Consider the following 288,358-nt stretch of genomic DNA (forward strand, 5'->3'; position numbering starts at 1 on the left):
CACTCCCTCCCTTCCTGTAGACGCTATGCTCCAACTGTTATATAACTGAAAACTGCACGGGCGGCCAGGTTACATGTGAATTCATAGTGAGTTTGGGGCTATCAAGAATTTCTAACTCCCCTCCCACCCCGTCTTGTACTGATGCAATTAATTATTTGAACCTAAATGAGACACTTTACCTTTTAAAAGCTCATCATTTTAGTTTCAGCTTACTAAGATCTTTTTGAATCCTGGTATTTGGCCTTCTAACCTTTTAGCTGTCCCGCCTAGCTTTGTGCCATTTTGAGGTAAAATATCAAGTAGGAGAACCCCAAGAACAGAACTCTGACCTGTGACATCACAGTCTCTTCTCAGTTGCCTTTGAAGCATTGAAAATTAGTTGATATCATTTTTAACCATATCCTAATAGCTCCGAATATAATAACCGCCATTTCTCATCTCAGAAATCTTTTTTTTTTTTTTTAATTACTTTTGCCCTAGCTGGTTTGGCTCAGTGGATAGAGTGCTGATTAAAGGGTCCTGGGTTCGATTCTGGTCAAGGACACAGCTCGGGTTGCAGGCTTGATCCCCCGGGGGGGGGGGGGGCGTGCAGGAGACAGCTGATCAATGATTCACTTTCTATCTTTCCCTTCCTCTCTGAAATCAATAAAAATATTTTTTTAAATTACTTTCATCATGGAGATTATACTTTCAAGCCATTTTATCCCCAGTTCAGGGAGGCCAGCGTGTTATTTTTTTTGTTTAGGTGGTGGTATAATTAACATTATATTAGTTTTAGGTGTACAATGTAATGATTTTATATTTGTATATATTGGAAAATGACCACCATAAATCCAGTTAACACCCATCCCCATACATACTTACACATTTTTTTCTTGTGATGAGGGCAAGATCTATTCTTTTAGCAATTTTGAAGTATATAGTAGATTAATATTATTACCTATAGTCACGTTGCTGTATATTACAACCCCAGGACTTATTTACGTTATAGCTGAAAATTTGTATCTTTCACCCATTTTGCTTGCCCCTACCCACTGCCTCTGGCAACCACCAATCTGTTCTATGTATCTATGAGTTTTCTTAAACATTTTAGATTCCACATATAAGTGAGATCATATGGCATTTGTCTTTCTCTGTCTGACTTATTTCACCTAGTGTAATTAGCATAACACCCTGAAGGTGCATTCATGTTATCACAAATGGCAAGATTTCACTCTTTTTTTTCTTTTTAATCCACCTGAAGATATTTTTAAAATATTGATTTTAGAGAGAGGAAGGAGGAGAGAGGGAGGGGGGGAGAGAGAGAGAGAGAGAGAGACATCAATGTGAGAGAGAAACATTAATTGGTTGCCTCTAAGACACGCCCAGACTAGGGACTGAACCTTCAACCTAGGATGTGCCCTGATTGGGAATTGAACCCACAACCTTTCAGTGTACTGGATGACACTCCAACCAACTAAGCCACCCAGCCAGGGAAAGATTTAATTCTTTTTTATGGCTGAATAGTAGTCAGTATTCCATTTTGTGTGTGTGTGTATACATATCCTTTATCCATTTATCCATCGATGGACACTTAGGTTGTTTCTGTATCTTAGCTGTTGTAAATAACCCTGCAGTGAACATGGGGCACATATAGCTTTTCAAGTTAGTGTTTCCACAACCCTTCACACTGTTTTCCTTAGTGGCTGCAACAATCTACATTCCCACTAACCATTTACAAGGGTTACCTTTGCGGAGAAACCAAGATGGCGGCATAGGTAAAAAACCGGAAATTGCTGCCTCGCACAACCACTTCAAAAATACAAATAAAAGACAAAACAGACATCATCCAGAACCACAGGAAGGCTGGCTGAGTGGAAATTCTACAACTAGAAGGAAAGAGAAAAGCACAAGGAGACTCAGAGGAGGTGCAGAAGTAAAGTGCTGAGGTACAGAGGTGCACATGGAAAGGGCTGGCAACTGAGGATGCGGTTGTCTTTTTCAATCAGGAGGGAGTCTCAAGCCCCTGACCACTCTGAACTCCCATTCAGGGTGAGTCTCTGGAGACCCAGACCCATACGGGGAGAAACTGGACTGTCTGGCATCAGTTGGAACTTGAGGGCGGCTTTCTCTCAGAGGTGCTTGCAGCGATTACGGAGGGAAACTGAGACCCGGGGCCTCTTAGGGCAGGACTGAGGATCAGCCATAGCTGTTTGCTCCACCCTGTTGATTCCCTGAGACCCCGCCCCACCCAAGTTGTGGCAGAGGCTTTTGCATATGAATGACCTGGCCCTTTGCAATCTAAAATTACCTAACAAACTGCAGCTGGGTCAGAGAGACCCAGAACATCCAAAAGAAGGCCCAAAGCCCCACAGCAGCTTGCATTGCTTCACAGCTGGGCCTCATCTGGGCAAATCCAAAACAAAGAAGAGGAATCTGCAGATCTCTCCATAGCTCTTGCTGGGTAGCCTCAGGCAGAGGCTAAATTAGCACCTCCTTAGAGATCCAAGTGCCAGTGTACCCAGTGGTCAGAGTGGGACCATCCAGATTACAACTTCTCATATCCATAAGGAACACACTCAGGGGGCAGACTCAGTGAGCACCAAAGCCCCACTGAAGCAAGTCTTGCCCCATAAGGGTGTCTTCAGCACAGAAGTTCTCCCACTGTAGACACAGCTGATTCTCACAGCCAATTGGCCTGGAGGTCAATTACTCCCAGTGATACCAACTACAATCAAGGCTTAACTACAACAAGACTGTGCACAAAGCCCACAAAGGGGTGCACCAAGAGTGTCCACCTCAGGTAATTGGGGAGGCTGAGCTACTGGGCCCTATAGGACACCTAGCACAGAAAGCCACCCTATCAACACAGGGAAGCAGCCAAAATGCAGAGATAAAGAAACAGGTCACAAATGACAGAAATGGAGGAAAGCAAACTACTGTATATAGAGTTCAAAACCACACTTCAAAGGTTTTTCAAGAATTTTCTAGAAACCGCCGATAAACTTAATGAGACCCTCAATAAATCTAGTGAGACCCTCGGGGATATGAAAAGGACCAAACAGAAATTTAGCATACACTGACTGAAATAAAGAATATTATACAGAGATCCAACAGCAGACTAGAGGATTGCAAGAATCAAGTCAAAGATTTGAAATACAAAGAAGCAAAAAACACCCAACCAGAAAAGAAAAAAGAATCCAAAAATATGAAGATAGTGTAAGGAGCCTCTGGGACAACTTCAAGCGTACCAACATCTGAATTATAGGGGTGCCAGAAGAAGAGAGAGAGCAAGATATTGAAAACTTATTTGAAGAAATAATGTCAGAAAACTTCCCCTACCTGGTGAAAGAAATAGACTTACAAGTCCAGGAAGCACAGAGAACCCCAAACAAAAGGAATCCAAAGAGGACCACACCAAGACACATCATCATTAAAATGCCAAGAGCAAAAGACAAAGAGAGAATCTTAAAAGCAGCAAGAGAAAAACAGTTAGTTACCTACAAGAGAGTACCCATATGACTGTCAGCTGATTTCTCAACAGAAACCATGCAGGCCAGAAGGGAGTGGAAAGAAATATTCAAAGTGATGAATAGCAAGAACCTACAACCAAGATTACTTTATCCAGCAAAACTAGCATTTAGAATTGAAGGTCAGATAAAGAGCTTCACAGATAAGAAAAAGCTAAAGGAGTTCATCACCACCAAACCAGTATTATATGAAATGCTGAAAGGTATTCTTTAAGTAGAGGAAGAAGAAGAAAAAAAAGATAAAAATTGTGAACAACAAGTACACATCTATCAACAAGTGAATCTAAAAATCAAGTGAATAAAAAATTCTGATGAACAGAATAAACTGGTGAATATAATAGAATCAGGGGCATAGAAAGGGAGTGGACTGGCTATTCTCGGGGGGAAAGGGGTGTCGGGGTGCAGGAAGAGACTGGACAAAAATAGTGCACCTATGGATGAGGACAGTGGGGGCGGGGTGAGGGCAGAGGGCGGGGTGGGAACTGGGTGGAGGGGAGCTATGGGTTATAAAAAGAGGAACAACTGTAATAATCTGAACAATAAAGATTTAATTAAAAAGAAATCCCCAGTGTGGGGTGTACAAGAAGCATCTGAAAAAAAAAAAAAAAAAAGAGTTACCTTTGCTCCTTATCTTTGCCAACACTTGTTACCCCTTGTCTTTTTGATGATAGCCATTCTGACTGTTGTGAAGTGGCATCTCCTTGTGGTTTGATTTGCATTTCCCTGATGATTAGTGATGCTGAGCATCTTTTCAGGTATCTGTCGGCCATTGGTAAGGATTGTTATTCTTACTAAAATGTCTTACTAAAGTGTCTGCACTGAGTCAAATGTCCATGACAGTCAAACCTTGGAAAGTCCATAACAGCCTCTCACTAGTTTCTCCAGAATCTTTTACTGTGTTCTTGATGTCATGTTTCTATGTCACTCACCTTCTTTTATTACCTAAACTCTTTTCGTCTTTATCCCTCTTAGGTTTCTTTTAACCACCAGCACGTGTCTAACCTAATTTTGAAATTTTTTCCTGGTGCCTATAAAGATGAAATCCCCCAAAAGCAGGTAATTTGGATGTGTGTGTGTGTAGGGGGGGGGGGGAGGAAGAAGTAAAAATGGAATGTCTTGACCCAAAATGTTCCTAAAGTCCCCTCCCAGCTATGGGGCCAGATACAGGGACTCGGGAGTAGGGGTAAGAGGTGCCAACTAATGAGCCAGTAAGTTCCACTCCAGATGTCTCTAGCAGGAGGGGCCAAGGAGGTACGCCGTGCAAGTTACTTAATTTCTACATCTATCAAACGGAAATGATAATACTCACTTTGCAGGATTTGCTTTGCTCTGGGTCAGTGGACCAGATTCTGCTTTTATCTCTGTCCCTTCCCAGCTAGTGTCTGTAGAAAAGCTCCACCTCTCTGAACCGGAGTTTCTTCCTTGTCAACAGGAGGTCCATCCACATGTCCTCTAAGGTCTCTTGCAGGGCTAAATGCCAGGTGCGAGGTAATTTTCTTTAGTTCAGTGTTCGTCAGAGGAACACACAGACCGAGGTATGGTTAGTCATTTGTTTATTTTGAAGAAACACCTACTGCACAGAGTGCGTAGGAGGAAGGTTTGCATCATACGAATTATTTTCCCATTTGAAACCCAGAATCTCACTCAAATGGCTTCCCAACCCATATTGTACTGAAGTATCTTGTTTGTTCCATTAACTATTCACAGAGTCAACTGGGGAAACGTTGTTATTAATTTCAATGGAAAGCTAAAATGCAGTTCATTTTCTATAATTGCAGGCCCACAGTCTAAAGAGCCAGCAAAAGCTTTTAATCTGAGGCATTTTTAGAGGAGTATGATCAGAATTACATTGAACATCTTTTGAAGGTACGTAATTATGAAAGCCTCAGTAACATTGGCATTCAAAGAGCTCTATACCATAGATGATACAACTCGCAGGCAATGAGCAAGCCAAATTGCTGTCTTCGTTACTCAGGATGGAGAAATGCCCACAGGGAAGGGGGGCAATGCTTGCACACCTTGCTTTTCCATTTTATGCCAATGATGTGAGCTCTTCAAACGTGGGAGGGCATATTCCCTCTCCCCTCGTACATGTAAGATTTTTGTAGCCTCAGGGAGCCTGCCCTCCTAGGGCCTCACTCACACCGCTTCCCTGGGCAGAACTGGGGCTAACACCGGGGAGCACCTGAGGGTGGACACGTCCTCCGGCCACCAGAGGGCGCGAGAACGCGTGCGGTCCCACGTCCCGCCCCCAGCTCAGTCGGGGGGAGCGCAGCTCCGAGGTCCTAAAGGCATCAGTGGCCCAGAAAACACGAACCGGTCCCTCCTTCCAGACTCTCCTGAGCCTCAGGTGTTTGGTCAGGGCTGGCATTCGCGGTCACCATTCGAGGAGGACAGAGCCTCACAGGAGGAAGGGCGGGGGCAGAGGGGGGTGACCCAGAACAGCCACGGTGAGCCCCGGCCCCAGGCAGGGTCACCTCTCAGCTCCGCGGCACCGAAACAGGCCCGCGGACGGCGGGAAACCACGTGCAGGAGAGAACTTGTCAGCTTTCGTTCAAAACTGCAGGTCGTTTCACAAACCTACCCGGCGACAGCTGCTCGGCCAGGAAAATGCAGAGACAGCCAGGCGTGGCCCGCGCGCCACAGACGTGCCAGCCCGGCGGGTTCAGCACTGACACCTGGACGGAGGGGGGCTGGCGCTGCGGCAGAGGGAGGGAATCCTTCGCTCGGAAGGGGACGGTCCGAAAGGGAAGCCGCGAGCAGCCAACTAGCTTTGGCAGATAAGAGGTCCAAGGTGGAGGGACACGGCGGCAGCAGCGGGAACGAGTGTAGGAGGAAGCGATGGAGAAATGCCCGCGGGAGGCAGGCTGGGGCCAGCGTGGTGGGGCCCCTGTTCACACAGGCAGGAGAGGAATCTGGACTTCCTCCCATGGCCCTGGGGGACCAGCTGGCGGGCGGCACGGTCAGATGTGCAGTTCACCTGGACCACCCCGGCCTTTGCTGTCACCCTAGTTAGATGGGAGGAGGAGGCGCTTTTACCACCGTGGGCTGAGGACACAGGGAAGCAAACTCCTTACTTCGCCGGGTCCCTGGGGTGGGGGCATCCTCTTCAGTGTCTTTGGGTGGTAGGGAGAAGACATTAGAATTCTATTTTTTTCCAAAAACTAAAAAAAACATTAAACTTTGCAAGTAGTTAAAATACAGGTTAATGCTGGCATCCTCATCCAGTCTGAATGTCAAAAGCCATTAAAAAGAGAGGTGGTCCTCAGGAAGGGGTATCAGAGGGCGCCCTTGTAGCTCCACTTGTTTTCAACATGTTGTGACTTGAGTGCTTTGTATACATCCGTTAAGTGGATTTAAGGATTTTATTATTTAGTGTTAACTAAATTAAACCTTGAAAATGGATGGGAGCATGAAAAGAGATTAATGCAAAGAAATGGCAGATTGACAACGTTAGGAATGAAGGCACAAGTGAAAAGAGAGAATGGCGGAGCTGAGGCCTCTGGGCTCTTCCTCAGCCAGAGCACAGAAAGAACAGCGAGGGGCTGTCAGGTGGGCAGTCGTAGGCCACCAGCATTTGTTTTAGGGAAGCCAGCAAGCCCATCATTTTAAGAAAAAGATGATTTAACAATAAGTGAGACCATAATTTTCTTCCCCCCAGAGGAAATGTATGCTAATTGGGAGAGCATTTTGGAAATAGAAAGTTTGGAAAAACGCTCATATATGGACCTGAAATGGAAAAAACAGAATTTTCTAATTATATGAAAATCTACCAAATCTCTTCTTACAGTATTTTGAAACCATTTGTCCAAAATGTAAAATTGTGAGACCTTTTGATCAGCATGCAAAAACAGACTGACATCGGAAAAGGTGAAAATTTGCCAGCAGAAGTGAGTGTGTAACCTTGCCCCAAATGCCCTTTATCCACAGGGACTGACCAGTCTCAGGGACTTACTTGTTTGCTGTGACAGCCAAGTACCAAGGTAAACTAGATTCTACAACCAGTCTTTCCAGATTTCTGTATCACAAAATGCAAAATTCAGGTTAGAAAATAAATGATGAGCCCTGGCCAGCGTGACTCAGTTGGTCGGGCGTCATCCCGTGCTCCAGGAGGTTGCTGGTTCAGATTCCGGGTCAAGGGCACAGGCCTGGGTTTTGGGCTTGACCCCCAGTGGGGGGTGGGGCGGGGGGCATGCAGAAGGCAGGTGATGAGTGTTGTTCTCTCACATTGATGTCTCTCTCTCTCTAAAAATTAATAAACTATTTTTTTACAAAATAAAAGAAAAGATGCTAGTCAGATCGCTTTAACTAAGTCATTAATAGAGAAACATTATTTTTACATTTTTAATAAACTAAAGCCATTTAAAATAGTATTTATCTTTCTCTTATCTTCATATTTTATAATGAGCTTATATATTAGTAGATGTAATTGATCATTAATATTCCTACATTTTAGAGCTGAAAGGGGAAGTGCTCCTAATTCTTTACTGAGTGGGCACACAATCTTAAACGTGAAGAAATCTGCTTGGATGCACAGCATGGTTTGCAGCCTCTTTGAGCTCCTCTCCGGGCACTGCAGCCCGATCCTGTGCTGGAAGCCCTTGGAAAGTGCTGTGCTCTCCTGTGCTCCTTCTTTGTGTGGGATCTTGGGTGCCTGCCTGGAGTGAGTGAGCAAGACCATCCGCGGGAGAGGAACTCTGGACCCTGCAGAATGAAGGCTGTTCTGGAAACAGAGATGGGCTGGGAAGGGGCATGAAGCCTGGTGGGACCCAGGACAATGAGGGATGAGGTCATTATTACCATCCCCTCGAGTCAGCACAAGATAGAAAGATGAGGGGGCTGTTGGGAGGAGGGGTGAGGGGCCAGGGAGGCCTCAGGCTGTAACTCCAACCCGGACCACAAGCTGTTTCACCTGGCGCATCACCTGCAAAGGGTGGGCCTTGATTTGGTACCTTCTCTGTGGCAGCACTTCGGGGACCTGAAAGAAACAGCAAAGGCCGGGTGCCCGTCCTGAAGGCGCTTAGAGTACTTTTGCCAAAGCGAGGCTTCCACGTGTGAGAAGTGCAGCACGCGCGTGCGCGCGCGAGCACACACACACACACACACACACACACGCGTGCACACACACACACGCACATGCACACACACGCATGCACACACGGAAGTGGGACCCTGGAGAGGCCCACACCGAAGCTCAGGTCATGAGCTGCCCTGTGTGCTGGAGGGCTGAGGAGCCTGAGAGCTGGCTAGGGGAGCTGTAAGAGGAGCACGTGGGGGAAAGTGCATGGCAGGTGGGGTTGGGGCCGAGGGATCATATATGAGAAGAAAGTGGAGAGGAGAAAGGAAATGAAGGTTCCGCCCTCTGGAACTAGGGGCTCCCATGACCCTGGGGTGCGAGAACAGATGGACACTTGAAATTCAGCCACAAAAGCCCAGTCAAAATGCAACAGAAAAGAGCTGTTGGAAAGAAGTGTGGTTAAAAGCAGCGTATCAGGCCGGTGAAAGAAAAAGAGCAGAAGGAGGCAGGGAGGAAAGGGGAGGAACTGAGGCACGGGCACCAAACAGCGGTGCAGAGGGGAACACAGTGGGAGGCGGGTGGGAGGAGAGCAGGCAGGACCTGGGGAGGGCTCTCTCACAACCTGGCAGGTTATTTAGACTGACCTGTGTCAGCCACTCCCCATTCATCCCAAACCCACCCTGTGCAAAGCCTTGTGGGTGCAGCAGCAACCTTGCCAGCCCCTGACCGGTAGAGTGTATCTGTATCGGTGGGTTCAGCAGGAGGTCTGCTCCTGGTGGGGTCACCCTGCCTCTTGCCTCAGACAGCCAGTGTTCTTGACGAGGCCTGCAGCCCAGGCCAATGTAGCTGGCTGCGCCTTTGGAGAACAGGCATTTTGTCAACGTCACATGATGTTTCTAAGAAGCCCTTTCTCATATTAACTTCTTCATTAAAGGAAATCCTGTCTATAAAATCACATGAAGACAACTCTGCATTGAATATTGTTCTTATAATGAGGCAGCATAAAACAAGTTAGAGCTGGGCAGATCACGAAGTCTGTCCAGGTAGCAGGAACTGTCTGGCAGGGGCTGATGGGGCTGGCCCCAGGGCAATGTTTCCATCTCTCCCTGCTGCCTCGCCATGGCAAATGGTGACAAGAGAATTGTGACCACGGGGAGGCAAATGTTAGGCAGGAAGACAAAGGCAAAAGCAGGTTAGAAGGTAGATTTCTGATCCCCGGTCAGAGGTTACACACAAAGTCAAAGGGGTGGAGCCCATAGCTGGTGTGGGATCTTTCCTGCTCTCATGTGAACATGGGACAGAATGTAGCATAATGGATTCCAAGCCCCAGGAGCTAACCTCTGTGCCTCAGTTTCCTCTGCCTGTCGAATTGTGATAATTGCAGTATTTACCTTAGGAGCTTATGAGGGGAGAATGGGTAAATGCATGTGTTCACTGCTGAGCATACAGTCACCTTTCAATAGCTGTTAGTACTTGTAAATTCCCTTAACCACAGAAACCAAGTAAAAATTTTTTCAGGTTGAGATGTGGCATTTCTGGAGTTCTCCAAATCTTTAACTGAATTCAATATCAAGTTCTCAACATATGCAGTCTCTGAATCCCAAAGTGCCCCTGAGAATTTCTGCAAAGATAAGAAATGTCAGAGTCAAGAGCAGGAATTGAGAAGACCGCCCACAAAGTTCCCCTGTTTAGAAATCAAAATGGAAAATTGGAAGGTAAACAGCTCAGATAGAAAGGATGGGCTGAAATTAGCTGGTTTGACACTATGAACCAAGAATGCCAATCTTTTTCAAAGTCAAGGATAAGAGTCAATCAGAACATAAATTTAGTGCAGTTTGCAACCTTGCAAAGTTCCTACTCAGTAGAATTTAACTCCTGGCCTCTCCGAAGGCCTGGCCGAGTACAATGGTATTATTTACTCTTCACCTGACTTGTCTACTTGCACTGTGAATGTCCCAGTGTCAGGACTGTCCCACTCAGTGCCACGTATGTTGAATGCATGTGGACTGCACTCATCATGGGGACGACAGGCGAGAGAAGGGGTGGAAAGCATTTCTCTCTGTATTTTCAGGAAGTGCAGTGTGACCAGCAAACTGATGAAATGCAGTGAGGTAGTCCCGCTATGGGCAGTGGGGAGGGCAAGGGAGGTGGAAGTTCTGGTTTCTGGTGTGTTTTCATTTGCCAGTTATGTGCAAATAAGTCACTTAACCTCAGTTTTCTTTATCGAATGGGACTATCTATGCCAAATGTATGCCATAAAGGTATTATGAGAATCAAATGAAAAATGTGTAATGAATGCAACAAGAGTGAAAGCAAACTGTTTACTGTATTGAATGTTAGACAAACGCAGGGTCACTGTGTCAGACAGACATTTGTCACTGTGCTCCCTGAACATAAACACCAGCAAATTTGCCTCAAAATGAAGCCAAAGTAGGTCAGCAAAAATGAATAAATCACTTTCATGTGTTTCTAGTACAGAATCATTGTACCAATTCCAAACTACAGGGGTCTGGCTAACGGCAGCCATTTTTCTCATTTCCAAACTTTTTTGTTGGTTTATTGCTATTGTGCTATTTCTATGGTGGAAAAGCTCAAGCATTCCCTTACTTCCTCTATTCCCTTATCCCATTTTTTCTTCGTTTGCTGGAGTGTTTGAAAGCAGATCCCAGATACATGTTATTTCATCAACAAACACTTGCACATTCTACCCAACGTCTTGCAACAGCAGCCTGTGAACGCCTCGCTGCCTCAGCCTCTACTCCTTAACCCTTCGCCTTTCCCAGCTCTAGCTCACTGTGCAATCCGTTCTCTTAAAAGTCACCAAGGATGTGATCCAGAGACTGTCTTACAATTTCCATCCTCAGCTTCTCCGAAGCTTCTGTTGAATTTAAATCAGTGAGCACGGCACAAACACCAGTTCCAGGTAGTTAGGTATGTGGGGGGCTGCATACTCAGACCGTGGAGGAGCGCACGGCCCCTGAGGGCACAGCCATGCAGGGACAGAATGCACACAGCGGAAGGGCGACCGCAGGCGAAGGAAAGAATTTGGAGGGACAGTGCTGGTGCTGGGAAGCCTTACTGCAGCTGGCATTTGAGCTGGGCTTGGAAGGACCAGCGGGGCTTGACCGGCTGGGATCGTACATCCCTGGGGGTGGAACAACATGAGCAGAAGTCTAGCCCACACAGAGCTTAGGGCCATGTCTGGGGAAGGTGACTCACTCTGTGATTAAGGTGCATGGGAGAACCTGCTGATTAGTGTGTGGTGCTTAGAACACTCACACTATGTTCAGAGTTCACAGAGGAAACTAAAGGTGGATAACTCACTTGTAGCGTGATTTTTCCTGATTCCCAGGGATGAGTAAGTATAGTCTAGGCTTTTTAAGTGGCAGGAGCAGATCTAGGCTTGCCTGTCTCTGTCCACTGTGCCACAGAGCTGGCCTCCGTGTAACACAGTATCATGCGTGTACTAGCACAGATCAGCTTTTGCTACAGAGCAGAAGGAAAAGAGGAGTCCAGCTAGCGTGCTGTCGCCCAGCAAGGGCTCACTGCCCAGTGTGCACAGAAGCCAATTCTATGGCACCAGCTTTGGAGAAAAGGAAAAAGCTTCCTTGAGAAATCAATCGGCAAGGACACAGGCTCAAATCTGTCTCCCCACCCAGCGTCCCAGCACCAGATATTCCCGAGCAGCAGACCCTTTGCTTCTGAAAGGGGCCTGGCCCGCAGGCTGCGGTCGGTCCCGGTCCTTTGGCTCTGTGGGGGGGAAACTTTGGTTCCGGGTGTAATTTGCAACATTTTCTCCTCTGCACATGCTTTGGCTGCATAACTGGCAGTTTTGTTCTGTTGTCTCTGGAAAACAAATCAGTATCTTGTAAAAAACAGGAGAGGGCCAGTTTGAGCTGGTTTTGCAGTTACAGTGCCATGAGCCCAGAGCCCATCACGTGGGCACAGCCGTCCTAGAGTGAGTGCCTCCAAGTGGGACAGAAGCTTCGACAGCCATTAAACTGTTATGCACAGCGCATCGCGCAAGTGGCCCGTGATGCCTCCTTAGAGGCCTTCCCCTACCACCTCTCATTTCCATCTCATGTTCTCCATCCCCCTGTCTCCATTCTCTCCATAGCATTTATCACCACCTACAGTTATATTGCTTATTTTATTCTTTGTCATTCCCCTCTCTAGCTTGTCAGGTCAGAGAGAGCCAGCAACTTGGCCTTGGTAACTGATGGATTCTGAGCACCTAGAATAGTATCGGGCACGTGATAGATGCTAAATGTTTGTGGGGTAAAAGGAAAAGATTAATTAGTGTTTTGTGTATTGTGCTTGCCTAATGCCCATTTAAATATTAAAACAAGAAGAGCTATTTTTCCTCCCAGTTTCCACACTATAGTTGGAAAGAGGAACAGGGACAAACTATTTCTGAAAGAGCAGTCACTCAGACTTGCCAACAGGGGAAAAACCTGAAATGAAGTAGGAGCTACATGGCCATGTTACAGAAGTGATTCTTAGCCAGGAACATGGACAAGGACCTTCAGTTCTAAGGTTCTATGATTTCGGGTCAATGTGGGAAAGACTGCTCAGGGTGTGGGGACTTGGATGACATGAGGACACCATAGCCTTTGAGATGACTTCTGAATGAGAGGAGGCAAGAGCTCATTTTCCTTAAACATTTACAAATTACCTGCAGGGTAAGCCTTGCTGCTTGTGAGCACCCACCTTCCTCAGCACAGGCTGGGACCCAGGCAGGAGTCTGGCCCACAGCGTCAAGGCCAGGCGAGGAGCCCGACTCAGACCAGGAAGGCCTGCTGCACAGAGGAAGCAGGCAGAGAGAGGGCAAATCTACACAACTGTCTGAGCGTCGCCTCCCTGGGAAGTCAGTTGGTGGGACAGGTTCTCAGTCATGGGTATGTGCTCACCACATCCAAGGACCAAAGATGTTCTTAGATGGATTCTAGAATTGTCTGTGAAAGATTTTTAATACAATCTAGGCAAAGTAAGGAAAAACTTTATTTTAAACAACTGCCTTCGCCCTCAGAACCTTGACAATGGACTGCTCATCCACCAAATCCTAAAGCAATAAACCTTTCTAACTTGACCTCTCTTAAAGGCAAGTCTGTAGGGAATCCAAGGAAGGGTTGTGGTTGGGTTCACCTGAAACTGTAAACTATTGAAGAAACAAGTCTGACAGAGTTTGTGAAATAGCCCAGCTTCAAAGCGTTACTTGCAGGTGAGTGAACAGCTCAGATGGAAATCTGTGTGTCTGGCTCGGTGCTGCAGCCGCCTTCTCCTGTGGGAGGCCCCTGTGCTGGGTGCCCTCGGGTCTCCACGGCTAGTCTTCCACTCCTGTGTGATTACATTTCAGCTTCTTCCCCCTTAGACACTTGCCTGCCAGTAGGCACTGCACTTATATGTACAACTTTACTCCTAAAGAGCTTTTGTGTTGCCATAGAAATTAATTGGTAGCTTAGTTAAATGGAAGATTTGCACTGCAAAATGGCAAAAGAGCTTTTTGATAAGGACCCTGAGGAGTTGAAGCCTTCAATAGTAGAGAAGAGAGACTGAAGAGGGAAAGCACACTCATGTATTCCTAGCCAGTGACTGGGCAGCAACTTACCAGGCCCATGTAATCTACACAGCATATCGCCAAACGTGGACAAATGGAATAAAGTCTGAATAATGAAGGATAAAGTTCACTGTTTTGAAGAAGTGATCCAGAAACATTTTGGTGATTGCCAGATAAGAGGGGTGGTGGTGGAGGGATAGGTAAAAGAGGTGAAGGGATTAAGAGGTACAAGCTGGTTGTTACAGATTAGTCATGGGGATGTAAAGTGCAGCATAGGGAATACAGCTAGTAATAGTCTAATAGCTATGTATGGCGTCAGATGGGTGCAAAATTCATCAGGAGGATCACTTAGTAGGTGATGGAATGTCTAATTATTGGGGTGTACACCCCAAACTAATAGAATATTGTATGGCAATTGTAATTGAAAAATAAAAAAATTATTTAAAAAAAAGAGAAGCGATCCAGCGCCCATCAACGCACTGTGCACACAGCCGGTGCGGAGTGGGTTCCTGCTGAGACCCCTCGGTGGAAGGGAAACACGCCAATCAGTTGAACGTGCATGGCATTCTCCAAGTGCTGAGGGCAACCCGAAGACAGCACACTTCAGCCTGCAGCTTCAATATCCATTTGTTAACTCTTTACATAAAGTGCCAAGTTAACTTCTGCTCCAAGCACGCAAATACCCAATGAGGTTAAGTCTGAATTAATGAGGCTTTGCTACACTGTCACATGGGGACTTCAGGCATGATGAGCTGGTGACAACCCTTTGAAGCTGAAATTCAGGTTTGTTAACTTCGAATGTAATTTTAACCATTTATCTGACTAAAGCTTCAAGTATTGGAGGAACCAAAAAGCAACAGCCCACTTTAGTACACAGAGTGGAAATCAACTCTGGAAGTTGCAGCAATGGAATCCGCAGACCCCATGTTCTTTCAGGGAGAAGAGTGCAGTAGGGACGAGGGAGCACGAGAATGGCCGACAGCCTGTGGGCACCGTGCAGTAATGCCAGGAGAAAGCGAGCCTCTGACTCTGCCTTCCAACTTTCCCTACAAAACGTGCCTCTGGATTTATACACACAAACTTCATGTGCTCCAGAGAAGTTGGTGGCAGGTATCTTTGCGGGACTGCTTTTCCCTCCAGCCCCCAGCCCTCCAAATGAGAAATGCTTTAGTGACCCAAACAGCAAACTGGCAACATGATGGTGGCGATGCTGCTGCCTCCCAAGCTTTTATGAAATCTGCCTTTAGCCCCAGGACTTCAACTTCACTGTCCAGGTCTACACGTTGCCTGTAATGCCCTCTAGGCCTTCTGTTTCCTACACGTTCGTTGTGGGATATTGCTGTAATGTTAAGAGATACCATGACCTGTACTTATGTCAGTTTTTCTGTATTTCATGTAGTACGGAAAGCAGATCTGAACAAATCGTAAGCCTATTTAAAAAATGATAATGACTAGTAGAGAAAAAAACAGGGAGGAAGTATATACTAGCCAACGTGTTAGACTGGAGGGTGACTGGAGACTAAGTTCCCTGTGTGGTGCATAGGAAGGGCAGAGCTATGAACCAACTTAAGACTTAATGTTATGTGTGCACAAAGAGAAAGGGAAGGGTAACCACTAAATGAGCAGAAACAGACTTATATTCAGTGAAAGAAAACATAAAGCACAGAGAGCAAAGGAAGTTGAAAGCACAATGTAAGAAGGAAAAAATAAAATAATGTAAATGGACAAAAGAAGAAATTGGCAGAAGAAATTTCAAAAGCAGCTAAAAAACAGAACCTGCTATTTATCCATTTGTCTACATTAGAATGATAAACTGCAGTTTATCACATTGTTACAAATTGAAAAGAGAAGTCACAAGTCAGGGGAACGTATATGCACCACAGATAATTCACTCAGTATTAATATCCTGAATAAAAAATTTGTATAAGGAAAGTGCAAACAACCTATAGAACATGGTCAAACAAGTTATTCACCAAAGAGGATGCTGGAATGGCTGGTAAACATGTGTAAAGATACTAGATTTCACCAGTAACCAGGAAGATGCAAATTGAAACTACAATGAGATGCCATTTCACCCCCTTAATTCTGATTGATTCTCCTGTGGAGCTGGTGCTGAATAACCACTGCCCCAGAGAAACTCTCCCGGTGCACAAGGAAGCTTAGTTCTCAGTGGTCACAGCAGCACTGCCAATGACGGCAAAAAAAGTGGGGCGGGGGGGATAATTGTTCATCAACTAAAAAACAGGTATAAAATTGTGTCACTGAATATATAGCCATGAACATGAACTTGAACTACATACAACAAACATGAATGCTGTTGAAGCAAAAGCAGTTAGTTGCTGAACACCACATAAGCATGGCATCACTTCTATAAAAGCACACACAACAAAACTGTATTTGAAGGCTAAATAGGTTGTATAATTATGACGAGACACATGGGGAGACCAGAAAAAAGGTGGATCCTAATAGAGAAAGACCTTCAACGGTAGTGGCTGTTTCACTTTGGTCAGTGGGTACACACATATTCATTGTCATTTTCACAACTTTTGTGTTGGAAAAACTGTTGTAAATTTAAAGAGTGAAAAAGCACAAAGACAACTCTTCTGGGAATTTTACTATGAAATAGCAGAGCCGAGGGAGGGTTTTTAGGAAAGAAATATGTTCCTGATATTCTTAACCAAGGATCCCGCTTCCTTGCTTGCACCACAGACAAGGCCTTCCCTTTGCAGCGCCAGCGCCAAAGGCCCCTCATTTCCCCGGCAGCTTAAAAAAAAAATAGAGCAGAATCCCCGCTCTTCGATTGTGGGCTGTGCAGTGATTTCTGGGGCGGGAGTTAGAGGAAAGAGTAACTTTATTGTGGAGAAACCTGATAAACACAATTTAGGTCAACATCAAACCAAGTAATAAATGATGTTGACAGTACATACACTTAATATGACATAAGGGAAATAGCACTTTACTGTGATCTTCCTTCCCAAAACTAGTAACCCCAGTCTAATCATGAGAAAAACCAACAAATCCCAGTAGAGGGCCTTGTACAACATCCCTGACCAGTGACATGGTCAAGATCCTCACAAGTGGCCCTAACCGGTTTGGCTCAGTGGATAGAGTGTCGGCCTGCGGACTGAAGGGTCCCAGGTTTGATTCCAGTCAAGGGCATGTACCTTGGTTGTGGGTACGTCCCCAGTGGGGAGTGTGCAGGAGGCAGCTGATGGATGTTTCTCTCTCATCGATGTTTCTAACTCTCTATCCTTCTCCCTCTCTGTAAAAAATCAATAAAATGTATTAAAAAAAATCCTCACAAGGGGAAGTCTGACAGAATGGCACAGCCAAGAGGAGCATGGGGAGAAATGACTAGTGTGTCCTGGATGGGATCCTGGAACAGAAGGTGAATACCAGGCTGAGGTTCTTCCTCTGGGATAGCCTGGGCTCTGCAGAACGAACGTAATCTCTGATCTTTAATGTCCTTTAAAAACTGCTACAGTGAACATCAAACACCTATCTGACAAGTTTGTTTTCTTCCCCTTAGTGCACATCTATGGCTATAAAAATATAATTTAATAAAACCTTTTAAGAGAGAAAAAATGCTTGCCCCAAGAGGCAGGTAAAGATTTCTTTTTTTAAAATTAATTAATTAACTAATTAATTAATTTTTAAAATCTTTATTGTTCAGATTATTACAGATGTTCCTCTTTTTTCCTCTGAAAGCTCCCCTCCACCTGGTTTCCACCCCACTCCACTGCCCTCGTCCATAGGTGTAAGCTCTTTGTCCAATCTCTTCCGCATCGCCACACCCCTTTCCCCCGAGAGTTGTCAGTCTGCTCCCTTTCCATGCCCCTGATTGTGTTACATTCACCTGTCTGTTCTGTTCATCGGGTTTTTTATTCATTTCATTTTTAGGTTCACTTGTTGATACATATGTATTTGTTGTCACTTTGTTGTTCATAATTTTTTCTCTTTACCTTTTTCTTCTTCCTCTTCTTAGAGAATAGCCTTCAGCATTTCATATAATCCTGGTTTGGTGGTGATGAACTCCTTTAGCTTTTTCAGGGAAGCTCTTTATCTGACCTTCAATTCTAAATGATAGCTTTGTTGGGTAAAGTAATCTTGGTTGTAGGTTCTTGCTATTCATCAGTTTGTATATTTCTTGCCACTCCCTTCTGGCCTGCATAATTTCTGTTGAGAAATCAGCTACAGTCGTATGGGTACTCCCTTGTAAGTAACTAACTTTTTCTCTTGCTGCTTTTAAGATTCTCTCTTTGTTTTTTGCCATTGGCATTTTAATTATGATGTGTCTTGGTGTGGTCCTCTTTGGATTCCTTTTGTTTGGGGTTCTCTGCGCTTCCTGGACTTGTAAGTCTCTTTCTTTCACCAGGTAGGGGAAGTTTTCTGTCATTATTTCTTCAAATAGGTTTTCAATATCTTGCTCTCTCTCTTCTTCTGGTACCCTCAATAATTCGGATGTTGGTACGCTTGAAGTTGTCTCAGAGGTTCCTTACACTATCTTCATATTTTTGGATTCTTTTTTCTTTTCTGGTTGGGTGTTTTTTGCTTCTTCGTATTTCAAATCTTTGCCTTGATTCTTGGGATCCTCTAGTCTGCTGTTGAATCTCTGTATATTATTCTTTATTTCAGTCAGTGTATGCTTAACTTCTGATTGGTCTTTTTTCATATCCTTGAGGGTCTCACTAAGTTCCTTGGAGGTTTCTAGAAGATTCTTGAGTAACCTTATAACTGTGGTTTTGAACTCTATATCCAGTATTTTGCTTTCATCCATTTCTTTCATTTGTGACTTGTTTCTTTGTCTCTGCATTTTGGCTGCTTCCCTGTGTTTGTTTCTATGTACTGGGTAGCTGCTAAGTCTCCTTGAGTTGACAGAGTGGCCTTGTGTGGTAGGTGTCCTATAGGGCCCAGTGGCTCAGCCTCCTCAGTCACCTGAAGTGGACGTTCTTGATGCACCCCTCTGTGGGCTGTTTGCACAGTCTGTTTGTTGTAGTTAACCCTTGATTGCTGTTGGTATCACTGGGAGGAATTTACCTCCAGGCCAACTGGCTGTGATGATGAGCTGTGTCTACACTGGGAGATCTGTTGCGTAGGAGACAACCTTATGGGGCAGGACTTGCTTCAGTGGGGCTTTGGTGCTCACTGAGTCTGCCCCTTGAGTGTGTCACTTATGGATGTGAAGAGTTGTAATCTGGATGGTCTCACTCTGACCACTGGGTACACTGGCTGTTGGATCTCCAAGGAGGTGCAAGGTCTGCCACTGTCTGGGGTTGCCCAGCAGGAGCTACAGAGAAATCTGCAGATTCCTCCTCTTTGTATGAGGTTTGGAAGTGCCTAGATGAGGCCCAGTTGTGAAGTAACACAGGCTGCTGCTGCCGGGCCTTGGGCCTTCTTTTGGAAGCTCTGGAGTTCTCTGACCCAGCTACAGTTTGACAGGTTTTAGGCAGAGAAAGGACAGGCCATTCATATGCAAAAGCTGATGTGCACAGCTTGGGTGGGGTTGTAAATTTGGTGGGGCTGGGTCTCAGGGAATCACCAGGGCGGAGCAAACAGCAATGGCTGCCAGTCAGCCCTGCACCATAGAGGTCCCCAGGTCTCCGTGTCCCGCGCCCCCGTGCAGGAACAATGATCGCTGGGAGCACCTCTGAGAGAAAGCTGCCCTCGCATTCCTGTCCCGATGTCAGACAGTCCAGTTTCTCCCTGTGTGTCTGGGTCCCCAGAGTCTCATCCATAACTGGAGTTCAGAGCAAGCGGGAGCTTGTATCTCCCTCCCGATTAAAAGAGCAGCACATCCAGGTGCCAGCACTTTCTGTGCCTCGACCCTCTTACCAGTCTCAATGCACTTTCTTCACCTCTCTACTTGTGGAACTTCCACTGTCAGCTTTCCTGCGGTTCTGGGTGGTAGTTGTTCTGCCTTTTAGTTGTAATTTTGATGTGGTTGTGAGAGGCAGCAAGTATAGGTGTTTACCTATGCTGTGTCATCTTGGTTCTCTAAGATTTCTTAAAAGAGGCAATGTCACTTGAGCCAAGTTAGCTCCTGTGGACACAGGAGGGCAAGGATGTGAGGGTGTGGGTGGTGTTTTAGATCTGAAGCAAGGAAGGGTGGAAAGTACAGTTGAAGAATAGGCAGGGGCCACATTTTGAAGAGACTTTCATGCTGTGCCATGCCCTTCTGACCTCCTCCCGCACAGCAGAGAACCATTGACAAATATTAAACAGGCCAAGGATATGATCAGAATGATGGTCAAAATTAGTGTTTAGAAAAGTTTCTCTGAAAAAAAAAAAAAAAAAAGAAAAGTTTCTCTGATAGGAGTTCATATTGAATATGGAGTGGCCCTGACTGGGTGGTTCAGTTGGTTGGAGCATCATCCTGTGCACCAAAAAAGGTGGCGGGTTCAATCCTGATTGGGGTGCATGCGAGAGGCAACTGATTGATGTTTCTCTCTCTCTAAAATCAATAAACATATGCTTGGGTGAGAAAGAAAGAAGAAAGGAAGGAAGGAAGGAAGGAAGGAAGGAAGGAAGGAAGGAAGGAAGGAAGGAAGGAAGGAAGGAAGGGAGGGAGGGAGGGAGGGAGGGAGGGAGGGAGGGAGGGAGGGAGGAAGGAAGGGAGGGAGGGAGGGAGGGAGGGAAAGTAGGCTAATGCTTGGGGATACTGTTTTAGTTTGGAGGACTGAGATGGTGTACCTTAAAGCAATGGGACATTCATACTACAGACTGTGGGAGCTAAGACTTAGGGCACCAATGGTATTCAAAATTACAAGATGGCTATCAAAGATGGTACTTAAAACTGTGACAGTCATTAGGTAGAAAGTGGTCAGAGCCATAAAACATACAAATATGAAGGCTGGCTGAGGTTCCATCACAAGGAGGGTAATTCTCTTGAAAGTGGAAGTGGAGGTAAGAGGAAGCAAGATTCAGTTGTGTTCAAGCTATGCCTCCAGATACAGGGCCATGTGAGATACACAGAAGGGAGAGCACTGCAGGGAAGCGGTAGAGGGAACTCTGTAAGCCTGTGTATGGGGGCAGCACTGAGGGCAGGGGACGCCTGATGGAGTACCGAGGGGTAAACAGGACTGCAGAGTCATCTGAAAAACCAGATTAGGGGTCAGACACAGTGGCCTTGGTTTGAACTTAATTTATTAGAAAACCAGCATCAAGTTTCTCTTCATTAAAAATTTTTTGATGCAGGGAATGATCAAAGCTCCAGAAAAATAGAAACCATGTCAGGGCAGCCTGGCCTGATAAGTGCTGTGACAATGTAAAGGTGAGGAGACCATGGCTTCTGTCCAATAGAAATACAAGGTGAGCCACATATGTAATTCAAACTTTTCTGGTAACCACATTTTAAAAAAATGTAAAAATAGCCCTAGCTGGTTTGGCTCAGTGGATAGAGCATCGGCCCATGGACTGAAGGGCCCTGGGATCGATTCCGGTCAGTCATGTATCTTGGTTGCAGGCTTGATCCCCAGTGGGGGTTGTGCAGGAGGCAGCTAATTGATGCTTCTCTCTCATTGATGTTTCTAACTCTCTATCCCTCTCCCTTCCTCTCTGTAAAAATCAATTATATTTAAAAAATGTAAAAATAAATGGGTGAAATTAATTTTAATAATCCTATATAATAAAAGCATAGTATGCAAATTGTCCCCTTGACTGGAGTTCATCCGGGAGTTTGACCAGCAGGTGGGCAGGCCAGGGGAAGGGAGGGAGGCCCTGGTGTTGGCAGGTGGCCGGGGGAAGGGAGGGAGTACCCAGCCGGCAGCCGCTAGGGACCCTACCAGTGCACGAATTTTGTGCACTGGGCCTCTAGTATATTTTATATAATCCATACATCCAAGGTATTATCATTTCAATATGTAGTACTGGTCGCATTTCAGGCACTCAGTAGCCACCTGTCTAGAGGTACTGGCACAAGCAAGTCACTAGGGATCATATGCCTAGAGGAATGAGAACTAGAAGATGGATTTGTGTTCCTGAGGTTTAAGCTTGGGATATTATAATGACAACAATGGTGCACAAACAAAAATAAGGATCACACATTGAGTTAACATCTGCTGTTACAGAAAAGATACAATGCTGCTATTATGGAAATGATGACTTTTATTTCCATCAAGAATGATCATCACGGGGGGAGAACCAAGATGGCGGCATAGGTTAACGCCGGAGTTTGCTGCTTTGAACAACTACTTCAAAAGTGAAACTAAAACACGGAACGGACATCACCCAGAACCACAGGAACGCTGGCTGAGTGGAAGTCCTACAACTAGGAGGAAAGAGAAACGCACACGGACACTCAGAGGAGGCGCAGTGCTGAAGTCAAATTCTGAGGTGCGGAGCGGGCTGGCAGCGGAGGGTGCGGTTGTTGTTTTCAATCGGGAGGGAGTCGCAGACTCTGAGCACCAGATCCGGGTGAGTCTTTAGGGACCCAGACTCAAACGGGAGAAGTGGGACTGTCTGGCTTCGGTCAGAGCGAGTACAGCTTTCTCTCCGAGCTTTGCAGCGGGTGCTGGGACTCAGAGAGGCAGAGCCCCTGGGGACAGGACTGAGAGCCGCCATAACTGCTCTCTCTGGCCCACCCTGTTGATCCTGTGCGACCCGCCCCGCCCAAGCCCTGCACAGAGGCATTTGCCGGATAGCCTCAGGCAAAGGCTAGATTAGCACCTCCCTAGAGGACAGAAGTTCTCTCACTGCTGACACAGCTGATTCTCATAGCCACTTGGCCTGGAGGTCAAACCCTCCCTGGAATTAGCTACAACAATCAAGATTTAACTATAAGACTTCGAACATAGACCACTAGGGGGTACACCAAGGAAGCATAACAAAATGCGGAGACAAAGAAACAGGACAAAATTGTCAATGGAAGATATAGAGTTCAGAACCACACTTTTAAGGTCTCTCAAGAACTGTTTAGAAGCTGTCGATAAACTTAATGAGATCTACACGAAAACTAATAAGACCCTCGATCTTATATTGGGGAACCAACGAGAAATTAAGCATACACGGACTGAAATAACGAATATTATACAGACGCCCGACAGCAGACCAGAGGAGCGCAAGAATCAAGTCAATGATTTGAAATGCGAGGAAGCAAAAAACATCCAACCGGAAAAGCAAAATGAAAAAAGAATCCAAAAATGCGAGGATAGTGTGAGGAGCCTCTGGGACAGCTTCAAGCGTACCAACATCAGAATTATAGGGGTGCCAGAAGATGAGAGAGACCAAGATATTGAAAACCTATTTGAAGAAATAATGACAGAAAACTTCCCCCACCTGGTGAAAGAAATGGACTTACAGGTCCAAGAAGCGCGGAGAACCCCAAACAAAAGGAATCCAAAGAGGACCACACCAAGACACATCATAATTAAAATGCCAAGAGCAAAAGATAAAGAGAGAATCTTAAAAACAGCAAGAGAAAGAAACTCAGTTACCTACAAGGGAATACCCATACGACTGTCAGCTGATTTCTCAACAGAAACTTTGCAGGCCAGAAGGGAGTGGCAAGAAATATTCAAAGTGATGAATACCAAGAACCTACAACCAAGATTACTTTATCCAGCAAAGCTATCATTCAGAATTGAAGGTCAGATAAAGAGCTTCACAGATAAGGAAAAGCTAAAGGAGTTCATCACCACCAAACCAGGATTATATGAAATGCTGAAAGGTATCCTTTAAGAAGAGGAAGAGGAAGAAAAAGGTAAAGACACACATTATGAACAACAAATATGCATCTATCAACAAGTGAATCTAAGAATCAAGTGAATTAATAATCTGATGAACAGAATGAACTGTTGATTATAATAGAATCAGGGACATAGAAAGGGAATGGACTGACTATTCTTGGGGGGGAAAGGGGTGTGGGAGATGTGGGAAGAGACTGGACAAAAATCGTGCACCTATGGATGAGGACAGTGGGTGGGGAGTGAGGGCGGAGGGTGGGGCGGGAACTGGGAGGAGGGGAGATATGGGGGGGAAAAAAAAGAGGAACAAATGTAATAATCTGAACAATAAAGATTTAATTAAAAAAAAAAAAAAAAAAAAAAGAAAAAAAAAAAAAAGAATGATCATCACACCATTATTTAAACATATCTGGAAAATCCTGAAATAATTTAAACTGAAGGCACAGAACAAATAGAAATATTTAACTGTTTAAGCTTCAAATGACAAAATTCAAATATTTCAACAGTAACAATAAATTATGAATAAATTTCCATCACCAAATATCATTCTGACCAAAAGCTATATAATCTTTTGTAATAAAACCAAATTAGCTTAAGCTGATTTCAAGATTTCCATAATAAAAATAATATTGAAAAGTATTTCTTCTTTCAGAATACTCATTATACCACTAGGTTCAGTGAAAACTATTTTATATATAACAAAGTAGCAGTTAGGGTATTTGTTGATGGATGGCCACTCCTCAAGAAATGACTCATTTTTACAAAATGTTTAAAAAAATAGCAAAGTAGATTACAAAATTCTACTTGGGGAGCAGGAATAAAACTTGTTCCATGTCAATTAGAATATCAAAGCATTTCAGTATCAAATTGCTTCCAAAGCCAATTATGACATAACAGTAATATACTGCATGGGGCAATCCACTGTATGTTGGTTACCTGTCGAGTACAGTGTGGCTCAGGGATTGAACAAGTTAGTAATAATTATTCCATTTATTTATTCAAAAGAGATATATTTTAAAAAATCATTATAAAATTAACTGGAATAATTAGTGGCATGCTAGAATACAATGAACACATCAATGCAATTGCTAAGTTTGAAAACAAAGTGGTCATGCTTCATACATAATATACTGTACTATTTTGAAATACATCCTCTGATCATCAATACCATTCATTACAGAGGTCATTTGTAAATTAGCTCAGATTCTGAACTATGTTTCTAATGAAACTTTTTTCAAGTATGCACAATATTAATAAGGTAAGGATATTTTTATCTTATTCACACCTTTATGTGTTCTTCTGAAGGACAACCATATTGAATAAAGGACAAACATAATGAATGGGCTGGTCATAGCTTTCAAAAACTTCTCAAAAAGTATGAAATAGTCTAGTGACCAAAAACTGATAGAAAGATATTCATATCTAAAATCTACTATTTCAGATTTTAAAAACAACACAGAACTTTTCACTTAAAAAATAATGAAGTTCGTAAGTAAAGGACTAATGGTGAAAAATAAGGGTTTCTAAAACACTCAAGAATCTTACAGAATAAAATTTTAAAAGTCTAGCTTCTCCTACTTAGCTGTGTTGGATAAGTGTGTATTGAATGGTTTTATCTTTATGATCTAATTGCATAAATCACAAAAACATATCCAGCCAGGTTTATTGACAGAAGGATAATACAAACTCTAGAAAATAGTTTTAGCAAAAACTGCTTCAAAATTTTCCTATATAAAACATTTCTTTGGAAATGAATCTTTAATGCTTTTGTACTGTTCAAGTATATGCAGCTTTTAACATCTCTAGTACTAAACTATAATTATCTTCCAAATTCCTGTCACTGGATAATGTTATCTTTTATTCTCTAATATTCTAATAAAGGTATGTTTTTTTAAATAAATCTCTTTTGTGGTGTCAAAATTATTTCTTCATCATCTCTGAGCACTGAGAGATTAAAGAAGAAATAAGCCAGAAAAATCACCTTATAAACAGTATGAAGTTTTGAAATGTTGGCACCTATGAAAAATGGGAAACGGTTAGCATCCAAATTTAAAATCTATCCATTCCTGGCATTGGTAGTAACAGCGATAGCAAATGCTATTGCTCCTGTCTTCACTGATACCAGTCTTGGGCATATGTAACTCATTATCTGATTCAGTCAGTGAAAACAAAGAGCCACCAGAAGTCCTCGAATCTAGCTGGCTGGGTCACAGTTTTGACAAACTTCATTCATTATTATAGGTCACATTCTGAAAATATGAACTCATAAGATTAGTGGAAGACTGTTTCCAAGAGGAAAGAAATGTGGCTAACTTGAGTTAAACCTTAAACAACAACAGAAGGACAATCTTAGTGGTTTGGGGCCCTGCATATATCAGCTGTGCCAATAGCTCCTAACAACCAGAAATACAATAAAACAAAAGGGTTTTTTTTCCAAAACCTAAAAAAGAAAGATGTTTGACTCAAAACCAATTTCAAAATCTACACCAGGCTGCCAGGCCAGCAAATAACCGTGAGAGTGACTTTGTTCCTCTGCTCCTTCAACATGGGAACTAATGCGGAATGGCTCATGCCCACAGTTGACAGGCCGTTCACGGCCACGATCATGTCTCCACATCTGGACAAAGACAGAGAAACAGAAACAGACTGTCATGATTTTCATGGTATTAAAACCATTAAAAAATATGTCTTTACTGATTTGAGAGCGAGGAAGGGAGAGGGAGAAACATTGATTACCTTGAGATTTGTTTAGCATAAAAATCAGTTTAACTTAACCATTAACTGTCAATGATTAGAGTGTATTATCTACTGTGAGAAACATCTGGGGTGAATTTTTAAGTCTATGTTGCTTTTCCATGGCTACCCTCTGCCACCCTCTCTCCTTTAACTAGTGGGTGATTTCAAGGACAAGAAGAATGATTTTCATGTAAGCATAAGGCAATATATAATTAGGTGAATAAATCTTTTATGATTTTTGGTCTCTAATTTGTAATATGAACATACTATTTTATTGTTAGTTATCTCAACTTCTTTTTGGAAGTAGGTGGAATGCAAATTATAAACTAACCGAGACTCAACCTGGTTAATTTAGCTAAGAGAATGGCTAATTCATTTCCCCCTACTCTTTCCTTATAAAATAATGCTTTCCATTGTATAAAATAATCTGATAAAAGACTGATTTGGAGCATACCAACCCTGATCAACTTTTCACAATATTATTTTGATGTAACTTTCTGTTTGCAAGCACTGTAATCTCTCTGTTTGTGCTCAATTCTGTCTACAATGTCAAATTTAATTTTTGCAAATTGTTTTTTTCATTAAAAACTAGGCACTAAGAACTTACAATCACCCACCTCCTCTCTGTTTGTATAATCTCTTGATATAACCTTATTCTTTTCCCAGCACCTGAGTTTTGAAAAAGAAAAGAAAGCTGCACGGAGCCTAGCAAGTACTTTCTGCCCAGTGGTGACAACTGGCTGAGGAGTTAGTGCAGGGGTGGGCAAACTTTTTGACTCGAGGGCCTGGCACACTGTCAACTATCACATACTCCTTCATTAAATATCTGTTGAGCCCTTACTACATATGCAAGGCACTGCTTTGGCTACCAGGGATGTAAATATAACAAAGTCCCCTCGCCCCTCCCTGTGTGGAGCTTGCATAAATATATTGTGAGGCAGACATAAGTGCTGAGGAGAAAAATAAAGCAGAGGCATCTAATGACAGGACTAGACCTGAGTGAATTGTGTGGCAAAACTGCTCAGAGCTAGTCACATCACAGTATGTGCAGTGCAATGACTCATGTTCAGGCCTGTCATCAGATTAGCAAAATACAGCTATGAGTGGCAAGATTGTAAAGGTAATGCTTCGTCTACATCAGGTTTGACAATACTTTCCTATAAAGGGCCAGATGGTAAACAAATATTTTAGGCTTTGCCAATCATATGGTCTCTGTCACAAGGAATCAACTCTGCCACTGTAGCTCAGAAGCAGTAACACACAACATGTAAACAAGTGAGCATGGCCATGTTCCTATAAAACTTTATTTACAAAAACAGATAGCTGCATTTGGAGCTGATCCCTGGTCTAGATCATGTCCATCACAACAAACATGAATCACATCAGTAAATAACAAGACTCACTTTAATCTTCCATCATAATAAGCAGGAGTTCCCAAGACAATGGTTTTAATGAAGAAAGGCTGATTGGTGTGGTTCTCTTCATATCCACCAACAATACTAAAGCCCCAACTTCCCAAGTAGCTTCTTCGTAAAACTATATCATGGCAGCTATGAAGGGAACTATAAACAAATACAGACATCAGGAAACAATTAATGGAGGCAATTACAGCCTGCTCATCTTTGTTATAACTGCACACCATGTTATACTTTCCATCACTGGGAAAAGAAAAAGGGCTACTTTACTGTCTTCTGAATGTATTATTCTGACCACCCACTTTCCAGCACAGATGCAGTTCTATGTAGACTTGAATTTCTTCCACTTTTTTCAGTCTTCTCTTCCCAGTGAATAACACACACACACACACACACACACACACACACACACACACACACACACACAGAATTTAAATAAAGTTGGTTATAAGTTACACCTCAGAAATTGTCTAAAATGGTTCTAAACCTATATTTTCTCACTGTACTGTCAACAGGTCCTCCATTCTGATATCTATTGGTACCTTCAAAATTTGTATGGTGGTACGCTTGGCTGGGGTGGCTGGAGGTTAGAGCATCGGCCCATAGTCTGAATGGTCCCAGGTTTGATACCTGGGTTGCAGATTCTATCCTTGGCCTTGGCTGGGGCATGTACGGGAGATAACCAACTGATGTTTCTCTCTCTTTTCCCCGTCTCCTCCTATCCCTTCCACTCTCTCTAAAAAATAAATGGAAAAAATATCATTGGGTGAGGATTAAAAAAACAAAATAACAAAAAAAGTGGATGAGGGTCTAGTACTGCTGACTTCAGCACTCAATTGAAAGAAAATGAGATTCCTAAAAAATGTAAGATCACTATCCCTCTTTTTAATCTACACAAGGAGTTAGAATTTGTTGTATTTTCCTTCTTCACTTAATATGCTTCCATTTTAAGAGAGACTCTAGTTGACAAAATAGGGAACTCAAATATGGAAAATAGTAACAAAAATCTCCTATTTCAATTTTGGTATCTAGTAGCTAAATAAACAGATATCTAGTAGCTAAATCATCTGTCATAAAAAAATCTCTCTCCACAAGTTCCACATATAAGGTCCCTACAGGTCCCTGAGACATGAATTCTGTTATAATTTTAGGCCTCTTTGTTGTTTTTATGTTTTGTTTTTTTTATTGATTTCAGAGAGGAAGGGAGAGGGAGAGACAGAATCAATGATCAGACAGAATCACTGACTGGCTGCCTCCAGCACGCTCTCCACTGGGGATCTGGCCCGCAACCTGTGCCTGCACCCTGACCAGGAATTGAACTGTGACCTCCTGGTTCATAGGTCGATACTCAGTCACTGAGCCACAATGACCTGGCAGCCTTTTTTTTTGTTTGTTTTTAACCAAGAAGACAAATCAGCAAGTTAGATTATAAACAAATAACCTAATAATCTGATTGGATAATCTAATAATACCCAATAATATCCTTGTTTCTTTATTGTTCTTTCTGTGAAAGTACTTTATAAACCAGAGTGCTATACAAATTCTAGTTATTACCAATTTATTCCAAATGAAGCTAGATAGCTCAAATTGGCACATTCTTATCCTTTATTTTTATTATAAATGAGTAATTTTCATACTTTGTTAACAATCAAAATGTTCCATCATAGTTTGGTTTTAGGAGTCTTTTATATGTTACGAATCTAAGCTGATTTGGAAACACAGATACGAACACATTCTTCCTACCTCAATATTAAACTATGCAATAATCACCTGGAGGTTCCAAGTGTTTCCATGACCAGATGCTGACCAAGTTCAGAACCCCTTGGCTAGTCAGTCAGCCATGAAGCAGTGAATTCTTCAGAAACGTGGTTAGGAGCACCTACGCTTGAATACCAATCATTGGACTTAAGACTCTATGTCCAATAAAAACTGAGTTTTATACCCAGCCATTTTAGGAAAGTTAAAAGCATTAAGAACAAAGGGCCTTTAGAAAGCCTTCTGGGATAGGACAAGGCTCCCACTTTGACCCCATGAACATGAAGGCTAAGCATGTATCAGAATGAACCTTGATAATGACAGCTTTCCTGAGCAAGAGACTGAACATCCCCTTCTCATGGCCTGCCCACTTATGAGCCTCAACAGAAACAGACAAATGGCTTTATTAATTTGTATAAACGGACATCTTTCTAGCTTAGTTCTTATTATTACATTTACCTTTTAAATATAATAAGCTAAGAAAAATTACCATTTTCTTTTGTAACTTGACTTGATGTTGCTACTTTTATCTAAAATTTACTGGGTTACAGACTAATAAAAGTTGTAATTATGATTACTTCATAAAGCAACAAAAAAGCTGTCAGTACCTGGGAAGCCCAAGCCACATGATCCACGATGGGGACCAACTGGCATCATACTCGTTTTCACTGAAAGTGCTTGGCTGCTCATCCGTGGCCTGGGTGGCCTCCTCAACAACCTGGACCTCAAGTGCTTTAAGGGCAACAGCAGGGGATGCAGCACTGGCTTTCAGCATAGCAACAGCCTCACTGTGACTTAAATTGGTCAAATCAATGCCATTGATATTCAACAACACATCACCTGTTCAAATGACAAGACAAAAAAAAAAAAATGAGCTGAGCTACCAAGTGATTATCTCCCTGTAAATTCTACTGGTAAGCTAATCAACAAAAGTTAGTTTCAATGACTCAGATGAGATAAGGTAAAAGACCTTTTTTTTTCTTCTTTGTAATTTTTATAATACTGAGAAAAAATTCAACTCATGAAAATAATTCCAAAACAATTCAAAAATTTAAAATAATTTCATAGTACATAGGGAAAAGTGTGGCTTGAGGCACTGCGATTCCACTGGAAGTCCAAATCCTTGGCCCTGGCATGTCACAGGTGTAGCTGGGTACAGGCCCTTGCACATTCAGTTCTCTTCTTTGAGCTTCAATGATTTCTCCTGTTCTTTCCAATTCAAAAATTATTTGACACTTTGCTAACTTAGACATGAATTTTAATATTCTATGTTTACACAGTTTTATACATAAAGACAGCCCCACACAGTTCACTCAGTGCAAACAGATGAGAATATGTAGAGAGAGGATATTCTTGGGCCTACACGAAGAAATGAAACTAGTGATTTGAACATCTCTTCCTTGAGGGAGAAAAAAAATATTTATTCCTCTGTCAAGTAATATGATAAAAAGGGCAACGAGGATTAAATAAAAGGCTAGGAAGAAAAAGATTACTTCTGTAGGAAGCACACACACTCGTATCAAGAAACCTACAGAAAACCTCCTCCCCCAATTCATCTATTATTCAGATTGTTAAAGCAAAACATTTTCATTGTAGAAAATTTAGAAAACATAATATATAATAAAAAGGAAATAAAATTATCCCTAATTCTATAACTGGACAAATAACTGTAAAAAATAGTAGCCTTTTAAAGATATTATTCATATAACATTCAATTCATTCAAAGTTACAATTTTATGGTTTTTAGTATAGTCACAGAATTATAGAACCATCCCCCATCATTTTAAGATCAACCCCCAAAAAACATGTACCCATTAACAGTCACTTTTCTTCCCCCAGGCCTAAGTAATCACTGACCTACTTTCTATCTCTATAGATCTTCCCATCTGGGCATGCCATATAAATGGAACCACATGTGGTCTTTTGTGACTGGCTTCTTCTTTCAATAGGCATAATGTTTTCAAGGTTCACCTATACCAGTGATTCTCAACCTTCCCAATGCCGTGACCCTTTATTTTATTTTTATTTTTTTAAATATATTTTATTGATTTTTTACAGAGAGGAAGGGAGAGGGACAGAGCTAGAAACATTGATGAGAGAGAAACATCGATCAGCTGCCTCCTGCACACCCCCTACTGGGGATGCGCAACCAAGGTACATGCCCCCAACTGGAATCGAACCCGGGACCCTTCAGTCCGCAGGCCGACGCTCCATCCACTGAGCCAAACCAGTCAGGGTAATGCCACGACCCTTTAATACAGTTCCTCATGTTGTGGTGACCCCCAACCATAAAATTATTTTCGTTGCTACTTCATAACTGTAATTTTGCTACTGTTATGAATCATAATGTAAATATCTGATATGCAGGATGTATTTAGGTGACCCCTGTGAAAGGGTCATTCGACCCCAAAAGGGGTCGCGACCCACAGGTTGAGAACCGCTGACCTATACTGTAGCTTGTGTCAATGCTTCATTCCTTATTATAGTCAAACTAGAGGCCTGGTGCACAAAATTCGTGCACTGGTGGGTGGGGTTCCCTCAGCCCAGCCTGCCCCTCTCACAGTCCGGGAGCCCCCAGTGGATGTCCTACTGATGGCCACAGTCTGGCAGCAGAGGCTTGGAGCAGGCGTCCCGTGTGTGTGTGTGTGTGTGTGTGTGTGTGTGTGTGTCTGCTGGGGGCCTGCCCCCAGCCACACCATGGAGGCTTGGAGCAGGAGCCCCTCTGTGTTGATCTCGGAGGCTCCTGGCCTCCACTGCGTGTTGTACTCTCCCTTGAGCTATGGCCAGGATGGGGGTGCTGCTTCCAAGCTGGGCTTTCCTGCTCCCAGATCACGATGGCGACCGGGGAGCAGGGAGAGTTTGGGGCTGCCCGCAGGCCAGGCTTGCTTTCCTGCTCCCGGATCAGGCCCAGCTGGGGGATGCCCTCAGGCCAGGCTTGCTTTCCTGCTCCCGGATCACCATGGCAACTGGGGAGCAGGCAAAATTTGGGGCTGCCCGCAGGCCAGGATTGCTTTCCTGCTCCTGGATCCTCATGGTGACCGGGAAGAAGGTGCAGCTGGAGGCTGCCCACAGGCCGGGCTTGCTTTCCTGCTCCCGGATCAGGCACAGCTGGGGGCTGCCTACAGGCCGCACTTTTCTACTTACCGATGGCCGGATCACCACAGTGACCCAGTGCCCAGCGGCACTTTCCTGCTCTCCAATAGTCATAGGGTCCCGGCTGGGGGCAGAGCTCAGCAGTGCGGGTCTTAGGCGGCATGGGGGTCCCGGCTGGGGGCTCAGGTGGCACACAGGGGTCCCGGCTGGGGGCGGGGCTTATGCCCTGCTGCCCAGGGCTGCACATGGGGCCCGGATGGCAGCTCGCACTGTCCTGCCCTGCCTGTAGTATAGGATAGAGGCCTGGTGCACGGGTGGGGGCTGGCTGGTTTGCCCTGAGAGTGTCCCGGATCAGGCTGGGGGTCCCGCTTGGGTGCCTGGCCAGCCTGGATGACGGGCTGAAGGCTGTTTGCAGCCTGTCACACACCCTTCAGGGTGGGTGTCCCCATGGGGTGCCTGGCCAGTCTGGGTGAGGGCCTGAGAGCCGTTTTCAGGCTGGAGGGCAACTTAAGCTCCCCGCCTCTCCTTTTTTTCTTTTTTTTTTTAATTCTGGGAATTAAATATGGGAATGTGGATATACCACATTATGTTAATCCACTTGTTAACTGACAGATATTTGGGTTGCTTCTACTTTTTAGTTATTATGAAAAATACGGCTATGAAACTTCAAGTACAAGTTTTTGTGTGGCCACATATTTCCATTTACCTTCTATAGCTATCACTGGAGCTGAGAGCCGGCTCCAGCTCTGAGGGCTGAAAGCAGGTTTCTAGGTTTGTTTGGCTTCTATAATTGAAACTCTGTTGCCATCACTGCAGCTCTAAGCTCTGAGGCTGAAGCTGGCTGAAAGCAGGTTTCTAGGTTTGTTTGGCTTCTATAATTGAAACTCTGTTGCCATCACTGCAGCTCTAAGCTCTGAGGCCGAAGCTGGCTGAAAGCAGGTCTCTGGAGCTTGTTTAGCTTCTATAATTGAAACATAGTTGCTTAGAGTGCAGCTCAGAGGCTGGCAGTGGCAGGCTGGGAACGTTGGCTTCCTCCGTTACTGGAGCAAGCAAGCCTCCTGTTCGCTTCAGCTGCATGGCTGCCGACCGCCATCTTGGTTGGCAGTTAATTTGCATATCCTGCTGATAAGCCAATGGGAAGGGTGTCGGGGTTATGGTCAATTTGCATGTTTCTCTTTTATTAGATAGGATAACATTCCATTGTATGGATATACCACATTATGTTAATCCAATCGCTAACTGACAGATATTTGGGTTGCTTCTACTTTTTAGTTATTATGAAAAATACGGCTATGAAACTTCAAGTACAAGTTTTTCTGTGGCCACATATTTCCATTTCTCCAGGAACAGAATTGTTACAGATCATGGTAATACTATGTTTAACTTTTTTGAGGAACTGCTAAACTGTTTTCCAAAACAGTTGCACCATTTTACATTCCCACTGGCAATGTCTGAAGGTTTCAATTTTTCCAAATCCTTGCCAATGTTTGCTATTGCCTGTCTTTTTTATTATATTCATCCTTGTGAGTGTGAAGTGGCTTTGATTTGCATTTCCCTAATAACCAGTGACACCGTGCATCTTTTCCTGGGATTACTGGCCACCTGTATATCTCCTTTGGAGAAATGTCTATTCAGATCCTTTGCTCGTCTTTCAATTGGGTTTTTACCTTTTTATGTATTGAGTTGTAAGAGTTCTTTATGTACTCTAGATACAAGTCCTTCATCAGATATACAATTTACAAATATTTTCTCCCATACTGTGGGTTATCTTTTTACTTTCTTGGTGGTGTGGGTTCATCATCAAATTTGCAATTTTGATGAAGTCATTTATCTATTTTGTCATTGTTGCTTGTGTTTTTGGTGTCATATCTAAGAAAACCACCACCTAATCCAAGGTCATGAGGTTTCCTTTGAATGTTGTAGATCTTACATTTAGGTCTTGGATCCATAATAAGTTAATTCTTGTAGTGGCTTGAGGTAGGATTCCAACTTTGCTCTCGAAAAAATAGCTTTTAAGACTCACTTTTCCACATGAATAAACCAAGTGTATGAAGAATGCTGTTTTTACCACTACCACTCCCATGTACATAAATAATATAGTATTGATGTGGAACGTGAACTTCTAAATGTGTTAATCCCCAAACCCACTATATTTTAAAGTTTAGTGCTCCATGTCCTCTGTGAACCCCTCCCACTTTAGTATAAGCAACATTTGTATTTTGGAGACATTTGTATTTGTATCTAGCCTGCCATCATGTAGGAAACATAAATTTCTTAGAGAGTCTTTTCTAGTATAAAACAGTCCAACAGTCTCCATAACTGTTAGAAAATGCCAAGCTTTGGCAATTTCCCTTTACAGTAGGCATTTTTCTAACCTTATAAAGAGGCTTTATGCTTACATATGCAAGGGACATTTTAAAGAATTAAAAAAGTCATGTTTAAAAGAAAACTTTGTACATATTTTTTATGTACGAAGTTGAATTCAGGGAGATTCGGTGACATTATTGACATTATTGAAAAACCTATCTTACCTCTCTTGATTCTGCCATCGCGTGCAAGGCAGCCATGAGGTGGCACACTGGTCACAAAGATGGGCAGTTCACCACTCTTACTTCCTCTGCCCCCAGCTACTGTCATCCCAAGGGACTCATGAGGTTCCTTCTTTACAGTAATGTGTTTTTCTTGGCATGTAACACACTGGGTAAGATCCTAAATCATGAAAGGAGAATTTTGTGGAATATATTTATTGGAATGAATAATATAAAACAAGGACAGCTTAAACTAATGTACAAACTTATGTGTAACTGTAAGTAATTTTTTTTATCACTCAGTATAGAACTGAAAGTAATACACCGTTCCTCATAGGTACAAACACTACACTGATCACTGTGGATCACAATGTCAAACTTTGGATTACTATTTTTTCATATGACTATGGAACTAAAACAATTTAGGACTATTGGCATATGGAGGTTAAAGTAAAATAAGCACATCATTTATATGGTTACCTGAAAATCCAAGATATGATCAATTCTATAAAAGTAAATAATGTGCTTGAGTTTTAAGAGTCTGAATATGAGCCAATTAACTTTTTTTCCATCTTTCTCCCCTATTCTTTGAAAGAAAAGTTGATAGTACAAGATTATATTAATGTTACTAACAATGTCAACAATGGAAATATATGAATTATATTTTAACAAAATTTTAACATTTCCTTTAGTGACATAAATTCAAAGGGTTGACATGCACATATCTGTTAACCAGGTCCTAGAATTCCAGGCCATGTGTCTTCTCTGGCCTGGACCCCTGCACTCCTGAAATTTTTATCAAGAGAACTATTTGTAATAAGAGCAGAGCATTCCTAGAAATAGTTATAACCTAGCAGAAAACTTGTAAATGTCTTAAGGTGGTCTCCTATCTAAAGGTATGAAATCTATGTTAGTATCCTTCAAAATGGGGCAAAACCATTTTATTATGAGGACAAGTCATGTAAACCTAGCCTTGAGGATATTTACTTAAGCGTTTCAGCTCTCAGGTATTTAATTATTTAAGGGTAGGGATTCTATTCCTCTGCCAGCTGAGATGTATGCATTTTTTCCCCTCAGGAACAAAACCTAACAACGTAAATGATTATACTGGGTAAGCTTTAAGGAAACTTCTCAGGGTTCAACACCACATGAATGTTTATCCAAGCAGCTACATAGAAGCTTATTAGTAAACTAATATATATTTTAATTTTTAACGATTATAATCGCCTGAACAGGTTGTTTTGTGAATTTGTGTTTTGGCTTTCCCTAGGAGACCTTTATTTTTCTATATCAGATTTGACATAACAAGTGCAAGAGTCAATAGCTAAATTAACTCTTAAAAGTACATTTCATGTGGTTGTTCCAACTAACAGGTTTGCAGAGTACCTAGAATAAAAATAAATTCAGCATTACTATGTAAAACACTGTGACATAAAATTAAGGAGAATAAGAATTAGCAGAGTTAAAAGAGAAAAATATATGTACTCCAAACAAAATGAGTCAGTTATCTATATGAATGTTGAAATAATTAAACACAATTTTAAAAATTGTCTTATGTCTTAAAATTTTAATGTCAGACGTCCATATCCCAAATCATTGTAGAATTCAATGACATAAAAGATTCAATAATAAACTTTTGGCTTATACTACAATTCTTTAGGAATATATATCTTGTAAAGCAAGGACAAGCTATCTGAAACGACTACTATTAAAATTTCCTGTTCAAAACACTAACTCCTTTTTCATAGTCATCATTATGAAGGCAAAATTATAGGTTTCCCTCATACATTTTGGTTTTTGTTCAAAAATGAGAACAAAGACTGTGGTTATAATTTTCTGTACGTATTAAGTAAACCAAAGATCAGTGACAAGTCTATACTTAAGCTCAGAAAACCAGATAAACTTGATGGGCCAAAAATATTCATGTCTTTAAGCAAAGCTTTTTTAGGGTGCCCGTGACATTCCAAAGGTAATTACTTTCTCAAATACTGTACTTACATTAAGCCATTTTAACACACAGGCAACTTCTATGGTTTTTAAGCAGACCAATGAATAAGTTTTTGTTTGATAAAGCAATTTAATTTTACTTAAGGAAAGTCACTTTTGAACCTCACATTTAGCTTATATTTTCACATAGTTGGGTGAACGTCATCGTTGAAAAAATCCTGGCCAATCAGAAGTTCAGTTCAAGTGAAGGATCCAATGAAGTAAATAATACAAAAAATGCAGTGAAGTACCACCCTTTTTTGATTTCTGGAACTAAAGTTAGAGAGTATCAAAATTTTCAGTACAGATATACATGTCCTAGGAATATATTATAATACCAGTGAAATATTAATGAAGCTGTAAAAATGCTCAACATATGGGAATTTAAAATAATTTAGGGTAGTATTCCTATTAAGCTATAATATTAAAAAAAGTGCCATACTAGTACATATGAAAATGTATGATTTATACGTTTAATAATCACATATCTAATTCTGTTGTTGCAGGCAACCTGCTCAATTGCGAAGTATAGACGTGTCCATCACTGTCTTCATTTTGCTTTTTCAGTCAGACAACCAACTGCTGCATTTAAATGAGCAACCCAAGATAAAGCCCACTTTCAAGAAAGACTAAATAGAAATTTTTTTCTGGAAGATCAAACACTTCTCATCAATCACCTGGCAGAGGGACTTTCTTCACTAAGGAACCATCTCTATTGTCTGAAGAACTGAGACAACAGAGTCACTCTCCAAAGCAGCAAAACATGCACATTTCACCTCCTCAACACCTATGTTCACATTCTCCAACAGAATAATAGCCCTCATTTAAATTTTACCAGTTTGTAACAATGATCCTTTGAGGGTGGATAAATTAAAACACACAAACAAACACAACGCCTCACCTTATGTGAGCTGGGTCTGCTGTAATACAGTGGCTGCGCATGGTGCTGGCTGCTGCTCTGAGTTCCTGCTTCTCGGATAGTGTTACCAGGCTGGGGTTTCCCTGGTCTAGCAATTGTTAAATTGACCCTTTCTCCACTAGCCTGGAGGAAACACACATACATTACCACCAGTCATTAATGAAGCTTCTCATTGTAAAAATTATAGGCAGTATAATTTCCAATGCACTTATCGTTATACCAAAGCCTTGCTTGGGTAGTAAATGCAAGCACCTGGTGGTGGGGAAGAAGGAGGATCATTTCAAGAGTTAATATTTTAAAACTTCTGCAGGTGAATCACACACACAGAGCTCCTGGATAGGCCCTCCCCAACTCCACCTCCAATATAACCAAGGCAAAGCAGTAAAACTGCCTGTGTTCTCATCTCCCCTTGATTTCTTGAAGGGTAAGGTAACATTTTATTTTTTTAAATATACTTTTTATTGATTTCAGAGAGGAAGGGAGAGGGAGATAGAAACATCAATGATGAGAGAGAATTATTGATCAGCAGCCTCCTGCATGCCCCCTACTGGAGATAGAGCCCACAACCCGGGCAGGTGTCCTTGATCGGAATCGAATCTGGGACCCTTCAGTCCACAGGCCAACGCTCTATCCACTGAGCCAAACCAGTAAGATGACTTTTTAAAAAATACTTCTTTGCCCTTTCAATACTAGCCCTGGCACTGAGAGGGTCACAACAAAGGAAAGAAGATAGAAAGGAAGAAATGATTCAAAGCTTAATTAAAATCCATTGTGACTTTTGAAATAAATTTTATGGTGGCTACTTTGGAAGTAATAATCAATGAAACTACCCACAGCTTTGTTTTTGCTTGCGATAGGTTTGAGTCAAAATAGGACCAAATTTTTGAACAGTCCTGAAAAGAATGATTATAGAGATCCTGTATAACAAGACTACATATATACATACACACACACACACACACACACACACACACACAGTATGTGTATGACACAGTCACATGTCCCTAAGGTTTATTATGGTAAGTTACTTTAGAGGTTTATGATGATTATTTTAAATTTAGAGGTCTATTATCTATATATCTGTATTTTAAACAGAGATTCATATTTAGTATATTTTTAAAATACTTTGTTACTTAATTTTTATTTTAAATTATTTCATCTTTGCTTTTAATGTACAAGACTAATTTATTTGATGTTGACTCTTGGTCATGACCACAATTTCCAATTTTATTATTATTTCTCTGGGAAAATAGGATAGCCTACTTTCAAGGAATTGTGGTAGAAAGAGGGGAACTCCCTCATAACTATAGTCAATAATGTAAGAAATTACTCCATTTTTAGTTCTTAAATTGGAAAATAAGTGATAACCAACTTTAAATACCAATGAAAATCATTCTTATTCAAGCATTTTATTGCACTAAATAATTTCAGACAAGTTCTTTAGAATAACTGAAAGAACAGTTAATATATAGCCAAACTTCCAAAGCAGAGGCTGGGGCTTGTTCTAAAGGATAAATAACAAAGTAGAATGTTTAGAATTCTCATACTTAGAATTCTGACACTTCAGATTATTAGATCACACAGTGTGAAGTGGTGAGACGCTCCCTTTGTGACTTCATTTCAATGTACAGGATCATTTTCATTATGCTAAACACTTGATAACTACTAGATATTTCATAATCAGTATTTCAATTTTACTGGAAAACCCCTGTTTACAAAACTTTAAACAGAAACAAACCATTGATCTTAGATTGCTTCAAAGACAAAATTCTTTGCATGTGATGGAAGTAGGCAATTAGGCTAACTTTAAACAGACTGCACATGTAATATTCCAGGGTTTCAAACACAGCAAAAGAGTTGTGTTAAAGTCAAGGTATTTTAAAATGCAGGATGCCCAAATGACAATACCCATGATTCATAAATAAGTAGCATGCTTTGTTACTGGGTGTATAAATTAGTATGGTCTGATCTTTACAGAAGGAAGTTTAGCAAAATGTCTTAAACTTGAAAACAAAACATAAGTTATAGAACACAACATGCCCACAGGTATTAAAAATCATGATGTGAATCTACACTTACTGTTATGATAAGAAGTCCACAACATACTGTTGACGTAAAGAAAAAGTTGTAAACTCAGAATTTATAAGGTAAGTGCATATGTTAAGTATTTGTGTAAATATGTACCTATATACCTGTGTAGTATACACATTTTTTAGTGACTATCCACCTACTTTAATTCCTGATGCTCAATTATATTAATTCTTGATTTCCTTTAGAGCAGTGGTTCTCAACCTCTGGCCCTTTAAATACAGTTCCTCATGTTGTGACCCAACCATAAAATTATTTTCGTTGCTACTTCATAACTGTAATGTTGCTACTGTTATGAATCATAATGTAAATATCTGCTATGCAGGATGGTCTTAGGCGACCCCTGTGAAAGGGTCGTTCAACCGCCAAAGGGGTCGCGACCCACAGGTTGAGAACCGCTGCTTTAGAGTGTTCTGCTGGGCTTACTTAAAGAAAAAAAAAAGGCACTTCTGTTTCACCCTGATCTCTTTAGGAGATACCCACATTGGGTTAAATGCCATGGCATGTTGCAGAACCTGAAATCTTCTCTGGGTGGTTTTCTAAATTTATCTGGTTTAATACTCTTACTAAAAACATGGTTTTTCTGTGATGATAACTATCCTTACTTTTTTCACAGGGATACTGTGAGGAGAAAAGTTATGTGTTTGAATTGCTTTAAATTCCTTAAGATGAAAAAAAAGGCATTATAGGGATGACAGTTATTCTTATTAAAAAACGACTTTCTATTTTTCTGTATGTTAAAGTGAAGATGGAAAGGTAAGAGATGAGGTAAGTCACAACCTCGGTAATCACAGATCCTTTGAACCTTACTTTTCTCATTTGTTATATGTGGACAACACCGTATGTTATGCTTAGTGCTAGATGGAGCCAAGGGAGCAAACGAGAAATGAAACTTTAGAGACTGCACTCTATAAATAGCCAGCCTAAAGTTCATGGAACACAATGCTTTGAAAAGATTCTATCTATCTATAATGAAGTTATACCACTGTGGGTTTTGAAGAATTTAAATAGCTGTGCTTGATTTTTTCAATGAAATATCAAATATGCCCAAATTCTTATGTTATTGGCTGATGAAAACAAAATACTGATATATGGTAATGAAGGCCAAGCATCAGGAATGCATATCTCAAGTGTACCTGAATGATCTGGGCGGCCAACTCAGGAGTTCCGTGCTTCAGGTCATGCCCATTGATAGCGAGCACGCGATCGTTGCTGCTGAGCCTCCCGTCCTGCGCCGCAAGCCCCCCTTCCAGTAGGTCAAGAATAAAAACTCCTGGCTCATCTGTCCTTCGTACAAGTTTGATGCCGAGCTGTTCACCATAGTCTCGTTTATAAAGAACCACATTGAAAATCTCTTCTCGTGGAGAGTTCCCATCAGAATGGCTATTCACTCGGTTACCGAAGCGTCTCTCTCGAAGCACAGTGAGCTGTAGGGTGCTGCAGGGCTGTGAAAGGACAGCCCTGGCATAGTTGTGCGACACATTGCTAATATCATAGTTGTTGACCTAAAAAAAAAAAAAAAAGAATTATGACCATACTGTGACTATCTTCTGCCCCCTACCCCATTTATAGAAATACTAGTAACATTTCCCAAGGAAACTAACATTGAAAAATGATATGCAATCATTATTTACAAAGAAATCCACTCTAGAGACATTTTAAAGTACAGAATTCCTAAAATTAACTTACAATTAGCATTAAGTAGAGAATAGCAGCTAGGATTACAGGGTTAGTGACAGTCTTGAATTAGCATCCTCGGGTCTGCTATGTACTAGCTGGATGACCGAGAGCAATTATAGAACTTGTTTGAGTGTGTTTCCTTATGTGTAAAATGTGTTACACATATGGGATGGAAATTAAGGTAGGAAGAAAAAAATACATTCCATGTATATAGGGAAACAGAAGAAATTACAAAATTCTAATGTTTTACATATAAGAACAGCAAAACTCACCTTCATATAATTTAGGTTCCACAGTACCATGATTTTTCAAGTTTTAAATTTATGAATAAGAACAAAATGATACAAATTAACAGAATTAAAATTGATACCTGAAGAATCTGGTCTCCAGCAAGGAGCCTTCCATCTCTGGCAATTATCCCATCCCGATAGACTTCCTGGATAACGATGTTAATCAGTGGTGTTTCATTGCCACCCACAATGCTAATTCCTAACTGAATGTAAGGATTAGATCGGTGAATTTCAATCGTGGTGATTTCACCTTCTGGTAAACTAGGTGGCTGTTGTGTGGCTGTGAAGTTAAAAATGAGAAAGAAAAAAGAAAGAAAATAAATGTTTCATATTTTGATGTTCTTCAGGTAAATAAATCATCTTATTTTAATATATGATTGATAGCGACAAAAAATATCTTTTTTTATATTTTATTGATTTTTTACAGAGAGGAAGGGAGAGAGATAGAGAGTTAGAAACATCGATGAGAGAGAAACATTGATCAGCCGCCTCCTGCACATCTCCTACATGCCCTTGACCGGAATTGAACCTGGGACCTTTCAGTCCGCAGGCCGACGCTCAATGACAAAAAATATCTATACGTTAAGATTATCTAAACATTTCCTCTTTCAAAGGTGATCAGTATATAACCAACAAATAGCTACTATGTATCAGATCACTAGGGAAGACACAATGATCTGATAAAGAAATATTAAAAGACAGTCACCTTGTCCTAACTATAAGAGAAAGTCTGAACCATTAAAAACTGTGAACATGCAAAGCAGTTTAAGGAAAAGCCTAACTCTGTGGTATGTAATCACCATAGATGCTGACAGAGTAATCACATCACCTCTAAGAGGTGGGTGTTGAGCCTTGGGAGATGAAAAAAGTTATAGCTGTGGCAGGGAAAATTGGAAATGTTTAGTAAAATTTGAAATTTTTAAGGGAAAATATTTTAAGGGAAAAATTTTTAAGGAAATATTTAAAAGTAAGTACCAAGGGCCAATTACGAGATATGCCCAGTGTCTAGGACTACAGGCTTTCTGTTTGCTCCTAGTGGGTTGTACAGTCAGAGTAGTGGCTGACAGCAGAGTGCAGTCGTCACAAGTGTGGCCTCAGAGACAGATATCCAGCCATTTCTTGGCAGTATGAGCTTGACCAATTAATCTCAAGACTCAATTTTCTCACCATTAAAAAAAAAATCCCTTAATACTGTAACAAGCACTTAATCAGTTAATTTATGTGAAGTGCTTGGCACAGGGCCTGACACAGAGTAAGCACTTAATCCAAGGTATTATTTTTGTCATTCTTGATGTTACTGATTTCTTAGACAAGAAGCAACAAACTCTGAACATAGGAGCAAACAAGAAGCAGCTGTTAATGACTATTGAATTCATGAACTACAACAGAAGAGGGTGGGAGCATCTTCCTCCAGGGTAGAGGTCATGCTCTGTTTCTAAAATGCCAATTGTTCAAATTACACCCTATCTCAATAAAATTATTTCTTTTAAGAGGAAAAAAATGCATGTTGAGAAAATTGGAGGGAGAAGTAGGAAGGAAGTAAATGTCTGATTGAAAACATAAAAAGAAAGGTGACTAGCACATACTGTCAGCAATGGTGCTCTCCTCGAAGGCAGGGTTGTCCAGGCCAGGCTCCTCAGTCCATACAGGAAGAGAGGCAGAGGTCAAGTTCCGTTCGGTGGGCACTGTGCCTGTCCCTGAGCAGTCCGTTTCAGGCGATAGGGTACTGGGAAGATCTATTATAGTGGTTCCATTTTCATTCTCAATCTCTGTCTGAGTTTTACTGGTTTTCCTTCTCTCTAGGGCAACTCTCTGATGAGAAGCTCCAGGACATCTAGAAAGAGAATATCAGGTGGTTTCCAGATTATTTGAAAGGGGAACAAAGTGATTAATGGCTCGTACCACAACAAAAGAATGGCAGTGGCTTCTGTTACATAAAGCACCTAGAGGTGCCCATATGGGTACATAATTCCACTTGAAGTAAGTTCTTATCACTCCACATAGTGAATTTAAAACAAGGCATCAGCATAAACAATGGTTTGGTATATATCTCAAAGAATGTTTCAGTAAAAATTCGAGCATATATTAGTACCAGAAACATATACACCAGTATAGTATACAGTATAGTGTCTCAATACTGCAAGAATTATTCTGAAATTCTGAGTACAACCCTTTCTATAGGTTTACTGACTTAAGCACAGGACTGGAAATCATATTCTTCTTCCTCAATAAGCCCTTAAGTTCTTAGACCTTAATGCCCATATGCCTCTGCAGGATCACGGCCGATGTCACACATTTACTCATTAATGATAGCAAAACATTTTAAGGTTTACACTTTGTAGGAATACACAGCAAAGGCCCAAATAACTTTACTAGTATAATAGACATGGAAGGAAATAAAGAAAACATATATCCTAGTTTGTAAAATTAGAATTGCAATAATGGAATTACAGTTATGCTATCCAAGTTAAAAATATATTCCAAGTACTTGGGAAACTTACATAAGCACTGAGAAATAAGAACGATTACCTTGTTTTATTTATTTAAGCAAACAAAAGGGCACAAAGGTGCTTGTTTAAACATTTAAATAAAGTTTTACACAGATATTAGAAGTGTCTTTTCCATCTGACCCGTTTACTGGAGAACATGACTAATACCCAGTTTGAAGAGTGGGAGAAGGAAAGGGGATTAGTGGAGAGCTAGATGCACATCCCTACAGCCCAACATGGCTCAGACACCATGTATTTTCATATTGGGGTAAGCAGGGACACAATTTTATGTCTAGGGTCGTAGATCTTCATTCAATGACAATATTGTTTAAAAATGTAGCATTTTGATAAAAATTAAGTATAGGATTAAATTAAATTAAAATGGAAAGCTATCTCTTAAGTATTAAGAAATAAAATTTCCCTCATGAACTAAAGATTTAAGTACTGGATTTCAAGTTCTTGAAAAGAATCATTAGGAAGTTTTTACTCAACTTTCTCCAACTAGTTATTTTCTATTCCCCTCATTAAGAAGGTGACTGACTTTCCCTACTGCACTGCTGTGCAGCACTCTAGGGAATGTTCCTACAAGGGCTTGACAAATAAGTTTGAAAATTGTATCACTGAAAAACTATTTTTGTAAGTAGATTTAATTAGAAATGCATTTAAAAATATTTTCTTCAATAAAAAATTGAGACAAAACTGGATCATAAAAAATATTTGTGACTAAACAGATAAACATTTAAGTTCCAAAATGTATATCATACACAAATATATACATGGGCAATAGCTAGTCTTCAATGAAGAACATGGACTAGGAAAGCGAAATACAAACAGAATGTGAACACTGGGAATTAGCTTAGCTAACACACAAAAAACTCCTACAAACTAAATAACTATAAAGCCTATCTTATTGTTGTTAAAAATGCAAAATAAATTTTAAAAAGAAAATCTAAAGTTGTTAGAGAGGTAAAGAAACAAGTATACTTAAATTCCCAATGGGGCAGCAAATTGCTAATAGGAACTAAATAAAGATACTTCAAAATATGTGAAAATATGAAAGAGTGATCTTAGCCAGCACTGGAGAAGGCTACAGAGAACCTTTGAGAATACCCATCCTATATAATAAAAGCCTAATATGCAAATTGACCCAACAGCAGAATGACCAGTCGCTATGACGTGCACTGACCACCAGGGGGCAGACACTCAATGCAGGAGCTGCCCCCAACCCACACGCCCCAGGCCAGCCAAGGTGGGTACCACGGGGACCCCCATATCATCCTGCTGGTAGCTTTCAGAGGGAGGCAACAGGCGGCAGCAGGGGGCAGAGCCAGCTGGAGAGTGGGCAGTGGCAGGAGGTGGGGCCAGCTGGCAAGCAGGCTGGCGCCACCCCCCTATTGCCCTGCTGGTCGCTCTGCAGACGGAGGTGACCAATGGCAGCAGTGGGGCGATTGGGGGTTGGGGCCAGCTGGTGAGTGGGTCAGCTCTGTCCCCCAATCGCCCTCAAGGTGGTGCAAGCAGGGGATGGGGCCGGCAAGCAGGCAGTGCCAGGCTAGCCAAGGCGGGTGCCAGCAGGCCCCCACCGCCCCCCCGATCACCCTGCCGGTTACCCCACAGATCAGCCTTGACCACCGGCCAGGCCTAGGGACCCTACCTGTGCACAAACTTCGTGCACCGGACCTCTAGTATTTAAATAAGATGAAACAGATGAGTAGATTGAGAAAGAACAACTAGACAAGAGGAGACAAGGAGAGCAAGACTTCAAAGTACGTAATCAAGGGAGACAGGAGTGTCACCAAAGAAAAAGTAGCCAATAACACAAATGCCACACAAGGGACAAATAAGATAAAGATCAAAAAGCATTAGTTTGATTAAGCATTAAAAAAGTCATGGTGACCTCAGAAAGAATACTTTTGATGCTGAGGGCAAAAGCCCAAACTATAACGCCAGCATTTCTGCTACCTTAATACAAGCATCTACAAAAACGTAACACTAAGAATTACAGGGCTTAAGTAAGAGAAATGAGAAGGACCACGCAAAATCTGTATACCTGGGAATTGGAATGGCTGCTAATGGGGATGGGATTTCTTTTTGGAGTGTTGAAAATGGTCTAAAAATTTGTAATGATGACTGCATACTTCCGTGAATATACTAAAAACTACTAACGTGTACACTTTAAAAATAGATTGACTTTTATGGTATGTACCTTCCTTCCTAGGGAGGGCGCTCTATTGCAGGTATGTTTTTTAAGTTTTTAAAATAAAATCAAAAAGCTCTTACAGCAACCCGAGCCAAACTGAGGAACTTCTTCCTTTCCTGCTGAAGGTTATACTTCCATTCCCATTAGTCTGGCTCTTCTTATGGAGAAAAAATTACGTAAAACTTACAATATAGTGGCATCATTTCCCAATATAACAATGATTCACATTAGGAAATATACAGTGTAACAGAATACACTATCTTATTAGTAGCAGTATTAATGTCAGTGGTGGGGCAGCTGTAATAGAAGTAAAATAAAACAATGCATGGTTAGAAGTAAAATACAACTCGAAACATGGTAAGTGTCAGCACAATGACAAGTACTTAATGAAAATCAAATAATATGAGCATCTTAGAAACAAGAAAAATGAGCCCGGCCTGTGTGGCTCAATGGTTGAGCATCAACTGATGAACCAGAAAGTCAGTTCGATTCCTGGTCAAGGCACATGCCAGGTTGCGGGCTCGGTCCCCACTGTGGGATGTGTAGGAAGCAGTTGATCGATGATTGTCTCTCATCATTGATGTTTCTATCTCTCTCTCCCTCTCCCTCTCTGAAATCAATACAAATATATTTTCAAAAAAGAAAAATGATAAAAAGTTATGGGTTAAAATATGCAAAAATAAATTCAAGTGATGCCAGTGAAAATGGTAGGTTAAGGATACCTGAAAAGCCTCTCCTTCATAAAGCAATGCGAACACTGGCAAAAACTGTTACACCCAACTACTTCTGAGATCTTGAAATTGGCCAGAGTTCGGTAGCAAGCCAAAGTGCATTTATTAAAAAATGGCTAAATTTCAGTACAAACAGTGAGCTCTACGGCATTTGAACTTGCCCCGTTTCCGTCCCCATCTCCTTAGCTCCATAGAAGCCTGGAAAAACAATTGTCCATAATCAGAGTTGGAAGGGTAGACTGGCATGCTTTCAAAGCCCCATTTCTAGATAATTGTCATTAATTGACCTGTTGGTTCCCGGAAAGACCCCACTCACAAGGATGTCTTTTAACTAACCTGACTTGGAGCTCACCCAGTAAAAAAATCAGAGGCAACTGTTTAAGATTGTGGCTGCCTAAGGTGGGCAAAAAAGGCTAATCAAAAGTGTTCTTGCTGTTGTTTTTTAACACTAGGGATAGAAATTTCCATAGGGGTTTTGACATGTCCAGGCTGTGTGCATGCATCTGAAATAACAGAGAAGGCACTAAGCTCTCACTTCCGGCTAATCCTGACATTTTGTGAAAACCAGGAATGAAGGCTAAGGAGGAATTGTCTATTGCCTGAGTGTTGAAGATGTGCCCCACAATGAACACAGAGTCCCTCAGAAAGACTGGGAAATTTATTGGTTACAGGCATTTAAGGAATTATTTGTCTGACCATTAGCTGGCCATAACCTGAGCAAAGATTTTGCAGAATTAGTTTAGAAATGTCACTGAACAAACAGACAACAAACAGCAAAAACAAATCCTGAAAAAGGAAGAAGAATCTGATTTCCAGAGCTTCTATATTACATTATTTAAAATGTCGAGTGTTCAATAAAAAATTTTTAAAACATCCAAAGAAACAAATGAGTATGGCCCCTACACAGGAAAAATAGCAGTCATCAGTAACTGTCCCCAGACATTTGCCTTACCACAACAATGACTTAAATAAAATATTATAAAAGTTTTCAAAGAACAAAGAAACCATGTCTAAAAACCTAAGGAAAATATCAGATTGTTTTACCAAATAAAAATATCAATACAGAAATATAAGTTATAATAAAAACCAAATAGAAATGCTGTATTTAAAAAAAATGAATAAATGAAATGAAGAACTCACAGCAGATTTGAACAGGCAGAAGAAAGAATTGGTGAACTTGAAGTTAGGTCAATTGAGATTACCAGTCTGAGGAACAGAAAGAAAAAAACAAATAAAAGAATGGATAGAGTCTCAAGAACCTGTGAGACACTATAAAAAATATTAGATATGTATAATGGGAATGCCACAAGAAGTCAGAGAGAAAGGGGCAGAAAGAATATTTAAACACAAAATGACCAAAATCTTCCCAAGTATGATGAATCTTCAAAGCAGCAAGAGAGAAATATCTCATTACATAGAAGTGGCTCTCAATAAGATTGGTGGCTGATTTCTCTTCAGAAACCATGGAAACCAGAAGGCATGGATGACATATTCAAACTGCTAAAAAGAAAAAGAAAACACAACAACAAAATCACAAGACTTTCAACCAAGGAGTCTATATCCAGCAAAACTATCCTTCAAAAACAGGAGAACTGAAGACATTTCCAGATAAACAAAAACAAAGATTTTGTTACTAGCAGATCTGCCATACAAGAAATACTAAAGTCTTTCAGATTGATATGAAAGGTATTTAGACAGCAACACAATCCACATGAAAAAATAAATAGCACTGATGAAAGTCACATAGATAAATATGGAAACAGCATAAAAGTATTTTTTTATAGCTCTTCTTTTGTCCTATCTGGTTTAAAAGACAACCACAAAAAATAATAATTATAATTCTGTTTTGACAGGTATATAATGCATAAAGATGTAATTTGTATAACTATAACAGCACATAGGCAGGAGGAAAGAATGGAGCTATATATGAGTTTTTATATACCAGTGAAATTAAATTGATATTAATCTGAACTAGACTGTTAGAAATTACAATGTTAATTGTAATCCCTAGCACAACCACTAACAAAACAAAATAAACCATATATATATATATATATATATATATATATATACACACACACATACACACACACACACACATCTCTCTCTCTCTCTCTGGAATAAATTAAAAAATGTATATATATGAACAGAAATGACAAAGGAATTAAAATGACATACTAGAAAATATCTATTTAACATAAGAGGGAAAAACTGGAGGAATAGATAAACAAATAAAAATGAGATATAGAAAATAGCAAAGTGGCAGACATAAATCTTACCTTATCAGTAATTACATCAAATATAAACAAATTAAACACTCCAATCAAAAGTCAGTGATTGGCAGAACAGATTAAAAAGAAAACATGATCAACTATATACTGACTACAAGAGACACACATCAGATTCAAAGACACAAATAGGTAAAAATTAAAAGGAGAAACAAAGATACACCATGCAAATAGTATCTTTTAAAAAATATATTTTTTTATTGATTTCAAAGAGAAAGGGAGAGGAAGAGAAAGATAGAAACATCAATGATGAGAGAGAATCATTGACTGGCTGCATCCTGCACACCCCCTACTGGGGATTGAGCCCACACCTAGGCATGTGCCCTTGATTGGAATCGAACCCAGGACCCTTCAGTCCACAGGCCTACACTCTATCCACTGAACCAAACCAGCTAGGGCGCCAATAGTATCTTAAAGAGGACTATGTGGGTATACTAATTTCAGACACAATAGACTTTAAGACAAAAATTATGTCTAGTGAAAAGAACATTTTAAAATATGAAAGATTCAATTTATTAACAAGTTATGACAATTATAAACATAACCACAACATATCCCTAAGTACATGAAGCAAAAATTATAGAATTGCCCGGCTGGCATGGCTTGGTGGTTGAGCGTCGACCTATGAACCAGGAGGTCCTGGTCCAATTCCTGGTCGGGGGACATACCTGGGTTGTGGGCTCGATCCCCATTAGGGGGTGTGTAGGAGGCAGCCAATCAATGGTTCTCTCTCATCATTGATGTTTCTATCTCTCTCCCCCTCTCTTCCTCTCTGAAATCAATAAAAATATTTTTTTAAATTATAGAATTAAAATAAATAATTCAACAATAGTAATCTAAGATTTTTACTTTCAATAATAGATACAACAACTAGGTATAAAAACAAGAAAAAATAGATTAATCTAACAGATATCTATAGAACACTTCACCCATCAAGAGTGGAATACACATTCTTCTGGGGTGGACATGAAGCATTTTCCAGGATAGACCATGTGCTAGGCCATAAAAAAGAGCCTCAATAAAATTGAAAGGATTCAGTTGTACATAGCATGTCCTCCAATCACAATTAATTCAAAATGGATCAAAAACCAAAATATAAGAGCTATAACTAAAAAAGTGTTAGGTGTAAATCTTCGTGACCTTGGAGTAGGCAACAGTTTCTTAGATATGACACCAAAGCCAAGAAAACAAAGAAAAAATAGATAAACTGAACTTCATAAAAATTAAACGTGTTTGTCCTTGAAAGGACATAGGAAAGTGAAAAGACAATCGATAGATTGCGAGAAAATATTTAAGAACTGTGTATGTAATAAGGGTCTATAACCAGAATATACATAAAATGCTAGCAACTGACAAAAACACAACAATCCTATATAATAAAGAGATAATATGAAAATTAACCCTCACACCCTCACAAGATGGCTGCCTATAACCAGGCCGGCAGGGGGGTTAGTGAGAGACGACCAAATGACTGAATAGCAGGCTGTGTGGGGCAACCAGGCCGGCAGGGAGGGGCAGTTGGGGATGACCAGGTCAACAGGGGGGGGGCAGTAAGAGGTGACCAGGCTGGCAGGGGGGGCAGTTAGGAGCAACCAGGCCAGCAGAAGGGGGGAGTTGGGGGCGACCAGGCCAGCAAGGGGGGACAGTAAGAGGCGACCAGGCTGGTGGGGGGGGGGGGGCAGTTAGGGGTGGGCAGGCCAGTGGGAGGATGCAGTTGGGGGTTACCAGACTGGCAGGAGGGGCAGTTGGGGATGATAAGGCTGGCAGAGAGGACAGTGAGGGATGACTAGGCCAGAGGGGGGGCACTTGGGTAAAGGGGGGGCTTTAAGGGGTGACCAGGCTGGCGGGGGGGGGGCCAGTGAGGAATGACCAGGCCAGCAGGGAGGGAGCAGTTGGGGGTGACCAGGCCGGCAGGGGGCCAGTTAGGGGCAATCAGTCCGGCACACAGAGGCAGTGAGGGGCGATCAGGCCGGCTCGGGGGGGGGGGGGGGCAGTTTGGGACCACCAGGCAGGCAGGCAGGTGAGCGATTAGGAGCCAGCAGTCCAGGTTTGTGAGAGGGATGTCCGACTGCCTAGGTTTAGGCCCAATTCCTGGAATCAGACATCCTCCAAGGGGTCCCAGATTGGAGAGAGTGCAGGCTGGGCTAAGGGGAAACCCCCACCCCCGCCCCTGCACGAAATTCATGCACGGGCCTCTAGTCCATTATAAAAATAGACATAATTTTGAACATTTGTTCATGTGCTTATTGGCCATTCAAATATCATCCTTGGAGAAATATCTATTCAGACAATTTGTCCACTTAAAATTGAATGACTTGAGCCCTGGACAGTTAGAGTGTTGGCCTAAGCACCGAAGGGTCGTGGATTCCATTCCAAGTCAAAGTTATGTACCTGGGTTGCAGGTTCGATCTCCAGCCCCCAGACAAGGCATGTACAGGAGGTAACCAATCAATGTGTCTCTCTCACATCAATGTTTCTTTCTCTCTCCCCCCTCCTTCCCACTTTCTCGAAAAAAATCAATGGAAAATATATCCTTAGGTGAGGATAAACAATAAACAAACAACAAAAAAACTGAATGATTTGACTTTTTATTAACTGTAAGAACTCTATATAGTCTGGATACTAGACTCTTATCAGATACACGATTTGCAAATATATGTATCTGTTTTTTACATTATATATGAGAAAAGAATGCTGGTAAGAATGTGCCAAACTCACCCTTGCTGGTTTGGCTCAGTGGATAGAGCTTTGGCCTGATATTGAAGGGTCAAGGACACATGCCTGGGTTATGGGCTTGATCCCCAGTGAGGGGCGTGAAGGATGAAGCCAGTCAATGATTCTCTCTCATCATTAATGTTTTCTATCTCTTTCCCTCTCCCTTCCTCTATGAAGTCAATAAAAATATATTTTTAAAAATGTGCCAACTCAAACTTTCCTCCAAGCTAAAATGTGAAAGTAAAAGAGCAATCTTGCCTCAGCCTATCCTGACCCATAAAGACTTCAAAACCATTGGATGAATCCTGGCTATTGTGGCTCAGTAGATAGAGCATTGGCCCATGCACTGAAGCGTCCCTGGTTGGGTTCCTAGTCAAGGGCATGTATTTGGGTTGCAGGTTCATCTCTGGTCCCAGTGGAGGAGCGTGTGGGAGGCAACCAATTGATGTGTTTCTCTCACACTGACGTTTCTCTCCTCTCTCTCTCTCTCTCTCTCTCTCTCTCTCTCTCTCTCTCTCTCTCTCTCCTCCTCCCCCATCCCTACTTCCCTTGAACTCTCTCTAAAAATATCAATAAAAAAATATCCTAGGGTAAGGATTAATAAAACAAAAACACCATTTGATGACCTAGGAAAGGTCTCAGCATGGGAAAAGACTTCTTTAAAGGTTTTCTTTATAGTGTACACACTTTTTACCAGACTGTTAAATTGTTACGATTTTTAAAGAGGAAAATAAAGTGGTCCTGAACCTTGTCATAAACTAGACACAATGCTCAATTTAACAACAAAAAATATTTACAATTCCCATAAGCTTTACATGTTAAACTGTCGAGGGTGAGGCAGGAGTGAGGGGTAAAGCAGGGGAGGAGGGATGTTTTATAGTTGATGGTGTTTGGCAGAATTTCACAAAGGAATACTAAAATGTAATATGCTTAGTACAATATACAGTATATTTCTTAAAAGCTTTAAGTCTCCTTTCAAAGATGGGCACTTTTTCATGTCTTAAAATTCTTCATTGTTTTACTAAATATAATCTGTTAATAACTAGTAATTTTATTTAAAAACACATTCATCTTTCATAAATATTTTACTTTCAGTTGTAGCTGAAAAGTCAGTGGGCCAAATCCTAAAAATTCAAGAACAAAGATACATGATATCATAACTTTTATACAATGAATCACTTGCTGGTGATAAAATGCTATGCATATTCCATTGATTTTTAGAGAGAAAAGAGTGGGAGGGAGGGAGGGAGGGAGGGATACTGAATTTCAACATTTTTAATTGAGAAACTACTGAAAGATTAGGCTGTTAATCATGTACCTTGGTTGCGGGCACATCCTCACTGGGGGGCGTGCAGGAGGCAGCTGATCGATGTTTCTCTCTCATCGATGTTTCTAACTCTCTATCCCTCTCCCTTCTTCCCCGTAAAAAATCAATAAAATATATATTTAAAAAAATAAATAAACATCACCTTCACAAAACATACATATTTTTCAAATTATTTTTCACAATATAGGCCTGAGAGAGAGAGAGAGAGAGAGAGAGAGAGAGAGAGAGAGAGAGAGAAAGAAGGAGAAAGAGAGGAAGAGAAACAATGTGAGAGAGACACATCGATTGGTTGCCTTCTGCACTCACCCTGAACAGGGGCTGGGGATTGAACCTGCAACCCAGGTAGGTGCCCTTGACCAGGAGCTGAACCCATGAGCCTTTGGTGCATGGGACAACGCTCTATCCAATGAGCCACACTGGTCAGGGCTAAAATTCTATTCATTTCAATGAAACTTATCAATTCCTAACAAATGAGTGAGAGGTTTTCAGAGATGAGCCACAGTCATAATCGTATTCTGTGCCTCATGACATCACTTTTGTTACTAGTGTGTGTTAGTTTTAAAACATGGCTATCATCACAAATTGAAGCCTCTTCTTGCATCTAGGACAGCCGTGGGCAAACTACGGCCCGCGGGCCGAATTCGGCCCATTTGAAATGAATAAAACTACTGAAAAAAAAGACCGTACCCTTTTATGTAATGATGTTTACTTTGAATTTATATTAGTTCACACAAACATTCCATCCATGCTTTTGTTCCAGCCCTCCGGTCCAGTTTAAGAACCCATTGTAGCCCTTAAATCAAAAAGTTTGCCCACCCCTGATCTAGGAGGACTGCTTCAAATAAAGTAGAGATGGTTGTATGGCTTCAAGGCTAAATCATACAAGGCCATGCAGCTTCTGCCTTATTCAATGGAACACTGAGCATCATGTAAGAACTTGACATACAGTGAGGCCACCACGCTGGAGAGGCTACCTTTAGGCTCTGCAGCTGACAAGTCCTAGCTGAGCCATGCTGCTGGTTATCTCCATCAAGGTGCCAGATGTGAATAAAGAAGACATCTTGGAAGTAGCTTCTCCAGTTCCAACTGTTGCAATACCTGTCTTTCAGTTCTTCTAAGCTGTGGCCTAGATATACTAACGTAATAAAGACAAGCCATAGCTGTGGCGTCCTGTCTGAATCCCTGACTCACAGAATCCATGAGCAGAACCAAATACTTGTTTTATGTCAGTGTATTTGGGGTGGTTAGTTTCTCAGCAATGGATAACCAGAACATAAGTAACAATTTAACTGGACAAACATTAGGTGAGTGTCAACTTTGCACAAGGGAATTCAAAGACTGCTAAAGACATGGTCCTTGCCTTGAACGAATTTACAACCCAGAAGTAGACTCTAACCTGCCATTGTTTACAGAGACTGTTTAACAACTAACAGTATCTGGCACATAGTAGATAATATTTACTGAATGAACAAATGAACTAAATATTAATTAGTACTGAGTTTAGATAATAACCATTTCTACTTAAATTTCAACTTATTTATTTTTAATCCTTGGCCGAAGATATTTTTTCATTGATTTTTAGAGAGAGTGGAAGAGAGAGGGAAAGACAGAGAGAAATATTGGTGTGAGAGAAACACATCAATTGGTTGCCTCCTGCACGAATCCGACCAAGGCCTGGGCCAGGGAGGAACCTGCAACTAAGGTATGTGCCCTTCACCGAAATTGAACCCAGAACCCTTCGGTCCGCAGGCCAACACTCTATCCACTGAGCCAAACTAGCTAGGGCTGAATTTCAACATTTTTAATTGAGAAACTACTGAAAGATTAGGCTGTTAATCATACAGCTGTTCAAATGGGATATAAAAATTCTATTTTATAATTTACCATTTTTTATTTTTAATAATTAATAGTTACTTTGAGGTGTTTATATCAATAAACATCACCTGCCGAACCGGTTTGGCTCAGTGGATAGAGCGTCGGCCTGCGGACTCAAGGGTCCCAGGTTCGATTCCGGTCAAGGGCATGTACCTTGGTTGCGGGCACATCCTCACTGGGGGGCGTGCAGGAGGCAGCTGATCGATGTTTCTCTCTCATCGATGTTTCTAACTCTCTATCCCTCTCCCTTCTTCCCCGTAAAAAATCAATAAAATATATATTTAAAAAAATAAATAAACATCACCTTCACAAAACATACATATTTTTCAAATTATCTTTCACAATATAGGCCTAAGACACTTTGGAAATTATTAAATTAGTAGCTCAAATATTAATAAGCACACTGGAAAACAGAACTTTATAAACTAGACATAACTGCTTGGACTTTATCTACCTATAAATGAAAGAAGAGTTTGCAATATTTCAACTATACACAGGCAGACCTCAGAGATATGTGGGTTTGGTTCCAGACCACCACAATAAAGCAAGTCTCACAATAAAGTGAGTTGTAATCGTTTTGCTGGTGGAGGATTTGCCTTCAATTTGTACAAACAAAAAACCCTGCAGCATCTGTAAAGCACAATAAAGCAACACGCAATAAAACGAGGTATGCCTGTATTAAATTATTGTATGTATTATAGCTAAGTGAATATTCCTAACAACGATTCCCGCCCAGTGTGGGTCAGTGGATGAGCATCAACCTATGAACCAGGAGATTCCTGTTCAGGGCACATGCTGGGTTGTAGGCTCAATCTCCAGTAGGGGGCGTGCAGGAGGCAACCAATTGATGATTCTCTCATCATTGATGTTTCTATCTCTCCCTCTCCCTTCCTCTTTCTGAAATCAACACTCAAAATACGTTTTAAAAAAATTTATATTTTAAAAAAATTACTAACAATTTTAACATATTTTTTAAAAATTTACTAACAATGTGAAATTTTTATCTCACTGCTATCAAAATAATTAGTAACTGAACTGAGACTCTGCTTAGTTCCTCTAACATCCCATAACTGATGTCCATAAAGAACTACCAAAGAACCAATTCCCGAAAAAGAACAGTTCTACTGAGAGAAATAAGAAAAACCTAACATATTCTTCAACCGCAGCTGTACCTAGGCCTGACCCAGACTAGCATATCAAAAAGTTTGGTGTCTATTTCCAGGAGGTCTGTTAGCATGTTCGGGTTCCCTGCCTTTTGTAGACTGAAGATGCACAAAAAACTAAGGCTACAGCGTTTTTAAAAGCTTATATATCTACTAGGTGCCCGGTGCACGAAATTCGTGCACTGGGTGTGTGTGTGTGTGTGGGGGGGGGTGTCCCTCAGCCCAGCCTGCCCCCTCTCACATACTGGGAGCCCTCAGGCATTGACCCCCATCACCCTCCAATCGCAGGATCGGCCCCTTGCCCAGGCCTGACGCCTCTGGCCTAGGCGTCCAGCCCGGGCAGCAGGGACCCACAGCTGCAGCGGCCCCACGATCGTGGGCTTCGCTTTAGGCCCAGGCAAGGGACCCCTAGCTCCTGGGACTGCCAGCTTCGACCGTGCCCAGCTCCCATCGCTGGCTCCACCCCTACTTCCTGCTATCACTGGCCAGGGCGGAAAAGGCACCTGATTCTCCGATCATGGCTGGGGGGCAGGGCAAAGGAGGCCCCAGGGCCGCCTTTGCCCTGCCCCCCAGCTCTTAGCTCCCCCCTGGGTTTCCAATCACTGTCAGTGGCAGGGGGCTTCTTCCTGCTTTCCCTTTCGCCTCCCTGCATTGTGCCTACACATGCAAATTAACCGCCATCTTGTTGGCAGTTAACTGCCAATCTTAGTTGGCAGTTAATGTGCATATTGCCCTGATTAGCCAATGAAAAGGGTAGCTCGTACGCCAATTACCATTTTTCTCTTTTATTAGTGTTGATCCTACACTTTTTCTTAACCGGTTTTTAATACAGCTTAGATTTAAATAATAAATCTTCATGTTTCTGAAATTTTAAAAATAACATTCTTTCTCATTTTTAAAATTATTCCTAAAGGGTGCACTCATTTTATAACACTGATATTAGGAACAGAATGAACATGTATACTCCCATGGGTAGAAAACATTTACTACCACATAGCAGTAGAGAATATGATTTAACCTGTGGAAAAGTCAGATGGCATATTAGAATGGTAAAGAAGAATATGGAAGTTTTAGTCTAACTATATTATTAACTAGCACTCTATATTTGTGACCCAGTTTCCTGATTTATAAAGTGAGGAGATTAGATTAATATCTTAAAATTCTATGATTTTATGTGTGAATATAATGACAAGCTATTCTACTAGTATGCCAGATTTATACTATTTCTAAATCTACTCTAGACAGTAAGGGAAAAGTAGATTTATAGTTTTAAGTGCATGAAACAGTTTATTCTTGTACTATTATTTACTAGAGGCCCGGTGCTCAAAATTCATGCATGGGGTGGGGGGGGGGTGCGTCGCCTCAGCCCAGCCTGCACCCTCTCCAATCCAGGACCCCTCGGGGGCTGTCCGACTGCCGGTTTAGGCCCGATCCCTGGGATCGGACATCCCTCTCATAATCCAGGACTGCTGGCTCCTAATCGCTCACCTGCCTGCCTGCCTAATCACCACTAACTGGCCCCCCTGCCAGCCTGATCACCCCTAACCACGTCTGCCTGCTGATCTGATCACCCCTAACTGCACCCCCCCCCCTTGCCAGCCTGGTTGTCCCCAACTGCCCTCCCTGCCATACTGGTCACCCCCATCTCGCCCCCCCCCCAACATGGTTGCCTCTTACTGCACCCCCTGCCGGCCTGGTCACCCGAGGCAGCCTGCTGCTCAGTCATTTGGTCATCCCTTACTAACCCCCCTGCCGGCCTGGTCGCCCCATGCAGCTTGCTGCTCAGTCATTTGGTTGTCCCTCACTAACCCCACTGCCAGCCTGGTTGCCCCACTCAGCCTGTTCGGTCGTCCGTTCGGTTGTTTCGGATGCGACGGCCCCTGGCTTTTTATATATATAGATATAGATTAACAGAGGCCCAGTGCACGAATTCGTGCATGAGTGGGGTCCGGCTGGCCCAGCCCCAATCGGGGTGAATTAGGGTCAGGCCTGTTGGGAGGAGGAGACAGTGGGAGGTTGACCGGCTGGCCCGCCCTGGTTGGGGCCCGATCGGGGCAGAGCCGGCTGGGGGGAGGGCCACGGGGCGATTGGCCAGCAGGCCCTGCCCCCAATTGGGGTTGGGGGACCGATTGGGGGTCAGAGGCTGGGAAGGGGCCGTGGGAGGTTGGACGGCCAACCCCACCCTCAATTGGTGTGTGGGGGACTACTGGGGGCGGAGGTGTCTGGGGAGAGGGGCCACAAACTGATCGGGGCGGTGGGGAGGGGCTGTGGGTGGTGGGTTGGCTGGCTGCGCCAAATGGGGTGGGAGAGCCATCGGGGGCCAGTGGCCTGGGGGAGGGGCCATGGGTGGTTGGCTGGCTGGCCCTGCCCGATTGGAATGGGGGTGCTGATTGAGGATGGAGCTGGCTGGAGGGGAGGGCCGTGGGCCGATCAGGGTGGTGGGGACCCATGGGGTGGGGCTGGCTGGGGGGAGGGGTTGCAGGCGGTTGGCCAATTGGCCCTGGCCCTGATTGGGGTGGGGTGGGTGGGGGGAAGGGCTGCAGGAGGTTGGCTGGCTGACCCTGCCCCCTATTGGGGTGGGGGGGCAATCAGGGACGGGGCCGGCTGGATGGCGGGGGCTGCGGGCTAATCAGGGTGGTGGTGGCTCATGGAGAGTGGGGCCAGCTGGGGGGGGAAGGGCTGGAGTGGGGGGGGTTGGCCAGCTGCCCTGCCCTTGATCAGGGTGGGAGAGGCCAATCAGGGGCAGGGCTGGCTGGAGGGAGGGGCCACTAAAGGTTGGCTGGCTGGCCCCACCCCGATTGGGCCGGTTTGCTGGCCACAGTGGGCGTCATAGTGACCAGTCATTCCAGTCATTATGGCGTTCTGGTCGCTGGCTTTTTATATATACTAGAGGCCCAGCGTGCACAACATCATGCCCGAGTAGCTCGCTTCCACTTGCCTCAGCTGGCCACCCTGCCTTGGCCGCTCCTAGTTCTCCACTGCTAGCAGCTTGCTGCCCTGCCCTCCGCTGCTCATAGCTCTCCGCCGCTAAGAGCTCCCGCCCCGCCCTAACCTACTCGCCAAGAGAGTCGCTGCTCATTTGGTCATGATGGCATTATGCCGTGACAGTCACAGGCCTTTTATATAAGAGATAGATTATTGTACTATTTTCCATACAAACAACTGTAAACTTACTTCTGCCTGTATTGTACTATACATTGTTTTCACATAACTTAAAATTATTCCAGCTTTACACTACACAAGTGACTTAAATTTAGAAATGAATACATTTTTTTCTGTCACTTTATGTGATTCTACCTACTTAAGACATGAGATGCATTTTATTCCTTCCTAAGGGTATAAAGATCAAGAATTTACCAAAGAAAAATTATAAATCTCACTAAATAATCAGCTAACTAAATTACCTAACTTTTTAAAAAGTTTTTATTAGGACAAAAATGAAACCTAAATGTTTTAAAATTTCCAACCCCTAGTTCTTATTCAGACCTGTCCCTAAATGCAGAATCTTTTCTTTTTTTAAAAAAATACCCCTCACCCAAGGATATGTTTATTGATTTTTAGAGAGAGGAAGTGGGGAGGTGGGGAGAGAAACATTGATCAGTTGCCTCCCATATGTGCCCTGACCGGGGATTGAGTCTGCAACTTTTTGGAATATGGGACAATGCTCCAACCAACTATACCACCAGACCAGGGCTGAACACAGAATCTTTATAAGATCTTGGGCAAATAAAATCATATGTACCATTTTCCATGTTACAACAAATCTATCATTTTCATTGGCTGCATAATATCCCACTGAGTTTATGTACTATTGTAATTTTAACTCTTCCTCTACTGTTAATTAGATTGAGTCCAATTTACAGAACTATGCACAATGTTGCAATGAACACCCTTATATGCAATCTTTCCTTTTTTTTGGATTATCTGGATAAAAGGATATTTACATTTAGTTTTTTAAATGTCTTGCAAAAGAGTCTATCATTATATCCTGGTACCCATATAAATAAATATAGCAGCTTCATATTTTACCAGCAAAAATATTAATAGGTATACAATGGTACTTCCTCACCATAGTTTTTGTATTCATTTTTTTTTTATAAATACTGATATTCCATACAACTTACTCATTTTTGTATCTCCTGTATTTTATTTGTCCATTTACTTATTGATGCCTTTGTATTCTTTTAATCAATTTTTTGAACAGCCATTTTATAAAACCTAGAGTCACTTTTCTTTCTTTCATATTTTTTACTTACCTGTTTTTAAGATGTGCCTCCAGATCACAGCGCTGCATTACATCTTGGCACACTGAAGAAAAAGGACATGCAACTAATAATTTGTCCAGAAGTTTATGAACTAGAATACTAGACTTCTTACACAACTTAAAGTGAAGTCTTTTTCTGTCCAATGGACAGAAATCTTTCTCTTGTAAGAAGTTTCTGAGGCACTTGCAGCAGAATGTGTGTCCACAGGGGGTATCTAATGGCTGCAATAGAGGCTGAAGGCAAATATGGCAGACCAGGTCATCATCCACTTCATTCTGGTAATTATACAAGTGATTTTCTCTTGTCCAGTGCTGCTGACCACATTCAAAACACAGAGGATTGAAGGACGAGGAGGTGTGTTCCACCGATACCATCTCATCACTTGTTGTTCCCATTTTGAATCAACTGAAGCAGTTTCTGTATATTCACACATTAGATTTCTACTTCCACATCAGGTCTGGTTTCCTTTAATAGATAGTGATGTATTTGACTAAAACCAAGGGTTTCTAGATTAACAAAACAAACAAACAAAAAGTAATTAACACCCACCAAGAGAGGCTAAAAGTATTAATATAATATTACCAGTTAACTTATTTTTTAGTAAAATATTAAAATTTAGGTCATGTTGGACTTAGAGTAAAGATGGTGAAGTAGAATGCCAACTGTAATTGAAAAATATTACACATTTTCAAAAACAGTAAAAAATATTAAAAAGAGCCGAAACTGGTTTGGCTCAGTGGATGGAGCGTCGGCCTGCGGACTGAAGGGTCCCAGGTTCGATTCTGGTCAAGGGCATGTGCCTGGGTTGCGGGCACATCCCCAGTGGGAGATGTGCAGGAGGCAGCTGATCGATGTTTCTCTCTCATCGATGTTTCTAACTCTCTATCTCTCTCCCTTTCTCTCTGTAAAAAATTAATTAAAAAAATATATATTAAAAAGAAATCACAGTAACATTTAGAACAGGTAACAAATTAGTCAGAAAACATAAAAATGAAATTAATTTGCTAGTTGGGTAAGAATGAATTACACTGCCAAGTTCTCAGTAAAAAAAAAAATTGTGATTAAAAGCAAAGATGTCATATACTATATGACGTGGCATAAGAAACAATCAATTTGTTTTATTTACTAACTGAAATCCACAACTACCTCACTGCTCAATGATTGTTTTAAAGACCATTAATCTACAGAGTATGTAATCTAATTTGAGGTATACTACATAATACATTTGCACTGGCAATCCCAATCATGGTTCTTTGCTACTGACTGATTTAATGCATTTATAAGACTACATCAAAGATTGCATCTCTAAATGTAGTTTCAAAGATAATTCAGTGTATGTTTAAAAAATGGCCTTTGCTCCACACTATGTTTGGGGAGAGATGGATTTCAAAATATCTATGATTTGAATATTCTCTCTATATATAACATAGATTATACAAAGATAAATATTCATAGCATATATGCAACTGTCATAAAATACAATGCTATTTAATGCCATTTTAAAAAAAAACCCTTATGTAATTCAATTAAACAGATAATGTTATAAATTTCAATTCCACCTCATATTATTCAATTATTCCATTTGTCCTGGCTTGCTCAGAGCAGCAGCAGCAGTGTGTGTGCGTGTGTGTGTGCGTGTGCGCGCGCGTGTGCGCGCATGCGCATGTGCGTGTGTGCAGATGTGTGTACATGCACACATCCCCTCCAACACAATGCTCTTAAAAAAGCCTACCCCAATTTAGTGTAGGCTCCCCTTAGGTGCAGTTTCCAGATTCCTGCCGCTGGAGCACCAGGGGTTAAAAAGTCAACACTAAAGGCAGCAGCCATCTCTGTTCATTTTTCTGTACATATTTACAGTGTCTAGTATGTACCAAACATTGGACAAGGGCAGAGAAGTAGGGAGAGGACAGTTAAGCAAACCAACTATTAAAATTCAATGTAATAAGTACTCTGAGAAAGTTATGCTCAGGATGCTATGTGGATATAGAGAAAAGGGAGGAGAACTGGCATCTAATTTAGTTTAGTTTTGAGGCCAGAAATACTTTCAAAAGGAGAAAAAATACGCACTCCTGGGCTGTAACAGGAAGCATTAACCCAAGAGAAAAATGGACAAGGGCATCTTAATGCTAAGTCACAGGAGCTTGAGAGTGCACATATATTCAGGGAATATGGAGCAGATCAAGACCTCTGAGGCAAAGAACATGTACTTGGCCCTTGGGGCGGAGTAATTGTAAGACTCAGTGTCCCTGCTCCAAGAACAAAAAGAGTAGGACACTAAGCTAATGACTCTAGCATTTGTTTCAATAAAAAAATTCTCCTCCAACTATCTATAATAATAAAAGCATAATATGCTAATTAGACTGGACAGCCAAATGACCTTCCGGATGTCATTCCAGATGTCCTTCCAGATGATCTTCCAAATGAAGCCGCAGCAGCAGGGGCCAAGGCAGAGGCGGTTAGGGGTGATCAGGCAGGCAGAGTGGTTAGGGGCAATCAAGCAGGCAGGCAAGTGGTTAGGGGTGATCAGGCAGGCAGGCGAGGAGTTAAGGGCAATCAGGCAGGCAGGCAGAGTGGTTAGGGGTGATTGGGTGGGCAGACAGGCAGAAGTGGTTAGGGGCAATCAGGCAGGCGAGCAGTTAGGGGCGATCAGGCAGGGAGGCAAAGTGGTTAGGGGCAATCAGGCAGGCAAATAGTTAGGAGCCAGCTGTCTCAGATTGCAAGAGGGATGTCCCCCAAGAGGTCCCGGATTGCAAGAGGGTGCAGGCCGGGCTGAGGGACTCCCCCCTCCCCCCGTGCATGAATTTCATGCACCGGACCTCTAGTGTATATATATTTGCTATTTTACTTATCTGACATATTTATTAGAAAAACAACACTAACTCTTAATTATCCCAGGGAGTAAAGGGACACAGAAAAGCACTGATTGAGTAGTTAGAGGCCTGGGTTCAAAATCTGGCTGTCACTCACTAGCAATGTGACATGATAATGTGGCACAGCACTTAAATATCTATAAGCTTCAACTTCCTCATGTGCAAAAGTGAAATAGTAAGACTGTGAAGCTAAAAATGTTGCACAGCCAGGAAAACATTTTACAAAGTACAAAGACTCACTGTACAAATTTATGACTAGATTATTGATTATAAAGGATCCTATCTAATAAAGAGGGAATATGCAAATTGACCATCACACCATAACAAGATGGCTGCGCCCATAGTGGAGGCAGGGATTCTGTAACACAAGATGGCTGCACCCACAGCAGAGGCTGAGTTCCCGTAACGAACCCTAATGAGCAATCAGCAGGGACCTGAGGCTGCGTGGTGCTAGGCCAGGACAGGGGACCTGAGGCTGTGCCCCTGCCTGGTGGGGCTTGACAGGGGACCTCAGGCCTCGCGCCCCCCCTCCCCCAGCAAGGCTTGATGGGGGACCTCAGGCTGCATCCCCCGCCTGGTGGAGCTTGACGGGGGGATCTCAGGCCACGCCCCCCAACCCTGGCACCAGGCCAGGGGACCTGAGGCCGCGCCCCACGCCCAGGCGCTGGGCCATGGGACCTGAGGCCGTGCCCCCTACCTGGCGGGGCTTGACAGGGGACCTCAGGCCGTGTCCCCTGCCCAGAGGGGCTTGACGGGGGACCTCAGGGCGCACCCCCTACCCGGCGGGGCTTGATGGGGGACCTCAGGCCACAACCCCCACCCCGGTGCCGGGCAGGGGGACCTCAGGCCACGCACCCTGCCCTGGTGCCGGGTCGTGGGATCTGAGGCTGCGCCCCCTGCCTGGTGGGATTTGATGGGGGACCTCAGGCCATGCCCCCTGGCCTGGGCCAGGGGACCTCAAGGCACAGCCCCCCGGCCTGGGCTGGGGGACCTGAGGCCGCGCTCCCCCAACCGGCAGGGCTTGATGAGGGTAGGGCTGGCTGGGTCTGGGTCTCTCATGATTTCAAGGTGCACATGGGTGGGCGGGTACTTGACTCTGGTTACCGTGGTGTGTCCCAGACTCTGACAGGAGGAAGATTTTCATATACATTTTACTAATTTTCTTACATCTCTGACACTTCTATTCTAGAGAAAGAGCAAATAGCAGTATTAAAATATTCCCTCCAATTAATTCCCTTTTAATGTGCACGAATTTTGTGCACTGGGTCACTAGTGATGTAGATAAGAATGGACAACAGACAAACTGGATTGCTGGACGGCCCAAGCTCCTTCTACTAGACTGGTCTCAGAAGGCCTGGATTAGATTCTTAGCTCTTGGACTAATAGCCAGGCCATGCAGCCCAGCACTCCACCTCTCTAGTCTTCCTCTATCTTAACCTAGGCTAAACTAGATCAACTCTAAAATTACTTACAGGGCCCATGATTCTTCTTCCCTCCAAAACAGAACAAACATTTTCCCTTTACTATTATCCAGCATTGTGATTACTATAAAAATGATCTCAATCCAAAGCTTATCAGGAGGGTTTCTTTGTGAGTATTCCTTTTTTTTTTTTTTAAATATATATTTTATTGATTTTTTACAGAGAGGAAGGGAGAGAGATAGAGAGTTAGAAACATCGATGAGAGAGAATCATCGATCAGCTGCCTCCTGCACATCTCCCACTGGGGATATGCCCGCAACCCAGGTACATGCCCTTGACCGGAATCGAACCTGGGACCTATCAGTCCGCAGGCCGACACTCTATCCACTGAGCCAAACCGGTTTCGGCTCTTTGTGAGTATTTCTTTTTTGTTTGTTTGATCTTCAAAGTACTGGACTCCAAATATTCTGACCTGAAAATTTCCATTTTCACAGGCAAGTGTATGTAGAAGAGAGTAGTGCTAGATATATAAATGAACATCTCTGAATTTTTATTATGGTAGTATGATATAAGATACTACAATGCTGTAAGACAAAAATAACTTTCTTTCCTGGTTCCCAGATAAGATGCTGATACTTTATTCTAAAGGACTAATATGGTTGGTTGGTTTGCGTTTCCTTTTTTTAAGGCAAACACAGTAATTGTTAGTAATATAGATAGATGGTTTGAGATGGCAGATTTTGCTCCAGAGCCCATCTTACATTTGTCCATAAAAACCCCTAAAGCTACAGAAAAAGAACAAACTTTTTAGTCTTATTTCCCTCTATAAATGCAAAGATATCCACAGGACATTGCTATTCTGTGATCAAACTACACAATAAAATAAATGAAGTGGAATCCACAGTCAGGATGGCTTTATGGTGAAGGTATTGCTAATAGTTAAGATTCTCAGCCCTAGCTGGTTTGGCTCAGTGGATAGAGCGTCAGCCTGCAGACTGGAGGATCCCGGGTTTGACTCCAGCCAAGGGCACATGCCCGGGTTGCGGGCTCATCCCCAGTGGGGGGCGTACAGGAGGCAGCCAATGGGTGATTCTCTCTCATCATTAATGTTTCTATCTCTCCTTCTTTCCCCCTTCCCCTCTGAAATCAATAAAAATATATTAAAAAAAAAGATTTGCAGACTTCATTATCTTAACTATGGACAAGATATAGGAAGTTTAAATGCTGCAGCTTTCCAAGCCAATCAGTGACACCAATAATTAAAACAACATGTATTAAGATGCTCATTTTTTTTCAGTTGTAACTTAATATACATAAAAATTATGAGATAAAGAATGATCATTGATCAATGACTAGGCAAAATCTCTGCTTTCTCAAGATTAGTCTAAGCAGATATTAGCATCATGGAAAGGAACCAAAGCCTTGGTATTTATCCACAATAATTCTCATGTTGCCAGAGGCCCTTGTAATTTATTAAAATGAGTTGTTTGAGTTACATATAGTTCTAATGCTAGAAAATCATCAGAAATATAAAGATGTTGTACTATATTAGACCTTTAGGATGGTTAACAAAGCACCCCAAATTTTATTAGTTTCCCATGTTGCAGAAACTGATCGATTCAAACAAAATCCCAGGTTTTATGTTACATAGTTACTACCTGCCTTTTTGAAATTTCCACTAGGAAACTTTAACAAACTAAATATATTCAAAATCAAACTAATTATTATTCTTCCTAACCTTCAAACCTGACCTCCTATTCATTCTCTATCCTCTTCCTTGACATCCATCCATCCATCCATCCATCCATCCATCCATCCATCCATCCACATTGTTGAGAATCTATGTGCAAAGAAAAAGAAAGCAAGAAAGGGAAGACAGAGTACTGGTAGAAGGATAGCTTTTTAAATAGGGTGGATTAGAGAAAAACTGACTGTGAAGGTGGCACTTGAGTTAAAACCAAAAGAAAGTAACTAGAAAGCCACATAGGTATCTGGTGTAAAAATGCTTGTTATAGACAAATGAATTAAGCATAAAGGCCCTGAGGTGAAAATATGGCTGGTGTGTTCAATGAACAGTAAAGAGGCCAGTGTTGATGAAATAAAGCAAAAAGGACAGATAAGAATGGTAACTGGGGCTAACTCATTCTTGTAGGTTTCATAGAACTTTGGCTTTTACTCTGAGGAAGAATCAACAGGATTATTCTGGCTGCTATGTTGAGATTAACCTGAAGTGGCCCACAGCAGAAACAATATTTCACCTAGTGAAATATTCCAAGCAGGAGGTGATGATTGAGCCAGGGTGAACATAGTTGAGATAGTAACAAGTGACTCAATTCTGGATATATTTTGAAGGTAGACCAATATAATTTGCTGATGAATTTTGCATGGGTTGATGGCAGTGTAAGAAGTCAGGTATGACTCCAAAGTTTTAGGTCTCAACTAGAAAGATAAAATTAACATAATCAAGATGCAAAAGTCTGCAAGAGAGTAGGTTGAATGAGCATGCTAAAGTTTTTAAAAAATATATATTTTTGTTGATTGCAAAGAGGAAGGAAGAGAGAGAGAGAGAGAAACATCAATGATGAGAGAGAATCATTGATCGGCTGCCTCCTGCATGCTCGCTACTGAGGATTGAGCCTGCAACCAGGGCATGTGCCCTGATGGGGAATCGAACTGGGAACTCGTGGTTCATAGGTCCGTGCTCAACCACTGAGCAATACCAGCTGGGCTGAGCATACTCAAGTTTGAACATGTTAAATTTGAAATGTTTATTAGACCTCCACGTAGAGACACCAGATAGGCATAAGCAGATCAAGGGAGAGGACCACCTGATGATATAAATTTATGAAGCATGGGTGTATACTGTAGATAGTATGAAGAGACATTAGATCACCAAAGGAGAGTAGATAAGTGTAAGTAGAATAGAGAAGGGGTCTAGGACTGAACCTTGGGACATTTCAACATTAGGATGTCTGGGGGATAGGAAGGAGCCAAAATGAGGAGGAGTGTAATTGTGGTAGGAAGAAAATTAGGAGAGTACGTTGTGGAGAAACCAAATAAAGTGTTTTAAGCAGTAGGGAATGACTAACTGTGTCAAATACTTCAGGCAAGGAAAATACGATTAGGACTGAGAATTAAACATTGGATTTAGCACATGGAATTCACCAGTGACCTTAATACAGAGTTTGGGTGGAATGGTGAGAGCAAAACCTTTCTGCAAAGAGTTCAAAAGAGAACTGGAAGAGGGGGATTAAAGCAAAGACAATTCTTGTAAAATTATGCCATATAGAAAGGGGAAAATTTGTATTCTGAGAGGAATTGAGACTATCAGAGGTGATAGCCCCCTTCACCCATTTAACAAAACAAAAACACTTCTCACCTCCATCTGTACAAGTTTATAATTTGTATCTAAACACCTCCTTCATTTCTTCTTCCATCAGACCTCTTCCTCTCCTATCCAAAGGCTAATTTCTCCTTTGCCAGGGCTCAATATCCAACCCCTTTGGCAACTATTGTCATTTATCTCATCTTTCTCCAACCTCACTCTAATTTTTCCCCTATACATAAAAAAGTTCAGCCTCAACAATTTTAAAAATGAAAACAAAATATTCTTCTACAATTATTACCATTTCCCCCATTTCCATTTCACCTTCACTATTTTTGAAATATAAAACAATGCTTGCAGTCTCTAATTTCTAGGTGTTAGAAATTTCCATCAGCCACTGAGACTGGTTCTATTGTGGTCATAAATGTCTAACTGCCAAAATGTAATAGTCACTTCTCAGTTCCAAATTCTATTTTACTTCTTTGCAATATCACGACCTCTCTCCTTGAAACACTGATCCCTTGGCTTAAATTATACCACTCTATTCCAGTTCTCATCCTACTTTTCACTCTTGTGATGGCAAATTCTAAAAAAGTTAAAATGCTGGGCCAAAGTGAGAGGAAGGCTTTTGATTTACCACTTTACTAAACTGCCCTCCAAATGGTGAACAAAAGTTTGACTCCTACTAGTAATGTATAAGTATGCTAACTTTTCCCAAATTGTTCTAATACTAGTTAATTTTACTATTTTCGATATTTATAAGTCTGACAGTTGAAAATACAAGAGGAACATTTCATTTTTCTTTAATTTGAATTTTTTATTCTAGCTAAGTTAAATATATAATTATTATCCTATTTCTTTTATGAAGTGCCTCTATATCCTTGGCCCCATTTTTCCCTATTGAATTATAGTTTTTCTTAATTGATATGAACTTAATATCCAAAAGCCTAATATGCAAATTGTCCCCTCAGGCGGGAGTTTGGGAATTCGACTGGGAGACTGGGAGTTCAACCGCTCGGTATGACGTGCGTTGACCACCAAGGGGCTACGCGGAACATAGTGAGTGTCAGCAATGTGCTGCGACCTCTTGCCAGCTACCTGGGGGCAGGGGTGACAGGGACTGAGGTGCGGTGAGAATGCGGGGTGTCCACTGAGCTCGCTCTCACTGCCCCTGCTACCCTCCCCCGGGATGTAAGGGCTCACGCACCAGGGAAGCCCTTGTGTTCAGGTGCCAGGCGTCCGCGAGGAGCCTGCCCCACACCTGCACGGCCTCTTTAGGGTAAGCCAGGCTGCAACCACTGGGACCGCAGGGGCTGGTCGGGCTACCTGTGGGTTTGTGCAGGAGCAGGTCTGCGAGGCCGGCATGGAGAGAGCGTGCTGCCCGCCTGGTTTCCATGCGGCGCCACCGGGCAGCCCAGAGGCCCATGCTGCGCCCTGGCCCGCAGCATCGGCCGTGCTCACCGCACCTCCATGTGGGAACTCAGGTGCCGTAACTTAGGCAGAGGGGGATATGCGCGGGCTTGGGGGCCCTGGTGCTGCCCAGGGCCCAAAGGTCAGCTGGGATCTGACCTTCCACACCAGATGCTCACACTTCGATTGCCAGCCAGGCCTAGGGACCACACCCATGCAAGAATTTCATGCACTGGGCCTCTAGTATTAAGATAACCCTTTATCTTTATCATCCTATATAATAAAACCCTAATATGCTAAGTGTCTGGTCAGCCATTCAACCAATCAAAGCATAATATGCTAATGATATGCTAAGGCCACTCAACCACTCACTATGATGTGCACTGACCACCAGGTGGCAGACAGTCGACCGGTTGACCAGTCACTATGACATGCACTGATCACCAGGGGGCAGATGCTCCGACTGGTAGGTTAGCTTGCTGCTGGGGTCTGGCCAATTGGGACTGAGTGAGAGGGGCCGGACATGCCCTGGAGTCCTCCCACTATCCCTCCCTGGCTGGCCAACCTCCCGTGTCTCTCCCTGGCCCTGATTGTACACCGGTTTGGTCCCTTGGCCTAGCCTGCACCCTCTCACAATCCGGGACCCTTCGGGGATGTCGGAGAGCCAGTTTTGGCTTGATCCCACAGGCCAAGCCAAGGGACCCCACTGGTACACAAATTCATGCACCGGGCCTCTAGTAATACTATAATTATTTTTCCCAAGCCTCCTGTTTGCCTACTAGTTGTCTACTGGCACAAAGAAGTCAATTTTCATGTAATTGAACACGTTCACATTCCTGTCCAAAAATTCTTCCTCTACTTGTATCCCCTCCACTATAAAAAGAAAAGATAAAGATTTGCCTCTATTTTCTTCATATGTGTAGTTTAAAAAAAGTTATTATCATTCTCTTCTAATTGATATTCAGTATGAGAATAGATTTAACTTTATTTTTCTCCCAATTGTTAAATAATTGTCCCCGTTCCAATATATCTGACTCACATTTATGTTCAAAAGCTATGTCATCATTATTTCCCTCTCAATGACCCTATTACTGCACTTTCTATGGCACTTCTATACTACTCGTGTCCTATAACTAGAACCAGAAACTCCTTTGTTTCTTTTTCTCACTTTTGCCTCATTCCCCACACCCAGTCACTAAGTTCCTATTGACTCTACTCCAGAATATGTAACTTATGCTTCCTCTTCCTCCATCCCCATCACTATGCTCAGATTAGGCCTGTTGCACTGGCTCGTTTGGCAGTCACTCAAAGGTTTTCAGTCTTGTTCCTCTCCTCTTTGTCCTTCACAGCACTAGCATCCAAAACCCACTGATACTTTTCTGTAGCCTCCAATTGCTTCTACAAAATGAAAACCTGGCACTTAAATCTTCAAAACTGGCTCCTTTAGTTTCATTTACTGAACACAGTTCTACACATTCCATGCTTTGGCTATACCAAACCTTAGTCATGCTATTCCTTGTGCCTGGAATGTCCTTTCCTACCTTTTTAATCTGCAGAATTCCCATCCACTTTTTAAATGGCCAGCTCAAGCAAACCCTATGCTAAGAAGTGCCTTCTGATTAACCCAAACATAATTACTCATTCCGTCCCTTACACCACCATTTATTACTATAGTCAGTATGCCCCGCACTGCTGTGGTTAGCAATCACTTATTTGCAGGGCTCCTATAGTTTAATGGCGGGAGCATGACATGGGTGGAGAATACAGATCTTCATGATCTCTTGGCATGAATATTTTCTTCAGATGCCAAATCAAAAGTATTTGTATTAAACTTTCTCAAAAGTGACAGATTTCAGTAACATAGCTCGTGAAATGTTAAAAGGGGACTAATTAGACCAAGAAGATTCCAGAGGAAGGGAATAAAATAGGAACTTCCTATTATAGGAAATTCCTTATCTCCATAAATAACTTGTGCAGAAGTCACATACTCAGAGAACACCACCCCAATGCAGCAAGCATGTGAATCTGACCAGGACCTATCTGTAGAGGTACAGAATTAGGCCAAACACCTAAGACTGTGAAAAAGAATTCATTCAGTTGTATCTAAGTTTCTTTACATGACAGGAACTCACCAGCCTGTGGAATTCTACCTGTGAAGAAGTCCCTAAGACTGAAGGGTCCTATTTTGCACATGCATGGTGTGGATGAACAGAGAGAGGTTCTGAGGGATGGACTGTGGTAGAGACAGGAAGCTAGTGGGATTGGCTAAGCCACTAGAGCAGCGGTTCTCAACTTGTGGGTCACGACCCCTTTGGCAGTCGAACGACCCTTTCACAGGGGTCACCTAAGACCATCCTGCATATCAGACATTCACATTACGATTCATAACAGTAGCAACATTACAGTTATGAAGTAGCAACGCAAATAATTTTATGGTTGGGTCACAACATGAGGAACTGTATTTAAAGGGCCAGAAGGTTGAGAACCACTGCACTAGAGAGTTCTGAGTCAAGAAATGATGTGCATATGTCTCTGTGTTAGGGAAGATCACTCTGGCAGAAGGTTTAGCATAGGTAAGGGGAGTGTGGTATGGCAATAATGAAGGAAGGCAAAACAGGAAGTCACTGCAATGGTCAAGATGAATTGTAATGAGAACTTCAACTATGGTACTTAGTAGGAATAGTCAAAGGAGGGATGAATTTGAGCAACATTTTAAGATGTAGAAATTTTTTAAAAAGAGATGCATGAGGGTAAGAAAAGAGGTTAGCATACCAAAACAGGCATGAACACAGTAAGGAAAAAATATTTTAAGTGAACTTTCCTTATATTTCCCACCAAAATGTACCTATAATAATAAAAAGAAAAACACCTGATGACATAAAAAAAACGCACCTGTATTCCCTATAATTCAAGATTTGTTTCTCCGTTATATACATAAGAATTTCCTGATATCTCCCAAATGCCAAAATCTAATACTCCATTTAACATTATACTCTGTCAAGAAGTAAAATGTCTTTCAAGATTTACAAAAAATTGTCCATCATCAGGAGTTGAAGTCTCAGGCCCTAACCTTCCACTTTAAACAACTAGGGCACTGGACTAACTGGACTAGATAATCCATAAAGTTTCTTCCAGCTGAAACATTTCAGCGAAGTGGGGAGGAGGGAACATGGAGGAGGGGAGTCTCACCATTATTTAAAATAAAAAGACAATGCCCAATATCATAAATACACAGGGTAGCCAGAAAAGACTGAGAGGTAGGCAACTAAAATGAGAGCAAGAGAACACAACAAGCACATGCGGTAAAGACAAAATATTAGGGTTTTTGTTGTTAGACAAAAGGGGATAAGAGATAAGAGTGGTGTCAAAAAGAGATAAACGTTAGTCTAAACTAACAGATTTACTCATGAGGGTAATTTTGACGTCCAAAGGGAATAAATTAGAGGAGATAATTATAATAGCTAATAATTATTTACTAGAGGCCCAATGCACGAAATTCATGCAAGAGCAGGACTTCCTTCCCCCAGCTGCCAGGCCGGGGCTTCCTCCAACCGCTGGCAGGCACCCGGGACCCCGGATTCCCTTGCAGCCCCGGCTTTGTCTGGAAGGTCGTCCGGAAGGATGTCTGGTCTAATTAGCATATTACACTTTTATTATTATAGATTGAGTTTTTACTATGTGTCAAGCAAAATATTAACTGAGATGGGGAATTAACAGATTTGCAGACAGTCCTTGGGTTACGTCGGACTCGATGTATGTGGTTACATTGCCATCTCCCATTTATTTATAAAAAAAAGTTCCATCATTTCGACATATTTATATATGTGCTTTATGTGTTTTATTATTTATTTACCACTAGTAAAGGCCAGGAATTGTTATCTTTCTTTAATTTTTTTTTACTGTTTCACTTCCTTACTGCTGTGTATGTGCTCCATGTGAGCGACATAAGTGCTTATATAGGTGGGTTCCGACTTACAGCGAAAATCGCGTTACGTCGCGCCTTAGGAACGGACCTCTGACATAACCCGAGGACCTACTGTACTCCTCATGATAACCCTGAGTTTGATATTATCCCCATTTTTCAGATGAGGAAACTGAAAGAACATTAGGTAACTTGTTCAAGATCCCAAAGCTAGTAATTGATGGAACTATGATTCGAATCAGGCAATCTGATTCGAGAATTATACTTTTAAAAAATATATCTGTATATACTTTAAAAAAAAATATATATATATATATGTAGTTTTAAAGACTCAAGTCGCTAAACCATAAAAATCATAGAAGAAAACAGAGACAGTTAAAATTTCAGACATTTCTCATAGCAATATTTTTGTAGATATATTTCCTTAGGCAAGGGAAGCAAAGGAAAAAATAAACAAATGGGACTGCATGAAACCAAAAAGCTTCTGCATAGCAAAAGAAACCATCAATAAAATAAAAATGGAACATATTTGCCAATGATAGATCTAATAAGGGGTTAAGTTCCAAAATATATAAAGAATGTATACTACTCAATACCAAGAAGACAAAAAACCCAATTAAAAAAAAGGGCAAAGGGCACTTCTTCAAAGAGGACATACTGATGGCCAATGGTCATTTGAAAAAATGCTCAACATCAATAGTGATCAAAGAGATGAAAGTTAAAACTACAATGAGATATCACCTCATGCCTGTCAGAATGGCTATCATCAATAAATCAACAAACAATAAGTGCTGGAGAGGATATGGAGAAAAGGGAACACTTGTGCACTTTTGGTGAGAATGTAGATTGGTGCAGCCACTGTGGAAAACAGTATGGAGTTTCCTCAAAAAATTAAAATATAACTGCCTTTTGACCCCATGACCCCACTTCTGGGAATATATCCAAAGAACCAAAACACTAATTCAAAAGAATATATGCACACCTATGTTCATTGAAGATTTACAAAAGCCAAAATCTGGAAACAGCAAAAGTGTCCATCAGTAGATGAGAGGATAAAAAAACTGTGGCACATTTACATAATAGAATACTACTATTATTCTATTCTAAAAAAAAGGCAATCTTAACTTTGCAATAGCATGGATGGACCTGGAAATTATTATGCTAAGTGAAAAAGCCAGTCAGAGAGAGACAAATACCATATAGAACCAGAGGCATGGATACATGGAACAGACTGACAGCAGTCAGAAGGGAGAAGGGATTTGGGGACTGGATGAAAGAAGATGAAGAGATTAAGCAAACACATAGACACCAACAACAGTGTGGTGATACCCAGAGGGAAAGGGGAGTGGGAGATAGGTGAAGGTGGGCAAAGGGGGGAAAATGGGGACAGAAAGAGACTTTGCGTGGACAGTGGGAGTACAACACAGTGTGCAGATGATGTTTTATTGATTTGTACACTTGAAACCTGTATGTTTTTGTGAACCAATGTCACCCCAATAAATTTAATTTTTAAAAAAGGAAAAAAATATTAATTCACAAAGCACTATGGGCAATGTTAAGGATTTGGGTCTTTAGTCTATAAATTTAAAAAGTTATTAGAGGATTTTAAGAAGAATGGCAAGATGAGATCTATATTTCAAAACTTATTCTGAATATATCCTATATAATAAAGAGCTAATATGCTAATTAGACCGAACAGCAGAACGACTGTCTGGACAACTGTCTGGACAAAGCTGGGGCTGCGAGGGCCGGCTGAGGCTGCGAGGGGCTGAGAGGGCCAAGCCCCTTGCATGAATTTTGTACATCGGGCCTTTATTTATAAAATAAGAATTAAGAGAAGTTTGAATGAATGGGGGAAGTCCAGTTAAAAGGCCATTACAGTAGTCCAAGAAGAATAGATAACTTGAACTAGGACAGTGGTAGTATACAAAGAGAGAGTTGAGATTTCAAAGGTTGAATAGATGGATTGAATATTGTGTGGGAAGTGAGGGTGAGAAAGACTCCCCAGGCTCTTGAGGCTTATAAAATAGTCAGTAGTGCTCTTCTCTAGGGATTGGTGCAAGAGGGATCAAGAGTTGGAGTTTGGACATATTGAATATGATATGCCTGTCAGAGACATTTATCTAAATAAGGATACCCAAATCTGGTGACGAGACGACAGGTCTGTACTTGGAATGTATGTCTGGGAGCTATTAGTATAAGAAGACAACTGAGGATATGAAAAGTAAGTATGAGTGCTTACAGCTCTTTTTGAATTTGTCCAGCAGGTCTTCCGGCTTTTACCGGAAGGCCCTAAAAAAAGAGAAAGAAATGTAGGTCATCTAGGGAGATAGTATAGAGTGAGAGAAGGGATAAGGACCAGTAAACATCAATACTTATCCATTTCAGGTTCCGAATTGTATTTTTGTAAAAATAAACATTCAATGTGGATTTTTAAATACAGCAAGAGTAACATATAATACATTCATCATGATCTTAAACTTACCAACTAAATCTTTTGCCAAAGAAACAGGATCAGAATGATTATCAGGCAGATAAGGATCAAAGAGATTCCTAAATTATAATTACAAGATTGAGATAATATAAGAGATGCAAATGTAAAACTATTTTGGGGGGGGGGATTCTTCCTTCATAGCTTGATAAAACAAAATACCTACTGATTGTTTCAAAAGTACCATAACATTTCCAAAATCAAACCCAAGATCATCTCCACCAACACGTGGTCCTCCTGCAGTGAATGGCATCACTGACTCCCCATATAGGCACATAAGCCAGAAACTCAAGTAATTTTTGATACTGCCCTCTTGCCCACCGTCCATATCTAATCTATTACGAAATCCTACCAATTTTCCTCTGCACAATTTTGTTCTGACTTAACTCTTGAACTTTTTTTTCCCTTACAACAGTCCTTATGACTTCACTTTTCCACTCCACAGGTTTTCTATTGGTTCCTTGAAAGGGTCAAGCTATCTGTTTTGACTCAAGACCTTTGCAAATATTCCATCTGCCTGGAATATTCTTTCCCACTACCCTCTCCTAGGTAACTTTTTCCTCACCTTTCAAATTCTGATTTCTTAAACATAACAAAAACCGTCCATGCTAGCACTCAAGACTAGGACAGGTCCCTTCTTATATGGTCTTATAACATCTATGTCTTTCCCTCGTAGTACTTACCACAACAATTATTTACTTACATGATTACTCAATATCTGTCTTCCCTACTAGATTGGAATCTCTGTGAGTGCCGGGCCTGTGCTCTGCTCAACATTATAGACTTAGCACCAACCACACTGCCTAGCATGTATGAAATGATAGATAATAGTTTTAAGTAAATCCTTAATTCTAAATTACTAATAAAGTACACAGCATATCTAAAGGAGAGAAAGAATTTAGGCTGGGTCTCTGACTCTAAGCCTTGAGTACATGAGCCCTATATCATAAAGACTGCCTCTCTAAGTTGAGATAGGAGGGTCCGGTTGACAGGAGAGAAAAAAAGGAGGGATCAAGGGTCTAGATCAGCACTGTCTAAAGGAAATATAATGTGCAGGATCTAGAAACCACATTAAGAAAAGAAAAAAAAAACAGGTAATATTCATTTTAATAACATATTTTATTTAATCAAATATATCCAAAATTATTATCATATCACCATGTAATCAATTTTAAAATTACTGATGGGGTATCTCACATTCTAATTAAAGTCTTTGAAATCAGTGTGTATTTTATACTTACAAAACATCTCAGTTGGGATGAGCCACATGTTAAATTCTCAAGAACCACAGAAGACCAGTGACTACTGGACAGCACAAATATGGGCATTTATATCTATATGAGGAAAAAAAGTATATTTAATAGGAGTAAGATAGTTTTTTCCTTTGAAGAACTTACAATCTAACCATCAGATATAACTATTATACAAGCAAAGTATATGTGACAGAGACATACCAACCAGTCTGTAGAATCACTCAGGAAATAAAGAAGCCCTTAAGCAATGCTACTGATAGATACATACAGGTGAGCACCTTTGTGGAAGATCCTTTCTGCAAATGATAGAAAGCCTGACTAAAACTGGCTTAAGTAAAAAGCCAGATGGATGTGACTGGACTTAGGATTCTTTCACCCAACTCTGCTTCCTCTGGATTGGGCTCATGCTCAGGCTGTACCTGGCAGCCAGTTCCCAGCAATTTTAGGGTCACAGAGTCATAGCCCTTAGTCAGCTTCCACATTAAGCCAACAAGAGCCCCAGAATGACACCTTCCTATGTCTGATGGTCATGTACTCATCCTGAACCAACCACTGTAGCCAGGGACATGTGACGCTTTAATGGGCTAGACCTGGGTTACTTGAGTCAATGCCCCCATAAGCACATAGACTAAAGTGGAGAAAAAGTGGATCCCAAAAGAAGGGAATTAGGAGCTGGAAGTAAGGTGAGTGGATGCCATGCACACATACTCTGAAAAGTCTACTACTTTAACTTCTTCTCATTCCCAAGCACCACTCTAAATGTTAATCATTAGCACATTGCTCATTTTTAGCAGCCTATTGATCCACTATCTTTAGGGAGGAATCGATAGATGTCCTTGGTCCTAAGTGTCCATTCAGGATCGATCATGCATGTGGACTATTTTCATTTAAGCATATTGCCTTACTGCTTTACTTTCTCCTCAAACAAACTGAGTCTTAAAATTCATTTCCAGAGATTTAACTATTCTCTCCTAACTCTATTTATCCACTATTACTATATGCCAGACACTATGGCACTAATTGCTTTACAAGCATTACTTAACTTAATCTCTTCCACAAACCCTAGAAGTAGTTACCATCACCATTTTATAGATAAGGAAAATGAGGGTCCGAGGGATTAAAACAAGTAGGCTGAAAGCGACTAAAATGGAAGTCAAACTCTGGTCCATCTAGTTTCAGAGTCCATGTTTGGTGGTCCTGAAACTGGTAAAATTCTACCATTCCCTTCCTCTTCCCCATCAATAAAGAAACAAAAAGACATTATTATAAGCAATATGCAATACAATCCCAGAGAAACCGCATGATTTTTAACATTTTTTCTGAAAGCATTGCCATTCCGTCCTACTCTTTGTAAAAACAAAAACAAAAAAAGTAAAACTGTGATGATAGCCGCAAAGAAAGGCAATTGTACTAATGAGCTTGAATGAAATTTCTCTGCAATCTGACTCTTTAAATAAGGCTATGATCTAATATAATAAGAGGAACATGCAAATTAGCTGGGACTCTGTAATGTCACAACTGATCTACAAGCGGTGGAGAGCTACAAGAGGGCGGCGCAGCGAGCTACGACCCGAAGAGAGCTACCAGTGGCAGTGGGCAGGGTGGCCAGCTGAGGCAAGCAAGCGGCAGCGAGCTACCATGCGCAGGGCTACTAGTTTAGTATAATCAACAGTAAAGATAAATTCTCAGACAGCCAGAAGTTCACATATGAAATTAGGAAAAAGATCACTGCAGCAAAGAGAAACAAAATAGAGTTTGTAAGAATACATCATGCATAAACAATTCCATTATAAATTAATATTTTTCCAATAATTTATTTTATTTTTTCAGAGCTTGCATTTTACAGCAAATGCTTGTATTTCACAAGCCTATCATTAACATTTTATCTACTTGCTTTATCACAGATCTACCCATTTTTCTAGCCATTTTGTTTTTTTTAGGCACTACAAAGTACATTTTTGCACAAGTCAGTACACTTCTCTTTAAATATTATAGCATGTATATCATTAGCTAAAGTTCAATATTTGTTTACATTTTTCTTAAGTGTGTATTCACTGAGTTTTTGACAAATGCATATACCTATGTATCTCTATTAAGATATAGAACATAACAATCACTCCAGAAAGTTCCCTTACCTCCCCTCTAATCAATATTCTGATTTTTTTCCATCACAGATTACTTTTGTCAATTCTAGAATATCATATTCATGAAAACAACAAGTATGAGCTCTTTTGGTTAAGGCGTCTTTCACTTAGCATGTTTTGAGATTCATCCATGCTGTGATATATACAAGTAGTCTGTTTCTTTCCATTGCTCAGCAATATCCCAATGTATCCTGCTTCTTACTGATGGACAACTGGGCTGTTTTCAGCCTTTGAAAATTATGAATAAAAGCTTATATAAACATTCTTTCAATAAACATATGTTATCATTTCTCTTAAGTGAATATCTAAGAGTAGGAAGGTTGGGCCACAGGTTAGGTATATGCTTAATTTTTTTTTTTTTTTTTTTAGCTGCCAGACCTTTCCCAATGTGGTTGTACCATTTGATGTTTCCACCAAGAATATCTGAGTTCTGGTTGCTTTGTATCCTTGCCAACACTTAATGTTGCCAGCCTTTTAAATCTTAGTCATTATATGTAATCACTTAACATTTTAATTACTTGTGAGTTGCAACTATTTATAAGAAGATTATTATAGCTCAAGAATAACTGTGTTACATAAAATATAGGGCATTAAGGAAAATTAAAATATTATAAATACACTAGTGGCCCAGTGCATGAAATTCGTGCATGGGGAAGGGGGGTGTCCCTCTGCCCAGCCCTCTGCCTCGGCCCCACCACCAATGGCTTTGTATGGAAGGATGTCCAGACGGTCTCTTAGAAGGTCTCCTGGTCTAATTAGCATATTACCCTTTTATTAGCATAGATTTTATGTATAACTTTTATATAAACTTTTTACTACTTTCTAGAAGTCATATGATTGAAACTATACTTTCATTTAGTGTCTTATAAAAAATTATGCTGGCAAATATTAGCACTGTTACATAGAAAACTAGTGCAAAGTACTAAATTTTCTTTCTGGTCATCTCTTACTACTTGATAATATCGACAATTTATGGCTCACTTAACAATATATAATTTAGGATCCATAATATGAACTGAAAGACATTTGTTAAGCAGAATACCGTTAAAGTCTCCCTTTAAAATATAATTCCTATTTTCTATACTCAAAGAATATTATCACCTTTCCCAACATTAGCTAAAATTCCACCTTTCCATTTTGAAATTGTAGTTAAGGTCTTTCAATTAAGTTCTACAGAAAGAATAGCAAATGATGCCACCCCTTAAAATAAAAACCAAAAACACACCTTGGTACAATTACAACATCTGAATTAGCCTGTAAAAGCAAGATGACTGTCCTAGAAATGAGTAAGTCACTACTTGAATATATTGTGCCCAATTCTAATAGAGTATGCCTAATGTAATCAATGCATTACAGAACTCAGTAGGTGATTTCCCAATTAGTTAAACGCCAGCTATCTGGTGATGACAAAGAAAAATTACTAACCACAGAGGCTTCCAGACGCCACCAGCAGTGCTTGAACAGGCGAATAGCTTCAAAGCCAGATCTCTCTTCTTATGCATTGTCCCTTACTTGTCTATATACCCTGAGTGGCCAGATTATTATGACCACCTGACGTCTGTAGGCAAATTAGCTATAATTTCACGCTGAAGTTGCTAGAGCAGTGGTTCTCAGCCTTCCTAATGCCACGACCCTTTAATACAGTTTCTCATGTTGTGGTGACCCCCAATTTCATTGATACAAATTAAACATAATTAAAGCATAGTGATTAATCACAAAAACAATATGTAATTATAAATGTGTTTTCCGATGGTCTTAGGCAACCCCTGTGAAAGGGTCGTTCGAGCCCCAAAGGGGTCGCGACCCACAGGTTGAGAACCGCTGTGCTAGAGGACCAGACCATTATAAATAGGGAAGCAGGTTGTTTACTACAACAGAAGTGATTTTTTTCTGAAGATATGGGTAAACAACGCGATTTAACAGCCTTTGAACGTGGGATATATTTGAACTTGAATGGCCAGATTATTACGATCACCTGACGTTTGTAGGCAAATTAGCTGTACACTGCATAGTATAGCATATGGAAGCCAAAGGCCTGTTCGAACACCTTTTCTGTCTGCAGTTACCAAGATAAAACGTCTCTAATTCACACAGGAACACAAGGATTGGACTGTCGAGCATTGGAAAAAAGTCATGTGGTCCGATGAATCACGTTTCCAGTTGCATCATGTAGATGGAAGAGTGAGAATTTGGCGGAAACAGCATGAAAGCATGCACCCCACATGCATGAGTACAACCCTTCAAGCTGGTGGGAGCAGTGTTACGGTTTGGGGCATGTTTTCCTGGCATGATTTGGGCCCTTTAATTCGTGTGGAACAACATCTGAATAGCACAACATACCTAAGTATCGTTGCTGATCAGGTTCATCCTATCATGTTGATGGCATATCCAAATGGAGATGGCTTTTTCCAACAAGACAATGCGCCATGCCATGGTGCTCATATTGTGCAGGAGTGGTTTCAAGAACTTGAGGGAGACTTTACCTTGCTTAGGTGGGCCCCACAATCACCAGATCTCAATCCAATTGAGCATTTGTGGGACAAAGTTAAGAGCCATCAGTTCCACAACCATCCAATCTCACAGAACTGGACAGTGCTATTCATCAGGCATGGTGTCAGATTCCTCGCATCACCTTTCAACATCTTGTGGAGTCAATGTCAAGAAGAATCACCGCAGTATTGAAGGCAAAAGGTGGCCCAACGAAGTACTGATGGGTGGTCAGAATAATCTGGCCACTCATAATAATATATATTCCATGTTCAAAGACTGCTAAATCGCATTGTTTACCCATATCTTCAGAGAAAAATCACTTCTACTGTCGTGGTAAACAACCTGCTTCCTTATTTATAATGGTCTGGCCCTCTAGCAGCTTCAGTGTGAAATTATAGCTAATTTGTCTACAAACGTCAGGTGGTCATAATAACCTGGACACTCAGTGTATACCAAGAGGCAGCCAGTGCCTAAGTAGCTATTTTAAGTTGTCCTTGTACACAAATACCAGGACTGGGACATAAATTTCTAAGAAATGTTGCCTGTTTATTAGCCTAATATCACTACACTATATAGTAATAACCTTTAACTCTAACTCAGTAAAAGAAAATGACTGCAACTAATGTACCCCCGCCCCCCATACACACATCAAAAAAGCAGATGCCTGCCCTAGTCGGTTTGGCTTAGTGGATAGAGTGTCAGCCCATTATTTTTTGTTATGAAAATAAGTTAAATTGTAGAACACTTTATAATAGATATTCATTGAAAACCTAGAAGATAGACAAGCAACCCAGCCTATTATTCCACAGATAAATATTTTAAGAAAGAAAGAAGGAAATCTAAGGCCCCTAGGGTCAAAGTGAAAAATACTCCAGCTAACACGATGTTACAGGGGTGTGTTTTTTTATAGCAATCCATTTTCTTATGCTTGCTCCTAAATTGCTATTTTTTATCAGATTTTAATGGAGGGAGAGACACTACTTTGTCAGAAAACACCATAAAAATAAATACAGTCCTAGCTAGTTTGGCTTAGTGGATAGAGTGTTGGCCTTCGCAATGAAGGTTCCCAGATTCATTTTGGGTCAAGGGCACATGCCTGGGTTGTGGGCTTGATCCCTGGTGGGGGTGCATGCAGGAGGCAGCCAATCAATGATTCTCTTTCATCATTGATGTTTCTATCTCTCTCTCCCCCTCCCTTCCTCTCTGAAATCAATAAAAAAATTAAATAAATAAATAAATACAAAAACCATGCAGGTAATCATCTCACTAAACAAGTATCATTATAAAAAGGGTTAAATCAAATCAAAGTTCTTGCTGATAGCTCATTACAAAAGTCAAAGTATATATACATTTTTAGGTATCATCTCTTAACAAAGAAGCAATCATTCTTTTTAAAAACATTTTTTAATATTTATTTTTTCATTTCTAGTTTACCTTCATTGTCCTATATAATAAAAGGCTAATATGCAAATCGACTGAATGGTGGAACCACTGGTCGCTATGACATGCACTAACCACTAGGGGGCAGACTCTCAATGCAGGAGCTGCCCCCTGGTGGTCAGTGCACTCCTGGGTTAGCACTGCTCAGCCAGAAGCCCTGAGCTGTGTTGATGGCTGGCGAGCACAGTGGCAGTGGCAGGAGGCTCTCCCACCTCCGCAGCAGCACTAAGGATGTCCGACTGCCAGCTTAGGCCTGCTCCTGGGGAGTGGGTCTAAGCCAGGGTTGGGCAAACTTTTTGACTCGAGGGCCACAATGGGTTCTTAAACTGGACCGGAGGGCCGGAACAAAAGCATGGATGGAGTGTTTGTGTGAACTAATATAAATTCAAAGTAAACATCATTACATAAAAGGGCACCGTCTTTCTTATTTTTAGTTTTATTCATTTCAAACGGGCCAGATCCGGCCCACGGGCAGTAGTTTGCCCATGGCTGGTCTAAGCTGTCAGTCGGACATCTCCCGAGGGCTCCCAAACTGTGAGAGGGTGCAGGCCAGACTGAGGGACCTCCTCCCCTCCCCGAGTGCACGAATTTTGTGCACTGGGCCTCTAGTTATTTTATATTAGTTTCAGGTGTACAGAAAGTGGTTAGACATTTACATAATTTATAAAGTGATCCCCCTCATAAATCTAGTACCCACCTGGCATGATACATAGTTATTACAATATTATTGCCTATATTCCCTAGGCTCTAGTTTAAATCTCTTGACTTATTTTGTAACTACCAATTGTACTTCTTACTTCCTCATTTTTCACCCAGCCCCTCCCCATCCCATATTGCAACCATCAGTTTGTTCTTCATCTATCAGTCAGTTTGTCCATTTATATTGTTTAGATTCCACATAAAAATAAAATCATATGAGATTTGTCTTTCTCTGTCTGACTTATTTTACTTAGTATAATACCTTCTAGGTCCATCCATGTTACTGCAAATGGTAAGATTTCATTCTTTTTTATGGCTGAGTAATATTCCATTGTATATATGTACCACTTCATCTTTATCCAATCATCTATTGATGAGAACTTAGGTTGCTTCCATATCTTGGCTATTGTAAATGAACACAAGAGATGCATATATCTTTTCTAATTAGTGTTTTAGATTTCTTCTTTAGACAGACACCCAAGTAGTTCTATTTTTAATTTTTTGAGGTACCGCCATAAAGTTTTCCATAGTGGCTGCACAAATTTGCAATCCCAACAATATATAAGGGTTCCCTTTTCCTACATTCTTGCTAATACTTGTTGTTATGTTGATTTATTCATGATAGCCATTCTGACAGGTGTGAGATGATATCTGAATGTGGTATTAATTTACATTTCTCTGATGATTAGTGATGCTCAACATCTTTCCATATGTCCATTGCCTATCTGTATGTTCTCTTTGAAGAATATCTATTCAAGTCCTCTGGCATGTTTTTTGTTGTTGTTGATTTGTATGAGTTCTTTATGAAATTTGAATATTAACCCATTACCAGATGTATCATTGGCCAATATCTCCTCCCAAACAATTGGATGCCTTTTCACTTTGTTGATGGTTTCTTTTGCTGTGCAAAAACATTTCAGCTTGATGTAGTCTCATTTGGTTATTTTTTTGTTTGTTTCTCTTGCCCAAGGAACTATATGAACAAAAATATTACTAAGAGTAATGTCACAGAGTTTACTGCCTGTGTTTTCTTCTAGGACTTATATGGTTTCAAATCTTACATTTAATTATTTGATCCATTTTGAGTTTACTCTCATATATGGTATAAGAAGGTGGTCTAGTTTCATTTCTTTGCATGTATCTGTCCAGTTATCCCAACACCATTTATTGAATAGATGTCTTTACCCCACTGTACAGGGTTGACAAAAATAGGGTTACAGTTGTTTATATGGATAAAGACATGCATGTTATTATTACAATAGCTTTATTACTAAAAATAATGTCACAATGGCACAGTGTACTTAGGTACAATCTCATAAGTGCTCAAATTGCCTATCTTCATTATTGACACATTCTTGTAGTCTACTTGCTATACTGAAATACACTTTAGCAGAGACCTACTTTTGCCCCCCTTCCCCTGTATGTTCTGGCCTCTTTTGTCATAGATTAATTGACCATACAGGTATGGGTTTATTTCTGGGCTCTTTATTCTGTTCCATTGATCTACGTATGTGTCTGTTTGCATACCATTTTAAATACTTTAGCCTTATAGTACAGTTTGGTACAAAGTAGCATGATACCTCCAACTTTGTTCTTCTTTCTAAAGATTGCTTTGGCTATTCGGAGTCTTTTGTGGTTCCATATAAATTTTAGAATTATTTGTTCTAGTTCTATGAAAAATGCCATTGTATTGTATATGACTGTTTTCTTAATTTCTCTGATAGTTTGTTATAGGTGCATAAAAATGTGACCAATTTCTATATATTAGTTTTGTATTCTGCTACTGTAGGGATTCATTTATCAGTTCTAGTTGCTTTTTAGAGGAATCTTTAGACTTCTCTCTAAATAGTATCATGTCACGGGCAAATTATGGCAGTTTAACTTCTTCCTTACCAATTTGGATGTCCTTATATATTTTTCTTGTCTGATGGCTGTGGCTAAGACTTCTAGTATTATGTTAAATAAAAGTGGCATAAGTAGGCATCCTTGTTTCTAATCTTAAAGAAAATGCTTTTAGCTTTTCCCTACTGAGTATGAAGTTAGCTGTGACTTTGTCATAAAAGGCCTTTATTATGTTGAGGTATCTTCCCTCTGTTACATTTTTTGAGAGTTTTTATCATAAATGGACACTGGATATTGTCAAATGCTTTTTCTGCATCTACTGATATGATCATATGATTTTCATCACTTGTTTATGTAGTGTATCACCTTAATTAATTTGTGGATATTAAACCAACTTTGCATCCCAGGAATAAATTTCACTAGATTACAGTGTTTGATCCTCTTAATGTATTTCTGGGTTTGGTTTGTTAATATTTTGTGGAGATATTTGCATCCGTGTTCATCAGAGAGATTGGCCTATAATTTTCTTTTCTTGTAATGTCTTTGTTAGGTTTTAGAATCAGGGTACTCCTTCGCAGGAGGCCTAACATGCTGCTGCTGCCATGTCTCTAGTGATTCCTGAGAAGTTCCAGCACATTTTGTGAGTATTCAACACCAATATTGATGGCCAAAGGAAAACAGACTTTATTATCACTGAAATTAAGGGTATGGGGCAAAGATATGCTCATGTGGTGTTGAGGAAAGCAGACATCAATCTCACCAACAGGGCAGGAAAGCTCAGAGAGGATGAGAAGGAATGTGTGATCACCATTATCCACAGAATCCACATCAGTACCAGATTCTAAACTGGTTCTTGGACAGAAGGATGTGAAGGACAGAAAATAAAGCCAAGTCTTTGCCAATGGTCTGGACAACAAACTTCATGAAGACCTGGAGCAGCTGAAGAAAATTCAGGCCCACATAAGGCTGCACCACTTCTGTGGTCTTCATGTTCAAAGCCAGCACACCAAGGCCATGGGATGCTGGTGCTGCACTGTGGGTGTGTCCAAGAAGAAATAAATCTATAGGCCTTGTATGTTAATAAATAGTTTATATACCTAAAAATATGACCTTAGGAGCCATCCCTCCTCTTGCATTTTTTTGAAACAGTTTAAGGACAGATATTAATTCTTCTTTGAATGTTTGGTAAAATTCACCTGTGAAGCCATCTGGTTCAGAACTTTTGTTTACTGGGAATTTTTTATTTCGTTAGTTATCAGTCTATTCAGATTTTCTGTTTCTTCTTGATTCAGTTTGGAAGAGTGTATGTTTCCAGAATTTATGCATTTCTTCCAGATTGTCCAATTTGTTGGCATATAACTATTCATAGTATTTCTTATAATCCTTTGTATTTGTTAGTGCTTTATTCAAAGTAATGTCCATCGCTAGCTACACATTTCCCCCATCTTTCAGGTAATTTGTGGATACTGTCCCAATAGAACTTTTCTTGTTTTGAGGCAAACCATTCAGAGACCCAATTTTCCACTTCTTCGTAGGTTTTGAAGGGCTGCTCAGAAAGTTCGTGTGCCATCGATCAGAACAAGTGGTAATCTGAAGGAGTAAGGTCTGGTGAATACAGCGGGTGAGTTAATACTTCCCAGGCAAGATCTTTTAATGTGTCTTTAACTGGTTTTGAAGTGTGTGATGGTGCGTCATCATGAAGCAAAATTACTTTGTCATGTCTTCTGGCCCATTCTGGTTGTTTCATGATCAAAGCGTGGTTCAAATTGATTATTTGTTGTCAGTAGCGATCAGTATTAATGGTTTCACCTGGTTTTAGAAGCTCATAATACACCCCACCTTCCTGATCGCACCAAACGCGGAGCATTGTCTTCTTTACGAAGTGATTTGGCCTTGCAGTCGATGTTGACGGTTGACTTGGATCAACCCATGACTTTGGGCTTTTGGGATTCTCAAAATAAATCTACTTTTCATCGCCAGTCACAATTGGATGCAAAAAAGACTTTCGTTTCGTTGAAGCAACATTTTACTGATGACTTTTCGGTTTTCCATTTGTCTTTCATTCAGTTGATGTGGCACCCATTTTCCTTCCTTTAAAATCTTTCCCATTGCTTGTAAACAATCAGAAATTGTTTGCTGAGCAATGTTTAATCTTTCTGCAAGTTGTTTTTGAGTTTGATACACATCTTCATCAAATAATGCTTGTAATTGTTAGTCTTCAAACTTTTTCGGTTGACCTGGACGTTCGTCTTTCACATTGAAATCATCACTTTTAAAGCGTTTAAAGCAGCATTCACAAGTATCTTGAGATGGAGCATGTTCATCATAAGCTTCCCGAAGTATACGATAACTTTCAGCAGCAGTTTTCTTCAAAATAATGAATTAAAACTTCCGGCAAATGCTCTTCTTTTTGACACGAAATTTGACATATTTAAGCGTAAAAATATCTATGATGTGCCCTAACTGGTTTGGCTCAGTAGATAGAGCATCGGCCTGTGGACTAAAAGATCCAAGGTTCTATTCCGGTCAAGGGCATGTACCTTGGTTGCGGGCACATCCCCAGTAGGGGGTGTGCAGGAGGCAGCTGATCGATGTTTCTCTCTCATCGATGTTTCTAACTCTCTATTCCTCTCCCTTCCTCTCTGTAAAAAATCAATAAAATATATATTTTTTAACAAATATCTATGATGTTAACACCTTCAGAAAATTTGACATATGAAGTTTTGAAGCTTGCTGTCAATACAACAAAATAGCATACATATAAAATCGCATATATATCAACATATGTGTAACTCCATCTATTGAAAAAAATCCGCACTATTAACTGGTACACCTGGTATCTTCCATATCACTGATTCCATCCTCTGCTTCATCTATTCTACTCTAATTCCTTCTAGTGTATTCTTTATGTCTGACTGGTTCTTTTTTATGGTTTCTATGTTCTTTTATTGCTTTTTGTTTTTGTTAATCCTCATCTGAGGATATTTTCCCATTGATTTTTTAGAGAGTGGAAGGAAAGGGGAGAGAGACAGAGAGAGAGAAGCATCCATGTAAGAGAGCCAAACCGGCTACTGAGCAAAACTGGCTAGGGCTCTATGTCCTTTTCTATGCTTACTTTCTCTTTGCTGAAGTTCTTTCTCTATGTTCCTTGAGAAGCCTTATAACCAATGCTTTGAACTCTGTATCTGGTAGATTGCTTGCTTCCATTTATTCAGTTCTTTTTTTCTGGAGTTTTCTCTGCTTCTTTAATTTGGGACATGTTTCTTTGTCTCCTCACTTTGGCTGCCTCTCTGTATTTGCTTCTATGTATTAGGTAGATCTGCTATGTCTCCTGGTCTTGGCAGGGTAGCTTTCTACATACGGGACCCAGTGACCCTCTTTAGCCACCTGAGCCCAGTGCTCCAGGAGTGTCCCTTGTGTGGATTGTGCATGCCCTCTTATTGCAGTTAAGCCTTGATAGCTGTTTGCTAATCAGTGAGTAGGGATGATCCTCAAGCTAACTGGCTGTGAAGACTGGCCACAACCACAGTGTGAGGTGACCCTACAAAGTGGGATTCACCCCAGTGGGGCTCTGGTGCCCAACAAGACCTTGGGTATGCCATTCATGGAGCTAATTAGGTCGTGTTCTATTGTGCTCTGAGACTGGCTACCAGGTGTGTTGATTCTGGGGCCTCTTGGAAGGGACTCCAGTGCAGGCCAAGGTCATCTGCTACCTGTGCTCTGCCTCTGGTGCCTTTCAAGCTGCTTTTCCTTCACTGGAGCCCAGTGCAAGAGCCTGTGAACGAGCCTGTGCATGGGTCCTTTAAGAGGACACCTGGATTTTCACCAACACTCCATCTCATGGGGACAGAATCCTTACTGATTTTCACAGCCAGCTGCTGGCTCTGGAGCCCTGGGGTGTGGAGCTGCAACCCCTCGCTCCTTAAGGGGCACCCATATAGACAAGATAGTACTCTCGATTCTCAACCACTACACGTGGGTATGTGACCAGCCTGTTTCGTGTCTCCATCCCTCTTATAGGTCTCAAAGTGGCCTCTACTTTATATCCTTAGTTATAGAAGTTCTGTTCAGCTAGTCTTTACATGGTTCTCCAGGTTGAGTGTTTTATAATTTAGTTGTACTTTTGATGACATCATGGGAGGAGGTAAACACAGCACTTACCTACTCCACCATCTTGACTGGAACACCAAGAAGCAATTACTCTTAAACCCCTTTACCCTTTCAAACATTCCACCACTTAAGCTCTAAGACCACTAACCAAAATTAAACAAACAAGAAGCTAAAGCATTGTGTTAAGAACACAACTAGTCCTTTCTCCAGTTTTAATAAAGATAGAGATAAAGGATGGTCATGATAGGTAGGCAGGAAGACAGATGTGGCAAACAATCAGATTTTCCCGTTCAGACTTTATGATTAAAAGCACAGTTTCTCTAAAATCATTCATTGCATTATCAAGAAACAATCCCACTGAGTTGTATTTTTCTTTAAACCATCTTACTATGAGCCCTAGAAAATAATTGCCTTTTACACAAGGAACCTGCCTCTTTGTTGGTCAACTATGTGGTTTAAACTGAAATGATCTTTAAAGTCCTTTTCAGCAAGAAGGAATGAAACAATTAAGGTTCTATCAGAACTCCATCTTTTCATAGAAACCACTCAGTAAAGAGTAATGGCTTTTAGATCAAATAGGTCTGACTTCTAATCATAGGTAGCCATTATACTTTGTCCAAACTGTTTATTATCTCTGAAACTTTATGAACTTCCATTTCCTGAAATGCGAAGTACTGACCTCACAGGATTACCATGGCAATACACTGCTAAATGAAACTTAAAGCTCCTAGTAGAGTGAATCCACAGAGTAATCACTCAAACGGTAGTTACTACAATGATTAATATTGACAGTTCTATAATTTTGTCACCTACAGTTCAAAACCAAAAGGCAGGCAGTACAACAGTGAAAATTTAAAATCTTTATAGGATGATAGTCATAAATTACTGAGAACAATTTACATTTTCCCCCCCTCCACATCTAACATCATATGCTAATTGGAATCAAGGAAAAAAGTGCCTTTCCCTCTCCCCCTTTTAGAAGAAAAGGAATGCAATCAATCCTTCTCAAAATGAAGGTATTCTAAAAATACCTACCACAAACATTAATACTGTAAAGGTACAATCTGTAGAATTGATGGACCAAGATACTTCCAAATAGCAAACAGACTTGTTAAATTAAGTAATTTTTAATGCAGTATAATTTGTACTATAATACTCCTTAAAAACCAAGCTTTTTTAGCAAAATTTAAAATTTCCAAACAGATATTCTCCCATAATTGTACTATATTTGCTAGATCAAAGTAACCAAGGAAATGTTCAATTTTTCTCTTAGGTTATAATAAAGATGACTAAATTAATTTTTATTATGTTTAGAATTCCCTTTAAAAAGGAATAATCAACAGGGTCATGATTTATATGTTTTTAAAAAGTTCAAATAATATAATCACATCCAGCAGAGAAAACCTCTGCAAGGTATGTTTATGTGTTCCTCAAGAGATAAATATTTTTTTAAGGTAATATAATTCAGGTGAGATCAGCAAACAGAAGGTGACCAAGTTAAATTTCAAAAAGACTGGCAAATTAAATACATCTTGAGCTAATTTAAGTGAAAGTTCAGAGCAGTATGTGTTTCAAAATATCTCTCTATACAGATATACCCCTGAGTTCATATGCACAAATTATGCCTAAAGGAAATACAATAAACTCCTAACAGCAGTCAACTCTGGAGGAACTGGATGTTTAGGGTAAAGAAGTGGGAGTAAGACTTTTTCTTCATTATCTATTTGTACAGATTGACTTTTATGTGTATGAGAATATACCATGGTGGGAGCATGGACAAAAGGAAATAAAGTAGGAAGTAGAAAGTAGCCACGCTTGGTTCCTACATACATGATTAGAAAATAAAGCAAACAAGAAGTCCACATAAAAAATAATAACAGTTTTATGGAGCACTAAAAATGAAGTAGTATGCCCAAGACAATGCTTTACCTTCATTGCCTCATCTCTGTTTCAAAACTAAGTAAATCACAAACCTACATATTATATTTATCTACAAAGTGACTTCATACCATAAAAACTGGAGAAATGTTGCACAATAAGGATCTCTTTTGCAAAAAGTACACATAGTTTATACCTATTCTATTCAAACACATTGGAATGTCCAATGTTGTAACACATTTCCAAGAATCAATTTAACATACAGCATAATAACAACAGTACACAAACATACATATTTGTGTTTTCTTGTATTTGCTTCCACTACTGCTGCATAAGGGAAATCTGCTATCACATTCTTTGTTTCTAAAAATGTACCACAATCTCAACTGATGATTCATGGGTCACACTACAAATTGTTATGTACTAAAGAAAGCAGGACACAAGTCTTACACATCTATTGTAAAGACTATAAAACCAGGAGTTTTTTTTAATAAGGTAACAATAGATGGTATTTTTTTAAACAGACGTGAGAAATTAAAAAAAACAACACCTGAAAATTGCACAAGGATTAGTAAAATTATTTTCCCTGTTTCCTCTCATAAGACCTGGTAGGGTTTTATTTTTCTTAATTCAGAACATACAAAGAGTGACTATTTTGGGTATTTTGGGGATACTGACAGGTACAAACTCAAGTTGGTACAAACTTAACAAACTCCCTGCTTCATGAAAAGCCAAAATGATTTTCCATATGCCTTGCTTCTCTTAATTTCTGCCTACTTTTATTATTTCTTCACTGAACAAGAAATCTCCAAAAGAGAGTACAAAAGGGCAAGAAACAAAGATGACACTGTGTGTTCTTTTGGCCAGGATTAGTTAAAAATTTCCCTGGTGAAGAGAACAAATTATTAATAGCTGAAAGGAACTCTGGTGACCAGCTGTAGATTTAATCACCATAACAGACTTGAGATCTGACCATATCATCTTATTTTCTTCCAGGTATTGGCCATTAGACTTTATTAATTGGCTAACATGTTTAATGTTTATCTCTGCTACTGCCTCCCAGCATGTAAACTCCCTAAGAACAGGGATCCATTTCATCTAGTTCATTGCTATATTTTTACCATATAAGCTGTGCCTGTCACACTATTGACAATCAGTAAATATCCAGTAAGGAAAAAAGATACATAATCCTGTACTTAGCTATCTCAGGACCCGCACAATCACAAAAATGCTGAAATTTGTTTTCACATGAGAATATTCTTTACTTATCTATATAATAAAAGGGTAATATGCAAATTTACCCTAATGCAGAATGACCAGAACGACCACTGGACCAGTCACTATGAGGCGCACTGACCACCTCTTGGTCCCTTCCCCTGGCCATCTGATGGCAAACAGGAAACCAGGGTTGGGGGGTGGGGGGGACGGGGCCAGCTGTGGGCAGCTGGGGAAGGTGGCCCTTATTGAAGGCCAGGCCTAGGGTCCAGACCCACACACGGATTTCATGCACTGGGCTTCTAGTAAATTATAATAATAATAAACTTTTGCCTTATCACAAGACTCTCTATGCTTAAGTTCTATCATTTAAATATAATATTTGTATTGAAATATAGTAATTGTAATGAAACTGGAATCTTGACATCTCATTTTCTGAGAACAAGAACTTCTACATCATTTTCATATCCCAAATATCTAGAATGGTACACAATAGAGTAGATAGTCAAATATTTGTTGAATAAGTGAATTATTTTTAAAAAATTATAACTAGTAGGACTATTTGTAATTTTTAATTTCTTTGCATAGTTTAGGATTGCCTGAATTTTCTATTATTTAGCATGTAGTATTTCCATAATTTAAAAAATTCTGTTATTAAAAAATACCACATGTACCATTATGCTCTCATGTATTTGATAATGTATGTAATAAAGCAAATCAAACAGCTGTGTTACTTGCTTCCTAGGAATTATCAAATAGAAAAATACTCTTTAAAACAGAGATGTAATTATTTTAAAATTGAATTATTTTTAAGAACACTAGGCTTTATCTTCCAGAAAGCTATCCTTCGATAAATCCTTGTATACATAGAGAATAATTCTTTGTTTTTTATTAACAGAACTAGAGGCCCAGTGCACGAATTTGTGCAAGGATGGCGTCCCTCGGGGTGGCCTGCAGGGATTGGGCACCAGCTCACACCCCTAGGCTCGAAGCCCCAGCTCGCACCCCCACCTGGCATTCCACTGTGGCCTGGTGCAGCCCCCTCACCTGCTCCACCATCCCGCCTGAGGGACGATCAATCAGAGCCGGGCCCTCTGCTGCTGCAGTTGGTTGTCATCTGCGGGGCAATCAGGTCCCCGCTCACACCTGCCTTGGCCTGGCGCCACCCACTCACCTGCTCCACCATCCCACTGTGGTCCCACTCTCGTCAGAGCCCATTGGGGCCAGCAACGCCTCCACTGCCACCCGCTGCCAGGGCCACATCGCCAACATCTGCCATGTTCCACACCGCCCCCCTGGTGGTCAGCGCACATCATAGTGAGTGGTCGAACTCCTGATTGAACTCCCAGTCGAATAATTTGCATATTAGGCTTTTATTATATAGGATTATTTTCTTTTCAAAAGGTCCAATAACCAAAAAAGAGCAATTCTTTATGAAGACATAAAGAATACTGTATTGTGACCCAGCTGGCATGGCTCATTGGTTGAGCACTGACCTGTGAACCAGGAGGTCACAGTTTAATTATTGGTCAGGGCACATGCCGGGGTTGTGGGCTTGATCCCCATAATGGGGCATGTGGGAGGCAGCCAATCAATGATTCTCTCATCACTGATGTTTCTATCACTCTCCTCCCTTCCTCTCTGAAATCAATAAAAATATATTTTAAAAAAAGAACACTGTACTGTGAATAAATGTTTGAAGAACTACTTTTAATGGCCCATTTTCCTTTCTTCCAGCACCAAGTTTAACTTACTGCTTCTGGCAAAGCCAAACTGTAAGTAAAGAAAATTCAGTCACATTGTCTCCTTTAGAAAGAGTATAATCTGAGCAACTTTATAATATAAGGGAAAAAGTTAATAAAATATACAGTAGTTGAAAACTGGCTTGTTAAAAAAAAAAGAATAAAAGAAAGTTGATTTGTTTGAATCAACTTGATATTTAAGAATACACAGATTTGCCCTGGCCAGTTGCTCAATAGTTAGAGTGTCAGCCTGTGGACTGAAGGGTCTCGGGTTTGATTCCTGATCAAGGTTATGTACTTTGACCAGGCTCATGGAGGCAATCAATTGATGATGTTTCTCTCTCTCTCTCTCTCTCTCTCTCTCTCTCTCTCTCTCTCTCTCTCTCATCCTTCTCCCTCTTTTCCACTCTGTATGAAAACCAAGGGAAAAAATATCCTTGGGTGAGGATTAAAAGAAAAAAAAAAGAATACGTAAACTTTATCATCCTTCTGTATCCTGCAAAATGGATTCATTAAAAAATTTTAGCCCTTTCTGTAAATAGCTACCATAAAAAATTCCAGACTCAGAATAAATCCTGAAAATGTCTAATTGTTATTGATTATATATCATCAAAGGATAGAAAAATTCAAATGTGCTGACAAATGTACTCTATATAGCTGGAAAAAGTGTAGGTCAGAGATCCAGAAAAACTGTATCTATTTTTAACAAACTCTGAAAATAGTCTACTGAAGTATCAATTAATATAGCTCATCTATAATGAAAGCACAAAGCCTAAAATAAGGGAAATTAATGAGGTTAATAAATATTTCATATAAGTTCTAATTGCTATGGATACTTTTGAAATCTTATTAAATAGCCTTGACAGAACAGTCTTAAAAGGGATGCATGGCAACTACTGACCACACGGAATACATATTTAGTAGTAGAGGTAGAGGATGCAATCACATGCACTCTGATACCTGGCTTCTTCCCAAACATTTTATTTTTTACCTTCAGCTAGCCCTAGACTATTGATTGCTCCCATATTGGTGTCTCACAACTATAAGAAACAAAAAGGAAAGAGAATTTCACACTAGAATATCCCATTCAGCACCATTTGAGAAGTGTGTCCTAGCCTAATCACTATTCTCAATCCTTCCAAATTAAAACTATTCTATATATTTCAGATCTTTCCCTTTTGTTTCTCCTATAAGCAAGGTCTCAGAAGTATGTTCAAAATATTTTGTTTGCACCCTTACCTTACACCATATTAAAAAACGGACCCAAATTGATTAAAGACTAAAACATAGGACCTGAAACTACAAAACTCCTAGAAGAAAAACTAGAGGTAAAGCTTCATTGACATTGAATTTAGCAAAGATATGACACCAAAAGCATAGGTAACAAAAGCAAAAATAGACAAATGGGACAATAGCAAACTTAAAACTTCACATCAAAGGACACAATCAACACAGTGCAAATGGGAAAAAAGCTTGTAAATCGTATGTCTGATAAGGGGTTCATATCCAGAATCCTATATAATAAAAGCCTAATATGCAAATTGACCCCTTGACCAGGAGTTTGACTGCTCACTATGACATGTGCTGACCACCAGGGGGCAGAATGGAACAAGGTGGGCGTTGGTGACACGGCACTGGCAGCGGGCAGCAGTGGAGCCCGATGGGCCCCAATGAGAGCGGACCGTGGAGCAGGTGAATGGGCGGTGTCAGGCCAAGACAGGTGCGAGTGAGGGGCCCAATCACCAGCAGCAGTGGGCAGGGTGACCGCCTGGCTCCCAGGTGCTGAGGGAGCCAGTCAGGGGGGCCTGGCCCCAACCAATTGCCCCGCAGATGGCGACCAGCGGTTGGCAGGCCTTGCTCACCTGACTGGGACTAAGCCCCAGGCTGGGATGGGGAACTGCGGGTAGGTGGCAGCAACGAACCTCCCATGGTGGCGCCCGAGGGGGGGGCTGCAACCTCTCGCCAGCTACCTGGGGGCAGGGTTGACGGGGACAGAGGTGCAGTGAGAATGTGGGGTGTCCACCGAGCTCACTCTCATTCCCCCTGCTACCCTCCCTCAGGACACCAGGGCTCGAGCGCTGGGGAAGCGCCCACGCTCAGGTGATGGGTGCCTGTGAGGAGCCCGCCCTGCACCCACACAGCCTCTTCCGGGTGAGCTGGGCTGTAGCCTCCGGGACAGCAAGGGCCAGTTGGGCTTCCCATGGGTTCGCACAGGAGCCGGTCTGCGAGGGCAACCGGGAGAGAGTGCACTGCCCACCCACCTTCCATGGGGCGCTACTGAGCAGCCCAGAGGCCCACGCTGTGTCCCGGCCTGCAGCGTCTGGCTGCACTCATGTATCTCCACGTGGGGACTCAGGCACCGGACTCAGGCAGAGGGGGGCACGTTGGGGCCCAGTTGCTGCCCAGGGCCCAGAGGTCAGCTGGGACCTGCCCTTCCACACCAGACGCTCACACTTCGATTGGTGGCCTGGCCTAGGGACCACACCCATGCACGAATTTCATGCACCAGACCTCTAGAATATAAATAACTCCTATGAATCCAGAACAAAAATCAAATAACCCAATTTCAAAATATGCCAACAACTGAGAAATCCTCCAAAGATGATATATAAATGGCCCACAAGCATAATGAGGAGATGCTCAACATCACTAATCATCAGATAAATGCAAACCAAAACTACAATGAGATATCACCTCAAACCTGTTAGGATGGCTACTGTAAAGAAAAACAACAACAGGAAATAACAAGTGTTTATAAGAATGTAGAGAAATTGGAACCCTTATGCGCTGTTAGTGAGATTATAAAATATGCAGCTGACATGGACAACAATATAGAGGTTCTCAAGAAATTTAAAAAGAACTACCATATGATCCAGCAAAAGCACTTCTCAGTATATAACGGAAAGAATTTCAATCAGGTTCCCAAAGAAATTTCCACAGCTATGTTCACAGCAGCACTATTCACAATAGCCATGAGGCGGAAGCAATCCAAATGTTCATTGAGAGATGAATGGACAAACAAAATGTGTATTCCAATGTATAAATACAATGGAATATTATTCAGCCTTACAAAGGAAATAAATCCTGTCACATGCTACAACATAGATAAACCTTGAGGCCATCACATTAAGTGAAATAGCCAGACATAAAAAGACAAATACTGTATGATTTCACTTATATGAGGTATCTAAATTAATCAAATCCATAGAAATAGAAAGTAGAATGGTGGATACCAGGGACTAAGGGGAAGGAGAATTGGGGTTGTTGTTTAATAGGTACAGAATTTCAGTTTTGCAAGATGAGAAAGTTCTGGAGATCTGCTGCACAACAATGTGAATATACTTAACACCACTGAGCTATATACTTAAAAATAGTTAAGATGGTAAATTCTATGTTACATGCTTTTTTACCACAACAAAAAGAACCTGGATGGGGGGTAGGGGTGGGGAGAGCAATGGTGGGGGATAAGGACACATATGTAATACCTTAATCAATAAAGAAAATTTTTAAAAAAACATTAAAAAAAAGAACCTGGAGCAGTGAAAAATATTTTTCTGTTAAATTATTTTGATAAGATTCTTTTTACTTTAACCACTGACAATTTAGCATCTGTACTGAGATATGCCATAAGTATAAAATATAACCAGATTTCAAATACTTAATATGAAAAAGTCAAATATCTTATTAATACTTTTATATTGATTACCTGTTAATACAGCTTTAATAAACTATTTTAAATAATATAAATATTAAATTTAAAAATACTGTGTTATGCTTCAAGAACAGTAACTTGAGGGTACAGCAAGGTCAATGGACTGGAAAGTACTTATAGACTAATATGAAAAAGCCAGTGAGGAGAAAGGGATTAAATACAGAAGGGAATTAATTAATGAAGCCTCTCCTGAAAGAGACCTTGAAGGATGAGATCAAGGGCACATGTGGATAAGCTAGACTTCAACAGATCTGAAACTGATAATACTGGTAGATAAGTTAAGAAGGGGAGGGACAGAAATCTGAGAAATCAAACCAGATCATGAAGCGACCAGATTACTATAGAAGAAGTGAGGGTTGGATAAAAGAGTCTGTAAATGCTCAAGGTTTGGAATAATCAAAATCCTTATTAGGGCCAAAAAGGCCTATATGATCTGGCACTGTCTACCTCTCCCTGACCAATCTCTCCCAGCTCTCTCCGACCAGCTTCTCACCTTCCCTCAAAGTGCCATCCACCTCTGACTGCTTCCTCTGAGGAGGATTTACCTGTTTAACACCTCCTCAGACAGATAGATCTGTTCAAACACAATTTCCTCAGGGAAGGTTTCAGTGACACCCTGCTCTGTGGACAACACCCTATGCCAGCACTGTCAACAGAAATAGAATATGAGCCACATATCATTTTAATTGTTCTAATAGCCATATTTTAAAATATACATTTTTACTGATTTCAGAGAGGAAGAGAGAGAAACATCAATAATGAGAGAGAATCATTGATCAGCTGCCTCCTGCACGCCCCACACTGGGGATCACAACCCGAGTATGTGCCCTGGCTGGATTGAACTATGACCTCCTGGCTCATAGGTCAATGCTCAACTACTGAGTCACGCTGGCCAGGCTAGTAGTCATATTTTAAAAAATAAAACTACTGAATGATTTTTAACATTTTATTTTACTTAATATATCCAGAATATTATCATTTCACACATAAAAGTTATTGAGATATTTTACCTTTAAAAGTTATTGAGATATTTTACCTTTTGGGGATATAAAGTCTACAAAATCTGGTGTGTATTTTACACATATAGCACATCTCAGTTGGGATGAGACACATTTCAATAGCCACATGTGCTAGTGACTAGTACTGGACAACACTGCCCATACTATTGCTTCAAAGCACTTACCATGTTTTGTAACTATAATGTGTGCTAATATTTGATGAATGTCTATCTCCTCTAGATTGTAAGCTCTATAAGGATACTCCAGTATTCTTAGCACTAGTTGACTGAGGGGAATGGGGGAATGGTTGGTTGTTTCAGAGCCAATTATCTACATTAAGTGTCTGGCCTTTTCTTTTTTTAAATATGTTTTTATTGATGTTAGAGATAGAGGGAGAGGGAAAGAGAAACACCTATGAGAGAGAATAAAATGGATCAGCTGACTCCTCCACATCCGCTACTAGGCAGAGAGCCCACAACCTGTCATGTGCCCTGACCTGGTGACCTCTTAGTGCATTCGAAGATGTTCAACCAATTGAACCACACCGGCGAGGGCGGCGAGGGCAAAGATCTGGCCTTTTAATGGTGCTACCAAAGCACCTCAGGGAAAGAAGCAGGAGACGCAGAGTTAATGAGGGATGTTTTCTGGCAGGCACAGCACAAAAACAAGTTCAAGTTCAAAGGTAGCAGTGAAAGTGCTTAACAAAGAATTCAAATTGGACAGGGGATAAAAAGGGCCAATAAATGTAAATACAACAGGTAACAGGAGGTGGAATGCAATAAAGGACTGGCAAGATGTCTTTGTCAAAAGGAAGGGTGTTGTAATATAAAGTGTGGGTGTGAGAGAGCTAGATGGATAGGAGGATGTAGTCACAGAGCAGGATATATAATTTTAAGATTTCTATTGTGGAAAATTTTGGGGAATGTTAAAATATAGCAGAAGTGAAGGTCACTGGAGTTGAAGAGCTAAGGTACTAGAAATCAAGTGTATTAGTCACCCTATTGCAAATGCTTAACTCTTTGACTGAATGTTTTTAAGATTTCAAGTTCTACAAGGGCAGGGACAAATCTTTTGTGTTCCACATAGCCCAGGGTTGATCACATCACGGATGCTTAGGTAGTCCATGAATATAATTACATTGAAAGTCAAAGTTCAAACATTAAGATCATGTGGAAGTGGTAATGGTCACAATACAATAAAGAAATAATGTATAAGTGAAGGACTCCACTTTACTTGTTCAATAATTATTTATGCAGTTCAACTGAACAGTATTAAGAATTCTGATAAAGGATTAATTTTTCAGATTGGTTGCCTAATCCCAATTTGGGGGGAGGGAATAGGTGATAGGGGTATCAATATTTCCTAGACTAGCTTTGCTTTTAACTAAAAATAATGGCCAATAGACCCTTTGGAAGCTTTATTATAGCCAACCAAGCATACTTTGTTTTACATAAGACATAGGTCCTCATAACTTGGTTATAAACATTTTTTTGCAGTGGCCCCTATTACACATTTTACAGCAATTTGTTTTTTTGTTTGTTTTTTAAATAATTCTTTATTGTTGAAAGTATTACATGTCTTTTTTCCCCCATTGACTCCCTCCAGCCTGCCTCTGTTCCCTGCCCCAGGATCTCACCGCCCCATTGTCTGTGTCTATATATATAAAAGACAAGCAATAGGAATGCCAGAACGACAGGTCGCTATGACCGCACTGCGACCCGCCAACAGGCCCAATGGGGGACGGCCCCTTCCCCCCCCCCCCGATCCCCCACATCCATCGCCCCCCCCAGATCGGCCCCCATCGGGGCAGGCGGGCCAGATCCCAACCATGCAGGAATTTGTGCACTGGGCCTCTAGTATGCATATATGTAAGGTCCTTGGTTGATTACCTTCCACCAATCCACCCTCCCCCACCTCCCCTCCCAGACTCCCCACTCTGTTCCATGCTCCCACGTTTCTGGATCCACTTCATCAGTTTATTTTGTTACTTCGATTTCACCTGTGAGTGAGATCATGTGATACTTACCTTTCTCTGACTGACTTATTTCACTTAGCATGATACTCTCCTGGTCCCTCCATGCTGTCTCAAAGGGTAAGAGAGTCTTCTTTTGTATTGCTGCATAGTATTCTGTGGTATAAATGTACCACAGCTTTTTTATCCACTCATCTACTGATGGGCTCTTGGGCTGTTTCCAGATCTTAGCTATTGTAATTGTGCTGCTATGAACATAGGGGTGCATACATTCTTTCTGATTTGTATTTCAGGTTTCTTAGGATATATTCCTAGAAGTGGGATCACAGGGTCAAATGGCAGTTCCATATTTCATTTTTTTGAGGAAACTCTATACTGTTTTCCATACTGGCTGCACCAGTCTGCATTCCCACCAGCAGTGTACTAGGGTTCCCAAGGCAATTTGTTATTTAAAAGGACTCAAAGATTATCATTTTAATAAAGATAAAAATTAAAACTCCATTTGTTTTACATATGAAAGTGATATGTTTTTAAGTGGACAACACCGTTTACAGTATACTTATACATATAAGCATATATGTATATTATACATATATACTTATATATTGTATATACTTATACTTTTACTATTGCCTATTTTCTGCATGTTTCTATTTCTCATTTCTCCTACCCAGTCGAATTTTGAGAAAAAAATCATTTTTCCACTACATAATTTTTCCACTGATGGATTCTGATTGCCAGAAGTAATAGTCCTAAGTCTCGATGTGAAGTATGCTTAACCCTCTCTGCCCACAACACTTCTGCTTCTTTCTTTTCAGCTTTTCTTATCAAGACACCAGAGACTCCACTCTGGAGTTTTGCTAATACCCAAGAGAGAACAAAGTTATGACACAGCTATTGTCAGTTCAACTCTGCAGGAAGCAATATCCCTAAACAAGTCTGTTTCTCCCTCTCGCACTAATATATACATACATAGTTGTACATATAAGATATATTTGTATCTATGTGTACAAATATATCGTACATACGTACACACTTATTTTTTTTCAACAACACAGCTTTCTAAGTAGAATGGAACCTATAAAATGAGACCTTCAATTCTTCTAGAAACCTGGATTGTGATATGGAAAGGTGGGCCTGGAGTTAACTTTTGCCCCATATGCAGAGAAAAGTTAAATGTCTCTGCATAATAAAATAAAATAAAAAGACTTGGATTTTTGGGGGGCAATCAGAAAGGAGAAAGAAGGGAGAAAGGCACAGAACCAATCAGATTATATGAGCCTGGAGTTCCCCTGTGATGGTGGCCAAATGTACTTTAAAGATTTTAGAGATGCCTAATATTCAACATCAACACTCCTGGTATTGCTATAGCATAAACCACTTCTCTGACTTCCTTTTACCCAAATCTTCCAGAAAGCGTACCAAACCCACAAAGGCTTTACTTTTTTTCTTTCCATTCTTTCCTAGCTCCTGTTGGATACATCTTCATAAGACATCTCAACCATCCATTAGCAGCTGACTAGGTTGGTCCAAAACTAATTTATCTTCCCTTCCCCACTCCTACCACCAATTGTTTTTAACTGCTCCTTCTCATATCGTCTAACATTCCATTAGCTCATTAATGTCGTCATCACTAAAGAAACAACTAATATTTATTGAGCACTTGTAATGTACTAGGTACTCTGCCAAGGGCATTATGTGCTTAATTTCATTTGATCTTCAAAACCTACTAGACAGGTACTATGATCATTTCTGAAACATTAGGAAACTAACAGTCAGTCAGGATGGTAATTCTGAGGGTAAGTAATAGAATTTAACCCTTGTTCTGATTCCACAGCAAGCTTAACCAGTACACTCCAATGCCTCCAGTCAAAAAACCTAGGAACGATCCCTCTCTCATTAATCATATCCAGTCACTTACCTAATCCAACCAATTATACCTCCTAAAAGACACATCATTTGTACTTCCACTGCCTGCACACAAAATAACTCACATTTACCAAGTCCTAACCACGTGCCAAACATTATTCTAAGTAATATAGATGTTTTTCCAAGTTTCATCCCCCAAACCCTATGAAATGAAGAACCTAAGGGAAAAAAGAGGGTACATAGTGAGTGACACAGCCAGATTCAAACCCAGACAATTATGAATCGAGAAGCCCTGAGCACTTACCACCTATAGTGTAACAGCACCTATTTTGTCTCCCTAACTAACCCCCATCTGGACCTCACTATTCTCCACTGCTGCAGATATCTTTCTGGAATGCAAATGTCATTATGACATTCTCCTGGTCCAATTTTCTTAATTTGGCAGACAGAATCCTTCATGTTTCTGTTCAATTCAGTTCAGTAAATATTTGAGTGCCTGCTGTGAGCAAGACAAAGTGCTAAGTGCTCTGAAATGAGTGATACACCAGCCCCTGACTACCACACCAGCCCCTGACTACCACACCAACCCCAGACACTGTGTACTTCAACCGGATTAACTATATGCAGATCTCATAATGCAACACCCTATATGTTAGTCCCTCTGCTCACAATGTACCTGGCAAAATTCCACACCAATCTGAAGTGGGATTTTGACTATGTGAGGCCTTCCCGAACAAACTCCAAGCAGAAATGCTTCCTTTTAAGTTCCCACAGCACTTTGCTCAAATTACTTTCAGGCAGCCAGTGAAATAGAGGTATGGATCAGCTTCCAAATGAGACTATAGCAAAAGCTGACTCCTGCCATCAATGCCTGGCATGCAGTAGGCACTCTACCATTTGCTGAATGAATAAATAATGAAAAATATCTAACTTGATGAGGAAAGGAGAGGAACAAGATACAGAATTAGGAATGTTAACACACAAGTGGGCCAAATTAAAAGTAGTGTGATTCTACTTTGGTTCTGATTTCGCCTACATTTTACCCCAATGGGAAAACTCACATGTGTGACTTGGACAAACTAAAAAGGCAAAACTTTGCCCTAGCTGGTTTGGCTCAGCGGATAGAGCATCAGCCTGTGGACTAAAGGGTCCCAGGTTTGATTCCAGCCAAGGGCACATGTCTGGGTTGTGGGCTTGATCCCCCACTCCCACCCCTGTCCCTCCCCGCCAAGGGGGAGACGTGCAGAAGGCAGCCAATCAATGAATCTCTCTCATCCTTGATGTTTCTATCTCTCTTTCTCTCCGCCCCCCTCTCTGAAATCAATTAAAAAAAATTAAAAAGGCAAAACTTTGTTATTCAGCTTTGACAGGCCAAAAAGAATACTAGATCAAAGTCCATTTTTGAAAGGGGCATGGAGATAGGAATCAAAACAATTAAAGTAAATAAAATTGAACTACTAAGGTCCAACTTCATCAGTGCTGTGTCACAGTACATTCAACAAAAAATAAAAACCAAAATCTGTCCTGGAAATGAAAGCCAGTTTACAAATAAGTACCACTCAGCAAGAACGGGAAATTTTTGAGGTGCAGGCAGTTCTCCTATACCAGAGCTCATCATTGCTTTTCACTCAACCTCATTTCTGGTTTCTGTGATATAAAAAGAAACATCTATACAGTTAAGCCCAGTCCATGTACAGTAGCTCCTGGCAGATATGATGTCTTGACGCATAGCAATATATGTAAACTGAAATATCAGAAGAAACAGCACACATAAGTCAAAAGTCCTTAGCCAAAGCAGGGCATAAAGCTTTGCAGAGTGAGCGATGCATTTCCTGAATGGTGCTTTGTGTGCAACTGCTTCCAAATCGAGCTCCATATTTTGAAATCCCCTCCTCCTGGTGTGGAAGATGTTAAATCTCTCTACCACTTTCTCCTGCCTAAAGAGTAAGGTGACAGAATGGCTACTATCAACAGATCAATAAATGACAAGTGCTGGCAAGGACATGGAGAAAAGGGAACCCTCGTGCGCTGCTGGTGGGAATGCAGACTGCTGCAGCCTCTGTGGAAAACAGTATGGAGTTTCCTCAAAAAACTAAAAATGGAACCGCATTTGACCCAGTGATCCCACTTCTGGGAATATTTCCTAAGAAACCCAAAACACCAATCAGAAAGGATATATGCATCCCTATGTTCAGAGCAGCACAATTTACAATAGCTAAGATCTGGAAACAGCCCAAGTGCCCATCAGTAGAGGAGTGGATAAAAAAGTTGTGGTACATTTACACCATGGAATATTACGCACCTGTAAATACAAAAACAAAAGGATCTCTTAACCTTTGAGACAGCACGGAGGGACTGGAGAGTGTCATGCTAAGCGAAATAACCCAGGCAGAGAAAGACAAGTATCACAAGATCTCACTCATATGTGGTTTTTAATGAACAAAATAAACTGATGAACAAAACAGATCCAGAGACACAGAGGCATGGAGCCGACTGAGGATTCTGAGGGAAGAGGGGAAGATTGGAAGAAATTAACCAAAGAACTTATATGCAAATATGCATAACCCAGGGACACAAACAATAGAAGGCCTGGAGGGGGGCGGGTGAGGGGTGGAGGAGTTAATGGGGGGAAAGGGGATACCTGTAATACTTTCAACAATAAAGTTTGTGGTGGTGTTTTTTTTTTTTTAATAAAAAAACATAGATTTACAGGCAACAGGCTGGGATGGAGGATATGGTCTCTTCCCATTCCTTTGCAGGGGGACAAGACCCAATGTGAGGCAGCCAGTCCCACGCTGACTCATGACAACATACACGCAGGAAATAAGAACTCATCCCCATCTCTCCCCTCCCTAAAGAAGCAAAGGGCGCAAAGATCAGCAACACCGCCGCCAGAACCACCAAATGGAAACAGCCGGGGGCCGCCCGCCTCTCCCAGGCGCCTGCCGGGCGGCGGGCACGGGGCGCAGGGCAGCTGGTCCCTCCCGCCCTGGACAGGCGCGGCCAGCCCCGCACGGGTCCACGCTGCCCCGCGGCCGGGACGAGAGAGGAGGGGAGCGGTGGAGGACCGCCGCGGCGCCGCTCCGGCCGCCTCCCAGGCGCAGCGCTGCCCCAACACCCACCGACGCCCGCACCTGAGGCGGCAGCCCGGGACCCGGCGGGAGTGCGCGGAGCGACGCGGTCCAGACAAAGTTACTCACTGGGGAAGCGCGGCTGTCCCGGGCGCGCACCGGCTCCGGGCGCCACAGCCCAGAGCCCGCTCCGCTCTCCTCCGCCCGCTGAGGGAGCCGGGAGCGAGGCGGCCTCCGCTCCGCCGGGAAGCGCTGCCGCCGCCGCCGCCGCCGCTGTAGATTTCCTGGCAAGAAGCAAACTCTGGCTAAGACTTCACTTCTCAACCGCCCCTGCTGCCTTCCCGGGGGAAAACGCCAGGGCCCCGCCGCCCAACCCGACACGCACCTGGACCAATTGGCGGCAGAACAGGGCGGGAGAGGGCGGGACAGGGAAAGGATCCACCTATCCGAGGGCTCAGGGGGCGGGTCCGGCCAGAGCCGTCACTCCGGAGTTAGAGTGAGCCCGCTGCGCCCCGCGCCGCCTACCCTCCCCCACCCGCTCTCGCCCGGGTTCTCCGGATTACCTGGCTTAAGACGGGCTCCGGACTATCCGAGGCCGCGAGGGGCATGGGGTAGCGCGGGGAGGCAGTGACTGTCTAGGCTAGGGGCATTCAGGAAGAACAGGTGGCACAGGGAAGCAGGAACGTAGGTGTGCTGGGCGAAAGGACAGCTGGGGTAGGGTGGTAGGGACAGGGGTTGGCCGGAAGGAGGAGGAGGGCGAGGGGGGCAGGAAAGCGGGGAAGGGAAGACTGATCGTGAAGAATAACCGAGGGGACGGAGAGCGAGTCTGGCTGGAAAGGTTGCCGAGGCGGGGGAGGGGGAACCTGAGAACAAAGGTGAAGAGGTTGAAGAAGCCAAAAGGGGAAAGGGGAAAGGAAGTCCCAGGCGAGGGAGTACGTACTCCAGGGGTCGAACAGATCCTAGGGGAGAAAGCAGGGGAGGGGAAAGTTACCTCCCAAACTCTCACTTTCCCCCCAAGAGAGCAAGGCAGACGCTTGTCCTTTGACCCAGCTGAGCTGCGTGAAGATCCTCGGTCGGACAACTACCGTCTTGACCCTACCCTATTCTACTGGGAAATTTATTAAGATGTGTTATCAGCTATAGTTTAAGCCTGACGTTCCATGAAAGCCCCCAAGGGCTGGGGTCCTGCGCGAGCGTAACACCGTCCCCCGTGGGTGCAGCAGCGAGTCCAAAGGAAGCCGGATTTGGGCCCTAAGTGGGAAGGTGATTTGGGGGAGGCAGGCGGGCCGCGCCCCCTTCGCCCACACCTGAGGTAGGGCGCCCGGGGCTGAGCGCCAGCGCCCACAGCGCCGTCTCGGCCTCGGGTGGGGCGGGAGCCCGACCCCACCTGCCCCGCTAGCTCTGCGGCTCGACTCGCTTCCAGAAGCAAAAGGACCCGCTGGGGCCCGGCCCCGCCTCCTCGCGCCGCGGGCGGGTGTGGGCGGGGCCTGGGGCGCCGCGGCGGCTCCTCCCCCCTCCTTCCGCCTTCCGCTCCTCCGTCGGTCGGTTGTTCCGTCCTTCCTGCTTCTCTCGCACGCTTCGCGATATGGGGCAGAGCGTCCCGACCGCCAGCTGCACCTGAAGATCCCGGAAGCCGTCCCCGCGATGGAAGAGGACCAAGAGCTGGAGAGGTAACGGCCGAGGAGGAGGCGGGCGGGCGGAGGGGGCGGGCGGGAGGAGCGGGCCGCTCCCGGCCCCGGCGCCAGCGGCCGGCCGGGGCCTCGGCCTCTGCGTCCAGGCCCGACGGGGAAGGCCGGGGGCGAGAGAGGGAGGAATGGGCGCCTGGGCGGGAGAGAGGGCTCCGGTTGGGAACAGAGGAGAGGAGTCAGGCATGTGTTTGAATAGAAACGCTCAGAACACTAGAGACGAAGGAGGGAAGGCAAGTTGTGAGAAATCCCCAGACTGCCCGTCCCCGGTTAGGACAGCCGGGGTCAATCGGCCAACGTGTGAAATCACACGCCGGGCCTCCGTCCCGGTGCTGTGGCCCAGCTCCCTCCTCTGCTCCGAGTTCTCTTTCTCCCTCCCTCGGGCCTGATGGACTCTTCTCAGACTTCCCGAGCTAGTTTCCTTACCTCCTCCAGATGGAAGCCGTAGTTGGGCCTGCAGGGTCATCATCTGTAGCCGCTAATCTTAAAACAATCTGTGTTCCTCTACGCCTTCCAACTCCCTTTTCGTGCTCTTGCAAGGCTACCCTATTCTAAACCTATCCTTTCTTGTGATTCTAGCAAAAGAATATTTTAGCAAACATTTAAGTTTGTGTTTTAAGAAAACTCCCCTGTGGCCATGTAGATGGTCAAATGGAGTAGGGAGAAACTGGAGGCAATAAATTAGGTATTTATTGATAGAATATGTGGAGGCAGGAAAATAAAGGGCTAATGTTAATAGTTTTATGTAGTTGGAGTGCATCGAGTATTAATGTGTTGCAATTGTGATATAGTACATGAAAAAAAAAAGCTAGTTACAAAACCATATTCAGTATGATCTCATTTTTATAAAAAATATGTATGTAGAAAAATGTCTGGATTGAAGACCTCAATGGCTGAAGGCGAGAGGAAGACAGCTCTGGAAATGGTCCAGGCAGCTGGAACAGATAGACACTGTGTGACATTTGTTTTGCACGAGGAGGACCATACCCTAGGAAATTCTCTTCGTTACATGATCATGAAGAACCCGGAAGTGGAATTTTGTGGTTACACTACAACCCATCCTTCAGAGAGTAAAATTAATTTACGAATTCAGACTCGAGGTGCTCTTCCAGCTGTTGAGCCATTTCAGAGAGGCCTGAATGAGCTCATGAATGTCTGCCAACATGTGCTTGACAAGTTTGAGGCCAGCATAAAGGAATATAAGGACCAAAAAGCAAGCAGAAATGAATCCACATTCTAGTCCCTGTGCACTATAGAGGGAGGAACATCCTCTGGGATATTTTCTTCGTGATCTTGCAAAACCCAGAAATAGAAGTTTATGATTACAACATGATCTGCTCTTCAGAAAAGTGTGATTCTAGCTATTAACTCATTACAGCTGTGGGAATCCCTGCAAGAACCTTTGTATTCTAATAAATTCCCTCTTTAAACTAATTTGAGTGGTTTCTGTTCCTTGGTCCTCAAGGTTGACTATTTTGGGGGGTTTTGTTTATCAATTGAGCCAACATGGAAAGTGATGAAACTATGAGAAAAGCAGGGGCCTAAACAAGGACTTTTTTAAAAGGGAATTAAAAGAAATAAGCATTCATGGCTGTGATTGGGGGAGAGGGAGATGTGCAGTAAAGCATGACCCCAGATAGACTAATTTTTTTGGGGGGGCGGGCAGTCTGGGAGGGGGAAAACAGGAAAGAAAGATGGAAGTAGGGGGGGAGAACTTGGCTTCTTGCTTCATGTATTTTAGTAATTTTAGTAATTCATAAGAAAATTCTTACTTTGCTGTGATTGGTAGATTGGGTAAGGGTGGGGAATAATTTGAAAAAACTGAGAATTCTGGTTTCGCATAGAATTGAATTTTAGGTAGTATCAAGCTCCATCATTATATTTATAGGATAGATACCAGTTTACTGCTTTATTTTGACCTAAGTAGTTCAAGAGAGTTTAATTCTATTAGAGAGGGAGGTTACTGGGATGACCAGATAACTTTTTCAGTCCTTGGGTATCTTAAGAATAGCCCATGGTTACATAAAAGAAGCAGTATTTGAAAGAAAGTAAGGACAGGAAGAAAGAAAATTCCATGTGGCCAAAATGATTTTTTTAAAAATAAGATATTAGTGAATCACATCTAAGAGCTGTCCTATTTATCTCTTCAAACTTGATTCATATCTATCCTACACCAACTTGATTCATAATTTACCCTAAATGTCTGTCAACCTTTGAACCTGAGCACCCCACACCCCAGTACTCTCAGCATTGTTCCCTCTTCCTGGAAGATTCTTACTTCTGCCATACTGTAGTGTAGGTAAGAACTTAGATGTAAGACTCCCCATCCTAGTTTGGGTACTTGCCTGTGCTTTCATTATACTCTGTTTCCTGGTCTTGGATTTACTATGTGATTGTTAGTGCTTATGTTGTCTACCATTATACCAACTTATAGCTCAATGCCTAATAGGTAGTGGACCATTAGTAAATACCAGATGAATTCATGTATATGTAGCCTTTTATTCACTCATATCAGACCTCTTCTACTGACCTGCCACAGAATCTGCATTTTCTACATGCAACTTCTTTAGATAAATATATTTTGTTTTTATTGATCACCTAGCATATACCAGGTTCTAGGATAGATATGCTAGTGGATGAGACACAGGTCTTATGAAGTATACAGTATAAAAGGAGTAAAAAAATTTTACATTGTATTTGTGGGGGTGGGGGGGGGGCGGGGAGAAAGAGAACATGAGAGGAGATTCTACTTTAGGTCTGGAAGTCAGTGAAGATTTTCCAGAAATTACAGAACAGAAGGAACCAGCTGTGCAAAAAGGAGAGAAAATGCATTCTGGGGGAATAGTATGTGCAGAAGTCCAGAAGCTGAAAACTGGTGTTTTGAGGGGTTAAATGTATTGAAAGAAGATTTATATATCTGTAGTGTGGTTAGTAAGGAGGACAAGAGCCTATCCTATGGGTTCAATGGGAAGAAGGGCTGGGGTAGTAAGGAGTTGGTTGTTAAGTACAACGGGAATGACCTCTGAATTCTTTGATTACAAAGTGGGGAAATGAATTTGTAGAGAGGCCAGAGTAGAAGCAGAAACTTTGGTGTGGCCTGGAAGGGCAGTAACCTAGTGATAGAGAAAAGAGGGTAGATTGGAGATGTATTTTTGAACCAAATTTGTACAGAATTGGTAGACCTCAGGAATTGGATGTAGAAAGATGACTTCTACCTAGATTTGGGGCCAAATTACTGAAATGGTTCGGAGGTGGAGAGGATGATTAAACTCAAAAGTTCCATTCTGAACATGGTAGATAGTAGATATGTGAGTTAGAAGCTGTGAAGGAGATCTAATGAAGCTAGAGATTTACCTAGTGAGTTCTTGCCATAAAGATGATGCAAATCCATAAAAGCTTGAGTGTGGGAAGAAGAGGGCCCAAGCCCAAGCCCTGGGCATGCTTGGCGTTTAAAATTTGGGTAAAAAAGGAACAGCCAGTGAGGTAGCAGGAAATTCTGTAGAAAGTGGGCCAAGGCTTCCACAAGGGATATTGATGTTGAATGAGTTGAACATGAGGACGGAAAACATGTTTATTGAATTTAACAGGGAGGTTGGTGAGCAGTGGGCAGCATTACTTTAGTGCCTAAGAAGGCTAGACATTAATACTCATTGTACAGAAGAAGGACTTCATTTGGGTTTTCCAGTAAAGAAAATATACCACAGTACATTGGGGAGCTATATTTAAGTGGCAGCAGGGATGAGGAAAGATAAAAGTCATGGGGTAAGGATAGAGAGTATTTTCCTAGGGTGATAGTAAGAGATAATTATTAAAATGATTACATACCAAAGGCTTTTAGTATATAACTAGAGGCCCAGTGCACAAAATTCGTTCCCTGGTGGGGGGGAGTGGTCCTCAGCCTGGCTTGCGCCCTCTTGCAGTCTGGGAGCCCTTGGGGGATGTCCGACTGATGGCTTAGGCCTGCTCTGGGCCTAAGCTGTCAGTCAGATATCCTTTGTGCTGCCACAGGGACCGGAGGGACTCCTGCAACCGCTGCTGTGCTCGCCAGCCATGAGCCTGGCTTCTGGCTGAGCGGCACTCCCTCTGTGGGAGCGCACTAACCACCAGGGGGCAGGTCCTGCATTGAGCGTCTGCCCCTTGGTGGTTAGTGCGTGTCATAGCAACCAGTCGTTCCGCTGTTTGGTCAATTTGCATATTAGCCTTTTGTTATATCAACACTAATAAAAGAGAAAAATGGTAATTGGCGTACGAGCTACCCTTTTCATTGGCTAATCAGGGCTATATGCAAATTAACTGCCAACTAAGATTGGCAGTTAACTGCCAACTAAGATTGGCAGTTAACTGCCAACTAAGACTGGCAGTTAACTGCCAACAAGATGGCGGCTAATTTGCATATGTAGGCACAATGCAGGGAGGCAAAAGGGAAAGCAGGAAGAAGCCCCCTGCCACTGACAGTGATCAGAAACCCAGGGGGGGAGCTAAGAGCTGGGGGGCAGGGCAAAGGCGGCCCCCCAGCCATGATCGGAGAATCAGGTGCCTTTTCCGCCCTGGCCAGTGATAGCAGGAAGTAGGGGTGGAGCCAGCGATGGGAGCTGGGCACGGTCGAAGCTGGCAGTCCCAGGAGCTAGGGGTCCCTTGCCTGGGCCTAAAGCGAAGCCCACAATTGCGGGGCCGCTGCAGCTGCAGGTCCCCGCTGCCCGGGCCGGACACCTAGGCCAGAGGCGCCAGGCCTGGGCAAGGGGCCGATCCTGCGATTGGAGGGTGATGGGGGTCAACGCCTGAGGGCTCCCAGTATGTGAGAGGGGGCAGGCTGTGCTGAGGGACACTCCCCCCACACACACACCCAGTGCACGAATTTCGTGCACCGGGCCCCTAGTAGGATAATAAAAGGCTAAGCGACCGTCCAACCAGCCGGTAGGTATGACGCCTACTGACCACCAGGGGGCAAACACTCAACACAGGAACTGCTGAGCTGCGGTGGTGACTTCACAGCAGTGGTTTTCAGGTGATGCACTCCAGAACCAGAGAGGAGAGAGCCTGATTCTTCACACTTCTATTATAGAGAAAGGGCGTATAGTGATATTAAAATATTTCTTCTAATTAATTTACTTTCAATATACATGAATCCATGCACTGGGCCACTAGTATATAATAATTTGCTTACCTGGCACTTTCCATTTTTCAAAGCACTTTACAAATTATAAATTGCATATAGCTATAATATCTAAATGCTCTAATTAATTGGTATAACACACAGGTGCCTACAGAATCTCTGTAGAGATAAAGTGCCTACATAAAAAGTCCATTCAGTACCATTCTGACCCAAAGAGTGTCTTGTATTTCAGGAAATATGAAACCATATCAAGTTCTATGGCCCACCATTTTGTTTCCCTTGAACAAGTTATTAAGATTGTAGCAATGCCCTGGCCAGTTTTCCTCAGTGGTTAGCACATCGGACAGTGGACAGAAGGATCGCAGGTTCAATTCCTGGTCCAGGGCATGCATACCATACCTGTACCCGTATTGTGGGTTTGTTCCCCACACTGGTTGGAGCATGTTCAGGAGGCAACCAATCAATGTGTCTGTCTCACATCGATGTTTCTCAATCTCATTCTTCCACGCTCTAAAAATCAATGGAAAAAATTTTAAAAAAGAGAGATTGTAGTTAGTCTCCAGATCGCTAGACAAATGTCATCAATTTTGATTAGCATTATTTTAGAATCAAAGATAATCTTTGTAATATCCCTCCAACTGGGCTCCTAGGAAGTTTACTCGAGTCCACTAGTGTACTTTCAAATACTTATAAAGATCCCAAATCTTTTGAGCTCAAGTTTTTAATGTTGTTTTGTTTGTTTGCTATTTGAAACTTTACAAACTATCCCAGTTTGGTTAATGTATGGTTTGTATTTTTTTTCCATCATGAAATTTCTTCCAAACCTAAATTAGTGGATCTCTATGCAACAAATATGTACATAGTCATGGCACAGTCCTGAGAAATGGTGCAGATAAGAGATATGAGTCTGTTTTAAAAAGCTCTATGTGGTTTTGGAGAGAAGACAGTTGTACATATGAAAAAGAAAACAGATTGCATTTATGATGAAGTGCTCTAATGTTCAATGTAGAGTATTATGTGCTGAACACAGAATGGTATCAGTGAGAGACACCATTGAAGCAATGATTGTTTCATGAGTACCCCCTCAGCCAGCCACTGTGCTAGGCAGTGGAGAAAGTTTCCTGTCTCCCAGTGAAAATGAGCCATTAAAGACTCTTGAGCCGAAACCGGTTTGGCTCAGTGGATAGAGCATCGGCCTGCGGACTGAGGGGTCCCGGGTTCGATTCCGGTCAAGGGCATGTACCTGGGTTGCGGGCACATCCCCAGTAGGAGATGTGCAGGAGGCAGCTGATCGATGTTTCTCTCTCATCGATGTTTCTAACTATCTCTCTCCCTTCCTCTCTGTAAAAAATCAATAAAATATATTTAAAAAAAAAAAAAGACTCTTGAGCTAGAGAATGCCATAAAGGTTTTGTTTTTCACCCCACGCCTGTGCATAATGGATGAGTAAAAGGAAACATTGGGAGACAGCAGTGAGTTGGGCATATGTAACAGTCCAAATGTAATATAAGGAGGCCGAGTTATAGGAATGGAAGTAAAAGGATGAAGACCAGAAAGCTACAAAAGAATTAAAATAACTTGGAGACAGATTCGGTATAGGGTTGAAAATTCTGTATAGGGTTGAAAATGGCCTCATACCCATGTCATTGACCCCTTTATTTTCCTACCACCCCCTCAAGACCCAAACCAGAATGCAGGATAGACCATCTCGTTCCCAGCCTGTCCTTGCTAATGGGAGCAACCACTCTTACCTCCTTCCCTCACCCTTGTTAGAAGAATTTACATCTTAGACAAGAACTTTAATCCAGGACTACAGATGTGAAGATTGGGGATAGAAGGAGGCAGGGCAGTAAGCTGACAGACTCTTAGAGCTGTCTGCCTTCACCAAGTTGCTCTTCTCAGAACATTTCATTCATCTTATTCAATCCATAAATATTAGTGAGTACATATATATTCAGGCACATTTAGGAATGTAGCAAGGAACAAGTTGCCTACATGCAGTTTATTTTCTAATATAAATAAGTGCATAAATATATAATGTAATTTAAGGTAGTGGTATAAATGGGAAGTAAAAGAATGATGGGGGTGAGAGGGCACTGAGAGACTTGAGTAGTTAAGGAAGGCCTTTCTGAAGAGGTGACATTTGAACAGAAATAACAGAGAAAGACCAAGCATAAAGAAGAATATGCTCAGAATCTTCTAAAAGATGAACTTAGATTATTTACCATAGAAAAAGCAAAATTATGAACCTTTTTAAAGAAAAACTTTCAGCATTGTGTCTTTGTGGGTTTTATTAGTACCTAGATTTATATCACATTTTTAATTTGTATGTTTTTACCTAATAATTATAGAAAAGAATAAGTTACTGTCTGGGACATTAGGATATTGTGTAGGAGTTGAATTGGCTAGTATATATATATTAGGGGAGTTGAATTTTAATGGGACTTTTTTTGTATTTTTGAGAAAAGCATATCTTTCTTAGAAGCAGAAGTTGGTGGGCTTGGGATCCTGCATATCTTTTCAGGCTAAATAACTGAGTCAGTATAGCGTAGGAACTAAGAGGTTGCACTATTGAAATCATACTGCTTGGATCTTGGCTCTAGACTTTAGCTATATGTCCTTGGACAAGCTGTTTGACCTCTTTGTGCCTTCGTCAGTAAGAATGGGATGCTGTAACTATTATTCAGCCCATCATTTCTGCTGGACATAGGATATTATCAGTCCCATATAGCATACTCTCAATCAATGTTAGCTATTGTTATATCATTAATTCTGTCGAACAAGCTGGCTTTGTTAATTTTCTTTTAGGTGAAAACTTGAAAACAAAAAACTTTAGTAACCTGTTACTTTTTTGTCTCTAGCCCACGCAGCACTATAATATAAATTTGTGAACCCCATATGGAATGTTATCAGTATGCCAACACCATTGCTTTTCAGAAAAATAGTTTAAAATAGCATTCCTATTAATAGGATATAAATAAAAAATAAAAGATAAATGGATTGTGTTTCTTCTCTTTCACAAAGAAATTAAGATTCTGATGGAACATTTATAATATTTCCCAAGATTCAAGACAAAGGTTAAGCAGGAAGGAAAAGCAAGTTCTATAGCAGATGGATACCTGGTTTGGTACTGAAATATCTGAATATTGTCAAATATGTGTCAAATATGTGTCAAATATATGTCAAAAAGAAAAGTTGCCTATTTGATTTTCTAAATTTATCATGCTGACCTGGGTCAAACCTCAAAAAAATTGTACATAATACCTCAACCAATGCTAGTAAAAGGGCTCCAAGAGAAAATCAAACTGCCGGGAGCATCTAATCATACAGAGACTGAACTAGTTGGTTTAAACAACAGTTTGGGTTTTGTTTTCTTTTTCAAGGGTGAAAGAGGCTTTCTTTCTAAGGGCCTCTCTTTAAGATAGTACTGTGCAGAGATGAAGGATAAGGCCTCTGAAGTCAGAAGATCTATCTTTCACATTCCTAACTTGTGAATGTGGGAGAGTGACTTAATCTTTATGAGCCTCAGTTTCCTTATCTGTAAAATTGGGTTAATAATAATACCTATTTGATAGGGTTATTGTGAAGACTATGTGAAATAAAGCACTTAGTACTGTATATATATATAATGTGCAAATATTAGCTATTGCTATTATTGTTATTATATTGGTTATTGTTTAAGCCAGCTCGTGGTAGTTGGAATAGTAGCCTTCATAGTACTGGTTATGCCTCATTATCTGCAGCAGCCCTCAAGGCTTGCTTGCTCCAACTGGTCTCTGTCCATATTATCACCTGTGACTGGCTGTCATACTGGCCTTCTCACTTTTAAGTGTGCCTCGCTTGTTCCATATCAGAGACTTCGCCATTTACTCCGAGAGACCATCCTTGACCACTGTATTAGTTATTTATTGTTGTATTACAAATTGTCTTAAAGCTCAGTGACTGAAAAAACAACAAACATTTCTCATAGTTTCTGTGGATAAGGAATCTGGTTGGGGCTTGGCTGGGTGATTGTGACTTGGCCTTTCACAAGGCTGTAATCAAGGTGTCATGTGGGCTGCAGTCATCTCAAGACTTGAATGGGGGATATTTTACTTCCAAGCTCACTCACATGGAACTGCTTCATGCCATGGCATTTGGCTTCCCCAAGATCAAGCGATCCAGGAAAGGGAGAGAGCTAAAGATGGAAGCCACAGTCTTTTTATATCCTAGTCTCAGAAGGATAGCCCATCACTTCTACTGTATTCTGTTTGTCAGAAGTGACTCAATAGGCCCAGCCCACACTGAGGGTGAATTTTACAAGGGTGCACATATCAGGAGGAGAGGATCCTTAGGACCTGCTTGGAAGCTGTCTACCCTAATTGCCTTCTCTAAAATAGCATGTGTGCCTACATATAAACCTCCACCATTTTCTTTCTTTTTTTGAAATACATTTTTATTGATGTCAGAGAGGAAGAGAGAGGGAAACATCAATGATGAGAGAGAATCATTGATCAGCTGCCTCCTGCAACACCCCCAACTAGGGATCAAGCCCTGCAACCTGGGCATGTGTCCTGACTGGAATGGAACCATGACTTCCTGGTTCATAGGTCAACACTCAACCTCTAAGCCACGACTCTGGGCCCTCCACCATTTTCTATCCCTGACCTTCATTCCTTTATAGTACTCATCATTAACTGATATCCTATATAATAAAAGCCTAATATGCTAAGTGTCTGGTCATCCAGTCAGCCGTTCAACCAATCAAAGCTAATGATACGCTAAGGCCGCTCAACCGCTCGCTATGACATGCATTGACCACCAGGGGGCAGACCCTCCAACCAGTAGATTAGCTTGCTGCCGGGGTCAGGCCAATCAGGACTGAGCTAGATGAGCTGGACACGCCCTGGAGCCCTCCGAGTCCCTCCCCGGCTGGCCAACCTCCCGCGTCCCTCCCCAGCCCTAATCATGCACCAGTGGGGTCCCTCAGCCGGGCCTCTGCCCTCTTTCAATCTGGGACCCCTCGGGGGATGTCGGAGATCTGGTTTCAGCCCAATCCCTTAGGCCAGGCTGAGAGACCCCACTGTTCATGAATTTGTGCACCGAGCCTCTAGTTTATTTATATATGTATATATAATGTATATGTATTATATGTTGTCTGACTCATTTAAATATAGGCTCCCTGAGGGCAAGGGCTTCATCCTTGTTTGCCTGTGTATCCCTAGTACTTAAAAACCCTACCAGGCATAGAGCAGGGTATCATTAGTATTTATTCAGTGAAGGAAAATGCATACATGACTAAATGTCAGTGTTGGTATGACTGCTGCAATGGAGGACAGACTGCAGAGAAGGACTGATGATATTTAATGACATTAGTTTGTACACTCATCAGATAACACTTGCATACTCAGCCACCACAGTTAACAGCTTTGAGAAGAAAAAAAAATTCTTGAGTGAGGCAAGGAAGCATACCTCTCCTGTGGCTTCCATGGGAGAGCTGAGGTGATAAGCATCAAAGAGCTTTGATAAAGGTAGTTATACTTTGGAATCGTTTCATTATGTCTTCTCTCTCCCCAAGAGCCTTAGATACTGCCATCCCTACCACCTTTGTCCCATGCTACATTTGTTCCCTTTGCTCTTACTAGTCTACAATAAAGGGTAACATATCTCCCACTTGAAGTTGAAAAAAGGACATTTTTGTTTTACAGCAGCAACAATATGAAACAGTGATAAGATTATCCTTGGAATCTGGTCCCCACAGAATTCCAGTGGGGCAAAAGTTGTAGGGTTATTGTTTTGGGGACCATGAGGAGGAATTCAAATGATTTGACTCTAAGGTTTGCTGTTTTTGTCAATGCCAAATAATACATTTATTTCATGACCTGTTGTTTTGATAAGTTGATGTCATAAATTATAAGTAGCATTGCTTTGGAAAAAATGTAGACTATATGTATTTTATTTCAGCAGCTGTTTTTGAAGTCCTGCTGTGTCCCAGGTACTAGGATTGCAAAGGTGAATCTTATTTGGTTTCTGCCTTTGTAGTTTACAATCAGGTTGGACCAAAGAACTGTGAATACATGTGTCATTTCTTTCTAACTCTTTCACCTTGTTTAAAATTGTAACCCTTCCCCCAACATCATCTGTCAGTATCTACAGCCCCGGGAACAGTGCCTGACCCATAGTAGATGCTCAAAAAAATACTTATCAATAAATGAATAGTTTGTTGTTTTTCCCCCCACTGAATATCCTAAGCTAAATTTGAATTTGAGTGGCTGAAATAACTATTCTATAAATTTTGGAGTTAAAAAACACAAATTTGTTGTTGTATGTCTTTAGCTCCATAGTCTGTCACATATAAATGACAACAGACGGACTGTCAGGGAGGAGACAGACTAGGAGTTCTTTAGGTAGTCATGACAAAGATAGAGTGGCAAAGACAGAGTGCCAAAGAAGTAGCCTGCACAGTGGGTACCTAGTGGACCTTACAAATGGATCCATCTGTTAGGTGGTCCATGAGTCCAGAGAAATCAGTGAGCCAAGAAGAGTTGGGCATGTTGTGTATACACATCTAAGAAGGCAGGACTTGGATCTGGAAAGCCCAAATTTGGCTGTAAGTGAGAATATCTCACATTAGTGGGAAATTCCCCCTCTCAATGCGGCCACAGTTGGTTTTGTGAGTACCTGCTCTACATTATACCTACTGCATGGTTTCAGATTTGGGTCAGTAACATTTCAAAACATAAAACCTAATAGGGTTAACTGATGTATGCTTGCTTAGGCTTTATTTTGCCTTTGAAAATGTACTTTCCCTTGCTTTGGTAGAAAATTGTCAGAAATTCTAGTCTTTGTATGGCCTGATAGAAGGTAAAGTCTTCCAGTGCGTGTTTTTCACAGCCATTAATTCTGACACTGTCTGCCTAGAGATAGCACAGACCTCACAGGTTATATAGGCTTAGTCCTACAAGGCTGCACACCACCCCCACCCCTATTCCCAACCCTTCAGAGGCCAATTTCATGTCCAGGTTGTTATCTGGGCTTCTGACAAATGGGCTATAAATTGGAGGTTCCCATGACCCCTTCTTCAGGTTCAATTACTTTGCTAGAGCAGCTCACAGGACTCAGAGAAATATTTAGTTATATTGACTAGTTTATAATAAAGAATACAGATGAAGAAATGCATAAGGCAAGGTATGGGGCAGGGTGTGGAGTATTTATGCCCTCTCTCCCTTAATCTCCCCATGTTCACCAACCCAGATGTTTTCTGAACCCCCATCCTTTGGAGTTTTTAAGGAGGCTTCATTACATAGGTGAAATTAAGTCATTGGCCATTGGTGAATGAACTCAATCCCCATCCCCTCTCCCCTCCCTGAAAGTCAAGGGATGGGACTGAATGTTCCAACCCTCCAATCACCTTGTTGGTTCCCTGGCAACCAATCCCTAGTTAGGTTACCAAGGGGCTTTCCTAAAATCTATTAACATAACAAAAGACCATTATCACGACAATTAATTGATCCAGTTATCTTGGATCCTCCTGAGCTTTCCAATTACAGCTCTTAATTTCTCACTGGCATGTTTGGTAAATTATATAGGATCTCAGAATGAATTTTAATTGGAACTCAGATTTCAAGTTAAGGATCACACATTATTGAGATTCCCCACCTAAGTTATTTCAGACCTTGTTTTGCTTGCCTTCTCTGTCCTGCATACTTAAACTTAAATCGTCGTGCTTGGAATATTTCACACTTTTTATTCAAAAGTGATTAATGTAAATTTGGGGATATAAGCGTCAATTATCATCTCTTTCCCTGAAGTTGAAGAATAAAGAGGATAATCATCATGCTCTTTGTCAAAGTGAAAGTTGGATTATGTTCTGTATCAGACCTTGTGATCTAAGCTTTCCGGACTTGGTTCTAGAGGGTGGTTTTTTTTTCCTGTTTTTTGTTTATTTGTTTACATGACAAAGATTACAATTTGCCCTTAAAAGGATGGGAAAAATTGGGGATTCTAGAGCCTTATGATTAGAAACTATTCTGCTGAAAAATGCCTGTCTTTAGAAGTGTCAGCCTACAGGTATGTCACTGTCTGCTGCCCAGACTTGTAGCAAGCAAGCTACTAGTAAAGTTTCCTTTCTATTTTCTTGTTCTAATAAGTTGCTCCCCATCTAAGAGCATTGTGCTAAACAAGCTAGGACATGAGGAAGCCAACTGGGCCTATTCTTAGCCAAAAGCAGACAGCTTAACAGACATGTAGCTGTGACTATGAAGAAGACCGATTCACCTAGCCAAGTGGGAAAAACCAGTTTAATCCTGTTTCAAGGTAGATAGTGTTTTTCGCATTTATAGAAATGGAAACTGAGGTTTGCAGAAGTAACCAGCTTAAGCTTATACAGCTTATAAGTAAATACAAACCCAGGAATGCCTGATTCCTTAGGCTCAGCTTTTAACGTCCACGATGTTGCCTTTGTTACCTCAGGTACATATGAAGATACTAAAGCTTTGCCAAATGTTCAGTTTGAGAAACTAAACAGTTGATCAGTAATCCTTGTATATGTCTAAATCCAGGTTGAAACATGCTGGAAATGGGGCTTCTTTTTGTACATCTTAACCATGAAAAGAGTCAATGAGTTAGAGAATATTTGGTTAAGAACCCAAATATGGGTTCACTAATACTTAGTTCATAAAAATTATCATTTTTATAATGGTAATCTCCATTGGCATTATTTTTAAATACATTCATTTTCACTGTCTAATCTATATTGTACCAAAGGTGCACTTGATCATCCTCAAGATGTAGAAAATATCTTAGATAGACTAGAATATGGAGTCAGAAGTTAGAGTCAGGTGTACCGCTTATTGGTTGACCTTACTGGTGGACAAATCAGCCTCCCTAAGCATTAATTGCCTAACAAATAAAAGGTGGACAGTGACTTCAAGGGTTCTTCTGAGGGTCAGTGATATCATTATATTATGCTGTTAACCACTTTATGTTGGCTTCTTTCCTTGCATGTTATAGTAAAAAGAGTCTTGTATATACTTGGACCTATATGAAGTAATATAGAAGTTTAGTATATGGCCTAGTTTCTATCAAGCAAATGCTGAGGGAGAATTGTGAATTAGGGATTTGCTATTTCAAATCAGTTGTGAAAGTATGGTCCTGAACATTTATATTAACACAATGCCCTTGTTATAAGTATAAGACCTTGGGAGCAGGCCCAATTATGCTGTTTGGGTAATCAGCATGAACTGTTTCTCAGAATTTCCCCTGAAGTCTCAGTTGGGTACCTATTCCATTTTTAACACAATCTAAATTCTTCATTAGCATTGCTCCAGCCAATCCAACTGCAGCAGCAAGCATGGGTTGTATGTCAGTGGTAAATGAGATGTTTCTAAAGTATGCAGCAACTTAAAGCATAGCAGTAATACAGGTACAGAAGATTGTGTTTAAGTTTTTTGATATGTTGTAAAATGAATCTTGAAATATTTGCTCCAGAACATGTTTTCATATTTCCCTTCTCGGCTATATCATCGCATGTAAGTAATTTTTAAGTCTGAATGGTAGCTCAGTTGGTTAGAGCATCTTCCTGATATGTCAAAGTAGCAGATTTGATCCCTGGTCAGGGCACACACAAGAAGCAACCAATGAATGGGCAAATCAGTGGAACAAGAAGTCGATGTTTCTCTCTCTCAAAAAGAAAAACAAAAGTCTGAATAGTAAAATTTACTTTAGAGTTTGCTGGTTCTTTTAAATATGTTTTTTATTTATTTCATAGAGACGGATAGAAATATCAATGATGAGAGAGAATCTTTGATCAGCTGCTTCCTGCATGCCCCCTATTGGGAATCCCTGACTGGGAATCGAACTGTGACCTTCTGGTTCATGGACTGATGTTCAACCACTGAGATACATCAACAGGGCAGAGTTTGCTGATTTTTTACTGTATTACATCTGGTTTCTGATGCCCAAATCCCCAGTTGTATTACTCTGTGGTTTCTTTTCTTGGCAGTTAATAGATTGTTTGTATGGTGTGATACACACTTATTGGTTGGATTAATCAGTAATGGAATTTTCCATGCTTTGGGATTTTCTTCTGTAGTGGTTAGTCCCATGTGCTCGTTTCTTCCCTACTCTGCAGACTTTCTAGTGATCCCTCCTGTGCTGCTGCATTTAGCATCTGTAAGAATATGTTCACACTACACCAGAACTCTGACTTCTTCCCGTTAACAAGAAAGAATCGCTGGGGTCTTTATAGAAGAATGAAAAACCTTATTTGCACAATTGTGTAGTTTTGGCTGACTTACTGTTCAGTGAGCGTTGAACTTTTATAAACATTTTTCCCAAAGCAACACTACTCCCAAAGTTAGTTTTGCTTTTATATTTAACTGCTTAATTCCATTAACTACTACATTATAGAAATAGAGTTGTGGTGTGTTTTTATTTTCAAAACACTTGTATGTCTATTAAGTAAGATTTTTTAAATTGTAAAATAGGGTTGACATTGCCTTGTGCTACTTAAATTACTTGTTATCAAAGTAGCACCTGAAAAACAACTTGAAACTTGACACTGGAATGTTTATAAAGAGTCAAGAATTTAGTGATTGGGTTCAATAAGTTTTTTATAGTAGATTGTTATACTTAATTACTGATGTAGGAAATTCCATGTGTGGATATACTATTTATCCAGAAACTTTCTCTGCCAAAGTAGTCTTTGATATCTAAAATGTGAAAGACAAGAAACACCTGCTTGTCCAGAGAGGCCCAGTGCTAGAAGTCCACAGGGCAGGAGGGCTGCACCCTGCTCCAAGTGGACTGCATCCTCTATTTCACTGGCTCTCTCTCCATCATCTCTTGCCTCCTGAAGCCAGACCGAAGTATCAATATTTTTTCTTCATGGCATAAAAATTGCTTAATTCAGTTGATGACAGATAAATTATTTATCTTGAAGTAGCACCTTCAAGAGATTACTTTCCATGTGTGTTAAGTGAAAATATACACTGTGGCCAGATTATTATGACCACCTGACGTTTGTAGGCAAATTAGCTATAATTAATTTCTCCTGAAGTTGCTAGAGGGCCAGACCATTATAAATAAGGAAGCAGGTTGTTTACCACGTCAGTAGAAGTGATTTTTTTCCTTTGAACGTGGGATACACACACACACACACACACACACACACACACACACACACACACACACACACACACACACACACTGAGTGGCCAGATTATTATGACCACCCCATCAGTACTTTGTTGGGTCACCTTTTGCCTTCAATACTGCGGCGATTCTTCTTGGCATTGACTCCACGAGATGTTGAAAGGTGATGTGAGGAATCTGACACCATGCCTGATGAATAGCATGAATTAAAAGGCCCAAATCATGCCAGGAAAACATGCCCCAAACCGTAACACTGCCCCCACCAGCTTGAAGGGTTGTACTCATGCATGTGGGGTGCATGCTTTCATGCTGTTTCCACCAAATTCTCACTCTGCCATCTGCATGATGCAACTGGAAACGTGATTCATCAGACCACATGACTTTTTTCCAATGCTCGACTGTCCAATCCTTGTGTTCCTGTGCAAATTGGAGACGTTTTATCTTGGTAACTGCAGACAGCAAAGGTGTTTGAACAGGCCTTCGGCTTCCATATCCCATACAATGCAGTGTACCGCTAATTTGCCTACAAACGTCAGGTGGTCATAATAATCTGGCCACACAGTGTGTGTGTGTGTGTGTATGTGTGTGTGTGTGTGTGTGTGTGTATAATATAAATCACGTTGTTTACCCATATCTTCAGAAAAAATCACTTCTACTGTCGTGGTAAACAACCTGCTTCCCTATTTATAATGGTCTGGCCCTCTAGCAACTTCAGCATGAAATTATAGCTAATTTGCCTACAAATGTCAGGTGGTCATAATAATCTGGCCACTCAGTGTATGTTGTTATTGATTTTAGAAAGAGGAAGGGAGAGGGAATGAGAGAAATGTCTTTGTGAGAAACATCGATTGGTTGCCTCTAGTATGCACCGAACCTGGGAACAAACCCGCAACCCAGGCATGTGCCTCAACCAGGACTTGAACCATTGATTTTGCCGTGCATGGGACGATGCTCAGCCAACTGAGCCACACCAGCCAGGAAGTCCTACACATTCTGGAACTTTCTATCTTCATGTTTTCCGTTTCTTGGTTCTTGGTTCTAAGTATATTTTATAATCATTTGATGAATTAGATACAGATCTACAAGGTATGGACAGCTTATCTTTTAGCAGATTACTGCAGCCTTGACACAACTGAAGGAAATAGCTTCAGTGGACTGCCAGATTTTCTGCTGAATAGGCCATTCTTGGGGCTGAGATCCAAGAACTCTGAAGCATTGTTTTGGACAGTCTGCAAGAACTGCAGATTATTTATATGAAAGAAAGCTCTTTTAGGATTGAGAGAGTTATTTACAGACCATGGTTTGATGAGGTGGTTTTTCTGGTATGTGGTGTGTTTATCAAACGACAAACTTCAACCCCCACTAAAGAAAGCCATAGAAGCAAACTTTAGAGCAGCAGTTCTCAACCTGTGGGTCGCGAACAATGAAAATACATCCTGCATATCAGATATTTACATTACGATTCATAACAGTAGCAAAATTACAGTTATGAAGTAGCAACGAAAATAATTTTATGGTTGGGGGTCACCACAACATGAGGAACTGTATTAAAGGATCGCGGCATTAGGAAGGTTGAGAACCACTGCTCTAGAGGCTTTATAGTCTGATAATTCTTTAGTACAGTTATTGTGTGTTTTTTTCCTTTTTGCATGGTTGTTTGGTGAGAGTTGGAATTTTATTTTACATTTATGTCATATTTTCCTGCCCTTTTACTAAGTTTAAGCAGCTGCCACATTAGCTTTTCTCTGCTGTGATATTGGCTCCCTTCCACACCCATCTTCCTCTATTTTATTCCTCCCTCCCCCCCCTTTTTTTTTTGCAGGTTTCTTTTCATTAATTTTGTTCTTCAGAGTATCTGTTCTTTTAAGGACATCATAAAATGCTTCCATTTAGTAAAATAACTCAATAATTATTTTGACTTTATGTTCTTTGGGTTTATTTTTATTTCAGTAGGGCATGTATATATATACTATATTTAAACTTACTAATTGACCTATCAAACAAATATATTGTTGCTGATATTGGTGTAATTTATATGCTTTTCTATTCAGAGTTTACTATTTCTAAGTTAATTCTCTACCATCCCCATTTCACCTCCACAAAGTTTTTTTAGTAAGAGATGCTTTTCTCCATTACTTTTATAAATTTACCATGGCACATTTAATGTCTTATAATATGAACCAAAATGAATCACTGTACTTGTGGGAAGCTCCTTAATCAAGATTTAAGAATAAATATTTGTAAAAACACTACTTTGAATATGAAGTCATTTCATTACGTCTTTTCCACATGAGGTGTCTTATGAACTGAGAAATAAGATTTTTCTCTAAGAGCTAAACTAATAAGAATCATCCCACTTATTAACTTAAGAAATGATCTCTGTAAGAATAGCCCACCCTCAGAGGTCACATAGAAAAGGGTGGCATTGCACATTTGAGAATGTCAAAGTCTAGGTGAAGGGACTAGAGTGTTATCTTCACTGTAGCAGTTCTTGTCATAAATACAGTAAAATACTGCTGTCATCCCTTTGCCTTCTCTCTCACCAGCCTGGACTTCATAAGGGTTGAGGTCATGACTTTTAACATAGCTGTAGTGTAAGGGTTTACTAAGATCCTGGGCCCTATAGTCAACTGCCTGGGTTCACACCACAGCCCCATCACTTAAAGGCTTTGTTGCCTTAGTAAATTTCTGGGACCATTATTTTCTTCTTATCTTTTTATCTGTGAAAGAATAGTTACATAGAGGAGTTGTGAGGATTAAGTATAAGATCCATGGTGCGTAGGCACTGTTTTCATTATTATTTTTCATCATATCCCTGGTGCTTACTATATCAATATTCAAAGGAGAATTTCCTTTAACCTGGGCAAGAAAGTCAGCCCCTATATATGCAAACACGGATTTCTCTGTCACTGGGGTCCAGCGCTTAGGACAATTCATAACCCAGGAAACAACCTCCTCATGTTTTGACTTGCATCCTTGAATGAAAGGAAGCTTGCATATGTGGAGATTGGTGGACTGTACCACAGTTGACTTTAGAGTACAGGAAGGATTTGAGTTGCCAAAGTGTTTAGAAGAGGAAAGACACATTAACTTATCAAAACCATCTCAGCATGAATGCAATACATTGTACCATAAGAAAATATTATTTCCCAGTAATGCTAAGCTTCCGTTTCCTTGCTTGTCTTAGGATTTCAGTTCATGGTTCTGGAAGTGCTCATGACTTAGTACAGTATTAAAAATAGTTATAGAAACCAAGATGCCCACATAGGTAAACACTGGAAATTGCTGCCTCGCACAACCACTTCAAAAATACAACTAAAAGATAAAACAGACATCATCCAGAACCACAGGAAGGCTGGCTGAGTGGAAATTCTACAATTAGAAGGAAAGAGAAAAGCATACCGAGACTCAGAGGAGGTGTGGTGTGGAAGTAAAGTGCAGAGGTACAGAGGTGCACACGGAAAGGGCTGGCGGCTGAGGATACGGTTGTCTTTTTCAATTGGGAGAGAGTCTCAAGCTCCCGACTGCTCTGAACTCCAGTTCCGGGCGAGTCTCTGGGACTCAGACTCATACGGGGAGAGGCTAGACCAGGGGTGGGCAAACTTTTTGACTCGAGGGCCACAATGGGTTCTTAAACTGGACCGGAGGGCCGGAACAAAAGCATGGATGGAGTGTTTGTGTGAACTAATATAAATTCAAAGTAAACATCATTACATAAAAGGGTACGGTCTTTTTTTTTTTTTTTTTTAGTTTTATTCATTTCAAACGGGCCGGATCCCTGCCCGCGGGCCGTAGTTTGCCCACGGCTGGGCTAGACTGTCTGGCATCAGTTGTACTTCGAGGGCGGCTTTCTCTCAGAGGTGCCTGCAGCGATTACCAGGACACTGAGAAGTGGGGCCTCTTAGGGCAGGACTGAGGAGCAGCCATAGCTGCTTGCTCCATCCTGTTGATCCCCTGGTACCCCTCCCCGCCCAAGCTGTGCACCGGCTTTTGCATATGGAAGGCCTGGCCCTTTGCAATCTGAAAATTACCTAACCAACTGCAGCTGGCCCAAGGCCCCACAGCAGTTGCATTCCTTCACAGCTGAGCTCCTGCTGGGTAGCCTCAGGCAGAGGCTAAATTAGCACCTCCTTAGCAATCCAAGAGCCAGTGTACCCAATGGTCAGATTGGGACCATCCAGATTACAACTCCTCAGATCCAAAAGGGACAACACTCAGGGGGCAGACTCAGTGAGCACCAAAGCCCCACTGAAGCAAGTCTTGCCCCAGAGGGTGTCTCCAGTACAGAAGTTCTCCCACTGCAGACACAGCTGATTCTCACAGCCAGTTGGCCTGGAGGTCAATTCCTCCCAGTGATACCTACAACAATCAAGGCTTAACTACAACAAGACTGTGCACAAAGCCCACAAGGGGGTGCACCAAGAGTGTCTACCTCAAGTAATTGGGGAGGCTGAGCCACTGGGTGCTATAGGACACCTAGCACAGAAAGCCACTCTATCAACACAGGGAAGCATAAAAAATGCAGAGACAAAGAAACAGGTCACAAATGACAGAAATGGAGGAAAGCAAACTACTGGATATAGAGTTCAAAACCACACTTTTAAGGTTTTTCAAGAATTTTCTAGAAACCACTGATAAACTTAGTGAGACACTCAAGAAATCTAGTGAGACCGACGATAAATTTAATGAGATCCTCAATAAGTCTAATGAGACCCTCGAGGTTGTGAAAAAGGACCAACTAGAAATTAAGCATACACTGACTGAAATAAAGAATATTATACAGACTTCCAACAACAGTCTAGAGGATCGCGAGAATCAAGTCAAAGATTAGAAATACGAAGAAGCAAAAATCACCCAACTGGAAAAGCAAAAAGAAAAAAGAATCCAAAAATATGAAGATAGTGTAAGGATCCTCTGGGACAACTTCAAGCGTACCAACATCTTAATTATAGGGGTGCCAGAAGAAGAGAGAGAGCAAGATATCGAAAACTTATTTGAAGAAATAATGTCAGAAAACTTCCCCTACCTGGCAAAAGAAATAGACTTACAAGTCCAGGAAGCACAGAGAACCCCAAACAAAAGGAACCCAAAGAGGACCACACCAAGATACATCATAATTAAAATGCCAAGAGCAAAAGACAAAGAATCTTAAAAGCAGCAAGAGAAAGAAACTCAGTTACCTACAAGGGGGTACCCATACGACTGTCAGCTGATTTCTCAACAGAAACTTTGCAAGCCAGAAGAGAGTGGCAAGAAATATTCAAAGTGATGAATAGCAAGAACCTACAACCAAGATTACTTTATCCAGCAAGCTATTATTCAGAATTGAAGGTCAGATAAAGAGCTTCACAGATAAGGAAAAGGTAAAGGAGTTCATCACCACCAAACCAGTATTAAATGAAATGCTGAAATGTATCTTTTAAGAAGAGGAAGAAGAAGAAAAAGGTACAGATACAAATTATGAACAACAAATACACATTTATCAACAAGTGAATCTAAAAATCAAGTGAATAAATAATCTGATGAACAGAATAAACTGCAGATTATAATAGAATCAGGAGCATAGAAAGGGAGTGGACTGACTATTCTTGGGGGGGCGGGAAGGGGTGTGGGGGATGTAGGAAGAGACTGGACAAAAATCGTGCACCTATGGATGAGGACGGGGGGGGGGCGGTGGCGGTAAGGGTAGAGGGGGGGTGGGAACCGGGTGGAGGGGAGCTATGGGGGGAAAAAAGAGGAACAATTGTAATAATTTGAACAATAAAGATTTAATTAAAAAAAAAGAAATAGTTATATTTGGAGACTAACATTTGCAATGTTACTCATATTACTTATACTAGTATATGTGTATGTTTATATAGATCCTAGATGAAATTTTCTACTGATTTATTAATCATTATTTTGCAGGGAAATTTTAAAACATAAAATTTAGATTATCAATTTTTTACATATTAGGTAATTACATTTTAATAAATATATTAAAATTTTATTCACATTAAATATGGTTACATTTTCTTTTTTAATACTTTAGATTATTACAGTGCATAGAACATAATTTATGTAAAAATGTTGATTTTAACAATAGGTGATTTTGCTGAAATCTAGGTAAGAAAATACATTTTGTGGAATATATAATATGAATTGTGTCTTTTTAAAATCAGTTTTAATTAATAATTTTTTAATTTTTAGTTTATTTTCAGTATTTTTTTTTTAATCCTCACCCAAGAATATTTTTCCATTGATTTTTAGAGAGAGTAGAAGAGATAGGGAAAGACAGAGAGAAATATCAATGTTAGAGAAACACATTGATTGGTTGCTTACTGCACGAGCCCCGACCAGGACCTGGGCCGGGGAGGAGCCTGCAATCTAGGTACATGCCCTTATGCGGAATCGAACCCAGGACTCTTCGGTCCACAAGCCGATGCTCTATCCACTGAGCCATACTGGCTAAGGCTACTTTCAGTATTATTTTGTATTGGTTTCAGGTGTGCAGCGTAGTGGTTAGATAATCACATACATTACTATACAAAGTATTCCCCCCTCATATTTCCAGTACCCACCTGACACCATACATAGTTATCGCAGTATTATTAACTACTAGAGGCCCAGTGCACGAAATTTGTGCATAGGTATGGTCCCTAGGCCTGGCTGGCAATCGAAGCACAAGCATCTGGCGTGGAAGGGCAAGTCCCAGCTGACCTCTGGGTCTTGGGCAGCACCTGGGCCCCCAAACCCCTGTGCGCCCCCCTCTGCCTGAGTCATCAGGCCCTTGCCTGGCTCCCTCAGTGCCTGGGAGCTGGGCAGTGGCCCTACCCCCTGCCACCACCTGGGCCATCAGGCTCCTCCCTAGTTCCTCAGCACCTGGGAGCCAGGCAGTGGCCCTGCCAACACTGCTGGTCACCATCTGCAGGGTGATCAGCAGGGTGATCCGGCCCCCACCTGGCTCCCTCAGCACCTGGGACCTGGGTGGTGGCCCTGCCCCTGGCCACTGTCGCTGGTCACCGTTTGTGGGGCAGTTGGGCCCCACTTGCACCCGCCCTGGCCTGGCACCGCCCACTCACCTTCTGCACCATCCTGCCACGGTCCCACTCTCGTGAGGGCCCATCGGAGCCAGTAGCGTCTCCACTGCTGCCCGCTGCCAGCACTGCATTGCCGACGCCTGCCATGTTCCACACTGCCCCCTGGTGGTCAGCACACGTCGTAGCGAGCAGTCGAACTCCCAGTCAAGGGGACAATTTGCATATTAGGCTTTTATTATATAGGATTCCCTATGCTGTGCTTCACATCCCTGAAACTGTTCTTTACCAATCTGTACTTTTTAATCCCTTCACATCTTCACCCAGTCCCCCAACCCTCCTGCCCTCTGGCAGTAACCAGTCAGGTCTGAATTATGTGTGTCTTTATTTCTGTATTTATCCAAATATTACCAACTCATTAACAGAATAACTAATGTGTGCAATTAGTTAATTCTGACGTCTTTGATACTATGTTGACTTTTAATCATTTTTAAAAATAATAGCTTTACACTTGTTTTTATTTTTGTTGTATATATGTCATGGTAGGAGTTAGGAAGGAGTATAATTTTTTAGTTTGTTTCATAACTTTTTAATACTTAGAACTATGGTGTGTGGGACTTTATTTGCCTCTTGGTGGGCCTAAAAGAAAGGACCAGTTGCATCCATTGATGTGGAGCATGCAGGGAGATCAGTAAAGGCTATAGAGCAGGAAACATCTGATCCCTGTCCAGTGATGAGGATGTGGCTGAGTGGAGAACTATTCAGACAGAGAGTGTAGCCTAAGCAAAGTTTTTCCATTCATTCATGGCAACTGTGGGGCTGCAGTCAAGCTGGGTGTCCTAGCCAAATTGGGCTTCTGGACAAACTAATGCCCTAGAATGTGGTAATCCCACAGGGCATACAATGTCTGGCTGAGGCCTTGCAGAGAGGCCAGTAGCCCCCCGCCCCCTCCTCGCACCTTTCCCCCACACACACACACATCTCCAGTATCTGTATTAGCATCCTTGGACTCCCAACACTAAAGCACTTTCATTTCAAAGCACAATTAGCAACTTCATTAAGAGATGGAGTTTAGCCCTAACCGGTTTGGCTCCGTGAATAGAGCGTCAGCCTGTGGACTCAAGGGTCCCAGGTTCGATTCCAGTCAAGGGCATGTACCTTGGTTGCGGGCACATCCCCAGTAGGGTTGTGCAGGAGGCAGCTGATCGATGTTTCTCTCTCATCGATGTTTCTCACTCTCTACCCCTCTCCCTTCCTCTCTGTAAAAAATCAATAAAATATTTTTAAAAAGAGAGAGATGGAATTTAGAGAATGCTAACAAAATGTGAATGAAATGGGCTTTTAACCATTTGCATAATGAAGCAAAAAACTGGTATTTCGAATCTAAACAAAGGCCATTCACCTCTAACTGGTAGGGTACTAAGGGAAAAGTACAGTATTTCTAGATATGAAATGTTGCTGAGATTTTCAAGGAGCCCAAGAGGATTAAAGACCTCAATCGTGACACTGACTTTAGTCAGTGTCTGCAGTGTCCCAGTGACATAATATGTGATGCGTCTGAGGCTGTGTGGGATTGCTGTGCTCCTGTTCAAATGTGGCCACTGCTTTAGATCTCACAAGGAACCTATAGCCAGCCACAAATTCCGTCATCTCATTTCTTTGCCCAGTGACATGTCCTTACTTTTTCTCTCCTGTCTTCACCTTCCTTTTCTCGCCTCTTCCATCTTTCCCATTACCTCCTCTTTTGGCTACAGAGACAGTGTTTTTATTTTTAAATCCTTGCATTTTTGACATGTTCCACTCACACCCAGAACTTGTTCATTCCTCAAATCTTTATTATCTAATGTATGATAGGCATAGGAAAACTAAGATTAAATAGACAAGTTCCCTGACCACTAGGAGTTAAGTCAAGTGAAAAATACCTATCATATTTCTTGTGCTTCTGATAAAATTCAGAACACTTGGATCTAATTGAATACCTTATTTTATCCTCATAACAATCCTGTGAGGTTATTATCATCATAGTAAAAAGCAAGCAACAGCTTTGATTTCTCCAGCCTTAATTAAAATGTGTTTTTCTCTGGTCCATGTTGGTTTGAAATAAAAAAAGTCTTATTAATCCTCCACTCAAATTCATGCTCCTTCATCTTCCTTCAGTGATTTATTGGCATAAGTTGTTTTTAAAAAATTAAGCAACTTTTATCACAACTTCCCCCCCCCTTTGTTGTATAATAAATAAATATTGGGACTTCCTCCATCCTCGGTAATCCAATATTTGTTTCTAAAGCACATATCCGAGTCTTTATTTAACATATACAGTCACCAATAAAACTCTTCATGGAAGGGCCTCACTCACAGTATAAAACGTCATACTTTACAGAGCAAGTGCTTGGTAGAAGTTGGCTAAATTTAACAATTTACAGAACTAACTTGCACCTCCATCTTTTACCCATGAATAATTTTTTCATTTCCCAAATGACCTCAATGTCCCTAGTGAATTTGCCTGTCTTCAAAAACCTTTTCTACAATTTAAATTTTTATACCTTTCTTTACACGTCATAGGTGACCCCAGACAGTTTGATATTTTCTGAAATTAAATAAGGATGGCCTGAATTTCTTCATCTATGTCTATACCTGAATTGCTAAGTAATACATTGCCCAGTCTTTGTCCTATGGGTTCTGCCAATCTGAATGATCATGACCACTAATACTGGTCAGGAGCCAGTACGCAGCTGTTTGTATATATCAGCAGGGACTCAAACCATCTGTCCATATCTTTTCATCAGAATGTTTTGTGGTCTAACAGCAAATCCTTACTGTAGATCAAGTAAACTGTTCAATTTCTCTCTCTAAGCCTGAGTACTCCATTGTGGGAGGAAATTTAGATTGCTGTAGTAAAGTTTCTCTTAAATTTTGCCCAGTGCTTTGATGGATAGTACATGTGGACGATAGTGTAAGCTGGTTACCTTCAGCACTATTGATGTGCTGGGACTGTCAGATGCCTCCCAGTCATAAGAACCCAGTGGTGCTGCACTCAATTTTCCAGTTTTCTAAGCCTGTGCTGTTCACTGAGTCATGCTTGTTTGAACATACCACGTTCTTCAGAGTAGTCTTAGATGACTTAGTGCCTTATTTGAACCTCTTTCTTTATCCATCATGTAACAGATACCAGACTTCACAGTTAATCAAAAGTGGTTTTATTTATTTTTTTTATTAAAAAAATGTTTATTGATTCCAGAGAGGAAGGGAGCAGAGGAGAGAGATAGAAACATCAATGATGAGAGAGAATCATTGATTGGCTGCCTCCTGCATGCCCCACACCAGGGATCGAGCCCACAACCTGGACATATGCCCTGACCAGGAATCAAACCATGACCTCCAGGTTCATAGGTCGATGCTCAACAGCTGAGCTACGAAGACCAGGCCAAAAGTGGCTTTTTAAAGACATAAGGGAGTCACAAAATGTGGAAAGATCTAATGCTCATTCGGTCTTTATTTCCTTACTCTCTATCTTGGTCTGTTCAGGCTGCTAGAACAGATACCACAGACTGGGTGGTTTAAACAAAACATTGATTTCTGTCAATTTTCTGGTTCATGGACAGCCATCTTCTCACCATGTACTCACATAGCAGGAAGCCAGGGAGCTCTGGGAGCGTCTTTCATACGGACACAATCCAAGTCATGAGGGCTCCCCCCTCATGATCTAATATCCTCCCAAAGTTGCTAGTACTATCACATTGGGGTTAGGATTTCTTTTTCTTTTCTTTTTTTGGCTTATAAACAGAAATTTATTTCTTAGAGTTCTGGAGGCTGGTGAATCCAAGATCAAGATGCCAGCATATTCATTGTCTGGTGATCGCCTACTTCCTGCTTCACAGATGGAGTCTTCTAGTTGTATTCTCACATGAAGGGCCTAGGGAGCCCCATGGATTCTAATCCCATTATATAAGTGCACTAATCCATTCATGGGGGCTCTACCCTCATGATCTACTCACCTCCCAGAGGCTCCACTTCCTGACACCATCACATTGGGGGTTAGATTCCAACATACGGATTTGAGGGAAACATTAAGACCATAGCAAAAGGCTATTGCTAGGTTCCACTGGTATTTTACATAAAGAAAATTAAAAACTGTGAGTGTTTAACAAGCAACTGAAAGCCAAGTTTTTTTCTTATCAGATGTATCATTGGCAAATATGTTCTCCCATGTAGGGGGTTCCCTTTTCATTCTGATGCTATTTGCTTTTGCTGTGCAGAAGCTTTTAATTTTGATATAGTGCCATTTGTTTATTTTTTCCTTTGTTTCTCTTGCACTAGGCATTTGTATGAGTGAAAATTTTACAATGTGAGATGTCTGATATTTTCTGCCTATGTTTTTTTCAAGCATTTTTATGGTTTCAGGACTTACATTTTAAATCTTTTATCCATTTTGAGTTTATTCCTGTGTATGACGTGAATTGGTAGTCTAGTTTCATTTTTTTACATGTAGCTGTCCAATTATCCGAACACCATTTATTGAAGAAACTCTTAATTCCATTGTATGCTCTTGCCTCCTTTGTCAAATATTAATTGAGTGTAATGGCTTGGGTCGATTTTTGGGGTCTCTGTTCTGTTCCAATGATCTATATGTCTGTTCTTGTGCCAATATCAGGCTGTTTTGATTACAGTGGCTTTGTAGTATAGCTTAATATCTGGTCTTGTGATCCCTCTAACTTAGTTCTTCTTTCTCAGTATTGCTTTGGCTATTTGGGGTCATTTTTTTGATTCCATATACATTTTTGGAGTGTTAGTTCTAGATCTGTGAAGTTTGCCATCTACACTAATAAAATAGAAACATGCAAATTAACCATCACTCCACTCTGCTACACCCACCAGCCAATCAGAGCCACTATGCAAATTAACCCAACAACAATGGTGGTTAATTTGCATACGCAGGCACAGAGCGAATACTGAAGATGGCAGCAGCCACGGAGCTGGAGTGAGCAGGAGGCTTGGGTTGCTCCAGGCGACTGAGGAAGCCAAGCTTCCCGCTGGCCCTGGACTCCGCTCAAGGAGGTGCTGGGGACCTGGACTCTGCCCAAGGAGTGGCTGGGGGCCTGGGTCGCCGGGGGCAACCCAGGCTTCCAGCCTGCCCTGGGCTCCGCTTAAGGAGGAGCTGCGGGCCTGTGTTCCGCTCAAGAAGGGGCTGGGGGTCTGGGTCACTGGGAGTGATCCAGGCTTCCAGCCTACCCTGGGCTGTGCTCGAGGAGCTGGAAAAAAAAAAGGAGGGGCTGAGAGCAGCTGGAGCAGAGAAGCCAAGCCTCACTGCTGCAGCCGGACCAAAGGCCTGGGTCCCAGGTGCTGGAGGAAAACCGGTGCTGGCAGCCAGGGGAAGGAAGGCCTATTGCGTGAATCTTCGTGCAGCGCGCCACTAGTTGGTATTATAATAGGGATTGCATTGAATCTATATATTGCTTTGGGTAGTATGGATATTTTAATGTTAATTCTACCAATCCATGAACATGGTATGTTCTTCCACTTGTTTATATCCCTTTCTATCTCTTTTTTCAGTGTTCTATAGTTTTCTGAGTATAGGCCTTTTGCTTCCTTGGTTAAGTTTATTCCTAAGTATCTTAAATGTTTTTGTTGCAGTGGTAAATAGGATTTTTTTTTTTAAGTTTCTTCTTCTGAGAGTTCTTTATTGGTGTATGAGAATGCCATCAGTGGTGTGTAACAGTCCCCTACTATGATGGTATTGCTGTTGATCTTTTCCTTGAAGTCCTCCAGAAGTTTATTTATGTATTTGGGTGCTCCTATATTGGGTGCGTATATATTTACCAGGGTTATATCCCCCTGTTGTATTGATCCTATTAGTATTTTGCAATGCCCGTCATTTTCTCTTGTTATGGCTTTCATTTTGAAGTCTATTTTGTCAGATACTAGTATTGCTACTCCAGCTTTTTTTAAATTTCCATTTGCATGGAAAAATAAATTTTCATCCCTTCACTTTCATTCTGTGTAAGTCTTTTGTTCTGAGGTGGGTCTCTTGTAGACAGCATGTATATATGGGTCATGTTTTCTTATCCATTCAGCTTCCGTATATCTTCTGATTAGAGCATTTAATCCATTTACATTTAAGGTTATTATTGATAGGTACTTATTTATTGCCATTTTAATTCTTTATGCCTATGTTTCTCTCTATATATATTTCTTCTCATTGCGGCTGTCCCTTTAACATTTCTTGCATTGCTGGTTTGGTAGTAATAAACTCCTTTAGCCTTTTTTTGTCTGTGAAGCTCCTACTGTCACCTTCTGTTTTGAATGATAGCCTTGCTGGATAGAGTAGTCTTGGATTCAGTTTCTTGGTATTCATTATTTTGTAGACCTTATGCCACTCCCTTCTAGCCTGAAGTGTTTCTATTGAGAACTCAACTAATAGTCTAATGCAGTGGTTCTTAACCTTCTGGCCCTTTAAATACAGTTCCTCATGTTGTGACCCAACCATAAAATTATTTTCGTTGCTTCTTCATAACTGTAATGTTGCTACTGTTATGAATCGTAATGTAAATATCTGATATGCAGGATGGTCTTAGGCGACCCCTGTGAAAGGGTCGTTCGACCGCCAAAGGGGTCGCAACCCACAGGTTGAGAACTGCTGGTCTAATGGGAGTTCCCCTGTAGGTAACTTTCTGTCTCTTTCTTGCAGCCTTTAAGGTTCTTTCTTTGTCTTTCTTTGTCATTTTAATTATGATGTGTCTTGGTGTAGGTCTTTTTTGGTTCATCTTGATTGGGACTCTGTGCTTCCTGGATTTGTATGACTTTTTTCTTCACGAAGTCAGGAAAATTTTCTGTCATTATTTCTTCACACAGGTTTTCTGGTCCTTGCTCAGCTTCTTTTCCTTCTGGCACCCTTATTATGTGGATATTGTTTCATTTCATGTTGTCCCAAAGTTCCCTTAAACTCTCCTGCTTTTTAATTTTTTTTCCAATTGCTGCTTTGATTGTGTGTGTGTTTCTAGCTTGTTTTCTAGCTCATTGGTTTGGCCCTCAGCCTCCTCTAGTCTACTGTTGAATTCTTCTAGGGTGGCCTTTATTACAGCTACTAGAGGCCTGGTGCACAAAAATTTGTGCACTCGGGAGGATCCCTCAGCCCAGCCTGTGCCCTCTCACAGTCTGGGACCCCTTGGGGAATGACCACCTGCTGGCTTAGGCCCGCTCCCCGGGGGATTGGGCCTAAGTTGGCAGTCAGACATCCCTCTGGCAGCCTGGGAGCCCTCGGGGGATGTCCACTTGCCAGTGGGGAGCAGGCCTAGCTGCAGTCGGACATCCTTAGTGCTGCTGAGGAGGCGGGAGAGGCTCCCAGCACTGCCACTGTACTGGCAGCCGTCAGCGTGGCTTGTGGCTGAGCAGAGCTCCCCCTGTGGGAGCACACTGACCACCGGAGGGCAGCTCCTGCATTGAGCATCTGCCCCCTGGTGGTCAGTGTGTGTCATAGTGACCAATGATTCCCAGTCGCTCTGCTGTTAGGGTCAATTTGCATTTTACCCTTTTATTATATAGGATAGAGGCCTGGTGCATGGGTGGGCGACGGCTGGTTTGCCCTGAAGGGTGTTCCGGATCAGGGTGGGGTCACGCTGGGGTGCCTGGCCAGCCTGGGTGAGGGGCTGAGGGCCGTTTTCAGACTGGCCACACCCCCTTCAGGGAGGGGGATCCTACTGGGGTGCCTGGCCAGCCTGGGTGAGAGGCTAATGGCTGTTTGCAGGCTGGCCACAGCCCCTTCAGGGGGTGGGGGGTTCCTGCTGGGGTGCCTGGCCAGCCTGGGTGAGGGGCTGAGGGTCATTTTCAGGCTGGCCACACCCCCTGCAGGGTAGAGGGTCCTGCTGGGGTTCCTGGCCAGTCTGGGTGAGGGGCTGATGGCTGTTTGCAAGCTGGCCAAGCCCACCAGCAGGGACCCTCACCCCTTAAGGGTGTGGCCATCCTGGGTGAGGGGCTGATGGCTGTTTGCAGGCTGGCCACGGCCCCTTCAGGGTAGGGGTCCCCACTGGGGTGCCCGGCCATAATGGGTGAAGGGCTGATGGCTGTTTGCAGGCTGGCCAAGCCCCCAGCAGGGACCCTCACCCCATGAGGGTGTGGCAATCCTGGGTGAGGGGCTGATGGCTGTTTGCAGGCTGGCCACAGCCCCCAGCCACCCAAGCTCCCAGTGGAGGCTGGCTGGAAGCAGGTATCTGGGATTTATTTAGCTTCTGTAATTGAAACTTCGTTGCTTTTTGCGGAGGCCACAGCCGGCCAGAGCAGGCGGGAAGCTTGGCCTCCTCCATTGCCGGGGCAACCAAGCCTCCTGCTTGCTTCCTGCTTGCTCCAGCTCTGTGGCTTCCGGCCGCCATCTTGATTGGGTTAATTTGCATATAGTCTTTCTGATTGGCTGGTGGGCGTGGCTTGGGCATAGCGAAGGTACAGTCAATTAGCATCTTTGTCTTTCATTAGTGTAGACTAGAGGCCCGGTGCACAAAAATTTGTGCACTCGGCGGGGAGATGGGATCCCTCAGCCAGGCCTGTGCCCTCTCGCAGTCTGGGACCCCTCGGGAGATAATGACCTGCTGGCTTAGGCCTGCTCCCTGGTGGCAGAGGGCAGGCCCAATCCCTAGGTGCAGCCCCTGATCGGGCTCAGAGCAGGGCCGACTGGGGAGTTGGGGTGCCTTCCCCTGTCATGCACAGAGCAGGGCAGATTGGGAGGTGGCGATGCCACCCTCAGTCACGCTCAGGGTAGGGCCGATTTGGGGGTTGGGGCACCACCCCGTCACACTCAAGGCAGGGTCGATGGGGAGGTTGCGGCACCACCCCGTCACACACAGAGCAGGGCCCATCGGGAGGTTGGGGCTCCGTACCCTGTCATGCACAGAGCAGGGCCAATCAGGGGGTTGGGGCACTGCCCCCTGTCACGCACAGAGCAGGGCCCATCAGGGGGGTTGGGGCTCCATACCCTGTCACGCACAGAGCAGGGTCAATCAAGGGGTTGGGGAGCTCCCCCCTGTTGTGCACAGAGCTGGGCCGATCAGGGGGTTGAGGAGCTCCCCACTGTCACTCACAGAGTAGGGCCGATAGGGGAGTTGGGGCACTGCTCCCTGTCACACTCAGGGCAGGGCAGATCACGGAGTTGGGGCGCCGCCCTCTATCACCCACAGAGCAGGGCTGATCAGGGGGTTGGGACGCCGCCACTGTCACACTCAGGGCAGGGCCGATGGGGAGGTTATGGCTCTACCCCATTACACACAGAGCAGGGCCCGTGGGAGGTGGGGGTTGGGGTGCCACCCTCTATTACCTACAGAGCAGGGCCGATCTGGTGGTCGGGGCGCCACCACTGTCACACTCAAGCCAGGGCTGATGGGGAGGTTATGGCTCTACCCCGTCACACACAGAGCCTGGCCCGGCAGGGCGGGGGGGTTGGGGCACCGCACCCTGTCACACACAGAGCAGGGCTGATCAGGGGGTTGAGGCACCACACCCTTTCACACACAGAGCCGCAAGGCGATCAGGGGGTCGGGGAGCTCCCCCCTATCAGGCACAGAGCAGGGCAGATAGGTTGTGGCCCCAGCCCCTGTCACACACAGAGCCGCAGGGCGATCGGGGTTTGGGCGCTGCCCCTAGTCACAACTGGCGGCAGAGGGCGCAGTTGTTTTCAATCGGGAGGGAGTTTCAGACTCTGAGCTCCAGATCCGGCGAGTCTCTGGGGACCCAGACTCAAACGGGAGAAGCGGGACTGTCTGGCTTCGGTCGGAACTCGAAGGCAGCTTTCTCTCCGAGGCTTGCAGCGGTTGCTGGGACTCTGAGAGGCAGAGCCCCTAGGGACGGAACTGAGAGCAGCCATAACTGCTCGCTCCAGCCCGCCCTGTAGATCCCCGGGGACCCGCCCCGCCCAAGCCCTGTGCAGAGCCATTTGCCGGATAGCCTCAGGCAAACGCTAGATTAGCACCGCCCTAGAGATCCAGCACCGAAGCTCTCCCACTGCGGACACAGCGGACTCTCATAGCCAGTTAGCCTGGAGGTCAAATCACCCCTGGTATTACCGACAACAATCAAGGCTTAACTACAAGACTGCGCAGAAAGACCACTAGGGGGTGCACCAAGAAAAGATAAAAAAATGCGGAGACAAAGAAACAGGACGCAAATGTCAGAAATGGAAGATATAGAGCTCAAAACCACACTTTTAAGGTCTCTCAAGAACTGTCTAGAAGCTGCCGATAAACTTAGTAAGGCCCTCGAAAAGACTGGTGAGACCGCCAATAAATGTAGTGAGATCCTCAAGAAATCTAATGAGACCCTCGATGTTGTGATAAAGAACCAACTAGAAATTAAGCATACACTGACTGAAATAAAGAATATTATACAGACACCCAACAGCAGACCAGAGGATCACAAGAATCAAGTCAAAGATTCAAAACGCGAAGAAGCAAAAAACACCCAACTGGAAAAGCAAAATGAAAAAAGAATCCGAAAATACGAAGATAGTGTAAGGATCCTCTGGGACAACTTCAAGCGTACCAACATCCGAATTATAGGGGTGCCAGAAGATGAGAGAGAGCAAGATATTGAAAACCTATTTGAAGAAATAATGACAGAAAACTTCCCCCACCTGGTGAAAGAAATAGACTTACAGGTCCAGGAAGCGCCGAGAACCCCAAACAAAAGGAATCCAAAGAGGACCACACCAAGACACATCATAATTAAAATGCCAAGAGCAAAAGACAAAGAGAGAATCCTAAAAGCAGCAAGAGAAAGACAGTCAGTTACCTACAAGGGAATACCCATACGACTGTCAGCTGATTTCTCAACAGAAACTTTGCAGGCCAGAAGGGAATGGCAAGAAATATTCAAAGTGATGAATACCAAGAACCTACAACCAAGATTACTTTATCCAGCAAAGCTATCATTCAGAACTGAAGGTCAGATAAAGAGCTTCACAGATAAGGAAAAGCTAAAGGAGTTCATCACCACCAAACCAGTATTATATGAAATGCTGAAAGGTATCCTTTAAGAAGAGGAAGAAGAAGAAAAAGGTAAAGATACAAATTATGAACAACAAATATGCATCTATCAACAAGTGAATCTAAGAATCAAGTGAATAAATAATCTGGTTATCATAATAGAATCAGGGACATAGAAAGGGAATGGACTGACTATTCTTGGGGGGGAAAGGGGTGTGGGAGATGCGGAAAGAGACTGGACAAAAGTTGTGCACCTATGGATGAGGACAGTGGGTGGGGAGTGAGGGCAGAGGGTGGGGCAGGAACTGGGAGGAGGGGAGTTATGGGTGGAAAAATGAGGAACAAATGTAATAATCTGAACAATAAAGATTTAATTTAAAAAAAAAAAACATTCTTAGGACAAAGCAGTGAGCAGTCCTTCATTCCTTCTGCTCTCTAGGATCACAATGTCACCCAGTTCTCCTCGAATGAGTGTGGAAGCAATGGTAACTCTATTAAAACTTTTGTTGTTTTTTTTTCATGTATTTTATTTTTGCCTCTTTTAATGATAAAGAGAAAATGTCTTCTCTGGGACTTGCTGTGCAAATGTTTGTGGAAGAGATAGGAAGTATAATAGACCAGGAAATCCATAGCCATAAACACATGGGTCCTTTTGTTTCTCCTCTTCTCTGATCATTAGCAATATTACCTTGGGCAAGTTAGTCAAATCAATTATAAATCCGTAACTTGGGTGAACCCCAACCATATGTATGGGGTACTGCTTCCCACATTTGTTGTGGGCTTTACCCACGAAAAGACGGGGATGTCTGAATGCCATCCCCATCCAGTTGAGCCCCACCTTTTATCATCTTTCAACACAGATGACTTTGTTTCACCTCAGGCATTTTTTCTGATGCATATACCTTCTTTTCCCTTTGATTGTAGTTGTAAATCAGAAAATTTCCTTTATCACAGCAAATAAAGTTAACAACAGTGTTGGAGATAGTTTTAAATAAATCAAAACTACCAAAGAATCAGTATCAAACTTCATAGCTTTAGACAGTGCCTGGAATATACCTTCAGGGTCCCTACAAAGTTTCTAACTGAGTATTGTTTACTGCAGACATATAACATTTCAGCTGAATTATGACACAAATTGGCTTGTCCAGAAAGCTAACCAAATATTTTAACCAAGTTTTTATGGGAAAATGCATTCTAATTTATTTATAATCAATACATAGTTTATTCATATTGGGGAACTGTCCAAACAAGTTTTTCCTTAATTATTTTTTAACCAGAGGCCCAGTGCATGAATTCATGCACCTTGAAAGGAACTGTGGGCCGCGAGGCTGTGGTGGGCCCAGGGTTGGGTCTCGGCCCATACTCCGCGCCCCTGCCTGGATCCTCCCGCCGTGAACCTTGGTCCCCTCTCTGCTGGCAGCCCTGCTCCTGCCACCACTGCTCCCATGTGCTGACGGCGCCGGCCCCACTCGCACCCGCTGCTGGCATCATCAGCGGGTGCAAGTGGCGGCGGCTGCCCCGATTGCTCCTCAGGAGAAGGGGGAAGGTGGAGAAGCCCTCAGGGGCAATCAGGACTGGCAGACGCCGCTCGCACTCACTGACGGCATCAAGCAATTGGGCCAGCGCCAGACGCAGGCAGCAGGTGTGAGCTCCAGTGCTAGCAGCGGGTGCGGGCGCTGGGCAGGACCGTGGCACGTGGGAACAAAGAATTTTCAGTAACCATCAGAGGCTCACCCGTATGACAGAGACCGGCGCCTCACCTTGGTCTGGCACCCCTGCTCACCTGCTCCACCATCTCGCCACGGCCAACACTCGCCATGTTCCATGCTCTACCGCCTGCTGCCGATGCCCACCATGCTCCATGCACGCCCCCTTGTGGTCAGCACATGTCATAGCAACCGGTTGTTCGGTTGTTCTGCCGTTCAGTCTATTTGTATATTAGCCTTTTATTATGTAGGATTGCTTTTGTTGTTAGGAGGAGAGAGAGCACATGGGTGAATCCAAATATGATTGACTACCTGTTTTTATTTGGAAAATACCACACTAATTGATGGGAATAAGGAAGTGTATTTGGAATATTCTTATCCTTTGATATTTTGTACTTACATCTATAAGGATGAAAAAAAGATCTGTTTCAGAGCTGGATAGGATAAATTTTTTATGAAATACTGCATGAGGCAAGCCCTTCAGGGTCCCTACAAAGTTCCTAACTGAGTATTGTTTCCTGCAGACATATAATATTTCAGCTGAATTATGACACAAATTGGCTTGTCCAGAAAGCTAACCAAATATTTTAACCAAGTTTTTATGGGAAAATGCATTCTAATTTATTTATAATCGATACATAGTTTATTCATATTGGGGAACTGTCCAAACAAGTTTTTCCTTAATTATTTTTTAACCTCAGATCACATCAATAGGGTGTGTAGTATTCTTATTTTAAAGAGGTGGAAGGAGAAGCTTGTGTGGTAATCAGATGCATTCATCAACTCATACCAGCAGGTTGGGCTGTGAAACATAACCTCATTGAGCAAGTTGGGGGGTAAGAAGGTGCACAGTTGGTTAATGTTTTAGTTCTTCATTGACCCTGTCAGTGGGTCCTCCCAGAATGGATTAGGAAGTGTCATGCTGTGCTCGCTTCGGCAGCACATATACTAAAATTGGAACAATACAGAGAAGATTAGCATGGCCCCTGCGCAAGGATGACACTCAAATTCATGAAGCGTTCCATATTTTTAAGAAAAAAAAAAAAAGAAAGTGTCATGCTGCTGAGTTACCTGAAAAGGCATTTTTTTAAAGGTCTTACTATTAATAAGTTTATTGAAAAATGTGTAAGTTACAGAAAAATAGCCAGATATATCTGTTGAATATTAAGAGGGTGATGAACAGTTTGAAAGCATACTATTAGGTATATGTAAGTAAATACCAAGAGAAACAGATTAAAAATTGTTGAAAAAAATTTTTTTGGTGGATAGGGACAAATGATACACAAGACTGCTTCATTTTATTACGAGTCTTTAAATAGTATTTGTCCTTTTGTTTGTTTGTTTAATATAGTTTTGTTGATTCCAGAGAGAAAGGGAGGAGAGAGAGATAGAAACATCAATGATGAGAGAGAATCATTGATTGGCTGCCTTCTGCATACCCCACACTGAGGATTGAGCCTGGAACCCAGGCAGGCACCCTGACTGGGAATCAAACCATGACCTCCTGGTTCATAAGTCAATACTCAACCACTGAGCCACACCAGCTGGGCTAGTATCACATTGTATGCGGGAAACGTATTTATACGTTTTATGTATTTATACGTTTTACCAGTGTAGTAGAGCGCGGGACACGTATTAATACGTTTTTTATAGACTAGCGGTAGAATGCGGGTAACGTATAAATACGTAAACTAAAGTTATCGTAATTTTACTGAACGTTGCCATTTGTGCAAAAAATTAGCAAAAATGGCCCACGCCACCTGTTAGCACGCGATAAAAACTACCCGCAAACAATGTGGTATTTGTCTTTTTAAGCTATGTGCATGCTTTGATAAAATAAAATATTTTTATAAGCTAACAGAATGTTAATATCATTTGCGAAATGGTAGATAGTATCTAGAGTAGTACTATAACAGTAAGCCCCAGAATATGGTTGGTAATTAAATGTTTTTGTATAGAATCAATATATAGTTATCCAGTTTCAAAACATTCTAATTAGATTTATAGTTCTGCCTTTGGACCAAAACTATATTTGTTTACACCCTTCTACCCCTTTTTTTTCTTAACTTCTTATTTACTAGAGGCCCAATGCATGAAATTCGTGCACTGGAGAAGGGTGTCCCTCACCACAGCCTGCACCCTCTCCATCCCTATCCATTCTGGGATCCCTCTCACAATCCGGGACTGCTGGCTCCCAACTGCCTGCCTGCCTGATTGCCCCTAACTGCTTCTGCCTGCCAGCCTGATCGCCCCCTAACCACTCCTCTGCCAGCCTGATCGACACCTAACTGCTCCCCTGCTGGCCCGGTTGCCCCTAACTTCCCTCCCCTGCTGGCCCAGTCCCCCCCAACTGCCCTTTCCTGCTGGCTCGGTCACTCCTAACTACCCTCCCCTGCTGGCCTGGTCCCCCTCAACTGCCCTCCCCTGCAGGCCTGGTTGACCCCAACTGCCCTCCCCTGCTGGCCTGGTCACCCCTAACTGCCCTCCCCTGCTGTCCTGAATCGCCCACAACTGCCCTCCCCTGCCAGCCATCTTGTGGCTGTGGACGCTGCCATCTTTGAAGGTGGGGCAGTCAGTTAGCATATTCCCTCCTTATTGGCTGTGGGTGCCTCCATCTTTGCGACAGCATGGGGGTCAATTAGCATATTCCCTCTTTATTAGATAGGATATGTCAGAAGTAATAAAGTCAGGGGTGATCATCTTTCTATTTACTACCCTAGCACCTTGCACAATATCTTAGACATAGTAAGTCCCAGAATATGGTTGGTAAATAAGTTTTTGGGTATTTTTAAATCTCTTTATATAGATTCACTCAAGAAAAAATAGAAAACTCAGAGAAACAAACAGAAAAATAAAAATCACCCCAAAACTCACCTTACCGTATTGATAACATCTCTCCAAATGTTTTCCTATGCAATAATAAATTTAAGAGTATCTTATATACAGGGGTTGACAAACGTAGGTTTACAGTTCATAACAAATACTATAATTAATAAATAATACAAGGCCCAACCGGTTTGGCTCAGCAGATAGAGTGTTGGCCTGCGGACTCAAGGGTCCCAGGTTCGATTCCAGTCAAGGGCATGTACCTTGGTTGCGGGCAGAAGTGTGCAGGAGGCAGCTGATCGGTGTTTCTCTCTCATCAATGTTTCTAACTCTCTATCCCTCTCCCTTCCTCTCTGTAATAAATCAATAAAATATATTTTAAAAAATAATTTAAAAAAATAATTAATACAAGATTAAACTATTTCACATGCAACTGTAAACCTACTTTTGCCCACCCCATACATTGTTTTCTACCCAGTTTTATATACTAAATATGTTATGAGTGTCTTCTGTTCCAAGTATTCATTTGTCTTCATTTTAAAATATCCTTATATAATAAAAGCCTAATATGCAAATTGTCCCCTCGACCGGGAGTTTGGCCGCTTGCTATGACATGCGCTGACTACTAGGGGGGCGGCACAGAACATGGCGGGTATTGGCAATGCAGCGCTGGCAACGGATGGCAGTGGAGGTCCTGCCAGCCCCAGTGGGCCCCGATGAGAGCGGCACTGTGGCGGGATGCTGGAGCAGGTGAGCAGGCAGTGCCAGGCCAAGGCGGGTGCAAGCGGGACCTGATCACCCCACTGATCGCCCTGCAGACGGCGACCAGCGGCGGAGTGTGGGGCCGCCTGGCTTCCATGCGCTGAGGGAGCTGGGCGGGGGCCCGATGACTCACACTTCGATTGCTGGCCAGGCCTAGGGACTGCACCCGTGCACGAATTTCGTGCACCGGGCCTCTAGTGTGAGTGTGTGTGTGTGTGTTTGTATTGCTTTCAGAGAGGAAGGGAGAGGGAGAGAGAGATAGTAACATCAAGGATGAGAGAGAATTATTGATCTGCTGCCTCCTGCATGCCCCCTATTGGAGATCAAACCCAAAACCCAGCATATGCCCTAACAGGGAATTGAACCATGAACTCCTGGTTCATACATCAACACTCAACCACTGAGCCATATCAGCCAGGCTGTCTTCATTTTTAATGACTACCTAATCTTCTACTATATGGATATGCCATTTAGCTAAGCCTTTTTTAGTAAACATTTAAGTTTTCTATTTTTCTTAAGTTGTTAAAAAGTTGTTTAATGACTGTCTTCATACATATGGTTTTGCATACTTATTTCAGTATTTCATAGGATAAAGTGGAATTTTTAGGTCAGCAGGTATGCATTTTTTTTTAAGACTCTATCATGTTATCAAATTGTCCTCTAGAAATGTTATGTCAGTTTCAGTCCCCATTAGTAGAGAAAAGAATATCCATTTCTCTATTCCATCACAGATGACAAAAACAGTCTCATTATTGTTGGGTTAATTTATATTTCTTAGAAAAATAATGCATTTGAACATTTTTAATATGGATATAGTTTGTCATTTTGTCTTTAGTTTTTTAGTGTTTTTACTGCATCATATAAAAAGTGCTTTTTTTAAATTTTTGTCTTCAAAACTATCAACCATTTACAAAAAAAAATTTCTCCCTCAATTTTGAAAATTTATTTCAGAGCTGTTCCTTTCCAATGATCACATACAGTTGATTTTTAGAATTTTGTGGGGTGACTACCTCTCAAATTTCTTCCTTTTTCCTACCAGGAAAGCAATAGAAGAACTGCTTAAAGAGGCAAAACGTGGGAAAACAAGAGCAGAAACAATGGGACCTATGGGTTGGTGAGTACTTGAGTAATCTTCCTTAAAACTTAAAATAAATATTAAAGAAAAAAGCCTTCTTTAGCATATAGAGGGATTGTAAAAACATAAATGTAGAGGAAATCACTCAAGGCAAGTGGTAGAGAAGAATACTACTGAAGACTGAAGCTGAGAAACTCTAATAACTTGAAGAAATGGGCAGAGGGATGTATATGGAGAATGTCTGTCATGATTTTATCGTCCATTTGGTTCCCAAATCCCCGAGAGATATATACATACTGCTGTGCCTAAAGGCACCTATGTGAGAGTAATGTTATATCAGTGTTTATTGTTTAAGAATTCTGTTTTAATTATAGTTATTAGTAAATTAAATTTTACTTTAAAAATTTCTAATTGTATGCATTTTGATTATGTGACAAATTCAGCCATATAGAACTTAAGTTTACCTTTGCAGTTTCTATATAAAATAGAGCTGGTTAGCCCTAGCCAGTTTAGCTCAGTGGATAGAGCATCAGCTACAGACCAAAGGGTCCCGGGTTCGATTCCGGTCAAGGGCATGTACCTCAGTTGCATGTTCTTCCCCAGCCCGGGCCCTAGTCAGGGCTTGTGCAATAGGCAAATAATCAATGTGTTTCTCTCACATCAATATTTCTCTCTGTCTTTCCCTCTCTCTTCCAGTCTCTCTAAAAATCAGTGGAAAAATATCCTTGGGTAAGGATTGGAAAAAAGAAAGAAAAATATCCATGGGAGAGGATTAAAGGGAAAGAAAGAAGAAAAAGTAAAATAGAGCTGGTTAAAAGTTAGTAATATAAATAAAGGAAAAAATTAGCCCTAAGAATAAAGTCTACTGTTTTAAGCATTTCTTTAGCAATAGCATTCCCATTCAATAAATATGCTGATTTTAGATCTTTTATCTACAATTTAAAATTTATTATGATGGAGTATTGTGAGCCATTAAAAAGTAAAATATAAAAATAGAATTCCTGTCAAGATGGCAGAATAGGTAAAGGCTGTGCTCACCTCCTCCCATGCACATCATAATTACAACTAAAATATAGAACAACCATCATTAAGAACTTCCTGAAGATTAGCTGAACAGAAGTCTGAAAACTAAGGATATACAAAAGAAGCTATGTGGAAACTGGTAGAAGGGATTGACACATGAAACAGGCAGGCCCCACAACTATGGTGGCCATTAAGAAACAGGAGGGATATCTTTACTGTGGAGATCCCCCCTGAGGAGTAAGGGGTCCCAGCCTCACAATAGACTCCTCCATCCCAGGGTTTTAGTTTGGGGAAGCGAAGTCCCCATAACATCTGGCTCTGAAAACCATCAGGGATTGTGGCTGAGTGAGATAAAGGGCTGCAGGAGTCCCAGATGTTCCTCTAAAGCAGGGGTAGAGAATGTCCGGCCTCCAGGCCATATAAGACCGAAAAATCATTTGGTCTGGCCCTGCTAAGGCATTAGGGGTGAGTTAATTTGACCAAATATAGTAGGCTACTTTTTAAGTGGATAATTTTGTATGGCCTGAAAATTATGTTATAAATATCCAAACGGCCCTTGGCAGAAAAAAGGTTCCCCACCCCTGCTCTAAAGGGCCTGCATGGACTTAATCAGTGACAGACTCACTTACTCTAAGCTCCAGCAGCTAGAAAAGTACCAGGGACTTATCAGGGAGAATTAAATTATCTGGCTTCAGAGGAAGGGCTGAAGGGGTAGCTTTCTCCCAGATAGAATTGCAGGCAGACACATTTTCCTTTGTTAAGCCCTCCCCCAACAGAGCCTGCTGTCTCCATCAACCTGGTTAACACGTTCACTTGGTGATTCCATAGACCCTGCCCCACCCAACTTGCAGGCTCTCCCAAACCACTTCCAGTGGCTTTTCCAGACAAATGGCTAGTGTCAGGTCACTCTGAGGACTTTTCCTAAAATGTCTCAAAGGTTCACAAACCCCAAACGAGCAGCAGCTGGCCTCAGCCATAAGCTGCCCAATAATAGGCAGTAATGAATGCTGGCCTTGGTTCCAAGCTTAGCCTCACTAGGCACCTCCAAGCCCAGTAAGTAGCAACCTTCTCAGATCACTTTGTAGTTCATGTCAGATGACCCAAGGCCAGACACAGGCAGCAGCTGACCTTGGCCTACACCAGAACCCCTCCCACGAGGACCCAGAACTAACACACCTGGTCAGGTTCAGACCACACCAGAGCATCATCCAGCCACCTCCACAAACCACACACCCAGAGGGCAGACTTAGCAGGTGCCAGAGCTCCACTTAAGTGACTCCTGCTCCATGGGGTCACAACTCCTCCACTGTAATCATGGTCATTCCTCCAATCAGCCTGAGGGTCAGTCCCTCTCATTGATGTGCTAACAGGAATCAAGGCTCAACTACAGCAGGAAGCAACACACCTGGAGCACCTGCTCAGGTGACCAGGGAGACTATCACCAGGCCCCACCATGCACCTACTACATAAGGCCACTCTATCAAGACCAGGAGATATAGCAGATTTACTTTATATATAGAAACAAACAGAGTCCGTCAAAATGAGGAGACAAAGAAACATGTCTCAAATGAAAGAGCAGAACAAAACTCAAGAAAAAGTACTCAGCAAAATGGAGATAAGCAATCTACCTTGCAGAGCTCAAAACACTGGTTATAAGGATGCTTAGTGAACTTAGGAGAAGAGTAGATGAACTCAGTGAGAACTTTAATAAAGAGATGGAAAACAGCCCAGCCGGTGTGGCTCAGTGGCTGAGCATTGACCTATGAGCCAGGAGGTCATGGTTCAATTCCTGATCAGGAAGCAAAGTCCCCATAACTTCAGGCTCTGAAAACATGCCCAGGTTGCAGGCTCAATCCCCAATAGAGGGCATGCAGGAGGCAGCCGATCAATGATTCTCCCTTATTATTGATTTTTCTCTCTCTCTCCCTGTCCCTTCCTCTCTGAAATCAATTTTTAAACATTTTTTTAAAACATAGAGAACATAAAAATGAAGATAGAAAACTTAAGAAAGAACCAATCAGAAATGAAGAATACACTAACTGAAATGAAGAATACATTACAGGGAATAGTAGAGTAGATGAAGAAGAGAATCAAATCAGCAATTTGAAAGAAAAAGGAAGCAGAAAGCACCCAATCAGAACAGGCAAAAGAAAAAAATATTTTAAAAAATGAGGATAGCCTTAGCCAGTCTGGTTCAGTGGATAGAGTGTCAGCCTGCGGACCGAAGTGTCCCAGGTTTGTTTCCAGTCAAGGGCATGAACCTCAGTTGTAGGCTCCTCTCCAGCTCAGGCTTTGTTCAGGTTGCGTCCAGGAGGCAACCAATCGATGTGTTTCTCTCACATTGATGTTTCTCTCTGTCTTTCCCTCTCTCTTCCACTTTCTCTAAAAATCAATGGAAAAATATCCTTGGATGAGGATTAAAAAAATAAAAATGAGGATAGTTTAAGGGGCTTCTGGAACAACATCAAGCATGCCAACATCCACATCATAGGAGTAACAGAAGGAGAAGAGAACAGGGGATTGAAACGTCTTGAAAGAAACAATGACACAGCCCTGGCTAAGTGGATAGAGCCTCGGCTTGTGGACAAAAGGGTCCTGGGTTCACTTCCGGTCAAGTGCATGTACCTCAGTTGCAGGCTCCTCCCCAGCCCAGGCCCTGGGCTCGAGCAGTAGGCAACCAATATGGAAAAATATCCTCGGGTAAGGATTAAAAAGAAATAATGACAAAAAACTTCCCTAACCTGGAGAAGGAAATAAGACATACAAATACAGGGAGCACAAGAGTCCCAAATAAAACAAACCCCAAGAGGCTCATACCAAGATGTATCATAATTAAAACGTCAAAGGTTAGAGACAAAGAGAATCTTAACACATTTCGTACCGCTCCGGAGTTTTCTCGTGTTTCGCGTGCCGTCTGTTAAGGACCGCTCACAAGTATTCTCGTTTTTCACGCCCATGGAAAAAGGAGCAAATCGAGATACTTATGTAAATTTTGTTTGGTCTCTCTTCATAAAGGAAAATGTTTTATGCAGTACCATATGTTAAAAAAGTACTAGGAACTTTAATTGTTTAATTGTTTTTGTAAATAAAAATGTTATAATTATTGAAAAACAACACCTAAAGTGCATTATGATGATTTAAATAACGTTCACTTTGCCCAAAAATGTGCAGTCCCTGGCGTATGTCTTACAGATTTCTATGTGGTATGCAATGTGTTAAAAGTAGTAAGAGATAAGCAGTTAGTAAAAGAGAGCTCCCTTAAGACTGTCAGCTGACTTCTGAACAGGAAATTTGCAGACCAGAAGGGAGTGGCATGAAATACTCTAAGTGAAGAAAAGAAAAGACTTGTAACCAAGATTACTCTACCCAGCAAAGCTATCATTTATCATTTAAGGAGAGATAAGGAGCTTCCCAGGTAAGAAACAGCAAAAGGAATTCATCACCACCAAACCAGTATTACAAGAAATGTTTAAGAGACTTCTTTAAAGAAAAAGAAGAAAAAAATAAGATAAAAAATATGAATAATAAAATGGTAATAACTACTTAATGTAATTCTTAACTTAATAAAGAGTCAGTCTAAAAATGGACAAAGCATTTGAGTAAATATTTCATCAAAAATGATACAAGATTGTCCAATAAGCATATGAAAAGATGCTCAAATCATTAGTTATTAGGAAAAAGCAGATTAAAGTGACAGCTACCACAATACATGCACTAGAATGGCTTAAACAAAAAATAAAAAATAAAAAAACTTCCAGTACTAAATAAAGGTGAAGATGTGGAATAACTAGTTGGTGGAAATGTGAAATCATATAGCCACTTTAAAAAACAGTTGACAGTTTCTTACATAAATACATTCATAATTCTTCTAACCAAGTTCCAGAGAATTGGAAATTTAAGCACACACAAAAATCTGTACTGAAATGTTCCTAGCAGATTTATTCATGATAGTTCAAAACTGGAAATAACCCAAATATCCATTAGTTGATTAATGGATAAACAAATGGTGGTTATACCCATACATTGAATACTAGTCAGTAGTAAAAAGGAAAAGAACTACTGATGCTCACTGCATAGATGTAATCTCAAAAGGACTGTGTTAAGTGAAAGAACCCAGACACAAAACATCACACAGATTCCATTCATGTGACATTTAGAAAAGCTAGAACAGATCATTGTTTCCCAGGAAGTGGGGGTAAAAGGGAGGGATTTACTACAGAACTTTTACAAATGATAGAAATGTTCTATATCTTGGTAATTGCAAGACTTCATACATTTGTCAAAACTTGTAACCCTATTAAAAGGATAAATTTTATTCTGTATAAATTATACCTCTGAACCTGGTTAAAAAGAAAATAATGTCATCATCTTACCATCCCTAAAGATAGTCTAAATCTAGGTAAAGGTCATCAGTGGCTGTTAAATTTATCAGATAAAAAATTGATAGGGAACTTCCTGATGACTGAGTCAGGCTGACAGCACCTGAACTCATTGATCAATCTTTGCACCACTGTAGGAAGAGCATAGCACCACTTAAAACATCCTTGTCAAAAAATTGAACTCAAGTAAGGTTAAGTCTCCAGTTACAACTACTAGTTTGCAGGGAATACAGAGGGCAGAGAAACATGTTAAATGACACTATTCGGATAAAATCACACACAAAAAGTGGGGAATTCTACAGAACAAACAACCTAGTTTCTTTAACAACTGGATTGCAAGGAGAAAAGGAGGAAGAGGAGTATCCTATGAATTAATAGATTTGAGACACATCAAGTAAAATGTGTAGTCTGTTAGAATCCTTATCCAAACTAACAAGTGGGGGTATTTGATGATATTAAGGAATTAATGTTGATTTTTTTTTATATGTGAAAATGGTATTGCTGTTATTTTATTTTTTTAAAGCTATTATTTTTTAGAAAATCACCCTGATGTATTTTATGGATGAAGAGATATAATAAAAGGAAATAATCCAGTGTGAGTCTATCTGTATCTAACACAGATTCAATAAAATACCTACCTCCTGGAAGGACAATTGTAAAACGTCAGTAAGATTATATGTCTGAAAACCCTCAGCATGGTTTCTGACATGGAACAATCAGTTAATGTTAGTTAAATCTGCTCATCTTTCTAGTTGTCTGTCCTTTACTGAGATAAACTGCCTCTGCTAATGGGAATCACATTAGTACAAAATTTATTAGGGGCAGGCTGCTTTGATTTTTGGTTTAAAGCAGGACCTTCATCGGCCCAATCTAAAGAATTAGCATACAGTAAAATCATAAATTCAGATGACTTGACAAGTGAAGAAGAAAATATCAGAGTTCTTGCTACATGAGGAGTGTTCAAGATCATTTTTTCTAGGCAGCTGGAAGTCATTCATTCTGACCACCCTAGTGCCACGTATTGGCTCAGTAGAACTTTCTGGTAGTACAATAACTAGTTTATCAGTGTCAGCTCTGTGCCCCCTTTGGAGAGTTACCACATGTACAAACCATCTTGAGATTTATGAAAGTGTCGATGGACTCTTTGGGTAACATTTCAGTTAGGTTGGAGTTCCCAAAGTTATGGAGGACCCAGGTTCCTTTCAGTTTTCAAATCTCCCAGCTATAGAGTGTCATTCTTTTCCACATGATCTAATATAGTAGCAACTATTAAAATCCACATTTTAGTTAGCAGAAAGGAAGAAGAAAAGAAAGAAAGCAAACCTCTCCTTTTAAGGACACTTCCTAGAAGTTGTGTATACCATTTCTACATTATACCCATTGGCCAGAATTTAGTTCCATGTCTACCTAGCTTCAAGGCAAGAAATTTAGGGGTTTCTGCGGGGGGAGGCGGGGGGCGTTCCCAGGCAGTCATGTGCCAGATAAATATCTGTGGTGCTTTACTACTGAAGAACAAAAGAATGGATATTGGGGGGGAAGGGGGACAACTAGCAGTCCCTTCCCATAACGGAGAGAGAAGCATGTTGGAAAGGAAGTAAAAGATGGCAGGAAAAGTAAGATATTCCAAAATTATAAGTCCTGGGAAAACAGGATATGAAACTTACATTTTACCATTAGTCTACATTGTTAGTTTTCTCAATTGTCTTATAACAATGGTCCTCAAACTTTTTGGTTTTAGGAAACTTTATAGTCTTAAAATTTATTGAGGACCCTAAAGAATTTTTCTTATATGGGTTATATCTATCTATATTTGCTGTGTTGAGCAATTCTTACAGTATTTATTAATTCATTTTAAAATAGTAATAAACCCATCACATATTAAGGTAAAGAATATTTTTATAAATATAACAAAATATGTATATTGAGTAGAGTGGTATTGTTTAATGTTTTTGCAAACCTCTTTAATGTCTGGCTTATAAAAGATACATGGAATTTCATATCTGCTTCTGCAGTCAATCTGTTGTAATAGGTTTTTTTGGTTGAAGTAGATGAAGAAAATCTGACCTCACACAAATATGTCTTTGGAAAAAGAAGTATTTCAATGGCCTTTTCAGAAAACTGTGATATTCTTTAATACTACATCAAAACTTTGCAAGTAACCTCAACAAGTGGTAGTTCCCTTCTTTCTCAAAAAAAAATTTTTTTTTTCTTTTACTGATTAATCTTAGGGACAGGGAAGAAGGGAGAGAGGGAGGGAGGGAGATTTGTTGTTTCACTTACATATACATTCATTGGTTGATTCTTGTATGTGTCCTGACCAGGGATTGAACCTGCAACTTTGGCATATCCAGCCAGGGCAAGGGGTAGTTTCTTAACATTCTTTTTAATAATGTGAGCTTTTCATTTCTATTATAATAAAACCCCTTGATCTATCTTGCACTTTGACTGGATCTTCTTCTCATGCATGATTTTGTAATATCATAAATTGGTCAACTAGAAAATACTGGTTCACTGTGCTATGAAGATCTTTCAAATGTTGACACATTTCATTATGTAATATTTTTTAGTATATGTGCTGCCGAAGCGAGCACATCATTATGTAATATTTTTAAAAAACACATTGGTAAATATCACCACTAATCTCACCAGAAAAGTCTTTTAAGTTTTAGGAACCAATCAAGTTCAAAGTTTTCCAGAACTCTAATTATCTTTCACTTGAAAACACCAATTTTATAATTGGCAATGAACACTGAGCTCTTAGTCCAAAACCCTAAGGATGTGGGCTATAAAAGGTCTGGCCCAAGCACAACCATGACTTGCTTCTGCTCTCTGGTGCTGGGCCAAGAACAGCTTCCCTTCGTGCTCATCCTGAGAGATTCTCTCTCTCTCTCTCTCTCTCTCTCTCTCTCTCTCTCTCTCTCTCTCTCTCTCTCTCTTAAATAGAAACATTCAAGCACTAATCCATTGGTTCCCAAACTTATCTGCACAGTTCAAATCATCTGGGAAACTTTTTTTAAAAATATATATGTTTTATTGATTTTTTACAGAGAGGAAGGGAGAGGGACAGAGAGTCAGAAACATCGATGAGAGAGAAACATCGATCAGCTGCCTCCTGCACACCCCCTACAGGGGATGTGCCTGCAACCAAGGTACATGCCCTTGACTGGAATCGAACCCAGGACCCTTCAGTCCCCAGGCCGATGCTTTATCCACTGAGCCAAACTGATCAGGGCTCATCTGGGAAACTTTCAAAAATACATGTCTGTGTCCCACTGTCAAAGACTATTAGTTTGGGGTATGGCCTGAGTTTTGGAGTTTTAAAAAGTCACCCAGGAGCCCTAGCTGGTTTGGCTCAGTGGATAGAGCTTAGGCCTGCAGACTAAAGGGTCCCAGGTTCGATTCCGATCGAGGGCACATGTCGGAGTTGTGGACTCAAGCCCCAATAGGGGGCGTACAGGAAGCACCCGATCAATGATTTTCATCATTGATGTTTCTATCTCTCTCTCCCTTTACCTTCTCTGAAATCAATTATAATTGGTCAGGGACAGGGACAGTGTGATCCTAAAGTGCACACAAATATGAAAACCACTACACTGATCCCTATTTATTAAAAGGAATGATACCAACCTGCTCTGCAGAGTTCAGTGCGTCCCCATACTCGGTTAGCCAGGTGTCCAGCCATAGGTGTCCCTAGCCCCCCATCCCTGTCAAGTAGACTTCCTTGGGCAGATCTCTAAGGAGTAGACAATTTTATTTACTAGAAAGTCTGTTTTTCTAAGCATCTAGAAGACTTTTATATTTGCTTTAAAATAGAACAGGAATAAGTGGCATTACTTTTTCCTCTTGGATATTCCATAAAGTGATCTTAGTGAGGTAGTTGAGTCATTGCCAAAAAGAAATTGCTGAACTAAAAAAAATTCAAGTACGATGCCATTTTTATTTTATTAAAAAAAAAAGACCATTTGACGCTCTATACTTTCTGAATGTATTTCAGAAAAGAATCTCTTTAGAAGTGTCCTTTAGAAGAGACCTTGGAAAAGCTAAAATATTGCCATATTACTTGCACCGATTTCAGAAATATGCCCAGCTTCATTGTCTACAATGCTGTTTTTATTCTGTTCATATTCACTTTAGCTTGTCTATACCCAGTATAATTTTTTAGTCTAATGCCTGTGGAATTTCAGCCTTATATGTGGCAAGGCTTATTTTTTGATACAAAAAATTCCAAAGATCTAATCTGACAGAAAATGATTCTCCAGTTTTCTTGACCCAGTTGTTTTAAGGCAGGGGTGGGAACCTTTTTTCTGCCAACGACCATTTGGACATTTATAACATTTGTGGGCCATACAAAATTATCAGCTTAAAAATTATAGTATATATCTAGAAACAAAGAAGTGAAGTTCTAGTCCCATGAGAACTTCACTTTTTGTGTAAAGGGACAAGTGGCAGTATTTCAGAGCCAGATGTTCCCCACCCCTGTTTTAAGAGGAGTGACATTTTGGGCTTTTCTGTTTTGGCATGGGGTCAATCTGGTGATAAGGGGAACCATCACTTACATTGTTCTTCTATTTTATATATATATACACACACATACACACACACACACACATACATACATACAGATATATATATACATATACACACACACACACACATACATATATTTAAATTGATTTCAGAGAGGAAGGGAGAGAGAGAGAAGCATCAATGGTGAGAATCATTGATTGGCTGCCTCCTGCATGTCCCCCCACTGGGGATCAAGCCTGCAACCTGGGCATGTGCCTCAACCAGGAATCGAACCATGACCTCCTGGTTCATAGGTTGACTCTCAACCACTGAGCCTCAATGGCCGAGCTGTTCTTCTATTTTATGTCATCAGCTTTTGGTTATTGGAAAGCACATGATTTCTCTGGTCTTTATTTAGGCATGTGTTTTTTTACTTATTTGAATATTCACAGAGTACCAGTAGGTATGTTAAGAGGTCAGGCACTGGTAGTAGTAAAGAAGGCACTCTCCTGGTGGAAAGGGACAAGTGAGCAGGTGAGCTCAGTGCAGCAGCTAGAAAGAGAAAGGGCTCCAATTTCAGAGTGACACCTGGATGAGGCTCTTGGCAGTATTTCAGGACCACAGAGATCCAAAGCTTTTTACTTCATAGTTTAAGAACATGGGGCCCAAAGACATGCCTAGGCCTTGGCTAGCCAACTGCTGATGGGACTAGAACTTCACTTCTTTGTCTCTAGCTATATACTTCCTCTCTTCTGTGGATCATTGTCTGTTAACATCAAAACATCACCAATGCTTCATGCCCCTGCTTCCCACTTTCCTTTCGTATCCAATTCTGAAAGTGCAACAGAGAGCCGAGAACGTGTTTCGGTTGGATCAGGTAGCTGTGTAAATGCTTTGAGCTACAGAGGGTGCAGGCGGCCAAGGAGATAGCCTGTTGTCTATCCCAGTACACCACTGTGTATAAGTCGGCTTCTGAACTTCATCTTCCCATAGCTTCTTCCTCTTGGTAGTCCTCTAAAAAACATAAATACTGAGACAGGTCTAGTATTTATCTTTACTTCCGGACCTTGCCTAATGCCTTACATATGAAAGATTCTCAGATTTATAAAAATAAATAGTATAGCCATGTACATCTATGTTACTTTTAGGTGTAGTGTTACAGGCAGAGTGCAGTGAAAAACCTACATGGGCCTCAGGACTGTTGTATGCAGGGTAATTAAGGATTAACATTTTGGTAATGGGGAGCGTAATACTATAAAAGAATTTCTCATGTGGCCACATGCTGAGGCATTTGATTGCCAAATTACAAACCACCCTGGGTGGTATGATAGTTGTGGCAGCATTAAACAACAAAGTGAGTTGTGATCAACCACAGCCTCGGGATTTGAAATATTGCCCTTGTTTCATAGCATGTTGGAAGCATAGTTGCACTTGTTTCTACTGGTGTTACTTTAAACTTATATCCATGAGTGTGCACAGTTATGTACAGAATGGAAGATAAAATGCTATCTGCTGGTGTGCGGATGAGTTTGGCTGTAGAATAAAGGAATGCATTGGGATGCATCACCTGGAACCTTGCTTTCATGATCCCAAGGCCTCTATTTACCTAACCAGAAAAATAAGAACCATAATTTCTCACTCCCTGTTGCACTTCCTAAATAGCGAAGTCAATTCAAGTATGTGGGCAGTTCTCTGCCTTTGTCCTTGTTGACACTGTGTTCAGATCTGCCTCTTGGTGCCTGTCCTAGACGAAGAAGCCTCGGCTGCACACGGACTGATAGGCTTCTCATCTACGGTTTATTTCTGAACTGGTCTGGTAATTACCCATCTGATTAGACTGCAGCATGCCTTCCTTCTACCCTTCCTTCTCTAGGGTCAGACCCCTGGTTCCAATTCCAGCTCTATGCCCTATGGTTGGAGAAATGAAATGAGGTGACATTGGTAATATCATAGCACAGGTGATTGCTTCATAAGTGTTAGCATCACCATTGTTATTATTCTTTTTTTTAAATATATTTTTATTGATTTCAGAGAGAGAGAGATAGAAACATGAATGATGAGAGAGAAGCATTGACTGGCTTCCACCTGCACGTACCCTACTAGGAATTGAGCCCGCAACCTGGGCATGTGCCCTGATCAGGAATCCAACCATCACCTCCTGGTTCATAGGTCGACGCTCAACCACTGAGCCATGCTGGCTGGGCACCATTATTATTATTATTATTACTGGCTAGTGATCATGTGTCACTATTGGATGGGTCATATTCATGAAACTATTTTAGAAACCCAAAGTGGCAGGTTTAAATCTGTAGAATGCTACTACCTCCATCCTTCAGCAGGAGAGAGACAAAAGTCTTAAAATCTGGGGGGGGAAATCAATTTGTCTTCCCCTTTTTGCTTTCTAGGTTTATTATATAATTTACTGTTTTTCCTAAGTCAAGTATGATAACTGCAGGAAGAAAGTGGCTTATTTTTGCAAATTATGTTCTACAGTATGCCTACTCAAAAAAAAAAAAAGAAAAAAAGAAAGAAAAGAAAAGCTTACTGTCCTACCTAACCTTGATCAATCTTAGCCTCTCTATGGCAGATTCTCTGGAAATCTACCTCCCCAGTGGGTGCAGAGCCCTTCAGCACAGCTTCTGAGGTGATGCTTCAAAAGTAACGGGAATGGCTTCCCTTTTAAAGTTTAGCATAGACAGAATGCTGGGTCTTGAGTCCAATGGCGCTGTCAGGAGCACTTTCTATATTTAGAGTTTTATATCAATTTATGTTGTCAGTATCTGAAGTCTGGCTCTTCCCACATGAGCTAGTATAACTTTCTAAAACCAAAAATAAAAATAACTATTCAGGGTGAGAAAGTAGACATTGTGTGGGTCAGAGGTGCAGACAGGAAAGTGGCCGCCCTATCCTGTGGGCCTCCTTCAGTCCCCCACCCAAGCACGCCTTCAGCATCGCCAGTGACAGACACAGCAGACACATCAAGCAGCCTTACTGCAGGGCTCAGGGTTTTACCTCAATGCTGGTATGAAAAAGGCTGTAAAGCCATTGAGCTCGATACTCATTAATGTTACTCATCTAATGCTAGCTTGTCATGTCATCTCAAATACAGAAAAACATGGCTCTAACAAAGAGCTGAGAAAACAGGAAGGCAGAGAGATCAGTGAAATGAAGTAATATCCTGACATGATGCATGAGAACAGAGTAATTTTCTGAAGGGTGAACATAAAGAACATGAGCAGAGAATCTTAAATCTGGAAGGGACTGTGTAGACTACCTACTTACTTCAACCTTTAGTTTTATATCTGAGGATCATCTATGAACAGAGTTTAAAAAACATTAGGAAATGCAAGTTATAAGATCAGAGGTAACACCCAGTTTCCATTGACCCTGATATCCATGGAGAATTGAGATAGCCTGGAAATACTGAAACTTTTTCATTTTAGCTATTTTTATGAAAATTTCTATTAAATGTCCCATTAACTTTTTCTTGATAGTGTTTTTTTTTTCTTTTTTGATGTTTCTTATTGAGAAACATAAGATGTTCTACTCAGTTCTTGATTGGCTTATTCCAGATAATTTGAAACTGGGATGTTCGTTTGAGTTACCATCGTGGAAAAACTCTCTGGTATATTAATTTATTTGAGTGCTATATACTTTTTCATGAATAGAGAGTGATATAATAATAATATAGGCCTTTAATTCCTGGTTTAAAACTCTTGGATCCAGATTACCTTCTAAATTTAGATATGAATTTCACACTTTAGAAAGGTACAGGAGCACATATGGTGTGCACTAAAGGTACCCCTAGTGATACTTGCTCAACACATCATTTCTTCAGCAAAACGTATGAGTGCCTACCCTAAATGGACCAAAGACTGGACAGAAATACCCAGTGTGAGCTTAGGTCATTTTGCTGCCAAATGAGTTGTAGTGTCATAAAAACAACTTGATTTTCAGAGGTTTTTAAATTTTGGAATTGGGAATAAGAAATTATAGACCCAGAGGTAATGTGTATTAAAGATTTACCGTATGCCAGGCACTGTGCTAATAAGTGCTTTATGCATTATCTCATTAAAACCTAACAATAGCCTTACAAGGTAAATATTTCTGACTCCCATTTACAAACGGGGGAAACTGATTTACAGAGAAATTAAGTAACTTGCCCATATTCAGACAGCTAATTAAGTAGTAGAAGTAGGATATGCACCAAAGCTAACATTTACTGAGTGCTAGTTATAAATGAGGTGTTATTCTAAGTACTTGACATGTTCTCATTTGATCTGCATACATCCCTGTTGAGACAGGGAGCATGTTCTCTGACAGCTGTTGCTCTCCTTGAACTTGACCGTTCCCCAGCAGAACAAGAGCTCTGTTCATCTCGGCTAAGCAGGAGGTGTTAAAGATGATCTCACATGGGTGATAGCAAAATATAGTAGAACTCACCAGGAGTTACAAAGGCTTTGTTTTAAGACCCTGGATTATTGTCCCATTTGGCAATAATCATTTTTCCTCATATGTTTAATCGAGGGACAAGCTGACTAGATATACCAACACTGAGATGGCCCACTCCAATGAAAATACCCTAAATCCTTCTGGAGCTGGATAGTTTTCACCACTGTTCCTAGCCTTCAATATCCAAGGGATGTATGTGGGCCACGAGGGGCAGTAGCATTTTATATTACACGTTAAAGGATAGTGTTTCCTGCAGTCTAGCAGCGTTGTGCTGCTTTGTGACACCGGTGTGCCATACTCTTTTGAATCTTCACTGAGTTGGCAATCTAGTGGTTCAGGTTTCTTCACCAAAGTAGTACCTTGACTCTATGGAGCCACTGAAGTAAGAGCTTGGCCTGCCTGTCGTCACACACTCTTATTGTACAGAGCACCCAGTGCGGAGGTGCCTCCAGGAGGTATAAATGGCTTTGCCTTGTTACCACTGAGGCCGAATGATGCTGGTGTGCTTTTTCTGGAAGCTCAGTGAAGCTTGACAGAGCTACAGAGAGATAATCGTTTCGTCCCCCCAGTACTTGCAGACCTGTTTTTCTTCGCTCTTCGTTATCACCTTTCCTCTTTGCTCCTCATCTCATTTACTGTGGCTTCTAAACTCCAGTGCTAAACACCTCCCCCCCAAATTCCAGTGCCATTGCTACCTCTAAATGTCTCCGCTGCTGCTACTGCACTCCATTGTCCTTTCCTCTTGACATTCTCTTCTAGCTCATTCTGTGCTAGTTCATTCCCCTGCCACTTTTTCTGGCCTGAGCATGAACTGTGCCTAGCACATTGGGTGTATACACCATCCCTGATTCTTCTCAGATGTTTTCTCTGTCCATATAAGCTTAAGAGCTGCATATTTTCAGCAGGAGACATTTTTTTTTTCTCCTTCCAGATTCAATGCCATTCTGGTTGCTTGAGGTGGTCTGACCTCCCTATAGATTACACTAGGCTGATGATTGCTTATAATTCATTTACACAGTCATAGGCTACAAAATCACTACAGGGGGTGCTGGTGGAGTGATTTGGAAGTACTGTGTGAGATTTTCTTTGAAGTTTGATATAGAGATGAAGATTATAGAATCCTGCATTCATTTGAATACCAGTCAGCCCAGTATTGGGGATCAGTATCCACCTACAATTAGCTCATCATACAGCAAACCGCTCAAGGCCAAGTGAAATATGCAGGTTTTCATTTGTATGGGGTTTTCTTTTCCAAAATGATAGATTTGCTACACCTGAAAAATAAATACTGTGGTATATAAGCGTGACTCAGCATGTTAATTAGTTACATTCTCCCTCCTGGATAACCTTGAATCATGAAGCTACTCAGACATACACTGCACAGAAATGCAGCAAGAGGGTGGATGTGTGCACAGTGCTCCCCAACAGAGTAAAGGCGGCAGTCTTACAATAGAAAGTGACAGAGGTTTTTAAAAGGTAAAAGGTGATTATTGTATTTTTATGGACTTTTTTTAGATTTTTCAAAATATATTTTTATTGATTTCAGAGAGGAAGGGAGAGAGAGATACAAACATCAGTGATGAGAGAATCATTGATTGGCTGCCTCCTGCATGCCCCTTACTGGGGATCAAGCTCGCAACCTAGGCATGTGCCCTTGACCGAAATCAAACCCAGGACCTTTCAGTCCTATGGATTTTTTTTTTTTGGACAATTTTTATTTCTAGAGTAGATAGGTCATTTTGCACCAATATTCATGATTTAGCAGGGTATACTTTTTTCCCCTTGATAAGGGACTCATTTTTACTCTGGTAATTAAAATCAAGCCACAATGTATTTCACTCAAAATGCAGATTGTAGTCAAATCAGTCGCTTATTGTTTAAGAAGAAAATATTAAATGATTCATTTAATTTGCATTGCAGTCAATACCTGTACATACACACAGAAGTAGAAGAGTTAGTCCGAGTGAGGACGAAAGGGTAAAAGTGTTCAGATGAGGTCCAGGCCTCAGGAATTCCAAGCATCTTGCTTTCCCCTCTTGTACTCAGAGTTTACACTAGGTGGCACGCAAGGAAAGCTGAACGGGTTCAGAAACTTGGCTCTGTTGATAGGAACTCTTTGGCAGTAGCCATGCTTATGTTCTCAGCTTTGAAGTCAGCTATTTGATTTGTGATTTTTTCTTTTCCCCTAACCCCCAGGATGAAGTGTCCTCTTGCTGGTACCAATAAAAGATTTCTCATTAACACAATTAAGAACACACTTCCCTCCCAGAAAGAGCAAGATCATGAACAAAAAGAGGGCGATGAGGAACCTGCGAAGAGCCAGAACCAGAAAGAAGAAAGCCGAAAGAAGCACAGAGCCCACCCTTACAAGCACAGCTTCCAAGCTCGAGGCACAGCCAGTCATTCTCCACCGAGGAAGCGGAGCAGCCAGGACAAATATGAAAAGCGGTCACGCAAGCGATGAGGCAGGGAGGGAGAACCAGCAAGACTGTCCCCAGTCACAGTGCTGTTACATGTGGGAGACTGGGATGTGCAGAGGTTATTGAGGACATGCCCTGAGCTGACAGAGCAAACACCTAAAAGCATTTTTACAGTAGGTCCTTTGTCCTTGTGACAAGCAAAAATGACCTAGAAACTCTTCAAGGAAATTAGTACAAAGGAACTTGCTCTGAATATGTCTTGCCAGTGTAAGCTACTTCCGCAGTGTAGTATACATATGTATTGTTTCTATTCTATTTCATTTAGAAATTGATTCCAAAATAAATGTAGAACATAAAGGTTTGCAGAGATTGTTAAAACTAGTTTCTGGGGGTTTTTTTTGTTTTTTTTGGGTGTGCTGCAATTGTAGTCATTTCTCAGATTTTCTCAAAAAATGAAATACTTGTAAATCCTGTGTGTTACCTTTTGGAGTGACAAATCTAAAACTTAGAAATCATTTTTAAGAAAAGTATAGCTTTCCAAGGGCTAGAAATTTACCAAGAAACTCTTTGATAACTCTGCATTTGTTTTCCTTTAAGTGAACAATGTAGGAAACTCTCAGATGGCTTTGAATTTAGTGCTCCATCAATGGGCAGTGGTTAAAGATTGGCTCTGTTGTCCCTTGTGCACTCTCACACTCATTCCTGAGATAAAACAGTTTTTCTATAGTTAGTTTCTTTTGAATATATAAGTTTTAAGGGTGCTTTAAAAAGAAATCTCTCAAAAGTTAAAATGGACATAATTATTTTAATGCTATGTCTTATTTAGCTAAAGACCTATAATAACCACTCTTAATATAGGTGTTTCAGAAATCTTAATTTTAAATAAAAATGTGTTTACAATGCCCTTTTTTGTTGTTGTTTTTCAATATCAGTGTCACTGTTTTAACATACAATTAAAAACCTTCAAATCTGTATTCTTCCTTTTATACTCAGCAAAATGTCACCAAACACCCTTTTCCCAAGTCTACAAACGGAAGAAGAATCTGTCTCTCTCTGCCCCTCCCCAGTTTTCCAAAGCGGCTGAGCTTATGCCTGGCTGCTCCCAGATAATCACTCTGCCGCAGCCCTGCTCTCTGCTTCCTGGCAGCCAATAAAAGCCCTTTCTAAAAGCTAGAAAGGAGCACATCCGAAAAGTTCACTTTGGGCTGTTTATAGAGAAACCAGAATAGACTGTATTGCTCCCCCCCACCACACTGCTCTGCCACAACCTCAGTCTGCTCTGAGCTAAAGGCCCAAGAGAGACAAACCCAGAGCGCTCTCACTCCATCCACCCAAGACCCCGGGTCTCATCCTGCCACTCTCAAACACACAAAAGGAGTATGTGTATTCTTGGTTCATAAGACTTCATCCAAATTTAGTTATGCATTAGCCTATATTTGTGTTATGTTTGAAATGTTTCATATTTAAATCTTTATCAAAAATAGCTAGAGTTGTGAGGGTTTTTAAAATTCTTGTTATAATTAAATAAAGTTGAATTAAATAATTTGTCTATGCACTCTGTATAGAGCAAACTGGCAAGTTCATTGTTCTTTAAGGGGATGATTTTAATGAGCATATTCTTTACTCAAAAGTAAAGGAAGCTCTTTATCCTAATTATACTACCTTTCTTATATAGTAGTGCTAAAGGAGGAGTGTTCTACAAAATCATTTTCCCTTTAAAAAAAACTCTGTTCCTCGTCTATCTTTAAAACCATCAAGGGTAGCCATAGTTTCCCATATATAAATGTTAACAGCAAATTATCTGTTCCTATTCCATATCTATTCAGTAAATGTTAGGGAAGAATTGGGCCTGATATACACACCAGCTGCCTCCTACTTCTGTGGTTAACATACTGGCCCGGCAGAGAGCTTTTGTTCAGTGTTAGTATCCATTCCACAGTATATATTTAGAGATCGCACAGCTCAGGATAGAAGTTAGAGAAGTTAAACCTTAGTCCTGCTTCTGCCATCAGCTACCTGCGGAGCCTTATCTGGATCACTTCGGTCATCCTCCTCATCCATAACTAAAATGGTTGGACTGAGTCTAATTTTTAAATAAGTCGAGACAAAAGTGCAAAATGTTTACCCCTAAGTTTTAGGAACTGTTTTCATGCTTCCACTAGAAAGCAAACAAGATTTAGACACAAATGTGAATTAGCAGAATTTATTTTCTGTTTTACCTCATTTTAGAAAACATATTCCTAAGAAATGTGAATGAAAAGCTGTGGTGGCTCACCTGTTAGTGGTTGGTCTTTCTGAACAGCCCATGCATGATGCGGGAGGGGTCTGGGTGGGTGGTTTTACTTAGGGTAGGCTGAAACCTAAAGGACATTTTGTTGGTCTGATTCTGGAAGATGGCCCTGGAGTTTTGAATTTCCCTGTGATATTTGGGGGTTGGAGGGGGCATGGGTGTTACAGGGAGTAGAAGATCTGCCTCAAAGCTATTGGGTAAAATTTATCATTAATTATTGGTGTATTTATATACTTAGCATGGCACTTATATTTTTATATTATAATTAGTAAAATCTGTCATTCCTAGAGGTCATGCCATTGTCTTGGATCATAAGGAGTATCTGGTGGGTAGGCAGTGCTTGTTAATAGACAGTACATGAGGTGAATTCCTGAGAAAGAAGCCTCAGCACCTGCTAAGGATTGTTGAACCCACAAATAGTCTTATCACGGTAGGCTGTACCGAACACTGTGGACAGTAACATTTATTGTTTATCATCTCTGGGCCAAATATTTTTAGGCCCTTTGTTCCCTAGCTTTATTGGGATTTATTTGTCATATAACATTGTGTTAAGTCTACAGGATACAGTGTGATGATTTGATGTTGTCCTACAAAATGATTACCACAATAAGGTAAGTTAACACATCCACTACCACACATTTAATATTTTGAGAATGTGTGGTGAGAACACTTACGATAAGCCTTTTACTTGTGTCTACCTAGTCATCTCACAATCCCATGAAGAAGGTGCTATTGCTCCCCTTTTACAAATAAGGAAACTGAGGATAGGTTAAAAAGTTTTGTCCAAGGTCATGGAGCTTAGAAGTGGCAGAAATGCTATCAGAAGCCAGGACTGTCTGAAATAAAAAACCTACAGTCTTCCCTGTACCTTTGGCCAAACTTGGCTTCCTGAGAACAGGATGGGCGTGTCTCAGTGGCCCCAGAAGTCCCAGTTTAAAAGCCTAAAGAACTTTTATAACCAATGCACTTTATGTTGGTTGAGATTTCCTGGAGACCTGAATGCAGAAGCCCCATCTAAGGAGCATTTGCATTGGAGCAGTGTTTCCCTGTGGCCAGTTTACATAACCATCTAAATCCAAGAGAAAACTCTTACCACTCTGTTGTTAAATGGTGAAATGGCACTGATGGAATATATCTAGGAGAAACTAAACTCATGTGAAGCAAATATTTTAGGTTATTTCACATTTACCTCTCCTTTTTCCCTCCACAAGAACAGAAAGATTTGGGAGTTAAGGAGTCTTAGAGTCAAGGCCTCCTTTGGTTCTATGAATGACATCCTATGATCCAAGGAAAATATATTACCTCTCTCCCTTCCCTGCCTGGGAAAGGTGTATCAATACGTCATAGATTGAGCCCTGCCCAATGGTTCATCTGAGCCTAGACAATGGGAAGGCTAGTTTGCCAAATGGAAACTTGTTCTCAATTTGGAAATGACTACCAAGAATCATGCACTCAGGAGCACATAAAGAAAAGTAAATCTACATTAAACTGACAGAAAACATCAGCAGAATTTAAACAATTTTGATTTGGATAACCATGCTATAAATCTTAGTAGAAGACCCTGGGTGTTATTGTTAAAGGCCAATAAAAAACAGATTTGGGCGCATCATTAATAGTTGATTAGATGAGTGATCTCTCCCATTTATCTAGATTTGTAATTTTTACTTTTGGCTTTTATAGCTTATAAAAATTTTCTATGCAAGACAAACTCCAGATATAACATATCTTACAAAATACCTGAGGGAAATATTTCTCTACCTGATAAATGTGTGACCTGCCTTCAGAGGTGGTCCCTGTCCTTCCTAATTGTTTTTTCTCATTAGTTCCTCCCATGTTCAAGATGAACTAGTATGTATTGTCCAATTACAAGCCTCCATTTACTCCAAATTACAGCCTATCAGTCTGATGGATAGTCTTTCAAAGTTCAGTGCTAATTTACAAAGGAAAAACTGCAAGACTGGCTTTTAATCCTATGCCCTATATGAAGAACAACCATTCATTCACTCACTCACTCATTCAGTAAACACTTGGAGAACCAAGCATCTATGACAAGCACATGCTGGGCTCAGACTTGAGCAATTTCACTCCTGTCCTCAAAACCTTCTTGGCCATGTTTGTATCTTTCACATTTAAAGCTGTAGAGTATTTGAGCAGCATGCTATTTGCTTCTCAAAATGTTTTTGGCCCTGCCTGTGAGTGTCCAGTATTCCACATTTGGAAAACAGTTGTTGGTCATCAGCACAAAAACTGCACAGGTGCTTTAATCATTTCTTTAAAGAACTAAAAATTTTTATTTTCACGAGTTCTAAAAATATGTATATATCTAATGAATCTTAAAAATATATATGTGAATTTCAAAAATAACCAGCACAGAAGGCAACATATATATAACCAGCTCATGTAAAACTATTAGAAACTACAAAGAGCACAATAAAAAATTGGCAAAAGATGAAATATTTGCAGAAAATACTAATGTTCAATAGACATATGAAAAAATATTCATCTCACCAATAAACAAAAAAATGCAAATTAAAATATCTTTTTTACCTTTCAAATTTTAGATTCTTTTTTGTAATCCAACTGACAAGAGTATAGTGATACTTACTCGAAAAACTTTAGCAACAGGGTACTGGCTCAATATTTCTAGGAATCTTTACAATGTCCTCTTTTGTTAACAAAGAAATCCTGCTTCTAAGAGTTCCACAAGTTTTGTATTCAATTTAGTATAGACCCTTGTCTAGATATTTGTTAAAGCTATTCTCTTTTCAATTATTTCACTTCTTATTCTTGCCTTCCTTTGAAAATATATATTTTTAATCCTCGCCCAAGGATATGCTTATTGATTTTTAGAGAGAGAGATAGGAAGGGGGAGGGGGAGATGTGAGAGAGAAACATGGATCGGTTGCCTCCCATATGCACTCCAACCAGGGGTGGAACCTGAAACCTAGCTGTGTGCCCTGACCAGGAATCAAACCCACAAGCTTCTGGTGTATGGTCATCTCTCCAATCAACTGAGCCATTTGGCCATGGCTTGCCTTTGTTTTAATGATACTGCATGAACAAACTTAGCAATAATACCAATGTATAAATGTAAATAAATCACCTCTTTTCTTACATGTTAATTACATACATTTTCCCATATTCCTTTGTAATGCTGGTCACACATTATAATGTTGAGATGGTCTTTTGCAGGTTGTGGTATCTGCTCCTAATTAGTGACCAATAAATGGTGTTGTTTTTTTTTCTCCTAAAGCCAGAACTCACCAGATCTGGAAATCAATAGGAAGCTGTGACAAATCTCAAAGTTTAATAATTCACTCTCAAAAACGTGTGCTCCCTATCCCTGAATCTGCACTCTGCAGGTCTGTTTTAGTATACCATGGAGAAAGAGCACTGCCTGGGGTAGTGGTACCATGCACTGGAAGTTAAGACTATCCCGTGGCTGTTGTAGTCATCTCTTAAATCACACTGCTAAAGTGGGAATTTACCATAAATGTTAAAAGGAAATTGGCACTACATCTTGGGAACTGAAGGAAGCTTAAAAGAAAATTTGGAATATCTTTGTGAGTGATCATGCTCAGGGGTAAAGGTTAGTGGAAGACTACTAAAGCTTCAAACAGCCATGGCCCCATAGGCCAGAGTCATGCCTATTTCATACAATGCCTTTACATGAATGAAGGCAAGGTGTTCACTTTAAATGGCTGAAGTCTGTGGCTTATGTGTTTGCCACCTAAGTGCAAGCTGGATTTTACCTTCATTTTGGACCCTATATTGTCTGTTCTATAGAACAAATCCTAACTTCATCTCCCAGCTGGTATCATAGTTGATTTGAGTCTTGAATAGGCAATTCCATCATGTTATAGGACCAGCTGCTTTTAGCTGATGGGATTTGTTGTAATAACAGTGAGTCCCTTGGACATATTGTCTCACTTCTGTTGCTATAAAATAAATTTTTGACAGAATTAAAATTGTAAGGAATAACATGATGTATATAAGACACTTGGTAAGTCCAGAGATGAAGATGTTAGAATCATGGGGGACAGGAAAAGGAAATCTATATTCAGAATAAGTGTCTACTCTAATAAGCGTGAATGACTGCAATTTGGAAGAAGTCCCATGCAATTAACCAGCCACAGGAAGTTGGCTAATTCCTTTAGGGCAGATACTTGATGGGGTTCCCCATTGATCTCTATTGTTAGCAGGTTGGACACTCAGCAGTGGTGGTAGCCAAATCAGCCTTATTGGCAAGCATGTTGTGGAGTTCATGCCTAACCTCTACCCCTGCCACCATGTTTACTTTGTATACAAGCCTACTGGGAGGTCAAGGAGAGATGCTTATTGAGATCTACACAATGAATCATCTTCTCCACCTGTTATGAACTCCCTCTGATGAACATTCACATGGGACACCAATTTCTTATACTGTGTGCATTCTAAGACATTTCTCCAGATACCTCTTGCCCAAACCTCCTTATCTCATTCTCTGAACTTGTTCCTGCCATGTCTCTAACCATGTGACCAAACCTTTAGCCATTACATATGAATCAGTGAGATATGCACCTCTGACCTTCTCTTCTTTCATTTAAGATAGACAACCAAGTGCCCAGCTAAAAGTTCTATTCACTGGGAGGATTCCTTTCAGGGCCCCCCCATAAATGGGGCTAATAGAGCTGTAGTCATTCCTATGACCAACAGACAGAACTTGTAATGAGGCCAGAGGGGCCTTGAAGGAAGTGATGAGCAGGGCGGCAGGAGTAGATGCATTGGGAGTGTAAGCCAGTGCACTAGAGTCTTACCTATGCCTTCAGGACCTGCTTAAGCCCAATTTTATATTAACACTTCATTTGAAATTGAAGTGCTAGTTCACATGTATGACTTTGGGGCAACATCTAGTTCAAAATGGGCAGTTCAGGCCATAGTGTCACTTGGTGTCCTATGATCAGGTGTTTAGTCTCTACCCAGACCCAATAGCAATACTGAAACCTTTTCTCAATAGGAGATTAGTTATTTGTCCAAGAGAATATGGCACTTCTCCTAAATACCATGACCTAAACCCGTGGTAGGCAAACTGTGGCTCACGAGCCACATGCGGCTCTTTGGCCCCTTGAGTGTGGCTCTTCCTAAGCCTTAGGAGTACCCTAATTAAGTTAATAACAATGTACCTACCTATATAGTTTAAGTTTAAAAAATTTGGCTCTCAAAAGGAATTTCAATCGTTGTACTGTAGATATTTGGCTCTGTTGACTAATGAGTTTGCCGACCACTGACCTAAACTGTAAGTCTCTCATATGAGTTTCCCCCAAGCTCTACAGAGTATCTCCATCTGCTGCAGACACACTGAGTGTCACAGGCCTGGGGGTGACAGCCACATGCAGCCTGAACTAGTTAGAAAGCATTCTCTTGTTCTGGGTACCACTCAGATCTGATGGCTTCACAGATTTCTCAGTAAATGGGAAGAGAAACACACTCAGATATGGTAGAGCAGGGTGCTACAGGATTTGTTGTGCAGTTTTGTTCGTTTGTTTGTTAATCTTCACCCAAGGATATTTTTCCATTGATTTTTAGAGAGTCGAAAGGAGAGAGAGAGAGAGAAAGAGAGAGAGAGAGAGAGAGAAACATCGATGTAAGAGAGACACATCGATTAGTTGCCTCCTGTACGTGCCCCGTCCAGGGCCGTGCCCTTGACTGGAATAGAACCCAGGTCGCTTCAATCTGAGGACTGATGCTCTATTCATTGAGCAAAACCAGCTAGGACAACCCTAGGCACGGGCTTGTTTAAATGAACGGGGTGCTATTTAAAATTACATCAAGAAAGCACACATAAACTTGGTCTGCTCCAGGCAAATGAGTCACTCTAAATACAGATTGCTTCCAAGATTCAAAGAAGCCCACCAATCTATGAGTCTGTTTCTATTTTGTGTGTTAGTTTATGTTGTTCATTAGATTCCATATATGAGTGAAATCATATGGTACCTAAACAAACAAAATAGAAACAGACTCACAGAGAACAAACAGACAGCTGTCAGAAGGGAGGGGTGAAAAAGGTGAAGGGATTCAACAACAAAAGAACAAAAAAACAAACAAACAAAAAACCCCACTAAACTCATAGACACAGACAATAGCATGGTGATTGCCAGAGAGGAAAGGGGCAGGGAGGAAGTAGAAGAGGATATAAGGGAGATAAATGGTAATGAAAGGAGATTTGACTTTGGGTGGTAAACACACAATATAATATACAATTGATGCATTATAAAATTGTACACCTGAAACCAATATAATTTTTATTTTATTTATTTATTTATTTTAATCCTCACCCAAGGAGATATAATATATATCTACACTAATAAAAGAGAAACATGGTAATTGCGTACGACCGCTACCCTTCCCATTGGCTAATCAGGGCAATATGCAAATTAACTGTCAGCCAAGATGGCGGCTGGCAGCCAGGCAGCTTGAAACAAACATGAGGCTTGCTTGCTTCAGTGACAGAGGACTCCAATGTTCCCCGCCAGCCGCTGCAGGCCTCTGAGCCCGCAGTTTCAAACATTGTAACAAATATAGATGCTAAACAAAACCCCAGAAACCAGCTTTCAGCCAGCTGGGATCTCAGAGCTGGAGTTGATACAGAGTTTTGAGAACCAAAACAAACCAGATACCTGCTTTCAGGAGCAGAGGTCTAAGAGCTGGAGCCTCAGAGCTAAAGCTGGCCCAGAATAAAAAAAAAAAAAAAAAGAAAAAAAAGGAGCAATTGGGAGCTTCAGTCCCAGCCTGAAAACAGCCCTCAGCCCCTCACCCAGACTGGCCAGGCACCCCAGTGGGGACCCCCACCCTGAAGGGTATGTGACCAGCTGCAAACAGCCATCATCCCCTCATCCAAGCTGGCCAGACACCCCAGTGGGAACCCCCACCCTGATCCAGGACACCCTTCAGGGCAAACCAGCCGGCCCCCACCCGTGCACCAGGCCTCTATTCTATATAGTAAAAGGGTAATATGCCTCCCAGCACTGGGATCAGCAGAGCTGAGAGGCCTCCCGGCACCAGGATCAGTGTGACAGGGCAGCGCCCAAACCCCCTGATTGCCCTGCAGCTCTGTGTGTGACAGGGGGCAGGGCCACAACCTCCCTATCAGCCCTGCTCTGTTCGTGACAGGTGAAGGCGCCCCAACCCCCTGATCAGCCCTGCTGTGTGTGACAGGGTGCGGCACCCCAACCCCCCCCCCCCACAGGCCCTGCTGTGTGTGTGACAGGGTAGAGCCATAACCTCCCCATCGGCCCTGCCCTGAGTGTGACAGTGGCGGCGTCCCAACCCCCTGATCGGCCCTGCTCTGTGGGTAATAGAGGGCGGCGCCCCAACCCCCTGATCCGCCCTGCTCTGTGTGTGACAGGGGGCGGTGTGCCAACTCCCCTATCGGCCCTACTCTGTGAGTGACAGGGGGGAGCTCCTCAACCCCCTGATGGGCCCTGCTCTGTGCGTGACAGGGGGGAGCTCCCCAACCCCCTGATGGGCCCTGCTCTGTGCGTGACAGGGGGTGGCGCCACAACCTCCCCATTGACTCTGCCTTGAGTGTGACAGGGGGAGGCGCCCCAACCCCCCAATCGGCCCTACCCTGAGCGTGACTGAGTGTGGCATCGCAACCTCCCAATCCGCCCTGCTCTGTGCATGACAGGGTGCGGTGCCCCAACTCCCCAATCGGCCCTGCTCTGAGCCCAACCAGGGGCTGCACCTAGGGATTGGGCCTGCCCTCTGCCATCTGGTAGCAGATCTAAGCCAGCAGGGCGTTATCTCCTGAGGGGTCCCAGACTGCGAGAGGGCACAGGCCGGGCTGAGGGACCCCGCCTCCCCCCCCCCCGCCCCCGAGTGCACAAATTTTTGTGCACCGGGCCTCTAGTATATATATATATATTAGAAAAAGTGGAGGGGGAGAGACAGAGAAAGTGAAACATCGATTGGTTGCCTCCTGCACATGCCCCGACCAGGGCCCACCTGGGAAGGAGCCTGCAATTGAGCCAAACTGGCTAGGGCTGAAATCAATATAATTTTATTAAGCAATATCACCCCAATAAATTCAATTAAAAAAATTAGCAAAGAAGCCCACCAAGCATTTTGATGTTTTCTTAGTGGTAGGGGGTATACTAAACTATTGTGTTACATAAAAACTGTGTCCAGTTTTTAGTTGTAGTCTGCCTGTTGTCTTTAGCTCAAGGCTTTCTCCTGTAGGAAGGCAAATTCAGACTTAATATGCAATGAGTAAAGGGATTAGCCCTTTGGTTTGGCACAGTGGATAGAGCATCGGCCTGGAGACTGAAGGGTCCTGGGTTTGATTCCAGTCAAGGGCACATGCCCAGATGTGTGCAGGAGGCAGCCAATCAATGATTCTCTCTCATCATTGATGTTTCTATCTCTCTCTCTCCCTTTCTCTCTGAAATCAATAAAAATATATTTACAGAAAAAAAGGTAAAGGGGTTAGCTAATGGCATCTATGATTGAGTCAAGATAATAGTAACTATGTGATGTATAAGTCTTTTTCTTATAATTGAACTTTATTGCATTTTTGTAAGAAGATCCTCCTTTCCTTCCCCTCATCCTCCTAAAGGTTTCTCTTACACTTAGGATGAGGAATTATAACCTTTGGAAAGGTGTAGTAGTCAATCACTATATATGTATTATGGTGTGGATTTATATATCCGTGGAGAGGGGGAGAATGATGAGAAAAACTTTTATGTGAGATAGTTTAAAAAACTAAATACTCTGAAAGAATATTGTCATTTTCTTCCTTTGAAGCCTAGTACATTTTATCTGGTTTATTATCACTACCCCTGTTTACAAAAGTATGCACTTGAATTGCTTTTCAAACTTATACTATAAGTCTATTTACATGTGAACAGGTTTACCTGTATAAAGGTGGAATGGAGATGTTTGGGTTGTACTCGTGTAAAAGAGGAACTGTAGAATTAATGTATAAAGAATTGAGGTGAGCCCTTGCCAGTGGGGCTCAGTTGGTTGAAGCTTCCTCCCATACACTGAAGGGTTGTGGGTTCAATTCCAGGTCAGGGCACATGGCCAAGTTGTGGGTTCGATTGCCAGTCTGGGCGAGTATGGGAGGCAACTGAGTGATGTTTCTTTCTCACATTGATCTTTCTATCTCCCCTCTCTTTCTTAAAAAACAAAAACAAAACTGAGGTGAACACAGGTACCAGATTTATCCTCTAACATGAAACAACTAAAGAAAATATGTGAGCCGAAACCAGTTTGGCTCAGTGGATAGAGCGTCAGCCTGCAGACTGAGAGGTCCCAGGTCCGATTCCGGTCAAGGGCATGTACCTTGGTTGCGGGCACATCCACAGTAGGAGGTGTGCAGGAGGCAGCTGATCGATGTTTCTCTCTCATTGATGTTTCTAACTCTCTATCTCTCTCCCTTCCTCTCTGTAAAAAATCAATAAAATATATTTAATAAAAATAAAAAAAGAAAATATGTGAAAGAACAGTTCTCAAGGATAGCAGGCATCAAAGGACAATGATTTGTAAGAGAAAGAAAACAAATCAGGTGAACTCTATGACTGCCCCTGCATGGATGGTTTCCAGGCTGCTGAGCAGGGAGGGGAAATCCAGACAGAAACATGAGATTCTATATTTCTCGACTTTAGAAGTACAATTGACTTTTATATATTGATCTTGTATCCTGCCACCTTATTAAAATAAATTTACATTCTTGTAGGTTTGCTGTCATGTTTGTATATTGCATAGGCTTTTCTACATAGACATTCACATGATCTGCAAAAATATATATACAGTTTTAACTATTTCCTTCCAATCTAAATGTCTTTCATTTCTTAGTCTTGCCCTTTGCATTGGCTAGAACCTCCGGTGTAATGTTGAAAAGAAGGGATGAGAACTGACATGCTTTTCTTGATCCTAAACTTAGAAAAGCATTCAACATTTCACCAGGAAGTATGATGTTGGCCATAAGGTGTTTTGTGGGGTTTTTTGTAGATGACTTAAAATCTGAGGAAGTTCCTTCTATTTATAGCTTTCTGTGAGTTTTTAAAATCTGGAATAGATATTCGATTTTGTCAAATACCTTTTCTGCATGTATTGAGATGGTTGCATGACTTTTGTTTTTGGTTTGTTAACATGATAAATAAAATAAAAATCTTAATGGATTTTTATTAAACCAACCACATACAATCTGGGATAAACCTCACTTGCTCTTTTTTTAAGATTTTTAAATTTATTTTTAGAGAGAGAGAGAGAGAGAGCAAGAAGAGGGAGAGAAGGAGGGAGGGAGGGAGAGAGAGAGAGAGAGAGAGAGAGAGAGAGAGAGAGAGAGAAAGAGAGATACATCAATGTCACAATGGAACATTAATCAGCTGTCTCCTGCACACCCCCTACCAGGGATCAAGCCTGCAATCTGGGCATGTGCCCTGATCAGGAATTGAACAGGAAACCTTTCAGGGCATGGGATGATGGTCAACCAACTGAGCCACACTGGCCAGGGCAAGCCTCATTTGGTCTTGATACTTTATCCTTGTTATATGTGGTTGGATTTGATTTGCTAGAATTTTGTTTAGATATCTATGTTTGTGGAGGATATTAGTCTATAGTTTTCTTTTCTTGTAATGTTTTTGTCTGATTTTGGTAATTGTAGGGAGTGTCTATAGGGTTAAGCCTAGGACTGACCTGTTGGTAAAGCCACAAACAAGTCCCAGCTTAGAGGACACAGCCCTCTTAGCATAATTAGGCTTGACCTTATGACACTCCCTAGATCTTATCTGGGTAGCTAATGGGCTGTGGTAGGTGCAGCAAGTGCTGCCAAAACAAGTGAAACTCACAAGAACATTGTAACTATGGTGACCACTACCTTGTTTACCTCTGGCTATAAAATAAAGGCTCAGCTTGCTGTCTGGATCTCTCTCTGTGGCCTCAGCCAGGCACAGGAGATCCACCTAGATCCAGCTCTTCTCTTTGTCTGTCTTTTCTACATCCTTCATCGCTGCCCCCTCCCCCCCCCCCCCCCCCCGGGCTCGCCGAACCCTTGGCTGTGCTGGCATGGCACAGGTAATAGGATAATGCTAGAATCATAGAGTGAATAGGAAAATGGACCCTGTTTTTAAATTTTCTGGAAGAATTTTCTTTAGAGAAATGCATTGATGAAGCCATTTCAACCTGGAGTTTTCCTTATAGAAATTTTTTAAAATTGAATTTTAGAGCGAGAAAGAGAGAGAGAGATAGAAACATCCATGTGAGAGAGAAACATCAATTGATTGCCTTGTGTATGCCCCCAATAAGGGACCAAACCCACAAGCTAGTTATGTGCCTTGACCAGGAATCAAACCTGCTACCTTTTGATGTATGGGACGATGCTCCAACCAACTGAGCCACATTGGCCAGGGCCCTTGTGGACATTTTTTAAACTAAGAGTTTGATTTATTTAATAGATATGGAGACATTCAGGTTATCTATTTCTCCTGTGGTGTTTTTTCTTCTTCACATGCCCTTACCCCCTTAGTGTCTGTGTCCATCGGTCATGCTTATATGCATGCATACAAGTCCTGTGGTTGATCTCTTATTCCCCCCTTCCCCTGGCCTTCCCTCTGAAGTTTGACAGTCTGTTCAATGCTTCTCTGTCTCTGTCTCTATTTGTTCATCAGTTTATGTTGTTCATTATATTCCACAAATGAGTGAGATCATGTGGTATTTATCTTTCTCCAATTGCCTTATTTCGCTTAGCATAATGCTCTCCATATTTCTTCGAGTGAGTTTTGCTAATTTGTTGAATTTATTGTTATAAAGTTGTTTATAATATTCCCTGATTATACTACTAATTACTGTAATGATGTCACTTCTTTTATTCTTGATATTGGCAACTTATGTCTCTTCTCTTTTTTTCCTGAGCAGATTGTGCTAGAACTTAGTTTTCTTGAGTCTGCAGGCCGACGCTCTATCCACTGAGCCAAACCGGTTAGGGCCAAGAACTTAGTTTTCTTGATCTTCTACAAGAAGCACATCACTCTCTGTTTCCATCATCAATTACCTTCTATCTGTAGTCAACTCTCCTCCTGTCTCTCTCTTATAAGATTTCTTGTGATTATATTTAGGGCCCATCTGGATAACCCAGGGTAACTTCCCCCTATCAAGATCTTTAATCACTTCTGCAAAGTCTCTTTTGCAGACAAATGCACAAGTTCCAAGGATTATGACCTGTATGTATATATATTGTGTTGTTAATCCATTTTTCCATTGATTTTCAGAGAGTGAAGGGATGGAGGAGGAGGAGGAGGAGAGAGAGAGAGAGAGAGAAGAAAGAGAGAGAGAGAGAGAGAGAGAGAGAGAGAGAGAGAGAGAGAGAGAGAGAAACATCAATGTGAGAGAGATACATCAACTGGTTGCCTCCTGTATATGCCCTGACCAGGGATCAAACCTGACACCCAGGTACATACCCTTGACAGGGAATCAAACCCAAGACCCTTAGGTGAGTGGGCCAATGCTCTAACCACTGAACACACCAGCCAGGACTTATGTAGATATCTTTAAAAATCACTATTTATCTGACCACAGCTCTTTCAATTACAGTGGCATTCTATATAGAATTGTGTATCCCGGTTTTTGCCATTTACCATCATTTATTAACAATAATTTGTCCATCATGAATGGGCTCAAAAGTTATAGAAAAGGTTTATTCTCTTAAAAGAAATTTCCAGTGCAAAATAAAGGTGGAAATTCTTGGGATGATTTGTGAAAACATAGGCATCCTATGAAAGGAAGCCACATACTCATGATGGAGACAATCTTCTCCTGGTCTAGTAGGGTACACCATGAAAGTAAAGTATAAAACAAGACAGGTAAGTTACAACTGATTAATTAGTGTACTAAGCAAACACTTGTTGAGCACCTACTATTTGAAGGGCATGCGCCAGGTGTAGAGGTAGGAGTGAGTAGAGAGAAGAGGAGAGGGAAACGAACATGAATAAGACAAGGTCCTGCTATCAGAAACATACATTTGGGGAAACAAGTTCAGAAACGATGCCACAGAAGGTAGATGAGCTAATGCTAGGAAAGAGGTTTCCATGTTTAGAAGAGGAAGGGACATGGTCAGCAGGAGGACAAGAAGTTTCATGAAAGAAAACAATATTTGGTCTAGGGTTTGAATTTAAGCTTTTTCAAATGTTTATAATGGAAGCACAAACTTAAGGTTACTATATATCCTTCCAACTGAAAAGTAATAAAACTTGAGGCCTGTCCTGATACTAGTAGTGTTATCATAAAAAGAATGTCAAGATGACTTCCTCAGTTGTACCAACTTTGAGCTGCCTCTTGACAGCCCAATAAAGAAGCAACATCAGGAACTTTTCAGAGAAAAAAGAGAAGGCTGATAGAGGATTGGCAAGATTGGAGGGAAGTGGTAGGGGTGGTTTCCTGCCGGATCAACTTAGCAGAGCTGGAGCTGTGTTTCCCAGAATTCCCTTCCTGTGTGAATCTAGGTTAGGGTCGGGCACAGGGACTTGCAACCGAAGCAGCATCCATTAGGCTCAAAATTGTCACAAAGTATGGGCACCACTGCAGCTCATGCACATGGTTGCTGATCTGCTGGCCCCCTTGTTGGTATGGGGCAGCATCTGGGCCAGCAGCTCCTCCAGCTCCCACCACATCTTCTTCAGCGACTTTGAGTTTCAGGCCAGACACAGGTGCAGCTCCATAGGAGAGGACCAGCTTCTTCTGTGGGCTGCCCGTGCAATCCAGGTTAGAGGTGGTGGGAGACAGACACAGGTTCCAGTTTGTCTTGTGGTTCTGGTTTGTCTTGCTCTATTCTGTTTCACATCTGTGGTTTTCCCGTCCTGCCAGCCCTGATGGCCCACAGCAATGTATGCTCCCCCGCAGACAACAGAGACAAGGGCTTCCCATTGACATCTTCACCAGCTTACAACGGGGAAAAGTTGAATGCCTACAGAGTCCCTTAGTGCATATCACTTGTCATGGTTCTGCTTCCCAAACTGAACCCTGAGAGAGGCACTGTGGTCTGCTGCAATGGCCCTGTCTGATTAAAAGGTGTGTGTCAGGGCAGGGGCTTTTTTATTACTTAGGAAAAGAAAAGTCCAAGAGATTGCTGACTTAAAAAATTTACAGAGCTATCATCAAATAAAAGGACCTTTTTTTATTATTGGGAATTTCTCCCACAAAGTAATTATTACAGACCTCCAACTGTGAAATCTTAACTTAGTAATTACTAAGTTTTCTTTTAATGTTTTGCAAAAATTCTAGACTTTTAAGAAAATGAAAGAAGCCAACCCACAATCAAAGTATAACGTTGGTGTTAATCTCAAAATATTTTTATCTAGCTAAATCCTTTTCCCCCTCTTTAGAAAGCCTCTTGAGAAATCCCATTTGACAAGGGATATTATTACCGTTTGTAATGGGCAACATCAGGGCAAGACTTTTTTTTTCTCTTTTGTAAAATCAATTTGAGTTATTTACAATGAACTTAAAAACCATGAACTTTAATGAAAAAGCTTGACAGGTTTGATGTATGGTAGACTAGAGTTAATAAAAAAAGCCAGAAAAAGATTTTTTCTTTTTGGCTGTAGAATAAAAACATGGGTCTAGCCACTCAGAGTTGCTTCTAAGAGAGCAGTGAAATAGAGTTGCCCGGTGATTATAAAATATCTACAAAAAACTAGTTAACAAAGGAGATGTAAATGTTTTTCCGTCAATGGAATAATGTAGCAGGAGGGGGTTGCGTTTCTCCCAACAAACAATCATTTGTGTGTGTGTGTGTGTGTGTGTGTGTGTGTGTGTCTGCAAGCTAGTTACTGATTAAATTGCATATTTTATTCAATTAGATTAGCTTATAATAATTATTTTTCAGGAGAACCACAAAATAGATAAGATGTGGGATGTCTCTGTGGAAGAGTCTGCATTCCTGACACACAGGACAGATGTTTTCAGCACAGTTCTTCATGCCGTCCACTGCATTTGCACTCCAGCTCCTTGCTTTGTTAATGCCTTCAAAGTAGTTGTAAGCAGTTTCTCAAACATAATCTTCAACCGGGTGTTTACTTTGACCACTGACTGTTGATTTAAAAGGAGCTCCCTTTTCAAAGGAAATCCAACCACTTTTCTTGTGTCTACAGGCAAGAGAGAATAATTGTGTCATGGCACCCAACCCCATGTGTTTCAAGCCTTGAAATGATCACAAAATTACTTTTCCCCTTTCACTTATTTTCTTCTTAAATCCTGTTTTACAGTAATCATTCAAATGACTTCACTACATGGTCAGCTAAATAATGGCTTTAGGAGGCTGGCTATTTTAAATAGTAGAAACTAAATAGCCACTTCTCAGTGCAAACCTTTTAAGAAGTATTTGTTTAATGAACAAGAACAGCCTGGAATATAAATGAAAATGTGTCGGAAATACAATTACATTTTTTTCAAAAACACTTTTATGCAAGAAAATGTAGAGTTTATTCCTTGTTTGTAACTTCCTTCAAGATTGTATTTGCAATTAACTCTGCATGACATAAAGAGAAAAAGAATAGGACAAAAATTAGAAAAGAAAACATCTTTTAAAATTATTAATGACATCTACCTAATGATTTACTAATTAATATTAATTCAATGACGTTACAATATAAATATCAAATAAGTTATTCAGTTGGGGGAAACTCTATACCAAATTCTATCCCTTTCATCAATTCTTTCACTTTATTAACTTTATTTTTTGTAATGAGTTCATTATTTGGCTAAATTTAATACTTAAACTACAGAAAGATTAGAACTTGGCTTACTCTAAATTAGATTTGCTTCTCCTTTTATTTGGTAGTTTCTATTCAACTCCAACAACCTCCCACCCCCAAACAATGACAACAATATCAAACAGCAATGGGGATACTGGTTGAGAAGGTGCTTCCTCGTTGGGCTGGGCAGCTATTAATTGCTGAATGCGCAATGGTGTCTCAGAGGCTGGTAGAGGTGGATATATTCAGATATATTCATGAGGAATTAAAATAATTGGATTAAGCCCAGCCTGCATGGCTCAGTGGTTGAGCATTGACCTAGGAACCAGGAGGTCACGGTTAGATTTCCGGTCAGGGCATATGCTCAATCCCCAGTGTGAGGCGTGCAGGAGGCAGCAGATCAATGATTTTCTCTCATTCTCTCCCTCTCCCTTCCTTCTCGGAAAGCAACAAAAATATTTTTTTAATTAGATTAAAATATTTTCTCAATATTGCTATGAAAAATGTCAGGCTATAGAGCGAATGATGAAATTAGAAAATCACCATTTGGCAGTAATTGTTTCTGTTCAGAATCACCAATCTGCTAAATTTCATGGGCAAAAGTAAAATTTTATAAAGGGTATTTGCATGGTTTCAAGAATATCTCTCCATAAGATACTTGTTAATTACAAAGATGGAATTTGCAGTGGAGAAACCTGGCTTCCACCTTAACCAAAGGTCAAAGCAATACAGTGTGCCTCCGAGGACACACTGAGAAGGACACAGAACTTCTACCTTATGTAACATGAATCTCGGCATGAAGAAACCAGATAATTCAAAACGGGGGAGACGGAAGATGGCGGCGATATAGGCAGACGTGTCCCAGGTCGTGTCCCGGAGCAAATGGAGTGAGCAGCTGAAACTAGTAACACTCACACCGAATTGGCGAAATTGCTCAGCTGGTGAGAGGGTTTGCAGCCGGGAAGAGCAGAACTCCCCTGGAAAGGTAAAAAAACCAGGGATTTGGGCAGGAAAGTTTGCCAGACCTCTGAGCCCAGAGAGTCGGAGGGAGACCGCGTGGCAGACAGCCGCGTCCCTTGGGACAGGCACAGCCCCTGACGGGGGAAAGGAGAACCGCGGGATTCCTGGCGCCGCCGCCGGGGGAATTGAGATCTGGGTTCTGTGATCACGGAGGACTGAGCCTAAAGGGGGCGGCCTGAAGAGCTGACCTGACCATGCAGTCCCGGTAAGAGAAGAAGCTTACAGAAACCAAGCCTTCCCCGTTTCCGCGGCCGGCGTTTGTTTGTTTGTTTTCACTGAATCCTGTTCATGGGACATTTCGGATACAGACACTCACCTGTGCTGAAGAGAGGGAGAGTGTGCGGAGGAGTGGAATCTGGGGAGAGACTGGGGAGAGAGGGGGAGCCGGGAGAGGTGGCAGTGAATTGAGTGCTGAGACACCCCTGAGCCCAGGACTGGGGCAGCCATTCTCTCCGGAGATTGAGACTCCTCCCCCCAGCCCCCAGGCAAGGAGCACAGCCACACCCAGATTCCACCCTGAACGAGATCAAGGATTAAGATAACCTGATCAGCCCCTGGGAGTTAACAGGGTCTGGCCTATAGAGGGATTTTCAATCCCAGCAACAACATAGCGCCGGTAACTAACTATTACGCAGTCAGCTCTGGGCAGTGAACTTCTACTGGACAGAGAGGCCCTATAGCCTCAGAGGCCAACCCCAGAACACTGCCACCCAGAGGCTGACCCACAAACTGACTCTTTGCTAAACACAAAATAAGGCAGCCTGGGAAATAAATACGTCATGCTTTAAAATAAGGACTGTGGTTTACAACACAGGGGAACAGTATATCGCAGGGAAACTCAACACTCGCCTGAATACCTGGAAGGTCTAAGGCAAGCCACACTGAAGAATAGAAGAAACAAAGGACCTTCACTACTGCAATTTTTTTTTCTTTTTTCACTTTTTAACTAAGAAACCAATATTTTTTCTTTTTTTTTTCTGTTCTTTTTTTTTCTTCTTTTTCCATCACCTGATTTTACCCTTTTAATTACTACCTTCTTATTTTTAACCAGTATTATTACTGCTACCATTTTACCATTTTTTAAAGTGCCATTTTATTTTCTCTTTATTTTATTTTGGGATTAGTGTTCTCCATTCTATTTTCATCATTATATTATTGGTTGTTTCTAGTTTGCATTCATCTCCAGGGAGCTGTTGCTGGAATTTGTTGGGATTAATGGCTGTTCTATAGGAGTATTCTCCTCATATAAAAAGTCTCTTCCCCTCTTCCACTTCATTCGCTCTTTTTTTTTTTCTTTTCTTTTCTCGCTTTTATTTTCCCCCTCCTTTTTCCCAATTTCATTTTTGCACTCCTTTTTTTGGTCCCTACTTTTCTTTTCTTTTTTCTCTTTTCTCTTTTTCTCTTCCTTCTTCCTTATCCCTTAATTCTCTTAATTCAGGTGGTCACCTTTATTTGGGGTTATTAATATCGTGAATATATTTGTGTATAGTGCCTGGTACGTGGTGCCTTGTTGTGTTGTATTTTGTGCCTTTAAATCAACGCAGCAGATCCAAGCAACAGCAACCTCCTGAGCACCACATCCTCTGCTGAGGAACAGCAGCTGTACGTGAAACCTCGCCCCACCAGCCAGAAGAGCCACCACAGCTGTGAACAGCACCCACCAGAGGAGCTGCTGCCAACTGAAGAGCAGCTGCTACCGCAACCGCCCGAAGAGCAACTACAGACCAAGGAGTCACTGCCACCAAGGGAGCAACCACTGAACGACTCAACGTCTAGATATGTCAGTGAGATCAAACATGGGTAGACAAAGAAACCCCCAAAGGAAAGAGAAGGAGGACTCTCCAGAAAAGCAGCTAAGTAATACAGAGGCATGCAACATGACAGATAAAGAATTCAGAATAAGGGTCCTAGAGTGCATAAACCGGATGGAGGAAAAAATCAACAACCTCTGCAAGAAGCAAGAAGAAACAGATGAAAAAATCGATAACATATGGAAGAAGCTAGAAGAAACAGATGAAAAAATCAACAACTTAAGTAAAACCCAAGAAGAAATGAAGAGTGATATAGCTGCAATGAAAAACTCCATTGAAAGTATCAACAGTAGATTAGGAGAAGCGGAGGACCGAATTAGTGAATTAGAAGACAGGGAAGCAAAACACACCCAAAATGTACTGCAATTGGAGAAAAAAATTAAAAGACAGGAGGAGAGCCTAAGGAAGCTTTGGGACAACATGAAACAAAACAACATACGAATAATAGGAGTACCAGAACAACAGAAGGATGAACAAGGATTAGAAAACCTACTCGAAGAAATAATATCAGAAAACTTTCCTGAGGTGGGGAAGAAAAAAGTCACACAAGCCCAGAGAGTCCCAAACAAGGTGAACCCGAAAAGACCCACACCAAGACACATTATAATGGCAAATGTTCAGGACAAAGAGAGAATCTTACAGGCTGCAAGAGAGAGACGGAAAGTTACATACAAGGGATCTCCCATTAGATTGTCAAATGATTTCTCAACAGAAACACATCAGGCCAGAAAAGAATGGACTGAAATTTACAAAGTGATGCAAAGCAAAGGACTGAATCCAAGAATACTCTATCCAGCAAGGCTATCATTCAAACTTGAAGGGGAAATAAGAAGCTTCACAGACAAAAAAAGGCTAAGGGAGTTTGTCACCACCAAGCCAGCAATGCAAGGAATGCTAAAGGGACTGGTATAAAAAGAAGAAATAAAAAGCTCAGAAAGAAAACAGCCACACACAAAAAAAAGAAATGGCTACAAACAAGTACCTTTCAATAATAACTTTAAACGTAAACGGACTAAATGCTCCAAACAAAAGACATCGAGTGGCTGAATGGATAAAAAAACATGACCCATACATCTGCTGTCTACAAGAAACCCACCTCATTAGAAGGGACTCACACAGACTGAAAGTGAAAGGATGGAAAAATATCTTTCAGGCAAATGGAAAGGAAAAGAAAGCTGGGGTAGCAATACTTATATCGGACAAAATAGACCTCAAAGTGAAGGCCATAACAAGAGATAAGGAAGGCCACTTCATAATACTAAAGGGATCAATACAACAAGAAGATATAACCCTGGTAAACATATATGCACCCAATGTAGGAGCACCCAAATTCATAAAAAAACTCCTGGAAGATATCAAAGGAGAGATCGACAACAATACAATCATAGTAGGAGACTTTAATACACCACTGACAGCACTGGATAAGCCCTCTAAACAAACAATCAGCAAAGATACAGCAATCCTAAATGACTCACTAGATCAGATGGACTTAATAGACATCTTCAGAACACTTCACCCCAAAGCCAGGGAATACACATTCTACTCAAATGCTCATAAGACATATTCAAAAATAGACCATATATTGGGTCACAAGCAAAGTATCCCCAAATTCAAGAAGATTGAAATCATAAAAAGCATCTTCACAGACCACGATGGCATAATATTAGAAATAAACTACAATAAAAACAACCCAAAATACTCAAACACCTGGAAGCTGAATAGCATGCTATTAAATATTGATTGGGTTACCAATGAGATCAAAGAAGAAATTAAAAACATCCTGGAAACTAATGACAATGAAAACACAACAATCCAAAACCTATGGGACACAATGAAAGCAGTCCTGAGAGGGAAGTTTATAGCTCTACAGGCCTATCTCAAAAAACAAGAAAAAATGGTAGTAAACCATCTAACTCTACAACTCAAAGAATTAGAAAGAGAGCAACAAGAAAACCCCAGAGTGAGCAGAAGGAAGGAGATAATAAAGCTTAGAGCAGAAATAAATGACATAGAGACCAAAAAAACAATACAGAAAATCAATGAAACCAAGAGCTGGTTCTTTAAAAGGATAAACAAGATTGACAAACCTCTAGCCAGACTCACCAAGAAGCAGAGAGAGAGGACCCAAATAAACAAAATCAGAAATGATAGAGGCGAAATAACAACAGACCCCACAGAAATACAAATGATTGTTAAAAAATACTATGGACAGCTCTACTCCAACAAACTAGACAACCTGGAGGAAATGGACAAATTCCTAGAAAAATACAACATTCCAAAACTCAATCAGGAAGAATCTAAAAATCTCAACAGGCCAATAACTATGGAAGAAATTGAAGCAGTCATCAAAAAGCTTCCATCAAACAAAAGCCCAGGACCAGACGGCTCCACAGGGGAGTTTTACCAAACATTCAAGGAAGAACTAAAACCTATCCTCCTCAGACTACTACAAAAAATTCAAGAGGAAGGAACACTTCCAAGCTCATTCTATGAAGCCAGCATCATCCTAATACCAAAACCAGGTAAAGACAACACAATGAAAGAGAATTACAGGCCAATATCCCTCATGAACATAGATGCCAAAATCCTCAACAAAATCTTAGCAAATCGGATCCAGCAGTACATCAGAAAGATCATACACCATGACCAAGTAGGATTTATCCCAGGGATGCAAGGATGGTACAATATCCGCAAATCAATAAATGTGATACATCACATAAACAAATTGAAAGAAAAAAACCACATGGTCATATCAATTGATGCAGAAAAAGCATTTGACAAAATTCAACACCCATTTTTGATAAAAACTCTCAGCAAGGTGGGAGTAGAAGGATCATACCTCAACATAATAAAAGCCATATATGACAGGCCCACAGCCAACATCATACTCAACGGACAAAAACTAACACCATTTCCCCTAAGAACAGGAACAAGACAGGGATGCCCCCTCTCACCACTCCTGTTCAACATAGTACTGGAAGTGTTAGCCATTGCAATTCGGCAAGAAGAAGAAATAAAAGGCAACCAAATTGGAAAAGAGGAAGTAAAACTGTCCTTATTTGCAGACGACATGATATTATACATACAAAACCCTAGAGATTCCATCAAAAAGCTACTAGACTTAATACATGAATTTGGCAATGTAGCAGGATACAAAATTAACCCCAAGAAATCTGAGGCATTTCTATACACCAATAGTGAACTTTCAGAAAGAGAGATTATAAAAACAATCCCGTTTACCATTGCACCAAAAAAATTAAGCTACCTAGGAATAAACTTAACTAAAGAGGTAAAAGACCTCTACTCAGAAAACTACAGGACGTTGAAAAAAGACATAGAGGAAGACATAAACAGATGGAAGAACATACCGTGTTCATGGATTGGTAGAAACAACATCATTAAAATGTCCATACTACCCAAAGCAATCTATAAATTCAACGCACTTCCCATTAAAATACCAACAGCATACTTCAGAGATCTAGAACGAACTTTCCAAAAATTCATCTGGAATAAAAGAAGACCCCGAATAGCTGCAGCAATCCTGAAAAAGAACAAAGTAGGTGGGCTCTCAATACCAGATATCAAGTTGTATTACAAAGCCACTGTTCTCAAAACTGCCTGGTACTGGCACAAGAATAGGCATACAGATCAATGGAATAGAATAGAGAGCCCAGAAATCGGCCCAAACCAATATGCTCAATTAATATTTGACAAAGGAGGCAAGAACATACAATGGAGCCAAGATAGTCTCTTCAATAAATGGTGTTGGGAAAATTGGACAGATATATGCAAGAAAATGAAACTAGACCACCAACTTACACCATATACAAAAATAAACTCAAAATGGATAAAGGACTTAAATGTACGACAGGATACCATAAAAATTCTAGAAGAATCCAAAGGCAAGAAAATTTCAGACATATGCCGAAGCAATTTCTTCACTGATACAGCTCCTAGGGCACTTGAAACTAAAGAAAAAATGAACAAATGGGACTACATCAAAATAAAAAGCTTCTGCACAGCAAAAGAAACCATCAACAAAACAACGAGAAAACCCACTGTGTGGGAAAACATATTTGCCAATGACATATCTGATAAGGGCCTAATCTCCAAAATTTATAGGGAACTCATACAACTTAACAAAAGGAAGATAAACAATCCAATCAAAAAATGGGCAAAGGACCTAAATAGACACCTTTCAAAAGAGGACATTCAGAAAGCCAAGAGACATATGAAAACATGCTCAAAGTCGCTAATCATCAGAGAGATGCAAATCAAAACAGCAATGAGGTACCATCTCACACCGGTCAGACTGGCTATCATCAACAAATCAAGAAACGACAAGTGCTGGAGAGGATGTGGAGAAAAAGGAACACTTGTGCACTGCTGGTGGGAATGCAGACTGGTGCAGCCATTATGGAAGACAGTATGGAGTTTCCTTAAAAAACTGAAAATGGAACTCCCATTTGACCCTGTGATCCCACTTCTAGGAATATATCCCAAGAAACCAGAAACACCAATCAGAAAGGATATATGCACCCCTATGTTCATAGCAGCACAATTCACCATAGCTAAGATCTGGAAACAGCCTAAGTGCCCATCAGTAGATGAATGGATTAGAAAACTGTGGTACATCTACACGATGGAATACTATGCTGCTCTAAAAAGGAAGGAACTCTTACCATTTGCAACGTCATGGATGGAACTGGAGAGCATTATGCTAAGTGAAATAAGCCAGTCAATAAAGGAAAAATACCACATGATCTCACTCATTCATGGACAATAGAGACCATTATAAACTTTTGAACAATAATAGATACAGAGGCAGAGCTGCCTCAGACAGATTGTCAAACTGCACGGGGAAGGCCGGGGTGGGTTGGGGGGCAGGAGGTAGGGGGGTAAGAGATCAACTAAAGGACTTGTATGCATGCATATAAGCATAACCAATGGACATAAGACACTGGGTGATAGGGGAGGCTAGGGGACTGTCTAGGGCGGGGGGATAAAATGGATACATATGTAATACCCTTTGTAATACTTTAAGCAATAAAAAATAAAAAAAAAATAAAAAAAAATAAAAAAAAATAAAAGTTAAAATATAATTGACAAAAAAAAAAAAAAACATCATTAAAATGTCCATACTACCCAAAGCAATCTATAAATTCAACGCACTTCCCATTAAAATACCAACGGCATACTTCAGAGATCTAGAACGAACTTTCCAAAAATTCATCTGGAATAAAAAAAAGACCCCGAATAGCTGCAGCAATCCTGAAAAAGAACAAAGTAGGTGGGATCTCAATACCAGATATCAAGATGTATTACAAAGCCACTGTTCTCAAAAGTGCCTGGTACTGGCACAAGAATAGGCATATAGATCAATGGAATAGAATAGAGAGCCCAGAAATCGGCCCGAACCAATATGCTCAATTAATATTTGACAAAGGAGGCAAGAACGTACAATGGAGCCAAGATAGTCTCTTCAATAAATGGTGTTGGGAAAATTGGACAGATATATGTAAGAAAATGAAACTAGACCACCAACTTACACCATACACAAAAATAAACTCAAAATGGATAAAGGACTTAAATGTACGACAGGAAACCATAAAAATTCTAGAAGAATCCAAAGGCCACAAAATCTCAGACATATGCCGAAGCAATTTCTTCACTGATACAGCTCCTAGGGCACTTGAAACTAAAGAAAAAATGAACAAATGGGACTACATCAAAATAAAAAGCTTCTGCACAGCAAAAGAAACCATCAACAAAACAACGAGAAAACCCACTGTGTGGGAAAACATATTTGCCAATGACATATCTGATAAGGGCCTAATCTCCAAAATTTATAGGGAACTCATACAACTTAACAAAAGGAAGATAAACAATCCAATCAAAAAATGGGCAAAGGACCTAAATAGACACCTTTCAAAAGAGGACATTCAGAAAGCCAAGAGACATATGAAAACATGCTCAAAGTCACTAATCATCCGAGAGATGCAAATCAAAACAGCAATGAGGTACCATCTCACACCGGTCAGACTGGCTATCATCAACAAATCAAGAAACGACAAGTGCTGGAGAGGATGTGGAGAAAAAGGAACACTTGTGCACTGCTGGTGGGAATGCAGACTGGTGCAGCCATTATGGAAGACAGTATGGAGTTTCCTTAAAAAACTGAAAATGGAACTCCCATTTGACCCTGTGATCCCACTTCTAGGAATATATCCCAAGAAACCAGAAACACCAATCAGAAAGGATATATGCACCCCTATGTTCATAGCAGCACAATTCACCATAGCTAAGATCTGGAAACAGCCTAAGTGCCCATCAGTAGATGAATGGATTAGAAAACTGTGGTACATCTACACGATGGAATACTATGCTGCTCTAAAAAGGAAGGAACTCTTACCATTTGCAACGTCATGGATGGAACTGGAGAGCATTATGCTAAGTGAAATAAGCCAGTCAATAAAGGAAAAATACCACATGATCTCACTCATTCATGGACAATAGAGACCATTATAAACTTTTGAACAATAATAGATACAGAGGCAGAGCTGCCTCAGACAGATTGTCAAATTGCAGCGGGAAGGCCGGGGTGGGTTGGGGGGCAGGAGGTAGGGGGGTAAGAGATCAACTAAAGGACTTGTATGCATGCATATAAGCATAACCAATGGACATAAGACACTGGGGGATAGGGGAGGCTAGGGGACTGTCTAGGGCGGGGGGATAAAATGGATACATATGTAATACCCTTTGTAATACTTTAAGCAATAAAAAAAAACAAAAAACGGGGAACATAGACAAAATAGCTGGCCTGTGCTCTTCAAAAGTGTGATGAAGGACAAAGATCAGCTGAAATGGTTGCCAATTAATGGAGACCAAATTTACATGATGACTAAAATTTTTTTATGGAAATTATCGTCTGCATTTAAAAGTCAGACTGTGTCAGAGCCTTGCCTACAACACCAGTTTATGATGATACAGTGACCCAATCCAAGGAATTCAAACAAAGGGATACAGATCAAAAAAGGGCACAACAAAAATTAATTTTGTCAGAGGTAATTCCGTGTAGTGAAAACCTGTGCATTTCACAGAACAAAAGTTATAGACTATTGAACAAGAGATTTTCCAAAATGCAGACTAGGCAGAGAGTAAAAGAGAAAAGATGCACATGAAGGGTGGGGGAATGGACACCAGAGGAATTTTCCCAAGAGCCCTCCCATCACCTCTTCCACCCTCCCTGTGTTTGCTGTGACAGGCAATCCTGAGTGGAGTGAGGTTGCCACAATAAACACTGTCCCATAAATAAATGTTCATATGACTTTATAGGGTTTTGTTTTGTTTTCTTTATTGCATGGAACTCTTTCTGTGGGCATTTTATTTTTAAAAAAATATATTTTATTGACTTTTTTAGAGAGAGGAACAGAGAGGGATAGAGAGAGAGAGAAACATCAATGAGAGAGGAACATCATCGATTGGCTGCTTCCTGCACAGCCCCTACTGGGTATCGAGCTCACTATCTGGGCATGTGCCCTGACTGGGAATCAAACCTGCAACCTCCTGGTTCCTGGGTCAACACTCTACTGCTAAGCAACACAGGCCTGGCATTTCGATAATTTCTGTAGGCATTTTAAAGAAAATGAGTGTGCTTTGCAAATTAAGGATTTTAATATTTTTGGAAATGAATATATAAAATGTATTGCTGACTTTTATGGCACTGAGAATATGAATTTTGCATAAGTATTTTTCATTTTAAGATATCACAATGCTTTTTAAAAAAATCATCTTTATTGTTGAAAGTATTACAGATGTCCTCTTTTTTCCGCTATTGACCCCTTCTAGCCTGCCCCAACCCTTGCCCCAGTCTTCACCACTTTATTGTCTGTGTCCATGGGTTATGCATATATGCATGCAAGTTTCCCCATTAATCTCTTCCCACCCACCCACGCCCAACCCCACCCCACACCCCTGCCTTCCCTTTGAGATTCGTCAGTCTGTTCCATGCTTCTATGTCTCTGGATCTATTTTGTTCATCAGTTTATTTTGTACTTTAAATTCCACATATGAGTGAGATGTATCTTTCTCTGACTGGCTTATCTCACACAGCATAATACTTTCCAGGTCCCTTCATGCTGTCTCAAAGAATAAGAGATCCTTCTTTTTCTACTTTTGCATAGTATTCCATGGTGTAAATATACCACAGGTTTCTTATCCACTCATCTACCAATGGACACTTGGGCTGTTTCCAGATCTTAGCTATTGTAAATTTTACTGCTATGTACATAGTGGTACATTTATACTTTCTGATTGGTGTTCCGGGTTTCTTGGAATATATTCCTAGAAGTAGGATGACTGAGTAAAATGACAGTTCAAACTTGTTTTTCTTTTCAAGAACCAGCTCTTGGTTTCATTGATCTTTTGTGTTGTATTTTTAGTCTTTATGTCATTTATTTCTACTCTGATCTCTAGTATTTCCTTCCTACTACTTATTCTGAATTTTCCTTGTTTTTTTTTTTTTTAAATAAATCTTTATTGTTAAGATTATTACAGTTGTTCCTCTTTTCCCCACCCATAGCTCCCCTCCACCCAGTTCCCACCCCACCCTCCGCCCTTAACCCCCCTGCCACTGTCCTCATCCATAGGTGTACGATTTTTGTCCAGTCTCTTCCCACACCCCCCACACCCCTTTTCCCCCTGAGAATTGTCAGTCCACTCCCTTTCTATGCCCCTGATTCTATTATATTCACCAGTTTACTCTGTTCATCAGATTCTTTATTCACTTGATTTTTAGATTCACTTGTTGATAGATATATATTTGCTGTTCATAATTTTTATCTTTACCTTTTACTTCTTCCTCTTCTTAAAGAATACCTTTCAGCATTTCATATAATACTGGTTTGGTGGTGATGAACTCCTTTAGCTTTTCCTTATCAGTGAAGCTCTTTATCTGACCTTCAATTCTGAATGATAGCTTTGCTGGATAAAGTAATCTTGGTTGTAGGTTCTTGCTATTCATCACTTTGAATATTTCTTGCCATTCCCTTTGGCCTGCAAAGTTTCTGTTGAGAAATCAGCTGACAATCGTATGGGTACTCCCTTGTAGGTAACTGACTTTTTCTCTTGCTGCTTTTAAGATTTTCTCTTTGTCTTTTGCCCTTGGCATTTTAATTATGATGTGTCTTGGTGTGGTCCTCTTTGGATTCCTTTTGTTTGGGATTCTCTGCGCTTCCTGGACTTGGAAGTCTATTTCTTTCACCAGATAGGGGAAGTTTTCTGTCATTATTCCTTCAAATAGGTTTTCAATATCTTGCTCTCTCATCTTCTGGCACCCCTATAATTCGGATGTTGGGACGCTTGAAGTTGTCCCAGAGGCTCCTTACACTACCTTGATATTTTTGGATTCTTTCTTCTTTTTGCTTTTCCGGTTGGGTATTTTTTGCTTCTTCATATTTTAAATCTTTGACTTGATTCTTGGGATCCTCTTGTCTGCTGTTGGATCTCTGTATATTATTCTTTATTTCAGTCAGTGTATGCTTAATTTCTAGTTGGTCCTTTTTCATATCCTCAAGGTTCTCACTAAATTTATCAGCAGTTTTGAGAAAATTCTTGAAAAACCTTATAACCGTGGTTTTGACAGGCGGGGATACTTACCACTATACTAATGAGGAAGAGCGCTAATATAACCGTGGTTTTGAACTCTATATCCTGTAGTTTGCTTTCCTCCATTTCTGTCATTTGTGATCTGTTTCTTTGTCTCCGCATTTTTTTATGCTTCCGTGTTGATAGAGTGGCTTTCTGTGCTAGGTGTCCTATAGGGCTCAGTGGCTCAGCCTCCCCAGTTACCTGAGGCGGACACTCTTGGTGCACCCCTTTGTGGGCTGTGTGCACAGTCTTGTTGTAGTTAAGCCTTGATTGTTGTAGGATCACTGGGAGGAATTGATCTCCAGGCCAGTTGGCTGTGAGAATCAGCTGTGTCTACAGTGGGAGAACTTCTGTGCTGAAGACCCCCTTCTGGGGCAAGACTTGCTTCAGTGGGGCTTTGGTGCTCACTGAGTCCGTCCCCTGAGTGTGTCCCTTATGGATCTGATGAGTTGTAATCTGGATGGTCCCAATCTGACCACTGGGTACACAGGCTTTGGATCTCTAAGGAGGTGCTAATTTAGCCTCTGCCTGAGGCTACCCAGCAGGAGCTATGGAGAGATCTGCAGGTTCCTCTTCTTTGTTTGGGTTTTGGAGGTGCCCAGATGAGGCCCAGCTGTTAAGCAATGCAAACTGCTGTGGGGCTTTGGGCCTTCTTTTGGATGTTCTGGGTCTTTCTGACCCAGCTGCAGTTTGTTAGGTAATTTTAGATCTCAAAGGGCTAGCCCATTCATATGCAAAAGCCTCTGTACACACCTTGGGTGGGGCAGGGTCTCAGGGAATCAACAGGGCAGAGCAAACAGGTATGGCTGAGCCTCAGTCCTGCCCTAAGAGATCCCGGGTCTCAGTGTCCCGGTAATCGCTGCAAGCACCTCTGAGAAAAAGCCGCCCTCAAGTTCTGCCGGCTGCCAGACAGTCCAGTTTCTCCCCATATGAGTCTGGGTCCCCAGAGACTCACTCAGAACTGGAGTCAGGGCCATCGGGAGCTTGTGCCTCCCTCCCAATTGCAAAAGACACCAGCGTCCTCCATTGCCATCCCCTTTCCGTGAGCGCCCAAGCCTCCGTACCTCTGCACTTTACTTCCGCACCTCCTCTGAGTCTCAGTGTGCTTTTCTCTTTCCTTCTAGTTGTAGAATTTCCACTCAGACAGCCTTCCTGTGGTTCTGGATGATGTCCGTTTTGTCTTTTAGTTGTATTTTTGAAGTGGTTGTGCGAGGCAGGAATTTCAGGTGTTTACCTGTGCCGCCATCTTGGTTTCTCTGAACTTTCCTTGTTTTTCTCTAATTCTTTAAGCTGTATGGTTAGATAGTTTATTAAATTTCTTTTTTCTTTCTTTCTTTTTTTCAGGTAGGCCTGTAGTGGACCTTTCCTCTCAGAACTGCTTTTGCTTTATCCCATAGATTTTGGGTTGTTGTGGGTCCATTTTTATTTTTTCTAGAAAGTTTTTAATTTCTTTCTTGATATCATTGGTAACCTAGTCGTTGTTTAATAACATGCTGTTTAGACTCCATTCGTTTGAAAGTTTTTTACTGTTTTCACTGTAGTTGATTAGTAACTTCACGCAATTGTGATCTGAGAACATGCTTAATATGATTTCAATCTTCTTGAACTTGTAAAGTACTGTTTTGTGTCCTAACATGTGGTCTATCTTTGAGAATAACCCATGTGCACTTGAGAAAAAAATATATTTTGCAACTTTGTGGTGAAATGAATCTGTAAATGTCAATTAATTCCATCTAATCTAGTGTGTCATTTAGAGACGCTGTTTCCTTGTTAATTTATTGTCTGAAAGATCAATCCAGTGAAGTCAGCAGGGTGTTAAAATCTCCTAATATGACTGTATTGCTCTCAATCTCTCCCTTAAAGTCTTTCAGAAGTGTTTTTTATATATTTAGGTGCTCTTATTTTGGGTGCATATATGTTTACCTGGGTTACAACCTCTTGTTGTACTGATCCTTTTAGTATTATGTAGTGACCTTTATTGTCTCTTGTTATGACCTTTATTTTTTTTATAAATATATATTTTATTGATTTTTTACAGAGAGAAGAAGGGAGAGGGATAAAGAGTTAGAAACGATGAGAGCAATCGATGAGAGCAATTGATCAGCTGCCTCCTGCGTGCCCCCCAGTAGGGATGTGTCCACAACCAAGGTACATGCCCTTGACCGGAATCGAACCTGGGACCCTTCAGTCCGCAGGCCAATGCTCTATCCATTGAGCCAAACCGGTTCGGCGATGACCTTTATTTTGAAGCCTATTTTGTCAAATGTGAGCATTGCTACTCTAGCTTTTTTTTTTTCATTTCCATTTGCATGGAGAATATTTTCCATCTCTTCACTCTCATCCTGAGTGAGTCTTTTGTTCTGAGGTGGGTCTCCTGTAGACAACATATGTTTGGGTCATGTTTTCTTATCCATTTAGCTTTCTTATGTCTTTTCATTGGAACATTTAATCCATTTACATTTAAGGTTATTATTGATAGGTACTTATTTATTGCCATTTTAATTCTTTATGCCTATGTTTCTCTCTATATATATATTTCTTCTCATTACAGCTGTCCCTTTAGCATTTCTTGCATTGCTGGTTTGGTGGTGATAAACTTCTTTAGCCTTTTTTTTTCTGGGAAGCTCTTTATATAACCATCTTTTTGAATAATGGCCTTACTGGATATAGTAGTCTTGGTTTCAGATCCTTGCTTTTAATTATCTTGAATATTTCATGCCATTCCCTTCTGCCCTGTAGAGTTTCTGATGGAAAGTCAGTTGACAGCCTTATGGAAGCTCCTTTGTAGGTAACATTGCTTTTCTCTTGTTGCTTTTTTTTTTTTTCAATCCTCACCCAAGGATATTTTTTCCATTGATTTTTTTAGAGGGGATGAAAAAGAGGTAGGGAGAAAGAGAGAAACATTAAAGTGAGAGAGACACATAGATTGGTTGCCCCCATTTGCACCCTGACTGAGACCACAGATTGAGCCTGCAACTGAGGTATATGACCTTGACCAGGAATGAAACACACAATCTTTAGGTGTGTGGGTCTATCCTCTAACCACTGAGCAAAACCAGCCAGGGACTCTTGCTGCCTTTAAGATTTTTTCTTTTGCTTTCATTTTTGGCATTTTAATTATGACATATCTGGGCATGGGCCTCTTTGGGTTCTTCTTGCTTGGGACTCTCTGTGCCTTCTGAACTAGTAAGACTTTTTCCTTCACTAGATTAGGGAAGTTTTCTGCCATTATTTCTTCAAACAGGTTCTCTATCCCTGGCTCACTTTCTTCACCTTCTGGTACACCTATGATGTGAATGAATATTGTTATGTTTCATGCTGTCCCACAGCTCCCTTAAGCTGTCCTCCTGTTTTTTTAATTGTTTTATTTTTTTTCTTTTTGGTTCTTAGATTGTGTGATTTTTTTCTACCCTGTCTTCTAATTCACTGGTTGAATCCTTGGCTTCCCCTAATCTGCTGTTCATTCCTTCCAATGTGTTCTTCATTACTGGTATGTCATTTTGCATTTCTGATTGGTCATTTTCAAAGTTTCTATATCTTTTCTCATGCTGTTGATCATCCTTGTAATCATTATTCTGAACTCTATATCTGATAAATTTTTTTATTTCCTTTTCATTTAGCTCTTTTTCTGGATAATTCTGTTGTTCTTTCATTTGGGGCTTATTTTCCTGTCTCCCCATTTTGGATGCCTGCTTAGGTTTGTTTCTATGTATTATTTAGATCTGCTATGACTCTCAGTCTTTTTGGAGGGTCTCTGGTATAAGACAATGTCAGATGCTGTTTGTGACTGGCTCTGAGTTCCCTGTTTGGAGCTATCAGCAATCCACAGCTTGTGGCTCCCTCTGCTAGGGCTGCATGCCTTTGGAAAGGACCAAGATGTGATCCAAGGTCTACTTTTCCTAACCTGGGTACAGAATTAGGTCAGGCAAAGACTCAAAGCATCCAGAGACCCACCTCTGCCTGCAAGTTGATTGTTATTTTTCATCTCTTAATGAGCTTAGACTCTAGACCACAGCAAGATGTAAACTCCCTAGGCTGGGGCAATTGCTTACTCCCCCCTCCCCCCCAATCCCCCAGGGAAAAGCTGCCTAGATGGTAAAGATCTACCTTAGAAAGATGTCCTCTGCAGTGTGGGGGAATGACTCAGCACAGGAAACCAGGTGTCTGCCTTTCGAGCTCTAACCTCAGAGTCCCCAACCCTGGATTCTCCTCACACAGCTATAGTCCACTCTGTCTTCCCTCTGCTGGAGCTCAAGGTGAGTGACTGCACACAAAATTTTGTGCATTGGCCCTTTAAGAAGGTTCCTGCATTTACAACCATCTCTCCCTGGCAGACAGCAACTCCACTGCTTTTCACAACCAGATGTTATGTGGGCTCCTTTCTAATTTCTGGTGCTCTGGGATGGGGATCCCAGCTTGGGGTTTAGACCCCAGAGTTCTCAGTGGGAACTCCCATAGCTGAGATACCCCTCTGGAACTTCAGCTACTGTCATGGGAGACTGGCCAGTCCTCTTTCACCTCTGCACTTCTTACCAATCTCTATGCAATCTCCACTTTACATCTTTGATTACAATGGCTCTCTTTAGCTAGTCAGTTGATTAGTCAGGATGGTTTTTCTATGTATATTTTAGTTGTGATTCCAGTTTGGTCCAGGGAGAGTGTCAGTATAGCTTCCACTTAATCTGCCACCATTTTGGAGTCTCACCAAATGCTTTTGAATGATGCAAAATAGCTAATTCTTCTTAAAATAATTTATTAACATATAAGATTTCAAAAAATATATAAAACATTTCCAAGTTATATGTACTTTTAAAACTCATTAATTTCCTATAATTTATGTGCTATATTATATATCATACTTATAAAAGAATGCTTTTAAAAATCTTCCTACTCAAGCAACCAAGCCAGTCTTTCCTCTTCTCTTATAATCCATAACTGGAACAATTTATATGTCAAATTAGCATGCAATAACCTTCCTGTTGTGTGGTGGCTTCATGAATAATTTCTACTTTATTAAAACACAATTAATTAACTAATTAATTAAAGCAGGCCATGCATGGATAATAATGAGAGTGTCTTGAGCCCTGGATTATTATTATTAGTCCAATTCTGTGTATCTGAGGTTCAACATAAAAATTACACTTGAATATATATGTTCAATGAGCACTCTTTTATCCTAAACATTTAGCATTTAAGTTAAAAAGTGTTTTTGAAATTTTGCAAGGTGAGCAATTATAGCTCTGGGAATTTATATATACAAAGCTGCTGTGGAAAAAATATGCACAAAACTTTATGGAAAGTGAATAAGTACATGAAAATTCATTAGTCTTGTGTAAGAATTGAATTTAATCTATTTCTATAATTCCCAATGATGATTTTAAAATGGGAATTATATTCATTCATTCATTCAACAACTATTTATAGAGTACCTACTATGTGACAAACCTATTCTCTAGAGGATAGAGAATAAACCATTGATTTGGGCTAGGTGGAGGTCATTGGTAACCTTGATGAGAGCAGTACCAGTGGAAAGGGAAAGAGAACCCTCATCAGAGTAATTTTAAAAAAAATAAGAGAGTCTGGTCAGTGTTGCTCAGTGGTTGAGTGCTGACCCACAAACCAGGTGGTCACTGGTTCAATTCCTGGTCAGGGCACATGCCCGGGTTGTGGGCTCAATCCCCAATAGGAGGTATGCAGGAGGCAGCCAATTGATGATGTTTCTCTCTCATTGATGTTTCTATCTCCTTATTCCTCTCCCTTCCTCTGTCTCTAAAAATTAATAAAAACATTAAAAAAAAGAAAAGAAAATAGGAGGTAAAGTAAGGGTAGTGAGTCTACAATATTGTTTACTTTTACAGATCTACAGAAATAAACAATATTGGGTTATAGTTGGAAGTAGAATAGAGTCAAGTAATTTTTTTTAAGTTGAAGGTATTACAGCATATCTGTAGGTTAAAGGGAATGGCCCAGTAGAGAAAGAGGAATTGATGATGCAAGAGAGAAAGAAGGACATTTCAGAGCCAAGTCCCTAAAAAAGTGAGAGGGAGTGAAATTCTAGTACCAGTAGAGGCCTTGGCTTTAGGAGTAGAGGAAAGGCAGCCTATGGAGGTACAGATAGGGGTCTGCTGAACAATTTGGTCATGGGAAGATGAGGTACTTCTATTTGCTACACTTTCTTAATGAAATATGGAGTTAGGGCAATATCTGGTTTGGTATGTGTGTAAGATTGGAGGTCTGAAACAAAAGAAGAGAGTGCAGAAATAGCAGAAATCTAATTTGATAAAGGCACAGAGTGAGATGGCTGGACAGTGCCATTGATGGTAGTAAATTTAAAGTGAACACTGTCTGTGTGGTGTACACTTAAAAAAAAAATACTCTTGCCCTAGTTGGTTTGGCTCAATGGATAGAACGTCAGCCTGCGGACTGAAGGGTCCTGGGTTTAATTCCTGCCAAGCGCACATGTCCAGGTTGTGGGCTCAATCTCCAGTAGGGGGCACGCAGGAGGCAGCCAATCAATGATTCCTTCTCATCATTGATGTTTCTATCTCTCTCTTCCTCTCTGAAATCAATAAAAATATATTTAAAAATAAAAATTTTAAAAATACTCTTTATTGTTGAGAGTATTACAGACAGTCCCTGCCCCCCCCCCCCCCATTATCTCCCTCCATCTGGTTCCTTCCCCACACCAGGCCTTCATCAACCTATCTGTGTTCATAGATAATGCATATATGCATATAAGTTCTTTGGTTAATATCTTCCTGCCCCCGTCTCCCCACTTTCCTCTGAGATTTGTCAGTCTGTTCCATGTTTCCATGCCTCTAGTTCTATTTATCATCAGTTTATTTTGTCCATTAGATTCCTTGTCCTTTTATTTTTATTTTTAGGTTCAATTGTTCATAGATATGTTTTATTGCCATTTTATTGTTTATATTTTAATCTTTCTTGTTGTTGTTGTCCTTCTCCTTCTCCTCCTCCTACTCCTCCTCCTCCTCTTCCTCCTCCTCCTCCTCCTCCCGCTCCTCCTCCTCCTTCTTTCTTCTTTCTTCTTTCTTCTTCCTCTCCTCCTCCACCTCATCCTCCTTTCTCTTCTTAAAGAATACCCTTCAGCATTTCATATAATCCTGGTTTGGTGGTGATGAACTCCTTTAGCTTTTCCTTATCTGTGAAGCTCTTTATCTGACCTTCAGTTCTGAATGATAGCTTTGCTGGGTAAAGTAATCTCGGTTGTAGGTCCTTGCTAGTCATCACTTCGAATATTTCTTGCCACTCCCTTCTGGCCTGCAAAGTTTCTGTTAAGAAATCAGCTGACAGTCATATGAGCACTCCCTTGTAACTGCTTTTCTCTTGCTGCTTTTAAGATTCTCTCTTTGTCTTTAACCTTTGACATTTTAATTATGATGTGTCTTGGTGTGGGCCTCTTTGGTTTCATCTTTATTGGGATTCTCTGCACCTCCTGGATTTGTAAGTCTATTTCTTTCACCAGATAGGGGAAGTTTTCTACCATTATTTCTTCAAATACATTTTCAATATCTTGCTTTCTCTCTTCTATTTCTAGCACCCCTGTAATTCGAATGTTGGTATGCTTGAAGTTGTCTCAGAGGCTACTTACTCTATCTTCATATTTTTGGATTCATTTTTCTTTTTGACCTTCTGCTTGGGTGTTTTTTGCTTCCTCATATTCCAAATCACTGATTTGATTCTCAGCATCCTTTACTGTCGAATCCCTGTAAATTTATTCTTTTTTTTTATACTACAATAAAGATGCAGTTTTTTGGATAACCAAGAAAACAGGCTCACTTCCTCAGGAAATCTGGTCTTTTCTTACTTATTGAGCCTATTGGACTGAGTCTTTTTTTTTCTTTTTCATTTAGTAGTTTTATTTTATTTTATTATTTTTTAAATAAATCTTTACTGTTCAGATTATTACAGTTGTTCCTTTTTTCCCCCCCATAGCTCCCCTCTACCTGGTTCCCACCACCCCCTGCCCTTAGCACCGCCCCCCCCACACACACTGTACTCGTCCATAGGTGTATGATTTTTGTCCAGTCTCTTCCTGCACCCCCCGAGAATTGTCAGTCCACTCCCTTTCTATGCCCCTGATTCTATTCTATTCACCAGTTTATTCTGTTCATCAGATTTTTTATTCACTTGATTTTTAGATTCACTTGTTGATAACTGTGTATTTGTTGTTCATAATTTTTTATCTTTACCTTTTTCTTCTTCTTCCTCTTCTTAAAGGATACCTTTCAGCATTTCATATAATACTGGTTTGGTAGTGATGAACTCCTTTAGCTTTTTCTTATCTGTGAAGCTCTTTATCTGACCTTCAATTCTAAATGATAGCTTTGCTGGGTAGAGTAATCTCAGTTGTAGGTTCTTGCTAGTCATCACTTTGAATATTTCTTACCACTCCCTTCTGGCCTGCATGGTTTCTGTTGAGAAATCAGCTAACAGTCGTATGGGTACTCCCTTGTAGGTAACTAACTTTTTCTCTTGCTGCTTTTTAAGATTCTCTCTTTGTGTTTTGCCCTTGGCATTTTTAATTATGATGTGTCTTGGTGTGGTCCTCTTTGGATTCCTTTTGTTTGGGGTTTTCTGTGCTTCCTGGACTTGTAAGTCTATTTCTTTCACTAGGTAGGGGAAGTTTTCTGTCATTATTTCTTCAAATAGGTTTTCAGTATCTTGCTCGCTCTCTTCTTCTGGCACCCCCATAATTAAGATGTTGGTACGCTTGAAGTTGTCCCAGGGGCTCCTTACACTATCTTCATATTTTTGGATATTTTTTCTTTTTGCTTTTCCGGTTGGGTGTTTTTTGCTTCCTCGTATTTCAAATATTTGACTTGATTCTTGGGATCCTCGAGTCTACTGTTGAATCACTGTATATTATTCTTTATTTCAGTCAGTGTATGCTTAGTTTCTAATAGGTCCTTTTTCATATCCTTGAGGGTCTCACTATATTCCTCAGAGGTTTCTAGAAGATTCTTTTTTTTTTTAAGCAATATGTTTAATTGGATGATTTCCACAAACTCTACACGAAGTCTCTAACCATGACAATTCAGTACAAAACATTAAGTTACAGGGTGGAGAAGTCAGCACCAGCGGTGGCACCTTCCAATCTTGGTTGGCCTAGGGGTAAGGGCTGGAGGAAGGTTTCTTTTTAAACCAAGCCCCTCATTTCAATGTACAAAAGAATTACTCTGATTGATATTAAATTGTATTGAAAACAAAATGGCCTAAAAAGCAAATACTATTCTATGTTGGGGGGAGGAAATGGGAGGAAAGAATGAGTCCTTCAGAGCAGGTGGGGAGACAGTGGGGGAAGGTCCGTGGCTGTGGCCCAGGCGTCACTCTCGCTGCTCCATTTTGACTTTCGGTGGTCTCAGGAAGGTCCGATTTTTCTTCTCTTTCTTCCCCTTTGTATTGCTGTCCACACGACCATCTCGACTTTCCTCAAAGTTTTTCTGCCACTCCCTTTCGCGTTTGGCTTTTTCTTGAGCTTCAACTTCTTCTTCCCTTTGTCGCTTCCTTTCATGCATCTCTTTGGCTTCTCTCTCCTTCCTTTTAATTTCCAGCTCAGCAAAGAGTTTCATGATCTGTTTGTATACTGCTTGTTTGAACAGCTCTGGATCATCCTCCTCTACATTTGTAGTTTTCCTTCCTTCTTTAATTGCTTTTTTCGCTCTTTCACAGTGTGTTCCACATATTCTTTTCCTGCCTGAATTACATCCAGGGCCCTCTTCTTTTGTTCCTGATCCAGTAGCAACTTGTAAGCTTTGTCCACAGCTTCAAATGCCTTTTGTGCTCTGTCAGCATCATCTTGAGTTTTGTCAGGATGCACCAAGATGGATAACTGCTGAAACCTCTTTTTTATTTCTTCATCTGTCACTTCAGGATCTATCTGAAGAACCTCAAATGGGTTCAAATTGAAGTAGGATGAACCAGGACGGGTCAACCTTTCAATCTGACTTTTGGATGTTAGAACTGAATCTCTTTTCTCTATTTTTTTCACCTCGCTAGAAGGTCATAAATGCCTCCTCCATACTGCCTCCGCCGGCCGAAGCCCCGCTCTCTCCAGAAGCCGCCATTTTCCCCGGGCCCAGCCACCACGTCTCTAGAAGATTCTTGAGTAACCTTATAACCGTGATTTTGACCTCTATATCCAGTAGTTTGCTTTCCTCCATTTCTTTCACTTGTGACCTGTTTCTTTGTCTCTGCATTTTGACTGCTTCCCTGTGTTGATAGAGTGGCTTTCTGTGCTAGGTATCCTATAGGGCCCAGTGGCTCAGCCTTCCTAATTACCTGAGGTGGACACTCTTGGTGCACCCCTTTGTGGGCTGAGTGCACAGTCTTGTTGCAGTTAAGCCTTGGTTGCTGTTGGTATCACTGGTGGAATTGACCTCCAGGCCAATTGGCTGTGAGGACCAGTTGTGTCTACAATGGGAGAACTTCTGTGCTGGAGACACCCTTATGGGGCAGGACTTGCTTCAGTGGCACTTTGGTACTCACTGAATCTGCCTAGGTTTTTAGGTGGAGAAAGGCCATCCCATTCATATACAAAATCCTCTGTGCATAGCTTGGATAGGGTTGTAAATTGGGTTGGGGCGGGGTCTCAGGGACTCACCAGGGCAGAGCAAACCGCAATGGCTGCCAATTTGCTCTGCCTTGGAAAGGTGCCGGGATCTGTGTCCCGCGGCCCCCGTGTAGGAACAATGACCGCTGCAAACATGTCTGCGAGAAAGCCGCCTTCATGTTCCGGCCAGATGCCAGACAGTCCAGTTTCTCTTCGTATAAGTCTGGGTCCCCAGATTCTCACTGGGAACTGGAGTTCAGAGCAGTCAGGAGCTTGTTTCTCCCTCCTGATTGAAAAAGACAACAGTGTACCCAGCTGCCAGCCCCTTTCACGCGCGCCTCCATGCCTCCGCACTTCCACACCTCTGCACCTCCTACTGGACTCAATGCGCTTTTCTCTTTTCTTCTAGTTGTAGAATTTCCACTCAGCCAGCCTTCCTGTGGTTCTGGATGATATTCGTTTTGTCTTTTAGTTGTAGTTTTAATGTGGTTGTACGCAGCAGCAAATTCAGGTGTTTACCTATGCTGCCATCTTGGTTCTCTGGTGTAAATTTATTCTTTATTTCAATTAGTGTAGACTTAATTTCTGACTGGTCCTTTTTCATGTCTTTGATATTCTCACTAAGATCCTTTAAATTCTCATTAAGTTCCTTAAAGCTCTCATTAAGACCCTTGAGCATCATTATAACCATTGTTTTGAACTCTGTATCTAGTAATTTGTTTTGCTTCCATTTTATTTACTTCTTTTTCTGGAGATTTCTTCTGTTCTTTCATTTATGACATGTTTCTTTGTCTCTGCATTTTGTCTGCTTCCCTTTATTTGTTTCTATGTATTAGGTAGAGTTACTATGTCTCCTGGAATTGGTAGCATGGCCTTGTGTAGTAGGTGTCCTGTAGGGCCCAGTGGCTCAGTCACGTGAGCTGAGCACTCTAGGTGTGCCCCTGTGTGGGCTGTGTTCATAGTCTTATTGTAGTTGAGCCTTGATTACTATTGGTGTCGTTGGGAGGAATTGACCTCCAGCCCAATTGGCTGTGAGGACCAGCTGTGACTGCAGTGGAAGAGCTGCTGTGCAGAAGACACCCCTATGGAGCAGTAGTTGTTTCAGTAGGGCTTTGGTGTTCACTGAGTCTTCCCTTGAGTGTGTCACTTGTGAATGTGTAGAGTTGTAAGCTAGTATGGCTGGGAGGAACTGGATTTCTGGCATCAGAACTGGGTGCACTGGCTCTGGGTCCTCCGGGGAGGTACAAAGTCAGTCACTGCCTTGGGCCACCTGTCAGGAGCTACAGAGCAATCTGAAGATGGCTGCTACTTATGTTGGGCTTGGAGGTACCCAGGAGAGGCCAAGCTATAAAGCAAGGCAGGCTGCTGCTAGTGTCGGTCCTTGGGTCTCTTATTGAGGATATGGGGCACACTGATGCCAGCTGCTACTTGTTTGAGAGATTTTAGGAAAGTCTGAAGCCTGAGCCAGGACAGGCCATTCATATGGAAAAGCTGCTGAAAACAGCTTGGGTGGGGTTGCAAATTGTGTGGGGTGGGGTCTCAGGGAACCACCAGAGTGCTCCAGGTTGATGCAGAGTCAGATATGGGGCCTGCCAGTCAGCTCTGTGATGTGGGAGAGCTCAGCATAGGAACAATGAACCCTGTGAGCACTCCTGTCTGGGAGAAAACTGCCCCTGAGTTCTTGCTCTGATGCCAGAAACCCAGTTCCTCCCATATGTTCCTGGATCCCCCCAAGCTGCTGCCCCAGCACTGGAGCTCAGAAGGAGCAAGTCCGAGTAAGTCTTTGCACTGTTCCTTTAAGAGGAACTGCTGGGATGATGGCAGCCTCCGTGTCACTTAGCCACAATACTTCTCTTCCTGGCACTGGAACCCTTGGCTGAGGGGTCTGTTGTGGGTCTGGGACCCCTTGCTCCTCATAGGAAGCCTCTGGTATATGCTTTTTTAAAGACACATTCAGCTGCTAAGATGGCAGTTCAAAGAAGGCAGAAATCTAGGGCTAACCAGAGCTTCCCGAGTCCTGCACCAATTATATAGGCAATTATAATGGAGGAGAAGGAAGTCAAGGATCTATACCACAGAATCTGCTCCGGAGAAGGACATGCAGGAGTAACTGACAGAGAAGTATTAAAGAGTTAAGGTCCCACTGGAGTTGAAAATGTTGGTGTATTAGAGTACATGACCAGCTGGAGGGGAGGAGAGTAATGAGTAGGAGATAGGTGGTACAGTTCTTGATGAGAACAGGAGAGATTACATGACATGAAGATAGCAAGAACCTGAGCTGTCAAAGTGTTGACTTGGATGTTGAAATGACTTTGAATAATGCAAGAGTACTTTTGAAGAGAAAGACAGTGTCTTGGGAGCCAAGTCATAATAAATGAGGGGAGACATGGGGAGACTGGTAGATGACAGTAATAAGGAAGAATGGCTGATGACAAAAGCTATTGGAATGCAAGTCAAAGGAGCTGGGAGGTCGGCAGGAAGATGGAAGAAAGATCATGGCAGGATCAGAAGGAGTGTGATACATGAAGAGTGGCAGAAAAAAGTCTCTAAGAGAAATAGAGTGGAAACAGTGTCCTTAGGAGAAATCCAGGTTTCAGGTATAGCAAGAAGGGAACTTAGTAGGTTATGAATCAATTTAGTCAACACGATTGAGCTTCAAAAATGTGAAAGAATATATCTAATAGAATAGAAAATGTAAGCACCCTAGCTGGATTGGCTCAGTGGATAGAGCCTCGGCCTGTGGATCAAAGGGTCTGGGTTTGATTCCAGTCAAGGGCAGGTACCTCGGTTGCAGGCTCTTTCCCTGCCTGGGCCCTGGTTGGGGCTTGTGCAGGAGGCAACCAATCGATGTGTTTCTCTCACATTGAAGTTTCTCTCTATCTTTCCCTCTCTCTTCCACTTTCTTTAAAAATCAATGGAAAAATATCCTCAGTGAGGATTAAAAAAAAAGAAAATGTAAGAGCATATCTGAAACTTTAGATAAACATGTTTTGTCATTTTTGTTTGTGTGAGTGCATGTATGTGTGTGTACAAGATATATACATAAAATTCATTCCTTACTGTAAGTTGGAGTGAAAAAGTGTGAAAGCCATGGCATTAGGTGACAAAACCCTATGGGGATAAGAATCTTTCTGGTGATAGATGACCTGGGTGGCTTGGGAATTAGAAGAGAAGTGAGGCAAGATGAGACTAATGCTGCTGACCTATAAGCAAAACTGAGTACTGAAGTACCAGGCTCTGGTGGCCTGGCCAGGACCTGTCTTTCACCTGGGCCCAGGTTCATGTGACATCTTCAGCATTCAATTGAGTAGCACTAGCAAGAGGTGATACAAAGGCTGCTGGCACCTAATCTCTTGTACAGAGTGGAGGGTGCCTCTTTGCCAGCCAGACAGCTGTGTTGGGAGCATGAGGCACACACAGGCTCTGGAGGTTTTATGATCAGGTAGAGTGAGGCTGGTATAGATTTGTTTAGTCTAAGAAGTCTTCATGGAGAGGTGATTCCAAGAACTGCAAGTGAAATGATCTGTGGCCTTGGCAATACAGAGTTCTCAAGAAACGCTTAGCTCAATTTCATTGTGATTAATCAAAGAGATAAATATCAGCCAATAGATGTGCTCATTCATTTCTCCAATTATTAAAGTCACGATTTAGTTTGTGCTAATTTTTGTATGGACTAATTGGGTATTTTAGCTCTATTAGTCAGAATTCACTATAAGGAGATCATGATCATTAATTCGATATCCATAAATATGAAATTTTAAGAATATATGTTTTTATCAATCTTTTTAGAGAGAGAGAAAGGGGGAAGGATAGAGAGATAGCAACATCGATGAGAGAGAAACATCGATCAGCTGCCTCCTGCACGTCTCCCTCCCTTCACTGGGGATTGAACCCGCAACCAGGCATGTGCTCTGACTGGGAATCGAACTGGTGACCTCTTGGTGCATGAGTCAGTACTCAACCACGGAGCAACACCACCCAGGTCATAAATATGAAATTTTAAAAAGTGAAACAACTACATGGCTTGACCTGAAACTATCCTTTTAGCCACAATTACCTCAGCTTACCATTGGGTCAAGATCACAAAGAGACCTACCAGTATTTGTAAATGATTCAGAGCAAATCCATTTAGTGATGAAGTTTTAAAAAAGACACACAAAGATTAGCACCACCTGTAAGCAAAACTTGAATTAATGCTTGTGATCTCCTTACACTAAAGTCAGAACATTATGGAATTTCCATAGCATAGTGATGCTTAAAAGTTACCCAAAGAAATTCTGTAAAAGACAAAAGTTTAATGAAAAGACTAGTTTCTTTCTGTTTTATTGGAGGCCTTCATCACCATAAATCACGCACAGATTTAGGTAATCTTCCTTATGCTTTGAATGGAGTGTTATCATTTCCTTAGGTTTTCAGGACCATGCTCATAGACGGGCTTCACTGACTAAAGGAAGGCTCAGGCAGGTTCTTCCATCATTCTGTCAGTATATATGGCAATCATGTGTCGCATGCTAGATGTCATTCTGTATGGTGGGAGTAGAGCAGTTAACGGAAAAGTTGGTGCCAACTCCTCAGTCCCTGCACTCTGCAGCAGGACTTGTGTTGTGGTAGGTTCCCCACAAGAACTTGTGGGCTCTGGTTCCAGTGCTCCTCCTCTTGTTATAGAACAAAAAAGTCCATCCACCTGGCGCTGGCAGAGCCAAACACTAAACACCAAGAGTTTCAATGAGAAAGATTTACTATTGTAATGATGAGTGGAGCCACCCAGGAGTACAGGAAGCTAATGCTCAAGAGCCCAAACTCCCCATTGGCGTGTAGGTTTCAGATTATGCAGGGCAAAATCAGAAGACACCATGGGTTAGGGCCAGGGGTTTTTGCTGGAAGTTGATTGGTTGGAGGTGAGGTAAGGGTAATGAGTCACTTCTTTAGGTCTTCAGGACAGCTCTGATGTCTGTTCTGGTGTCCCTCTGTCCACTCTCATGGAAAAGTAGCCAGGGGGTCCTTCCACCTTGGGGCTCAGGTGCTGAAGCATAACTTAGATCAAGATGTTATCTTTACTAATTCATGAAAATGGAAACAAACAAAAAGTTGGGGTAGCAATACTCATACCAGACAAAATAGACTTCATAACAATGGCTAAAACAAGAGACAACAAAGGACCCAGCAATTCTATTTCTGGTTATTTATCCAAAGAAACCCAAAACACTAAATTGAAAAGACATATGCATCCACATGTTCATTGCAGCATTACTTATAATATAACCAAGATATAGAAGCAACCTAAGTGTCTGTCATTAGACAAGCGGATAAAGAAGTGGTGCATACTGTATATACAAATGAAATATGGCTCAGCCATAAAGAAAAGATGAAGTCTTGACATCTGCAACAACTTGGATGGGCCTCGAGGGTATTGTGCTGAGTGAAATAAGTCAGACAGAGAAAGACAAATGTCATATGATCTCACTTATACGTGGCATCTGAAAAACAATATAAATGAACAAGCAGAACAGAAACAGACTCATAGATACAGAGAACATTTGACAGCTGCCAAATGGGAGGGTGATTGGGGAATGGGTGAAAAAGATGAAGGGATTAAGAACTACAAACTGAGCACTGTTTATGCCTGGTTTTCTCTAAAGCTGGGATGGCAGCTTTCTGAAGAGTGGAGTGTTACTATTAATCACGTGGCATCTTATGAGCTGCATATCAGTGATGCTTATTTATTTACTAGAAGCCCAGTCCACAAAAATTTGTGCACTGGCTTGGGGGGGGGGTCTCTCAGCCCAACCTGTGCCCTCTCACAGTCTGGGACCCCTTGGGAGATAACCACCTGCTGGCTTAGGCCTGCTCCCCTGGTGGCAGATGGCACACCCGATCCCGCAGTGCCTGCCCCATCTCCCGCAGTGGCACACGGCAGGCCCGGATCCCTTGCTGGGGTGGGCGGCGGCTGGGGATCGCGCTGCCACCCGCGCAGGACAGCGCAGTGGGATCTGCCTGCAGTATGCAAATTTAACAGCCATCTTTGTTGGGTTAATTTGCATACTCTTCTGATTGGCTGATGAGCGTAGCGAAGGTAAGGTCAATTAGCATCTTTGTCTTTTATCAGTGTAGATGGCCTAGGATTCCATTGGAGACTCAGTACAATCTCTTTTTGCCTCATTCTTTGAAGACCAAGCTGAGGTGAAAAGGGAAAATGGAAAGCCATTCCTAAGATATCTAAGAGGATATGAGAGTAAAATGTTTACTCTCATATGTTCCAATGTTCCAATGTTTAAGAAGCCTGAGATAAATAACTGGCAAACCAGCATACAAGCTCTAGAGTCAGCCCTGGAATTGGAGAACCAGTTAACCAAGCTCCTGCTAGACCTGAAGACCACAACGTCTGCCAAAAAATGAATATGATGTCTTATGCTTCATGGAAAGTACTAGTACCTGGATGAACAGAAGAGTAACACAAACCACCTGCAATTCTAGCTAGGATATCGTAAAGAATTAGAAAGCCAGGCCCAGGAGCAAGAAAACCCATTTAAAAAGCCTGCTGATGCATTAGGTAAATAGACCTAACATCTGGAGGCAGCAAAGCAAGTCTTCCCATTGTAATACGTCCCAAAATCAGCTACTTAAGAATCTTGATCTACTCTATTTGACAGAGGACTGCTTTCCTTCATTGGTGTGTGTACAAATAAACCTATTTTTGCATTATTAAAGAAGAAGTACAAACCAGTAGTTACAAAACAGTCATTGGGATGTAAAGTACAGCACAGGGAATATAATCAATAATATTGTAATAACTACGTATGGTGTCAGATGGGTACTAGATTTATTGGGGTGCTCACTTTGTAAGTTATATAAATGTCTAATCACTGGGTTGTACACTTGAAACTAATATAATATTACATGTCAACTGTAATTGAAAAATAAAAATTATTTTTTAGAAATGTTATCTTTAGCCTTCCAGAGGTCTGAACCAGGTGGCTATTAGTCAGGTCCCAGCTACAGTTTTCTGCTGCCTCAGGGATTGCTGATTACTGGGGGGAAGCTAGGTTTCTGAGGGCACAAGGGAGAGAGAATGAAAGAGAGAGAGAAATTTCCAGAGCTAGGAATTAAAACTAAATTTCATCAAAGTCATAAGGACCCTTGATTTCACTCTGTTACCCCATCTTTCTTGAGGAAATCAGACAACAAATCCTGTGATTTGCCTTCAACTTGCACAGTGCTTTTCCTTCCACAAAGATATAAAAGAAAAATGCCTTTTTCTTTCCCACAAACTCCCAAGATGAACATTACAGATTAGAATTCGCATTTTGCCAAATTTAGAAGTCATTTTCCTGTGGCGAGACAATAGGAAAGTTGGGAATTGAATGCTTTTTGAATGGAATTACTCTTTTAATCAATTAAATTTTGACTGAATTTCACTAGATTCTGATATTTATGCACATTTAGAGCACTTTAAGTCCTCTGTTTTTCTGTGGGTTCTGTCCCAAACCACTTCCGAACCATCAGTGTTGGCAAATGTGCACATAGAGGTCTAAGTGTGAGCAGAGGCCACTGCAGAGCCAGGAACGCCAGACAGAGAAAGACAGAGGACTCGATGTGTGGTCAGGCTTTGCTGTAATGTCTAAAAGCAAAAATGTTTCAAATGACAACATTACATAGTGGCTGTTGAACAAGTATTCGGGAGCCCAGATGTCCACCACGCTGGAGGACAGTGACTCACAGTTTTGCATCTAAGCTGGGTAGAGACCAGAAAAGATTGTTAGACACGTGCTGATTCGGTTCCATTTTAGCCACTTTTTCATTTGTGCCTAATTAGTACAAACTTCCCCAAAGGAGCTAAGGTTCACTAAGGCTTTTCATTCATGGCAGAGGGAGTATGCAGCGAGAAGCTGGTGAAGGGAAGCCTCACAGTGAATTGTTCCAACTATATCTCTGTTCAGTGTGTCAAATACATTCTTGAGGCAGGTGCTTGAATTCACAGGCTCTTTAGAGAGAATTTAGCAGCCCCAGGAATATATTGGTTAAGAAGAAGAAAGGAGGGGTTGGGGGAGCACACAGCATCAGCTGCTACAAGGGAAAAAGCTAATCGTAGAAACTTCTCTGCCAGAGAGGTGCAGCTGTCAAAGCAATAAGGTAAATGAGTCTCAGACTAAAATGGATTTTGTAGGAGAACTGTGTTCTCTGATAAATAGGGGAGATTGAACCCCAGCACCATCCCGCTATTCCTTGGTAATGCCCCATTTGGGCACTGACTGGGTGGTCTTAAGCCCACTGCCACCCTGGCTTCAACCGGCCACACCAATCAAGGCCCTGCAGCTGAGACCCTGGCTGACCTGCCTCAGGAGCCTTTTACAAACTCTGATTCACTCATTTGTGTGGGATGCTTTTTTTGCTACTTTATTTATGGGATTACATAAATGAGCCATTAAAAATGTAAATCTTCAGAACAGTGGAATAATACAGATTTAAACAATAACCTCAGGCGGTACAGTACAGAAACAGGCTATCGCCCCATCGTGACTATGGCAACAATAGGGGGTTCAGGGAAAGACAGAGAGGAGAGAACTAAAGCATCCCGCACTGTGGCAGTCATTGGCACCAGAGGAAGATTAGGGTGTTTTCTTAAGGAGTATTAGAACAATAATGAAGATGAGTCATTATAATCAACAAAGGAGCTGTGGCATCCCTCACACAGTGCAGGCCTGGGGACAATCAGGCCACCACAGATTGGAGAAGTTGGTCCCATCTCATGGCAAAGTATTTAACCCTTTTGTGGCTTTTTTCAGAAAAAAAAAAAAAGAAAAGAAAAGAAAAGAAAGAGGGAAGAGTTGGGGACCAAATCACTGTCATTTCCTTATCTTGTGATAATTTTAGGGTTTGGTTTTTTTTTTTTTCTCTGTTTCTACATGTGAATTCTATGGGGTCTTCTCATCTGGGTAGTCAGGCCAGAACAAATGCTGCTCTTTTTCTACTGAGCAGGGCATCCCTGAAGGGAGCAGGGGCCATGTGTCATGAGCTGCCACCTGGTGACTTGGGAACAAGGCAGGGGAGGCAGGGGTGCTGAGTCTGGCCTGGCTTGGGAGACACGAGGGGAGGAGTTTCACCTCAGGGTCCTCTCTCTGTGCCCATGAAACTGGGAGAGGAAGCGCACAGTGTGCCAGGAGCAGACTGGCCGAAAAGACCCAGCAGGGTGAGGAGTGGGGCCGAGGGTGGTTGTAGAAATCTACTTCAACAGTGAGCTGCGTGCACTATGTTCATAGCAGCTCTCTTCACAGTCGCCAAAAGTGGAAGCAGCTGAGTGTCCTTCAATGGATGATGCATGGATGAACTAAATGTGGTCTATCCGTACAATAGATTATTATTCAGCCTCAAAAAAGAAGGAAATTCTGACACATGCTACAACATAGGTGAACCTTGAATACATTATGCTAAGTGAAATTAGCCAGTCACAAAAAAGGGCAAGTACTGTATGATCCTACTTATATGAGGTTCATAGAGCGGTCAATTCACAGAGACAGAAACCAGAATTTGGGAGGTTGGTGGGTGGCTTCCTCAAAAGCCACAATAAGGGCCTGTGTCTTGAATAGAGTTAAGTGGAGTGAGTACCTTAGGATTACATGCTTGTGCTTAGCAGAGGAAGCCTTTGTAAATGTGAGATCTAATTCAGGCCCTGACAGGTAACATCACGGAAGCTGAGATGCTCTGAATTATCAGACACTGGGGCTCTTTCCGCTCAGCTTCTCCTCGGCATGGGGTCCCCCAAACTGCAGTGGGCCCTGAGGTCCCTCTGCAAAGTTGAAAATCACTGCCCTCTTGCCTCACCTTTGCAATGACCACCCTACAGCTCTGACACCTAGGGGGTCAGCGTGCTGGTGAGGCCTCCATGGTGGGTATGCAGCATGGTGGGTGAGTCATAGGTTTCCCGACAGGGAAGGTGCCCCAGAAAGAATAGACTTGCCCCTGAGCGCCGGTGAGGTTCTCCTACTCTTGATGCCCAGACACCCCTGTCAGCAGGCAGAGGCAATTAGCCTTTCCTATCATTTCCTGTTACAGCAACCTCATTAGTCCCCACAGGCTGTGGAATCCAGGTAAGATGGGTTCAGTTGTAGCTGCCTTGGATTGAGATCAAACAGCTTCAGGGTCTGAGTTGGGGACCAAATCTCCTAGGCAGCCTTTTTCTGGGGGCTGCTTATCTTGTCTCTTTGACTTTTCCCCCTGGCCTCCAAATTTACCCTCTTCTTCTCTCACCACATTCCTGGAAACCTCCAGCTACTATCCCAAAGAAGTGGCCACAAGCTTTATAAGGTCTAATCATTTGCTTCCCAAAGCCAATCCAAGTCAGAGAGAAAAGGCCCAATTCATGGCTCTTTGAGGAGTTTGTGAGGAGGGAAGGCACAGCCAGAATGACCCTTCACATCCCAACTCACTGAGGGCTTCTGATCACAGATTTGTAGAACTCTAAACCCAATAGGAAGAGTTTATGACAACCTTCCAGATAAGAGATTGTCAACCTTTGCCATATGTTGGAATCATCTAGAGAACATTAAAAATATTCAGTCCTGCCCTAACCAGTTTGGCTCAGTGTATAGAGCGTTGGCCTGTGTACCGAGAGGTCCCAGGTTCGATTCCAGTCAAGGGCATGTACCTTGGTTGCAGGCACATCCCCAGTAGGAGGTGTGCAGGAGGCGGCTGATCGATGTTTCTTTCTCATTGATGTTTCTAACTCTCTATCCCTCTCCCTTCCTCTCTGTAAAAAATCAATAAAATATATTTTTTAAAAAATTCAGTCCTAAGTGTAGCCTCCAGAGATTCTGATTTGACGGCCGAGGGTACAACCTGGGTATCTGGAGTTAAAGCTCCCCCAGGTTATTTTAATGGTGCATCTTGGGCTAAGAACCCTGGTCTAGAGGTACTGCAGATGAGTAAGCATTGTGAACATTTATAGAGTGCTTTTATCTTAGACTAGAAGCCCAGCACCAAATTGTACCGCCCTGCCCACCCGCACCTGCCTCACAGCGCCCGCCACACCCACCCGCCTGCCCCCTGCCTGCCCGCTGGCCCCAGGCACTCAGGCTGCTTCTCTCTGGCCACCTCCGCCACCCACCCATTCCCCATGGTTCCATGTCTGGTCATACTGCATTCTGGCCACAGGCCTTTTATTATTAAGACTAGAGGCCCGGTGCACAAAAATTTGTGCACTCGGGGCGAGGGGGTGTCCCTCAGCCCGGCCTGTGCCCTCTCGCACTCTGGGACCCCTCGGGAGATAACAACCTGCGGGCTTAGGCCTGTTCCCGGGTGGCAGAGGGCAGGCCCAATCCCTAGATGCAGCCCCTGGTCGGGCTCAGAGCAGGGCCGATTGGGGAGGTGGGGCACCACCCCCTGTCATGCACAGAGCAGGGCGGATCGGGAGGTTGTGATGCCACCCTCAGTCACGCTCAGGGTAGGGCCGATTGGGGGGTCGGGGCACTGCCCCCTGTCACACTCAAGGCAGGGTCGATGGGGAGGTTGCGGTGCCACCCCCTGTCATGCACAGAGCAGGGCCGCTGGCCCCTGTCACGCACAGAGCAGGGCCCATCAGGGGGGTTGGGGCTGCGTACCCTGTCACACATAGAGCAGGGTCAATCAGGGGGTTGGGGAGCTCCCCCTTGTCACTCACAGAGTAGGGCCGATAAGGGAGTTGGGGCACTGCCCCCTGTCACACACAGAGCAGGGCGGATCAGGGGGTTGGGGCGCCGCCCTCTATCACCCACAGAGCAGGGCCAATCAGGGGGTTGGGGCGCCACCACTGTCACACTCAGGGCAGGGCCGATGGGGAGGTTATGGCTCGCCCCCATCACCCACAGAGCAGGGCCTGGGGGGCGGGGGGCGCCGCCCTCTATCACCCATAGAGCAGGGCCAATCAGGGGGTTGGGGCGCTGCCACTCTCACACTCAGGGCAGGGCCAATGGGGAGGTTATGGCTCTACTCTGTCACACATAGAGCAGGGCCCATGGGGGGTGGGGGTTGGGGCGTCGCACCCTGTCACACACAGAACCACAGGGTGATCAGGGGGTTGGGGAGCTCCCCCCTATCAGGCACAGAGCAGGGCTGATCAGGGGGTTGGGGTGCCTTCCCCTGTCACGAACAGAGCAGGGCAGATAGGGAGGTTGTGGCCCCACCCCCGTCACACACAGAGCCACAGGGCGATCAGGGGGTTTGGGCACTGCCCCCTGTCACACTGATCCTGGTGCCAGGAGGCCTCGTGGCTCCGCTGATCCTGGTGCTGGGAGGCATATTACCCTTTTACTATATAGGATAGAGGCCTGGTGCATGGGTGGGGGCCGGCTGGTTTGCCCTGAAGGGTGTCCTGGATCAGGGTGGGAGTCCCCACTGGAGTGCCTGGCCAGCCTGGATGAGGGGATGATGGCTGTTTGCAGCTGGTCAAACACCCTTCAGGGTGGGGGTCCCCACTGGGGTGCCTGGCCAGCCTGGGTGAGGGGATGATGGCTGTTTGCAGCTGGTCACACACCTTTCAGGCTGGGGGTCCCCACTGGGGTGCCTGGCCAGTCTGGGTGAGGGGCTGAGGGCTGTTTTCAGGCTGGGGGTGACTGAAGCTCCCGACCGCTCCTTTTTTTTCTTTTTTTTAATTCTGGGCCACCTTTAGCTCTGACTCCAGCTCTGAGGCCTCTGCTCCTGAAAGCAGGTATCTGGTTTGTTTGTGTTCTATAGTTGAAACACTGTATCAACTCTAGCTCTGAGATCCTGGCTAGCTGAAAGTAGGTTTCTGGGGTTTTCTTTAGCTTCTATATTTGTAACTATGTTTCAAACTGCAAGCTCAGAGGCCAGCAAGGCAGGTGGGGAACGTTGGTTTCCTCTGTCACTGAAGCAAGCAAGCCTCATGTTAGTTTCAAGCTGCCTGGCTGCCAGTCGCCATCTTGGCTGGCAGTTGATTTGCATATCGCCCTGATTAGCCAATGGGAAGGGGAGCGGACGTATGCTAATTACCATTTTTCTCTTTTATTAGACAGGATAATACTGGTTTGGTTTGGTGGTGATGAACTCCTTTAGCTTTTCCTTGTCTGGAAAGCTCTTTATATGTCCTTTGTTTCTAAATAATAGCTTTGCTGGGTAGAGTAATCTTGTTTGTAGGTCTTGCTTTTCATCACTTTGAATATTTCTTATCATTCCCTTCCGGCCTGCAAAGTTTCTGTTGAGAAATCAGCTGACAGTCTTATGGGAGCTTCCTTGTAGGTAACTAACTGCTTTTCTTTTGCTGCTTTTAAGTTCCTCTCTGTTTTTAACCTTTGGCATTTTTATCATGATGTGTCTTGGTGTGGTCCTCTTTGGGTTCATCTTGTTTGGAATTCTCCATGCTTCCTGGATTTGTATGTCTATTTCCTTCACCAGGTTAAGGATTTTTTTGTCACTATTTCTTCAAATAAATTTTTTTAAAATATATTTTTATTGATTTCAGAGAGGAAGGGAGAGGTAGAGAGAGAGAGAAACATCAATGATGAAAGAGAATCAACGATTGGCTGCCTCCTGCATGTCCCCACTGGGGATTGAGCCCAAAACCCAGGCCTGTGCCCTGACCAGGAATTGAACCATGACCTTCTGTTTCATAGGTCAACCCTCAACCACTGAGCCACACCAGCTGGGCTCAAATAGGTTTTCAATGTCTTGCTATCTCTCTTCTCCTGGCACCTCCATGATGTGAATGTTGGTACACTTGAAGTTATCCCAGAGGCTCCTTATACCATCCTCATTTTTTAAATTCTTTTTTCTTTTTGCTGTTCTAGTTGGGTGTTTTTTTGCTTTCTTATATTTCAAATTGCTGATCTGATTCTCAGTTCATCTACTGTACTGTTGACTCCTGTATATTATTCTTCATTTCAGTTAGTGTATCCTTCATTTCTGACTGGTTATTTTTTATGGTTTTCATGTCCTTTTTTATGCTATTGAAGTTCTCACTAAGTTCATTGAGCATCCTTATAACCAGTGTTTTGAATTCTGTATCTGGAAGTTTTCTTGCTTCCATTTCATTTAGTTCTTTTTCTGGAGATTTCTTCTGTTCTTTCATTTGTGACATATTTCTTTGTCTCCTCATATTGGCAGTCTCCTTGTGTTTGTTTCTACATATTAGGTAGAGCTTCTAGGTCTCCTGGGCTTGGTAGAGTGTTCCTATGTAGTTGGTGTTTTTAGGGTCCTGTGGCACAGCCTTCCTGGTCAAGCTGAGCACTCTGTGTGCCCCACCCCTAAATGGGCTGTTTATATGCTCCTGTTGTAGTTGAGCCTTGATTACTATTGCCATGTCAATGGGAGGAATTTACCACAAGGCCAATTGGCTACAAGGACTGGATGTGAACACTGACCACCATGGATGATCAGCTGTGCAGGAACCTACCTCATGGAGCAGGACTTCAGCAAGGCTTTAGTGCCCACTGAGTCTGCCCCTTGAATGTATCACTTGTGGAAGTTTGTTGGATAGTGCTTTGACATGGTCTGACACTGTCCACCAGGTATACTGGTTTTGGGGCCTCCTGGTAGGTGCAGGCCAAGGTCAACCACCAACTATATTCTGTCTGGGGCAACCTAGCATGAGATACAAAACAATCTGCAAATGGCAGCTATTTGTGCTTGGCTTCAAGGTGTCCAGGAGATGCAAACCAAGGCCATCTGCTGCTAGTGTGGGGCCTAGGTACAGGGCACACTGAGACCAGATGCTGCTTGTTTGAGACATTTTAGGAAAGTCTGAATCATAAGCCAAGACATGCCATTCATATGGAACAACCACTGGAAAAAGCTTGGGTGAACGCACAAGTTGGGTGGGGCAGGCATCTCAGGGAATCATCAGGGTGGGGCAAACAGTGTGAGCGATGTTGATGGAGACTCAGATATGGTGCCTGCCTCTGTGGGGAGGTGGGCTCAGAAAAGGAACAATGCTCTCTACTGTCAGGATTAACCGGCAGATCCTGAACGATGGGTGAATCATTATTCTGACATATGTTTTTATGAAAGAGAGGCTAAGGGACTACTTGGCTATTGTCACCAAGTAGCCCTGTTCATCTGTCTTCTTTGGTTTTTATTGTAATAACATCTTGAACTAAAATTAACTATTAGATACTATCAGCAGGGTAAGCATCCTTGAAAAAACATATGCATCCTTTAAGCAAGGATGCTTTGAAGTCTAAACATAAAGGTTCTAGTAAAACACCCTGGGGGCTCAGACTTGTTTGGAAAAGTCAAGGTAGGGGCTGCCGCCTTTGGCAAGGTTCCCCAGAGGCATCTGTCCTTTCAGAGATTTCTTCTTCCAGACCTTTCAACCAAGTTCCGCGCTTCCCCACACTCCATCGGCTCTTTTGTCTGACAGAGAGCTGTCCCCCCAGCTCTCACCCTGATGCCAGACATTCAGTTTTTCCCTATATGTCCCTGCTGCCTCCAAGTTGCTTCCCCTCAGTGGAGCTCAGAGGAAGTGAATTTGAGTAAGTCTATATAGGGCTCTTTAAGAGAAACTGCCTGGGACTCTAACAGCCCTCTGTCTCACTCAGTACAATCTCCATTGGTTTTTACAGCCAGAAGTTATGGGGATTATATTCTTCCTGGCGCTGGAACCCTGCACTGGCGGCACTGGTGTGAGGCTGGGACCCTTTGCTCCTCAGGGGGCACCTCCACAGTTGATGTATCCTTCCCAATTTTTATCTGCCACATGTGGGTGTGAGACTAGCCTGTTCCACATCTCTGTCCCTCCTACCAATCTCAATGTGGGGTCTTCTTTAAATCCATATTGTAGGGCTTTCATTCAGCTGGATTTCAGGTCCTTCTGGATGATGGTTGTTCTGTAGTTTAGCTGTAATTAGGATGTGGTTTGGGAGGAGCCGAGTATTGCATTTACCTCTGCCACCAGATTTATTGGAAGTCCTCATTCTTATTTTCTACAAATTGGGGTGAAGGAGGGAGGGTGGAATAACTTGGCCAAACTTCATGACTACAGACAGACATTTCAATTTTCTAAATATTGAGAGAAATGGAAACTTCCAGATTATGAAAATCATCCTGTCAGGTACTTTTAAAAAAATTTTTTATCTCTATTGTTGAAAGTATTACAAATACCCCCTTTTCTTCATTGACTCCCCTTAACGGGCCCTTTAAAAGAAAATTTATCTTTGCTGTTGAAAGTATTACAAATATCCCTCCCTCCCCCATTGACTCCCCTCCTCATGCCCTCCCTCCCCCCCAGGCCTTTGCCATACTATTGGCCCTGTCCATGTGTTATGCATGTATGCATATAAATTCTTTCATTAATCTCTCCCCATCCACCCACCCCCTCAGGTTCTTTTTATTTTCAGATTAGTGGAGCATTGTTAAGTGACATTGAATTCACAGGGTCAAATTCTTGTTGTTAGCTGAATGATTTACAAATTGGCAATTAGGCTCAAATAGGTTGATTTCTTATTGCTTCTCCAATCTCAAGTTGGGGTAGAAAACTTTTGGTGACATGATATGAAAAGGTGGTTTAGTAAATCTGATGATAATGTGGAGGGGAATGGTTATGATGATGGTGGTGTTGGTGATGGTGATAAATAAAGAAGAAGAAGAAGAAGAAGAAGAAGGAGGAGGAGGAGGAGGAGGAGGAGGAGGAGGAGGAGGAGGAGGAGAAGGAAGAAGAGAAGAGCTACTAGTATTGTTGTTATTCACACATCACCAGGATTTATTGGTTAACATTGTGACAACATAGATCATTTTCTTAATACTAACAATATTGTAAAAGTGCAGACTATTCTGCAAGGATTGCCAATTGGTCTTTTGTGCCAAATCAAGCATTTTCACTTGCATAATGCCTTGAAGTTTTATTCATTTTTTCTGGGCCCTGAGTTGGCAAGCAAAACAAGAACTTGGAGGTGTAATTATTTTAATGACTTCAGCCAGAGGCCTCTGCCCAAGATCTTTCTGCCCCTTCCCCACTGAGAAACTTGGATTGATGTTTTTAGTTGTTTATCAAAAAATGAGTAAACAAAACCTGGTGACAACATTGCCTCTTCTTTCATAATATTTGCTATTTTAAGGCAATCAACGTTTTAAAATTTATCTTCTATATTTGCCTTCTTTAAAAAAAACCCACTAAAGTTCACTAGCCAGTTTAAAAAAAAGATGATACAAACAAAGCAGGCTTTTTTTCCTCCTCATGAACTGTGTATATAATTACTTGAATCATGTTGAATTTCACCCATATGCTGGGAAAGGGGGGAAAAAACACAGCAAAAATAACTACTGTGAATTCAAACTGCAAATGAATGGATCCGGCCTCATTCATAAATGTCATATGAAGCTTTGGTTAAAAAGGCAAGTCTGTCATTCCAGGGACAGCAGCTGTTGTTATGTTGAACAAAATGGATACAAATGGGTATTATTTTAAAGTGAAATGCTTAATTTCAGGCCTAACAAGCACACTGTCCTCTGTGGAGCCCTGTGTCACACGAGCCACGGTCTCCAGTAGAGGGCTTGATTGCACAGGAAATCAAGCTCACAGGCTGCAGCCAGGGGGACCGCAAACACACTGGCAATGTTTGAGTTACTATGGCAATCACAAAATAGGAAGGCCTTTTCTTCTTTTCCCCATCTCTGCATGCAGCCACAGCCTGCTCCTGAATAGGCCACATCTGCAAAAAGTTTTAACACGGTACTCAGATAAAGAAAAGGATCCCAAAAATGGGCACTGACCCGTCTCAAAAAATGTTGCAAATTTTACATACAAGAATTGGGGAGCTGGGCCACTTTGCACAGGTTATGTCATAATGCAAACACAAAGGGATAAAAGCGCATGAAGGCTTTGGCTGTCAGATATTGAGAGGAGGGAACAGCAGAAGTAAATGACAGCTTAAATGCAGATGTAAGGAGAAAAGTCAAAGATGGGTGACAGAAAGTTACTGGTCAATGAATAAGGGAGAAATTTCAAACACACACACAAAAACCAGACAAAAGGGTAAAATACAATAAAATCTATCTATAGAGATTTACTGAGAAAACCCCCAAAGCATATTTAGCAAATCTTAGAACTATGAGACCCTGTGAAACGAACACATGGCTCTTTAGATGGGGTCTTTGTAGACTTTTTACATCCCACCACTGTTTCCATGCAACTTACCGACAGGCTGAGGATGTTTTCAAACAATGGTGGAGGCCCCCGGGAACTGATATTTTAGACACAGCTTAAAAAAATGTCTGTTTGCTGACTATCTATCTATCTATCTATCTATCTATCTATCTATCTATCTAATCTATCTATCTCTCTCTCTCTCTCTCTCTCTCTCTCTCTCTAATCCTTGGTAACAAGCCTTCCTTGGAATCAAGAGGACTGGCTCATGCTAATTCCTAAGGCATTGGTTTAGCTCAGTGGTTCTCAACCTTGGCTGCACATTAGAATCACCTGGGAATCTTTTTAAAATCCTGATTTCTGGGCCACATCCTCCGGAAATTCTGTTTCTGTGTTATGGGGTGGGGCCACAACATTAGTAACAAAGAAACAGAATTTCCGGAGGATGAGGCCCAGAAATCAGGATTTTAAAAAGATTCCCAGGTGATTCTAATGTGCAGCCAAGGTTGAGAACCACTGGTTTAGATTGAGAAGGCTCTCCCCCAACCCCCACTTTCCTGAACACTTTTTAAAAAATTGATGTTTATTCAGATTTTATTTGGGTCTCCTCATCTCTCCCACGTTTAAGAATGGGTGGCAGTTTTCTGGAATGGAGCTTCCTACTCATGCTCTTGGCATGAAGGGCACCATCTTTAGGCTTTAGAATAATGTGGTTCAGTTCCTCTCATGGCAAATTCAACCCACCACCCCTCTACTGAGCCAAAGGGTAAGCAAGGGTGCATTCCCTCTTGAAAAATCCAAGTGTCAAGAAGAAGCAAAAATAATGAAATTAATCTTCTGTTCTTTTAACTTAAAGACCTATTCATGGCATGAAAGCAATTGGAATAGACCTGGGTGGGTAGCAGACTGAAAAGCCGCCATTTGCAAGAGTTGAAACTCAGAGGGAAGAATACTTTTAAATAGCATGAACTCACCACAAAAAGTCCACAGTGCTGAAAGGCATCCAGAGTCCAGTAAAACTGACACTACATTTCACATTCATTGACTCTTGTTCTTTTGGGGGAGTTTTCGTATGAAGAGAAAGAGACAATGGAAGACAATAGTGCTACCTTATCAAAGTTCATTCATGCAGCTATTTCAAATACTTTTAACTGCTTGTCAATAGGTCTTGCAAGTCTCTGAGATTCTAAACATTCTGTCACATTTGTGTACTAACCACTTAAAGTTCTGCTAAAGCTTTGTGACCTGGACTGCCTCCCCTTTATGTGGGTCAAAATGCAAGGCGAAGCCATTGTGTTAAACGGCCTTCATTAAATTCATTGATTTGACCTGTATTTTAAAGACCAAAAGTCAAATGGAATGGGAAGTTAAAGTTCCCATACAAAGTCTTCTCCTGGGCACTCTTTGGCTCCCTTGAATTATCTGGTGTGCAGGCAAAGGACATTTTAGAGCTGTTTGAAGTCTGGCTTGCAGCTAGACAAGCTTTTTTGGGGAAAGTTTGGGTTTGTTTTTAATTTTATGCATGGATGAAACAAATGCTAAGGTTGAAGGAAGCTGTTGTCTTGAACTTGATTTTCTTCCTGAAGAGGTAGTTTTGCCCCCTTCTATACTCACAAGGCTGCAGCTAAAGCTGCTACTCTCTACCAAGGATTACCTGCTTCTCCTCAGGACTCTCAGAGGGTGAATTGTCACCCTTTTAATCTGTATGCACTTTTGGACTTGAAATGAGCTTGAATTTCCTTTCGGGCATATTGAGGAATGTTGGCATTTTTTTTTAAAGCCCTATCTTTTTGGGAGTGAGGGTTTTTATGGCAAAAATGGTTACAAACAGTACTCATTTACGTGGTAGGGAGCAACGGAAGAAGAGGTATTGCCAATAAAAAGCAGAAAGGTATCTTTCAGTTACAAGTCCACCTTACCCTGCTGTTTCTTTTCTCTCTCTCCCATTTTGAACCTTAATCATTCTCCTATATTTTCCAATTAAAATGAGTAGAAAAATCATCCATTCATTTTTATTATAGAAAAAACAGCACAGATCAAACTGCTGATGCCACTTACTAAATACTGCAATTCTGAAGATTTATTTATTTATTTTTACTAGCTCTGCCAACACAATTGGGCCAGGAGAGAAGATACCAGTGAGATGCAGTTAAGGAGTCAGAACCTCAAGGAGGTGAGGTGCCCTGAGAAAGGCAACACTGAGTGAACACTGGGAGGCTCTCTGTCTAACTATTGTCCTCCAAGAAGGACGCAAAAGCCCAGAGGTGAATATACTTGTAGAAATCTCCAAACCTCTGGGACAGAGTGCTCGGAAGTCATGGACAAATATCTTTGTGCCCAGAAAGCGGACTCCTAATTGTTGCTAGGTACTATGACAGGATCACTGTAGAGGGAGCTATTGTTATCCTCACTTTATAAATGAGGAGATTGAAAGTCAAAGGTCAAATAACTTTCCAAAGTCACATAGCAAAAAGGTAGCCAAATAGAACCAGGATCTATGTGATCACAAAGCCCACACTCTGAGGGAAACTGTAAATTTCTTCTAATGCTATGAATCTGTGAACTTCACTGAGAGGTATAGAAGAACATGTTAAATTAAGCATTGGTAGTCACTGATCTGTATTATTGCTGTAAGATAAGAGGTATTTTCCTGATGTAAAAATATATTTCTTGGGAAGGATGTAAATAGTAGTAGAAATCAGGAAGGTAGGCCAAGGAAGTGAACTGTTAACTCTTCGCTCACCCTCACAGAAATCACACCCATATATTATGCCCCGTCTTCATGCTGTCCCCAGAGTATGTTCCCTAAGGCTGAGATAAGAGATGGAAAGGTGAACCTGGAGGGCATGATCAGGGCCGCCATTCCATGCCCCTACTATGTTGTTTAGCTCTGCTTACCTGAGGAGTTGTGGTCTCTTAAGACATAACTTGTACTGATATTTAATGTCTCTGGAAAGTGATTGCTCTTCTTTATATTTTTCCATAGTTCATATTTTTCCCCTGGAATAGAGTTTTAAGTTCAATATGTATCTCTAGAGATGAAGACACTAGAGCTTAGAAACCTTTAGGTCTTAGTTTATTGTCCTCCATGATAGGCATATGACCTAGTGGGCAATTTTTTCACTTCCTGCAGCTGAACTTTAAAGTACAAAGGGAATCTTTTGATTTGTGACCATTCTTTCTTGTTTTTGTTGTTGTTAATCCTCACCTAAGGATATTTTTTCCATTGATTTTTAGAGAGAGTAGAAGGGATGGAGGGAGGAAAGAGGAGAGCGAGAGAAAGAGAGAAACCTTGATGTGAGAGAGAAACATTGACTGATTGCCTCCCACATGCGCCCTGACTGGGGCCAGTATTAAACTCACAACCCAGGTCCATGGGCCAATGCTCTAACCATTGGACACACTGTCCAGGGCAACCATTCTTTTTTTATTTTATTATTAATTCGAGAAACCCAGGGCCTGGGCTGTCTCCTCCTCAGTTTTTAGAGGGGTCAATTGCCTCTCTGGGCCCAAAACCAAGACCACCCCAGTAGGCCTGGATGATAAAACATGGGACCTTTGAGAAGCAGCTCTAGCCCAAGACCCCATCCTCATTCCACTCCACTGGGCATTTACCTCCCCCATCACAAAAGAAGACTGAGGTTTGTCCTCTGAAGAGGGTCTGTGGACAAGAACACATGAGACTGTGCCTTTAAAGAACCGAAGGAGTAGGCAATCACGTGCTGAGTGCATGCCCAATGCTGCAACAGCCCCTACGCCACTCCCCACCCCAGCCTTACCACTTACAGTTTCCATCTGCTCCCAGAACATGAGCAACCAGACTCTTATCCCCCAGGCAGGAGATTTGGAACTCTTTTCGCCCCAAAATAAATAGATACTGACATTGGAGATTCCTTAAGAGTGAACTCACCAAGACACTGTACAGTGAAACACAAAGTCAACTAACCCACAGCCAAAGCTTCCAAACAGCTTTATAGACCCAACTCTAAATTATTAGCAGATGTCAAGGATTAACAGATGCCTGACAACCCCCAAATTAAGAAAGGCATTTGTAATAAAATAGAGACCAAGAATAGAAAGAAATTCTACAAATTTATCTGAGGATTAATAGTAAACAAAACTGACAAGACCCTTGCCCTCATGGAGGATGGTTCATGTTAAAAGCCTATTGAAATAATCCAGGAGGAATTCACCATAGCTAAGATTTGGAAACAGCCTACATGCCCATCAGTAGATGAGTGGATTAAACAACTGTGGTACATCTACACAATGGTATACTACACTGAGGTAAAAAAAGGGTTCTTACCATTTGCAACAGCATGGATGGAGCTGGAGAGCACTATGCTAAGTGAAATAAGCCAGTCAGAGGAAGATAAATATCACATGATCTCACTCATTTGTGGAATATAATGAACAACATAAATTGATAAACAAAAACAGATCCAGAGACAGAGAAGCATCGATCATACCGTTAAACCTCAGAGGGAAGGTAGAGGAGGGTGGGGGTAAGGGGGAGAGATCAACTAAAGGACTTATATGCAAGCATATAGGCCTAACCAATGGACACGGACAACAGGGGCGTGAGGGCATGAGTGGGTTGGGGGATAGGGGGTAATGTGGGGATAAGGACACATATGTAATAACTTAATCAATAAAAAAAAATTTTTTTAAAAAGAGAAAGAATCCAGGAGGGATTATTGGCAGGCTGGGCAGGGGGAGGCAGGGAACATGGGAAAAGAAGGTCAGACTCTGGCCATATTTTAGGGTAGGGCTAATAGGATTGGCTGATAACTTAGCTGTAGAATATGAAAGAGAGGAATTAATGAATTGTGGATGACTCCATGAGGAGGAAGATTGGAACATGGTTTGGTACCTATGGAATTTGACATGCTTATTATACATTCAAGCAGAAATGTCATTAAGCAAATGATGTATGTGTCTGGAGTAAGGGAGAAGTCCAGCCTAGAGGCAATTGAGGACTCCTCATTCTTCCTTCTATGCCTTTCCATGCCCTGCTGTCTGGATCAGCTGAGGACATCGATCTACCCTTGTGAGATGGAGGAAGGCCATGGTGAACTTGGAAGCAGAAAATACAGAGCACCTGATCGCTATGACTACTTTCCTGCTAGATACTCAGTACCTGGTTCATACTAGAGAGCCTTGTCAGGTGCCCTGTAGAAAGCTCTGCGCTTCTTCAAATTCACAGGGAGCCTAACACCACTCTCTTCTCCTTGGAATCTTTTTTTTTTTTTTTTATTGCTTAAAGTAATACAAAGGGTATTACATATGTGTCCATTCCCCCCCCCCCCGTCTCCTTGGAATCTTAATCTAACAGTAATAATATTGCCCTTTCCTTACACAAATAATTTTGTGCTTACTACTTATTTTTCAAAACTAAACCAATATATAATTTGGGATATGTACACAGGCATTAAAACATCAGAAGCAAAAGGAAACAATAAACCTAAAAGTCAGGATATGGATAACTCTGGAAGGAGAGAGAAGCAGGCAACTGGGAAAGAACACAAAAAACTGGCCATTTTCTATTCCTTAATCTGAGTGAAAGGCACATTGACACCCGCTTAATATTATTGTTTTAATTGTAAATAAACATGTGGACACTTCTGTAGATGTGATATATTTCTCACTTAAAAATGCTTAAAGAGCCTGGCCAGCGTGGCTCAGTGGTTGAGCGTCGACCTATGAACCAGAAGGTCATAGTTCGATTCCTAGTCAGGGCACATGCCTGGGTTGCAGGCTCGATTTCCAGCAGGGAGCGTGCAGGAGGTAGACAATCAATGATTTTTTTATCTCATCATTGATGCCTCTCTCTCTCTCTCTCTCTCTCTCCCCTCCCTTCCTCTCTGAATTAATAAAAGCATATTAATTTTTTTTTAATACTTAAAGATAGAAATGAAGTGGGGTTAGAGGTTTTTTTAAAGTGATGAAGATAAAAAAAAATAAAGGGCTATTTGAAGTACTGTGGTCAGAAAGGCTTCTCTGAGGGAGTGACAACTGAACAGAGACTGGAATGAAATGAAAGCTCAAGCAATGCAAAGCACTTGGGTAAGAGTAATATTCCAGGCAGAGAAAACAGCAGCTACAAAGATCCTGAGATAGGAATGAGCTTGATGTTTTCAGGGAACAGCAAAAAGACAGTGAAGGAAGGGAAGTGTGTATCAGAGAGGGGCCTGGAGCCAGGTGGTGTAGGCTCAGTGGGCAGAGCTTGTTAGCTATTTTCATCAGTACTGTTTTGAATATTGATATTATCCTATACTAATAAAAGAGAAAAATGGTAATTGGCGTACAACCGATACCTTTTTCATTGGCTAATCAGTGAGATATGCAAATTAACTGTCAGCCAAGATGGCGGCTGGCAGCCAGGCAGCTGAGAATAGGAGGCTTGGTTGCCCCAGCGATGGAGAAAGTCAAGGATCCCCGCAGCTGCAGGGCTCTGAGCTCCTGAAGCAACAACTCCAAAAGATACAATGTTTCAATTATAGAAGCTAAAAGATGGCGGTTAATTTGCATACTCAGGCTCCAAGCAGAGCGAAGCCAAACAGCCCTGAAGCAGCAGGGCAGAGAGGCCTCAGGGCCTGGGATCAGCAGAGTCGAGAGGCCTCCCGCCCCGGTGATCAGCGGAGCCCAGAGGCCTCCCGGCCCGGTGATCAGCGGAGTCGGAGGCCCCGTGATCAGCGGAGCAGAGAGGCCTCCCGCCCTGGTGATCAGAGGAGCTGAGAGGCCTCCGGCCCCGCGTTCAGGGGAGCCAAGAGGCCTCCCGGCCCGGTGATCAGCGGAGCCGAGAGGCCTCCGGGCCAGGGATCAGGGGAGCCGAGAGGCGTCCTGGCCCTGGGATCAGCGGAGCAGCGAGGCTTCCCAGCACCGGGATCAGTGTGACAGGGTGCGGAGCCCCAACCCTCTGATCGGCCCTGCTCTGTGCATGACAGGAGTGGCGCTGCAACCTCCCTATGGACCCTGCCTTGAGTGTGACAGGGGGTGGTGCCCCAACCCCCCAATCGGCCCTACCCTGAGCATGACTGAGGGTGGCATCGCAACCTCCCAATCCGCCCTGCTCTGTGCATGACAGGAGGCGGGGCCCCAACTCCCCAATGGGCCCTGCTCTGAGCCCGACTAGGGGTTACACCTAGGATTAGGCCTGCCCTCTGCCACCCGGGAGCAGGCCTAAACCAGCAGGTCCTTATCTCCTGATGGGTCCCAGACTGTGAGAGGGCACAGGCCAGGCTGAGGGACCTCCTCTCCCAACCCCGAGTGCACAAATTTTTGTGCACCGGGCCTCTAGTTCCCAATAAACAGAAAGCCTTTGGATGTTCTTGAGCAGTGGAGGGATGGGATCTCATTTATGTTTTATAAGAATGACTCTGGTTACTTTGTGGAGTATAAATAGATGGTAGGGGTGCAAAAGTGGAAGAAAGAGGCCACCTTAGGGAGCTGTTGCAATTATCCTAGGATATTTTTAGGCTATTTCTGATATTTGGCTATCATGAAAGCAACCCATATATCCAAACCCCAAATGAGGTAACATTAAAATTAGTTATAATGAACTCTTGATAGTCTCCCTAAATCCATTTTCCCCTTTATATAATAGATCTGTTTTTATTCAACAATTCTCCTCTTCCCTGTGTGATTGAATAGAAGTAAACCCCATCCTCAGCTTCAGCATATAGACCCTGCTTAGTTTAAGCAAACCAATGGGTAGGACTGGACCTTGAGATATGGTTCTGGCCAACAGAATATGGAGGAATATCAGCTGTCTCTGACTTCTGTTAAAAGTCTTTTTTTTTCCTTTTTTTTTTATTAGTTAAGGTATTACAAATGTGTCCTCATCCCCCCCATTAACCCTCAAACCCCCCCCCCCCGCCCCGCACACTCATGCTCCCATCCCCCTGTTGTCCATGTCCATTGGTTTGGCTTATATACATGTATACAAGTCCTTCGGTTGATCTCTTCCCCTTACCCCCGCCCTCCCCTACTTTCCTTCTGGGGATTGATAGCCTGATCGCTGTTTCTCAGTCTTTGGGTCTGTCCCTTTTCATCAGTCTATGTTGTTCTTTATAATGCACAAATGAGTGAGATCATGTGGTATTTATCTTTCTCTGACTGGCTTATTTCACTTAGCATAATGCTCTCCAGTTCCATCCATGCTGTTGCAAAAGGCAAGAGTTCCTTTTTTTTTTTTTTTTTTTTTTTTTTTTTACTGCAGCATAGTATTCCATTGTGTATATGTACCACAGTTTTCTAATCCATTCATCTGCTGATGGGCACTTAGGCTGTTTCCAAATCTTAGCTATGGTGAATTGTGCTGCTATGAACATAGGGGTGCATATATCCTTTCTGATTGGTGTTTCTGGTTTCTTGGGATATATTCCTAGTAGTGGGATCACTGGGTCAAATGGGAGTTCCATTTTTAGTCTTCTGAGGTAGCTCCATACTGTTCTCCACAGTGGCTGCACCAGTCTGCATTCCCACCAGCAGTGCAGAAGAGTTCCTTTTTCTCCACATCCTCTCCAACACTTGTTTGTTGATTTGTTGATGATAGCCATTCTGACAGGTGTGAGATGATAACGCATTGTCGTTTTGATTTGCATCTCTCATATAATTAGTGACTTTGAGCATGTTTTCATATGTCTTTCGGCCTTCTGTATGTCCTCTTTCGAAAAGTGTCTATCTAGGTCCGTTGCCCATTTTTTTTATTGGATTGTTTATCTTCCTTTTGTTAAGTTTCATGAGATCCCTGTAAATGTTGGAAATTAAACCCTTATCGGTGGTATCATTGGCAAATATGTTCTCCCATGTAGTGGGTCTTCTTGTTGTTTTGTTGATGGTTTCCTTTGCTGTGCAAAAGCTTTTTATTTTGATGTAGTCCCATTTGTTTATTTTCTCTTTAGTTTCCATTGCCCTAGGAGCATTATCAGAGAAGAAATTCCTTTGGCATATGTTTGCGATTTCGCTGCCTGTGGATTCCTCTAGTATTTTTATGGTTTCCCGTCTTACGTTTAAGTCTTTTATCCATTTTGAGTTTATTTTTGTGTATGGTGTGAGTTGGTGGTCTAGTTTCCTCTTGTTGCATGTATCTGTCCAATTTTCCCAACACCATTTATTGAAGAGACTGTCTTGACTCCATTGTATGCTCTTGCCTCCTTTGTCGAATATTAATTGGGCATAGTGGTTTGGGTCGATTTCTGGGGTCTCTATTCTATTCCATTGATCTATATGTCTGTTCTTGTGCCAGTACCAAGCTGTTTTAAGAACAGTGGCTTTGTAATACAGTTTGATATCTGGTATTGAGATCCCACCTACTTTGTTCTTTCTCAGGATTGCTGCAGCTATTCGGGGTCTTTTTTTATTCCAGATGAATTTTTGGAACGTTCTTTCTAGATTTGTGAAATATGCCGTTGGTAATTTAATGGGGATTGCATTGAATCTATAAATTGCTTTGGGTAGTATGGACATTTTGATGATGTTGATTCTACCAATCCATGAACACGGTATATTCTTCCATCTGTTTATGTCTTCCTCTATCTCTTTTTTCAGTGTCCTGTAGTTTTTGGTATATAAGTCTTTTACCTCCTTAGTCAAGTTTATTCCTAGGTATTTTAATTTTTTTGGTGCAATGGTAAATGGGATTGCTTCTGTAGTTTCACATTCTGTAAGTTCGCTATTGGTGTAAAGAAATGCCATGGATTTCTTAGCATTAATTTTGTATCCTGCTACATTGCCAAATTCATTTATTAAGTCTAATAATTTTTTGATGGAGTCTTTAGAGTTCTGTATGTGCAGTATCATGTCATCTGCAAATAAGGACAGTTTTACTTCTTCTTTTCCAATCTGGATGCCTTTTATTTCTTCTTCTTGTCTGATCGCAACGGCTAGTACTTCCAGTACTATGTTGAACAGGAGTGGTGAGAGGGGGCATCCCTGTCTTGTTCCTGTTTTTAGGGCGAATGGTTTTAGTTTTTGCCCATTGAGTATGATGTTGGCTGTGGGTTTGTCATATATGGCTTTTATTATGTTGAGGTATGATCCCTCAATTCCTATCTTGCTGAAAGTTTTTTATCAAGAAAGGGTGTTGGATTTTGTCAAATGCTTTCTCCGCATCAATTGATATGACTATGTGGTTTTTTTCTCTCAATTTGTTTATGTGATGTATCACATTTATTGATTTGTGGATATTGTACCATCCTTGCATCCCTGGGATAAATCCTACTTGGTCATGGTGTATGATCTTGTTGATGTACTGCTGGATCCGATTTGCTAAGATTTTGTTGAGGATTTTGGCATCTATGTTCATGAGGGATATTGGCCTATAATTCTCTTTCATTGTATTGTCTTTATCTGGTTTTGGGATTAGGGTGATGTTGGTTTCATAGAATGAGCTAGGAAGTGTTCCTTCCTCTTGGATCTTTTGACATAGTCTGAGGAGGATAGGTTTTAGGTCTTCCTTGAATGTTTGGTAAAACTCCCCTGTGAAGCCATCTGGCCCCAGGCTTTTGTTTGCTGGAAGCTTTTTGATTACTGCTTCGATTTCCTCCATAGTTATTGGCCTATTGAGATTTTTAGATTCTTCCTGGTTAAGTTTTGGAAGGTTGTATTTTTCTAGGAATATGTCCATTTCCTCCAGGTTGTCTAGTGTGTTGGAGTACAGTTGTTCATAGTATTTTCTAACAATCCTTTGTATTTCTATGGGGTCTGTTGTTATTTCTCCTCTTTCATTTCTGATTTTGTTTATTTGGGTCCTCTCTCTTTGTTTCTTGGTGAGCCTGGCTAGAGGTGTATCAATCTTGTTTATCCTTTCAAAGAACCAGCTCTTGGTTTTGTTGATCTTTTGTATTGTTTTTTTTGGTCTCTATGTCATTTATCTCCACTCTGATCTTTGTTATTTCCTTCCTTCTGCTTATCCTGGGCTTTTTTTGTTGCTCTCTTTCTAACTCTTCGAGTTGTAGAGTTAGGTCATTTATTCTCATTGTTTCTTGTTTCTTGCAGTAGGCTTGTAGAGCTATGAACTACCCTCTCAAGACTGCTTTTGCTGTGTCCCATAGGTTTTGGATTGTTGTGTTTTCATTGTCATTTGTTGCCATGATGCTTTTTATTTCTTCTTTGATCTCACTGGTAACCCAGTCGTTGTTTAATAGCATGCTATTTAGTCTCCATGTGTTTGATTTTTCTGGATTGTTTTTGTTGTAGTTGATTTCCAGTTTTATGCCTTTGTGGTCTGAGAAGATGCTTGATATGATTTCAATTTTCTTGAATTTGAAGAGACTTTGTCTGTGACCCAATATATGGTCTATCTTTGAAGATGACAAATGTGCACTTGAGGAGAATGCATATTCTGTGGCTTTTGGGTGAAATGTTCTGAAGATGTCAATTAATTCCATCTGATCTAATGAGTCATTTAGGATTGATGTTTCTTTGCTGAGTTTCTGTTTAGAGGATTTGTCCAGTGGTGATAATGGGGTGTTAAGGTCCCCTACTATGATTGTATTGCTGTCAATCTCTCCCTTGATCTTCTCCAGAAGATTTCTTATGTATTTGGGTGCTCCTATATTGGGTGCATATATATTTATCAGAGTTATTTCTTCTTGTTGGACTTCTCCCTTTAGTATTATGAAGTGGCCTTCTTTATCTCTTTTTATGCCCTTCACTTTGAGATCTAATTTGTCAGATATAAGTATTGCTACCCCGGCTTTTTTTTCCACTTCCATTGGCCTGAAAAACCTTTTCCCATCCCTTCACCATCAGTCTGTGTGCGTCTTTTTTTCTGAGGTGGGTTTCCTGTAGACAGCAGATATATGGGTCATGTTTTCTTATCCACTCATTTACTCCATGCCTTTTGACTGGGGAATTTAATCCATTTACATTTAAAGTTATTATTGATAGAAACTTGTTAGTCGCCATTTTTGTTCTTTACTGCTGTGTTCCTTCTTTGTTTCCTATTTTTTTCTATTTACAGCAGACCCTTTAGCATTTCTTGCATTGCTGGCTTGGTTGTAATAAACTCCCGTAGACCGTTTTTGTCTGTGAAGCTCCTGATTTGACCCTCAATTTTGATTGATAGCCTCGCTGGGTACAGTATTCTTGGATTCAGACCCTTCCTTTGCATGACTTTGTATATTTCATTCCATTCTCTTCTTGCCTGATGTGTTTCTGTTGAGAAATCGGTCGCTAGTCTTATGGGGGATCCTTTGTAGGTAACTTTCTGTCTCTCTCTGGCTGCTTTTAAGATTCTTGCTTTGTCCATAACCAATGGACATAAGACACTGGGGGATAGGGGAGGCTAGGGGACTGTCTAAGGCGGGGGGAAAAAATGGACACATATGTAATACCCTCTGTAATACTTTAAGCAATAAAAAAAAAATTTAAAAAAAGAAATAATAAATATTTGGGTATATAGAGAAAAAAAAAGATTCTTGCTTTGTCGTTGGTGTTTGCCAATTTATTATGTGCCTTAGCGTCAGTCTTTTCGGGTTCATTTTGTTTGGGACTCTGTGAGCTTCTTGGGTTTGTGTGAGTTTTTTCTTCCCTATATCAGGGAAATTTTCTGTTACTATTTTTTCAAACAGGTTTTCTATTCCTTGCTCAGTTTCCTCTCCTTCTGGCACCCCTATTATTCGGATGTTGTTTCATTTAGCGTTGTCCCAGAGTTCTCTTAGGCTCTCCTCCTGCTTTTTAATTTTTTTTTCCTAGAAGCTGTTCTGTTTGGGTATTTTTTCCTACCTTGTCTTCTAGCTCGCTGATGCGGTCCTCTGCTTCTTCTAGTCTACTGTTGATGCTTTCTATTGAGTTCTTTATAGCAGTGATGTCATTTTTCTTTTCTTCTTGGTTTCTCTTCATTTCCTCTTGGTTCTTCTTCATTTCCTCTTGGTTCCTACATATATTGTTGAATTTGTCCTCCATTTTTTTCATCCACCTTAAGGCCATTTCTCTGAATTCTTTATCTGACAGGTTGCTTGCCTCCATTGCCTCCATTTCGTTTACTTCCTTTTCTGATGATGCCTGTTTTTCTTTCATATGTGGGTTGGTTCTTTGTTTCACCATGATCTCTCTTCTCCAGGTGTTTGGTTATGTAGTTCTCTCTCTGCTGCGTTGATTTAAAGGCAAAAAATACAACACAACAAGGCACAATGTACAAGGCACTGAACAAAATGTATTCACGATATTAATAACCCCAAATAAAGGTGACCACCTGAGCGAAGAGAATTAGGGGATAAAGAAGAAAAAAGAGAAAAAGATTAAAGAGAAAAGGAAAAAACAAAAAGGAGTGCCGAAATGAGATTGGGAAAAGGGAGAGAAGAAAAAAACAAACAGACAAAAAGAAAAAAGTAAGAGGGAGAATAAAATAGAGGTGGGGAAGAGGCTATTTGTATGGGGAGAAAACTCTAAGAGAACCGCAACTAATCTCAATGAATTCCAGCAGCAGATCCCTGGAGATTAATGCAAACTACAAACAACCACTAATATCAAGCAAGGCAAGGGAAAACAGAAACACAAAAATAACCAGAGAAAGAAAAAATAAGCAAAATAGAAAAATGAAAATGAAAAACAAAACAATCTCCCAAACAATCATAAAAAAACCTAATATACTCAAAATCAAGCAAACACTAGCAAAACGACAGAGAGAGAGAGAGAGAGAGAGAGAGAGAGAGAAAATTGGATAGTGAAGAAAGATAAGAGAGAGGTGTATATGGATTTAGAGCAAGGGATTGGAAATTAGATATATAAGTAGGGTGAAATTTAGACAGTGAGTGAAAAGAAGGAATAGGGAAAATCTAAAGCAGGAATAGGGTAAGAGAAACAGGACAGCAAAAGGGGAAAAGTGAGGAAGAGAGTTTTGGCTTAAGGGTAAATGTGAGATAGAGAGAAATGATGCTAAAGGAACGATGAAAATAGAGTGTAGAACACTAATCCCAAAATAAAATAAAGAAAAATAAAAAATAAATAAGAAATAAAATGACACTTGAAAAAATGGTTAAATGATAGCAATAATACTGGTTTAAAAAATGTGGTAATTAAAAAGGTAAAATCAAGTGATGAAAAAAAATAATAAAATAGGTTCTTAATGAAATGGTGAAAAAAGAATTTAAAAATATATAAAAACATGCAGTAGTGAAGGTGCTTCAGATCTTCTACTCTTCTTTTTGGCACGCCTTAGTCCTGCCAGGCATTCAGGAGAGTGTTGGATTTCCCTGCGATACACTGTCCCTCCATGCTGTAAACCACAGTCCTGATTTTAAGGCAGGTTGTATTTGTTTACCAGACTACCTTTATTTGTGATCACAGAAGAGACAGTTCGTGGCTCTGCCTCTGGGTGGCAGTGTGTCTGGATTGACCTCCGAGGTTATAAGTCCTCTCTATCAGTAGGGTTTTTTTTCTCTATGGTACTTGAAACTGATTTGGTAAAGTCCACTGCCCAGAGCTGGTTCTTTAATGGTTACTGCCCGCTCTGTTTCCCAGGCTCCCCAAAAAGAACTTTCCCCTACAGGCTCTGCGAATGACCCCTACATGCACTGGGTTTAATAATCAAATGCACGGATCTAAGGGGAACTGTAACAAGAGCCTGATACTCTGTGTGAATACGCAAGCCTCCACCTTCCAGGTCTGCGCACAGTCTCCGTGCGCCCACTTGCCCCTGGCACCAAGCAGCCGGGACACTGGCAAAGTCCAAGGCTGCTTTTTTACATCCAGTCCAGCTATGGGCTTATTTTTAGCGTTCCCTTCTGCCAGCAGCCCAGTGGGGCCCCTTCCCCACTAGCGGGTCACGCTGGTCCCAACGGCCGTGGACTCTGTGGGGCGCAGATTTCGCCCCGCGCGCACGAGCTCGGCCCTCCCTCCAACCCGAACTGCAAACTGCACCTTTAGGGGATGTCCAACCTTTCCGTGAGAAGAAGCAGTGCTCCTCTGAGTTCACGCAGTCACGCTGCTTGAGATCCCCTGTTTCCAGGTTAGAAGCTGATCTCTGGACGCCAGCAACAGCTACCCAAGATGGCGCAGTCTCCGCTGCTGAGCTGGCGCACGGAGAGAGGTTTCAGCCACAGTCTCCAACCGTCCTTTTTTTTTCTGGGAATTCTCGATCTTTCCCAGCTTCAGACAGTCTCTCAGCTGAAAATCCTCTGCCTATTCGAGCTGTATGTTACCCGTTTCAGCTGCTCACCCTTATCTGCTCCAGGACAAGGCACAGGACACATCCGTTTATACCTCCGCCATTTTCTCCTCCAAAAGTCTTTTTTTATTCTCAGAAAAAAAGAGTGTCCCCCTTTTTTATCCAGAGCATGACAACATCCAGAAAGGGGAGGGGAGGCCCATCTCTTTCTGGACCTTCAGCCTCAAGTGAGAGAAGAGACAGCACAGAGAGGAAGGCAGAGCAGGGAGAATGGTGGAGAAGACAAGCTGAAGCCTCAAAGTGCCTCACCGGGAACTGCTCCACCTCTGGACTTCTCTGGGTGAAATAACGAAAGTCCCAATAATGAAAGTCAAGCCACCTGAGAATAGGCTTTCTGGTATTTGCAGCCAGAGGTACCCTAACTGATAGTATAACCTCATTCTGGGGCTCAACAGTCCCCATCAGCTGGTCCTTAACCTTGAACCTCTCTTCAAAGTCTTCTCCTGGGAGATTCCAGAAGGTGATTTACACGTGCTCAGGGACATCAGCACCCTTTTTTGCCTGTCTGTTTACTCACAAATCCTTTAAGGGAGGATCTTTAGCATGACCACTTGTCCCCTGTGACAGGCTGACCCCTGCCAAAAACACTGCGTCTTGTTGCTCTCAATGTGTCCATTGCTGAAGGTGGAAACAGTCCCCACCAGCACTCAGTGTGAGCAACACCAGGCCACACATTTTATGCAAAAAGGGAGAGTATAATTTCTTCCGTATTTCCTGTCATTAGCCTCTGGCCCAGATACCTACGCACCCAAGCCTCCATTAGTTACTACCCATCCTCATCACATCAACTTGTGCAAAATATATGTGGAAGGATCAGGACACCAGCCTCATCTGGATGTTCAGCAGAATGCCAGGCTCTGAACGACAGTTTAGGATTATTTGAAACAGCCCTCTCCATAAGCTTAAGCTTTATTTGTATCCCTGATTACCAGTTCCTCTGAAGACTGAATCCTAAAAATTGAATTACTACTCTTGATAAATATAGAAAAAATTTGAAACATTTCCCAGTATTTAAATAGACAAATATTTCCATCTTGTCTTAGTCTGGATCAAGTACCAAGTCTGAGAGGCAAGTACCAAGACAGGATTAAATGTGCAAGGATATTATTAAGAGACGTAAGGGAAACTAGGGAGTTAGTGAGGGAAGGCAAGGAGGGCTGTCAGCCCATGATGCAAATCTGACCCTGTGTGAAGGAGAAAAGGATGAAAGGTAGGATGAAAGCATCCTGGAATGCTCTGGAGTCTGAGGAAGGTTTGAAAAAGCCATCATGGAGGTCTCTAATCAAAGTCAGCAGTTGCTCTCAGAAGAAACCATAGTGGTAAGTCTTCATGGCCTTAAGTTGGGCAATGGATTCTTAGATATGACACAAAAGCACATGTAACCAAAGAAAATGTAGAAAAATTGGACTTCATCAAAATCAAAAACTTTTGTGCATCGAGGAACATTTATTATATATCCTAAGAAACCCAAAACACCAATCAGAAAATTAGTATATGCACCGCTATGTCCATAGCAGTACAATTTACAATAGCTAAGATTTGGAAACAACCCAGACTATACCATGGAATACTATGGAGTTGTAAAAAAGAAGGATCTCGCGGCTCAGCCGGGGAGACCATGCCATCTTGAGTGGCTGTTACCGGCATCCAGAGACCAGCTACTAACCCGGCAACAACGGCTCTCAAGCAGCGCGACTACGTGATCTCAGAGGAGCCCTGCTTCTCCCCACAGAAAGCAGATCCAAGCAACAGCGGCCTCCTGATCACCACACGCTCTGTCTGAGGAACAGCTGCTGTGTGTGAAGCCTCCCTTCACCAGCCAGAAGAGCCACAACAGCTGTGAACAGCACCCATCAGAGGACCTGCTACCAACAGAGGAGCAGCTGCTACCACAACTGCCCAAGGAGCAACCACAGTCCGAGGAGCCACTGCCACCTAGGGAGCAGCCACTGAATGACTCAATATCTATATATGTCAGTGAGATCAAACATAGGTAGACAAAGAAATCCCCAAAGGAAAGAAAAGGAGGACTCGCCAGAAAAGCGGCTAAGTGATACAGAGGCATGCAACATGACAGAAAAAGAATTCAGAATAAGGGTCCTAGAGTGCATAAACCGGATGGAGGAAAAAATCGACAACTTATGCAAGAAGCAAGATGAAACAGATGAAAAAATCAACAACTTAAGTAAGACCCAAGAAGAAATGAAGAGTGATATAGCTGCAATAAAAAACACCATTGAAAGTATCAAGAGTAGAATAGGAGAAGCGGAAGACCAAATTAGTGAATTAGAAGACAAGGAAGCAAAACACACCCAAACTGTACTTCAATTGGAGAAAAAAATTAAAAGACAGGAGGAGAGTCTAAGGGAGCTTTGGAACAACATGAAACGAAACAACATAGGAATAATAGGGGTGCCAGAACAACAGAAAGAGGAACAAGGATTAGAAAACCTATTCGAAGAAATAATATCAGAAAACTTCCCTGAGGTGGGGAAGAAAAAAGTCACACAAGCCCAGAGAGTCCCAAACAAGGTGAACCCGAAAAGACCCACACCAAGACACATCATAATTACCATGGCAAATGTTCAGGACAAAGAGAGAATCTTACAGGCTGCAAGAGAGAGATGGAAAGTTACATACAAGGGATCTCCCATTAGATTATCAAATGATTTCTCAACAGAAACACATCAGGCCAGAAAAGAATGGATGGAAATTTACAAAGTGATGCAAAGCAAAGGACTGAATCCAAGAATACTCTATCCAGCAAGGCTATCATTCAAACTTGAAGGGGAAATAAGAAGCTTCACAGATAAAAAAAGGCTAAGGGAGTTTATCACCACCAAGCCAGCAATGCAAGAAATGCTAAAGGGACTGGTGTAAAAAGAAGAAATAAAAAGCTCAGAAAGAAAACAGCCACACAAAAAAAGAAATGGCTACAAACAAGTACCTTTCAATAATAACTTTAAATGTAAACGGGCTAAATGCTCCAACCAAAAGACATCGAGTGGCTGAATGGATAAAAAATCATGACCCATACATTTGCTGTCTACAAGAGACCCACCTCATTAGAAGGGACTCACACAGACTGAAAGTGAAGGGATGGAAAAATATCTTTCAGGCAAATGGAAAGGAAAAGAAAGCTGAGGCAGCAATACTTATATCGGACAAAATAGACCTCAAAGTGAAGGCCATAACAAGAGATATGGAAGGCCACTTCATAATACTAAAGAAGGATCTCTTACCTTTTGAGTCAGCATGGAGAGACCTGGAGAGTATCATGCTAAGCAAAATAGCCCAGTCAGAGAAAGACGAGTATCACATGATCTCCTATATGGAATCTAAAGAAAAAAATAAAGTGCTGAACAAAATAGATGCAGAGACATAATAGCATGGAACAGACTGACAATATCAGAGGGAAGGTGAGGGTGGATAGTGGATGGGAAGAGATTAACCTGGGAATTTACATGAATATCTCATGGACACAGATAATATGTGGTGAAGGCCTGGCAGGGCTGGGTGTAGGGTTGAGGGTCAATGGGAAAGTAAAAAAGGAGGACATCTATAATACTTTCAACAATAAAGATAATTTTTTAAAAAGGAGCATTTATCAAGAAAGTGAAAAGACAATCTCCATAATGGGGAAAAAATATTTACTAAACTAGGGAGTTAGTGGAGGAAAACAAGGAGGGCCATCAGACCATGAGACAAATCTGACCCTGAGTGAAGGAGAGAAGGATGAAAGGTAGGATGAAATACAAATTCTTTAAGGAACTTGTATTCAGAATATTAAGAAAACAAGCAAGCTCTTGCTCTGGCCAGGTGGCTGAGTTGGTTGGAGCATCATTATACCAAAAGACTGAGGGTTCGATTGCTGGTCAGAGCACATACCTACGTTGCAGGTTCAAACCCCAGTCAGAACATGTATGGGAGACAACTGATTGAGGTTTCTCTCTCATATTGATGTTTCTCTCTCTCTCTTTTCCCTCTCTCTCTCTTCCTGTCTCTTTAAAAATCAATAAAAACATCTCTATCCTCGAGTAAGGATTGAAAAAGAATACTCAGCCTTGATAACCTTTTGGAAAAAAATCCACCTCTTACAGATTAACAATAAAAAATAAATAACCTGGTTAAAATATGGGCAAAGGATTCTAATAGACATTTCTTCAAAAATAATATGCAAATGGCCAGCAGGCATCTGAAACTATGCTCAATGTTATTGGTCATTAGGGAAATACAAATAAAACCAGTGAGGTACCACTTCATACCCACTAGGCTGGCTGCAGTTTTAAAAAATGGAAACTAGCAGGTGTTGACGAGGATGTGGAGAAGTGGGAATGCTTGTGCATTGATAGTGGGGATGTAAATTGTTCAACTGCTGTGGGAAAGTTTGTTCGTTTCTCAAAAAGTTAAATATATGATTATCATATGACTCAGCAATTCGATTCCTAGGTCTATACCCCAAAGAATTGAAATCAGGTACTCAAACAAATACATGGACACACATGTTCATAGAGCACTATTCATAACAGCCAAAAAGGAGAAACAGCCCAGATGTCCATTAACAGGGATGTTATAACAAGGATGAACCATTAAAACACTATGCTAAATGAAAAATATCCTTAGGTGAGGATTAACAAAAAAATATATAGATATTAAAGAAAGGCTTGTTTACAGAATGCATTTTTTTCCATTCAGTAACATGGTATGTCTCATATCTTAGTTTGCTTAAACTGCTAAAGCAAAAATACCATAGATTGGGTGGCTTATAAACAATAGAAATTTATTTCCATAGTTCTAGAGGCTGGGAAGTCCAAGGTTAGGGTGCTGGTAGATTTAGTGTCTGGTTCATAGACAACTGTCTTCTTACTGTGTCTTCACCTGGTGGAAGTGGGGAGGGAGTTCTTTGGGTCTCTTTTATAAGGGCACTGATACCATTCATGAGGGCTCCAACCTCATGAGCTAATCACCCCACAAAAGCCACACCTCCAAATACTATCATGTTGGCGAAATAGGTTTCAACATATGAATTTAGGGGGGACACAAATATTCAGTCTATAGTATCTTGTCATTTGCTCATAGATTGTGCGTGTGTGTGTGTGTGTGTGTGTGTGTGTGTGTGTGTATGTGTGTTGTTGTTGTTGTTGTTGGGGAAAGTTTATTTCTAACATACAGGGATTTTTTTCTTCTTATATGCTCTAATTGACTATTTTTGTATAAAAACACTATGTTGTTGGGTTTTTTAAAATATATTTTTATTGATTTCAGAGAGGAAGGGAGAGAAGAGAGAGAGAAACATCAACAATGAAAGGGAATCATTGATCGGCTGCCTCTTGCATGCCCTACACTGGGAATTGAGGCCACATCTCAGGCATGTGCCCTGACCTGGAATTCAACTGTGACCTCCTGGTTCATAGGTCAGTGCTCAACCACTGAGCCACGCAGGCCAGGCAGCACTATATATTTTTATATTTATCTTATATCATGTCACCTAGCTCAATTATTCTGATAGTTTTTCTTTTCTTAAATTTTCTGTACAAATTACATTATCTATAAATAATGATAACTTTTCTTCTCCTTTCTAATAATTATATTTTCATTTCCAGGACTGCCATGGACAGATGCACAAGCATAATTACACAATTCCAAGAGCATCATTCTCATAGACTTATATGAATAATATTCCTTGGAGTTGTGCAATATAGTGTGTTGGCAGTTTCCAATTTTCCAGTGTTAAATAACAATATACCCTTGCTTGTCATTCTTTATTTTTATTCTTCTACTGTTTCACCATTGGGGATATTTTAATGGGAGTTTGAGAATGTATGTAGTTATTGTTTAACCTTAATCTAGGATTTTCCCATATGTTATGACCTATAAAACCCTTTACAAGGTAGTCCAGTCATTCATATCCTACTTTTCTAGGTCCACCAATAGTGTCTCCATCCAAGATCCTGATTAAAAGTGTTGAATAGGTCATGGCATGGTTTGTCACCAGAAACTTTCTTCTATTCTCTCCAAGTGGATTTTGTTGTTTTTACCTACCTAGCATTCATTCTTCCTTCTTTTGCTAACAGCATCAAATTTTCTTTGGAGACCATCATCTCATATTTAAAGTGTTCTGTTCATTCTTTATTATAGTACTTATCACACTCTATAGTAGGGGTGGGGGACATCCAGCCTGTGGGCCATATAAAGCCCGCGAAATCATTTGGTCTGGCCCTCCCAAGGCATTAGGGGTGAGTTAATTAAATGTTTGGCCAAATGTAGGAGGCTCATTTTTAAGCTGATAATTTTGTGTGGCCCATGAATGATGTTATAAATATCTCAATGGCCCTTGGCAGAAAAATAGTTCCCTCCCCCCCACCCCCCGCCCTGTGTTAGTGGTTCTAAAAGTATTTCCAACACTCCTTCCTACTTTGAGGTGGTGCTCCAGCTGCATCATCTGCATCTTGACTAGAAAGTGTCTTGACCCTTCTTAAGACAGTGGCTCACTAGGTGAGTGTGGGGCCTATTCAAGGGGAAATGCTTGGAAGCTCCGAAAAGGTAATTCAAATTTCCTTGAGAGAAGAGAGGTTCACAGGAGATTGTAAAGTACCTTTTTACTCCTGGACTGGTATCTGGATGAGTCCCTACCCAACAAGGACATTTTCACTGACTAGTCTTCATGTCCAACCCAACAGTGACTTTTTGGTTCTTTTGGGTAATGGCTGAGTCCTCTCACCACTCTTCATTCCTTGTTTTACAAGCCCCCAGGGAAAAGAATGTCTGAAGTATCTTTTCCTCAAACTCTAGCTCACTTCATCACCTATACTCAGTTTTTGCTCCCACTACCAGCTGCTCCTCCACCTGGCATTGCTTCCTGAAAGGAACCCTTGCTTCAGATTCTAGTGAAAGTCTTCTGTGGTGAACACACTGTCATGCATTATGTCATTTACTCTTTACAAAGACCTGGGAGGTAGTAATACTGCCACTCCCATCCTATATAATAAAAGCCTAATATGTAAATTGTCCCCTCAACCGGAAGTTTGACCACTCACTATGATGTGCGCTGACCACCAGGGAGTGGTGCAGAACTTCTGGCAGGCCCTGATCACCCGATCAGGGCCAGCCCCAGGCTGGGATGGGGGACTGGGGGTGGGTGGCGGCAACCAACCTCCCAAGGTGTCCAGGCAGGGGCGGGCGGAGGGGCTGCCATCTCTCACCTGCTACCTGGGGGTGGGGGTGATGGGGACAGAGGTGCAGTGAGAATGTGGAGTGTCTGCTGAGCTTACTCTCACTCCCCCTGCTACCCTTCCTCAGGATGCCAGGGCTCGCATGCTGGGGAAGGCACCCCTCCCCATGTGCTCAGGTGCTGGGTGCCTGCAACGTGCTCACCCCACACCTGTGCGGCCTCTTCTGGGTGAGCCAGCCGCAGCTACGGATTGCAGGGGCCAGTCAGGCTCTCTATGGATTCACCCAGAAGCCGGTCTGCAAGGCCGGCCGGGAGAGAGCGTGCTGCCCACCCAGATTTTGTGTGGCTCTGCTGGGGAGCCCAGAGGCCCATGCTGCAGCCCGGCACGCCTTTTTCAGCCGCATTCACCAAATCTCTGCATGCAGACTCAGGCACCGAGACTCAGGCAGAGGGGGGCGTGCGAGGGCATGGGGGCCCAGTTGCTGCCCAGGGCCCACAGGTCAGCTGGGACCTGCCTTTCCATGCCAGACATTCACACTTTGATCACCGGCCAGGCCTAGGGACTGGACACATGAACGAATTTCGTGCACTGGGTCTCTAATTTTATAGAAAAGAAAACTGATTTATTTATTTATTTTTTTTATTGAAGGAGAAACCTTTTATTGGCACAGTATTCCTTCTTTAAAAGGGTATAGCAGTGATTTTTTTAAACAATAAAGGCTGGTTTCTCTCTATTTTCATTGTATTAAGAGGTCAGTAAGTCAGTCAAATCAAGACCACCCAGTTTGTTTTAAGGAGACAGTTGGTAAAACTAGTACAGCTCGTCCAACATTAGACTACCTCATTCTCATGATCAGCTGAGGTGCACACAAAAATAAAACTTCTATTTAAAAATCATGCCAAGATCAGAGCAGGTTAGCAACACTGCAAAGCTCGACAGATGCAGGAGCCCCGGGAGAGTGGCTTTTTCCAAAGGGCTGCCCCACTATTTCTCTTCTCAACCTATTTCCAAATTAGAAAGCTGCTTGCTCAGATGGTGGGATGCATGGGAAGCTACCATTAGGAAATCCACCTTTCGTTCCTTTGGAAAAACTGCGAACCCTGTAGGCCTATCATGCTCCCTGGGATGCACAGATGGAGAAGGACTAAGGATGTGGAGGTGGTTGCAGGAAGAGCCGAGCAGCACTAGTCTAAGGGGGAAGGACTTGCGTTGCACGTAACAGTGGTTTAAGTGCATTGTGACAACAGTCCACTGAGTGGCCTGGGAGGTAGCCAGGCCTTGGATGTGTCTCCTTGGAAGACTGCTGTCATGGTAGACACAAGGTTTGGCCCAGTCCAGTCCTTCGGGCCCTGTCTAAAACCCCTTTGTACTCAAAGAATAAAAGGCATTCCTATCCCTCATGTCACCCCCAGCCCCACTGGCTGTATTTCAGGAAACACTGCCCCAGGGCTGGCTGGAAGGGCCCACAGCAGGTTAGATCCTTTTCCAGTACTGGTCTGTGCAGGGGAGTCCAGCCACAATCTCCGACTCAATTCCACAGTGATCCTGTCCTCTGAGGATTTTAAAGAAGCCATTGTCATCCCAGTCGGTGTTTCAGGAGTTGCCTACCAGCCAGTAGGGGGTGTCATTCTCTACCCTCAGCCCAGAATGCGGACTGCATGGCCTCCCACCATTTCTCCAGTGACATGCTGGTACATGCCAGACTTGTACATCAGGAAGTCTGAATACACGGAGAAGGCTGCCTCCACTGGGCCATTTTTGTAGATCTCTGCCATGAGCTCCTTCTCGCTACTGGGGATGCTGTATGACTTGCATCCGTAGTGTTTATCTTCTTTGTAGAATGGGGTGTAGCCTGGCTCACAGATCTTGCTACACTGCGGGGTTTCCCCCCCTTCCCTTGTGCATGAGGACCGAGAGCCATTCACATGGTGCTCACAGGGAGGGATGGAGTAGGGTCTGCAACCTACATGGGAGTCATAGAGGCCACCAGACACCAGGCCTTTTTTTGTCCAGAAGTTCCAAGCACCAGAGGGAAAGCCCCCATTACAGCTTTCTCCACACTGGAAGCCACAGCAGGTGAGCAGGTCCTCAGCAGACACCTCCACGTTGACATGCCCATTGGTAAGGATGCAGATCTGGTCAGAAATGGCTTCCACAGCTCCAAATGCCCAGCAGGAGCCACAGGAACCCTGGTCTCTGATCTCCTTGATGGTTGGGCAGTTTGGCCAGTTTTCCCGGGCATCGAAGTTTTCAGGTAGAGTTATGTCCTCAGCAAGCCACACTTTCTCGGGCAGCTTGGGCCCACCCAGTTTGGTGACACACAGAGTTCTCACATAGCCTATTCTGTGCACTATAAGATATTGAGCAGCATTCCTGGCCTCTGCCCAATAGATCAGTAGCATCCTCTACCCCCAAAATGTCCCAAGACATTGCCACATGCTTCCTAGGAGGAATGGTGTGGGAGGCTGGCAAAATCACTGCTGGTTGAGAACCACGGCCTGAGGGCACTCATTCAGTCCATTTTCTCCCTGCTTTTGAGCCAGGGTTCCTGAGAAATTAAGGTCTATACAGCAAAGCCTATCCCCACTACAGCACTCTAAAACACTATTCTTGTTGGGACAATTGCCAGACCAGGCTTCTTCTCCCTATCACTGTCCGTGTGCTCCATGATGTACAGTCCCTTCTTGGGGAACTCAGGTGGCTCCAATGGAATTAGTTTAGTCATTAGTCAGACTCCCTTTCAAGACAGTGTGCATCTGAATGCCCTTCCCCCACTCCCACTCTCCTCCTTCCTCCCTCACTCCAGCCTTCCGGGAGGGACATTGCCCGCTCCCTTAGTACAACTGGTACAGATACAGATTCCCCAGGCTCACCCTGCCCTGCTGTCTAGAGCACTGGTTTACTTGTGCTCAATGGGATGGGAAGAATAATTTGGGGTCTTTTCCTGTGTTTTTATTTTTTCCTTTGGCATTTAGTAGAGAACAATGCCTGGTTCTGATGCCCACTGACTGTCTCAAAGGAAGTTGGCTCCAGGTCTCTGCCTGGACTTTTTCTCTGCCTCATTCTTGAGGGATCAGAAAACAAAGAGTGAGGAGCAACAAAGTTTTATTTTCTCTCTTCCTTAAAATCAACTGCACCTTTATTTTTAATTAGTTATAATGCTCATTATATAAAGGGTGCTTTAAAACTATTAATGCATTAACTCTGGCAGCTACTTTGACCCCACCCTTCCTCTAGAGATGATGAGGCAAGTGCTTGCCCCAAATGTCCCTTCTCTTGGATTTGGAATTAAAATTAATAGATTGGAGTTCTCCCTCTGGGCGCCTGGACCTCTAACATGTCAATGCAGCAGCTATCAGAGGTGATGTTTTCCATTCTTTACACCAAAACAACAGAGGAAACCAGTGTGCCAAGGGCAAGAGAAGAAGGAAGAAATACATAGAAAAGAGCAGAGTGAGTAGCAGAGAGAGGTTTCAAGTTCAGTTTCAGCTCCCAGCACATTCCTAAGGCCAGGGTACATCCTTGTCTCTGGGATCCCTGGCCCATTCCTGAATCTTTACAATAAACTCTGGTGTTTTGCATGATGCATTTTAAATCTGTTTATATTTGGAAGCCAGTGGGATAATGCTTGTTACTGAAAGCCAATGTATAGACATTCTAGTGAAGAGAACCATTTATTGGCACTCACGTGGAATAAATGTTTCACATTGCCACTGTCAAGAGCCCCTTACAAGTTACATGTAAAATAAAGATTTAGACAGAAATCAGGATGCATTTTATGAGAGCTGATGCCTGGGTTCCCCTTTTAGGTGGGAGCAGAGGAGATGTTAGAAGTGAAACTCTGGGGTGAAGCTGGCAAGGAAACCAGGCTTACCCTCTGGGGGAGACCAGGTCCAGGGCCTCACTCCAGGCATGATAGTAGGGGGAAGGCGAGGAAGCATGTGCTCAGGGAAGTCAGGGAAAGGCAAGAATCAGAGGGAAGGAGGTGAAACCTACAGCCAGAGAGGCTATGGCTATTAGTGCCCAGGAATCGGCACCCAGAGTGGGAAAGGCTCTGAAGTACAGTCAACAAACAAGTACCAGCCCAGCTGTCAGAAGTCCTACTTCAGTACGTGCCTTCAACATCCTCAAAGATGTGAAATGTTTGCTTTCTTATGGATTCTTTTCCTACTTGCTTTCAGGTCAGAAAATCAGAGCAGAGCATGAATAAACCTAAGTTGATCCACGTGAGCCAACAACTGGTAGCAGATGTTAGGAAAGGAGAACTGTGATTCGAAGAGAGTTCTGACGTAGGCTGGGCCAAGGAGAGGCCTGAGCTTGTCGTTGTGCTCTGAGGGCTTGGCTCCAGGAAGCAAACCCTTCCCCACTGTGGAGTCCAATCATGTGCTTTTCTTTGACACTTGGTGTTTTGTGCATTTAAGTGCCAGGCACCTGTGGGTATCAAAATAAGATGGGAAGGGTACTGATTATATCAACCCATGTTCATTGATCTGGGAAGTATTTTTATCTAAAGACTGGAAGAGAATGTCCATTTATTTGGCCCTACTTATGTTCCTGGACCTATGCTAAGCCCTTCCTGTGCTTAACTGTAACCAGATAACCAAGGGTCCGGGCTGCCTGGCACTATTTGAACCAATTAAGCAGAGACAGGGTTGAATCATATGTGAGCGTTTATTGCAATACTACCTGCAGTGTGGGAGAGCAGCAGGTCATCCACAAAAATCTGCTCTCCCTCTCCCCACATGCCAGCTGCTTATATTGGGTAGAAGGACAAAGGTTACATGGGAAAGTAAGAATTACAGGCATGGGAAAGTGAGCAAGTATAACCGTTATAGGTTACAGGCAATATGGGCTGAAAGGGTGGGCCTCACAGAGGGTGGGTTCTTCTGGGACTAGGTGTTTCAGCCATGAGGTTGTCAATCAAGCATGTCAAATGAATATTTTTGCAGCCCAGCCAATATAACGATATGTGAGAAATGTTTTAATAAAAGTTTTGTAACTTAATTTTTACAATATGCTGTTATACATAATTATTAATAATGAACTACAGCCCTAACCAGTTTGGCTCAGTGGATGGAGCGTTGGCCTGTGGACTGAAAGGTCCCAGGTTCAATTCCGGCTAAGGGCATGTACCTTGGTTGTGGGCACATCCCCAGTAGGAGGTGTGCAGGAGGCAGCTGATCGATGTTTCTCTCTCATCGATGTTTCCAACTCTCTATCCCTCTCCCTTCCACTCTGTGAAAAATCAATAAAGTATATTAAAAAAAAAATAACGGGAGAAACCAAGATGGCGGCATAGGTTAATGCCGGAGATTGCTGCCTCGAACAACCAATTCAGAGATATAACTAAAGGACAGAAAAGACATCATCCAGAACCACAGGAAGGCTGGCTGAGTGGAAATTCTACAACTAGGAGGAAAGAGAATATCATACCCAGACTCAGAGGAGGCGCAGTGCTGAAGTGAAATACTCAGGTGCGGAGTGCGCTCGAGGAGCGGGCTGGCGGCGGAGGGTGCGGTTGTTGTTTTCAATCGGGAGGGAGTTTCAGACTCTGAGCTCCAGACCTGGGCGAGTCTCTGGAGACCCAGACTCAAACGGGAGAAGCGGGACTGTCTGGCTTCGGTCGGAACTCGAAGGCAGCTTTCTCTCCGAGGTTTGCAATGGTTGCTGGGACTCTGAGAGGCAGAGCCCCTAGGGACAGAACTGAGAGCAGCCATAACTGCTCGCTCCAGCCCGCCCTGTAGATCCCCGGGGACCCGCCCCGCCCAAGCCCTGTGCAGAGCCATTTGCAGGATAGCCTCAGGCAAAGGCTAGATTAGCACCGCCCTAGAGATCCAGCACAGAAGCTCTCCCACTGCAGACACAGCTGACTCTCATAGCCAGTTAGTCTGAAGGTCAAATCACCCCTGGTATTACCGACAACAATCAAGGCTTAACTACAAGACTGCGCACAAAGACCACTAGGGGGTGCACCAAGAAAAGATAAAAAAATGCAGAGACAAAGAAAGAGGACGCAAATGTCAGAAATGGAAGATATAGAGCTCAAAACCACACTTTTAAGGTCTCTCAAGAACTGTCTAGAAGCTGCCGATAAACTTAGTAAGGCCCTCGAAAAGACTGGTGAGACCGCCGATAAATGTAGTGAGATCCTCAAGAAATCTAATGAGACCCTCAAGGTTGTGATAAAGAACCAACTAGAAATTAAGCATACACTGACTGAAATAAAGAATATTATACAGACACCCAACAGCAGACCAGAGGATCACAAGAATCAAGTCAAAGATTCAAAACGCGAAGAAGCAAAAAACACCCAACTGGAAAAGTAAAATGAAAAAAGAATCCGAAAATAGTGTAAGGAGCCTCTGGGACAGCTTCAAGCGTACCAACATCAGAATTATAGGGGTGCCAGAAGATGAGAGAGACCAAGATATTCAAAACCTATTTGAAGAAATAATGACAGAAAACTTCCCCCACCTGGTGAAAGAAATAGACTTACAGGTCCAGGAAGCGCAGAGAACCCCAAACAAAAGTAATCCAAAGAGGACCACACCAAGACACATCATAATTAAAATGCCAAGAGCAAAAGACAAAGAGAGAATCCTAAAAGCAGCAAGAGAAAGAAAATCAGTTACCTACAAGGGAGTACCCATACAACTGTCAGCTGATTTCTCAACAGAAACTTTGCAGGCCAGAAGGGAATGGCAAGAAATATTCAAAGTGATGAATACCAAGAACCTACAACCAAGATTACTTTATCCAGCAAAGCTATCATTCAGAATTGAAGGTCAGATAAAGAGCTTCACAGATAAGGAAAAGCTAAAGGAGTTCATCACCACCAAACCAGTATTATATGAAATGCTGAAAGGTATCCTTTAAGAAGAGGAAGAAGAAGAAAAAGGTAAAGATACAAATTATGAACAACAAATACACATCTATCAACAAGTGAATCTAAGAATCAAGTGAATAAATAATCTGGTGATCATAATAGAATCAGGGACATAGAAAGGGAATGGACTGACTATTCTTGGGGGGGAAAGGAGTGTGGGAGATGCGGAAAGAGACTGGACAAAAATCGTGCACCTATGGAAGAGGACAGTGGGTGGGGAGTGAGGGCGGAGGGTGGGGCGGGAACTGGGATGAGGGGAGTTATGGGAGGAAAAAAGAGGAACAAATGTAATAATCTGAACAATAAAGATTTAATTAAAAAATAAATAAATAAATAAATAAATAAATAAATAAGTAACTACAACAGTCACTAATGACTAATTACTATAATCGTGTTGCATTCATTTCCTTTACTGGCCTCTTGCGCAGGCACACCATTTCTCTCCACTAATACTAGCAGCAAATATTTTAGCAGCCGATTATGACAATAGTCTTGTACTGACTTGTCTGGTGTGCGCAACAGGAAATATTTCGCTTTCGGAGAACAGGAAAAATAAGCTTATTTGCTCTACGCTTATTAATTTGTGCAGTTATTCGGTGTCTGGTAAGTTAATGTTCAAGAAAAATATTAATTTTTATTAAAATGTTCTATTATTTTATGTTAAAATTTACTCATTTATTTCAGCCCTTTGTATTTAACATGTCTCTATTGAAACAAACCTGTTTCTGTGAAAATTGAAGCTTTTGTTTTTTTGCGGCCCACATAAACTTAAACCTGTTTATTTGGCCTGTGTTAGCCTTTGAGTTTGACAGACATACTTATGGTAAATCTTTCCATAATGATAAGTAGTTCTCGGGAAAGAGGATGGACTGCATTCCGATGTTAGCTCCCATACCCCAGGGCCGTGGTTGGCAGACCCCGGCTTGCGAGCCACATATGGCTCTTTGGCCCCTTGAGTGTGGCTCTTCCACAAAATATCACGCGCGGGCGCGCACGCACAGTGCGATTGAAACTTCATGGCCCATGCGCAGAAGTCAGTATTTTGTGGAAAAGCCGCACTCAAAGGGCCAAAGAGCTGCATGTGGCCACGAGCCGCGGTTTGCGGACCACTGCCCCAGGGCATACAACTCTCAGCCAGGTTAGAATGTGCTTTTTCTAAGCAGAACAGAATTATCATGGTTAATGGAACATGGTTAATATTTCTTATAATTATAGCTAGTCCCCAGTATTTTATTTCTGCTCCTAACATAACCTCATTTCAGATGCTCAAGGACCCTAGAGGAAGGGCACTATTATTATCTCCATCTTACATCCAAGGACACTGAGGTGCAGATGAAGGCTAACTCACCCAAGGTCATGCAGCTAGTAATTGACAGAGCCTGGATTTGGACAGACAGCCTGGCCCCGCAGCCTGTGCTCCCCAATCCTATATTATCCAAGAGTCATGATGAGGTGTGAGTGTTGCCTGGATGAGAATGAGCCCTCCATTAAAAGGGACTAGGTGGGGACAAACCTGGGTTCTCCCAGAAGGCCCGACCTTCAAGATTCAGGCAAAAACCCGTGGAAATGCCAAGCAGGGCACGTCGGTGGCCAATTGTTTGTGCTCTCTTTAGAGGACATAAACTGTGCGGGCAATCCATCATGGGCTGACTGTGGCGCCGGCTGCCGGCTCTCCCTGCCTCTGCTCGTCTCCATCAACATCATCCAGTTTTTAGACTTTTCCTAATTAAGAAAGGTTCCCACCAGCAACAGCAAAAATCCTCACCACCTCTTTCATTATCTCAGCTTTTCTTCTCCTTAATTACTATTGAGCTCCTGTTTGATTAAATTAGTTTACTGAGGTCCTTTCTGAAATCTTGGGGAAATTATCTAAAAATCATGAAATCAATTCCCTTACGCAGTTTTAATCTTTTATGCCCCAGGCTCAAAGAAGGATGGGCAGACAAGCGCAGGCCCTCTGAGAAGTGTGCAGCCCCGCACTGCTTGCCAGCCTTCTGGGGCTTTTGTGGGCCATCTGGGTCAATTTCCTTCCAAGTAAATGAAATGCAAATAAAAATTCCAGCAGTTTTTCAGCTGCCGGCTGCCCAGCTGATTAGCATGACAGAGGCTGGGAGATGAGGCCTGACCCGGTGCACTTCCCCTCATCTCATTAAGTTGTAACTCCACCACTGCTGCATTCATGGTGTTTATTGACGCTGAAAGGCGGCTTTATCCAAAACTAGCTAAATTCACATTCAGAGTTTTTACTTGGAAGTCTTGCCTACTGCAGCATCCACATGAAAGTGAACCTATTGTGGCAGGCTCCTGTGTCCTGCTGATTCTGAAACAAGCTGGAGGTTTCCCAAAAATGTTGATTTCGCAAGTTTGTCTCCTTCCTTTCTCCTCCCCAGCTGCCAAATGCACAGGGGCGCCCAGTGCAGGAAGAAGTAGGTAGGTGAGCACGGGAGGAATTCCTAACTCATGTTCTGTGGATGCTGGAAAGTGAGGTCTATGAGAGCCTTTGGGTCTGGGTGGGTCCCACATCTGTAGGTACCAAAACCCGTCACAGCTCACAGAGGTTTGAGAAAAGCTTTCTTATTGGGCACTAGCTTTGCAGAGACCTCTGGCCTGGTGCACAGCTCACCGATCACACCTCCTGGGTCTCTGTCTTTGACAAAGCATCAGAAGGGCAGTGCCCCTCTACCAAATATGAAAACATATCATGACAGCAGCCTAGATTTCCTGTGTGGTCCTCACAGTTTTATGACTTGGGCATTTGCACACTGAGAGATGATGATTCGCTTACCATGGAGGCAGACCTGGTGACCTTTCACCTGCTTTTATCTGACAGAATGCCTGCAGAAGCCATACTTTGTGTCACCGAAGACAAGGCATGTTTATTTTTGGAAAATGAGAATGAGGTTCAAGAGGGGGAGGAAGTCATTATTATTTGTGATTCTCTAGTCATCAGCCCCCTCAAGAAAAAAGTATGGTCAAACCCTATTTCTCTGACCCTGTTGGAATGATAGCCAGGGAAGAGCTTTGAAGTTGAGTTAATGAATGATCTGAGTGATGAATGACTTTTGTATATGAAAGTAAAACCTGAAGCTTTTTAGATTCTGATTAGCATTTAGCCAACTGGGTGTGCATGGATTCCTTTGGGTAAATGGGCTGGGGTCCTTTGACGGAGAAGAGTAGCAGTCCAGAAAATATTTTTTAACAAGTAAACAACACTGGACCTGTTGCCGTGCTTCACCAGTCCACAAAACCATCTTAATCTTTTGTTCACAGGTTCTGTGCTACATGTTATAATATTTAACCATTTCCATTATAATCTTTTCCTGAGCTCTATTTTCTTTTAGGTCCAACTCAGCAGGTTGGTCACTTCACAGCTTGATTTCCACGACTGTTAATGAAAACATTTTGTTTCCTCTTCTGTTGGCCAAGAGGAAGGCGTGAGTGGAGCAGGGGCTGAGGGTGAGTGACCATCCACAGGGACTGCACGGAAGGCTATCAGATTTGCTAAGTTTGCTCTGCTGCAGGTCCCCAGCTCGTCCCATAAGGCTTGTCACTGTCCAGGAGCAAAGGATAGTCCCAGGCTGTGACTTCGGTAGAAGATAAGGGATGGCCGGGGCCAGGCCACCTTACTGGCTGCAATGCAATCCAACCTCAGGTTTGAGAGTCAAGATGGCGTCTGCTGAATGGGTGCAGCAATTATATTGAGGGACGATAACTGAACTGAGATTGCTTGCCTGCCTATCTGAGTGGAAGCTGCTGCCTTCCAGAAATTAGCCAGAACCCAGAACCTTAAAGTTGCCATTTTATAAAGGCGCCATCTGATGGCACATTGTCTCACAGTGACCCTGCAAGTTACGTGTTGGCAGCCTCATTTCACAGACCAGAGAATTGAGGCTCAGATCCACAGTGTTGCCTGCACCACACAGGTATTCACTGCCTCGGAGCTGAGGTTGGAAGCAGTTTCTCATGGACCCCAGAGTCCATACTCTTTCCAATGCACTTTCCTGTCTTCTCCACACCATATATGCCACACATTTTCCATTTCTCAAATGCAGAGCAATTGTATCCCTCAGAGAAATACAACCTTGAACCATGTGCACCACACACAGGACATTTAGCAGCCCTGTGGGGTATCTCTTTGATGCTGCCTGTCACAAGCTGTTAGTGCTGCCTGACGTATTGTCTGCCTAGCCATTTCTACTGAGTATTGCTGCACCCCCAGTGGGGATGTGGGGTCTGGCCTCAGATTTCAGGGCTATAGTCTGGGCTTTGGCTTTTCCCATCTTCCCTACAAGCCAGGCTACATCTGGTACCCAGCTGGCCAGGCCATGGCTCTGTTACCTTCACACACCTGACCACTCCTCACTATCAAGCCTTTGGGAAGTGATCACCAAGTGCTGCAGGCTGACTCTGAAGTGACTGCTCTCCCCACAGTGGATCCGTGAGAGCTGTCACCTACCATGTCCTTGAAGGCCAGAATCACCTTTGTCCCATTTTTTATTATACGGAACAATAGTGTATCAAGGATAAGTTTTCCAGTTTATCCTACACAGGTAATAAAACAATAACAGTGAGAGACTGGCCAGATAACAGGCACCACATCAAATTCTGTATGCTGTCTTGTGCATTAGATTAGTCAAGGCTACCCTTCCTGGGTCCAGTGTCAGTGGGTACATGGTCTGCCTTACTCTTCAAAGTGTGGTCCAGGAATCAATGGCATCTGGTCATCTAGAAGCTTGTTAGAAAGGTAGACTCTTAGGCCCCTCCCCTAGCCTACCAAATTTAAATCTCCATTCAAACAAGATGCCCCGGTGATTCCTATGTACCTTAGAGTTTGAGAAGCACAGGTAGAGAATGTTTCTTAAGAACATGATAAAAGAAAGAGTATGATTTTGTTTCTCAGGGTTTATAACTCAAATGAAACTACACAAGTGAGTTCTGAGCAAACTTGGTCTTGAATTTATGTTTCCTTTGTGCCTGGCAAAGGGTTTTTTCAGAACTTCTTTTTATTTTATTTGTTTATTTATTTAATTATTTAATTATTTATTTATTTTTAGATGAAGACTGCTTTTATTAATGATTGAACCAGTAATTGCCAAGGCCACTATGTATGGGTAATAGAGGTGAAGCTTTATTTCTTGGTCTCTTCCTCCTTGGACAGAGTCTTGGTGATTTCCTCCTTCTTGGCCTGGAAACACTCTTCACTGCACTTTCGAGCTTAGACCTTCAGGCCTTGGCCTAGTCAGCCAAAATCATCTTTTTCTTTTTCTTTTTTTCTTTTTCTTTTCTCCCCCTCCTTCTCCTCCTCCTTGTCCTTCTTTGTTCTTCAATATATTTGTATTGCTTTCAGAAAGGGAGATAAAGACATCAATGTTGTGAGAAAATCATTAATTGGCTGCCTCCTGCACACCCACTACTGGGGTTCAAGCCCGGAACCTGGGCATGTGCCCTGATCAGGAATCCGACGGTGATCTCCTGGTTCATAGGTCCACGCTCAACCACTGAGCCACACAGGCCGGGTAGCCAGAAGCTTCTTGTGAGCCTTGTCTGTCTTCAGCTTGTGGATGTGTCCCATGAGAAACTGTTACAGAAAAGCCGGACCAGAACCAAACAGCGCTCTGAGAGTTTGGAGTTACACTTTATTCACCGTGGCGGGCTTAGGGAAATGAATCCAAAATCTAAGCAAAACTACAAGCAGAACTTCCCTTTTTATAGAAGAGCCAGCCCTTTGTGTGCTTGCTGGAGGCAGCCTTGAAAATTATATAGTTCTATCAAATTAAAAAATGCACCTGGCATGGCATTGGGTGTATCTAGTCTCTGGCCTACCAGGTCAGATAGCTAAGTTTATCTCCCCCACTATTCAAGCAGGCTAGAAAGCAAAGTTACTTTTTCAGAATAAGAGGCCGTCCAAAGAATAGCAGGGAATTCCAAACAGTAGTTTTACAGAATAGGGGTTTTCCTTCACAAAACCACTCCTTTTTGAACACACTACCCTTCACTTTCAGGTACAGGCTCTGGTACATGTAGTGGTCAGTCTTCCTAGATTCACAGTATCTTCTGAGAAGCCGGTGAAGAATTCTCACCCTCCTCATCCAGGTTACTCTCTCAGGCATTCGAGCATTGGCAGTACCCTTTCGCTCATCTATACTCATGTGCCTGGTCTTCCTGTGGGCCAATGTGTTTTTCCAGCACCAATCAGTTCATCTTTGATCAGCTTCCAAACGTGCTGATGGGAGTTGGCATTGGTGAGTTCATTGATCTCACTGGGGTCTAACCAGACCTTTTTTCCACAGTGGAGGACTCTGGAGGCAAGCCTCTTCTGGAGCCTGAGCGTGGGCGTGGCTGCGGCTGCGGTGGCAGAAGGCTCAGAGCTTCTATTAAAACTCCTCATCCCGCAGAGGCTTTACTGAGCACAAAGAAGCCTTTACCCAATGACGTCTGAGCAAGGGTAGGAAGCTAATATTTTTTAGTGCCTTCAAACGTGCACTGTATGACTGATCTCAGGTAATCTCCACAGGAATCCTGTGAGTTGGGTATTTTTGTTGCTGTTTCTCTATTTACAAGTAAGGAGGAGGAGGAGGTGGAGGAGGAGGAGGAGGGGAGAGAAAAGAAAAGTAAACAGACTCCAGCACTATATAGTAGTGGCAAAGCTGGATTTCAATTCAGGTCACCTTGATGTCAAAGCCTGCACCTTCCCACTATATGTGAGGCTGACTCAGCGGCCAAGCACAGCACAGTAAACTTAAAGCAAGTTTAAATCATACACATCAGTCTGCTTTTATCTGGCAGGAAAATAGTTTAAGGCCAAATAAAAACATTTCACGTACAATTGCTTCTTTAGTTTCCTAATATTATATTATGGAAAGAGCAAGGTAAGGCATTGTTTTGTTTTCTTTTTACCTATAATGCTCTTCACGTCACTGTATAAGGCATTTAGGACTCAAGTTTAACCCTTAAAGAAAACATCAGAAAGGAGACATTTGTCGCTATAGTGAATAGCTATATTTGTGGCTATAGTCTATTTATGGCTATAGTGAATTCACCTACCCATCCTGGGACACGGCAGCACAGCAGAAATAAGGATCAGTGCGGTAACAAACAGGAGACACGAATACATCAGTCTCAGGGCTACGGAGATTTTGGACCATTTCATCAGGACTGTCGCCAAATGTAGGTACCTCCATATCAGAAAGTTTATCAGATAGAGACCCAACACTCAAGAGAGAATGACTAGCAACACATGGCCTTGCTCTTTCAGTAATCACTGAATAGGTGCCTTTTCTCTAATCCCAACCTTAGTTGGTTTGGACAGTGGCTCTGCTTGCCCTTGTTAAAAATAAACAAACAAACAAACAAACAAACAAACATTCAATGATTTGGGGAAAGAACATCGTTTCTGGGCTCCACTCATATTAATTTTCCAGGGAGTCTCTCAGTCTCACTTTAGGAATTTTCTTTCAAATTGAATAGGAGAATTGTGGATGCATTTCTGGTATCAAAATAAGTAACCATCCAAAATGAATGTACTGTAATCAAATAAGGACAACCCCCCCCCCCCCCAACCACCACCAAAAGATGTTTTCCTTTAGGAAATGAGTGGGACAGCATAGATATTTCAGGCAGACCCTGCTAAAATTCTACCAAGCAATTAAGAAATATAATAGTTTAAATTTAACTTACAGAAAAATGATTTGATGGGAAGATGAGAGAAAGGCTGCTTCCTGACATTCGCCAGGCCATGCGAGAAGAGTTTTCAGAGCAGTGGCTGATGTGGACATTGCATTCAGAAGAATGACAATTTATTCTTTCACAAAACTCTTCCCCCACCCCCCGTTTTGTTCCTTTATTTAATAGGTAGTAATAGTCTTAAAAATCTTTCTCTTCCTCAGATGTTTGATCCCCTTGCAAAACTTTTGGTCTCTGAGCTTGAACATGGAGTTTTACTCCATCAATAACATGATTGTCATGCTGTAGTGCATTCTGAAGTTCTTCTGAAGAAAAATGAATCCAACCCATACTGCTGTGAAAGCCAGTCTCTGTCAAAAGGTACAGTGCACTTTCATATATGGCCAAACTGTGCAAAGTGTTCTCTCAGCTCACTCCAAGAGACGGTCCAGGGAATTTTTCTGACAAAGGCAACGGGCCAACTAGTACTGGCCCACAGAGCCATAGCTAGGGGCCCTTGCTGCCGACACCGCCATCTTTTTTTCACAAAACTCTTAAAGACCCTGACTTAATTGCTTAACTTCCAGGTAAGAAAGTGTTCCATCTCTCTCTATGTACCCTTCTCCCTATGCCCTACTATTCACCCCATGCCAACCTCCCCTCCAGGGTCTCAAGCCCACCTGGTGTTTATTGGTCACTGGAAGAGTCCCCAACCCAGAAAACCTCTAGTCCTCCGTTCACTAAGTACTCCAGAGAACAAAACATATTCTCCCTCTTTCTCCTCTTCCCATCCAAACCCGTTTGGCAGCAATGCAAATCTCAGTTAAGTGTTGAGGAAAAATCAGGCCAACTACACTAATTCACTCTAAGGTGTGAATGATTGATAATACCATAAACATCCCATAGCTATTTGCATTTTTAAAGATCTTCTTTGCCCTACTGAATTTCTGTTTGCATGGATTTCAAGCTAGAGAAGCAGAGAAAGTTTTTTTGTTTTGCTTTTTTAAACCACATAAGCAACTTGGGATCTGTCATATAAAGGTCAGGTCATCTCATTTTAATCACTTCACTGGCTTAGTTAAAACCATTGGGCCTGCATTATTCTCACTGCCTTAATACTATGCTGGGGCCTGCCTTGGCCAAAGCAACTGAATTAAGTAAGTTCTCTGCACTTGAGCCCTGAAAATCTAGAACTAAACTAAGGGGGTTTTGTGTTCATCTTGCATCACTCTATCCTTGGCTGAACCAGACAGAAAGTTCCCCTATAACCAGTAGGGCTGCATGTAGGCCACACTTTTGTTGGCATGTAGCAGATGAGGAATGAAAGGAACTCTGAGTTTTATGTCCTCCTGCTGCCTGCCCTCTACCTCCTCATAGATTCTGCTCTAGTCCCTTAACCCTCTGAACTATGGATTGAGTTCCACATCAGAACTCCTGGTGATCGCTCATTGCAGCGTGAGGGCATCACGGTGTGAGGGCGTGACGACCACATAAACTTTTATTAATAGGATTGTATTATTTTCCATATGAACAACTGTAAACTGACTTTTGTTTCACCCTGTATTGTTAGGGTCGCCAAAGGAGAAACACAGGAGGCCAAAAGTGGTAAAGAATTATGAATTTATTAGGTCATCTGGAGACCAGATGGGCTGAGCCCCAAAATGGCATTGGCACCCAGGGACAGGGAGTCAGAGATTTTAAAGAACTCCAGGTGGACTTTTTCAGTGGGGAATTCTCTGGGCAGGTCTGGATCCTGGGCAAGTCTGGAGGGGAAAGTTAACAAATATAATGTGTTCTAAGAGAAAAGGAATGTTGGTTGTGAGATGATTTAAGTGTCAGTTTCCCTGGGGAGGGGATATTGATTCAATTATTTGATCAGACCAAACATGTATATTAATACATTCATTTTTGTACTGACACAATCAAAAAATAAAATTTAAAAACAATTTTTTAGAGCCCTAGCCAGTTTGGCTCAGTGGAAAGAATGTTGGCCTGCGGACTGAAGGGTCCCAGGTTGGATTCCAGTCAAGGGCACATGCCTGGGTTGTGGGCTCAATCCCCAGTGTGGGGCATGCAGGAGGCAGCCAATCAATGATTCTCTCTCATCATTGATATTTCTCTCTCTCTCTCCTTCTCCTTTCCTCTCTGAAATCAATAAAAATATATTTTAAAAATAGGCAAAAGTGTCTAGAGCCAATGAAATTCATAACACAGCCCTACTCAAGGTGACCTCTTCCAACAGTTTTTGCTGCTCTGCCACCTGCATCACTGTCAACTTTAGGAACAACCTCAGAAAAGGGGTGGCATTATTATGTCCACTGATAGAGAGGAAAAGCGGAACATAGAAGCTCAATAATTCTCTCAGAGTCTTGAGGTCACAGGAGCTGCCTGACTGTGGCTAGATCATGACCTAGCACCGTAGTCGGCAAACTGTGGCTTGCGAGCCACATGCGGCTCTTTGTCCCCTTGAGTGTGGCTCTTCTTAAGCCTTTGAAGTACCCTAATTAAGTTAATAACAATGTACCTACCTATATAGTTTAAGTTTAAAAAATTTGGCTCTCAAAAGAAATTCAATTGTTGTACTGTTGATATTTGGCTCTGTTGACTAATGAGTTTGCCGACTACTGCCCTAGCAGATTGCTTGAGCAAGCGTCAAGGGATAGTGAATCAGCTTGCACATTATACACCTAGGGTGAGGTCTGAAGAAGACAAGTGGTTTGCAACCTTCTCCCCACTCCCCAGGCCAATAAGTTTTGTTCTGTTCTGTTCTGTAATCACCCACGCTAGGAGTCCCACGGGCAGGTACCACCAAATTATAAATGATGGGATGAGGTAAATGGCTTTTTGCCAGCAGATCTGACCCAGTAGCAGATCAGAAATGTTTTCTGCCCTTTCAGGATGCTGGCACAGGTGAGGATTGGCCATCCAAGCCAAGTTTCATCTGGTTGTGCCCTGTGAAGCCCAACCAGAGGGGCTCTGATGGAATTTCCCTGTGTGCTGGCTTTCTTCGAGGATATTCCTTTGATGGTGCCAGCAGCCTGGCAGTTGCCTTTGAAAACTCTTGTTTTCATACAAACAATAAACTCTGGCCTGGAGAGAGCCAACTTGAGCCCAAACCATTCATCTTGTATTCCTTTCTCTCTCCCTTTCTTTAACTTAAAGGATCTGCAAAAAGTTAAAAATGGCAATTTCAGCGCTGTATAATAAGAGATGCTGAAATAAGAGTGATGTAGCCATGCTGGTTCACTAACACAAACAGGCACATAAAATATGCATGTGAGTACACCCCACTTTACAGGCCCTCAGGTGAGTAAAAGTCAAGACTTTGCAAATTGAATAATATGCTAAGTATACCAGTAGGTTGGATTTTTACCAGAATTCAGAGATAATTCCTTTTGCAAGTTCAGGACCTTTTGTGGTATTCATAACCTTGCATATATTTATGTATTTTATAAACTTGGATTTTAGTATATCAGGTTTACTCTAAGTAGAACACAAGCTATTTGTTAGATTCTGGAGTTCAACTTGGGACTCTAAGTATAGCAGCAATATAAAGTATTACAATGGAATTCATGGAAAAAAATTTAAGCCCACAAAACTGTCTGAGGGATAGAAACTAAGTACTTTGAGGAAATGTATTAAGAATTGTATTAAGTAATAAAAACAGCCGAGGCCGGCATCCTGTACTTGAAAAGGATGATAATGTCCCTGACATGTTTCCTGGGAAGTATGTTGCCTTTAAGTTGGTTTTCCATGGATTCAGTCTCTAGGCACATCTTCTCTATTTTTAAAACAACATCACATTTCTGCAGGGGTTGAGAGCAACCTGTGCTACAGTGATAAAGACCGTGTTTCTTGAAGAATATAATCCTCTGTCAGATGGCTGGGTACATAGACTCATCTGACAAATCTTACTGATCACCTACAAATTATCAAGTGCTCTGAAAGACCAGTTCCTGCCCTTTTGTAAATTACATTCTGGGGACAAAGTAGATATAACCAGGCTGGCCATTGAGGCAATCTTTCATGCACTTAGGAGTCATTGACCATTAACTAGAGAGTGATATAAAAATCCATTCTCAAGAATTTTGGGCTGGTGAGAAGGGTGATAGACCCTTTTGTAGACAGGCAAGAGAGTTTGTTTTCTACTTTGTAATTTTTGCTTCCTGATACACAGTATGTGCTATTAGTACTAATAACTCTTTGAAGCAGCTATCCTCTGAATATTATAAAAGACTAAACTGAAATTTGATATTAAGTTTGTGACAAAAGCCTATCAATGTTGATGCATCTATGTTTCTATCTCTCTTTCCCTCTCTCTTCCTTTCTCTCTAAAATCAATAAAAACATATTAAAAAATAAAAACAAGAATATAGTATAACTGACAAGAGATGTCAATAGACTCCTTGAAATTAGTCTAGACAAGTACTAAACCAAAAGACCTGAACAGACACTTCTCCAAAGAGGACATACAGATATGTTCATGGATTGGAAGAATTGACATCATTAAAATGTCCATGCTACCCAAAGCAATCTATAGATTCAACACAATTCCTATTAAAATACCACCAGCATATTTCACAGAACTATAACAAATTCTCAAAAATTTATATGGAACTAAAAAAGACCCTGAATAGCTGCAACAATCTTAAGAAAGAGGAACAAAGTTGGAGGGACCACTTTTAGTTGTCCTGGTGTTAGTAATTTTTTTATTTGCCTAGCATATTTTTTCTGCTTATTACTAAATCAACCCCAAATTCTTCACTCCTTGTTAAATCTCTTCTTAAGATGTTCAGTCACCTGAATGGTTTACAGAGTTCATCTTCCTGAGAAACTCTTTGCCTTGTTCCAATAAGGAAAGACTGTTCTCTAGGCCTGGGCGTTCTCTCTCTCTCTCTCTCTCTCTCTCTCTCTCTCTCTCTCTCTCTGTCTCTCTCTCTCTCTCTCTCTCTCTAAATAATTTTTTATTTTTCAATTACAGTTGACACACAATATTATATTAGTTTTAGGTATACAACCTAGTGCAGTGATGGAGAACCTTTAGAGCTCGGCGTGTCAGCATTTTGAAAAACCCTAACTTAACTCTAGTGCCATGTCACATATAGAAATTTTTTGATATTTGCAACTATAGTAAAACAAAGACTTATATTTTTGATATTGATTTTATATATTTAAATGCCATTTAACAAAGAAAAATCAACCAAAAAAAATGAGTTCGCGTGTCACTTCTGACACGCGTGTCATAGGTTCGCCATCATTGACCTAGTGATTAGGCTTTATAAAACTTACTAAGTGATCATCCCAATAAATTTCATACCCATCCAACACTATACATAGTTTTTAAAATACTAGAGACCCAGAGCACAAAAATTCATGCCCTGGGGGGGTCCTTCAGCCTTGCCTGCCCTCTCTCATAGCCCAGGAGCCCTCAGGGGATGTCCTACTGATGGGGAGCGGGCCTAAGCTGAAGTCTGGCCTCCCTCTACAGGAGGAAGGCAATGCCCCCATCAAGCCTCTGCTGCTGCCACTGCCAGCCTCCATGGCTGCCTGAGCCTTGGCTCTCACAGTCACTGGGGCTTACCTGAGCCTCAGGCAGCCGCTACAGCTTTGTCCGGAAGGACATCCAGAAGACATCTGCTCTAATTAACATATTACCCTTTTATTTGTATAGATTATTGACTATATTCTCTATGTTGTACTTTATACCCCTATGACTGTTCTGTAACTACTAATTTGTACTTCTAAATCCCTTCACCTTTCCCCCACCCCTCCCATCCCTCTCCCATCAAGCAACTGTTAAAAAGTTCTATATCTCTAAGGCTGTGTCTGTTATGCTGTTAATCTATTTTGATTTTTTAGATTCAATTATTGATAGGTATGTATTTATTGCCATTTTATTGTTCATATTTTTTATCTTTATTTTTCTTCTTTTTTAAAAAAATATGTTTTTATTGATTTCAGAGAGGAAGGGAGAGGGAGACAGAGATAGAAACATCAATGATGAGAGCATCATTGATCAGCTGCCTCCTGCATGCCCCCTACTGGGGATTGAGCCTGCAACCCAGCATATGCCCCTGACCGGAATCAAACCCGTAACCCTTCAGTCCGCAGGCCAACGCTCTATCCAATGAGCCAAGCCGGCTAGGGCTTTTCTTCTTCTTCTTAAAGAAGACCCTTTAACATTTCATGTAAGACTGGTTTGGTGGTAATGAACTCCTTTAGTTTTTGTGTTTTGTTTTGTTTGTTTTTTATCTGTGAAGCTCTTTATCTGACCTTCAATTCTAACTGATAACTTTGTTGGGTGGAGTAATCTTGGTTGTAGGTCTTGCTTTTCATCACTTTGAATATTTCTTGCCAATCCCTTCTGGCCTGTAAAGTTTCTGTTGAGAAATCAGCTGACAGTTTTATGGGAGTGCCCTGTAGGTAACTAACTGCTTTTCTCTTGCTCCTTTTAAGATTCTCTCTTGGTCTTTAACCCTTGGCATTTTGATTATAATGTGTCTTGGTGTGGGCCTCTTTGGTTTCATATCATTTGGGACTCTGTGCTTCCAGAACTTGTATGTCTAGCTCCTTCACAATGTTAAGGAATTTTTCTGTCATTAATTTTGCAAATAGATTTTCAATTTCTTGCTCTCTCTTGCTTCTCCTTTTGGCACCCCCATGATGCAAATGTTGTTATGCAAGTTGTCCCAGAGGCTCCTTACACTATCTTCATATTTTTGGATTATTTTTCTTTTTTGCTGTTCTGATTGGGTGTTTTTGCTTCTTCACATTCCAAATTGCTGGTTTGATTCTTGGCTTCCTCTGCTCTACTGTTGATTCCCTTGTAGGTTATCCTTCATTTCAGTTAGTGTATCCTCCATTTCTGACTGGCCCTTTTTTATGTTGTTTATGTTCTCACTAAGTTCCTGGGAATTCTCAGTAAATTCTTTGAGCATCCTTATAACCATTGTTTTGCACTCTGTATCTGGCAGTTTTCTTCCATTTCATTTAGTTCTTTTTCTGGAGATTTCTCCAGTTCTTTTATTTGTGACATATTTCTTTGTCTCTGCATTTTGGCTGCATCCCTGTGTTTGTTTCTATGTATTAGGTAGAGCTGCTATGTCTCCTGGACTTGGTAGAGAGGCCTTGTATAAGAGGGCCCAGTGGCTCAGCCTCCCAGGAGAGGCCAAGCTGTGAACCAAGGCTGGCTGCCACTAGTGCAGGGCCTGGGGCCACTTAGCAAGAGGTAGGAGGTACACAGATACCAGATGTTGCTCATTTGAGACATTTTAGGAAGGTTCAATGCATGAGGCAAGAGAGGCCAGTTATATGGAAAAGCAACTGGCAACGGCTTGGATGGGCCTGCAAGTTGGGTCTGGCCGGGTTTCAGGGAATCACCAGGGTGGAGCTAACAGTGTGAGCCAGGTTAATGGAGACAGATATGGCTCTGGCCTGCTGGCTCTGTGGGGGGAAGGTCTCAGCAAAGGAACAATGGCTTCTGCCAGCACTTTTGTCTTGTCCCAGTGCCGAATACTTTAGTTCCTCTCCGTATGTCCCTGGTTCCTTTCAAGCTGCTGCCTCAGCACTGCAGCTTAGAGAGAGTGAGTCTGAGTAAGTCCATGCATGGGCCCTTTGCAAGGAACTGACTAGTACTCCAGCAGCCTCCATGTCACTTAGCCACAATCCCCACAGCCCAAAGTTATGGCAACTTCTCTTCCCAGCACTGGTGTGGGACTGGAGATGGGGGTGGGGGCAAGATATCCCTCCCAATTATAAACTACACAACATCGATGTGGGATCAACTAGGTCCATGTCTTTCCCTCGCCTTCTAGTCTCAATGTGGTTTCTTTAATTCCTTAGTTGTAGGACTTCCATTCAGCTAGATTTCAGGTGGTTCTGAATAACAGTTGTTCTGAAGTTTAGTTGTATTTTTGATGTGGTTGTGGGAGGATTTGAGTACTGTGTTTACCTCTGCCACCCTCTTGATCAGAAGCCTGGAGTCTTTCTTTATGTCACTTCCCGGAGGAGTTCCTTCCCTTTTTTCTTGTGTTAGATATCCTGTTCCTGTACCCTCTTACCTGATTGTCTCTCTTGTTTTGGTGGAACACATTATCCTATAGTTGTCCAAGAAGGCTGCATAAGAAGAAAAATTCTTGAGACTTGGCATATCTGAAAATGTCTTTATTCTACCCTCACAGTTGATTGAGAATTTAGTTGGGTATAAAATTTTAAATTGATCATATTTATCCTTCAGAATTTAAAAATTATCTCAGTGATCTTTTAGCTTTCAGTGTTGCTATTAAAAGTTCTTATCCATTCTGATTTTTTATTCTTTATATGAGACTTGTGGGAGTTTGTCTCTAGTGTTCAAAAATTTCTTATTGAAGTTCCCTGGTATGAGTCTATTTTGTTGTTGTTGTTTTGTTTGTGTCTATTTTTTTTTTCTTTTGCATTAACACTTATGTACCCTTTCCACTTATAATCTCATCTTTTAGTTTGTGAGTTCATTTCCTCCTTTTTCTTAGTTCTCTCTTTGTGTAATATATGTTGCTGGGATATGGGATCTCCTGGACCAGGGTTCTAATTTCCAATATTTTACCTTCTATTTTCATGAACTTGACTTTTTGCTACATTTTCTTAGATGTTTTCTCAAATTTATCTCCCAATCCTTTTATCTAGTTTTCCTTATGTTATCTTATCTTTTATTTCTAAGAACTTCGTTGTTGTTCTCTGTTATGTTTTTAATAGTAATATGGTCTTATTTTATGCTTATAGTATTTCTAAGAGTTTCACATTTTTTTAGCTCCCTGCACAGTTCATATATATATATATATATATATATATATATATATATATATATATATTCAAGTGTATTGATTTTCTTTTTTTCTGTTCGTGGTTTTGGCCTCTATCATTCATATTAGAGACTTTTTCTCAGTATTCTGGTTGTTTCTTGTTTGTTTATATTTAAGAGTAGAGACTGAAAAGCTGATTAGAATCTTTCAGCGTAAGTGTAAGAGTTGTCAACTCCCAGTCTCCAATTTTGGACTGTTCTGTTTGTGGGGCCATTAATGTCAATATCTTTGTGCTTTTGTGCTGGTCAGAGTCCCTAGAAAAGTTCTTCAAATATCCCACTGGAGGATCAAATCCTAGCCACAAGTATTCTGGCATTTCATTTATTTGGTTTCAGTATAGTACTCTTGACTTGGGTGGACCTGCTGCCTCCAGTCTGGACATGCTCCAAATAATCTCTCTCTGGTTAATTTTTCTGATATTTCTTGTTGCTTTAGGTAGGCTCATATTAATTGGATTTCACTTTTCTTTTGCTTACAGGAATTCTTTTAACATTCTTATAGTATGGCCTACTGGTGATGAATTATGTGAACTTTTGTATCTCTGGAAAAAAGTCTTTATTTCAGTTTTGTTTTTAAAAGATATTTTCACCATGTATAGATTTATAGATTAAAATATTTTTCTTTCAATATTTTAAATATGTTGCTCTACCATCTTCTCACTTTCATTCCTTTCTATGAGAAAATATCTGTTATCCTTATTTTATCTCTATTTAATGTGACTTCTTTCTCTGGTTACTTTTAAGGTTTTCTCTTCATCATTTAAGCAATTTGACTATAAAGTACTCTGGTGTCATTTGTTTCATGTTTCTTTTTTTAACATTAAAATGTTAAAACATTTAATTTGATAAAACCTATGACCAAAATTATTTCACATGATTAAACTTATGCTGACTCTTCAATTAGAGAGACAGATCCATTGTCATGAGTATTTATATTTATGACTATTAAGATCTTCTTTTTCGAAGAGAAACCAAGATGGCAGCATAGGTAAACACCGGAGTTTGCTGCCTTGAACAACCACTTCAAAAATACAACTAAAAGACGGAACGGACATCAACCAGAACCACAGGAAGGCTGGCTGAGTGGAAGTTCTACAACTAGGAGGAAAGAGAAAAACACCAAGACTCAGAGGAGGCGCAGTGCTGAAGTAAAATACTAAGGTGCGGAGTGCATGTGGAGCGGGCTGGCGGCTGAGGGCGTGGTTGTTGTTTTCAATTGGGAGGGAGTCTCAGGCTCTGAGCTCCAGCTCCAGGCGAGTCTCTAGGGACCCAGACTCATATGGGAGAAGCAGGACTGTCTGGCATCACTCAGAACCCTAGGGCAGCTTTCTCTCCTTGGGGCTTGCAGCGATTACTGGGACACTGAGAAGCAGAGCCTCTGAGGGCAAAACTGAGAGCAGCCATAATTGCTAACCCCACCCTGTTAATCCCGTGGGACCCACCCTGCCCAAGCACTGCAGGGAGACTTTTGCTGGATAGCCTCAGGCAAAGGCTAGATTAGCACCTCCCTAGAGATCCAGGAGCCAGGAAGCCCAGAGGTCAGAGTGGGACCATCCAGTTTGCAGCTCCGTGGAACCATAAAAGACACACTCAGGGTGCAGACTCAGTGAGCACCAAAGCCCCATCAAAGCAAGTCTACCCCCAGAGGGGTGTCTCCAGCACAGAACTGCCCCCACTGCAGACACAGCTGATTCTCACAACCAATTGGCCTGGAGGTCAATTTCTCACAATGATAACTACAACAATCAAGGCTTAATTACAACAAGACTATGCACAAAGCCCACAAGGGGGTGCACCAAGAGTGTCTACCTCAGGTAATTGGGACACTTAGCACAGCAAAGCATAAAAAATGCCGAGACAAAGAAACAGGACACAAAAGACAGAATTGGAGGAAAGGAAACTGCTGGATATAGAGTTCAAAACCACACTTTTAAGGTCTTTAAAGAACTGTCTAGAAGCTGCTGATAAACTTAATAAGGCCCTTGAAAAGACTGGTGAGACCGCCGATAAATGTAGTGAGATCTTCAAGAAATCTAATGAGACCCTCGATGTGATAAAGGACCAACTAGAAATTAAGCATACACTGACTGAAATAAAGAACATTATACAGACTCCCAACAGCAGACCAGAGGATCGCAAGAATCAAGTCTTAGATTTGAAATACGAAGAAGCGCAAAAAACACCCAACCGGAAAAGCAAAATGAAAAAAGAATCCAAAAATACGAAGATAGTGTAAGGAGCCTCTGGGACAGCTTCAAGCACACCAACATCAGAATTATAGGGGTGCCAGAAGATGAGAAAGAGCAAGATATTGAAAACCTATTTGAAGAAATAATGACAGAAAACTTCCCCCACCTGGTGAAAGAAATAGACCTACAAGTCCAGGAAGCGCAGAGAACCCCAAACAAAAGGAATCCAAAGAGGACCACACCAAGACACATCATAATTAAAATGCCAAGAGCAAAGGACAGAAAGAATCCTAAAAGCAGCAAGAGAAAGAAACTCAGTTACCTACAAGGGAATACCCATACGACTGTCAGCTGATTTCTCAACAGAAACTTTGCAGGCCAGACGGGAGTGGCAAGAAATATTCAAAGTGATGAATACCAAGAACCTACAACCAAGATTACTTTATCCAGCAAAGCTATCATTCAGAATTGAAGGTCAGATAAAGAGCTTCAAGATAAGAAAAGCTAAAGGAGTTCATCACCACCAAACCAGGATTATATGAAATGCTGAAAGGTATCCTTTAAGAAGAGGAAGAAGAAGAAAAAGGTAAAGATACAAATTATGAACAACAAATACACATCTATCAACAAGTGAATCTAAAAATCAAGGGAATAAATAATCTGATGAATAGTATGAACTGGTGATTGTAATAGAATCAGGGACATAGAAAGGGAATGGACTGACTATTCTTGCGGGGGGAGGTGGGAAGGGGTGTGGGGTGAGGGAAGAGATTGGACAATAATCGTGCACCTATGGATGAGAACAGTGGGTGGGGAGTGAGGGCGGAGGGTGGGGTGGAAACTGGGTGGAGGGGAGTTATGGTGGGAAAAAAGAGTAACTAATGTAATAATCTGAACAATAAAGATTTAATTAAAAAAAAGATATTTTTCTAAATCTTCACCAACATTTATCAGTTTGAAAGATTCCTTGAGGTGGTATTTATACTTCAGTTTGAAAGTAGTTGAAAAATCCTCTTGCTGCTACTTGTTCAAAGGTTAAAAGTTTTCTCCAAGGTAATGGTTTTCCTCCATTCTCTGATTCTAAAAATGGGAGCCCAGGTCTTTTATCTTTAAATTGTTTCTTATTTATTTGTGACCTAGTGTTTTTCTTTCCTCTTGGTCTTCCCCTTGGTCTTCCTGTTGACTTATATTTCCTCTTTTTACATTTCTTCCTTTTTTTTCAGAATCTTTCAAAAATAGCTTTCAGCCGAAACCGGTTTGGCTCAGTGGATGGAGCGTCGGCCTGCGGACTGAAGGGTCCCAGGTTCGATTCCGGTCAAGGGCATGTACCTGGGTTGCGGGCACATCCTCAGTGGGAGATGTGCAGGAGGCAGCTGAGGCAGCTGATCGATGTTTCTCTCTCATCGATGTTTCTAGCTTTCCAGCTCTCTTCCTTCCTCTCTGTGAAAAATCAATAAAATATATTTAAAAAAAAATAGCTTTCAAAGTCAATGGTCTTGGTTCTAAATATGAGTCACTTGATGAATCTCTTGCTTGAACATTTTCAGGTGAATGAACAAATTTTCTAATAGGATTTCTATGCCTCCATTTAGGTGAGTAAGGAAACACTGGGTTTTAAATAAGCTGCTACCAGAGGAAGAGTTATCATTTTGATTTCCAATTTCCATAGTTGAATCAGATGATGTTATGTAGTTCAGTTATGCATTTCTGGTATGTATTCTCCAAGTCCCTCTCAAAATTGTTATTCCTCACTTGTTCTTTGCTTTAACCAAATTTCCATTCAGGTTAGCAGCTTGCAACAAGCTCTGGCTTGGTGTGGGCCTCAGCTGCCTACTTACCCCTGTAACCAGGCCTTGGAGGTCTATATCCAGCAACCTCTGACCTCAGCACTCTAACAGACAACAACCACCTGCCTCTGCAACTGGGCAGAAGAAAAGACTATGCCAACCACTTAATCCAACTAACAGTGGGGCCAAAATTTCACGATAACAATTTATCTCTGGAAGGAAAGTGAGAGGCGGGAGTTTGGGGGTGACCATTTTGGTTGCCACAGAGGGAGGAGGCTGTTTCATGTTCCTTGTGTTTGAGTTTCATTAGACTTTATGGATATGTTGAATACAATTATTCTTCAAGTATTTCTTCAGAAACTTGAATTACATGTATATCAGGCCACTTAAATCTGTCCTTCAAGTTACTGATACTCTATTGAGTTTTTCCATTTTTTTTTTATTTTTCACTGTTTCTTTTTAGATAGTTTCTATTGCTATGTCTTCAAGTTTACTACCCTTTTCTTCTCAACTAATCCACTGTATTTTTTTTATTTCAGGCGTTGACATTTTCATCTCTAGATCCTTTCTCCATGCAATTTTACCCTCTCCTTTACTCTATTCTGATTTGGGTATTTTTGGAGTTTTTAATTTTTTAAGTGTGCTTTTATTGATTTTGGAAAGAGAGGAAGGGAGAAGAAGGGAGAGAGAGAAACATCAATATGAGAGCAAAACATCCATCGGCTCCTCCCACATCTCCCCACCCCTGGGGATGGCGCTGGAAACCTGGGCATGTGCCCCAATGGGGAATTGAACTGGTGACCCTTTGGTGCACTGGATGATGTTCAACCAGCTGAGCCACACCGGCCAGGACCCTGTGGGTATTATTTATATCTTCTATGTCTCTATTTAAATTTTTGAATTATGGAATACAATCATAATGCTTGACTATACTTTTCTATCAATTTTAATATTTGCTTCAAACTACAACGTCATGTAATTTCCTTACATTCTGGGTGCATTTTTATTAATTGATTTTTCTCCTCATTATTGGCCATACTTTTCAGCTTCTCTATATGTCTGATAATCTTTGACCCATGCCAGACATTATAATTTTTTCCTTGTTGTGTGCTCAACGTATTTGCATTACTATAAGTATTCTTCAGCATTGCTCTTGGATGAAGTTAAGTTATTGGAAACAATTTGATCCTTCTGAGTCTTGACCTTAAGATTTGTTAGGCAGGATAATATGCATGTTTAGTCTGGAGGTAACTATTTCCTATGACTGAGTAACAATTTTCAAAATAATCCACTAAGTTCTTGGAGAATATGGGGGGTTTCCAGCCTAGTTGGTGGGAGCAAGTATTGTTCCTAGCCCTGAGTAGGCACTGAGCACCATGCCCTCTTATCGTTTGAATAATTCTTTCCCTAACTTATGCATACATTGATCAATAGTCTCCTAAATACTTGAGGGGATCCTCTGCAGATTTTCAGATCCTTTCTCCATGCAATTTTACCCTCTCCTTTACTCTATTCTGTAAACTTCTACTACTTTGGTCTCTCCAAACTTTTAACTTTGTCTTCTCAACTCTGGAGTCCAGAGGGCTCCACCTGGGTACGCTTTTCCTGCACTCTGGCCTCAATACTCCCTCATGGTACAATCTGAGGCAATTACAGGGCTCACCTCATTTTTTGTGTGTATTTTGTGTTTGCTTGTTTGTCGTCTCTCAGGGATCACTGCTCTTCATTGCCCAATGTCCAATAGGTACATGATGCCTATTTTTGAAAGAGAGAGTAAGAAGAATAGGGAGTACAAAGGGTAGAAAGAGAGGACTCCTGTCATGTTCCCCTTGGAGCAGTATTTCCATGAAAGGGAACTGAGGACAAAAGAGACAATCAGGAGGTCTCAGTCAGTGATGAAAAGTCTCTGGATCTCAGTTTGCTTATCTGTGAAATGAGAACAGTGTTAACTGTAGGACTGTTGTGAGGACTGCAGGAGCCCACATATCGTGGGCACTCACTAGGTGCCATGGTTGCTGTTATTGTAATTGATGATGACATAAGTCTTGAGGGAGTTTAATGTTGATAGGCACAGATAATCAGGGGGAAAGTGGTGGCTTCTTACGGCCTCCTTTGCAAAGCCAGGTCTGGGAAATGTGGTTTCTTGGAAAACAGTGAATGACACTACTGACAAAACAGTTGAAAAAATAGTTATGGTTGAGTCACTTTCAGGGTCCCGCCCCTCTAGAAGTAACCAGAGACCAGAAACATCTATTTGCTGAACATTTCAAAGTAATAATAATCTTTGATCTGCCTGGTGTCCTGCTTGATGATTAGATGGCTCTTTTAATTACTTCTTTCAAAACTATTTTCAGTCACACTCCTAACTCCATTGGGTCAGAGGCTGGGAGTGAGGTAGAACAGAAAAACCCCTGTCTGAGTTCCCCTTCAATGACACCTGCCATCTCCTTAGGACACTTGATGTCAAGTGTGGGTTTTTTGAAATTTCTCGCCTGAAACTATAAGCAGATTGTTTTCCAACAGGAAATCATCTCTAAAATTCTCCTCACTGTGCAACAGAGAATGTGTAAAGCCAGCAAGCTCTGAACTTGCCATGGACTTACACCAGCATAGGGACTAGTAGCCTTCAGGTACCCATTTCTTCTAAACGGCAGCTGTAGCCATGATCTTATGGCTCCCCCAGAGAAAGTCTCACTGGGCAGAGGAGGCTGGCATGACAGAAGGCTAGGATGTGAGATGGAGAGAAAGAGCACCTGTCTTTCTCTCCCCTTCACAGGCCCTGCAAACCCCAAAGCTGCATCTGTCTCAGCCCTGCTGGTTCCCAGGCCAAAGACCATTTGAGAATGTGGTAGGAACTTCCACATGAAGGCAAGTCTTAGAGTCCTAGGCTGGAGTAAAGGGGAGTATATAGACTTACCCCCAAGGCAAGTGGTAGCCTTCCATTTTATCCTGGGAACTTCTGTGTGGGCTCCATGCATGCCAGTTCCCAGAAGAGATGAGGCCTCAGCAGGGCATGAAATGACTGTTTGACAGAAGCTCCCAAGGCTGGCTGAGCAACACTGAGAGAAGGACGTGTGCTTCCACCCTCTGAGCCACAAGAAGAAACTACGTGGGCTCCTTTTCTTGCCCCCTTTGCGAGGGAGCAGATGCAGATGCCAGTCAGGAGCTGCCAGGCTCTGAGGGAGAAATGAGTCAAAGGCTTGTGCCCTCTTGTGGACTTTCATGCCCATCCATAGGAGAGTGTGAAGAGGGAGATGACCCTGGGTAGGTGTGGGTTCCAGGAACACTTTAAACAAACCATCCAAATGTTAAATTGCTTTCTAGCTGTAGGAGGTTGTTTTATGCTATGGCCACATGTTCAGGGACTCTAAACTGTTGCCCTCCTCTGGATGGCTGTGTGTACAGGCTCAGGTGAGCCACTTGGAGCTCTGAAGTCCTGCAAATGATAATGTTAATACCACTTTTTATTATTGAATATTTACTATATATCAATCACTGCCATAGGATCTTACAAGCATCATCTCAATTTATCAATCAACAAGTGCTAGTTGAGAGTCTGTTCATGTCAGGCACTGGCATATATATAATTGATTTCAGAGAGGAAGGGAGAGGGAGAGAGAGATAGAAATATCAATGATGAGAGAGAATCATTGATTGACTGCCTCCTGCACACCCCCTACTGGGGATCGAGCCCACAACTCGGGCATGTGCCTTTGACTGGAATCAAACCTGACACCTTCAGTCCTCAGGCTGATGCTCTATCCACTGAGCCAAACCAGCTAGTGCAAGCACTGGCATTTAATCCTCAACAAACAATGAGGTAAAAATGATTTCTCCCATTTTACTGGTGATGAAACTGAATTTTAAGAGAGGTTCACTGATTTACACAATGTCCCACAGCCAGCAGGTGGCAGAACTGGGATTCAAACAAAGACCATCTCTCTCAGAAATCAGTGCTTGTAACCACAGCCTCTTACTGAACCTTTAACTCCCACTGAGGATAAAAGTGACACATGGTGGTTCATGGACTGGGAAAGGATCCCATCAGCCTGTCCCCAAAGTGAGCTGCTAGGGATGAGCCTAGGGCAGAGAGGAGATAATCACCAGGCAGGTCTGAGCTCACTTTGACCTGGCAAATAGCTTTCCCAAACACATCAGAACATTTTTATTTGGCCCACAAGACTAGCACTGGTTCTTCCTCCATTTGCCAATGTCACCCGCTCTCAAACTTTTTCTGCTAGTCTTGGTGCCACCTGGTTGAGGGTATTAGGCCTTTGTAGGCCTTAGGCCCACCCATGAGCAAGGACCACCTCTCCCAGTATGTGTGCCAACCCAAACTAGTTCCCACCAGCATATGGCATCTGGTATTGGCTGATAACTGGAGAGCCCGGGGCGGGGGGCAAATAGGAAGAACCATTGTCTGTACCCCTCCTCTCATCACCTGCCTTGGCCTGCCCAGTCTTTTGGACTGGGATTCTGTCTTGCTTTCCTGGCTAGAGTCAAGTAGCTCTGCTGATACTGAAGCTCTGGCCCAGCTGTTTGCCAAACTGACCCCCTAGATTAATTAGCTTTTGTCAGGGGCTAAGTCCTGCAGCCAGTATCCCCAGCTGCTGCTGGGCATCTCCTTCCAAGTCTGACAGACCTCCTGCAGCCATCACGCTCCACCCAGCCTAGTTTCCACCTGCCTCTTTTTCCAAAGTGTTTGGAGATAAGGAGTAAGAACCTTGCAGAGAGAAATTGTGCAATCCACAGGGTGGAGGCAAAGAGACACATGGAAACTCAACGGATTCCAGGCCTGCAGGACCCCACTGTAACTTGATTGATGGAATGTGAACCTCAGTTAAAAAGAGCAAATGCCAAGAGAAGACAGGTGGGTCTACCATTGACGGTTAGAAAAAGAAAAGTCCTAAGACCATTGTTGGCAGTGCCCATTCAATCTCTGTCTGGAAATAGTGCAGTTTGACCAAGAACTTGATCCTGCCTTGCCCGGCCAGTTTTGCTCAGTGGTTGAGCATCAACCTATGAACCAGGAGGTCATGGCTCAATTCCCGGTCAGGGCACATGCTTGGGTTGCAGGCTCAGTCCCTAGTAGGGGGCATGCAGGAGGCAGCCTATCAATGATTCTCTCTCATCATTGATTTTTCTATCTCTTTCTCCCTCTCCCTTTCTTTCTGAAATCAATAAAAATATTTTTAAATAAATAAATTGATCATGCCTTGTCCCTATGGCAGGGTTATCTTCCAGGGAAGAGTGCATTTGTCTCAGTACGATTATTGAACTCATCTAAGCAAATCCTTATGCTCCAATTCCAAGCTCACTAAATAATCTTCCAGTACTAATATTGATAACTCTTATAATTTTACTTTTAGTATAGTTCATACAATATGAAGTCATGTGTTGATCTGGTCCACTGGGCCGCTACATTTTCACTGTAAATTAGTAAGCGGATATTCTGGCTTTATGCATCAACCGATTGTGAGCTTTGAGAAGGTGAGTCAGAACTCCAAAGTTTAATTAACTCGGAAGGAAAGCAAAAGTTCTGCCGCCATAAGGCAGAGTCAGCCCTTGGTCCCTGTAGGCTGGCCTTGGGTGACCATCACCTATGGGTGTTGGTCAGCTTTCCCATCTTGACCTTGTGCCACTTCCACTCACCAGCCTGAGCCCTTTGGAGACCTCGGCAGTGAGTCTAGTTCAAGTTTTCCAGACTGCTCTGCCATGGTGACTTGGATTTGCCTGGATGTCTCAGGAGGCTTGAGACTGATGCCTAGGCTACCAACCAGGGCGAGGTGTGTCAGCTGGACCCAGATGAAGTGCTCTGGGCACTGGGAGCCCCTGCAGGGACCCAGCCCTCACAGGGCCCTCACACAATCTCAGGCTTCCTCGTCAGGGGTCCTATGGTGCATTTTGAATAGTCCCCCATGGAACAGATAATAACAGTACCACACATTGGTCCAGAGACTCTGTTTCCTAAGCGTTTACACATCCTCTCATTTGAGTTTGGCACCTCTCCCCTATGGAAAAGCAGGTAAGCATTTTCAGTTTTGCTTTGCAGTTGTGAACACTTCGGCTTCAAGAACGTAAATGCCTTGCTCAAGGTCACACTGTTTGTAAGTGCTGGAACCTGCAGCTGACCCAGACCTGAAGGACTGCAAGCCCCAGGCTTCTTCATGTGTCTCCAGCTGCTGCTTATGCCAGATAGGCTCACAGCGGGGTGCCTCATATCAGCAGGTCAGCCCCTGAGTTGCCTTTCAGGACAGACTGCACACACAGGTGCCTACAGAGGATTAAATAGGACCCAGCCTCTGCCAGGACAGCCCACAGCCCCAGCTGGTGCAGAAGACAGGATTTGCATCTTTCCCATACCCACAGGCATTCCTGTAAGCAGATCATCTCAGAATCTGCCTGCGGACAGAATTTGGTATTCAGGAAGGCTTCTTCACGCTCTCATTTACCTGGATTGTCCAGGGCACCATGTGGCACCAAGAGCTGACTGGAACAATGCTTTCAACAAGCGCGGTAATGATCACTGATTTCACCCAGCCAAGGGGAGAACAAAGGAAGATGGTGTCACACATACCAAAGCAGCTTTCCGCCATCCTTAACACACTGACACCCATCATGCACAAGTGGCCAGCCCACTGCCTTTCCTGCTTCCAATTCCTCTCTCCCCCTCAGACCTCAGCCCCTCCAACTTCCTCTAAATTCCCCACCCCTCAGCATCCTCAACCCTGCCCAGACAAGACAGTGCCTTCCCCGGCATGTCCTTGCTGGACAGGACTGGCAGGAGAGGTTTTCTCTGGCGATGTACAATAAACAACGAGTTTTTGCTGGCCTGGCTTTGTGAGGCTCTCAATAAACCTAGAGGAGGAGGCTGTGATTATGTTTATTTGCATAGGAAAAAACTAAGGCTGCTTCAGTTGAGAGACATGGACAGAGAGTCCGGATTCTGGAAACAAGGGAAAAGGGCAGAGAGTCGGAATAATGGGAAACAGAAGGAAGGGGAAGAAGCATGTTCCCACGTATGGAGCATTTGTCAACTTGTGCACAGTGCCCTCGCTGTGGTCCCTTTGTCACCGGCCAGCCACCACGGCCTAACAGCAAAGGCTCACCATGTTGCCAGACACAGCAGGCATGTGTGGTCCGGGTGTGGGAGCCTGGGACAGAGTGAGTCCTGGACAGCCCTGTGGTGGGGAAAGCGAGCAGGTGCCCACTGCGTGCTGCTCACTGGCAGGGCTCTGTTCCAGGCCGTTACCTATATTGTCCCATATGTTCCTCAAAACAGCCCCATCGGGTAAGCTATGATTTCTGTTCTGAGATAAGGAAACCACGGCTCAGAGAAATTGCTCAGGACCATGCACACATGGCTGGGAAACACAGCAGTGCCTGTCCTGAAAATCTGGGAAAATCTTTGAGCTCTGGGTGAGGTAGGGGTGCAGTGGAGCTCATACTGGCTCCCACCTCAGAGCCCCTTAGCAGCAGCCCAGGGGCATGAGCCCTGGCCCATTCATTACTCTGTCACAGGAGAGGGTAGCAGAGGCCCTCTGCGTTCAGGGCTGGTCTCAAAGCGAGTGATGTAAGGCTCATGGGACTCCAGGCCTGACACCCCCTCCAGGGCTGCTCTTCTTCTCCAGAGTGGCAGCAATGCATGACAACGCTAAGACCAGAGAGCCCTCTGCCTGGGCTGGGGCAGGGGCAGAAGGAGGTCTACAGCAGCCTGAGAGGGTCGTCTGCATGGAAAACCAAAAAGCACACAATGTGGTTAAATCACCCACATTTCTTATGGAAAATCTGCTCTCCAATCCTGGTATGCAGGGCATTTCCCAAGAAAGCTGGGCACATACTCCTCCCTGTCTTTCTCACACACTCACATACACATGTGCTCACACTGTTCCAGTTTAGGGCATTTCCTTCTGCCTGCTCTATTGTAATTCTGTCCCAATTGGTTTCTTGTCCCACTTCAGCTAGAGGACTTTCCAGAACACAAAACTGACCAAGCCACTATTTTCTTTGAAACTCTTTAATGACCCTCCCTTTGCTCTCAGGATAACATCCAGGCCCACGCCTGCCTGACAGGCCCTTCGTGTAGACATGCACTGTCCAGTATAGGCTATAAGTATGGCTACAGAGCACGTCCAAGGCATGGTGAGTGCAAAATACCCACCAGGTTTTGATAATTTAGAAAAATAATATAAAATATCTCAATAATTTTTATACTTGATTATATGGTGAAATGATATTTTGAATTTTAAAGTATATATTATTAAAATTAATTTCACCTCCTTTTAAAAATATTAAATGACTACCATAAACTTTAAAATTATATATGTGGCCGCATAATATTTCAATTGGGAAGCACTGGTCAAAATCACATTGATCTCTCTGACCTCGCCTTTTCCCTGGCCCCACCCTTGTACCCCAGTCCTATAACACTCCCTGCATATCCCCCAGAGTGTCAGCTATCTGTTCTGTGCCTTCACTCAGGCGCCCCCTCCACATTCCCCTACTGTCCACTGAACAACCCCTCCTCATTGCTCTAACCTCAGCTCCTCTGACAAGCTCCCCAAGTCCTTCTTTGGCCCCCACTGTTCCATGTGGGGATGTCCTGCCTTTCTTACATGTATGCAAGGTTCTGTGTCAGCAGAGATGGTGTCTTCTTTAAAAAATATATTTTTTTATTGATTTCAAAGAGGAAGGGAGAGGGAGAGAGAGATAGAAACATCAACGATGAGAGAGAATCATTGATTGGCTGCCTCCTGCATGCCCCCCACTGGGGACTGAGCCCGAAACCTGGGCATGCTCTCTTGACTGGAATAGAACCCGGGACCCTTCAGTCTGCAGGCCGACACTCTATCCACTGAGGCAAACAGGCCAGGGCAGCGAAGATGGTGTCTTAATGACCTCTACATGACCTTAGCTCCTAGCACAGTGAAATGACTGGCCATCAAACAAGTGAATGAAGAGGAAGCATTGGCGTATGAATTTGACCTTCTCAATTCGGGGTGCCATCCTGGTTTCCCACTTCCCCAGCCCTCTCTCTTTCCCGCAGTCCCTTGGGAGAAGCACTTGCCTCTTTCTGGTTCCTGGGGCTGAAGGACACCTCCCCATCCACCCAGATGACCGCAGTCTTAGATGGTCTGTTCTTCTGTGATTTAGCCTAGAGGTATCCTCCCAAGGGCAGCCTCATGTTTTCAACTTTAAGTTCCCTCTTTGGAGGGGCTCTACTGAGGCCTGGGCTATGCTGGAAGGCATGGAAGTGACAGCATTCTGGGTTGTGTTTCCCAACTGCCCAAGATGAGCTCCCAACTGCCTTGGAGGAACCCCCAAAAGGGAAGCAGTTATATGTTCCCTCTTCATTCCAGCACCTCACCAAACCCCGCATAGTCTGATTCTGAACATCCTCTGACTGCCTGGCCCTGCCACTGCCCAGTCATGGTGGCTTGTGCTCACCCAGTACGCTGGCCCAAGCGCAGCTCCTGGCTCTGCCTGGCCTAGGAACAGCACAGGGTTTTACAGCGAGCTGTGAGTGACCGCTGAGAAAACTCAGTCCCCGGCAGGCACAGCAGGACTGTCTCATTCATGGCAGCTGAGACCTTCAAACAGAAACTCCATTCATCACTGCCTCTTGCCATGTGACAGTCCAAAACCTGAGCTCCAGGCCTGGTATTTCCCAGAGTCACCTGGATGGCAATCAGCAGGTCCTTTTATCCTTGGGCTTGTGCAGGAAATGTGCCTCATTCTAACATTTGTTCTCGAACAGGAGTCCAGGCCAGGGGCAAAAAGTCCAGATCTCTATTGATTGGCTTAATGGAGGGAAGTTAATTTGTGGTCTTTGCCTTTGGCTATTTATTACTAAAGAAAATAAAATAGTTTATTTTCATATTTGTGGTGGGTGGCAAAAAAGACTTCAGCCTCTTTTCCCTCTGTTAAAGAAATATGACTACTGGATCTTAGGAAACAAATGACCTTAAAGTCTGTTAAAATAGGTGAGACTAATTAGCGCTCACTTGTGTATTTAGTTTACAATAAAAAACATCAGCCTAAAAAACTCTATGAAAAGAAAAAAATTATCACAAGGTGGAAGAGTCTGCTCAGAAAGGCCCTTGAGAATTAGATCACACATGCTAAACGGTAAGTCATTCCTCAGAAAATGTTCTTCAAAAATGCAGACTCACAATTCTGAGAAAGACTTTGTCCTAAATATCATTTTATTCTTTAATCAAGAAGGTGATTAAAGTAAATATCAACTAACTATAATAACTAAAAGATCTTTGTGGGCCCTGGCTTTGATGAGCTGAAAAAGAAACACCATGGTTGCGAGAGCCCCGTGTTCGGATGTTAAATGAGGAGGAGCAGTTGAGCGAGGGAACTTTCTGTGGGAAGCAGAGAAGGGCTTCAGTGGAAGGAGGCAGCAAAAACCACACGAATCTTGGGAGAGCATTTGGGTTTCGCATGGTTTCTGGGATGGGGTGGGAAGACAAGCTATTTCAAGAATTCTCTTTTTTTAAAGATGAGCCTGGCAGGCTGCACAGTTTTAGGATCCTCAGGTATCAAACCTTGAGTCAACCTCACTTAAAATTCTACCCTATAATTCCCATCATTCCTCTATGGCAGTGATGGCAAACCTATGACATGCGTGTGAGAGGTGACACGCGTGTCAGAGGTGACACGCGAACTCATTTTTTGGGTTGATTTTTCTTTGTTAAATGGCATTTAAATATATAAAATAAATATCAAAAATAGAAATCTTTGTTCTACTATGGTTGCAAAGATCAAAAAATTTCTATATGTGACACGGCACCAGAGTTAAGTTAGGATTTTTCAAAATGCTAACACGCCGAGCTCAAAAGGTTCGCCATCACTGCTCTATGGACTGAATGTTTGCATCTTCCCCAAATTCATGTGTTAAAACCCTAATCTCAAATGCGATGGTATTAGGAGGTGGGCTTTGGGAGGGGATTAGGTCATGAGGATGGAGCCCTCCGGGTAAGATTAGTGCCCTTCTCAAAGAGACCTCAGACAGCTTGCTTTCTCTCTCTGCTCAAGTGAGAAACATGCCTTGTGAGGACATAACAGGAAGGTGGCTGTCTGCAAACCAGGAAGAATGTCCTCGCCCAGAACCCACCCCTGCTGGCACCCTGACCTCAGACTTCCAGTCTCTAGAATCATGAGAAAATACATGTGGATTGTTTAAATCACCCAGTTTGTGGTGTTTGTCATAGCAGCCCAGCCAACTGAGATACTCGTGATTACAATTTCCACCCCAGAGGTGCCCCTATTCCCTTTTGTGTGGGCATTGCTGTTGGTATGTGTGGTAGACATCCTCTGTTGGCTGGCCCAGTCACCCCCCAAACCCCTCTTTGGTTCCCTGGCTCTCAGAAAGCTCTGGTTCCTGATGAAAAGCCCATAGCCTATCCTTGATCCAGCTTCCTTCTACTGTACCCTGCCTGGAACATGGTGAGGCTTAGCATGCAGCAGCCTTCTGCCCACTGCCAGAGGGCCCACATGAAGACAAAAGACAGCAGGCCAAGGAGACCAGAGAGAAGGGTAAGGAAAGCCTGGGGTCCCCGCAGTGTTGCTACCTGGCTGTACGGCACATTGTTTTTAGGGGGAAAATCATTTCCTATGTGCTTAAACCAGCCGTGGGCAAACTACGGCCCGCGGGCTGGATCCGGCCCGTTTGAAATGAATAAAACTAAAAAAAAAAAAAAAAAAAGACCGTACCCTTTTATGTAATGATATTTACTTTGAATTTATATTAGTTCACACAAACACTCCATCTATGCTTTTGTTCCAGCCCTCCAGTCCCGTTTAAGAACCCATTGTGGCCCTCGAGTCAAAAAGTTTGCCCACCCCTGGCTTAAACCACTTAGTCAAATTTTATGTCATTTGCAGCTGGGAGAAATCCTAATACATACAGGGCCACCCTACAGAGCCCTGGAGAGCGTTCCTTACTTTATCATTCCTTCGGCTCTTTCAGGGAGGAAAGCCTAAAGGAAGGCTGCCCTGTTCACCACAGTCTGTTCAGCCCCAATAGGAAGAGAGGGGACCTGACAGAGACCAGGAATTGTGTTTCGGTGTCCCGGTGTACATTTCAAAAAGTAGTCTTGGGACCTCTTAGAATGCCTCTGATATTTTACTGTAAGATTCATGAGACCACGTATGTTATCTGAGTTTTGGGAATGATAAAAGCAGGATCAACTATAATTGTTCTATTTAGAGCCCCAAAGACATACTTCTCTTGCCTTAGACAGTCTAGAGCAGTGGTTCTCACCCTTCCTAATGCCGCGACCCTTTAATATAGTTCCTCATGTTGTGGTGACCCCCAACCATAAAATTATTTTCGTTGCTATTCATAACTGTAATGTTGCTACTGTTATGAATCGTAATGTAAATATCTGATATGCAGGATGTATTTTCATGGTTACAAATTGAACATAATTAAAGCATAGTGATTAATCACAAAAACAATATGTAATTATATATGTGTTTTCTGATGGTCTTAGGCGACCCCTGTGAAAGGGTCATTCAACCCCCAAAGGGGTCGCGACCCACAGGTTGAGAACCGCTGGTCTAGAGACTGACGGAGACACAACTTGTCTCCCCAGGAGATTTATTCCAGCAGCACCTTTTGTGCCCTCACACCATTGGTGTGGGCAGAAAATGCACACGAGTCACACTAACAGGACTCTCTCCCTTCAGTCACACATTTCCTGATGGTTCACCTGAGCGGACACAGGAGAATGCCAGCTGGAATGCCAGAGGCTGGAGGGGCCAATGGTGGATAATTTACTCTGACAGACCAAACCCTGCCTTTTTATCTGTGAAGAAAGGAGTGGATGGGGCCTGATGGCTTCCTGCCTGTGGTGGCCACATTAACCAGTCTTCTGAGGCCACATTCATGCCTCCTCCATTGGAAAATTCAGACCCAGTGCAAATCCTAGCAAGTTCAAACTTAAGTCTATTGTTTGAGAACTGGTTTCCAGTAGGTAATTTTTAAACTGTTTCAGACTGAAGAGAAAAAGGCTGGTACTTAGTCTCTAATGCTACGTATAGAATCTTAGGCAGAGTGATTGTGTACCTGTCTACTTTACCTTACACTTGAAAAAGAATAAATATCACCACCACCACCCCTGCAGACCTCTATTAATCTGCAACACATTTTCAATCTACGCATTGATGACTAGGACAAATCTATTTCCTGGCACATTGATATAGTTATATTTCTAGCCCTTATGTTTAACCCAGCACCATTTCAGAATCAATTTCTATGGAGAGAAAACCTG

At 42.1% G+C, this 288,358-nt stretch overlaps 3 protein-coding genes, 2 non-coding genes and 5 pseudogenes across 14 annotated transcripts; 5 read left to right on the forward strand and 5 right to left on the reverse strand.

The window, feature by feature from the left end:
- Window positions 1–24,788: 24,788 nt before the first annotated feature.
- LNX2 (ligand of numb-protein X 2) lies at window positions 24,789–107,534 on the reverse strand. 9 transcript variants are annotated; one of them, XM_059684056.1, is made up of 14 exons: window positions 107,307–107,533; window positions 99,813–99,913; window positions 77,984–78,076; window positions 76,494–76,543; window positions 61,295–61,809; window positions 48,811–48,876; window positions 43,840–44,087; window positions 42,334–42,533; window positions 41,420–41,788; window positions 38,178–38,318; window positions 35,294–35,471; window positions 30,278–30,509; window positions 27,903–28,061; window positions 24,789–26,380 (listed from the first exon to the last, which is right to left on the reverse strand). In XM_059684056.1, the coding sequence occupies exons 5-14, from the start codon at window positions 61,696–61,698 to the stop codon at window positions 26,245–26,247; spliced, it is 2,133 nt and encodes a 710-aa protein (XP_059540039.1). In that variant the 5' UTR covers window positions 61,699–61,809; window positions 76,494–76,543; window positions 77,984–78,076; window positions 99,813–99,913; window positions 107,307–107,533; the 3' UTR covers window positions 24,789–26,244. The 9 variants fall into 9 exon arrangements, with proteins under 9 accessions (XP_059540039.1, XP_059540037.1, XP_059540041.1 ...); XM_059684054.1 differs by lacking the exon at window positions 99,813–99,913; XM_059684058.1 differs by lacking the exon at window positions 76,494–76,543.
- LOC132228963 (U7 small nuclear RNA) lies at window positions 76,484–76,546 on the forward strand. The gene has a single exon (XR_009451553.1). It is a non-coding gene; the product is annotated as a U7 small nuclear RNA (small nuclear RNA).
- LOC132228118 (small ribosomal subunit protein uS13-like) lies at window positions 87,213–87,669 on the forward strand (annotated as a pseudogene).
- Window positions 107,535–108,711: 1,177 nt separating the features above from the next.
- Window positions 108,712–167,136, forward strand: LOC132228136 (protein POLR1D). 2 transcript variants are annotated; one of them, XM_059684074.1, is made up of 4 exons: window positions 108,723–108,847; window positions 143,525–143,570; window positions 149,419–149,493; window positions 166,011–167,136. In XM_059684074.1, the coding sequence occupies exons 3-4, from the start codon at window positions 149,477–149,479 to the stop codon at window positions 166,276–166,278; spliced, it is 285 nt and encodes a 94-aa protein (XP_059540057.1). In that variant the 5' UTR covers window positions 108,723–108,847; window positions 143,525–143,570; window positions 149,419–149,476; the 3' UTR covers window positions 166,279–167,136. The 2 variants fall into 2 exon arrangements, with proteins under 2 accessions (XP_059540056.1, XP_059540057.1); XM_059684073.1 differs by lacking the exon at window positions 143,525–143,570 and having other exon boundaries at window positions 108,712–108,847.
- POLR1D (RNA polymerase I and III subunit D) lies at window positions 108,713–110,296 on the forward strand. Its single transcript, XM_059684072.1, has 2 exons — window positions 108,713–108,847; window positions 109,727–110,296. Exons 1-2 carry the CDS (start codon window positions 108,822–108,824, stop codon window positions 110,100–110,102), a joined length of 402 nt encoding a protein of 133 aa, XP_059540055.1. The 5' UTR covers window positions 108,713–108,821; the 3' UTR covers window positions 110,103–110,296.
- On the forward strand, window positions 145,716–145,822 carry LOC132228846 (U6 spliceosomal RNA). The gene has a single exon (XR_009451456.1). It is a non-coding gene; the product is annotated as a U6 spliceosomal RNA (small nuclear RNA).
- A 38,632-nt stretch (window positions 167,137–205,768) lies between the features above and the next one.
- LOC132228119 (dnaJ homolog subfamily C member 8-like) lies at window positions 205,769–206,823 on the reverse strand (annotated as a pseudogene).
- Window positions 206,824–248,371: 41,548 nt separating this feature from the next.
- LOC132226633 (cathepsin B-like) lies at window positions 248,372–250,117 on the reverse strand (annotated as a pseudogene).
- Window positions 250,118–262,430: 12,313 nt separating this feature from the next.
- Window positions 262,431–262,799, reverse strand: LOC132226261 (SRA stem-loop-interacting RNA-binding protein, mitochondrial-like; annotated as a pseudogene).
- Window positions 262,800–271,982: 9,183 nt separating this feature from the next.
- On the reverse strand, window positions 271,983–274,985 carry LOC132226634 (TATA box-binding protein-associated factor RNA polymerase I subunit D-like; annotated as a pseudogene).
- Window positions 274,986–288,358: the final 13,373 nt, after the last annotated feature.

The sequence above is a fragment of the Myotis daubentonii genome, chromosome 2 (genome assembly GCF_963259705.1).
Source record: "Myotis daubentonii chromosome 2, mMyoDau2.1, whole genome shotgun sequence".
Taxonomy (NCBI): domain Eukaryota; kingdom Metazoa; phylum Chordata; class Mammalia; order Chiroptera; family Vespertilionidae; genus Myotis; species Myotis daubentonii.

What these genes read in the sequence shown, in the direction of transcription:
- LNX2 (XM_059684060.1), bottom strand. Translation starts at nt 61,698, where the DNA reads ATGGGAACAACAAGTGATGAGATGGTATCGGTGGAACACACCTCCTCG. An exon ending in GAGGCACATCTTAAAAACAG is followed by an intron (nt 48,877 to 61,294) that starts GTAAGTAAAAAA and finishes TCTGTTCCTCAG; the next exon opens with ACTGGTAATCTCAATTGACC. An exon ending in ATGTGGCTTGGGCTTCCCAG is followed by an intron (nt 28,062 to 30,277) that starts GTACTGACAGCT and finishes ATTTGTTTATAG; the next exon opens with TTCCCTTCATAGCTGCCATG.
- LOC132228136 (XM_059684073.1), top strand. Translation starts at nt 108,822, where the DNA reads ATGGAAGAGGACCAAGAGCTGGAGAG. An exon ending in GAGGACCAAGAGCTGGAGAG is followed by an intron (nt 108,848 to 149,418) that starts GTAACGGCCGAG and finishes TTTTCCTACCAG; the next exon opens with GAAAGCAATAGAAGAACTGC. An exon ending in ACAATGGGACCTATGGGTTG is followed by an intron (nt 149,494 to 166,010) that starts GTGAGTACTTGA and finishes CCTAACCCCCAG; the next exon opens with GATGAAGTGTCCTCTTGCTG.
- POLR1D (XM_059684072.1), top strand. Translation starts at nt 108,822, where the DNA reads ATGGAAGAGGACCAAGAGCTGGAGAG. An exon ending in GAGGACCAAGAGCTGGAGAG is followed by an intron (nt 108,848 to 109,726) that starts GTAACGGCCGAG and finishes ATATGTATGTAG; the next exon opens with AAAAATGTCTGGATTGAAGA.